A 288,358-nucleotide genomic window follows, 5' to 3' on the forward strand; every position below is an offset into this window, starting at 1 on the left:
TATCCCTAAGTTTTAATGGAGGATTACATAGACACAACTGATATTAGCCTGTCTTCTCTTCCTGGAGGTTGGCTGAAAATCCTCACCTTTCTGGTAGCCAGTCCCCATTCAAAAGCTATTTAGGGACCAACAGCCACCAGTCAACTCATTGGCATGCAAAAAAAGACACTTACTTAGAAGATTCCAAGGATTTAAACAGTTGTAGGCCAGAAAATAGGGAGGAAGGCCAAATATACATTTCATAATATCACATCTCTTCTCAGATACTTTAATTGTGAAAGAAACTGCTGTTATCACCCCATATCTCTTCCTAACAGAAGCTGGAAATTGTGGGAAGGACTAATGTACCCAGCTAAAAGACTACTTTACTCAGCCCTCCCCCTCAAGGAAAAGTGTGGCTGGTGAAATGCAAGTAGGAGGCCATGGGAGATCCTGCCACAGGTCTTCAAAGGAGGCTGACTCAGTTAGAAGGGACCTTTTTTACCCTTCCTCTCCACCTCCTTCTTTCCCAGAACCTAGATAGCATGACCAGAGCCAAAGTGACCATCCTGCAAGCAGAAAACTCCAGGGAGACAGCCACCAGCAGCCATAGGAAGAGCAGAGACGTACAGGGATACTGACCGGGATTGTGCACCTACACTGAGCTGAAAGGAACAGACAATCAAACACCATTGTTGGTAGCAGCTGAATATTATCCTTAATTGCCTCAATGACCTGGGACCATTACTGAATTGGGCCTTCGTTTTTTCATTTGTAAAGTGATGGTGTCATATTAAAAGATCTCCATTTCTAAGACTTCACAGTTCTAAGACTCTTTATTAATGCACAAGTACAAAATGCCCAATGTTTGCCTGACCTCTATTCCATCTTGGGACAAATCTGAAGTGTGTGTGTGTTCATCCGTAGGTAGAAGTCAATATGATTATAAACATAGTTACCATGTGACCCAGAAGTTATACTCCTACTTTCATACCAAAGAGAAATGAAAACATACATGTACACCAAACTTGTATATGAATGCTAATAGAAGCATTGTTGTTTTAGTTCTGAGGATTGAACCTAGGCCCTAGAGCATATTAGGGAAGTGCTCTACCACTGAGCTATATCCCTAGCTTCAGCTCCAGCATTATTCTTATTTATTTATTTAAATCGTAGATGGACAAAATAACTTTATTTATTTATTTACTATGTAGTGCTGAGGATCAAAGTGCCTCACCTGTTCTAGGTAAGCACTCTACTGAGCCACAACCCCAGCCTCAGCATTATTCTTAATAGCCCCAAAGTGGCTATTAAGAATAATGTCCATCCACAGATGAATAGATAAATAGAATGTGGTCTAGCCATATAGTGGCATGTTATTATTCAACCATAAGAATGAAATATTGATGCACGCTACCATATGAATGATTATTGGAAAACAGTGTGTAAAGTAAAAAAAAAAAAATAAAGCAGATCTTAGAGCCTACAAATGGTATGATTCCATTTGCACAAAATGTCTAGAATAGGAAAATCCAGGGTGGGAAGAAGGGAAGAGTGGTGAGTGACTGTCAATGGGATGGGGTTTCTTTTTGGAGCGATGTTTTAGTGGCAAAGGTTGCACAACTCTGCAAATATAGTAAAACCCATTGACTGATACCAGATTAAGTAGTGAATTTTTAATTTTTTTTACTTTTTGGTACTGGGATTTGAAACCAGGGCCTTGTGCATACACTAAGCTGTGTTCCAAGCCCAAGAATGTTTATGGTATGTAAATTATCTCCATTAAAAGAAAAAAATGACTATAAATCTTTTTTCAGAGGGGCTACTGGGGTTTATTGAAAGAAATCAGTATTAGAGGCGATGTCAAGCACCTGTGGTATACAGGACACATCTTAACTAAAATGAGGATGTATAAATACTGGTCTCTGGTTTTCACTAACTTCCTGTTCACTTTCACAATGACCACACAAACAGAATATTCCTCTTGCAACCATATTGCATTAGAGCACATGTATGTGAAATTTTAGAACCAGGAAATTCAACACGATCCTTTAGTTGCTATGGCACTGTTTGAGTCCGGCTCATCTAGGAACAAGAAACTTCTTCAATTTCCCCTTGAAATCAAAAAATTCATCTTTCCCATCTTCACTATCCTCGTGCGGCCTTTTGTATAATGGGGCCTGCACAAAGCTGCTGTAGAGAAAAGAGCCCAAAGAATCAAAGACCTGAATTGTACAGAAAAGGTCCTGGGAATCTTAGAAGCCTCTGACCCTCCATCCTTGCTTACAGGATGAAAAGGGTAAATGAGATGACCTCTGAAGGTTCCAATTACTATTAATTAAACTTCTAGTGATGAAAAGGGAAATCTAACATGGTTTTAGGTCATTCCTCAGGCTGATATAGGGATGTCGACCAATATGGCACATGCTGCGATTTTAGTTTCTTCTCAGATGATCTCAAGGTGACTCCAACTCCCCCTTCCTAAACCCCAACTCTGAATCTTGCATTCAGGGGAGGGATGTGTTAAAAACACCCCCCACCATCACTAGCACCACACCATCGCCATCACCATTGTAGTCGTTACCACCAGCACCACCACCAAATAATGGTAACACAGCAAAGGAAACCAATGTTCCCAAAATACTGTCTCTTAACCCAGACATCTGAGCATTTTCCTCACTGAACTATTTTCCTGAGTAGGCACTTAAAGTCTATATTAGATTCCCAGAGCATCTGTTTAAAAGGGTCAGTTTGGCACCACTGTTCCCATCAGGCCAAAATAAACTCTAGCAGCGTAGACATGGGAGTGCTGACAGACTAGCAGGATGGCTGGCTGGCACCTGCCTGTCCTTGCCTCATGAGGTGGGAAAGAGAAGCACATTTCCAATATGACAAGAGGCACTTGGCAGCAACCATCTCTTCTCTTCTCCAAGGTCTCGTGGGTTGTAGGGAATGCATGGCCAAGGACTGGTCCAAAGGTTTTGGCAGCTACCCTTCAGGGTATTTAAAACCAATGTCACCCTTCAATGAGGTTGTTGGAAGTTTTACACCAGCTCAGTAGTAATGACACCTGCCAGTTTGCCATAATATAGAAAATTGGAGCTGAAGCCACTGGCTCTTGAACCCTGTTTGACCCTACTCATTCCTTAGTCAAGTTTTTTGTGATATATAATACTTGTAAATTTACTCCATAAAACCATGTTACTAAAAAATCCATAGGATCACTGAAATCCCATAGCTTGCTTCTTCTATCTCACACTCTGGTAAGAATGCAATGAACTATGAAAAATTTTTTGGCTTGCCCATTTAAAAGTAGCCAATAATCCAGAATCTAAAATTCTATTCAAGCCCCAAAGAAGTTCACTTAAGCACAAAGTTTGTTAATACAGTATATGTATGATTGCTGGGGAGAAATTAATTGGGAATGAATCTATCGACTATTTATAAACCTGTTCCCAAGTACAGGTGATTTCATTAACTTAAAAATGTATAATATCTCACACCCACTGACTGAAAACCCACTCATGGAAATGTGCAGGATAGCTATTCACATGTACATAAGGATACATGCAAATATTACTCACTCATATAAGAAAAAAAGTATAAATAACCTGAATGTACACTGGCTAGGAACCAGCTAAGTAAACTATGGCACAACTACATAATGGATGCTATTTATCCATGTAAATTAAGAAAAGCTCTGTTTTTTCAAGATATGCCATTAGGCCGTGGGTATGTGTGTATATATATATATATATATATATATATATATATATATATAGCTCACTGGTAGAGCATGTCTAGACACTAGGCCTTGGGTCTGATCTCCAGTACTTCCAATAAGTGCACACATTTAAGAAATAAGTAAATATATACTTATTTCATACTGTTTAGAAAGAGACTACAGATTTGTGTTTGAGTGTGAAGAAAGAAATAAAGGTTTGAAAACATGGAATATTTCTTAAGAGGATATAAGAAAATAATATTGATAATAATACACTTTTTGTGCTTTCAATTAGGCACCTTCTGAACAAATAAAATCTATTCTTAAAGGAATGTTAAAACTCCGGCTGAGCTCTCCTGTAAGGCTTGACTACTGTGTCTTGAATTTTTTCCCTACCAAGAGTAAATGCATTTGAGCTTTTACTTATCCTTTTAAAAGAAATTAATATAACGTGTCCAGAAAAAGTGCATTTAAAAATGATAATAGAGGACCAAGAGGAAAAGGAAAAGAAAGAAAAGAGGACACCATTAAGACACAAACGTTTATGTGATTTTAGCCATTACAACAGTAGCTCAGAAATATCTTGACTGTTACATCGATGTCATCAATATTACAAAAGGAGAAAAAAAGTGACAGGCAACAGTGAAGAGTACCAGAGAACCAGCGCACACACCTAAGACAGACCATGCTTGTTCCTCCAACTGCCAAGGTATTTTCACAGGTAAGCCCCCCACCCCCTCGCTTTCCTTCTCAGCTTTCCCTACCCTGCTTCACGTGCTGAATTTAAGCCTCGTCCTCGCCCTCCTCCTCCTCGAACTCCCCCTGTTCGTCAGCAGTGGCGTCCTGGTACTGCTGGTACTCGGACACCAGGTCATTCATGTTGCTCTCGGCCTCGGTGAACTCCATCTCGTCCATGCCCTCGCCCGTGTACCAGTGCAGGAAGGCCTTGCGCCGGAACATGGCCGTGAACTGCTCCGAGATGCGCTTGAACAGCTCCTGGATGGCCGTGCTGTTGCCGATGAAGGTGGCGGACATCTTGAGGCCCCGCGGTGGGATGTCGCACACGGCCGTCTTCACGTTGTTGGGGATCCACTCCACGAAGTAGCTGCTGTTCTTGTTCTGCACGTTGAGCATCTGCTCGTCCACCTCCTTCATGGACATGCGGCCTCGGAAGATGGCAGCCACGGTCAGGTAGCGGCCGTGGCGCGGGTCACAGGCGGCCATCATGTTCTTGGAGTCGAACATCTGCTGGGTGAGCTCGGGCACCGTCAGGGCGCGGTACTGCTGGCTGCCCCTGCTGGTCAGGGGTGCGAAACCCGGCATGAAGAAGTGCAGGCGGGGGAAGGGCACCATGTTCACTGCCAGCTTGCGCAGGTCTGCATTCAGCTGGCCAGGGAAGCGCAGGCACGTGGTGACCCCGCTCATGGTGGCTGACACCAGGTGGTTGAGGTCTCCATATGTGGGCGTGGTCAGCTTCAGGGTGCGGAAGCAGATGTCATACAGGGCCTCGTTGTCGATGCAGTAGGTTTCATCTGTGTTCTCCACCAGCTGGTGGACAGAGAGGGTGGCGTTGTAGGGCTCCACCACCGTGTCTGACACTTTGGGCGAGGGCATGACGCTGAAGGTATTCATGATGCGGTCTGGGTACTCCTCACGGATCTTGCTGATGAGCAGGGTGCCCATGCCTGAGCCGGTGCCTCCCCCCAGAGAGTGGGTCAGCTGGAAGCCCTGGAGACAGTCACAGCTTTCTGACTCCTTCCTGACCACGTCCAGGACCGAGTCCACCAGCTCGGCTCCCTCTGTGTAGTGGCCTTTTGCCCAGTTATTTCCTGCACCGCTTTGGCCTGCCAGAGAGAAAAAGAATTCTTGAGTCACTGAAAATTGGATTAAATTCCTTCTTGCCTTAAACCCCTTAATATAGACCAATGAGTCAGTGATCAGATAAGATTATTTTGTGTTATCACCAAATGGCCAGGCATTAAAATATTTGGTTTTGGATGTAATTATAAATAAGGATGCCTAGGACACCTGGCTATTAGAAGTTGAAAGGCAAATGCTTTGTATACCTATATTAAAGCTCAGTTGGCACACAACTGGACTTTCTTCATGCATTTCCTCCAACAGTCACAATTCTCCATCCTAAACTTAAGCTGCCCAGCTTAAAATATGTCTCTCACGTCATTAGCCATGCCAGGCACTCACCAAAAACGAAGTTGTCTGGCCTGAAAATTTGGCCGAATGGTCCAGACCTGACCGAATCCATTGTGCCAGGCTCCAGGTCCACCAGGATGGCCCGTGGCACATATTTGTTACCTGCAGGGAATAAGAGCTGACTTAGACCTACCCATAGAAAAGGGCTCCATATCACCTTCCTTCTTTCAGGCAATTGCTATTGCCCCCAAACAAAGAAGGACCCACAACCAGGTTTTCAAAGGGCTTGGTAGCACAGGGGAGCCCATCCCAGTGAAAGAGTAAATATCTTAAACGGGTTAGTCCACCCTTTCTTGCAGCCACACCAGGGAAAAGGGAAGAGGGGGTACAAAACTAAAGGGCGGGGGCAGCGGCAAGGGGGTGGGGGATAAAGGCAATTACCAGTGGCTTCATTGTAGTACACATTGATTCTTTCCAGCTGCAAATCACTATCTCCATGGTAACTGCCAGTGGGGTCGATACCATGTTCATCACTGATGACCTCCCAAAACTGAGAGAAAAAGGTTGGATTTAGCCATACACGATCCCATAGAGATGCCGCGATTCACAGTTTGAAAAGCCCCCTATTCAGTTCTGACACCCAACATTTTAGGAACCTTAAAGGGCGGAATGACCCAGAACGCAGCCACAAGGATTGTATTTTGCAAGGTCAGAAAGTTGAAACTGGGCGTTTCCCAGGCGAACAGCTGCTCGCAGCGGGCGGTAGGGGTCGTGCTAGAAGAAACCAGTCTATGCCTGGGACTGCAGGTCAACTACCGCGACCAAGATCTGCAGGGTCACCCTAAGAATGGCCGCAGAAGGCTAGAGTACAAGGCGGTGATGAGGGGGAGGAGGGAGTGGCTAAGCGAGAGAATTGAGGGAGGGTGGTTTTAGATTCAAAGCACGTCCTCGGACCGTGAAACAATCGCCCTCCGCCCCTCCCCCGCAGCTCGACTCTAGTTCAAGCTAGTAAAAAAAAAAAAAAAAATCAATGCTCGTGTCCGCGCCCCTCCCGCAGACCGGTGAACATAGTCCAGCTGACACAGCCGTGTCTTGGCCAAGTAGCAAACAGGAAAGAAAGACCAAGGACGACCGGAATTCCAAACGAATTGCAACAAAAATGAATGAGACCCCTCTCCCCCAGAAAGTCGCCTTGAGTCCACGCCCCACTCAGCAACACAAAGCAGCCGGGAAGGTTTGCTCTAGGGCGAGCTCCGGGCCTGCCTAGGACAGCACCCCGCCCAGAGACTCTGTGGGGTGCTCAGCTCCCGTCCCTTTCCCAGCCGGGGCCCCTCCCCAACGGCGCGCCCACCTTGGCGCCGATCTGGTTGCCGCACTGGCCCGCCTGGATGTGCACGATCTCCCGCATGGTGCCTCTTAACTTCTCTCTGACTCTGATCTGCGTCTGTGTGTCTGTCGGTACTCCGGTTCCACACCTACGGAGAGCTCAACTGGAAAGCGCTCGGGAACCGACGGGCTGAGAGCGTCCGCCCCGCGGGCTCGGCCTTTTATGTAGGGAGGGTGGGGCCGACAGCGTAGACCGCGCCCCCAGCCCGAGCCCCCCAGTCCCCTTCACTCTGCGGCTCTCCAGGCCTGGCTGACGTAATGCTCCGAGCCCTAGGGACGGTCCGGGGGGCTGGACTACGGGCGAGTGGCCAATAAGCGCGGGCTTGAGGATCCGCAGAGGGGTGGGGTCTCCTGGGAGTAGGGTGGGGGCGTCAGCATTGTCTAGGGCTTGGGGAAGCGGGAGAAGCTGGGCACCCGGAACTGGGAGGGGGGTGAAGAAGCCGGTGGCCGGAGGGCTGCGACGCGCGGTTACCCAACGGGGTAGGCTCCGGATGGAGAGAGAGCTAGCACAGGATGGGAAGGAGGGAGTACTGGACCAGGTGGAAAGACCGTCAGGTGCTCCGGGTGCCAGCAGGTGGGAGTACTGAGGCGCTTCAGGCTGCTCTTTCATCTCGGTTGCCGATTCAGTTTGGCCTCGAGCCGTTCCCCTAGCTAGCCAATGCCCCTTTTCCCAACATTGGAGGCCAGCAGCTCTCCAGGAGCCGACGCCCTGTCCCATGGAGGCTTAGGGGAATAAGGGTGATCCCAGAATAAAGTCGAATGTAATAAAATGTTGGGGTCCAATTGACTGCAATCCCGAACACTCTGCCCAAGAGCTTGGGGGTACCCTTGCCCCGCCCCCCAGCATCGCTCTTCTCTCCTTTGTCTTTGTGGAGGGTCACCGGTTCCCTTTCACTGAGGCGGCAGCATCCTGGGGTGGAGAGACCCCTATAGTCCCTTGAGCTCTGCCTCACCCTCTCCAATAGTCCACTCTCAGGCCTTACCAAAGACCCCCTCCACCCATCTAGTTGGCTTTTGTTCCTAGAAAATGATGGAGTGGGTGTGGCTGGCCCTGCAGCGTGGACTATCCTGCGGGCAGAATAAGGGTGGGGTCCCAGAGGCGGGGCTGTCGGAGGAACAAAGAGCTCACAAAAGCTTGGGATGTGTTCCGCAATAGAGCATTTACAATCACACTCCAGGCTCTCCCCTTCTCGGGATTTGGTTCATCCATTGTCAAATAAGGGGATGGGTTCCAAGGGCAGTCATCGTCCGGTCCACCGAGAACATTCTTATTTTCCATCGCGGCGGCCAGGAGTTCCCAGACTTGCTGCTGCGGGTAGAGGGACGAGGGACACGCCTAAATATTGCAGCAAGGCAAGGTAGAGACCACCGGAGACCCAGGTGCATTCACCGGGGCGCGTGCGCAGACGCGGAGCACCGAAGGTCCCTTCAAATCCACACTCTCTAGGTATTGGAGGGAGGAAAAGACCTCTTTGTTACTTCTCAGGGGGTGGGGGAGCAGAGAGAGTGAGAGAGAGGCTGAAAGACAAGATGTTAAACCTGTGTGCGTTGGAGGGAGGGAGGGGGAAAGAGTAGCACAAACGCCCACCGAAGAACCTGTTCCTTGCAATTTTATCGTTAAAGCGCGCCGCCCCCCACCTGGGATGGGTCGCTTGCGAGGTGACGTGACCCTTTTTCATTCTCTGGCGAGAGAGGCCGAATGACCTGGGATGCTGCAACCGAGTGGAGTTAGCAGCTGTTGAGTGAGGCCCTCCCAGAACTATCAGCAAGCTGTCATCGCCTCCCTTTCCCGCTGGGAGGAAGGAGGAGGCTTTCAAGTCAATTCCAATGTACAAAGAGAAGCTGCCAGAACAAAAGCTCAGCCGCCCCCAAATATCCAGGGTGTTCAAACTAGAGCTCGAGGCCTGGAGTTCCCCAGACACAGCTGAGAGTGCCCGGCTTAGGGTGCGAAAGGGAGATAGGCATAGCAGAAGCAATTCTGCCCACCTGCCCCATTTACGGGGTTCCAAGGGTCCTGGCCCTGACCGCTAGTTTTCTAGTCCAAATCCTACAGATGCAGAAACGTCAAGGGCCAGCAGTCCCAGAGGTCACGCAATAAATTAGAGGCACGACCCAGGCTGGGATTCTGTCTTCAGGGAACCGGGGAAGGAGACTTTGTCAGGACCGAAAGGTCTGTAGCAGGTGTCAGCCTCGAAGGTGGCGGCTCCGTGGCCCCGGCTGCCTGCAAGGAACTGAGCGAGGGCGGCACCCTCGGTGGGAGGATAACTCGCGCCCAGCTGTCCAAGCCTCGCTGCCCGAGCCTAGGCGCCACGCCGGTTGCTCAGAGCCCCCGGAGCTCAGCTCCACGGAGGGTAATCTGAGTCTGTCTCTCTCACCTATCGGGTTCATTTCTAAGCGGCGGTTTCAGAGTCAGATATTCACGGGTGCCCGGTGCAAAAACTTATTCAGATTATACAGATGAAAGAACCCTTTCCTCTCGGGTTTCTTTTAGGGTAGGAGGTTTGGTATACAGTAAGCAGGAAATCATCCTTCTAAATGCCTGGATGCCCTTGGGGATTCAGGCAGCTTTTTGGCCCAAGATCTGTTTTCCTTTCTTGAATTTTGCTGCCTTGCCCCCCACCCCACCCTAGCCCCTTCCAGGCAAGCACTTCACCCCTATTTGCCATTGCAGTCATGATGCTGCACATTTTCATTGTCACAAGGATCTGATTTTAGTGGTGAAATGGTGGTGACAATTATGTCCTTTCCCGAAAGACTTTTAGTTTATCTACTAATTTTTGTTTAAGTTACCTTTATTCTACTGTAGCAGGCAGGAAGAGACTGGTACTGGGCTATCAAAGAAACAAATTGCTTTCAGTTGAACCCCCAGCAATTCTTTTTGTCTGTTTATTATACACAGTTCCTCTCAATCTAGGTCATTGTGTATCAGACATGAAGCTTTCAGGACAATATATTTCATGATCTCCTATATAGGGCTAGTTTTTAATGATCTCCTAACATTTAAAAATTTTTCCCTTTCAGAGACAATTGTAGAAATTTCACTGTGTAAAATAAAATTCCACATTGTTTTACACATAACTGTGTGGCAGGGGTAAACAAGCCCCTAAACTATTAAAATTACGTTTGGTCTTACAATTTTCAGATTATTTTCAATGGTAAATCTGCAACTGATTGTGCATTTATTCTGTTACACACAGAGCCATTGTTTTAACTAATTAAAGAAGTGTGTTCTGCAATAGAGCATTTACAATTACACTCCAGGCTCTCCCCTTCTCAGGATTTGGTTCATCCGTTGTCAAATAAGGGGATGGGTTCCAAGGGCAGTCATCGTCTGGTCCACAGAGAACATTCTTTACAAAAATGCATAGTAAATTTTGGATGCTCTATTTTCTTAATACAAAAATATTTTTAACACGCTTATTGAAATTACAAGACAGTGTAGGATTTTCCCCCACAGCTATCCTGCATTCACCTCTTAATGAACAAGCCAGCAACCCCTCCTCTTTGCAGCTGAGATGCACGCCGTTTCCATGGCAACCTACACTTTGCCAATGAATGAAAAGGAATTGAAAGAGATTGCAAAGACTGCAAATCCGTCATTATTTCCTCCCTATTTTTTTTTTCTGTCCCCACTCTTCTCAATGCTGTCCAGTTAGAAATATTGGAAAACTACCAATCCTAACGTTTATATAAAGGAGTGAAATGCCCAGGGAACTGAGGCTAAGAAAGGGGTCCTAGCCACAGATTGTAACTGCGAAGAGGGGGCGGGGAGAGGTTTCCTGGGATCTGTGCTTTCTCAGCTTTGTCGCGACCCCTGTTTATAGCCTACTGCTCTCCTCCTTTACTCCCAGGCCTTCCCTCCGGATGAGAAATGACAGCTCGGGGCACAGCTGCCCGCGTGCTCTTTAGTCAAAAGGTTTACATGGGTGGGAGCTAGCTTCAGAGCCCTCGTCCTTCCGTAGTCGTGGGGCGTTGTTGGGACCAACCACTCAGGTAACAAAAGTCTGAAATAAGACAAAATTCTGAGTCTGTGAATGCAGCGCCCTGCGGAAACATTTACCCTTTGTTTCACAGCGAGGCTGTGTTTTCCTATTGCCGACGGCCATGCATTTGGATTAAAATGGCTTCGATCCAGTCAGAGCCCAGGGCTTTCCTGGAAGAGATTTGCCTTCCTTGTCAAACAAATCCGCAGAGGGAGTAGAACCCGGCTTCCCCGGCATCATTTTCCTATTATAGGCAATCTCCCCTCCCCCACCCAGTGAATGATTTGCAAGATTCTTTGACAGGCTGGGGGAGGGCATGCCCACAGAACAAGCATTGTGAATCCTTGGTAAATGGCATTTTATGATACAGAGCTAGAATGAAGAAAACTGAAACAGAAGAAAATACCTCTACGGGGAAAGTTCTAAAATATTAAGACAAGTGTGCTCCTTTGCAAGGTGTTGTGAGTGCAACCAACTTGTAAATCAACCCCTTTATAAAAGGAATGAATCATAGATTCAGACACAGATTCAGGACAGCAGGGTCAGGAGCCATTTTAATTTAAAGCGACAGATTGCTATAATATCAGTGTGATTGTAGAATGCCGCCCACATTAGAAATCTTAGAAGCCATTGTACTAACAACTGCTGCTAGGAAATGTCTCTGCAGCCCACCATGTCTCTTCCTAATATGCCCTTTGCTTCTCATTTATATAAAATTACAGATGACTACATGCACATACACATAGCAAAAACTGTGCTCTTAGATCAGGAAGTCTGGGGTGGGCATTCACTAGGACATCCCTGCAAAATCAGTAAGTCTTTTGGCTTGATTTGTGTAGCCTACTTTAGTGCCACTAGCAAACGTTCACAAATTTTCAAGAAAATATAACAAGGACTTAGACTCTTCACTTTTGCTTGCAAATGTCTAATGGATGGCTAAGAGCAGGATTAAAGACTTGGCGTCTCTGCCTCTATTTTGCATCCTTCTCCATTGCTCCAGGTCACCATGGATTCCAGGAAGAGAATCTGATCCCATAAGTATCTAGTGATGACTCAAAGCTCCTGGCAACAGCAACTTTCTTACCCAGGGTGATTCCCCACCTGACCAGTCCTGAGATGATGATGGACATGCCACACCTGATCAAGATCATCTGCAAGGGCAGCTGGGAAAAGCCTACAGCTGTGCAAACCTCCAACACTTGCTCTCATTCCCCTTTCTGTAAAACCTCAAATCATTCATTGTTAGCCCCTTAAAGACAGGGCTAAGAACTTGGGTCCTCTTGATTCTCAGTTGTGGTTACACGGATTGAAGTTTCTTTCAAGCTTTTCATCATTGCCTTTTCTGTTTAATTTTTTGGAGCAAGCAGACAGACCTGATTTGTTGGATCCCCAGAGTGGGACCTCTAGCCTAGAACTCTGATAACAAAAATAATGCATTTAGAGAAGCTCGGCAAGAACTTTTCTGCCTTGTTCAAAATAACCTTAGAAAAGGGAACTTACTGAAATGTTTAGTCTCACTTCTATGTCCAAAAGAATTAAACATGGGATCTCTTTTTTTTTTTTGAGAGAGAGTGAGAGATAATATTTATTTTTTAGTTTTCGGCAGACACAACATCTTTGTTTGTATGTGGTGCTGAGGATCGAACCCCGGCCGCAGGCATACTGGGGATGTGGCTCAAGCGGCTACCGCTTGAGCCACATCCCCAGCCCCCTAAACATGGGATCTCAAAGAGCTATTTGTCCACCCATGTTCACAGTAGCATTATTCACAATAGCCAAAAGGTAGAAGCAATTGAACTATGGATGGGTAAATGGATAATGAAAACATGGTCTATGCACACAATGAAATATTATTCAGCCTTTAAAAAAAGAAATTCTGGGCTGGGGATGTGGCTCAAGTGGTAGTGCACTTGCCTAGCATGCATGAGGCACTGGGTTCGATTTTCAGCACCACATAAAAGTAAAATAAAGATATGTGTCCACCTAAAAATTAAAAAAGAAATATTAAAAAAAAGAAATACATACAACATAGGTGAATCTTAAGTGAAATAAGCCAATCCCCCAAAGACAGATACTATATGGTGCTCACTCATATGCAATAGCTAGAGACATCACATTCATGGAGGAAAACAGTAGAATAGTGGTTGCCAGGGATTAAGGAAGGGGAATGGGGAGTTGTTTAATTGGTACCGAGTTTCAGTTTTGCAAGATGAAAAGAATTCTGAAGTTGGATAGTGGTGATGGTTGCACAATAAAGTGAATATACACTCATCCCTCCCCTCTGTATCTGAGGGAAATTGGTTCAAAGATGCCCTTCGCCCATTGGATACCAAAATTCATGATGTTCAAGTCCCACATATAAAATGGCCTCAGAAATTTAGTGAGACCCTGTCTCTTAATAAAATATATTTTTTTAAAAAGGGCTGGGGATATGGCTCAGTGGTTAAGCATCCCTGGATTCAATCCCTGGTACCAAAACAAAAATGAAAGAAAAAAATACACACACGTGTGAGTGTGTGTGTGTGTGTGTGTGTGTGTGTGTGTGTATAAAATGATAAAGAACTAATATAAGGAGTAGAGTGTCGGTTTGCCCACTTTCTCATTTTTTATGAATTTGTGTTATCATTAATGTTATTTTCACTTTGAAATTTCTTTGCTCTAGTCTTTTAAGCTACTTGCTCAGTTGTGAAGCTTAGTAGAGCAAAAACTGGAAATATGCTTTGTCTATAATAAACCCATTTGTCTATTCCCCCTTTAAGGGCCTCCCTTTTCAGGGAAGAATTCATGACAAATCACCATAAGTCACAAGCATCCTGAGATGATACCAGGGTCAATAGGAATATTAACTCCCCAAAGCATAATTTATTTTTGTATAAAATAAGTATAAACAGAAATTCTCATAGTTTCTTTCCACACTGCAACGTGTGCTCCGTCTTCCCCCATTCAAAAACTAGATTCGATTAAAGTTAGTTCCACAGATGCCTCTGTTGTCTACTAGCTGTGAACCCCCCACCTTTTGATACACACAATTGAATGCAGGGGCTAAGCCACATCCCTATCCCTTTTTATATTTTCCTTTGAGACAGGGTCTCACTAGTTGCTGAGGCTGGCCTCAAACTTAGAATCCTACTGCCTCAGCCTCCCAAATTAGGATTATAGGTGTGAGCCTCCATGCAGGGCTTTGACTCCTTCTTGACAGGGACCTTGCTATAGTTTGGATCTGGAATGTCTCCCAAAGGCCCATTTAATAAAGGCTTGGTCACCAGTCTGTGGCACTCTTGAGAGGTGGTGGAACCTTTAACAGGTGAGGCCTATGGGAGGGCCTATTGTGTTGCTTGGCCCTTCCTTCCTCTCCTCTCCAGGAGGCCCCCATGAAATGAACAGGCCTCCTCTGCCACATGTTCCTCACCACGATTTGTTCCACAGGCCCAAAGCAATAGGGCCAAGTAACCGTGGACTGGAATCTCCAAAACTGGACCCCAAATAAACCTTTCTTCCTTATAAATTGATTAGTTCAGGTATTTTGTCATTGTGAGAGAAAGCTGACGAAGCTGCTGTGTTAGCCTTCACATCTCCCACATTGCCTGAAAGTAAGTATAGGCAAACAATAGCTGTTCTTCATGTAAATAAATACCAAAATACAAGGCAATTAGGAAAAACATAACAAAAAAATAGCTATTTTTAACCCAAAGCAGGAACAGTTTTATTCTGAAGATTAAGAACAAAGAAACCCTCCTCCTATCTATTCATCATTGCCTCCTGGCTAGGTACAGGTCTCAGTCCATGCTTCCCAGACTCTGGTGGATACTGTAAGGCCTGAATTATAATGCACACATCTATGCAGTTATCTCTCAATTCCCTTCGAATAGCTACTCAGCCCATTTCTTGAGTTTTCACCTTTGTTTATCTGCCTTGATAAATACATAACTAAGGTTCCTGGTTAAGACAGAATAGAAGGATGGAAGGAAATTATTCCTCAAGAATCAGTGTTGAATTCTTGTCGTGAAAATCAGGGGTGTTAGACATAAGTTGCCCTGGTGATAAGGTTTGGAAGTGACAGAAAAAAGTGGTTTGAGCCCTTCTTTATTTCTCTTCTTAGAAATCACTAAAAAAGGAGATGAAACATATGCAAATCATCTTTTGGGTTCCTATAGAAAAGATGACAGGGCATCAATTTCCTGAACCTCAACAATAAAGGAAATATCTTTGGGGTAACTTAGAAAAAAGATCAAGTCTCTTTTATAAAAAGGAGAGAGGAGGGCATGGTTGTTCCAGACTTTTCCAAATCAATATTCAATGCTAGATGTCTCAAAATAAATTCCTATAAATTTTTTCAAGAAAAATGTGCTGCAGTTTTTTATATCCAGTTACATTGCCTTTTAAAGGAGGGCCTGAGAAAAGAAATCAGATTCCAGGAGAAAATTCACCTCTAACTTTGGCTACTAATGTTGAAGACCATGTTAAAAACCAACCAAACAAAGTATGGGAAAACCAAAGCAAAGAAATATTATTATTGCCAAAAGCTCCATCCTTGTCCCCGACGCCAATCCAATAATGAGGACACGGTTTTGAGAAAAAGGAAAAAGATGGTTTATTACTTTGCAAGCAAAGGAGAAACACAGGGGACTCCTGTCTCAGAAGGAGGGATCAGGAAGGAGAAGATGGGGAAAAAGAAATCAAGGAGGAGAAGGTCAGGGAGAAGAAGCTTGGGAAAAAGAAAAAAAAAAAACATGTATGTTTCAAAGCCACAAGGGATATATAATCAAAGCATCAAGTGAACCCCTGTTACACTATTTGTTTTTATAGAAAATTCTGTAAAATTTTCATAGCTAAACTAACTAAAGATGAGGTCTAAAATTCCACCAGGCTTAAGAAAAAAGAACCAATGTCAGGAGCATGGAACAGTTTCTGCAGAAAGACAACCAGAATAAGAGATGCATCGAACTCAGTGAACTATGAAAATCATACGGGAAATCTTAGAAAGATATATAAGGATTATAAAAAGCCCTTGCTGGCAGAGAGCAGGAAATTGAGATTGGTTTTGTTGGTGTGTGTATGTGTGTGCGTGTGCACATGCAAGAGTGCTGGGGGTAGAATCCAGAGCTGCCCGTGATAGATAAGTGCTGTACCATAGAAATACACCCCCAGCCCCAAAGTAGAATTTTTTCAATCACTGTATCTTGCAGTTGAAAGGCTGATCAATAAAGTGAATAAAATCAAACCCAAACAAACAAACAAAAAAAGAATGAAAGAGAGAGGATGGGTGGGGTGGGGTGGAGTGGGGTGAGTTATAAGAAAAGGAAAAAATAAAGGAAGAAAGCAAAGAAAAATGTTTGCAAAAATCCTTTGTTTCAAACACAAATTGGCCGATGAGGGGTCATTTGGTCATAACATTTAGTCGAAATTCTGCTGGAGAAAAGAAAAACTGCAACAGAAAGTCAAGATCCTAATGATCTTATGGAGAGAAATACATGGTTTTGAAGAAGCTAATGCAGAACTGGTAGAAACAGGAAAATAAATGGCAGCTGCAAAGGAAGTGAAAACTTAGAAGCAGAGAGCAAAAAAAAAAAAAAAGGTTGAATGAATTATGACCAACAGAGAGACGTTACGAAATCCCAGATTACTCCTCGTGGTAATACAGTGGGCCAGTACTCACTGGAGTGGAAGGCGAAATACGCCAGCCAGCGACAGAAATTAATCCAGTCCATCAGTGACCTCCAGAGAGAGCTGTCCCCACTCAAACAGGAGAGAGATACAAGCTGCCCGCGGGGGTCATGTGCCACAGCTCTGAGCTTTTCTTCTTTTAGGGAGGAGAAGAGCCCCAAATGATCTCTGGATGGGCCCCCTGGAGTGTGTGGAATAAAATTGGCTTAGGACATGGATCCTGGGAAGTTTCATGGATAAACTCAAGAAAACGCTTCCTCTTACAATGATGAATACGAAAAATAATGCTTGTGTCAGTCAACCTGGGTTTTCAAGAAGTACCCAACGGCACCTCCTCAACTAGGAGTGTTGCTGGAAGCTTGGCCCTTGTCCCTGATACCAATCCAATAATGAGGTCATGGTTTTGAGAAAAAGAAAAAAGGTTCATTGCTTTGCTAACAAAGGAGAAACACAGGGACTGCTTCCTGTCCCAAAGGTTGTGACTCTGCCCATCGGCAGGAACAGGGAGGGTTTAAAGAGGTGATTCAGAGAAAATGAGATCAGAGAGGAGAGGTTAAGGGAAGAAGATCTGGGAAAAGAAGATCAGGGAGGAGATTAGGCTTTTGGGGGGGAGGGTGGAGGATACTGAGGATTGAACTCAGGGGCACCCAACCACTAAGCCACATCCCCAGCCCTATTTTTGTATTTTATTTAGAGACAAGGGTCTCACTGAGTTGCTTAATGCTCACTAAGTTGCTGAGGCTGGCTTTGAGCTCATGATCCTCCTGCCTCAGCTTCCTGAGCCTCTGAGATTGCAGGCGAGTGCCATTTCGCCTGGCCCAGGAGGAGGTTAGGGAAGAGAAGATCAGAGAGGAGATCAGGGAAAGGGTTAAGGAAAAGAAGATCAGGGAGAAGGAGGTTGGGAAGAAGAAGAAAAAAAAAAACATGTAAGTTTCAAAGCCACAAGGAATATAGTCAAAGCTTCAAGTGAACCCTGTTACCCTGGATGACCACAGAGTCCTCACTGTGGTTTCTGGGCCTCCATACCTTCTTCTGTCTCTCATTTGGGATAGGCTTCTCCTCTGCACTTGAAGGATCTTGCACATGGTGGAGCAAACTTTCACATGGAGTGAGGGACCTGTCTTCTAGCCCTGCAGAGAGCTAGCACTTTAGAATCAGGGGCCCTTTAGTGCTCTGCTTCTAACCTGAGATGACCACTCCACCCTCACCCCATCCCAGTGCCAAAGAACCATTATCCCCACCTTTTGCAAGATTTAAGAATGTCTTCAGGCTTCAGAATTGTACCTTTTCGTGGCTGCTCACGGGATGGCTTTCTTTCGGGCCCTCCCAGATCTTTGGTGTGACAATGGATGAACTATTGGAACATCCCCTATTATTATGGTCTGGACATGGTTTGAGTGTGTGACCCAGGATTCCTGTACTGAAGACAGCCTCAGGTATTTAGTTTTGGCAACAGGAAATGGAATATATTTGTGCATCACATCCATCTCTATTTTACCATTTTGTATGCATTTTTATTTCCTTTAGCTGACTTGAAATTATGCATTTTGAGTAATGAATAAAGAAGATTCTGAAGATGAAGTCACCTATAGTATTATCTGCCTGTTTATTTTAGTCACTATAATTAGCAAACTAGTTGAATGAGAATATTATTGATTAAAGCTACTTTATTCTTTTTTGTTTTTAATATAGGGTCTCACTAAGTTTCTTAGGACCTCACTAAATTGTGAGGCTGGCTTTGAACTTGCCATCCTCCTGCCTCAGCCTCCCAAGTTGCTGAGATTACAGACATACGCTACCATGCCCAGCAAGGTATTTTATTTTAAAACTATTTATTTATTTATTTATTTTAAAAATCAATATCTTTAAAGTTCAAAAATATTGTCACAATTTTGAAAATTTATACTCTAATAAGGTAGAAAATATCAAAGACATTGACAAATTTTTAGAGACATATGACCTACCCAAACTAAATGAGAAGGTCATACATGATTTAAATAGATCAATTTCAAGTAATGAAATAGAAAACACCATCAAAAACCTACCAACCAAGAAAAGCCCAGGACCAGATGGATTCTCAGCCTAGTTCTACAAGACTTTCAAAGAGGAATTAACACCAATACGCCTCAAAGTATTCCATGAAATGCAAAAGGAGGGGATCCTTCCAATCTCATTCTATGAGGCTAATATCACTCTGATACCAAAACCAGACAAAGACACATCAAGGAAAGAAAACTTCAGGCCAATATCCCTGAAGAACATAGATGCAAAAATTCTCAATAAAATTCTGGCAATTTGCATACAAAAACATATTACAAAGATAGTGCACCACGATCAAGTGAGATTCATCATATTAACAGACTTAAAAACAAGAAATATGATCCTCTCAATAGATGCAGAAAAAGCAATTGACAAAGTACAGCACACCTTCATGTTCAGAATACTAGAAAAACTAGGGATAGTAGGAACATACTTCAACATTGTAAAAGCTAAAAATGCCAAACCCAAGACCAGCATCATTCTAAATGGAGAAAAATTGAAAGCATTCCCTCTAAAAACGGGAACAAAACAGGGTGTCTTCTTTTACCACTTCTATTCAACATCATCCTTGAAACTCTTGCCAGAGCAATTAGACAAAAGAAAGAAATTAAAGAGATACAAATAGGTAAAGAACTCAAACTATCACTATTTGCGGATGACATGATTTATATCTAGAAGTTCCAAAAAATTCCACCAGAAAACTTCTAGGACAAATAAATGAATTCAGCAAAGTAGCAGGATATAAAACCAACACCCATAAATCAAATGCATTCATATATATCAGCAAAGAATCCACTGAAAGAGAAATTAGGAAAACTACTTTATTTACAACAGCCTCAAAACAAACAAACAAATAACCTGGGAATCAATCTAACAAAAGAGGTGAAAGACCTCTACAATGAAAACTACAGAACACTTAAGAAAGAAATTGAAGAAAACTTCAGAAGATGGAAAGATCTCCCATGCTCCTGGATAGGCAGAATTAATATTGTCAAAATGGCCATGCTACCAAAAGTGTTATACAGATTTAATGCAATTCCTATTAAAATCCCAATGACATTCTTCTTAGAATTAGAAAAAGCAATCATGAAATTTATTTGGAAAAATAAGAGACATAGAATAGCTAAAGCAATCCTTAGCATGAAAAGTGAAGCAGGAGGCATCACAATACCAGACCTTAAACTATGCTATAGAGCTATAGTAATAAAAACAGCATGGTATTGTCACCAAAAGAGACTTGTAGACCAATGGTTCAGAATAGAGGATACGGATGGAGACAAACCCACATAAATATGATTATGTCATATTAAACAAAGGTGCCAAGAACATTCACTGGAGAAAATATACTCTATTCAATAAATGGTGCTGGCAAAACTGGAAACCCATATGTAGCAAAATGAAATTAAACCTCTATCTCTCACCCTGCACAAAAATCAACTCAAAGTGGATCAAAGACTTAGGCACTAGAACAGAGACCCTGTGCCTTGTAGAAGAAAAAATAGGCCAAATCTTTACCATATTGGCCTAGGATCTGAATTCCTTAATAAGACTCCTAAAGTGCAAGAAGTAAAAACAAGAATTAATAAATGGGATGGATTCAAATTAAAAAGCTTTTTCTCACCAAAGGAAACAATAAAGTGATAAGAGAGCCTACAGACTGGGAGAAAATCTTACCACATCTACCTCTGATAAAGCATTAATTTCTAGGATATATAAAGAACTCAAAAAACTTAACAACAAGTAAAACCAAAAAAGAAAAACCAACAAAAAAACCCCAAAAAACAAATAAACAAACAAACAAAAACTCCAAATAACCCAATCAATAAATGGGCTAAGGAACTGAACAGACACTTCTCAGAAGAAGATATACATTCCATCAGTAAATATATGAAAAAGTGTTTAACATCTCTAGCAATTTGAGAAGTACAAATCAAAACTAAGATTTCATCTCACTCCTGTCAGAATGGCAATCATCAAGAATACAGGCAACAATAAATGTTGGTGAGGATGTGGTGAAAAAGGTACACTCATACATTGCTGGTGGGACTGAAAATTGGTGCAACCACTATGGAAAGCAGTATGGAGATTCCTCAAAAATTGGGAATGGAACTGCCATTTGACTCAGCTATCCCACTCCTTGGTTTACACCCAAAGGACTTAAAATCAGCAGACTGTAGTGCTGCAGCCACATCAATGTTTATAGCAGCTGAATTCACAATAGCTTGACTATGGAACCAACCTAGGTGTCCCTCAATAGATGAGTGGATTAAAAAAAGTGTTATATATACTCAGTAGAATATTACTTAGCTTTAAAGAAGAGTAAAATTATGGAGTTGGAAAATATAATGCTAAACGAAATAAGCCAATCCCACAAAACCAAAGGCTGAATGTTTTCTCTAATATGAGGATGCTAATTCACAGTAAGGTAGGAGGGGCACTAGGGAAGAATAGCGTTACCTTAGATTAGGTAAAGGGAAGTGATGGGATGGGAGGAGAGGGGATGTGGGGATAGGACAGATAGTAGAATGGAACAGACATTATTACTGTATGTGTCTATGTGACTGCATGACCAAAATGATTCTGCCACATGTACGCTCTTAAAAATGAGAAATTATATCCCATCTATGTATGATATACCAAAGTGCACAAATGCATTCTACTGTCAAAAATAACTAATTAAAACAAAAAAATTTTAGAATATTGTTACATGCTCCAAAATGAATAGAAAAAAAAACTTTGTTATAGATATGAAGTGTCTCCCAAAAGCCTTATGTGTGAGACAAAAGCAAGAAGGTTTGGAGGTGGAATGATTAGATTATGAGAGTTGTAATCCAATTAGTGAATTAATCCCCTGTAGGGATTAACTGGGTGGTAACTGCAGGTGTGGTGGGAGAGAGCAGGTCACTGGGCATACCCTTGGGGTTTATATTTTGTCCCTGGTGAGCAGAGTTCTTGTTCTGCTTCCTGGTCTCTTGGGCTGAGCTGCCTTTCTCTGCCACACCCCGTGCCTCCATGTTCCGCCCCCACCTCATGCCCAGAACAACAGCCAGCCATCTGTGGACTGAGACCTCTGAAACTGTGAGCCAAATAAACTTTTTCTCCTCTAATTGTTCTTATCAGGTCTTTTGGTCACAGTAATTAAAAAAAAAAATAAAACCTGATTATAACAACCCTCTCCCCCTTTTGTAATGTGAAGTAAGAAGATCCCCACCTCCACAGCATCATAATTTCCTCTGTCAGTAATCGAATGATCCAGAATCCTACCTCCCGAGATTAGCTCCTTTGGACGAGGTGATACCTTTATCCTAGAAACCTATTTAAAACGTGTGCATTCCTGAGAGGGGCAACACACTGCTTCTGATGCCTTTCAAGGCACGTGAACGGCTCAGACCCAGTTTTGATTGTGATCAGAAGAGCCCAGGGAGAGCAGGCTATGCCGAATCAGGAGGTGAGGGGGGGAGAAGGCAGGACTGGCTGCACGATGCTTCCAAAGCCTCTGAGACTGCAGAAACAAGCCCAGTGCTGTGGTTTGGCTGTCTACTCCAAAGCTCATGTGGAAATTTAACCCCCAAATTCATATGTCAATGGTATTTGGAGGTGAGGATTCTGGGAAGGAATCAGGCTTAGAGAGGTCATGAGGGTGGTGTCCTTTGGTGATATTAGTGGCTTTTTGAGAAGAGAGAGACCTGAGCTAGCACACTTTTCCTGTCTCACCGTGTGATACCCTTTGCTAGGTCAACTTTTTCCAGGTTGGTGCCACGTGAACCCAGGCTGTTATCACGGGGATGACAGGAACACATCAAAGGTGGACTAGCATGATGTGTGCCCTCTGAACTTGATGTCCTTAAGATCCCATGTTCTCTCAAACCTCATGACCCCTGGGGAAGGCCCTTATTAGATGCTGAGCAGATGCTGATGCTATGGTCTTGGGCTTCCTAGCCTCCAGAAACTATCTAAACAAACCTCTTTTCTTTTTCTGTTGCTATAACTGAACACCAGTCTGAGGTGTTCAGTTATAGCAACAGAAAACAGACTTTGTGCACCATTTTGGCGCTTTCCTAATTGAACAGAGGGGAAAGGCCTGGTTGACCTCCCAAGGAGAACTGGGGTAACCACAGCCCTCCTCCTCCTGATAAATGAAGGCATGCATGAGGGCTCTTGGGAGCCTTTGGAAGTGCTCTCTTCTAGCAGGGAACATTTAACTTTCATGCTTGCAAATGGTATCAGAGGTCGTGGAATTCATCTGATAAATATTTACTGTGCATCAGGCACTGTTTTAGACATCAGAGAGACAGCACTAGACAACTCCAACAAAAATCTCTGTCTTCCTGGAGCTAATGCTGCAGATGAGATGGTAAAATTAGAAAAGTATGATTCCTCAGGGCTGAGGTTTCTTGCCTTTTGGTTGGTTCTTCCTTATTTCTCGTCCCTTTCGTTAGATTTTTTTTTAAAAAAAATCATAGCTTTATTCTCTTTTGTAGCTTCATCTTTACTCTGCTAAACAGAGTGTGTGGAGAGACTAATTAAAGGATACAGATGACTTTGATGATACTGTCATGAGGCGTCAGTGACAGCCTGTTAGACAAGGTGCACTCAGGGTTACCTGAGTCACACTGACTCTTTTAACCACCACACAATTCTATCCCAACCTGGCTTCCCTTCCCCCCTTTCCTGTTCTGGAATTCTTTCCCTCTTCGAATGACTGGAGACTACCTGATGTGGGAAAAACAAGTGATTAATTCTGGACAAAAAGTCCAAAATCTCTTGGCCTAAGAACTGATATCTTTAATCATTGTATGATCATCACTAAGGCAATTTCTAGGTCAAATACCAAACTGTGGGCTGTGGATGTGGCTCGGGGGTCGAGCACCTGCATAGCATGCACAGTTGTAGGTTTCATTCCCAGCACTGGGGGTGGAGGGAAAGGGGGAGAAGACCCAAAATGTGTTGAAAAACCCCAGTGCTTACCATCTATAACCAAAAAATTACTTTGATATTATTGCCACAGGCAGAAAAGGAGTCACGCTTCAACACTGCGTGGATTTATAGATTCCATCCTCTGGATTCTTCCAAGTGTCATCGCGTCAAAGAAATATTGCACAGAAAGATCAAGGTGCACTCAGTTCCCCAGGTGTACTTATCTCTTGCTGAGATAGCCAGGGGGAGGTTTGGAAGGCAGGCCCTCTTAGCAGACTGTATTTTTACCAGGACAATTTGATTTTAGGACTCAGCAAGAGGCAGCATGATTCACTGAGAGGAGCAATCCATCCAGATTTGCTTTCTTAGCCTTTCAAGGACTTCAGCTATGAGGCCTTGGAGTAGCCACCCAATGTGTCCCTACCTTGCATTCTTTATCTCTAAATAGGAATAATAAAGCTCTGCCTTCTTTCTCACTCCACAGAGGAGTTGTGAGAAGAGATAACACCACTGCAATGTGCTTTGAACTCTTCCAAGGTCAGCACCATGTGAACCCAGGCTGTTATCATGGAGATCATGGGAGCACATCAAACGTGGACTAATGTGGTGAGTGCCCTCTGGACTTGATGTCCTTAAGATCCCATGTTCTCCCAAATCTCTGGCCTGTACAAGTGGTACAACGTATCAGACCAAAATAAATATTCATTGAGCATTATGGAACTTTGTCTTTTTTCTTTTCCTATATTGGTTAATCTTTAGTTATTGGGTAACTGATATTTCAGAAAGAGGATAAATAGTTGGTTTCATCAGACTTGCAGTTCTATCACTGATGCTCCATGCTCCCGTCAGAGGACATGCCCAGGTGGTTTTAAGTGGAAATGGAACTTGGGAGATGAGTCTTTTTTTTTTTTCTTCCTTTTTTTATATTTGAAATTGAGAAGCCTGGACTTACCATTCACTAATATTGACGATGTGTAACTGGACTCTAGTTTTCATGAAAAGCATCATCTTGGCCACTTTGTCATCTGGGTCTCTCCTGGTTAAGTCTTGATTGCCATCTCAGCCCTTCTTAGACTATGGCTGCAATAACCTATGCCTTGCGTCCCTGGGCCATATCAGTACCCAGGGCTTGCTGGTTACGTGCAAAGCAGAGCTTGTCTTTATTTTGTCTTCAACTTTTCTCATGGGGTTGAAGTGGAAGTGGCCATGTGAAGATGCATATGCCCTGCAGGAAAAGACAGGCCCGGGCTGGTGAGCTTTCCTGGAGGGCTGATGGGGCCAGGTCTTCTGCAAAGATACTGCTTTGAAGAAGTATTCCTGTCAAAGCATGTGAGGACCGTCCCTGCCCTTGCCTGTCACGTCACCTCCTGTTATCAGACAGCAAGCACTAGGTATGCTCCTCCTCTTATTCTCATTGTCACTGTGGGTTCAAGTTCCATACTATGACATTCCACCATACATATATATATATATATCTGATGTTCCCACCACCACCATCTCTCCTTTGTTTTAAATGACTTCTGTCTTTGATCTTTAGGTGTCCTCTTGGTGAGGGGGAGTGTTTTAAATTTAAGATATTTTGAAATCCTTTGTAAGTAAATTGATAATAATAAATGAGCTTGATACAGTCCTAGGTTTGCTTGTTTCTATACATAAAAAATGTAAAATGCAACCTTGTTTTTACCAGGGAGTGAGAAAAGCCATGGTTTTCTTTTTTTTTTTTTTTTAATTTTTTTTTTAAAGAGACAGTGAGAGAGGAGAGAGAGAGAGAGAGAGAGAGAGAGAGAGAGAGAGAGAGAGAGAGAGAGAGAATTTTTTAATATTTATTTTTCAGTTTTCGGCAGACACAACATCTTTGTTGGTATGTGGTGCTGAGGATCGAACCCGGGTCGCACGCATACCAGGCAAGTGCGCTACCGCTTGAGCCACATCCCCAGCCCCAAGCCATGGTTTTCGTTGTCCTATGGAGACTGTCACTGTTCTCAGAAATAAACATTAGCTGTTTGTTTGCATTTGGAGATTTTAGGGGCACAGTTAACTGTCTGAGTAAATGGTAGGCAGGGAGGTGTGGGTGAACTGGAAACTAATAGAGGTACACGTGGGCATGAGTTACTTTCAAGTGGCATTGTCTTATTCCATTGTGTGCTGCTCTCACAGAACACCACAGATGGAGTGATTTTAATGGATAGAAATTTATATTGCTTACAGTTCTGGAGGTTGGGGAGTACAAGATGGAGAAGACAGCATTTGGTGAGGGCTCTCTTGCTGCATCATATCATGGCAGACGTGAAAGGCAGAGGCAAGAGGAAGAGAGGGACGGGTACTGAGCTCCTCTTCACATAAGGAACCCACCCCAGTGAGAACAGTCTTCATGGCTTAATTACCTCTTACAGGGCCTGTCTCTCAACACTGCTGCAATGGGTATAGGCTCCCAACATGTGGACTTGGAAGGACCCATTCAAACCACAGCAGGCACCAGCCTTAAACAATCATTGGAGAATCTCTATACGAAACCCCTTAATTCACTGTCAAAGGATCTCAGACTTGGAGTGAGCACCAGGTGGCCCCTCATCCAACTCCTACCTGAAGGAATATGTTCAGGTCAAGTAGCTTCTCACTGACTCTCAAGGCAGAACCTTAACTCTGTTATTCAAAGTGAACCCAAATCTGCCTCCTGAAAGCGCCATCTGCAGGTCTTAGCTCTGCCTTTTGGAGTAGCCTAGGAAGCATGAACAGCATGAAAACAAGCCAGGGAGCCTGCGACCTGGGCCCAATGCCTGAGTGCCAATATCTGTGGGGCTGCGAGCAAGCACACAAACCTGTGCTGCAGTCTGGCTGGGCACAAATCACCGAGCCGCCACAAAGCACTTTTATGTTCAAACAGGAAACTTCATTGCCCGAACTCCACCAGCACTCCACGCACACTCCCCGGGAACTCTCTCAGCTCTTCCCCGGCTCTGCGCCTACCCCACTCGGACCCCTGGAGAACTCAACTGGGAACTCCAAAGTAGCAGGCGCCGGAGGCAGCAGGAACCACCCTATTCCGGGAGTCACCCTATTGCCGGAAAGCAGGGGTTCATATACAACTGAATACACAGCTTAACATAACCATCATCATCTCAATGATCCTTCCACTAGGATCTACCTCCTAAAAGTAACCCCCATCCCAAATAGTGCCACAGGCCAGAGACCAAGCATTTAACATGGTCTTTGTCCCAGGAACACTGAAGATCCAAACTACCGCAATGTGTATGTATGTGTGTGTATGTGTGTATGCATATGTGTGTAATAGGCAACTGCACATAGTTATCTGTGGTCCTGTCTGACCCTGGGCCTGTTTTCTGTCATGCACATGCCTCTTCAGTCTTTGTCCTTCTTGTGTATAAGATGTTGAGATATTCACATTGTCTTTACTCCACTCCCTGATTTTTTTTTTTTTTAATTTTTCCTAGGATTGAATCCAGGTCCTTGAGCTACATCCCAGCCTTTTTATTTTTTATTTAGAGACAAGGTCTCACTAAGTTGCTGAAGGTCTTGCTAAGTTGCTAAGTCTGGCCTCAAACCTGTGATCCTCTTGCTTCAGCCTTCCAAATTGCTGGGATTCAAAGTATACGTCACTGTGCGTGGGCCAGAATTTTTTAAAAATAAGCTACTGTCACCTTAAGCTTGACATAAAAAGTAAATGTTAAACCTTAAACCGTTGTTTTCATTCATATTTAAACTCAAAACTTAGTAAGTAAATGATGATTTCTACCATTTATGATTATTTCCTCCTATTTTACCTCCCCTGACTACACAGAGTAGATACCTTTTTCATTTTAACCACAACATTCAGAACTTCTTCTTTTTAAAATATTTTTCAGTTGTAGATGGACACAGTACCTTTATTTTATTTACTTATTTTCATGTGGTGCTGAGGATGGAACCCAGTGTCTCATGCGTATTAGGCAAGCACTGTACCACTGACCTGCAACTCCAGTCCCAACACTTCTTTTTTTTTTTTTTTAAATCTTTTTTAATATTTATTTTTTAGTTACTGGCGGACACAACATCTTTGTTTGTATGTGGTGCTGAGGATCGAACCCCGGGCCACACGCATGCCAGGCAAGCGAGCTACCACTTGAGCCACATCCCCAGCCCCCCAACACTTCTTTCTGATACTCTCAGGATGTGTTCTGGTCTAATCCCAAATTATTCCGCCATTATTCAAATTCTAAGAAAGGTGGAGTGCTGGGGCACAGAACCTCATCCTGAGCTCAGCTCTGGAATGAAATGGGTGCTGTTCTTTGGCATCGCTTTGTAAGAGTAAAAGAAATTGAAGTTAAAGTGTAAAAGACCGGGTATTGTAAAGTTTCTAAGCTGCAAAGCCTGAGTTAAAATGTAAAGGACCAGGTATTGTTAAGTTCCTATGCTACACCCAAAACCTGAAATTCCTGTAGCTGTTAGGACAATTCCCGGGACTGCCCAGTAGATATTCCCCCTGACCATTTAGTTGTTAAATAACCTAGGACCCTGTGCAGCTTGGCAGGTAGGTATTCAGGGCCCAAACCAATCAGTTTAAATATATCCCCTCCTTAGGATTGACCTATCACTCGCCCGACCTGTTCCCGCCAATGAATGTTGTTTGATTTTCCCTCCGTGTATAATGATTTGTTAAAGGGACCATGACGTATGTAAAGTTCCTGCCCTCCCCAAAAAGTGTACTTAAGCACTGCTCAACCCCTGCTCTCCCTTCTTGAGTGAGCGCGGAGCCCCAGCATGCTGGATCTGCAATAAACCCCTTTTGCTGTTGCATGAGCCCGTCTCTTGGTGGTCTCTTCCTCCGACATTTGCCGGACCCTTACATCTTACCAAGTTCTCACTCTGCTCTGCTCCCCTGGGACTCAGGAATGATTTATTGTTGAATGGTCCCTTGTTTGGAGCAGTGAGTTTTCAGCCCCTGGAGCCGTAACCACAGGGAGATTCCACATAGGGAGAGGTCTGCCTTTCTTTGAGGCGGTGGAAGGGTGAACATATAAGGGCCACAGGGAAAAAAGAGCTCTCAGAATACAGAATGCTCTCAGACCCAGCGTGACATCCTCTTGGAGTACATGCATAAGTTTGGGAACTGGAAGCAAATCCCTTACAGCTGCTCATGACTTTACATGCCCCCAGGCTGACTTCTGGGTATGCCAGCCTTGCTTTGAAGCTCACTTGGCCACAGCCCAGCTACCCCTTGAGACAGATAGACTCTCTTTCTGGGTCCCCACACAAATTCTGAAGAAAGGAATACTGCCTGGCTCTGATCTCTGGGCCGGAGCCTCCGAGTGTCTGGAGTCCACCGAATGGGCACTCCGAGGACACCCCATGATAAACATGGGGGTAGGCAGAGGGATCTATTCCAAAAAAGTGTGTTGGGCAAACAAGGACGTGTGCAGTGGCATGGAACGCTGGTGGGTAAGAGCTCTCTAATCACTTTGGAGGTTTTCACTTCCACTGTGAGAAGACAACTTGTCTTACCATATAAAGCAGATGATTTTGCTTATGTTTTTTAGTAGCTATCAGCTCAAAGTTTCTATGAGGACTTAAATGGACCCTGTTTTTTTCTGCCCTTGGCTCTCTCAGTCCTGCAGATTTCAAAGATAAAAGATCTGGTGAGGAAGTAGCTTCTCTTCTTGGGTTTTCTTCCAATCATTTACAAGCATTGGATTTGTTGGGGGAGGACGTCTGCTGGAGGGCAGGATTCAAGTGCAGACTTGCTCATTCTTGGGCTTCTGAGCCAGTGCCTTTTGGCATCTGGGAGGCTGAGAGCTCTTTTCAATCATCTTCTCAGCACAGGTGTTGTGATGCTGTTGTTATTGGTGTTGATAGTGTTGGACTAGAAACCCAGCCCCATAGGAAGCCAGGAAGAAAAAGTCCAGCTGAGAGGGATACAAGAGAAGCGGTAGGTGACATAGTTATGTGTGTTATCACATCCTCTCTGACTCAGAGGGAAACCTTAAATACCCACACCAAGTCAGATTGCACACAGGAAGCAGAAGAGCATTATGGCAAGAGCATTGCATTTGGAAAAATTGTAACAATTAACGGGGCATACTAAGGAATATTCAGACCTCTCCATGGCATTAGTACCTATAGCTCATCATGCAGTTCCTGATGAGTCGCAGGCACCCAATGATTGGTAGGTATTATCCTTATTGCTATGTGAGTGGATGGGAGACTATCTTAGTCTAGTCAGACTGCTATAACAAAATACTGTGGACTGGGTGGTTTATAAACAAATTTATTACTCACAGTTCTAGGGGTGGGAAGTCTATGATGAAGGTACTGGCAGATTTGGTATATGGTGAGGGCTCTCTGCTTCACAAATGGTGCCTTCCTACCATGTTCTTACTTGGTGGAAGGAGAAGGCACCTCTCTGGAGCCTCTTTTATAAGGGTACTAATTGCATTTAGGAGGGCTCCATCTTCAAGCCCTAAATCACCTCCTAAAGTCGCTCATCACTTTGGGGGCTAAGACTTCAACATATGAATTTGGTGGGGGACACAAACATTCAGACTGTAGCAGCGACCATGCAATGATGCACCAAAACAGTTAGTGGAATAAATCTAGGAGTCAGAACAGAGAACAGGAATCTTCATTTCAATGCTGTCCGTATGGAAGTACAAGGGAAGTCTGAGTACTGACTGGGTAAAGCTCAGACTTTCTGCTAGGAATCCTGGTTTCTTGTTTCAACCCAACTGCATGGATCTGGGCAAGTTTCTTACCTTTGCTGCTCAGACGGTTGTTAGCAATGTCTGCCTCAAGGGGTTGCTCTGGGGGCTAAAGATGGTGAATCTATTCCCGGAGTCCTGGGCCAGAGGCCTGTCCCTGAGGGTTCCAACTGTCCCGTCTGGCAGGACTCATCAACGTAGATGGGGAGGAATGAAGGGACAAGAGACACGAAAGGTGACAGCAAGACAAAAGTTCTGATCAAGCTGCAAACTTTTATTGTTCACACAGGGGTATTTATATGCTGGGGATGGGGAAGCTCTCTAATCAGCAATTGCTGGGTGGGTATTCATATGCTGGGGATGGGGAAGGTCTCCGCAATTGCTGGATGTGGGTGGTAAAACTGCCAGCTGCAAGATGTCTGATGATCCTGATAACCGCAGGATGTTCCAGGGAGATAGGTAGCTGCAGGATGCCTTCAGGGCAGGATGTCTCCCAAGGGGCTGTCAGGCTAATCTTGGAAGTAGAATTTCCTTCTAGTCCCCGACATCCAACAAACTAGGTCTGGCCACTCACCCCCAAAAACCAAGCCAAAAGAAAAGGTAATGGTGAAAAACAGGGATGGAGACTTTAATCAATATGGCCATTCTGGGAAGACAAAGTGAGATCCAGAATCCAGGCCCTGTCTTCTGGGCATCGACAGGAGCTTTAGGGTTTAAATAGAGAAGGAATTGCAGGCACGAGAGGTGTGCAAAACTAAGAAGGCTTGGTCAAACTGTGATCTGATCCATCATTCTCTCAGTTCTGGTTTTGAGAGGTAGCTCTGTAGAAGTCTTTATTATTTGAGGGGGTAGTTTCCACTTGCTGCTCAGAACGTTTATCAATCAGCCTTGTGATCCTGGAAGAAGGAGCTTCAGTTTCCATGAAATGATCGCTCCTACTTAGGGTGGCAGTCTTATCTTTGGGTGACATGCCTGCCTTCCTGCCGAGGTCCAGCCCCGGCAGTGGGGAGTGAGGCTCCAGGATGGTCTGGAAGGAGGAGTGGCATCGGTGAAAGAAGAGGAGTCCGGAAGACAGGTTGCAAGTTACGTGCAACCTCCAGAAGACAACTCATTGCCCCTGGAGGACCTTTATTTTTATTTTTACAAATGTTTTTTCAGGTAGTTAATGAATAGCTTCAAAGCCTGGAACTTTTTTGATTTACATAATTTTCAAGAATTACAATCTTTTCTGACATACATTGATTTCTGACATACATTGATTCAAAATATTTTTCTGTAACCTTAGACAATCGTGATTAAGCTTTTACATTTTCACATTTATCACTAGGTGCTAGGTGACTCAACTGGACTACACGACTCCTGACCTATTATTCACTTATAACTTTAAAACATACCTATAATTATTTTATTAATCTTTAACTTTAAAGCATACTTATGATTATTGGTAAGCTTTCTTACTTCTAAACTAAAATCCCCGTAAAACACATTTAAAGTAGCGAAAGTCTATTATTTAAAAGCCTACTACTCTGAAGTGCCTGTAAAATATATCTATGTTAATTTTACATTTTTCTATTTTTAATTTCCAAGGTAATTTTCTTTTTTCATATGACCTATTCAACTGCTTGCTTATAGAACTTCCTTGATCCTTGGTCAAAGCACACCAATTCTCATGTCTTTGTAATCTTTAACTAAAGGGCAGGCTTCACCCCTCAACCCATTTGTCATTTATATTAACTGTGTGTTTTCCATTTTCATCATAAGTTTCTGCGTAAAGCAAAGGAGGGTCTATTGGTTGGGGAATGTATTTTTATTAGCCTCTTGTCCTCGAGGGGATACCATAAGCTACATAAGGCGGTCCTTGTACTGTTGGCACAGCAATTGTTTTTCTGTAATTAGGCTATTGTATAGGTTGTGGCTTTAGGATGGGGTTGGGGGGGGGCTAGTGTAAATTGGTAACCATGGGATAAATATTTCTTGTTGCTAAACACCATTGTTTGTGTCCTGAGAGATATTGAATGCACCTCATGACATATCTCAATTGTATCCTTAGTCTCATTCTGGGAATTTTCCTGCAGTCTCAGGCAATACGTCCTTTTATTATTGATTAACATATGCTCTGTTATCCACATCATGAGTATCATAAACAAGACACTTAACATTCCTAATGGTTCCATTTTCCAGATGGTGTGGCCTTGCTGCAGCATCCCCCACACTGTTCTTGGGAAGTCCAGGACAAGACCAAAGACCTCTAGGCACCACTACAGGAGTGGGGAACAGAACGCAGCAAACTCTGCCTTAGTCTTGAAGGGGGATGAGATAGGTTAGGGAAATTTAGGGCTAATAAAACCTGCATTTCTAGGATTTGGATGAACCCTCCTCAAATGATTAACATACCTCCATGCAGAGGTGGGCAGATCCCAAAGTTTAACGTAATAAAAGAGACAGATACACTGTGAAGGCGGAGACGCCAGGCTTTATCCTGCTTTCATTTACCCATGGGGCATCTGCAGGCCAGTCTCGCTTTTAGCAACAGCAACTTCTCTTAAGTCCCATCATGTTGAGAATAGGCCTAAGATAGTACTCGGCAAGGAGCACACCATCACTAATTCACAGTTCTTATTCCACTGAGAAACTGGAGGCTGGGTTCTTGTAAGTAGCTTTAAGAGAGAAACGTCCAGAAAGTAGGTCCAGTGAGGCTCATGGAAATGAAACTGATTTAGAAGTTTGGAGAATTGTGAAATAGGATCTTTGTAGGGTTAAGACAATTTGTGAATTGTTCTAGGTTCTTGGAGGAGGACCTGTTATAAATTAGGGAGCAAAGTATCGAACCTTATTAGGGTGGTGAGACTTGGTTAAATGCATACCCAACATGCCTGACCTTCCAGGAAAAGATTGCCTTGAATTTTTAAGTTATGATAAAATTAAATTCATGCACATAACATAAATTTACCATCTTAACCCTTTTTAGGCAAATAGTTGACCGGCATCCAGTACGTTCACATTACTGGGCAACCATCACCACCAGCCATCTCCAGAACATTTTCATCTTCTAAAACTGAAACTATCTTTCCACAGAGTACTAATAATACCCCACTCCTCACCCTCAACACCAGTCCTTGGCAACCAACATTCTACTTGCTGTCTGTAGGATTTGATGACTCTAGATGCCTCATATGAGTGGACTCATGCAATATTTGTCCTTTCTGTGACTGGCTAACTTCCCTTAGCATGATGTCCTTAAGGTTTGTCCACATGTAGCAGGTATTGAAATTTCCTTCCTTGGTAAGATAAGGTTGCCTTTCTCAGTGGACACCACAGGCCTTTAATCAAAGCTTTTTCATGAGATCAGTCAGCTAGGAGAATTTTACTGAATTCAGTTCTGCCCTTCTCCTCTCTACCTGCTGCCCTTCCTTACCTGGTCATCGCTCCTGCTCTCTGTAACAGCTTCCTAACCTGCTCCGTACTGTGTCTCCGACTTGTTCTCAGTCCTGCCTCTCTACCTTCTGATGTTCTTGCACTTCCCCAAACTGACCTCATGCCCCTTGCTGTTGGTTTATACCAGTGCTCGTACCTCCTACCTGGTAGAGTCCTCTTTATCCTCCAGGCAGCCCTATCCTTGTCCATTCCAGGAAGGCTTTCCAACAACCCCATCTGTGCTCAGTGAGCCTCCTAAGTCACTGTTTATTTCTAGCACATCCTGTGTTGCTCTGTAGTTATTAGCTTGTCCATTTCTTTCACTAAAAACAATTTTTGTCTGTTTTATTTTGGGTGTATCCCTAGTGCCTGGCAAACAGTAGGAGCTTAATAATTGTTTGCAGGATGAGCATATTCATGAAAAAATTGAAAAAATGCTTGGCAGCTCACCTATTGAAAGGTGAGATTCTATCCAAATTCAGGTGCCATTAGTAGAATTAATGAGCTTGATTGACACATTTTTATCATTTTATGGCCTGATATTAGATCTAAAGACGACTTTTCATGAGGAGAAGTATTAAAGTTTGGAGTGACTACTGAAGGGGCCAGAGGTATTTAGATATGATGTTGTGCCCATTCATGTATAGAATAGCTGCCTTTAATGGTCTCTGTGCTGTAATTCAATGTACAGATACATGTTGTGTTAGTCAGCTTTTTGTGGCTGTGACTAAAATATCTGACTGAAATCCCTTGAGGAGAAAGGTTTATTTTGACTCCTAGTTTCAGACGTTTCAGTCCACGGTTGGCCAGCTCCATGGCTCTGGGCCTGAGGTGACGCAAAGCATCATGGTGGAAAAGTTTGGTGGAGAAAAGCTGTCAGCTCCTAGCATCTGGGAAGCAGAGAGAGAAAAAGAGAGTGGGGTAGGGAAGGAGCCCAGGGACAAGATGTAGTCCTCAAGGGCACACCCCCAGAGACCTACTTTCCCTAACCATGCCCCCCCACCTGCCTACAGTTTCCATCACCTCCTAGTAATTCATTCAGATTATTAATCCATCAAATAGACAGGTACACTGATGAGGTTTAAGCCCCCATGATCCAAAACTCAAAACCCCACCTTTGAACATCGCTAGGTTGGGGACCAAACCTTCAAACATGGGATTTTGGTGGGCGTTTTAGATACACACCATAATACACGTATAGACGTATGTAAATAGATTCTTAAACTTTTGAAGGGTGGATTTATGTGTGCGTGCGTGCACACACACAGTGAGGATGGAACCCAGGACCTCACACCTAACGAGCAAGGCTATACCACTGAGCAGCACCCCTAGCCCCGCTGGATAGATTTTAAAAAGTGCTCAGATGGTGGGTACACAGCCGATGAATGTCACAGTGGACACTCCCAGCATTCCAGAAGCCCCCTTGGTGTTCTCCCTCCCATCTCCCATTCCAAATATAATTGGTGTCTTGCTGTCTATTAGACTGTCTGCCAGATTGGAGAATTTATGGAGAGGGAATCCAGTAGTGTGTGCTGTGCTGAGTCTTGTTTCTTTTTTCTTAGCATTCTTTTTCTGAGATTCATTCATATTGTTGCACAGGGACGTACACATCCGGCGCATTCTTGGATCCTTAAGGTGTTGTGGAGCTGTGAACGGTTAACCCTGATGTGTTTATTGTGTGCCTGCCACTCCATTTCAGCAGAGGGGGACGCGGTGGTCACCATTCTCAAGGGCACCTTTGTGTCTTCCCGGCACTCAGAACAGTGCCTGGTGTGCAGATGGCTTCAGTAAATGTTTGCTGAGTGAACCCAATGAATGGGCATTTTGTCACTGGATCTTTTCATTTGTTCCTTGGCTTGGTCCCTGGCTCTCCTTGAAATACAGCTGCTTTCATCGGTCTCATCTTTATTTATTGGGTGGATGTGCTTGTTTTTCAGAGCCAGGAAGGGGAAAAAAAAAAAAAAAAAAAAAAAAGCTAGCACAGAAATAACCCCTTCAGGGCAGCCATAGTCCCTGTGAAGGAGTCCTCTTTTGTGCCCAGAATGGAATCGTCTGCAGCTCGGTGGAGGTTTAGAGTCCACTGGGATTCAAAGGGCCCTGTGTGAAGAATCAGAGGGGCAGGCCAGGCAACAGGGCTTGCAGACAGGCCGTGACTCATGTGGCGTCTGAGCACCGATGCGGGAAAAGGGCTTTGACATTCTCAGAAGCACACACAATGTGCTGAGCAACCAGCCCACCTGCCCCTCCCACCCATGCAGGGCCTTGCTGATGAATCCCTGCGTCTGTATCACGTGATCAGTTTCAGCAGGAGAGAGAGAAAATGAGACAGTCTTTTGTTCTGCCACCATCCATGGCTGCCTATCTCTAGCACAATGCTCTGAATCAGGCCAAGCATTCTAAGAAAATACCAGATTGACCCAAACGCAAGGTGAGCTTTCACTCAGTACGGACTTGAATTTAGGGCCATACATTTGCCTGTCATGGAATAGACGTGTTTTTGTGTCTCTTTGCTTATCTTCAGTAAATCTCACAGGACCTTAATGACCAGACCCGCATTCCAGAGCCTCAGGGCCACCCTCTGTCCACCACTGCATGTGCAATGAACGCATTTCCCAATCCCATAAAGGCATGCACCATGTGGGAAAGAATCCCCCCTCCCCATAAACAAGCATTAACAAACACAGACTAAAACCACATCGGCCTACATTTAATGAAATATTAAACACTGTGGTTATCCTGGGAACTTGAAGGTATCAGATAAGAAATCTAAAGCAAGAATGCAATACAACTCCTAAAGGCTTTGATAGCTAGCATGAGCCTAGGACCACCATCTACCTTCAGGGTCTGCTGGGGTGAACATCTCTCTGGGAAACTGGTTTGGGGGAGATGACAACATGCCATTGAGGGCATGTTGGCCAAACTTACCTGGAAGCCTGTGAGTTTCCTTAAATCCGGGCTCCATGGCCCTGCATGTTATCATATATTCTTTCTGTTTTCCCACTCTCCCCCTCCCCCTCCACCCTTTGATCTGCCAGTTGGGGAGCGAAGGCTGAGGGGTGCATGTAGGATCCAATTCCACCCCTCATTGACTTAAGGCATCTCATCTATTTTCCCCATGTTCCTAACGGCTACTTCCCAGGATTCTTATGGGATTCTTCGCTTACCTCTTCCGTGTTAGTCAGGTTTGCATTGCTGTGACCAAAATGTCTAACAAGAACAACTTAAAGGAGGGAAAGGTTGTATTTTGGCTTACACTTCCACAGGTTTAGTCCATGGTTGGCCCTCTCCATTGCTCTAGATCCAATGTGAGGCAAAACATCATGGCGGAAGGGTGTGGAGGAGAACTGTCACATCATGGCAGTCAGGAAGCAGAGAGAGGGAGGGGAAGGGGCTGCAGAGAAGATACATTCTTCCACAGCACTCTCCAAGGGACCTACCTCCTCCAGCCATGCCCCACCTGCCTACAGTCACCAGCCAGTCAGTCCATTGAAACTAGGATGGACTGATTAAGTTACAGCTCTCAAGGTCCAATCATTATACCTCCAACATTCCTACATCAACCCAGAAGCTTTTGGGAGACCCTCATATCTGAATCATAATATCTACCTCTTTGCCCAGCACATTCGCTCTCTTTCTCCAGCCTACCTGATCTTTACTCAGCCACTCCAGGCCTAGCTACTTGTCCAAGTGACACCAGTCCCCTCCTGCTCTCAAGGATTCAGCATCTCAGTATCTAGTGCCCCAACCTCTCACTGGGTCCTGTCCATGCCCTTCCCTCTCTGTTAACTCTTTCAGGTGCTGAGGAAGGAACCCAGGGCCTCAAGCATGTCTGAGTGGTATAGCAAGAGCTTTACCACTGAACCACACTCTTAGCTCTTAATGATCATTTTGTGCTCCCAGGTCTTGTGTTTGCAACAAGCTACCTGGGCCAAATACTGGATTGGACAGAGTTCAGCATGGGTTAAAAGTTGCTGCAGGAAGCAGAGATCAGCATGGGAGGACCCAGGGTTCCCCCTGCAGCAGTCAGGATGCTCTTGGAAACCCTTTCCTGTGCTTTGATGTACGAATCTGTAATGAGTCTTGTTACTGTCCTTCCCTAATACAAGGGTGTAGGAAGAGCAGGCTGCCCCTGGCCAGTCTGACTGGGAAGAAATCTTTGTATTCATTACTTGTGCTTCGTGTAGGGCAGAGGCCAGGGCTGGTCCCATACCATGGTGGGTTGGTGTGAAATGCGGGATCCTGCCACCTTTGCCTTCACAGCAGCAGGGTGTGAGTGAAAGGGGTTTTCTCCACCGTGACCCTAGGTGGAGACAGAATCTAAGGACAGAATCTAAGGACAGAGGTTGAGTTGTCCTCTAGGTAAGTCAGGACCTTATTGATACTTCATTGGTTAAGAAAACTGTATTGGGCTGGGGTTGTGGCTCAGTGGCAGAGCGCTTGCCTAGCATGTATGGGGCACTGGGTTCGATTCTTAGCACCATATATCAATAAATAAAATAAAGGTGCATTGACAACTAAAATATTAAAAAAAAAACTGTATTGTCGTTTTATTTGTGTATATATGTATAGGGGTCGCTTAACCATTGAGCCACAACCACAGTCCTTTTTAAATTTTTTATTTTTTCTTTGAGACAGGATCTTGCTAATTTCCTTAGGGCCTCACTAAGTTGCTGAGTCTGACTTTGAACTCAGGATCCTCCTTGCCTCGGCCTCTTGAGCAGCTGGAATTACAGGCATGCACTTCCACATCCAGCTGCATTGACAATTTAACTAAGAGGTATGGACAGTCTTTGACTTATGGTGGCTTTTTAAAAGGATCTTTTAGCTTGATGGTGCAAAACTGACTTTCATTCAATGGAAACTGCCCTTGGAGTTTTGAATTTGGATTGATACGTGATCTGACCCTTTCTCATGAGGATGGGCAGTGACAGCTTCAGGTTCTCATCAGCCCGTGATCCTGAGGGTTGACAACCAGCATTCCACAGTGTGCTGGGATGCTAAGCTGGGATGCTGGATAGGTTGGGTGCAGTCAATACATTTTTAACTTAGGATACTTTCCACTCACGATGGGCTCATTGGCCCATTTCCCCATTGTAAACTGAGGATCAACTGCGTAGAACACCAGACCTTGGGGCTTTCCTTTTATGCTAATGGGGTGGCTGCTGTGCTGGGTTTTGTGTATACTTGAGGAGAATAAGTGGGTCAATACTGACAAGGAGGTGAAGGGCCAGAAGAGGTAGATGTGTTTGGGGACAATAGCCTTTTGGGGGATATGAGAACCAATAGGGGAAATTAAAAAAAAAATCATTATTCTTACAGCACTGAGGAAAGTCTAATATTCTCCAAGTTCTCCCTAGAAACAGACTGCTTATTTTAGGAAAGTTTGGTATAAGAATCTATTCTTCCCATGTCAAAGATTAGAAAGGATGAAGAACCAGCCAAGGAGCCTGAGAGGGAGGGGCCAGGAAAGCCAAGGGCACCCAGACAGAGCAGAGACCTGCAGGTCCAGGGCTGTCCATCTGGTGAGGAAGGGACTGAGACTTTGCTGTAGGCTTTGTACATAAAGAGTTTTGGTGACCCTGGCAGGAGGAGTTTAGTGACCTGCAGGGAATGAAACCCAATCAGAGTGAGCTCAAAAGAAAGGGAACAAAGGAATTGGAGGAAGCACACAGAAACCCTTTCCCCAGGAGTTTTGCAGTAGAAGCCTGGGGATCCAGCCTGACCTGACCATAGCCTCTAGCTCATCACCATATCTTGCCCACCAGGTGACCCAGGCATGCATTCCGCATCCTATAGGATAAACTAAGTCGTCAAGATAATCAGCAAAAACGGATGCAGGGCTGTTTCTTAACTGATGTTTGACATGTTAATAGTTTTTGAGAAAGGCCAGGGAATTGGCAGTTAGTTGTGGCCACCATCATCTAACTTAGCATGTAAACCTCTCCCTTCTGTCTTGAGGTGTGAGGATCCTCCTGTCTTGCTGTCTCTCAAGACACACTTCAGTCATACGCCCCTAACAAATAGCACTTTGTGCATTTCTAGATTGGACCACTTCTTTCTTCAGCCTCTTGGCCTCTCCTGTCTTTGGAGGCTGGTTCTTACATGCCAGAACTGGGTTTTTCCAAGACAAGAAGCAAGCAGACAGATAAGAGGAGGTAATCAGAGTGAGTAGGGAGGTAAAGAACACTTTTTTTTAAAAAAAGATGGGGGGGGTGCTGGGATTGTAGCTCAGTGGTACAGTGCTTACCTAGCATGTGTGAGGCACTGGGTTCGATTCTCAGCATCACATATAAGTAAATAAAATCATTTTTAGTTGTTCATCAACAACTAAAAAATTAAAAAAAAAAAAGATGGGAAAAACAACAGTATATCCGTGCCAAACGGAATAGCTATGGAGGCAAAAATCGATGATACGGGAGAGAAAGGTAAACATTGTTTATGTGCTGTCCTTGAGATGGTGAGAGGAAGTGGAAATTCGTGGAGCTGTGGAGGAGGTACCTTCAAATCAGAACATAGGACTGTCATTTACAGTAACAGGGTCAGAAGGGCACTTATTGGTTACATTGCAGATAAGTTGCTGGGTTTGGTGGTAGGAATAGATTAAGAGCAGGATGTCAATTATCATATACTTTTTTTTTGTACTGGAGATTGAACCCAGAGGTACTTAACCACTTTTCATTTTTTATTTTGAGACAGGGTATTGCTAAGTTACTTAGGGCCTTGCTAAGTTACTGAGGCTGGCTTTGAAATCATGATCCTCTTGCCTCAGCCTCCTGAGCCACAAGGATTATAGTCATGTACCACTGCTCCTGGATCTCATGTACTTTTTTTTTTTTTTTTTTTTGGTACTAAGGATTGAACTCAGGGGCACTTGACCACTGAGTCACATCCCTAGCCTTATTTTGTGTTTTATTTAGAGACAGGATCTCACTGAGTTTCTTAATGCCCTCGCTTTTGCTGAGGTTGGCTTTGAATTCACAATCTTCCTGCCTCAGCCTCCTGAGCCGCTGGGATTACAGGCATGTGCCACCTCTCCTGGCTCTCATATACTCTTAAGATGAGAGAAAGCAAAATGGTTTGATCACTAGGAGGCTGAATGCAGTTTTAGGTGATATTTCTTCTCCAGGCCATTAGGAATTCCTCAAGAAAAATCTTGAGAAATGTTCATTGGCAACTCTTAATCAATCTTCTTATTATTTTGTGGTGGGAATTGTACATGCTAAGTAGGTGCTCTGCCATTGAGCTACCAGCCATCCCCAGCCTAAATCAGAATTTTTGTTACTGTGGCAGGCAGTGGTAACACCAAATATTCAATATGTTCCCCACATTTTGCAGCCCCCCATCCCTTGCAGCTATGCAACAACAGGTGACCATTTCTAGCTAATGGGTTATATGAATGAATGAGATGTGTCACTTCTAGGTCAGAGCATAAAAATCCCAGGCCTAACAGTCCAGTGCTTTTCTCTGTTACTGTGATCTGTGTTGTCAGGTGGTGGTGGTGGGGCTCTATCAGCCTGGGTTACTGAATATTCAGCATCCCCCCCATTACCCTCCCTTCTCTCTTTTCATTCTAAGCTAGATAAACAACATAAGCTAAAAATAGACTGTCACATCAAGTCATTAATATATTAAGATTAAAATGTTTATCATGGGATAAATCAGTCTATTATTAACCCAAACAGCACATTACCAACCATGACCTATAATTGAGTTTGGGTTTGGTTTTGGCTTAAAGGCCTAAGGATCTCATTTATGAGTAACTCCATGAAGCTATTAACATCCTGGAAGTTCTTATGACTCATTGTCAACACCTTGAGCATCCCAGGGACAGCTCCTACGGCGCACAGCCTCATTATAAGCCCCAGACTCCCTTTCTGCACCTGGAAGGAAACTGACAGGAGTCCTCTCCACAGAGCAGTTTTTTATACACCATCTGAGATCCTGTGACTGGGGCTGAAAGGGTAGCTCAGTGGCAGAAGACATGCTTAGCATTCACAGGGCCCTGGGCTCCGTCCCCAGCACTGAGAAAAAAAAATCCTGTGATTTTTGATTCCTAATAAAATTCATGCCAGACAAAGGCTCATAATTTATTCTGGTGGCAGAAATAGGGCAGAGCTGAATCAAATCTCCCAGACCAGCTTACCCTCTCCCTTCAAACCCACTGCTTTCTCCCTCTGTTGCTGCATGGTTTTGTGTTCGTGAGCTGGAGCCTAATTGGGTCACAGTACCTGCTGCAATATCTGAATGTTGTACAATCACAGAGCCTATAGGAAAGACTGTCTCAGACACAGCTCCCCAGTTAAGAATGGGAATCTAAGGACCTGCCTGCAGCTTTGGGAAAGCAAAAGTAACCGCTTCCTTCCCACCTGCCACCTGGTGGCTTTCTGCAGAATTACACTCTTCTTTGCCAGCAGTAGGGGTGTGGGCGGAATGTGGATTTCATTACCATTCTACATTCTTATCTGATCTTGGTAGTGTATTAACTCTGAAAGGTGGCCTTAGAGACCATATGAGCCAATCTTCTCAATTTACAGCTAAGGTAACAGACCTAGAATAGATGCATACAGCTAATTAATGGCAGAGCCAGAGCTTGTAGATTCCCTTCTTTTCAAATAACCATTCAATATTTGCTTTATGCTGATTATGAGTAGGGTCCCAGATTGTACACTGCATTACAGATGAAAGATCCTGTTGCAGTCCTTAGGAGCTCTCTGAGAGGGAACCGGGCATGCAAAAAAAGCCATTACACAAAATGGTTGCTCCATGGAGGTCAGAATGAAGGACAGAAGAAGGGCCAGCCTGCCTGGAGCTAGGGAAGGCTCCTCAATGGGATGATTAGGAATGAACAGTTCTCAGGCAGGAATGTGAGGGGCAGGCCCAGGCACAAAGGTGCCCACCGTGTGCAATGGTGCATAGGACAAATACGGTTTGGGGTCTAACAGCTTCAAAGAATTCAGTATCACCTGACTATAGAGTCAGCGGGTGGGTGGCAAGGGGAGGGGCCTTGAATGTCTGCAAAGGCATTGAGGTTAAACATTGCAGAAGAATTTTAGTGGAAGCAGCACAATCAGACTTATCGGTTTAATAGATCTCTCTGGCGATAGTGAGAAAGACAAATTGAAAGCCAGTGAGAGAGGGAACAGGGAATGTCGTCAGAATGTCATAGCTGCAGTCTAGGCCAGAGATGGGCAAGGTCTGGACTAGGTCAGGGGCAGTGCAGGTGAGAAGGACAGAAGAGAAGAGCGTGGGAGAGGTGAGTGGGCTGTGCTGTATGCAGTAATGAGATGGTTAAATGCATGGATTGGGAACCAGATCGAGAGGGGGACATTCAACACTGCAGGGAATATAATAAGGCTGGGGCCAGGTCAGAGAGAGGGGAGAGGGAGAGGCTGAGTTCTGGTGTGGCAGGGGCCAGGTGCTGTGTAACAGACACACAGTAACAGCCAGCAGGCAGTCGGGTACGCAATGCTCACTGCAGATTCCCACTTGAGAGACAAGTTGATGAGCAAAATCACGGCCCTGGATGAAATGGCACACGGGTGTCTGGGTGAGATGAGAAGAGGCCACAGGGGAAGCTGGACCCAAGTTGGATTCTCAGAAAACATAAGTGGAGAGAGTTTAGATCAAGTATTGATTGTGTTTACTAGGGATTACCCTTGGCAGGGAGGGAGAGAAAGCAGGATTGGACAGAAGGAGAAGAAAAGTTATAAGGCAGATCCCCAAAGCCTCTGTTGACTGCAATGGATCTTCAGAGTTGAAATAGCTGTCAGAGTTGACCATATTGGGCCCAAGTGGCAGCCCTTATTCCCTTGCCTCCATCAGAGAACTCTGTAGGAAGGAGCCTTGGGAAAGACAGATCTCAATAGCTCTAGTAAATCCATACAGCGGATGACATTTAAAGGCCCTGTGCTCATCACTGAGCTATTTCTCCCTGGAAGGGGGTCTGCCCTGCTTGGGCCACAGTTGCTATTATGTCCATTTACTATGTCATTTGGGGAAGGGAGTACACAATGGCACACAAGGAGATTATTTGGGTGCTAACTGGGGTGCCAGGCATGGATGCCAAGCATTTTCTAACTGTCTCCAGTGGGGGCCAACAGTTCTATTATCTCTTGGTGATCAGAGTGGATTTCTCCACTAAGATGGTGACTCTTTCCAAGGAGTCCAAAGTGCCCAGCTGCAGCCATAGCTTATTATGTAGTTGGACTCTTGCTGCATTCTCTGGTGGAAATGGATCCCTAATTCTGTAATCCTGTAAACACAGGTTTGGGAAGCACAATCCCCGAAATGGGCCATTGACAGTGATAGTGTGTGGGGTGCTTCTGTTTCCACCCTTGGGTCTGACCCATGGCATAGCCCCATTTAAAGCTCTGTGTATTCACATGGACACACTGATCTTTGACAAAAGGGGCACCTCTCTGTGATGGTACATACCTGTAATTCCCACACCTCAGGAGGCACAGGCAGAAGCATTGCAAATTCAAAGTTAGCAAGCCTCAGCAACCTAGCGAGGCCCTAAGCAACTTAGCAAGACCCTGTCTCAAAATTAAAAGTGAGGCACAGTTAAGAATGAGGTCCACTTAAGATAAGGGTTTGAAATGATAGATGAGAAATTGGGGAAATCAAACTTGATTACCTTTATTTTTGTTGCAGAAGCAGAACCAGGGTCACCTAATGAACTTGGGCTTGGGTAGGGTCAGGACTTAGAAAGAAGAGTCCTCAATAATTCCCAAACACAGTTTAGGGAATGTGGGTCTGAGTCTTTAGGGCTGTCGATGTTGGGGACACAACTGGCTATGACGCACTGTTGCTGAATCACATGGCTTCCTTGGGTGCAGAAGAGGGAGGAGCATGTTTTGGCCTGTGCTGGCTGGATGCTGGGGAGGATGCTGAGACAATAGGGTGCTAATTGTCTTAGTTTCCCACAGTTATTTAAGGTGTGTTAAGAGATGAACTCTCTATTTAAAAAAAAAATGTGTTTTATTTTTCCTATGGAGAGAAAGCATCAGAAGGTGGGGTGTGTGTAGGGGGTCTGTTCCTTTGGAAACCTTTGGCCAATCTCTCTGCCTTTTGCCCCACTTCTCAATCCTTCAGGCTCAGGTTCAGCTGGCTGTTTCCTCTACTCGAACCCCCAGGCCCAATTCCTCTGAGGTTTCATTAGAGGAGACTCCGTGTTCACTTTCCAATTTCCAAAGACATGCTGGAATTCCTTGACCACGGCTATCCCTCTTCCCACTCTCTTCCTAGCCACAGGATTATATGTTTGACATCATTCGCTGTCCTATTTGTAGGTTTAGACTACAGACAATCCCTGATTGCAGAGTTTGATCTATGATTTTTCAACTATATAATGGTTTGGAGGTGCTACACGTTCAGTAGAAACTGTACTCAGAATTTCCTGGGCTAGCATTACACAATCCTATCCTCTCTGGTGAGGCTAAATAGCTCCCAGTCAGCCACAAGTCATGAGCAGAAATAACTGATTCTCTATCGTGCACTGTGTTGCCAAGCTAAGGTTGTTGGAAAGGTTAGGCGTATTACAAGTATTTTTGGTTTGATGATCTTTCCAATTTATGATGTACAATTTCCAATATTTGTGCCATGTAACTCCAGGGGAAGGGAAGGAGTTTCCGTGGAGGCAGAGATGGGGGTGTAAATGCATACCATCCTGAATCAGAAGCCCTTTCAGATAAAACAAATAGTGACTAGCACACAGTGAGTCCTCAACATATCTAAGATGACACTGGGAAGCAGAGTTCATTCCTCTTAACATCTTCACAGAGCTTACAGTGCCAAGGACTGAACAGGGGTCAATGCTGACCTGAATGATTCTCAGGTTTGGCATTTGATGAAGCATCTATTCATCGGTTTCTAAATTGGATGTTAGTTTTTTCATTGTTGAGGTTTGAAAGTTCTTTATACATTTTGGATATAAAACTTTTATCAGATATATGTTTCACAATGATTTTTCTCCCAGTCTGTGGCTTGTCTTTTCAGTTTTAATTTTTAAAAAAATTTTTTTGGGAGTCTCTTTTGAAGAGTAGGAAAAAATGTAATTTCAATGTAGTCTAATTGATCAATTTGTTATTTTATGGGTCACATTTTAGGTATTGCATACATGAAATTGATGCCAAATCAAAGATCACAAAGCAGGAGTCCAGGGTAGGGGCCCTTCAGGCGTTAAGCCGTGGCCCCTGTGGGGGTGTGGAGTTTCTCCCTGTCTGCTTTCTGGGTTGGGAGGGGGTGGTTCTGGACCTGGTCCAGGTCACAGTGCCCTACGTCCCCAGCCATTCTAGGAATCTCTGCAAAGCCCACAGGCAGGTCTCTTCACCTGGGGCTGTGGAAAGCAAACAGGCAAGGAGGAGACTTGAGGGCATTGAAACCCATGCCCTGTCCTTGCAAATATCCCTAATATTCCATCTGAATGTTTTCCAGCTCATCAGATATGTCACCAGGTTAACAGATACGGATACGGAGGTTTCTATGAGGATTTGGAGAAAAGTCTCAATGATTGGTAAAATTCTGGACTAGATTAATGTTAGGAAAGGAAGTGACATTTAAACAAATAAACCAATCAAACTGCATCAGCTGTGTAAACACATTGCAGAAGAGTTTTCTAAGCGAAGTACAAAGACTGTGAGATAGAGGAATGCTGGGCAATCGCCCAACAAACTGCTCAAGAAGTTTTAGGTTACAATCAAGATACATCGGGCTGGAAAGGGGTTAAAATTTCAAAAAAGATAACTGTTTCCATCAAGGCTTATAGAAAATTTCTTGGAAATCTATATGATGTTGAATTAATAATTTCAGAATCAACATTTAAATATCTTATTTTTCTCTACCAACTTGGAAATAGGATTACATGGGTTACAGCACTGAAAGTATACTATATGGTATACAGGATTGATTCAGACACTTTTATATGTCATACCATAACACTAAGTTTTGCCATGGGCTCAATCCCAGCCCCCCAGACTTTATTGTCTTAGTAGACATCAAGGACTGTGAAGGGAACATGGACATTATCAGTTCTCAAGGTGTAGATTTCCCAGAACATCTTCCATCTTCAAATTATGTCTGTCATTATAACCATCTTTGTGGCTATGTATGTTCACCTCTAAAAGAAAACCCAGCATATTCCAGAATGGTGATTTTAGTCCAAACAGAAATGAGAGGAAAATTGTCCCCATCAATAATTGAAAAAAACCACATCTTCTAACTTAGTAAATTTCATCTTCAATGCAAAAGATGAATAAAGACACTCAGAGCTCCATTAGAATGTGGACATCATAATTGTCACTTATCATTCCAAAAGAAGAAATAAAGCCTTTCTGTTATTAAATCAGAGATTTAAGACTATTACAAACTGCTAGTAAATATGGTATAGCAGGTATTGCAGTTTACTTCTGAGTCAATATGCTTAAATACTGCTAAACTGTTGTAGACAGTACTCTTGTACAAATTACTGAAGATACTTTATAAAAACAAAAACTCATAGTTGTATAAGAAAACACTAAATATAATTTTTAGTCTCACATAATGATGTTAAATGACAAGCATTATTAATACACTTTGCTCTTTTGCTTTTGTCCCTGGAAAATGATTTGTTTACAAATTATTTTATTAGAAAACAGATACACTCTGAGATCAGCATTGAAGATTAAAATACACAAAGGTTTTCCCCTATATTTTTTCTTTATGTTTACATGTATGAAACCATTTTGAGTTTTTTTTTTTTGTGTATGTGTGTGTGTGTATGGTGCACATATAAACTGAGATTCATCAGTCATAAAGAAGATTTACGTTACATTTACATTTACATTTACATTAGCCAGGTGCAGTGACAAACACCTATAATCCCAGTGACTTGGGAGGCCGAGGCAAGAGGATTGCAAGTTGGAAGCCAGTCTGGACAATTTCCTGAAGTTCTGTCTCAAAAATAAAATAAGATAAAATAAAAACAGGCTGGGGATATGGCTCAGTGATAGAGCATCCCTGGGTTCAATCACCAGTACTAAGGGGGGGGGGCGGGGAAAGGAAATGTAAATTACAACCACAATGAGATAACACTGAATACCTCTTATGGCTTAAATGAAATGAAATGCACATACCAAGTAGTTGATGTGGTCCTTGCTGTCTGACTTTAATATGTCAAGGTTCTTAAAAAGTGCAACATATAACTGCCATATGATATAGCCATTTTACTCCTAGGCTTTATCTATGAGAAATGAAAGCATATGTCTATACAGAGAATTGTTTGTACACATATGTTCATAGCAGCTTTACTGTCATATCCAAAATCTGGAAACAGTCCAAAGGAATGTCAACATGTGAAAGGGTAAACAAACATAGCCTTACAAAGATATACTTCTCAGCAATAAAAAGTAAAGCAATTGATACATACAACATAGATGAATCTCAAAATAATTAGAATGAATGAAAGCCAAAAAAAATAGTACTGTATGATCCAATTTATGTAAAACCCTAGAAAATGCAAACTAGAATGCAAATCAATGGGACAGAGGACAGATGGACTGATTATGCAAGGGATTGAGAGGGTACTGGATGTGTTCATTATCTTGATTGTGATGATGGTTTTATGGTTATGCATGTGTCAAACCTTCAATTTGTACTTTTTAAATGTGCAGTTATTGCATGTTTTATGCTTTAATAAAGCCATTAGAATATTGACCTGAAAATGAACTATGGTATTGAATCATTAATAACTAGCAAGTAGATCAAAACTATAAAAAAATTTCCTTTGTTATTAGTCAGCTTTGTGAGACCACAGTGAAATGTCTATTAACTTTATAAAGAGATAAGTTTCAGCTTTGGTGAAGATCTCACAGCCAACGATGGAAGCACAACAAGGGACAGTGGTCACATGTTGACATGTTGAGCCTGGAGGGGAGAGAGAGAGAGAGAGAGAGAGAGAGAGAGAGAGAGAGAGAGAGAGAGAGAGAGAGAGAGAGAGAGAGAGAGAGAGAGAGAGAGAAGGTGTGGAACCAGGCTTGCTCCTTTAATAATAACCTTCTCAGGAGAACTTCCAAAGAAATACCTCACTGTCCTTGGTGACCTAAAAACTTCCACTAGGTCCTGCCTCCCAAAGGGGCCATCCTGGGGCTTTAGACTTTACTCAAAATGGACCTTTGGAGGCCACAAACCACATTCAAACCGCAGCACCCTCTTAAATTTCAATTAATTAACAGAGATTTAAAAAGTAGACCCATGATAGTGGTCCCATTTTTTTAAAATTATTTTTTTTAGTTTTGGGTGGATACAATATCTTTATTTTGCATTTATATGGTGCCTCATGCATGCTAGGAAAGCACTCTACCACCGAGCCATAATCCCAGCCCTTGTTTGCTTTTTTTCACATTCTCTCTTGACCCCTCTCTTGCCCTCATAGAAAGGACCACAATGGCCGGCATTCATGGTGTGTCTCGGGTACTCTCAGACTCTTTCCCAATCTCTGAAGGGTTCCTATTCTAATTTTCATCAGGGTCTCAGGCATGAGGGCTTGTTCACGATGGCAGCTCACGTGGGTCCCATCCCCAAAGAGTGCCTGTTCCTCGGCCTGCTAACTTAGTCCACACAATTTTCCTTTTTTAGGGCTTACTCTCCATATCATTGCCATTCTTAAGGGCTTCCCTGGAATTAAGGGGCTGCTAAGAGGAGGAGGTGTGATGGAGGTGGCTGTTGGCGGAGTGCTTAAGAGAACAGCGTCTCACTGTGGGGTGGGGTGTCATGGCCTGGGAAGACGCTTCCACTTCAGCCCATTAATGCTACACGTCAGTAAAAGTCAGGGTGGAAGGGAACAAGGTGGAGGCGAATTCTGATGGGTGTCCGTGGGCTCCCCGCCAAGGCTGCACCTTAGCTGGGGTAGAGGCCCGCTGAAGCGCGGGGTCCTGGGAGGCACCGACTTGGCCTAATAAACCCGAAGCCAGCCGCAAAGCCCCCTCCCGCCCCGGTCACCACAGGCACCTCCTCTCCCGGGGTAGCTCCGCCCCCTGCCCTAGTCGCTCAATCGAAAGCGAAAGAGCGCTCGGCCTCTCGGCGCTCGTTCGCTCGGGTCTGGCCCGAGCGGCGCCCGCGGTCGGGACCCGGTTCCGGCGCCGTGGGCGTGGGGCTGGCGGGAGGCATGGAGGAGTCGCAGGCCGCCGCGGGCGGGGACGTGTGTCTGCACAACTTCAGCGCGAGGCTGTGGGAGCAGCTCGTCCACTTCCACGTCATGCGGCTGACGGACTCGCTCTTCCTGTGGGTGGGGGCCACGCCGCATTTGCGCAATCTCGCGGTGGCCATGTGCAGCCGCTACGTGAGTGCGGGTGGCGACCCGGGGCCTGGAAGTCCGCCCGGGCCGGGGCTGGGGAGGGGGTTGGACATGGAGGGGGGACCTGGGCGGGACGGAGGAAGGGCGAGGGCACCTGGAGAGGTCCAGGGAGGGCCTGGGCGAAAGGGTGCCATCAGGTGGGGGCCGGGAGGGGACGGGGTAAGTGGGAGCAGGTGTGGTGGCTGGGGACAAGGAAGAAGGCCACAGGAGGAACTGAGATGGGACAGGTGGGGGATACCTGAGGGGCCTCCTGTGCAACCCCAGCCTGGAAGATCGCTGGATGGTGCCCCCTAGGTCTACCCTTGGGTCGGTGGGGACCCCAGGAGTTGACCCAGGCCTGCACCGACTGGCCCTCAAGCCCACCAGAACCCTGTCCCTCTGCCCCACTGCAGGTTCCTCCTCTCAGGTCCCTTTAGGTTGCAGTATAGGGGGCCTTGCCTCTGGTCACATTGGCTGGAGATAGCCATCAACTTCAGTTTTGACTGCATAGATGTTTATTTATTTACATCTCCAGTACAGACAACTCTTCCTGAAGTTGGAAGTCCTGCATCTACATTTGATTGCCTAACAGGCACCTGACAGACATACTCAAGACCAATCTTTTGATCCCTCTCACACATCTGCTCCTCCCACAGCCAGCCCTTCTCTGCCATGGCAACTCCCATCTTTCTTGTTATTCTGGTCATCCTTGATTTCTTTCTCTCACATATCGCTGCACCCTGAGTTAGTGAATCCATGTTCAATGCTGTCATTCAAAGCTTGCAGGGAATACAATTGATCACCTTTATATTGGCCAACCTGGGCCAAGCCTGTGTCCCCTCTTTTCTACTTTTTTTTGGCTTTTTCTTGTGTAGTCTACATTAGTTTCCTAGGGATGTTGTAACAGTACCACAAACAGGGTGGCTTAAAATACCTGAATCGCCTTTCTGGAGGCTAGAAGTCCAAATCAAGGTGTTGGCTGAGTTGTTTCCTTCTGGGGACTCCAGTGAAGAAACCATCTTTTGCCTTTCTCTCAACTTCAGGTGATTGCTGGTAATCCTTGGTGGTTCCTGGCTTATACATGCTTTGCTCCACTCTCTGCCTCTGACATCATTTGGTCATCTTCTCTTTCTCTCTCTGTGTTTGTGACTCCTCCCTTTTCTTTTCAGGGTGCTTGGGATTGAACCTAGGGCTTCATGCATCCTAGAAAAGTGCTTTACCATTGAGCTATGCCACTAGCCCTCACCTCTTCTAATAAGAACATCTGTCATATTGGATTAAGGGCCACTCTACTCTGGTATGACCTCGTTTTAATTATATTTTATTTACATTTGCAAGCACTCTATTTTCAAAAAAATTTACACATTCAGAGATTAGGACTTAAACATCTTTTTCAGGACACAGTTTAACCTGTAACATTGCCTATGGCTAATTCTTTACAGTGCAGAAAAGTGATAGTTTTAAGACTGATGTGAGACATTGTCATCTGTGTTAGGTTTTTGTTGCTGTGATCAAAATACCTGACAAGAACAACTTAGAGGAGGAAAGGCTTTATTTGGTCTCATGTTTTCAAAGGTCTCATTCCATAACATCATTCCTCTATTAAAAAACCTTTCAAGAGATGAACTCAGAGCATGATCCAGAGACTTTTCAGTGACCTCTTAGGGCCTATTAGTGCTCCTCTTAGTGCCGCTTAGTGCTCCTCCCTACCTACTTACTCCTGCTGTGCTGGCCTCCTCTGCAGTTTAGTGTTTTAGAGGGAGGCTTGTCTGTTTTAGGAGTGTTTATGTCAGGCTGCTCATTAAGCCCTTGAGGAATGGCTGAGTCCTCAGGGGGGACTAACTTGAAGTCACTCAGGTTAATAGGGCTGATGGGTCACCAGGGGCATTGGAAAGCCACAGGTTTATAGCTATATACCATAGCACCCAGAGAAGCTTTGGGAAAGAGACAGCATCTGAATTGGGAGTTCTGGAAATCCTTAGTCAGTAGTCCTTTCCATTCTCACAGTTCTTTTCTGGGTGTTTTGTTTTTCTCTTTTGGTGACTCTCGAAAGGTGGGTCTTTGGGCAGGTGACAATTCCAGCTCTTTCATTGCAGGAGGGGGGATACCTAGGGGGACTAGTGTGTTTGGAGCCTCCTCATGTTCTTTCTCTATTTGTTTGTCCCCACAGTAATAGGAGTGGCTAATAGATTTGGGTAAGGCAGTGGGCATATGGGGCTTAGGACTGTGCTTTGGTAAGACCAGGTGTCCCTCATGAATTATATCAGCCCCTTTTTGCAGCACTGGTTTAGGGAGATAAGTAAATAAACTCCTCTTGTGGGCAGCTTTGGTGGCCTGACCACTTGATAGTCATAGCTCCCAGCAGAGCATATTTTCTCCATTGGGAGGTCATATTCCACCAAGACCAGGGCTGAAAAGGAAAAGGGACCAGTCTCTCTTATCAGATCTGTCAGAAGCCAGTTCCTACTGAATGGCCATGTTGGTGCAGTGCCTGGATGTTCCTTCTGGGGGCAGAGGCTGAGGCAGCTAGGAAAATAAGGTAAGGGTATAGCTGAAGGCAGGAAATCCAAAGTGCCTGTGGAGCAGGACTCAACAAATTATGGCCCATGGGCCGACCCTCCTCTGCTTTTGTAATAAAGTTTTATTGGAACAGGGCCATGCTCCTCCATGTAGGCAGAGTTCTGTTCCAGCTTTTGTGCTTTGATGGCAACATTAGGCAATGGTAATAGAGGTTTTGTAATCCCTAAAGCCTAAACTATTTACTCTGTGGCTCTTCCCAGAGAAACTCTCCTGGCTTCTGTGTGGAGGATAGCATCACAGTGTCTGTGAAGTCTCTCTGCCTCTAACCCTGCACATGTATGATCACACAGTACAGCTGCTTCCCAAAATGGCCTGCCTTGGATGGAGCAGGGAATTTTGGTGCCCAGAGAGGCCGCAGATATGGATGATGCTAAGCTGGAACAATTTGAGGGTGGCTGCCTGGCATCTAGGATATCCCTGATGTGTGGAAGGTGGCACTCCCACCATAGCAAAGCCATCAGGTATCCTAATGTACTTTTAAAGTAATGAACTATTCAGAAGTGTAACAAGATAGGTTTCTTTTTTTTTTTTTCTTTTAGTGGTGGGAATTTAACCGAGGGGTACTTTACCATTGAGCTACATCCCAGCCTTTTTTTTTTTTTTTTAAATTTTGAGACAGAGTCTTGCTAAGTTGCTTTGGCTAGCCTCAAACTTATGATCTTCCCTCCTCAGCCTCTAAAGTCACTGGATTACAGGGGAGTGCCATAGTGCCCAGCCAAGATAGGGTATTAAAATTTAATTTTGGTGGAAAAAGGCTACAGGGTAAGGTTTCCTTTTTCAGGAGACTTAATTATAAATACTATTACCGTACAGCTACGTGTTGGCCTTGGAACCTATAAATGGCAGGTCCATTAATTAAGATCATTGACCTTGGAACCTGTAAGCAGCAGGTTCATTAATTAAGATCATGTTTTTTGTCTTTCTCAACCAAAAATGTATGCAGGAAATGCTTTAATCTCCTGTGTTTTTTGATCTCCTTTTTAAAAATAGACCTGAACAAATTCTGAAAGTGACTTTGAATCTCTTAGGAGACGAGCTACAGTCTCTTTGGTCTGTTCTCTGCCATGCTGCCCAGCACACAGTAGGTGTCTGCTTAGTCCACTTGTCTCCACATGCACAGTGGGGTGAGGGATATCAAGCCCAAACCCTTGCACAAGTTTCCCAGAGCTCTGCACCCAGGCTATTTCTCTTAGAAATCTGTGCTATTTTGATAAAAACAATTTTGGCCATTTTACAAGGTTAGCAAGTGAGTTTTTTCCTTTTAAGCTAGACATTTTAATGCTGAGGGAGATTATTTCCAAGTTAATTGGGAGTAAGATTTCCTTCAGATTTCAGAAGGACCATATTTGTTTATCTTAACATCATTTATAGTGCTTCTTTCATTTTATTGCTTCTTATCTGAAATGAGATTGGCCAGAGTATTCAGAAGTCTTTATGTTGGCTTTCTGGATGCTGGTGGCTGGTGTCCTTCTCAAAGTCATAGGACGCTAACTGACCTTAAAGGCCCCAGCAGAGTCTTCAGGGATGGGAGCTGTGAGTCCTCTCATAGGCTGAGCTGAGATTAGGCATCCTCCCTCTCAGAGCCAGGCACGAGCCACCCAGGTTGTGGTTTGTTTTCTTCTTGCTGTGCCCTCAGTGATCTTGTTTGCTTCCCTTTTGGTTGGAATGCTGCCCTTCCGCTTGCTTTGGAGTTTCCGACATTAAAACAAGCCCTTCATGTAAAATCAGTCCCAGAACTTATTAACAGCTCTGTGGCTGCAGCTGCAGGTGACTTCTCTGTGTTTGTCTCAGCTCTCTGACCTCCTGTGTGTCAGGGGTCAACTTGCTTGGCTGTTGACAAATGCCAGCCATTTCCCTCAGACCACGTTTCTGCCCTCTCAGAACCTGCTGCTGCCACCCTTGTGAAGAATCAGAAGCTGTAGAACTATGGCTGTTGGCATCCAGGTGGAGAAGCTTCAGTGCGTTCTTTGTTTTTCTTTTAGGACTCCATCCCTGTGTGCACTTCCCTCTTTGGAGACACTTCTGACACAACCTCCACTGGCCTTGCCCAGCGCCTAGGTACGTATGTACCCACAGCTGGTGCTGGGAGACCAGCCAGGTGGGACCTGCTGTCTAATGCCATGAGGCAGGTAACTTCAGAAGTGAAGAATCTTTATACTAAGAGATGCAGCCTCATCACTGCTGGAAGCACAACCCTGCATGTTCTGTCTTTACAGGGCACAACTGTCCCTGCTCCACCTGTCACTCCTGTCTTGACCGGCATATTCCCAAGGAACTTTCCCATGCTCCTTGGCTTCATTCTTGAGTTGATGAGCTTTTATTTTCCTCCAGGGAGCACGTCACCTCCTCATGGGAGGAGAGAGTGAATGGTACCCACAGCCTGCCATGGGTAGCTGCTCAAGATGGCTCTCTGGGCCCTTGTGGGGATTTGGTAGAGCCTATGAAGCAGGCGTCATCATTGTGCAGGAAGGACCATCCTGTAGTCTCTCAGTGTATGTTCAGATCTTGGAGAGACTGTGGTTTGGCTTCTGAGTGTGGCATAGAGTGGGTATCAAGCAAAGAATATGTGGTGAAGATTCTACCCCTTCTGCACCTTGGATACATACATACTGTAAATGTCCAGGTAGTTCAAGTAAGAATGGCATGTTCTGCCATTCTCAGCCCCTCAGGCCCACAGTCAGTGTGCACAGGATGCCCTGTCTCCTGCTCAGTCTTTGTGTTCTTTGTTGTTCCCAGTTGCTTCAGTTCTGGGGTTAGGCATAGGGCCCCTCTGGAGAAGGAGGCCAGCTGGTTTTGAGGCACTCATACTTAGTTGTGTTGGGTGCTGTGCAAAGAGGCTTCTGTTGGCCTGACAAGTGGGAATATTCATGTCTGTCACCTGTGTTCCACATGCATGAATATATAGCACACAGCCAAAGAGGATGTCCTCCAGTAGGTGAAGGCAGGCTGGATAGAATGTCACCAGCCCTTCCAGACTTGCCACACCCACAGGGTCAGCTTTAGGAACTTGCAGGGTACATTTTCTCTAGCATGGAGTTAGAGAGACCTGGCTAGTAATTTGGTAACTTTTTATTAGGAGATAATTTTAAATTTACAGGAAGTTTACAAAGAAGAAACTCCTCCCCTGTTTACACTGATTCCTAGTTGTTATCCTTCCCCCTCTGGGTTTATATCATAATTTTTTTCTGAACCATGTAAAATTTAGTTGGAGATAAGCCCCCTTTTATTTTATTTTTTTTTAGAATTATTATTTTTAGTTGTAGATGAACACATACCTTTATTTTATTTATTTATTTTTATGTGATGCTGAGGGTTGAACTGAGTACTTCACATGTGCTAGGCAAGTGTTCTACCACTGAGCTACAACTCCGGTCCTGATGCCCTTTCCTTTTAAGCGCTTCCCCATGTTTTTTTCCCATGTGCGAGTGGTAGCACACTTAGCTAACTACTGTGTGTCCATGCCTGCTTAAAGTGGTGGGAATATGTTCCTGTTTACGGAGACAGAAAGCTGGCTGGGATTGCCATGACAGACACCCATAGAGGAGGATGGCGGGAGCTCCTCTGATATGCCATGAGTTTTATACCAGAAAGGTAAAATGGGTTCAAGAATATCCATCAGGTGTCTAACCCCAGTTTGATGCAAAAAGCAAGTGGTTCTCAGTAACTTAGAACTGCTTGAGTGGTGCAATGCGGCTGTCTGCTTCTCTGAAGGGTCTGGTGCCCCACAGTGCCCAGACCAAGTGGGGGCTGCCCAGTTAAGTCATGTGCTGTGCCCATCCTCTTGAGCCTGGAAATTCATTATTAATGCATTATAATGAAAAGGGAGAGGTTTCCTGCAACTGTATCATGTACAGAAAGTGAAAGCAAGTACGGAAAGAGCCGGCCTTGGAAATTCCGTAGCTCTGGAAGTATCACAGGCTTTGGTATGGATGAGGAGACCCTCTACTCCTGTGGCTCTGGAGGACAGCTGAGTATGAGTAGATGATGTCAGCAGATACAGTGCTACTCCCTGGGAGGACCTATCTTAGCAAACAGAATGATTGGAATCTCAGTGGGTTCCTATGGGGAGAGAGGAACCTCTTCTGGGCAGGCTGAATGGGTGTGGCCTGATGGGCCTTCTCCCAAGTGGCCTTGGTATGTCCCCCTGTTCTGCTATACTCTATTTATTTATAGATCATTGTCTAAACGAGTAATTCCCAGTCTGCTTCATGCACTGAAGAAACGATGGGAACCTATGGGCCTTCCCGCTCCCCCCAGGGTTTAGTGGATCACTGTTTGGGCACAGCTGTCACTGATGTGGCCACACTGCACCCACCAAACTGGTGAGAGACTACTCTAAGCACCATAAGCTAAACACTAGCTCTTAGGATACTGAGAACTGCTTCGGTCGAGATACTTTCCTCTTAAAACAACAACAACAACAAAAACAAAAACAGCTTAATTGAGGTATAATTCACATGCCATACAATTTGCTCGGCTTTCCTCAAGGCAGAGGCTGGCTTGTCCTCTCAGCTTCTCTGGAGTTCTGCCAGTTGCCCTGTAAAGAGGGCAGTCAACTAATCCCCAAGATCTCTTTTATCCCTGAAAATCAGACTATTCTGGAAAAGGTGAATAAAAAGCCCTTTGAGGTCCTGAGGTCTACCCTTTCTTGATTTACAAAGAAAGACCTGGAGCTCAAAGAGGTTTCCTGGCTGTAATGGGATGGGAAAGGATCCAGGCCTCCTGCAGCTGGCTCTCCCCATTCTCCTGAGCCACATGGTACCTAGGAGGACCACAGGTGTGATGGTGATACCAACTGAGTGGACAGAGTAGCCCCTGGATGAAGCCTGGTGCTGTGTGTGTTCTACACCAGCCTTTAAACATGGTACAGGTGGCCACCACTACCCCACTTTTCTGCCTGTGATGAGATTGATAGTGGGATGGGAGGATAGGAGATTCTGCACCAGCCCAGGGTGTGGGTGAGGCTGAGGAAGGAGGCCCCGGCACAGTGCAGTCAGCCGGAGTTGTTTTGGGCTTACTGCTACTTCTCAGCACATTGTCTTGTCTTTCACATTTGGAGTGTGTGACTTTGCTTGATTTTTGCAGCTGGACCAGTGTACCCTAACTATCATTGGCTGTATAGAAAAGAGCTAAAACTTAGATTCAGCATCAGAAAATTATACTTGTTTGTGAACATGTACACATATGTAAATACGTAGAAATATAGGGTTGCCTCTGGGAAGGAGAACTTTAACTTTTACTTTTAAATACTTTAGTGTTATACTGTCTGTGATTTTAAGAAATAAAACCCCAAATGCCACAAAACCAAAACACCCTATGTAGAGCAGCAGCTCTCAAGCATGACTGTGGGTTATTGGAGGGCTTGTTCACAGATTTCTGGCCCGAACTCCCAAATATCTGATGCGGAAGGTCTGGATGGGGCTTGAGAATCTGCAAGTCTAACAGGTTCCAGCTGCTGCTACTGCTATGAAGCCACACTTAAGAGTCACTGTTCTAGAGACTAGGGGAGTGGCTAAATGACACTTGTCTGCATTTGTAGCATCAGTTCAAAGAGCCCTAAAATTAGGACTCTCTTCTCCCCTTGAAACCATTCTCTTCTCAAGCTTTACCAGCTGTGGGTAGGTGTGAGGAACAGGCAATTGTGGTGTTTCAGTCATGGCTGTGTCAATGTGTTCTCTCTTTTAGCCAGGAAGACCAACAAACAGGTGTTTGTCAGCTATAACCTTCAAAACACAGACAGTAACTTCGCATTACTTGTAGAAAACAGGATCAAGGAAGAAATGGAGGCTTTTCCGGAAAAGTTCTAGCTGAGTGGCAGAAGGGAGAATTTATAACTTATCTACAGTGTACATTTAAATAAATGGATTGAATTTTATCAGTTGTGTTCATACTTTGTTCTTGAAGGCTCACTCTTAGCTTTTCCTTCCCCTCACAGTGTGGGGGCTGTAAGGCCCTAGGGATGGGCCTTGAGAAGGAGGAGAGCCCAGGGGCAGTAACACCTAGCCACTTAGTGACAGAGAAAAGGGGTGAAATGGGATTCTTTTGGGAGTGAAGCATGTGATCTAACAATCTAAAGTGTAGATTAGACATGATTCATATGTACATTCACAATTAGAATTAAGATGAACAAGTCTTTACAAATATGCTTTGGGTTTGTGTGTGTGCCTGAGACCACTGTCCGCCTCATGAATTGATGTATTTATCTTCCCATCTCAGCTGAACCCTTCTCCTGGACACGTACTTCTTGCTTTGTTTTCCTTGAGCCCTTCCTTCACTTCTTGTTTTTTCTTGGGGCTACATTTGAATCCCACTCAATATTAATACATTTGTGGTCTGGGTGAAGCCTGAACTTTTTTGGATTATATTTTCTCATCTTCCAAATGGGGATAATTCCCACCTTCCTGTGTGTTACTGCTCGGATTAAGTATGTAGAACTGTGTTGTCAACTAAATGTCTTGGCAGTCAAGTGTCAATTATGGTTTTACAGGTTCGGATACCTCAGGTCCCTCTTGCTCTTCCTATTATTGCAATCTCTTCCATCTCCCTTCTCTTTTCTTCCAAGTCCCAAGTATCTGCCTTTGATTTTCACCTTAGCATTTTTCTGTCTGCTAACACTTGGATTCCAGTTGTGGCCTTTCCTCAGAGGTGCAGGTAGTCTGAGGCCCAGGCTTTCTGATGCAGAAGGTCTGGAAAGCTCCCTAGGTGCTTCTCCAGGCAAGAAATGGCAAACACCACCAACAAAGAACTTTCTAATCTTTGGGGTCCACATGGACCCTTTTGTTACTAGAGGTGGATACTTCAGGCCCTGGAACCATTTTGTGCAGTGGCGAGAGTTTTGCATGGAGCCCGTGGTAGTAATGGAGGGTGGTGACTGGCCAGGAAGAAGGGCACTCAGAGGAAGACATTTGTATGAGGTTCCAAGTGCCTCCCTCCTTTGCAGACTTTGGATGCTAACCTTGGAGGCCTCAGTCAGCTTGGAAAGCAAGTGGGCACCTCTCCAGGAATAGAATAGTAAGTGACACAAAATCAGGGCTATGGAGAGAAGAGTTTGGTATAAATACTTTATTAAAGAAATAATTGTTTTCTTGTTAAAAAATACTACATTAGAGAAGAGAGTTTTGGGTTATCAGTCTTTCCTCACAGAATCACAGTGTAAGATATTCACTTCTTGACCTCTCTAGGAACTTTCAGGCCACGGATTAGCAGAACATAAACAAGAGAAAAAAATTCCTCTTAAATGTACTGAATTCTCAGGTGGTCTGAGAATGGCAATAGATAAACAGTTTATGTTTAATCGGATCTCTGCCTCCGACTGCCTTTTAAGACTAGGACTCTTAAAGCAGAGTGAGAGGCCCCCACCATCCCGCTTAGGGCGAAAGAAGACAAGCATACAGAGGCATTGAAAGTAGTGACGCACCGAGCGAGGTCTGAATCAACATGGAGGATTTTTATTACTCGTCGTCAATGGTAGTGAAATGCCCTTCGTTAGATACCATCAGGTGAGGTAGGGAAGACATTCCAGAGGAAATCTGTTAATGGGGCAACATTTTTATTTCTGTACATTTACATACGAATTTTCCCCAAAGGTACAACAGATGCGACACCATGCAGACACGTTGCTGTGAATGACAGTTCAGAACTGGATGTAAGCTTGTGCTGTGAACAAGTACCGCCAGGGGAACCCCATCGACAAGTACAGGAACACGGTTCTTATATGAAAACCTCACACGTTTGGGGTGTAGGAAGGACAGAGGTAGGGAAGCGTTCCTCACTAGACATAACACCGTACTGCTTCTCCAAAACACACACAATACATTAAAGTGAGGTGGTGTCCTTCAAAACAAGAAGACAGGGTTGAAGCATGGGCCTCCTCCAACCCGTGCGCCACCCTGGGGCTGTGCAAATGTGACAGTCATGAGATTGATTGAGTGGCACTTCCACTTCAGGGATTTCTCCTTTGGCTCTAGGAACTGGTCATGTTGAGTGTGATACTTCCCTTAATGAGGATTTTTTACTTGCTCTCTCTTCCGTGGTCAAACCAACTTACCAGCCCTGTCCTCTAGTTGCAGGTGATTATGATCTTAGAAAATAAAAACAGTTAAAACTTGTTCCTATTTGTCTTGGGTGCTAATAAGTAGGATATTTGATAATAGTTATTATTGGCTTCTGGAAAAGAATAAAATGAAGAAACATCCAGCCCCAGCTCAGGTGTTCACATTTGTGCATATTTTTTTTTTTTTTTAAATCAAAAAGGAGTCACAGAGCTCAAAGGTGAGTAGAGAGAATAGCAGGGAGTAGGTTTGTACTCTTGATGTTTCCCTGGTGGGGAGAGGGCCGAGTAGAAGGGGCAGGAGCCTGAAAAGCGTCTCTCTACTAATCATGGGGGAACACAGGACTGAGAAGCTCAAGTGCGGGCAGCCTGGTGCTGGAAGCTGGGCAGAGGCCACCTCCTCTGTGGAGCCCCACAGGCCTTACACGTATCAGGCCTGGGTGCATCTGCTGCCTTTCTGACTTGGTTGACACATACTTCACAGGGCTCTGTCCATGGGGATGGTTTCCTTCTCCAGCTACATTTCGTAAAGGTGTTCCTCAAGAGCTTCAGGTACCCCTTAGCTGAAGTAGCAACTCAGCCTCATCCTCTGGCTGCTCCAAAATGGGGAACCCCTGCTGACCAAGGGACAACACCTGCACATCCACTAGACTTTGGTCCTTTGAGTCCAGGCCTCAAAGCCAGATTCTCCTCTGGTCTCTGATGGATTAGTCCTGATTGCTGAAGTGATCAGTGCTGAATTGGTTGGCCCAGTGTTTTCATCATTGTTATCTGAGGTGGAGATCAGAGGCTTTGGAACGGAAGTTTGGAAGTGCCCTACCTTGACACCACCTGCCTAGTCATTTCAGCAGTTCCCTGCAGTTTCCATACGTTTCTTTAAAAAGGCCTGCACGACCAGTGTGAGACCGCTCACAACTTCTGAGTATGCCTTATCCTGAACTTCACAGGGCTTGCTGCCAGGTGTCTTGGTAGCAAATACCCTAAAAAAGGTAAAAGATATTTCACAAGTTTGGCACACGAAGGCTGCACAGATCCAAAAAAATAAAAGGCCTTTGTAAGGTGAATGCGGACTAACGTGGAAACATGGAACAAAAGTGACTTCAGAAACCAGGAAGGGAGAGGATGAGCTAAACTTGGAGCAGGTGGATGGGGAAGGACTGCTCAGAAAGCCTCCCCTCGGCTGCTGGGACTTGAGTGAGGTTCTCCCAACCCCAGGCATCAGCTGATGAGACAGCTCAGGTCCAGATGCTGGGAGCACGTGGCTGCACATCTGATCTCTGCCCCGTTGATGCCTTCATCAAGGCAGTGAGTGGGCTCCTGCCAACACTCGTAGTACCAGCTGTGAAGGGCAAGAGTTGGACAGAGACTACAGGAAAGACCAGGTGGAAGTTGGAAGGGGAGAAACTCAACCCCTGTCTCTTTGAATTCTAGCAACTGTCATTTGGAAGTCATCTAATTACCCACACAGGCCAAGACCATCATGACCTTGGAAGAACACAACCCACCACAAAGGTGAGTATCGCTAAGGGGTGAGGCTGACATTCTGTGAGAAGCCAGGCTGTCCAGAAGAGCAGGTGCTAGAGTTGCAACAGAGTGGCACCCGCGTGCCAAGAAGGCTGGTTTCTTAGCTCTGGGCTTCCTACTGGATGGTGCACAATGAAGAACACGGCGAGAACCCTTGGAGGTGGAACAGAGGTGGGAGGGGAACTTTGGTGAGTTATTGCTTTCTCTCGCTTTATCTTGCTTCCAAGAGGCTGGAGGCCATTTGGACTCACCTGTGGGGAATCTGCACTCCTGCCCAAGCCCCACCTCTGGGCTGAGCCAATGGCAAGCAGGGAGCCACTGAGGAAGATGTGAGGCTTGCAGGCGCTGCTGGCTCTGGTGTGACTTGAGTGACAGCTATCCCAGCCGGTGATCTCTGTGGTGTGTGCTTGAGATGTGGGTGACAGGCTGTGTCAGGAGAGCAGGCCCTCCCTGTTGTGGTTTGCCTCAGCTGTCCTTTCAGTTATTTTCTTGTTTTTAGTTCGAGAAAGTATCCACATTTTCAAGTAGTGCCAGATGCAAAGCTGACCGTGAAAGAGGGAATTTCTCTGCTGGAGCAAAATCTGGGAAGGAGTTTAATAAAAATCAACCTATCTCAGACCTCAGCACATTTGCTGGTTGTGTACTTAACTAAGCAAAACCTGGCATCAGAAAACTGGTGACATTATCACTGATCATTTATGATTTCTGGTGAAGTGTGGAAGTTTCCCCCAAAGAGCTTCCAGCGTCAAGTACAAAAGAATGATCCTGAAGGAAAGAAAGACTGAGCTGGTTTTGATGATATCCGGGAACTGTTTTCCCCTAAAACTTGGGGTGGAAGCTCTTACCTTATAAAGGAAGAAAAAAGGAAAAAAAAGTTTAAAAAACCATACACAGACTCTAGCAAAAACCTAATTCATGTACATTTCACTGTCTAAAATGCAGTCCTGGGAATGCTCCAAGAGTGTCATGTCTGTCCACAGGTGGGCAGCCTGTGGTGGGGGGCTCCTTCGGGCCTGCCCAGGTGACCTCTGGCTCCTCAGGTGGAGGGCGAGGAGCGGCATCTGACTTCTCGGGAGGACACTGGCTGCTGTGTTGGTCACTCACAGGGTCTTCCTTGGAGTGACCATGCCTTGCTCCCAAAGGAGGTGGTTCTGCTTCGTGACCAGTGAGAGGAAAGGGAATAAAGTGCTTCTCGTAAAAATGACCAAAATAAATATAAACATTTCATGGCAGAAAAGAAAGTCTTTGAAGGGTTGTTTCCAGAGTCTGTTTCCTTGAACCCTCTCCTTGGACTTTTGGAAAGACAGAATTTCCCCATACCAGTTGAAAGTCTCACGACTGGGTGGCATCAGCAGCAGAGTTGGACTTTCCTACCCCAGGTCATGTGCCTGCTCCCTGGTCTGTAAACCTGTGCCCAAATTCCCCCCAACCCTTCAAGCCCCAGGGGACTCTCAGGATGGTGGCTTGGCCAGCTACATAGACTTCATGCCATTGGCTGTGGCACCCTCAGGCAGCCCGTCACCTGCAGTGGCGACATCGTGCAGGCCCGAGTAGTCCTTGAGCTCAGCGTTGGTGAGCAGGAGTGGCTGTTCCCCCTTCTTGTGCGGCAGTAGAGGCTGCCTTGTGTAATGTTCCCCATTGGAGATGTTCTCGGGCAGGTTCTGGTCCCTGCTTTCAGGCAGCAGGAGGATACAGATGATGCAGATGAGCGTGCAGCAGGCAAAGATGATATGGTGCAGGAAGTAGCCTTTCTGGTTGTGCAGCTCGATGATAGGTGCTGTCAGCATGCCAAAGCCTGCGCTGGCCAGAACTAGCCCCAGTCCGCCACACCTGCAGGGGGAGACAAAGCACACTGTGTAAGTGGTGTGCATGGGGTGAACAGCCAGAAACACAGTGGTCCAAAGTGTGGAAGAGCTTGAGTAGGTCACGGGAGGCAGTGGCAGACTGGTTCCTGTGGTTTGAACGAGTCCCCAAATTCCATGTACTGAAAACAAAATTTTTCAAATTCATATGTTGATGGCATTTGGAGGTGAGTCCTTTGGAAATAATTAGATATGGTCAAGATAGGTGGGGCATTGTGATGGCATTAGTGGCTTTATAAGGAAATAGAAGCCTGGGCTAGTGTGTTTCCTGTGCCTCACCTTGTTATGCCACTACCCTAGGACTCTGCAAGTCCCTACTAACAAGAGAATTCTCACCAGGTATAGCCCCTCACCTTAGACCTCCAAGACTTTAGAGTCAAGAGCTGAATAAAGGGCTGGGGATGTAGCTCAAGCGGTAGTGCGCTCGCCTGGCATGCATGCGGCCCGGGTTCGATCCTCAGCACCACATACAAACAAAGATGTTGTGTCTGCCAAGAACTAAAAAATAAATATTAAAAAAAATTCTCTCTCTCCTCTCTCTCTCTCTTAAAAAAAATTAAAAAAAGAGCTGAATAAATATTTATTCTTTGTCAATTACTCAGTCTCTGGTATATTTATATCAACATAAAACAGTAAGACACAGGAAAAGTGTCACCTCTGCAGTGGGCCCAGCTCTGCTTGGCATCACTCAGTGTATCCCATCGCGTGACTTCCCAAACTACCTTCACCTTGGTCCCATCTGTGAATTATGTTTCCTCATCAACTCAAAAATTTTCACTTTGGAAAGACAATTTTTTACTACTATTTTAAGTGGGAAAACAGTCTTATTTGCCATACATAACAAGGAAAAACAGTGTTATACTGTTTTCCCAAGCCTTGTTCTTTGTGTTTTTAAAAATACTTTTTAGTTGTTGATGTACCTTTATTTTTTATTTATATGTGGTGATGAGGATCGAGCCCAGTGCCTCACATGTGCTAGACAAGTGCTCTACCACTGAGCCACATCCCCAACCAGTCTTGTTCTGGGCAGAGTGGAGGATACCCAGGGGTTAAACAGGGCATTAAAAGGCATATTAACACTAACAGAGACTTTGTCCTAATTGTAATGATTGGAAAATATCTGTGCTTTAAAGATAATAATTTCCTCACTGTGAGTTGACATCCTGTATATTTCCTGAAAATCATTCTGCATACCATCAGTGGAAACTGTCTTATCTCTGGGGATTATGCCAGAAGGGTCCTTGAAATGAGGTACACACTAAGAGAAATTCACTGCAGCCCTGAGCTCAGAACCAAACCCAGAGCACAAGCCATTTATCTTTACTCCTCTATCAGGTGAGGTAGCTTGCCCCAAATCCCAGAGTGATTCACAGACATGTAACACTTAAAAATCCTGTAGGGCTAATTTCTCTCTACTTTGACCTAAAATCATATTTTTGGGGCTGAGGTATTCTGTGGCCACTCAGAAAGCAATGAAGTGTTGGGCTGCAGTGGGACCCTGGTGTTCAGGTGACAGGCCAAAAAGGGCTGCCTGAATCCCAGTTCTGGGGCCTCATTGAAAGTGACAGGTGATTAAAAAAGAAAAGAAAAAGAGAGAAAATGACAGGAGGAGGTGGGTTTGTCTTAAAAAATGGGGAGAATGGTTGTTTGCCCAACCCTGGAGCTGTGGGTAGAACATACAGTGATGAGCACTTCAGTTGGTCTGAGGAAGAACTTTGTCATGGAGCTTCTCAAGACTTCCTATGTGCCTCTTTGAGTGAAGGACCTTTGTTCTTGGACATCAGAGGCAGGGATGGGGGGCGGGGAGGCTGAAGGGGAAGGCCTTGCAGCAGGTAGGAGGTAGGTATGTAATTCCAGCTCTTGGCTAGTTTGTGGTTCATTTAGCTGACACTGTAGGTGGCTCCTAACTCGGAAAAAGACTGTCCTACAAGTTTACAAGTTACAAGATCAGCTTACAGAAATCAACTGTAGGTCTCCATGTTAAAAACAAACTACAAATGAAAATGCTTAGAAATAAAAGAAATATAAGTCTTGCATGCTGAAAACTGCAAAACATTGCTGAAAGAAATTTTGAAAAGATAAAAATAAATGGAAAGACATTCTGTTGTGGTTTGGATCAGAAATGTCTCCCAAAGACTCACGTGTTGAAGGTTTGGTCCTTAGCTGGTGGAGCTGTGGGGAGGTAGCGCAAACTTTAGGAGTTGGGGCCTTATTAGAAGAGGTAGGTCACTTTGAAGGATGGACTTTGTCCTTGGATATTTCCTCTGCTTCCTGGGTGCTGTGAGGTGAGCAGGTCTGTTCTGCCATGCCATCTGCCACCAGGGGCTGCCTCACCACAGACCCAACCACAATGGAGACAGCTGACCAGGGACTGAAATCTATGCAATTGTCAGCCAAAGTAAAGCTTTCCTCCTTCAAGTTGTTTTTCTTAGGTATTCTATCACAGCAGCAGAAAGCCGACTAACACATATTCCATGTTCTTGGACTAGAAAACTCCATCTTGTGAAAATGGCAATTCTTCCCAAATGGAGCTCTAGAGTCAACAGAATCCCTATCAAAATCTGAGGAGATTTTCCCCTGTTTTTTCTATTGAGAAAATAATAAGCTGATCCTGAAATTTATGTGGAAATGCAAAGGACCCAGAATAGCCCAGGACAATTTAGAAAAAGAACAAAGTTGGAAGACTTACCTTCCCAATTTAAAACTTACTATAAAGCTACATTGATTAAGGCAGTGTGGTATGGATGTATCCACAGACAGATCCATGGGATTGCACAGAGTTCAGAAACAGCCTTTACACTATGGTCAATTGATATTTAGTTTATATATATATATGTTGTCATTGGACCTTTATTTTATTTATTTATATGTGGTGCTGAGAATTCAGCCCAGTGCCTCATATATGCTAGGCAATGGAGCCACAACCCCAGCCCCTGGTCAACTGATTTTTGACAAAGGCAATTTCAGTGGGGAAAAGGGCAGTCTTTTCAACAAGTAATGCTAGCTCAATAGGGAATAAAGAATAAAGTTGAGCCTTGATTTCATATCATATACAAAAATGAATTCAAAACTGATGATAGCCCTAAAGATGAGAGCTAAAACTCTAATACTTAACAGAAGAAAACAACAAAATCTTTGTGACTTTGGGTTACAAAGAGTTCTTAGATATGACACCAGAAGCACTATCCATAAAATAAAAAAGTTGATTATCAGACTTCATTGAAATGGCAAACGACTTCAGAAAGGGAAAATATTAAGTCACATACTAGAAGAAAATGTCTGCAAAACATATGTCCAATAAAGGACATGTATCCAGAATACATAACTAATCCTTAAAACTCAAAAGACAAATAATCCAGTTTTCAAATTGGCAAAAAGATTTCAACAGAGATTTCTCCAAAGAAACTATACAAACTACAAATGTTCAAAAAGATGCAAGATGATGCCCATCATTAGTCGTGGAGAAATGCAAATTAAAACCACAGAGCAATGCTACTTCATACCTGCTTAGAGGATAGATAAAACAAGAAGAAGAAAAATGTGTTGGCGAAGTCATGTGGAACTGCAATCCTCATATATATGTTCCTCACATATTCCTACTACTGACAAGAATGTAAAACAGTGCAGCAACTTTGGAAGATAGGTTGGCAATTTTTAAAAAGGTTAACCAAACTTTTTGTATGACCAGCAATTCCACATATGAAACAGATGAGAACACGTCACAAACCTAATAAGACAAAATTTTTTTTTTTTTGAGAGAGAGAGAGAGAGAGAGAGAGAGAGAGAGAGAGAGAGAGGGAGGGAGGGAGGGAGGGAGGGAGGGAGGGAGGGAGAGAATTTTAATATTTATGTTTTAGTTTTCGGCAGACACAACATCTTTGTTTGTATGTGGTACTGAGGATCAAACCCGGGCCACACGCATGCCAGGCGAGTGCGCTACCGCTTGAGCCACATCCCCAGCCCAAAGACAAATGTTTATCAAAGCATTATTCATAACAGCTAAAATTTAGAAACAATCCAAATGCCCATTGACTGGTGAAAGGACAAACAAGATGTGGAATATCATATATAATGGAACATTAGTCACAAAAAGGAATGAAGCACTGATACGTGCTATCCCATGGATAAATTGCAAAAGCATTCCGAGTAATCGTATGACTCCATTGATATGAAATATCAAAAACGGCCAGTCTACAGATACTGAGAGCACATGAGCAGTTGCCTGGGGTTGGAGTGGGGACAGAGACTAATTGCAAAGGGGCCTGAGGGGGTTTAGTGGGGTGGTGGAAATGTTCTGTAACTTTTTATGATGGTCACATGGTGCTATAAATTTACTATCATTGAACTGTAAACTTCAAATGGATGAATCTGATGGTATGTAAATTATGCCTCAAAGCTGTTAACCACCTCTCTGAAATTGCCTTTGTGGGGTTGGGCCTCTTGCTAGTACAAATCCCTAGTATGTTATATAAAATGCTGTGGCCACATTCCATACTATGAGACTTTACCTTTTCTTCCCAGGAACCCAGAGCCTGTCCACTGCCACCTGTAGCTGCTCAGCAGGTTTCTGCTCTGCTCACCAGGGCACTGAGCAGCCTATTCCCTGTGCCTGGGGTCTTTTCAGGGTCTTTGTTAGGAGCAAGGTGGGACAGCCCCTACCCTGCTCCACAGAACCCTCAGACCAGTCCTAGGTGGATATGGAGACAAATGACTTGGTGCTCATCCCCTTCGGGGCACTGAGCTGCGGCTCCTGCAACTCCATGGGATTTCCCTGTCCACATCAGCATTGGTAGTCCAGGCAGAGCAAGCTGCAGAACTGCCTCCCACCTGTCTGTGCCTGGTGCTCCCACCCTATCCTTAAGACATTCTTATATAGCTCCAAGACACAGTACACGACCATGTATCTCATAGACTGAACAAGTTTTCAAGGGCAGGACCTGGTTTTTCTCTATCTGCTGTCCTACTGCCTGAGACCTGGCTGGCACCTGAGTATTACTCAATGTTGCAGTCATATTTCTAAGAGATCCCCAATGATTCCCACCTCCCAATATTCCCACCCTTGTGCCCTGATTGTGGGCTGGATCTTAAGGCACAAATAAGTCACTTCTTATCAATAAAGTGCTGCATGGTAATGCTCTTCCACGAGAAGCTCACAACAGACTGGCTGTCTATGATGAAGCAAGCTGCTATGTTGTGAAGTTCATGTGACAAGGAACAAATTGGCCCCTGGTCAGTTGTCTGCAATGAGCTAAGGTCCTTAGTCTCACAGCCTTGTTAGGAACTGGATCGTGCCAATGGCCAACTCTTGGGTGGTTTTAAGGCAGATCCTGCTCCAGATGACTACAGCCCATAAAAGAACCTGAACAGGGGACCTGGCTAAGCCAGACTCAGACTCTTGACCCACAGATGCTGTGAGACAACAGATATGTGCTGCCTCAGGCTACTCAATTTTAGGATTATCTGTTATGAAGCAATGGATAACTACTATACTCCGTGAGACAGAATTCCCCTGTCTTATTAGTCAAGGAAACTCTTGTCCAGGCTGTGATATATCATTGGCACTTTGTATTAGAAAGTCCTTCACCAGGGGAGAGGCTGAAAACCTTCAGGAAAAGTCATACCATTATGCTATGCACCAAGAGATGCAAATAAGGAGCAATATTTCTAGGAGTGCCTCCCAGATATGTACCCCTTGTCAGGCAGAGGGTCCCAGGTCACCTTTTAAGAATACTCTGCATCTATCTTTCTTTTCTTCCTTCCTTCCTAGCCACATCCCCAGCCCTATTGTGTATTTTATTTAGAGACAGGGTCTCACTGAGTTGCTTAGCACCTCGCTTTTGCTGAGGCTGGCTTTGAATTTGTGGTCCTCCTGCCTCAGCTTCCTGAGCCACTGGGATTACAGGCACACATACTACTTTTAGGGTGCTGGGGATCGAACACAGGGCCTTGTGCATGAGAGGCAAGCATACTACCAACTGAGCTATATGCCTAGCCCCACCTTTTGTTCTTACTTGTCCATGAACCTTTCAAGGACACAGATTGTTTTCTAAAACATCAACTGGAACACACTGTTTGTACTTAATAAATATTGGATGCTTGTGGATCGGGCCGGCTTCCTGGGTAGGAAGGCTGGCTCACCCAAATGAATGGGACAGGTTAAATATAGATGACCACTATGAAGAGCAGTGAGACAAAGTCCATCTATCAGATGAGTAACAGGAATACCTAAAATAGCCATTTAGTACTTCTGATAAACTCAGGAAGCCACAGGATGTCAAGAGGGACATTGTCAGATGCCAGGGATAATGGATGTGTTTGGGCTTTAGTAAGACATCATTGATCTGGAGCCTCCCTGTATTCTACTTGTGTTTTTCTGGCACTAAGTGTGGACAGAGCCCTTACTCACATGGGGGTCATAAACAGAAAGGTGGAGTGCAGACGCTCAGAAGAGTATGCATGGAACCACTACTAGAGGGCAAAGGCTCAGCACCAAGGAAGTCTCCTTGCGTAATGCCAGGTGAATGATATTTATATAATTTATGAATATAATGTTGATAAATCATGTTAATGAAATATAATTGATTTATGGCACATTAACCTATCTGTATTGTGTATATAATATGAAACATGTTCATATGCATAAATAACATGGAGTATGGTCATATGGTGCATAACAATATTTCAGCCCATGACAAACCACAAACACACACAACAATGGACCTATGAGATTATAATGGAGCTGAAAATTTCCTGTTCCTGGTGATATTGTAGCAGTGGTGACATAGCCATCATGACATCCAGCACAGTGCATTTCTTGTATATTTGTGATGATGCTGGTATAAACAAACTACTGCACTGCCATAAAAGTATAGTGCATAAAATTAGGTACAGTACATAATAATTGATAATGATGACCAATGGCTGCTACTACTGGTTTGTGGATTTATTATACTTATTATTTTAGAGTGTACTTCTTTATAGTGTAGAAGTATACTCTAAAATAAATGTTAACTGTAAGTAGTAATATTCTGTGTTATTTGACAGTGACCTCATACATGTTTACCATGTTTTTTGATTGTATCAAAAGGTCATGCAAATGATTAACCTAGACCATATAGGTTTGTGTTAAATGAATGCTAGGATGTTTTCAGGATAAAACTGGCTGGTGACATATTTCTCCTAACATGTCCCCATTGTTAAACAATGCATGACTATTTATATATACATACACATATTTTTTTCTATGAAGGCACTTTTCTGTTTGGTTTTATACCAGATTTCTAGAAGTTTTTTGTAATATTAGAAAGGATTTTGGCAGATGTTGGTATACCGTTTTTGACTTTGTATTTCCTCTTCTGAAATCTCTCATGTGATCCTTACTGGGCATAGTTTTAAGGTGTTAAATTCATTTCCTTCCAAAATGCAGACCTGACTTTTCTGCTGTTCTCCAGGCTTGCCACTAAGGGGCAGCATATACACATGTTTACTCATCAGAGACACCCAATTTATAGAAAGGGGACAAGTTGTCTCCTTGTGTGTTAGGAACACAAATTCTTTAATAGTAATAATATATAGATAAGAATGGAAAGATGACAGGAAGACTACTATTAAAAGTAGCAAGCTTGAATTAAGAATTCCAGGACTACATAGACTAAGTATTACAGCATGTGTCATATTTGTCCTTTATGCATCTTCTTGAAGCAATATCGAAACAGAAGACCCTGGGATCTTGTTCAGGGAGGAGTCAGCGCAGTCTGACTACAAATGATTTAGAAGGATGGGCTAGGGGTAAGGGGTGGGGAAGTGTGCAGGAGAGGCTAGACAAAGGAGTTCAGACAATGCATGGGAACTGAGCACCAACACCCAGGGCTCCTGGGACCTGTGAGTGATTATTGCAGACAATGAAGCCAACTTATCATGATCACCAGTATCTGCCTCCTCTCCCATCCTGACCCCTTTGAATGGAGAAAGGAAGCCAGTGCAGGTCCAGGGGTTCCCTCCTGCAGCTTTTAGATAAATAGTATAAAACAAGATGACCTGGCACAGAGAAGCCACCAGCTGCTAACAGACCAACCCAGGACCCCAAGGCCACTTCTGCTCAAGCCAAGTGGGGAGATGGGGCTATGGGATATAGGTCCTTTCCCAGCCCACGGCAACTTGTACCCAATTCCTGAAGCCTTGGAAGGAAATCTCAGAAGAAGCTGTCACATGACTGACAAATACCATCTGGACTGAGACTAAGCAAGGGGGAAGCGATTCTCTGTCATATAAAGTCTGGACAGAATCTCATGAAATAAGATTTTGTTCACCCTCCTTAGTCTTCATAACCCTTGGGATAACAGATTTCTGCAAGTGTTTGTGCAGAAAACTTCTTATTCTTGTATTTGTTTACAGTCAGTCCACTCCTGGAATCTTAACCTTTGCTGCTGTTCTTGCTCAGAAGGTTTGTTTTTAGTATAGCACTGTAGAAAAAAGTTAAGTTTTGCATTAAGAAAGAAGAAGACCACAGATCCCCCCAAGCTGCCTACCCTCATTTATCTTGGACTTATCCATGTGAAGTGGGGGATGGTAGGAAAGCCCATTCCCACCCCCAGGGACTTCATGGGAGTTGTTCTGTTGTGTGAGAAAAAGCCACACAAGTCCACGGGTGGGAAGGGCTCACAGTGAGAAGCGTGATTTGTCAGGAACACTAGACATTCTTCCCAGCCTGGCCTGGAGACCCCCTTTGGACTCAATTTCCTTTCATCCTCTGCAGGTACAAAAACATCCCTCAGGGTCTGATGTTTCTTGTAGTTGGTCATCGTGGTGAGCTGAGCCTCAGAACATATTGGTTGAATTTCTATCCCCAAATAATCTTTTCAGGTTTGCGTCAAAGAAGAAAAGGGTACCCCATTTCCTCCAGTCTAGCTTGCTAAGAAAAAATCTAACAATGAATAAGGAGGCTACAAACTACCAGAGTTAAGTCTGCCTTCCCTCCAGAGAAACAGACCTAATCATATAAATACTGCAGAGAGGCCAGCCCCAAACCCAGAAAGCCTAACCGGAACTGGGACCCTCTTGAAAGAATCATCTTTGTTGGATTCTTTTATAAAGGAAATTTTACTAGTTAAAGAAAGAAGTTGCTCTGCGCCTGAGGTGTTTTGCAACTACAGGCATGAAACGAGCCGACTCGTCCCTGACGGCGGCTTACTCAGAAGGCAGGGACAGGATGGATTACTTGGCACTTAATCACTTTTTTCTTAATCATAGAATATCTTGGCATTTTCTTACAGAAACCAAGTAGCCATCATTCTTGGCTTGTATTGAAGGAATCCAAGAGCATGAATCAAAACGAGCTCATGTGAAAACTCTATTGTCAGCATGACAACTGTGAACGTATAAAGGAAGAAAGTCCACAAGCCTGTCTGCCTGCTCCAAGTCCTGCCTAGCACCAGAGGGGCTAAAATAATTAGTCTCTCTGGGTCTTGCTTGGAATGGAAATGGCCTCTACTTTTTCTTCCAAAGGGTATCTCCATGCTGACTTTCAGGTTTTAACTCACAGCTGAGTAACTGCCTATAACTCATAATTTATATTTTCTAAAAGCACGTGCTTTGATGCTAATGATGTCCTTAGAAAAAGCTCAGTGTGGTATAGATCAAGGTAAGCTCTTCAGTAAGTCACAAAATATTAAGTACAGGCCGAGTATTTCTTACCCAAAATGCTTGTGGCCAGAAATGTTTCAGCTCTTGAATTTTTCCAGATTTTGGAATATTTATGTATACATAATGAGATATCTTAGGGATGGGACCCAAGTTTAAACACAGAATTCACTAATGTTTTACATACACCTTAGAAACACAGCCTGAAGGTATTCTAAAATAATATCTTAAATAATTTTGTTCATGAAACTTTGAGACACTTCTATGGTGTCATGTTGGAAAAAAAGTTTTGGATTTTGGAGTATTTTGGATTTTTACATTTTCAGATTAGGAATGCTCAACTTGTATTAGGAAAGTGACACTCTTAAATCACTTAATTTTTGTTATGCTTTAATAATAACATTAAATGGTATATCTCACCCCTATACTACTTTCCAGGATAGCACCACAAGAATGAAACCTCACTTTATGAATTAAAACATAAGTACTTAGCACACATTAATGATACCTTTCCGGAAAACATGAATTAAGGACAAACTCCATGTGGGCCAGGGTTATGTTCTTATTTACCTGACCTAGTGTTTGGCAAATAGCAGGCTCCTGATAAATCCTTCCTAACTAAATCAAAGCCACTTCCTGGGCTTCCTCTTTCTGCGGCCTTCCTTTGGATTAGTGATTTCTAATCTTTTCAGGCCAAGCCAAAAAAATAGGTCCTTTCTGCTTCCTCCCCCCACCCCCCGGCACCCCTAGACAGGGTCTTGCTGTATTGCCCAGGCTGACCTTAAACTCATGATCCTTCTGCCTTAGCCTCCAAAGTAGATGGGATTACTGGCCCATGCCACTGCATCCAGCTTCCTTTTGATTTTCAATAGCTTTGTTACTGAGGTCTCTTAGAAGAGCTAACAGCACTGACCTTAGCAGAAATACATGCATAAGTGACCTGCCTCTCTTTCCCGCTTCCAGTCATCATCATGTTTCCCACATGTGAAGAGTTTCCTGCTCCCCATTCCCTTGGTTACTTCCTGGACAGGACCAGGGATCAAACTCTCACCTGCCCGTTGGGTGCCTCAGGGTCAGAGTGAAGCTGTCCATCTGGCTGTGAGTCATGCAGCTGACACTGCCTGCACACCCAGTACCTTTGTCCAGAAGCCAGGGACGGAGAAAGCTGCTGGGGTTCGTGACACTTGAGCCTGTAGCCAAGGACTCATCTCTGAGTCCCCAGAAGAGAATGTGCTGTGGTATCCCCTGTTACCCACCTTATTACCGTGGGGGTGATCTCCGCACAGAAGAACACACTAAGACTTCCCACTGCATGGGAGGCAAACATGCCCACAATGGAAAACGCAATGGAGAACTTGTCCTTGACGCTGTCACTCATCCCTGGAGGGGATTAAGAAGAAGGAGAAGTGAGGGGAGACAGAAAAGAATGAACAGGAGGGAGCTAGGCCGGGGGTGAGGGGTGCGGAGCAGGAGCAGGGATGGGAGGATGGAAGCCTGGGACAACCCCCAAGGGTTCCCTCCTCCCCGCTGCCAGTGTGCAGTACAGTCAGGGGCATGCAGTTTCCTTTGGTCAGGTAGCACCTCCAGGCTTAGGAGCCTGGAGCCCTCTTGGCAGGGAACTCTTTTGGGCTCCTTGAGTCCCTGTCCATCAAGCATGCCAGAGCTACAGTGACCTGAATCCTGAAGCCGGGAGCCATGCCCAACAGGGAGCAGGCTAGCCGTCCTCCTGCTGTCTTAGCAGCATCCCTCCTGCCCCAGCTTCCAAAGGAGCCTCCGTGATTTCAGCCTTGGGTCTGATCAGCCCATGCCAGGAGGCAGAGTATCTTAGTGTTGATTTAAGAGAACAAGACCTCAAATAACCCCAGAAGAATTCAAGGGCTCGGAGGGAAAGTGCTTAGCTGATCCCAGCGACTCGTCAATGGCACCAGAGCCTAGTTTGCAGAAGGCAGCGTGAAGCATAGCTCATTGGCACGTGTTTGTGGGCCACACGCCTGGGTCCAGCTTAGTTCCCCCCAACTCCCCCGCCAGGATTGCATGGAGGGCAAACACTCCTCAGGACACTGAGGCATGGGCTTGGGTTGGGCCAGGCAGGTGTGATGGCAGCATGAGGCTCAGGGCAGCCGCCTGCTGTCCCATGACTGGAGAGCAGCGAGATTGCATTGAGTTGCAAGGGAACAGAGGCTTCTCCCTGGAAGCACGGACTGCCAGGCCCCAGTGCTCCAAGGGCTCTCTGATCTTGTCCAGGCGCTGTCCATGAGACAAAGCAATATCAGCAGGGGGCCAAGGGCCTGTGCTAACTTTGGATGCCAGGGGATAGGGAGGGCATGCGTGCCAAGCTTCACAAAACCAGGGAAATAGGAGTGGCTCTCTGTAGCGGCAAGAGCGGGTAAAGAATACAAATGTATGCTTATTGTGTCCAACCTACGGCCAACTTCAGCTGCAATTCTTGGAGGGCAAAGGGAGGAGAAGAGAAAGAAAAAGGAAGCCAGTCTGTGAGTCTTTATGAAAACTCCCACATGGGTGCATTAAAAGATGAGAATGTGCAGGAACAGCTTTGGGGACTCACCTGAGTCTGGATGCTGGCTGTATTTTCCGATCACTAGGCCCATGGAAACGATGGCACAGGATGACAAAAGTGGGAAGAGAGGGAGAAGGCATGTTAGACATGGGCTAGTGTACTACGCGCTCATGTGACTTGTTTCTGAGCGAACTCCCTTCTATGTCTGGGTTGGCGCCGGCTGCCTGGGCAGTGGAATTCACACTGGACTAAACAAAGAGCTTTTTGTTAAGAAGAGAGGGCTGAAGCCCCACTGGCCTCAGAGCCTGGGGAGAGAATGCAACCCTTCAGAACAGATTTACCCTTGTAAATCCAGAGGATGAATCTCCTCACATATAAAGTTATGCTCAGGGCCATAGAGGGCATCTGTGACACCCTGGGGGTAGAGGCATACTGCCACATCTTTCCCAATCGTGTGAGCTCTGCAAAGGCTCCCTGGAAGGGCAGCTAGTGCAATGCTCATCAGTGGGGGACAGGGACGGAACGAGAGAGATGCCACCTGTCCATTTCCATCATTAGTCACAGCTGCAAATAGGATCAGGCTCCCTGCAAGGTACTGAATGCATAAGAACCTGCCCAAGTTAGAAACATACCTCCTGAGTTTGAAACTAGCCGTTCTATAATCCAGTCTGCACAACAGGGCTGCTTCCATCTGGGGGGGCACAGGGTCAGTCAGTGAGTCTAACTGACAGCTGGGGTTGGCTTCCCTTGTAAAGGAAGGGGGCATGCCCTAGGGGCATTGATTTACCCACAGTGTCCCCAGCCTGTCCTCATGCCGGGGCATGAGAAGGCATCCTGCTCGTTCATTTTGTGCTCTGCGCAGCCCGGGATGAAGTGGTGCTTTTCTACACACAGAGGTGGCTACTTGTTCATGAGGAGCTATAACGAGCTCACTGGAGGGACGAGATGGATTTCCTAGCCTTTCCTTAAATTATTTTAGACATTTATCAGGAAACTTTTTTGGTCCAGAGAGAAACTGAAAAACGGAGAATGTATACAAAAAAGCAGTGCCCCCCACGTGAGGGTGTCAAAACAGATTTATTTTCCCCTTAATTTCAGACAAAAGAAACAGGCCCTTTGTTCTTTGTCATGTGATGAATCACACAGAAATAGTCTGCTCATTAGCGAAGTCACATCCACCAGGACTCTGAGGGCCGGGCATGCTGTGGAGTCACAGTGCAGCTGCGAGAACTCTGATTTAGGGCCGAGGAGCTGGGGGAAGAGGCCGGAGGGAAGGCCCAGCATCCTCAGAGGCAGGGACCAGAGATGCTCTACTAAAGGACCATCCTTCCCAAAGCAGTTTCTTCAGGCTGTTGACTTTGGAATGAACACTTAGGCCAGAGGAAGCACTCCTCGGGCCTCACCCAACCCTTCTGTTACCGTTTGGCTCTCAAATGTCCTCAAAAGGCCCATGAGAAGGCTTAGTCATCAACCTGTGGTGCCACTGGCATGTGACTAAGGAGACGCGACCTATTGGGACTGGGTTAGGTTATTGGGAGCATGTCCTCAAAGGGGCTGTTGGGACCTCAGCCCCTAACTCTTCCTCATTCTCTTTTGCTTCTCCTCTACCATGAAGTGAGCAACTTCCTGCAACATGAGCTCCACCACGATGTGCCTTGTCCCGAGGAAAAAGGCAGTGGATCAATTGACCGTGGACTGGAACCTCCAACACTGAGAGCCAAAGTAAACTTCTCTGTTCTTTAAGCTGATTATCTTGGGTACTTTGTTACAGTAACAGAAAATTAACTGATAAGCCTTCCAAATACTCTTGGTAGTTTTCCAAAGTATTTGCTTCCCTCCTCCAGCACCCCCCCCACCTCCACCCTTCCTTTTCCCCTGGCCCACTCACAGTTGAGGAGCCCAAGCTGCAGAAGGGAGGCCAAGGCGGTGAGGATCATGAAGAGCAGCAGCCCTCCCCTGCGTCCAAGGAACCTGACCACCACGCACATGGCCAGGCAGGACGCCAGCGCGATGCTGGCCATGGTATAGTAGTCAGCATAGAAGTTCTCTAGGAGTGGCACCTTCACCTCATGGCCCATCATGCTCCTGGCAAAGCAGTGGTGGATCCCGTACCCTGTCAGCCTGCAGGAGACACACACACATACACCAGGAGGGGCAGTGAGCAGCATGCATAGACCGAAGGGAAGCCCTGTCTCCTGGGGGCAACCGGGAGACAGAGGGAAGCAACTCAATGTGGGAGGGGAAAAAACGTGCTGTCATCAAATATGAACCTCTGACAGAGTGGAATACAGAAGAGGAGACTTCAGAGAAATGTCGGAGAGGCCTCTTGTTCAAATGCGACCTTTCCTTCGAACTGAGGGTGTAAAGCAGGGCTCTGTGTGTGCTCATTTGACAGCCCTGTCAGTGGCCATGCCGACCTCAATTTGGGCAAACAGGCACAGGGCAGTTCTCAGTGGGTCAGTGACAACTGCTGAGATATTCTGCCTCTTGGGGTCTCTCCTCCTCTTTGGTAGCTTGGGTTCTGGAAACCTGGGGATCCATCCAGAGAACTACTTATTTCACTCATTACCTCTGGCTTCTCAACCAAGGGAACTGGGACGAGCCGATTAGAAATCAGGCCAAAGGGAGACGTTTAGTCTTCAGGAAACTCTCTCAGTTATTCATTTATCCCAGCTTCCCCCTCACTGTCCTGGGTGTGGTCCTTTACTGTCCCACATGAGCATGAAAACGTGTACCCTAATGTGGCTGACAGATGTCCTCCAGGAAAACGGGAATGAAAATGTGGCTAAGCACTCCCGGGAGGTTGATGGTGCCTAGCACATACCTCCGGGGCTCCGAGGGATCCTGTAGGACGTGGCTGAATCTGAAACACCTGTGATGCCATGAGAGCCCGTTCATTATGTCAGCTCTGTCTGTCCCACACATAAAAATTTCTCTCCCAATCACTCTCTTCATGCTACAGGGAAATCTAAATGCTTTTCATTTGACCTTGAGGATGCATGAAGGTCAACTACAACAGATCCTGCCCCCATAGGGGACAGGCACCCTGGGCCTAGTGAAAGTATTTCCACTCTGGAGATCCTCTACAGGACCCAGCTCCCCTGGGCAACTATTTTATAATCTAGCAATTGATTGGATTTGGTTAGTCTCCTGGGATCCCGTGTCAATTTCTTTTCTTCCTGGCCTGCTGGGATCTCAAGGCAATCTGCTCCTTTTTGTTGCTGTTGTTGTTGTTCTGGTAGAAATGAAGCTTATAGCAGGTAATTTTCAGATAATAAAACCAGGGAGATAGAATCCTCCTCCCCCCACAGGAATTATAAAAATGGAAATTTGCCATCTCGTCTATGCCAAATTTTGTGATTTTTTTTTTTCAACAGAAAAATTGGAGAAGTCTTTCCATTCTTAATAGCACCATTAGCCTATCAGGCGTATGCCTGAGATTGGACAGCAGCGGGGTGATTGTGCCTCGCACTCATGTTGGGTGGCTGAGAGTGCTGGCCTTGATCACTGTGGGGTTATGGTGGGTCATCACAGAAGGTTTAAAGAGTGATTAGATATTTCCTTTTCTATCCTTTGGTGGTAAAATATTTTGTATCCTACACAAATGAAATTTAATCTGGAACCTCCAAACTGAGAACTGATTAAATGGAGCACTTTGATAGAAAAGAGTTGTGGGGAATGACAGGCTCCAATCCTGAGCCTTTCTTTACCTGAAGGCAAGCTTAGACCTTCTACAGACAAGTGCAAACTCCTCCCCCAGTTCACAAATAATATGCAAACTCCTCCCCCAATTGACCTTCACAAATAATGTGCAAACCCCTCGCACATTATTTGACTGCTAACCCCTATGGGGAGCTAACTACCCCAGATAAGATCTGACTCTAAATGAAGGTCCCTATTTTGCAGTCAGGGAAAGGCAGCTTATTAAGCTATGGGTTGAGACAGGAAGGACCTTTCTGGGTTTATGCTAAGCCCGCTGTGTGAGCAAAGGGCTCCCTACTACAAGCAGGTGAGTGTGAACACTAGTGTGAGAGGCCTCTTGGAGAGCATCTGAGCTGCTCTTGGTTCAGGCTGACCTACCATTATCTGCAGCTACCCCTGGTTGGGGCCCCTGGTTGGGGTACAGGCGTGAGACAGCAGGGCTGAGGACAGGCACGGAGCATGGTTTGTGGCCTGGGCTGTAGAGCTAGGCCAGGGCCCATCATCTCAAACCCCCTTGCTTTTTTTAAAAAGCAGAGAGAGGGAATTGTTTTGAGGGCACATCTGTTGTGACCTAGCTTAGGCCTCCATCTGGGCTTCCTGTACTTGGGGAGCTTTAGCACTGTGCAGGACACAGGGAAAGATGGCTAGGATAGGGACCACTGGCTGGGGTGCTAGCTGCCCGAGGCTTCCTGGTGGAGACTAGGTATCCTCAAGCCCACAGATAAGTAGCTTTGATGGGGTGTATCACACTTCCCATGACCCCCTTCACAGAGAGCTGGCCTGAGAGCAGGCAGGGAGGAGGATCCTGCATCCCATGCCCTGCCTGCCCCCCACCTGGCTGCATGTGTCCCCTTGTGACTTACGAGTTCACACACAGAACCACGATGTTCTTCCACAGGTTCCGGGTCCCCACCACCTTCACGATGCACACCTTCTTGGGTCTCCGGGAAAGCTCCTTCTCCAGCTCTGCAAGAGACAGACTGCATGAGACTGGGCAGAATGGAAAATTCCAGTCCAGGCACCACACAGAGGGGAGAAAGCCTTTCCTTCCTTTAAGACAGGGGATAGGGTCTAGGCTTTTGGGAAAGAAATGTACTCATAGGACTCTAACTTTGCAGTTCAAAATCCCCTACAGAGACTGAAAGGGAGCCAAAACATAGTAGTGTAAGTTTCCATTGCAAAGCTTTTTTTTTTTTTTTTTTTTTTTGAGGGGGGTTACCCAGGCAGGGTACATACAAATAAACAGTGTAGACTCATTTAACGTTTTTTCTGAGTATAACACTCGATGATGACATTCTAGGTTACCCAGGCCCTCATTATGCCCTGGGCAAACAAAACAAATGGCTCTTTTTTTTTTTTAATAGAATATGTATCCATGTTTGTCACCCACAGCTCAGAGACACTATTTTTTTATCTTAGCACTGATTTATAATCTCTTCATTTCATTATGATCTGATAGGATGCAAGATTATGCCTTCTTTTTTTTTTTTTGTATTTGCTTAGACTGGCTTTGTGGCCTAAAATATGGTCTATTTTAGAAAATGTTCCATGTGCTGCTGAGAAGAAAATATATTTAGTCACTGATGGGTGAAATATTCTCTATATATCCGTTAAGTCTAAATTATTACTTGTATTCTTTGGTTCTGATGCCATGACTATGGCTATTTCTGTTAGAAATTGCCCATAGAGTATGTGGACATTTAAGAGACAAATGAATACATATGTGTATGTGCATGTTTTAGATGACAAAAAGTCTTTGGGATCTGGGGCTGGGGTACAGCTTGGTGGTGGAACACATGCTTAGCATGCCAGCACCCCAAATGCAAAACAAAAACAAGTTAGACAATGTTTTTACTCAAAAGGATGTGACAGACCGTAAAGCTATGACACTGAGACTCTGGTGTGGCTCAGGGGAGCCGGGAAGTCTTTCTGAGTCAAACAGTTGCTCCTATGTCACTGTAACCAGGCCAGGAGTCTGCGGAAGTCCTGGTGCTGACTTGGCAGTTTAACAGAGAAGATCAAAACAAGGAAAGGCCCCAGCCTCCAGGAGCTGACTGGCCTTTGCCTGTGAGTGGCAGTGTCCCACACTTGGCTTCCTGGGTCCCCTCTCTATTCTCTAGGGTGTCCTTGTGGAGTAATCCTCCACTTAGGAACTAAAAAATAAAAGAGACTTCACAGATTGGGAGAGAGAGAGCCAGTACACTTCAAAACTGTCAGAGTCACCAAGAAACTGTCACAGGTCAGGGGAGAGGGAGATGAGGGATGGAGGTGGGGAGAAGAGATGGCTAAGTGCATAAGGGGGTCCTGGGTCAGGAGCCACTAATGGAAGAATGGTGACACCAATAAGGCTGAAGGTTGGTTAACAGTAGTGTATGCTGGTATTCAGTTTCTGCAGTTTTGACAAAGGTATCATGAAAATAAGAGATTAGTTAGTCAGGGGCACTTGGAAATCTGTTCTGTCTTGGCAACTTTCCTGTAAATACAAAATTATTCCAGAATAAGAAATGCATTGAGATAGATATCAGAGGCCCCTATCTACTGAGGAAATCTTGAGTGTCTGGGGCATATAGGTCCATCCTCTGTATCTATGGGTTGTCATCCTCAGATTCAACTAATTGTGGATCTAAAATGTCAGAAAAAAAAATTGCCTCTTTACTGAACACGTACAGACTTTTTTCTTGACAATGACATTCCCTAAACTATACAAAGTAACTATTCACATAGGATTTACATCGAATTAGGATCACGAAGTGTCTAGAGATGACCTAAGGGGTATGGGAGGCTGTGTGAAGATTCTGCCCAAACACCGCACTCTATAGAAGGAACTTGAGCATCTGCAGATTTTAGTATCCAAGAGTGATCCCCAAATCACTACCCCACAGATGTGAAGGATTCCTCTGATTGAGGGAGACCATGCCTCCTGAGTTTCCAGAACTTTCTTCTTTCCCATATTTAGGTGTGGAGATTCAGGTCTGCGCAAACCAGCACAGCTGGCATTTTGCCTGACTATCCACAGACCCCCTCAGCTCCTGAGTTCTCCCGACCTGTATTTTCCCATCAGCAAAAATTCACTAATTTGTGGACACACTTTCTCTATGGTTAAATAAATACACTCTAGTCACTTAATAATAGTGATGGGGCTACAGTCTGACAATGTGATGTTCACGTGACTTTGTTCTCATGCAAATATCACTGGGTGCTCACACAGACCCAGATGGTCTGAGAGGCCTCTGGATGCCATGGGGAGATGTGGAAAACACGAGACAGACGAGGCTGCTGCTGGCCTCACAGTAGACTGTTTTATAGTCCACCATTTGTTTTCAATAAGGAAGACACTCTATTAGTGATAAAAGTATACTATATGTAATAAACACATGAACCAGTTTACTGCCATTATCGAGTACCATGCATGGTATGTAACTGTATATGCTCTACTCTTATATGACTGGCAGCACAGTATGCTTGTCACCAGCATCGTCACAAACGCGTGAGGAATGTGTTTTGCTGTGATGTTATACAGCTAGAATGTTTAGAAATTTTTCTGCTCCGTTAAAATCTCATGGGGGTGCTGAGGTTGTAGCTCAGTGGTTGAGCTCTTGGCTCACATGAGTGAGGCACTGGGTTTGATCCGCAGCACCCCCTAAAAAATAAATAAATAAAATAAAGATTGTGTCCATGGATAACTAAAAAAAAATATAAAAAAAAAATCTCATGGGACCATAGCTATGTATGAGGTCCTCCATTGACCAAAACATCGTTATGCAGTATATGACTATTTCTCTTAAGAGCCTGGAAATATGAATATCAGATACTCTCACATTCAATGATGTAGGTATCTTCACTGCTGTAAAACTCATCAGAAATCTACCATAATTGCTGTGTTTTCTCACCAGGTAAATCTTCCACGAAAATTTAATTATTCATTAACAAGTTTACATACATTTGAAGTTGTTTCTTTTTTTAAAATGTGGCCCATATTTAACTGCTAATGCATTATTGTGTATGAAATACAATGTTAAAGAAGCTGTAGCAATTGAATTATGATCTGAGTTTTTTTTTTTTCTTTTTTAAAAAATAACATTAAGCCCTAGAGCTCAGTCTAAGAATTGACTATAGTGTACGGAGGTAACCACATTACTCTAAATGGAATTAAATTAACCTTTGCAGGGATATTGATATTTTGTCAGGCTCCGTACTCCCATCACCCTCCTATCAGCAACAACATAAAACTCCCTCAGCACGAAGTGTGTTCTTCTGGGATAAAATCCACAAGCTGAGAGTTGTAAGAAACCTTAGCTGACTTCTAAGACCCCATGAGGTCACTGAATAGAAGAGACCTTTTGTCTCTCTAGTTAAGAGATGCGAACCTAAACTCCTTGCAGATGGAAATAAAAGGAGAGGGTGGGAAGACACCTGGATAATCCATCGGACACAAGCCTCAGGGACATTGCTGCTAAAGGTGTGCCTCATGCTGTCCCCTTCCCAAACTCTTCAACTTTCTTGATCTACAGTCATTAGAAGAATTTCAAACGGAGACACAGGTAGAGCCTATTTAATTTGACCAAACAGGTGCAGCCCCTCTTGCTCTGCATTTCCCTGCCCCTGTGTGGCAGCAGCAGAGGTCTGGGTGTGGTGAGGGCCCAAGGAGCCCGGATGGAAGCTTGGCTTTGTGCTTCCTTGGGAAAATCATCCACGTGTCTTCCCTTAGCTGAGTTTTCAGTTACCTGCAGTCTATGGTGGTCTGAAAATATTAAATGGAAGTTTCTAGATATTAGCAATCCATAAGTTGTAAATAACTTTCATTACAGTGTATTGTTATAATTGCTCTACTTTGCTATGAGTTATTATGGTTAATCTCCTACTCTGCCTATTTGGAAGTCCCACTTTATCACAGGCATACCTATAGAGGGAAAAAACAAAGCCTGTGCAGGGTTTGGTACTCTCAGTGGTTTCAGTCACCCACTGGGGTCCTGGAATGTCCCTCTGCCTTGTGGCCATGGAGGACCATGTTCATGCTGTGAGCCTGGCTCTTATCTGTTAAGTGAGACAAAGTGCTGCCCTAAGGACCAGATGCAGGAAAGCATCAAGGCATCCGCACAGCACCCCCAGCCCTGTGTCTGCTGACTGCACACGCCCTGGCTTCTCACCACCAACGGTGGGAGGCAGAGGTGGTGAGAAGCCAGAGGTGGCCTTGCAGACCCCTGAAAGTTGGTCACCGCCTCTCCATGTTGGAAGCTCTGGGTGTGAGAGGCCAACTAGTCTTTCCAAGGCCAGCAGAGCGAGGAGGCAGAGGCAGCTCACCCCGCAGCAGGTGTAGGAGGTGCATGGGGGCTCTGCGTCGGTCTGCAGGGCGGTCGGTGTGTGGGGAGCCGGACTTGCTTTGGTGCTTGAGGAAAAGGCTAATGTTAGTAGGGAAACTGGAGAATGGCAGTTACAGAAATGAAAAGCAAGAAAAGGCAAAAGAGAAGTTGAGGGGGGAGAAAAATAGAAACAGGAGAAGGAGGAGGAGGAGGAAGAAGAGGAGGAAGAGGCGGAAAAGAGGAGGAGGAAGAGGAGGAGGAGGGAGAGGAGAAGGGAGAGGAGGAGGAAGAGGAGGAGGAGGAGGAGGAAGAGGAGAAGCTGAACCACTGCCATAAAAGCCATGGGAAAAAATGTACACCCAAAGCGCTAGGGCAGCGGCTCTGAGGCCCCAGCCCACGTTCTGAAGTAGACGTTTGCTGTCTCTGTGCTGTGTGGCCCTCAGCCCCCAGGGAGTGATTTAGAATGGTGGCCCTTGGCCACTAGAGCAACTTTGCCTTCCAAGACTTATCATAGTCACTCCAGAGAACTGAATTTCAAAATCTACCCACATTCTCAACAACTGACCCAGCCCTGCAGATCCCTGCCATTGTCTGATACGTAACTCCCCGACCCAACCTTTGGTGGAGAGGGGCAAGAAGTCACGCGTCAGAGGGGTCAAAAGCAAGGGTCAGGTGTCAAATCTGTTTCATCACTTGTGAGTGCTGTGACTTTGGGCAGGTTACCTAATGCAGAGGACACAGAGGTGTCCTTATCCTGGGACCCTGTAGTCACTGAAGGCTCTGAACTGAGTGGTAAGACAAAGAATGAGGCAGGTGAGGGCAAGGCCCGGCTCCTCTAGCCGGGCTGCCCAGAGAGGGCCTTGTGCAAGAGGACAAAGGACACTGGTTCCTCACGCATGGCTCTCCCCCAAGAAGGGAAAGAAGGAAGTTTGTTCTCTGGGCTTTCTTTCTCTAAGACTTCCTTTCCATAGGGCAACCTTGGGGATGGTGGGAAGAGGCCTCTTTGGGCCTGAACTGAGGTTCTCCCCCATCACAAGGCTGTGTCGTGGATTCAATGCACATCGAGGGTGTTCCCCAGGCCCCGTGGCTCTTTGCTCGCCTTGCCATTACTAAAAAGCAAGGGGCTGATCCTGTGTCTTACGCTAGGAGTTTCCTGCAGTGAGCGACAGCACCAATATGGCCTCATTTAGAACCATCAAGGCTTCTACTTCTGCTGTAAGTGTTCAAAATACTGGGAGTTATGACCTGGGAAGGAAGGAATGCTGTCATATTTGGACATGTCATGTGACAAGGAGAGAATGACACTCAGGAATACATCCAAGTGTCTGAAGTAATTCAGCTGCAACACACCACTAAGAACATCAGACATGCTCAATGATAAACTGAAGATAGCTTTAAAAGAGGAATGGAAATGGAAAATTCTGGAACAAAAGGTTTTCTTCTAGCATAAACCCAAGGTTAGGATGCACTAATAGGGGCATGAGCAGTCCCCCTCCACCCCCACACACCTAGAGCTACACCCAAGTCACTCACGTAACCAGAGGTGACAGGATGAGCAGCCCTAACCCTTCCTGGTGACAGAAGATTGGATTTGTATATTCCATAAATATTCATGGAACTCCTGGTACATGTCAGGTCTTCTTGGGGGCTAGGGGTAGAGCAGCCAGCCCTGCAGACCAGCTCTACCTGACCAAGCCTCACAGCTCTGCAGGAGTGGCAGGCACTAATGAGGAGTCCTACAAATCCTTCATTACAGCCAGCCTGAGGGGAAACCGGAAAGTGTGGCAGCAATATTCATGCACAGCTGGGGGTTGACTTGAGCGCTGAGGAGTCAGCCAAGATGGGAGAGAGGAAAGGGGACTTTCCTGGGGTGGGCCCTGTGGGGAAGCATGTGGCAGCCTGACCAAGGCCAGCTGTCTGCGGGAAGGAGGCAGAGACCAGGCAGGGTCCCTGCTTGGAGGATGCAGGGATCTATCCTAAAGGCCCAGGGGGGCTGCGAGAGAGTTTTAAAGCAGGAGTTGATGTGACCTGAGGATATCTGATCTGGCTGCAGATAGAAGGGACAGCAGGGAGGATGGAGCAGAGCAAGTAGTGCATTTAGCTGGTTGGAGTGGGCTGAGTAAGAGACCAGGAGTGGGTTAGGAGACTAGAAGTGATGGGAAGATGATTTCAAGCAGAAAAATGTATCAGTGGACGAAGATGGAAATGGCAGCTTTGGCCAGATGTAAGAGACGTGCTGCATCCCCCAAGTGCTCCCCAGTTTTGCTCGAGGCTGTCATCAAAGCCCTTGACAGTCAGGAGGCGGCAGAGAGCCAGAGGCAGATGTGAAGTTAGTGCCCCCCAGACTGAGCTCTGTGACGACAGCTCCCGGGTGGAGTGAAGCTTTCTCCTGGGTTAAGTGTCAAGTGTACCAACCACCCTGCCCTGCCTCCTGGCCGGCACTGCAGAATAGAAATGAGCACGAACAAAGCCCATAAGCAAGGAAATAATTAATACTCCTTTCCAAAAACAGGAGGGAAACAAATCAGTGTAATTAGGATTGAGGAAAGAAGCTTTTCCCGGGCAATATTTTAACCCGCAAGAAGTGAAGTATGATAATTTAATTAGGGAAAGGCAAGTACAAAAGTACCGTAAGACACGAGAGCATGAACCTGCTATTGAAAGAGGCCTGGAGAAATTTGGGGAAGCTCTGAGGATGACCCAAAGCCAGCAAATCTGGTTCTAAAGAAAAAGCTTAATATAATACTCATTCCTTCCCACACATCTCCAAGGTTTCCTTCCTCTCTGAGAGCAGCCCAGTGATGCCACTTCTTGGGTTCAACTACCTAGCAGTCATGTGACCTCCGTTTCACAGCAAGGCCACTTAGTCTCTGTGTTTCAGTGGGGACAATTATAGTTCCTCCCTCATAGGACTGTTGGGAAGAAATGGCTTCAGACATGTAAAGCATTTAGGATTAAATACATGAGTCAATACTTGCAAATCATTTAGAAATGGGACTGCCATATAAACATTATGTGTCATCTTCTCTGCTATCCTTGTGCCTGGATCAAAGGGACCACAGAAGCTCCCTTGAGGTGCTAGCACTCAATACTCTGCACGTAGAACAGACCAGGCTCCCATCTTTCATGCCAGAGAGGACAGGATTTTGGGTTGACCTGTATTCTCCTCTGGGGCCGAGGGCTGGTAGAACACACCTTGTCCAGCACGTGGTGGTGGCCCAGCTGGCTGTCCTCCAGGTGGAGGGAGAGATGGCATCCTGGCTGAGCAGCAGTACCGGTGGCACTTCTACCAACCCAGGTTATCAGATCTTCTGATTCAGGAGTCTAATGGGAAGGCAGCTAGACATTTCTCTGTTCTGGTCCCTTGTCCCTTTCTTATGGGGAATGGAGACCTGCAGGGTACGTTCTCCTACCTGGCGCAGGACCCTGCTCACTGTGCCTTGAAGCCAGGCTTGCCCAGCCATTCCCACTTCAGTCAATCACCACCACTCTCCATCCCTCTGTCCTGCTGTTCCACCCCTGCCTCTGAGTGCCTGTGGATCCACTTCCTGTCAGCAGGCAGGCTCTGCCTTCAAGACCCCTGAGGGCAAGCCTTGGCCTGTTTCCTTCCTTGCTCTATCTAGAACAGTGCCTGACACACAGTGGGCATTTTGTAGGTATCTGTTGAATGAATGAACAGTCATAACAAGGATTTCTGCTGGTGGGGGAAATGTGCACACTCCCCTGGACAAGGACCTGTCGATTATTTTCCTAGGAAATTTTACAGTAACAATGTATACCAGGTCTTCAGGATAGGGCACTTGGGTCTACAGTGTCTTTCAGAAGTCTATCTGTACAACACTTAGCCAGCTCTCTGAAGGTCATTATTAGGAAAAGAGAGGTCAGGAAGGCAATAGTAGATATGCATCCCAAGTCAGGGCTTTGGTGGCTTTTAAATCTGAAAGGGCAGGGAATTCAGGCAGGTCAGGCTGAGTGCCACAAGCTCAATATACACAGTGAAGATCAGGTGTGTATTAGGCTCATACCCCACTTCTAGATTTGGAAGGGCAATGTGAGCACTATAGTGTGTTGAACGTGATCATGAAAGAAACCAGCACCCAGAAAGGGGAGAGAATTTCAGTTTGCTCTAACTCCTAGCCTCTAGATGTTACTGCTGCCTTTCTTCAAATCACTGGTTGCAGAAGAACTGAACAGAACAGCTGCTTGGGACAGAAAAACCAGCCCAGGAATCATGGCCTGCTCCACGGAGACTCTGGACACCTTCGCCAGCCCACAGTCTACTTACCGGGCATCACGCCCTTGATGTCGCTCTCAGGGCTCATGCAGTTCTTCTGGGTGAAGTGCAGGATCAGCTTCTTTGCAGACTCAAACTGCTGGGTAGCCATCAGCCACCGGAGGGACTCAGGGAATATCCTTCAAAGACACAAAGGGAATTGCTGAATGTCTTCTAGTTCTGCAGGGGGCCGAGGAGGGGGGCTTTAGGTGTGGCTCGCTGCCCATGGAATGGATTCTCTTCAGCCTAATGGGGGAGACAAGACTACAGGCACTGAGACGTGTCCAATTTTCTTGTAGAAAGTATGAAAATCAAAACTTCAGAAATGTGGCCAATATGAAAACATTCTATCAACCGTGTCAAGGAATCAGTGTACACCTTTCAAAATTGTGTGTGTGTGTGTGTGTGTGTGTGTGTGTGTGTGTGTGTGTGTGTGTGTGTACGTGCTGGGGATTGAACCAAGGGCCTCGTGCATGCTAGGCAAGTGCTCTACCACCCAGGCCAACCGATTTCTAAAACATGTATATCAATTCACTGAAGCATTCTTTTGTTGTGTTTTGTCTCAAAATACAAATAGAATGATTTTAAGTTTAAAAACTTATTCCTAAAACAAACCAACCTGATTGCTATTTTCAGTTTTTGCATGTTTCAAGGCTTAGTCTAACAGCTTGCCTTCAGGATTATTTCAGTATTTCTACTAACTGCATGCTATTTCTCCCTGAAACGAAGCCCCCACATAGTTGTTTTCATGTTTTATCAGCAACAGATATATATATTTTTGAAAGATTATAATCTTGTGCAAAGCCCCAACAGGGGAGAAGAAAGAACTTCCCCCTGGTGCTTTGTTATCAATTGATTTTGTGGTGAAGTGTAGCCCAGCACTTAGGAAAATGGACATGGCTGTGTGCCAATAAAACTTTATTATAGGCAGCAGGCTTGGGAGTGACAAAAAGTGGAAATCAACACTAAGGACGGTAGTCCCAGCTTCTTGTTGCCAGGGTGTTCTAGTTACCAGCCTATTTTAGTTTAGTTACATAGTATCTGGAAAGTCATGACGGACACTGATGAGAAGCTACTGTAACGACCTAACCCCTCCCATGCCAGCTCAGGGGAGTCCAATTAAATGAACCCAGCAGCTAGAAAAAGCATTACTGGTTCCCAGCAGCTTGGGAGGTTGAGGCAGAAGTATCACAAGTTCAAAATCAGCCTCAGCAAAAGTGAGGCACTAAGCAGCTAGGGCCAGGGATGGGGTTCAGTGGTTGAGTGCCCCTAAGTTCAATCACCGGTACACCCCCCATCCCCACCCCCCACCCCCGCCAAACAAAAAGCATTACTGGTGCTGAGGTCTGAAAGCTGGTGATGGAAAGCCACAGTAACACACATTTTAACTTGAAGGCACTGATTCTTTGTTAATCATCAGAATTAATATCTGTCTCACTGGCCTCTAGCTATAAAAGTTGCGAATAGCATAATTTAAGCAAATAGAAACACATAGATACAGCATGACATATGATATAAATATTAAAATCTGGCATTTTTAAAATCAAATCTTTTCTTTATAATGCAATAATTTAAGCATTTATACTGCAATAATTTATGCTGGCCCCCCTGTAGTTTGAAGGTCTCATGTGTTGTATTTTTATCTTTCTACCTGCATATAATATCTTTTTCTAATTTCTTGAGATGGCTATAGATCATTAACATTCATTTTTTTCAACACATGTATAAGACTTCAAAATTTCACCTAAGTATCCTGATAGCTGCATCTGTGATTTGATTCTAAACATCTTATGATTTTCATTAGAGTTTTCTCTTACCTAAAAATATACAAATAAGTTAACCTGACAGGCCAAGTTATTTTGCAGGTGGCCTCTGAAGCACTGAAGGGTGATATACGACATGCAGAAGTTTGTGTCTTTTACAAATAAATTAACATTAATTAAATCATGGGCCCTAATTGCATGGTTGGGGAGATTTTGAGAATCCAGGTCCTAAACAAATGCTGTGCTGGGGAAGAACTAGGCCTGGGGGTGGAAGCAACCACCGGGGGCAAGGCTGCACCCCACCACCCAAGCCCTGGGGCCGGGAGCCTGGAGCACTTGAGTCTCCACCACAGACCTCCAGGGTACATTGCCCCCCCCCATCTCACAACCCATTCCTGCACTCATCCTTGAGCTTTCCCCACAGAATGGAGCTACCATGGTAAGCGCTTGCCACACAGAGTTTTGGTCCCTAGATTCAGGAGGTGAGTGAGGGCTCAGGAAAAATATGAAGAGTCCTGTATTTGAGTAGCATCACTCTGTCTTTCATAAAGCCCTCCATCATGCACACAGGCAGACATTTTTGTTCCTGGAGTTCTATCAGTGTAGGCACTGAATCCCAGGAGGACAGTGTTACACCCACATAACCCTGACCTTCAGGAGAAGATTCTTTTCTGTTTCAGAGGCACAGGCAGTGACCACAGCCCCAACCCGGAGGATTCACCTGCAGGCTAGGGATGCCCAGGTTGACAGGCCTCTGGGGCGCTGCCTAATCCCCCAAGTGGCCATGCACTCTCTAGCACACGCTGGTTCTGAAGACATCAGAAGGGATAACTAAAAACCAACGGCAGTAAATGGACATCCTTATGAGAAGTGACCATGCGCACATTCCTTTCTAGACAATCTCTGAGAACCGTGGAGCTTGTAGGACAGGTTTCCAGGAGAGCACCCATTTCAAAGGCGTGGTGGGTCCTCATAGTTGAAGTGGGAGTGGACTTAGCGCTCAAGTTTCACGGGTCACCAAATCAGTTTTTTTTAGTGTCCTGAGCATTGACCCTACATGTCTACCTCAGAGGGTACATTCTTGTCCTCACATTTTGCAGAAGGAGACCTTTGTAGACAATTAAAGTAAAACATAGAAGTGTATACATATGTGTACATACACACACACACACACACACACACACACACACACCCTTATGAGCGAATCAGACAGAAGCCTGTAGAGCCTGAGACATGTTGGGGGCAACTGGCGAAGGTGGTCCAGGGCTATCAGGAGAGGTGGCTCTGCTGGGCTGTCTGGTGTAGGTACTGCAAGATCCTGGGCATTATGGAGTGCTATTAGTCTGCAGTGAATGGAAATCAGAAATATCGATCTCCCTTGAGATGTGGGCAGACTCCTGATGGCCACACAATTGTCTCCAATGGCAGATGGCTCTGAAAACAACCTGACTGGACTCTGTCAGTCTCCCATGTGAAGCTCATTAGTAGTGGTACTATCATTAACCCATTTTATAGATGGGAAAACTCAGGCAAAGAAAGTTCAAGTACACTGCGCAGGTTCACATAGCTGTTAAATGGCAGGTGGGGATTTGAAGGCCAGTGGTCTGGACTGGAGGGTCCACACCCTTAACCTTGGAGGACACTGGCCAGCCAGCAACTGCCATTGGGACTGTCATTCAGCAATCTTCCTCAGGCCTTCTAGAATGCTACTGGCCCAAAGGACGAATGAGTGGAATACTTACATTTTATGAGGGGCTCGCTGTATTTAAATTCACTGCAAAGTCATAAAGAACTCATTGCACTGTTGGCCTCCGAGGGAGCCCAGAGGAGGTTGCTTCGGTTTGGAGAACGCGCAGTATGGCCACATGACGGGAAGTGAATGGAATTTCTCCTGACTAGTACGTAATGTAATAATGCCACAGGCCAATGGCCCAGGACCTGGGAGGAACATAGCTGAGCCTTAGAGATATTGATATTTTCAACAAAACAATAAAAAATGCACAGGAGGCAGCTGGAGGCCACATCTGCTGGGGACACTCTTACATGCGGATGGTGACCAGGAGGATGACTTCTGCAGCTGTCAGAGGTGATGAGGCAGAAGAGCCATAATGGCTTTCCTGGCAGATGGCTTTCTAATTGGCTGCCAGAAGCCGCTTTGGCTAGGATGGCTGTACTTTTTTTCTTTCAAATCTTTGTACCTATCATCACAACGTACCTATGCTGCAAGGGGAGAGGTACAAGCCAGGGGAGTACAAGGCACCAGAAAAGAAAGTTGGTTAGTTTGCTATGGCCACGGCCCCAAAAGAGTGGAACTGGAAGTTTTCAGAGCTGAAAGTATTTAATTCTTTTCTACATGGTGGTATTCATATTCCATTTTACAGATGGGAAAACTCAAAGAAAGTTCAAGGATGTTACTTAGGAACACCCAGCTATTAAAAGGCAGAGCTGGACACTATAGTGACACAGTCACATGAATGTTTATAGCAGCTCAATTTACAATAGCTAAACTGTGGAAGCAACTTAGATGCCCTTCAATAAATAAATGGATAAAGAAACTGTGGTATATATACACAAAGGAATATTATTCAGCATTAAAAGAGAATAAAATTATGGAATTTTCAGGTAAATGGATGGGGTTGGAGAATATCATGCTAAGCAAAGTAAGCCAATCCCCCCAAACCAAAGGCCAAATGTTCTCTCTGATAAGTGGATGCTGATCCATAATAGGGGGAGGGGGCATGGGTAGAATGGAGGAACTTTGGATTAGGCAAAGGGGAGGGAGGAAAGGGGAGGGGTATCAGGGTAGGAAAGATGGTGGAATGAGATGGGCATTACCCTAGGTACATGTATGACTCGACATATGGTGTGAAGCTACATCACGTACAACCAGAGAAATGAAAAGTGTGCTCCATTTGTGTGTAATGAAATGAAATGCATTCTGTTGTCATGTATAACTAATTAGAACAAATAAAAAAATTAAAAAAAAAAGCAGAGCTGGTATTTGAACCCCAAGAGTCTGACTTGAGAGATTTTTCAGGTTGGAAAGACCTCTTCTCAACTTTCACACCTGACAAGTGACCACTTTGATTGCTCCAAGCTGGGAGGTTCATTGATCCCTGGGTTTCCTGCAGGAAGGATGTGGGTCTGCTAATTCCCATGTGGGAAGTAGAGGTTAGGAGTGCGGCAGAGCAAGGACAGAGGCCTGCAGGATGCAAAGTGGAGGATATTTTTCTCTTTGCTTCTAAAAAAAATGTTCAGGATGAGGATGCTTGCTAGAGCACAATGTTCCAGCAGAAGCCACACAGGACCATGCAGAAGCAGGCAGAAGCTCTGCTGGGCTGGGTGTGCCTGAGGTCCCCCTGGCATGGAGAGAGAGGGTGCTGGCTGTGGATAGCTGCCTCTCACCAGCACATTTTGAGTTCCCAGGTGTGGTGCTGATCCAGTGGTGGAAAGGTGAGAAGACATGACCTCCAGCCTGTGCAGGATGCTCGCACAGTAGATGTAGGTGGACGGACTGTGAGCAGGCTGAGCAGACAGACAGCACAGGGAAGCACTGTGCTGCATTCACGGTACTTGCCAGTTTACTACCAAGTCCGACTGGGTGTACAGCCACAGTAGCATGCACAGGAGCTGTCCTCCCTGGAAACTAGCTCTCAAGGTCATCTTGGACTCTTAGATCCATCTTGTCCCAGCAGAAGTCCCTAGGGGAATGTGAGCAGAAGGCTAAACTATCCAAAGGACCTCCTGCCCCAAGGAATTGGATGGGGGTCCCTTTCAGAAATATGTTCGGGATGGTTAGAAGGTCTACAATCCCTTAGTCACAATTCCAGAACCCTCAAAACCTGCTGTTGAACTTGGTAACAATACTCAAACTGGGCCTGAGTCCACTGGAGACACAGCCAGACCTGGACATGTGTGGATTTAGCCTTCACTCATCTCTCCTCATGGAGCCCCACGGGCATTTCATTGTAGAGATGCCCGTATGTCAGATGCCAGACTGTGGCTGCAGACCCTGATGCACGTTCAACACTGTCAGCTCAGCGATGGCGAAGCTCAATTTGAACCACGTAATGTCACATGCTGTGTATCTATTAATGCAGGGCTGCGTGGTAGGTGCCCCACATGACATGAGTCACTTCATGACATTGTCCCAGCAACAGCCAGAGGTGGGATGATCATCAGTGAGTTAGAGCTGAGTGAACTGGGGCAAGAGTTTAGCTATGGAATTCTTAACTAAGCAAATCACAGATCAATCCATTCTCTACTAGACACTATCAGTGGATGGCTGGGTAAACCAAATGTGGTATATACATACAAGAATATTATTCACCCTTAAAAAGGAAGGGAATTCTGATACATGCAGTGCTTCGGCTTGAATGTGTCCCAAGATTTCATGTGTTAGAAACTTAATCCCCAAATGAATATGCTGAATGGAGAAGGAAACCTTGGGAGGTAAGATTAGATAAGGTCATGGGTGGGGGCTCCCATGAAGGAACCGATGCTTTCTAAGAGCTCTGTCTTGCCATGTGATGCCCTCTATCATGTTATGATACTCTAAGAAGGCCCCTGCCTTACAAAAGCACAGAGCCCTTGGACCTTCCAGTCTCTAGAAAGAAGCTAAATAAACCTCTATTTTTTATAAATGACCCAGACTCAGGTACTGTGATATAGCAACAGACAATAGACTAAGAGTAAACCTTAGGGACATTATGCTCAGTGAAATAAGCCACAGAAAGAAAAAAAAAACACTTTTGATTTCACTTATACAAGGTACCTAGCCTCAGATTCACAGAGATAGGAAGCAGAAGGTTAGCCGCCAGGGCCTGAGGATGGGGATAGGGAATGTGGAGTTGTCATTTAAAAGGTTTGGAATTTCAGTCTTATAAGATGAAAATGTTCTAGAGAAGAATTGTGGGATGGTTGCACAACAGTATGAATGTGGCCACTAAGTTGGACACTTTACAATGGCTAAATAGGCAAATTTTATGTATATTTTTGCGATAATTTTTTAAAAAATTACACAGAAGATAAAGGCCCTTCTTGATCTTTGACTCCAACTGGGTTTCCCCTGCACTGCCCCTCTCTTATGCCCTCTCGAAGCTAACCCCTTGGCACAAACAGCATCGAGGGTCATTTCTTTCCTCTGCTACATCATAGTGTCCCATGTTTCAGTTTCACTCTTTAAAATTTCCAGACTGGCACACATTTGCCCACCTGGTGATCCCAAGACCCCTGCTCTGTGTGCTGTGCCCCGTGGCCCCCTTCTAGAGGTCTTGGATAAACTCGCACTAACCTATTCTTGAGCTGCGGACACACACACAAACAGTCCATGAAACCTCAGAAGCTCATCATTTTCCTGTGTGTACTTGCCACATAAAACCCAACATAAAACCACAGCATGGTTCAGCAGGTCACTTACCCTGTGGCTTCAATTAATCTAAAAAAGCCAAGAACCAGAAATTAAGTGCAAGGGGTCTCTGATTGAACATGGTGGAGGTTACACAGTCCAGTCGCTGAAAACAGACTAACTTCACAGAAGAGCCCTAGGGACTGAGACTGAGGAGTAAATTCTAGGAGAGAGAGTCCCCAGCCACAAACACAGGGCAGAGGCCACAGAGAGAGGGGAACAACGACCATGCTTCGGGAGAGATGGCCAGACACCCCCACACAGCAGTCAGCAACAGGGGACCCAGAGATGTCCCCATGCACATGGCCCAACCCCTCACCGACAAGCTGAGTCCTGCCTGGGCCCAGAACCTGGGTCTCAGGATTCTTTCCACATCATGCAAGGTTGACAGTGTTGCTTAAAAAGGAGGAGAAATAGATTTTAGAAAGACTCCTACTCAAATAAGCTACCACAAAACTCGGGCTCTTGAAGAGTTCAATGGAAAAAATTTTAATGTAAAATCTTTTCCCAGTGGCATCACATAAATGATGTTACTGTATCAAGATAGAAAGTATTCTTTGCTTTCTGAATTAATGCCACTGTTCAGACAAGGAGAGCTGCTTTTTCTCCTCCAGTACCTGCCTCAGCACAGGCTCTATGGAGCGCAGTGACTTAGGATTCCACAGTAAGGAGCTGCCTTGAATACACATTCCTGTCTTGTCCTCTTTCCCGGAGTGGAGGTGGCGCTAAGCCTCAAGCTGTTCTGGTTTTCCCAATGCCGTCCCTCTAACCCCAGTCATTGTTCACTAGAGTCAGCAGTTGAAGCTCAATACTGTGATCTTTACATCAGATTACGAGGTGGATCATTTTTCCTTGACATTTAAAAATAACAAATTATTTCTTTATCCTATCCAGGCTGCTTTCTTGAGAATTCATTGAACATCCATTCTGATAAAACGCCAGTTTGGAAATTCTCTGAGTAGCGTGTGCGTTCTCGTTAATTTGCTGTACTTGAATATTTACTCAAAGAAAATACAGGAAGGAAATAGGACGAACCGATCATGCTTTATTAAATTAGTTGTACCCTCAAGTCATTCATTTGTTTTTCCAAGAATTTACTTTTAGGGAGACACCTGTGGAGTCAGGCACACCCTCCTGTCTGGGATTCAATGTGACATTGTTTATGGCATAAACATTCACGGAGCACTGTTCACCTACCAGGCCAGGGTGGGCGTGGAGATGAACCATGGTGTCTGGAGCACTAGTAGTTATCTTGTTGGGAAGAAAAACATGCTAAGCATGAAGTCTACAATTGAGCTGTGCCCCCAGCCCGGGGCGGGGTGGTGGTGGCAGCGCATCTGTTAAGTGGGTCTATGTGACATAAAGCCATGCACACAAAGTGGGATCAGAGGAGAGGGCAATGTCACCAAAGGCTTTCATGGAGATGAGGTTTTCCCTGGATGAGCCCGTGAAAAAGGGTGAATCTGTGCTAACTGTGCTTTCTGATTTAAAGAGGTGATTCTAGCTGTTGGCGCTTTGGGCATGACCAAACATCACGATGTTATGAAATTCTGAAGAGTCTCAGAAGCAAAATAATCCACCAATCCATGGTTAGAATCAAATTAAGTACTAATTGGGAAAATATAATTAGTTTCTGGTTCAAAGCTTTTATAAAAATATAAGCTTGCGACTAGTCGATATGGTTTCGCATGGACTTTCTTTTTAAAGTTTAGTTTTGTTTGCTATATATGAAAAATAAAGCGAGCAGGTGTGGTTCAAGGTATAGGACATGGATGAATATTTTTAATTCAAATTTTTATTAAACTTAGAAACTGGGAGATAAGGGAGGGGTAAACATAGACTGGCTAAAATCAAATGTAGATTGGCTCTGAGGATGGTTAAGCCCCAAGGTTTTCCTAAGGCAAATGGACTCCCTGTAAATTTCTGGGTAGAACAGGGAGATTTTTTCAAAATTGAAATTACTTATCCCACTAAATTTTCTGACATATAAGCTCATAACTTTGTGTCTTTGTAGTTCTTCAAAAAAAATCTAGACCCCATAATCATTCTGCTATAGAAAAATGATGAAAGCCTTTGACCTTGGACAAGTCACTTTATACCTCTGGGCCTTAGTTTCCCCACTCTGTGGGAGAAGGTGGGTGTAATGGCAGCAAGACTTGCCTGGCTCCAACATTATCTAGACCTGGGGCTAACAGTCACTCCCTCTGAAATGATGCTGAGCATGGCCATGCATTGAGCAAATATTCTTATGGTACTTCAAGCACAGAATCAGTACCCAAAACGTCTTTGGAGCTAATCTTTCCATGATTAGCCAACTCGGAATGTATAACAATTGAGATGAATTCAAGCTGTTCCTCGGTTCATATCATAAGCAGATGAAGACTTGGAATTCAATTACAATATGAATTCATCTAGAATCTATAACCAGGAATATAGCTGGGTTAACTCCACTTTCCCCCTCTTGCCCCTTTAACTGACTTATCCACACAGGTGGTTATCCGGCTACAGAAAGTATAAGATGCATAGGGCATTCAAAATATAATGCTGTAGGGGGAACTGCTTTGGCACCTCTTCGAATGATAAAGAAGTTGTGAAATTGCAAAACAATTTGAAGAGGCAAGTAGGCAGAAAGAATATGGGTTTCTGTTGCTCCTGCATCTAATGGGGATTTTATTGGCACCTCTGTATTTGCAGCCTGTCACAGGGAGTCTAATCAGCTCCCCCAGCCCCTGGGGAACCAGCCTCTTCCAATCCGCTGGCTCTCATCCTGCTCCCCAGCAGGGTGGCAGACACTGACTCATTTTCTGGGTGGCTTCCTGCCAGTCCTGCCCTGACCTCACGCCTGGCTCTGGAAGGTGACTCTAGACACTACCACACCCACCCCTCCTAACTCCCATGGAAGCCTTGTCACAACTTAGAAGTTTCAATGACTAAGTGAGGCTATCTGGTCTCCTGTCCAGGGCTGCCACTCTTTTGATCAGGCTGTGTGCTTTGCCAGTCTCTAAGGCCAACCCTGAGGTGGCTGGGTCCCCTACTTTGGCCATCTGTCAGTAGCAAACACTTAGCACTAGACACCTGTCACCAGATGTCCATATACCTGATTTCAGCCAGCTGTCAACAGCTCAGCCCCATCAACCCTCCAAAGCAGGCACACATGGTGGCTCTCTGCCAGGGAAGGTTGTAGAGTGACCCTTGGGGGATGATTTTTGGAGACATTCTCTGCATGGATTGGTAGGGACAAAGGCTGGCCCGGGGCAGAGAGCCTGAAGCCATGGTGAGTGCATGGTATTGGATGACAACACTTAACCCACCTTCTCCGGCCTCTTTCCACTTCTCCTTGGAAGCTGTTGTGTTGACCACTGGGGTTCCTAATATTTTACATAATCTCTGCGTACTCGGAATTTTAAAATGAGGCAAAATGAGGCAGCCACTTGTCTGAGAGCTCCCTAAAATTCCATGCCATCAGCAAATCCCCAAACACCAATTTAGAGAACACAGTGATCTCACTTTTAATTGCTCATTCAATTTTCGCCACTGGAATATGGAGTACATTTGTATTTCTACATTTGCCTTTTGTTAGCATTATCCAATCTTTCCCCAATCTAGATAATTTGTAGACAAAAATAGGATTTGACTAAGATTTTTTTATTTCCAATACATCTCCCTAAATTAACTAATAATCTGTTAAAAAATAATTTTTGCACATTTATTCAAACTCTTAGAATCTACGGCTTTTGATGATTCACTTCTTCCTTTTTCCTTTGAGGGAGAAATTTTCCTATCTGACTTAATTGTTAATATAACTGAAATCAGTCTCCCTCCTTGTGTGCAGGGAATTCCACAGCCCTTATTTGATCGATAATAAAGTCTCTTTGTATAATGTAGTATTTTGACCCCCTTTTGAAATAAAACTTTTTGAAGGAGGAAGGTATTGTGTCTCTTATCTGGGCAGGAAGAACCACTGATCACTGCTAGATTTCACACACATACAAGTGTGCGTACACACACACACACACACACACATACCACACAAGCACACACTCACACATTCACATAATTTTCAATGACTCTTTTAATCGTTCTAACAATAAGCAGCAAAATTAATTCATCCATTTAAATTTTTATTAAGCCTCTATAAGGTAGGTAGTGATACTCTAATGGTTTTAAGAAATGTTTTTATAACTGTTAAACAATGTAGTAGATAAAAAAAAAAAGAGGACATGAGGAATCCTTCCTGAATAAGAAGCATTGCTCTGTGCCAAGTGCATCTTGTGTTCAGTAACACAGGGGCCTCCTGGGCTCAGCAGCTCCATGGAGTGCAGGACTGAGCTGAATAGCTGGTAGCCTTTATGTCTACCTGTGGGATTCAGACCCCAGCCCTGCTTAGCGCTACAGGCCTTTCAACAAACCATCAAATCTCTGGGTCCCTCAGTTTCTTTATCTGCACCAGGTTGTCCTAGCATCTACTTCAGAGGGCCTTTGGGAGGATGAAAGGAGCAAGGAATTTGAAAGCATAGTCTGACTATGAAACAAAGTCTGGCCTGGGCCAGGGCTGGTGGATGTCTATAGTCCCAGCTACTCAGGAGTTCAAGGTCAGCCTGAGTAACACAGAGAGACCCCATGACGAAAATAAATAAATAAATAAATAAATAAAACAAAAATGACTCTCCCAAACAAACCCTCAAGAAATGTTAAAAATTATTATCATTCTGCCTAAAATGTTTTTAATATTTAAAGAATTGGGATCATACTGGAATTATTACTATTTTTTCAAACTGGACATGTATCTAACCTGAGGCCATCTGCGTGTTTCACAGTGGCATTTTTTTAATAATTAAAATCCCTTTCAGCATGTACATGGTTTCCTAAGGGTTTCTGCCCCCAGGAGCCTCAAAGCTGTCGCCCTTCCCAGCTGTGCTTCTTTATGACGGCAAGCGGAGCTTTTCTTCCATATTAACGTTTATCTTTCATTTGGGGAATTGGCACCATCACTTATGCTCCAACGGTAGGCAGCGCGGCCCCATCGTTCTCTCATTTCCTCATTATTTCCCATATGGCTGATTATCTTCCTATGGCTGTCCCCAATGCTTCTGATGACCGTGCTGATTGCCAACCACTTCTTGCTCTCATCAGAATGAGATTCCAACCGAACAGGGTGCAGTTCATGATTGTCTTCGCGAATCTGGAGCACGCCTGCTGTGCTTCCTCTAAGCGCCTCACACAAAGCCTGCGTGCCAGGTAAATGCAAGATGAGGGTCTTTCCCCACTAGGCACTTGCTGAAAAGTCCTGAAAGACAGTACAAGGTGGAGGGATCGGCTGCGAGCAGAAACCACTTTCAGAGAAGACCCCCGTGGCTGCTGGTGGCCGATCAGGTAAGCAAGGCAGGGGGAACCAGAAACCAGCCAGGATGGAAGCTTCCAACATGTGTCTGTGTCTGTCCCCATGGTGCCAAGTGGTTCCATCTAGGACCAAGCTTTTGTCACCTCATCACTCCCGGGAATACTGGCGACGTCTGCTGTCTGAGATGGTCAAGATGGCATCTGTCCTGGCAGTGAAGTTGGACCAGGGAATCAGCTCTCTCTCACAGGGTGACATCGCCTTCCTTTCACTATAGACCCTGGAAGCCTCTTTCATTTACAAAGTCATGAATTTCTACATGGATGACTCAGAGGATGTCCTTGTGTGTCTTCTTGACATCTCCATCCAAAGTGTACCAGGTCCCACCCTCCCATGCAGGAGGTCATGCCATTTCTTCTGCTGACATGTGACGGCTTCTCAAACTTCAGGGTCCAGCGGCACTCCAGGAGCTCTTCATAAGGGGACCCGACCCTCGGACACCAAATTCAGCAGCAGCAGCCTTCCCTTGGGAACTTGTTTGAAACACTGATTCTGAGATTCAGTCCTGGGGTTGCACTTTGGGAACCACTGGCCTTTGAAAACCAGTCTTTAATGACTTTCCCTACATATGAGTGTTTTGCCAAAGCTTCTTGATTCCTCAGTTTCCCCATCTGAAAACAGGAGTAATCCCACTGACCACAACTGTGACCTCATTCAAGAGCAGGATGGTTAAGACAATCTTCACACACACAAAGGCTGCAGCTGATCTTGGGGAAAGTGTGTCCTAAACATTTTAAGACCTGCTCAAGTTGATGAACATCACAATGCATGCCTCTGCCTCCGAGGAGACACGAGATATAAATTACAGGGTAGTTTCCCTTCTGTGTCAAGATGTTCCCTGAGGCAGGACTGTGATGACAGTCCTGACACCTAGAGAAACAGTGGGCAGGCACGTGTCCAGTAAGATGTCCCTGGGCTGCTCACTGAATCCAGATCCCAACTGTGCACTAGAAAAAAATGCACCCAGAGGTAAGGTGATGGCACACACCAGCATTTTGAGAAAGAGCCTTTTGGAGTGCCTACTTCCTGTGGGTCCCTCCAGAACACTTCAGACAGACACCACATGGACAGCGTGCTCCCTCCTGTCATTCCTCAGTAGGGAATTCCACCCGGGAAAACTGATGTCACCCTGTCCCACGTCTCACTTTCCCTAACTTCCACCCTGCCACCTCCAGAGATGTTCTAATGCAACTCAGACCTGGACCTCTAAATACAGCAGCAGATGGTGCTGTGCACAGGGCTTCTGGCCAGGGGAGGAGCTGGCACCCAGCCCCGCACCCTGGTTCAGGCTGCAGTCCTGGAAGGGGCACCTTTTCCCAGGTTGTATAATTTGAATGTAGTGGCACTTCCAGCCAGCATCCTCTTCCATTCTTGAGTCATGTGCCGCTTATCTTCCTGGCCTATCTAAACAGAACTCCTCTTTCCCTTTTTCTTGTATTTTAGATCTTGACTGTTTCTTCCCATTCGTTTTTTTTTTTTTTTGTCACGAGCTTGGAAGAATTCTATATTTATTCTAGAGAAAGGACCAGTCAGTATGACTTCCTTCTAGATTAGCACTGAAGCTCCTGTTGCCCTGTCCTAAGGGATGACAAATGCTCTCACAAAGTGACTAAACAAGTATTTCTATTTGGGACAAAGGCAGGGTGGATCTTAGCTTCAGGCCTCTGAGACTATTAGAGGAATTACCTACTAGTGGTGGCAGGGATTATATCACATGCAATCTCTATTTTTTTTCCTTGCTTCAGGACAAAGAGCTTAAATCTGACCCTGTGAAGCGTACTTACACACAGCTCAGCTCCAGGGGGCACATCATTTCATTCTCCCTGGCCCTTGGCTTTGGCAGCTCTTCTTCTACCTAAGCCCACAGGGAAACCCACAGTGGGTCCTGCCTGGCCCAGGCACGTAAATGTGTTATGAGCATCCCCAGGCACCTCTGGGATGCCATGGCTCTCCTGCCTTGGCTCTACTCACCAGGGCACAGACCATTCATTCATGGGTCACATCTTCCCTGTCACCAAGAGCACCTGCGCTCTCCACACCCCCTCACAAGTTCCTGTCTGGTCTCTGGGTACATCACACTGCTGCCTCCTTGGGCTGGCTGGCTTCTCCCCCTTTGTGGTCACTTCATTCCAGAACATTCTGTAACCTTGTAGCTGCTGAAGGGCTGCCTATTGATCAGACCTTTTTATTTTCTGATGTTTTTGACATTCTGGGACTTTACTGATCCTCAGGAGACTACCACTCCCAGGGTTAATGCATTCCTAGAGATAGTACAAGATTCACCTTCAAATGCATGTGTCACATGCATACCCACAATCCACGGCCCACATCCCCTCCAAATCACTTCCTACCTCTGACTCACATGCTGAGCTGCTCTCTGCCAGCCCTAATCATTGCAGGACCAGGTATCAGACAACTGGGGACAACCTTATGTCCCAGAGCCTGCTGAAGTAGTCAGTCTAGATAGTTCTAAGCCTTCTTACCCTGTTCTTTCCTGGGGCGGGGTTGGGAGAGCAAACCACAATAAAGGCTCCTGCCCACATTTTCTCCTTTCCTCTGCTGCCTGACAGATGTTGGTGATTTCCTGTGTGGCCCTGTGTGGCATGGCGTGGCCCTGTGTGGCATGGTGTGCCCCCTCCTCCTGGAAACTGTGAGCAATGAACTATCTTTTCAATGGCAATCATCTCCTGACCTGTTGACCTCACTGCACCTAGATAATAGTAAAGCTCCATGGTTCACAGAATAGACCAGCCCTGGCCACTGCTCCTCCTCTTACCCTCTTGTCCATTGGCAAGTTTCCCTGGGTTCACTGCTAAAGCATTTCTCCCATCAGAACTCAGCAGGTGACCCTGTCCATCTCCTAGTGTAGGCACTGTGGCATCTCACACCAGTGGTCTTTACAGTGGTCTTTACATTAACCCTCACCTGTGCTAGGTCTATTCTCCGCACATCAGACAGATCCTCTCTGAGCACACACCAGAGCATGCTAGTCCCCTGCTTACAACCCTCCCATTTCTGTAGCTTTCTGGAACAGGCACATGGTGCTGAAAGACCCCACCTACGTTTCCGAGTCTCCTTCTACGGGTCCCTCTTGTCTACCAGGTTCCAGTGGCTACCGACCTTCCTCTGCCCCTTGCAGAATGAGCCAATGGAAGCTTCTGTCCTGGCTGTTCCCTTTGGCTTGGGACACTTTTCTACCTAGAACTCTGCATGACTTCTCTCTGGTGACACTTTAGGTGTCAGCACAAGGCTCAGCTCCTCAGAGAGGAACTCTGAGCTGCCCAGACTCTTGCTACCCTCCATCCCACTGGGCCGTTGGATTTTCATCTCAGTGCTGATTATCTAGAAGCACAGCATTTGCTTATTTATGGATTTGTGGTCTGTGGGATCCCTCCCACCCCTGTATTGTATTCTCAAGGGAGTGGCGACTTAATCATGTGTAGTATATTTGGCATCTAGAATAGCATTGGCATGGGGAACTGGTAATTACTCAATAAATAATAGCCAAATTAACTTCTCTCTCAGATTGTTCTAATTTCTATAGTTCCTGAAATGCAAATTCCCCAGTCTATAATTTTTGGTCTTCCTAATGGTTTTCTCAGAGATCTGTGAATTTCGTCTGTGATTTCATCTTTTGCAAGAATTTTCTTTCATGAGAGTCCTCAGTTAGCTCATGGGAGGTTCTATTGTTCACCCTGGAAAGTCTATTTCTCAGCCTTAGTAGGTGGCTGGAATTTGGAACCCACAGCCATGCACGATGCAGACTTTAAGACTCCTATTTTTTTTAGGGTGATTCTTTCTGCCCACAGTCCAGGGAACCAACCAGTTTGGGCTGAGTTCCTGTGGTGGGCAAACACTTTCGAGTCCTGTTGTCACCGATGGTTCTGACTCCTGCGTTTATTTAAGAAGCTCAGTTCTAATTGCACGAAAAGCCTGTATTCTTTTTCTGTTTCCACAACAAAATGCCTGCAACTGGACAAAGTATATAAAGAAAAGAGATTTATTTAGCAGAGAGCAGAAAGCCCAAGATGAATGGGCCCCATCATTTCAACCTCTGGTGAGTGCTTTATGGCAGATGGCATCTGTGTTAGTCAAGTTTTCAATATTGTGAGAACAATTTAGAGAGGAAAACTTTATCTGGGACTCAGGGTTTCAGAGATGTCAGTCCATGGTCAGCCAACTCCATTGCTTTGAGCCTGAGGTGAGGCAGAATATCATAGAGGAAGGGTGTGGCGGAGGAAAGCTGCTTAGCTTGTGGCAGCTGTGAAGCAGAGAGAACAAGAGAGGGGCCAGGGACACTCTGAAACCCTTAAGGGCTCACCCCCAGTGGTCTACTTCCTCCAGCCACACCCTATTCCCCTGCAGTAAGCCATTCGAATCATTAATGCGTTACATGGATTAATCCACCAATGAGGTCACAGCTCTCAGAATCTAATCATTTCACCCCGGATCGCTCCTGCATTGCCTAATACATGAGCTTTTCAGGGGATACCTCATATGCAAACTGTAAGGGCATCAACAGTGCAGAAATGCTTGAGGAAGAAATCAAGTGGTGACACAGAAAGCCAGAGAGATTCAGGGGTCAGGCTCAGTCTTTTATAACAACCCATCCTCATGGAATCTAATTACTCCATGAGAAGAGCTTCAGCCCTCTCCAAGGGCACGCCCCCAATGACCTAACTACTTCCCATTAGGTCCCACCCCTTAAAGGTCCCACCACCTCCTAACACCACTATACTGAGGACCAAGTATCCATCACAGGAACCCTTGGGGGACAAATCACATCCAAACCATGGCAAGGCCTGAGAGTTCTAGACACTGTAGAGGTCTTCAAACCCAAGCTCCTTAGGCTTCTTTCCGGTTCAGACACTGAGCTATGTCTGTTGGAATCCTCTCCTGCCCTGGCTCCTGGTAACTTCTCTTTGTCACATTGGAGCTCAGCATTGTGTTTTTTCAAAGTTATACTTTATCCAGCATTTGTGTGTGTCTTTAGAGGGGCCTCTGCCTGTTCAGTCCTCTTTCTTGACTAGGAGATCCCTTCTGGCCCATCTCTACACACCTTTGTCTTCACTGCCCCCTACCCCCAAACTAATAACCCGCACCCTGGGGGTTCCGCCTCGCCCTGGTTTATAGTTCTCATTAACTCGTGTGCTTCCATGCCTGCTCCTTAGAGTTACTCTAAAGCACCATGCATGCGGCTAGGCACCCTGGGTGCTTGCAATAAATACTTGCTTGTTAAAGCAAAATGAGCGACTTTCAATATTTTGCCACCAACAGCTGGTTGTGCCGGCTGGTGCTGCCACTCAACCCCTCTCCCCAGCAGGCCACTGCCTCCTGTGGAATGACGAGCCTACTGCAGCAGAAGGGAAGAGGCTGTAATTAGGGAGATGAAAAAGGGCAGGCACTGCCACAGTCTTTCAAAGCCAATAATTCTTGTGGAGCCTTTCAAGGCTGGTAGGCAAAGGTGGAATATATTTCTCACTACTACATTTTGTTTCATTTTTCTCCCCCACTGTGCTGGGGAATCAAACCCAGGACTTCATGCATGCTGAGGTAGTGCTCTGCCACTAAGCTACACCCCCTGCCCTCATCACCGATTCTTTCCTTTTATATCTGGAGTCCTATACGTGTTAAGAGGTGATATAATAATAGTAGTAACCATATTAGTTAATATTTAGTATTTAGAGAAGCTTACAGGCCTGATGCACTAAGTAACTTCAATAATAATAATATAAATAAAATATGATAATATTAAACATATTCATCAACACATAGGGCACTAAGTGACAGGCATCACTCTAAGTGTTTCTCAAATTGACTTTTCCAAACCTGAGTGTTGATGAATCTGAAGCCCAGAGAGGTTAAGCAACTTGTCAAAGAGGCTCTGTAACCGAGTCTCCCTTCCAGACTTCTTCTGTGCAACCCCCCTGCGTGCATTATTTCAAACAACTGTGTGTAGTAGAAACTATTACGACCTACTTCTTATGGAGATGAGAAAGCAGGGACTCAAGTGTGGAGCAGGTTGTTAGAGACAGAACAGCCTGACTGCAGTATGGAGCAGTGAGCACGTGGCATGGCACCTGGGACCACTGCCCAGCCACTCCCGCAGGCACACTTTAACTTGTTAAAGTTCTCTGGAGGCCTTTTCAAAAGTGATAAAATTCTATTTTTAAATTTGTATATTTTCAAAAAAATTTATTGTAACTTGTAATGTGTTTAAATAAATGCATGCTTTTTCTTGATTGTTGTTAACCTCAATGTATTTCTAAAATTTAAATTAAAAAAAAAAAAAAAGATACACAAAACCCCCAGCCATTCCCAGTATAGGCCAGCCCTGCAGACCTGGAGCTGGTCTCCAGGCCCTTCTCTGTCATCTGCCCGCAGGTCTCTTCCCACCTGGGACAGGTACAGGGGGTGGGGGCAGGGAAACAGTCCTGTCTGTTCTTCCTGGGGTGTGAGGCTCTGAGAAGTTGTTTTCTCCCATCCCAGGCCTCCAGCCTTGGGTGGGTGGACAGCACCCAGTGCCCTCAGGAAGCAGCAGAGCTGAGTAGAGGATCTGCAGGGCAGGCATAAGGGACGAAGGCCGAGGGAAGGCAGGGCACAGTGCACAGTGCATGGCTGGAGTGTCTGTCTCCAAGTCCAGGCTCCGACAGGAGCCAGCTAGGGGACCACAAGACACCAGGAGTGAGCCACTTGCTGTTTGTAGAATGCTTGCAGTCTGTGCCTGGCACGTGGTTAAGCACAGAGCAAGCATTTGTTAGATAAATCAATGTCCTCGAATTCTTCAACAGGCAAAGCCTAGTGGCAGATGCTCCAGGGCAGGGGACAGGAAGGCCTTCCTTATAAGATAAAAGGAAGACAGTGGATGACCCCCTTCTGCTCCCAGGAAACGACCTCATTCTTGGCTTCTAGAGAGGCCCCTAGAGGTATAAGGGTGTCCTGGGCTACACCTGGCTCTGGAGCTGGGGAGGAGCCTGGTTTGGGCAGCTGTAGCTGGTGAGCACCTCCCACCCTTTTGTTCAAGTTATTGCTGGCTCCCTGTCGCCCCTGAGGATCTCCTGTCACACACAGCCAGCAGGGCCAGGCTCTTGAGGAAAATGCGCCTGTTCACTGGTTTACCCTCATTTCTGGGAGGGTGGCTTTGCTACCAGAGTGGAAGGTGGCAGGACTATGAAGTTAAGGCAGGTGCTTCTGCCTTAACTCCCCCCACCCCCATCTCAAAAGCAAGCCAGACTGACAGCCAAGCCTCTTGGCTCCAGTGAACACTTAAAGCAAGGACACATGGACTGCACGGGCCACCACTTCACCACGCAGTGCCATGGGTATCCTGTGCACTAGGGCGTATTGAATGCCTGGGTGAAGCGCAGGCACGGACAGGTGGGAAGGAAGGGAAAGATAAGGAGGGAAGGAGGGAAGGAAGCAAGCATCTATAAAAAGGGTCAGAGAATTATTTTTTTTCCTTCAATCTCTATCCATAGAGCAGTGGTTTTTCAACACTGGCTGAACAGGAATCCTCTTGAATCTTTTAAAAATTCAGTTGTCCAGAGGTCCTATCCCCTAGAGCAGTGTGTTCAATTGTTGTATATATTTTTTTTTCTCCCTCTAAAGTCAGCAAGTCAAATACTTGAAAGTTACTCTGAAGGACCAGATAGGAAGCACTTTCAGCTCTGTGGGCTTCCCAGTCTCTACCGCCTGGTCTCAGCAGGAAAGTATCCCTGGGCAAGGCAGGTGTCAACACCTGAGCAGGACTGTGCTCCAGTAACACTTTACACAGATGGTGGGCTGCACTTGGCCCACAGGCTGAGGTCTGCCCACTCCTGACCCAGGAGATAGGAAGCTTCGACATCACTTCTTTGACATCTCCATGTCTTCCTTCCAACATGAGCCCCCCTCCGACCCTGGCTTGCAAATCCTTTCATAAAAACTCATGTCCCAATAACCCTGGGGGGTGGGGGGCTGCAGCAAGGAGCTGTGAGGCTAGACTGGAGCTGGGTGACGGGCTTGGACTTGTGGGAAGTCTGGGGATCCCAGGGCCTGTGCCCTGAGTGTGCAGGGTTGTGAATGACAGGGACACGCGCGGAAGATACTCACGACCAGTAGAGCAGCATGAGCAGGAAGGGGCAGATGATGAGGGCCTGCAGCACCTGCCAGTCCCGGCACAGGGCGGCCAGCCCGGGCATGAGGAACTGGCCAGCCATGGCCACGAAGCTTGCCACCATCGTGATCATGAACCGTTTTCCAGGTGGACACAGCTCTATTCCTAGGACACAGAACAACAAGAGAGACGTGAGTGATGTGCCAGAGGCCTGGGGGAGCCCTACGTGACATGCCAACATCTCATACCTGGGTGAACTGAGGCCTGACAGGAAAGGGAGCAAGACGTGGCTCAAGGTCACAGAGCAAGGTCACTGTAATTCAGAGGTGCTTCGCTCAGAAACTAGGAAATGCTGCTGCCTGTGGGGATGGACTTTCTGCATTGCCCACTGTCCCCTTCCTTTGAGGTTACTGAGCTGTTGCTGCTGGACACCCTTTCAACCTGTAGATGGGACACCAGGAACATCCATCTATTCACTCCCCACCTGTCCATCTCTTCTCCTGGTCCTGACCTCAGTGCTCCTTGAGAACTCTGATTTCCAGGCGACCTGCTGTCCCTGGGAGATCAAGATAGAGCTGAATTGCCACCTATCTATGTAAATAAGACAAGGACAAATAAAAAATCATAGAGTCATGATGTGGCTGGGAAACTCCTTTTCATATTGGAATCCTGGTACCCAATCTAATGTGGGTAGGTTGGGCATCTTTTCCCAGGCTGCACATGAATCACGTCTAACTCAAGTGAAAAAAGAGTGTCTGTTTTCAACAAATGCCCCCTGGTGGAGGCAGATCACGGTTCCTCCTGTCTCGTAATTTTACCTTGAGTAAAAAATATGCTTATATAACTTTAACCAAGTGTCAACCCCATGCAGGCCCACTTCATGAATCCTATAATAAAGGCCCTTAAAACCAGAGGCATAGTTTTTATCTAGACTTTCTACTTACACAGCATGCAAATTTGTTCGCTACTCTCCTACTGCAATGTACAGTATTCCCTATATTTTTCTTTCTTGCTTTTTTTTTTAATTGTTTTAAGTATAGTTAAAAGGATTTGAGAAGAAAAAGCAAAAGAAGAAAGCCCCTCAGCAGAAAATACTTTCATGTCTTTGAGTCTGGAGACTGTTCAAAGGGTGGACTTTGTAGATTGTTGCAGTAGCGCCTGGGCTGGTTCTCCAGGCTTGGGTAGAGGTAGGAGGTAAAAAGGCACTGAGGAGGGCGAAGATGAGAGGGAGAATGAAAAAACTATACTTGGCTACAAGGATATTATCAGTCCTAACAAAAACGGGGCATTGTGTCAGCCAAACCTATACCAGCTCATCTTTAGAAAAAAAAAAAATGTCATTGGAATTTCTATTTCTGCTTGGCCACAAATGGTCATCATCATAGCTACATTGATGAGTGGTAGAGAAACCTGGTCTCACTGATGATAGCTAATAAAGAGCCTTTTACCATTTAATTAGGAAAACAGCATTAAATAGCCCACTCTGGGCCATTTGCTGTGATGCTGTCCCTTCAATACCCCAGGCCAAACTCACTAAAAAGATTACTGCCTCGCAGGGCCCAGAGATGGCATTTCTGCCCTCTGAAATAATAAAAGAAAAGAGTCTCTTCAGAAAAGGCTAAGAGTGGTAGGTTCTAGCTTTCACTTATTAAGCACAAGCAGATTTGCTGCTATGGAAACCAGAAATCTGCATTAGTCACAGTGCATGCAGTGTTAGGAGGCTCAGCCTCGGCAAGCATCAGATAAGAAAATTTAGCACTTGGTCACCCCATAACCTTTAAACAAAGTCAGAGAGAGAATGTCTAAGTAGTAATAATGGCTTCATGTCAGTGAGTTTGGTCATATGACAGACGGGTGTGCTCCTTGTGCTTTTTCTCTTTACTGCCTCTTTAATTTAGTGACACAATGTATATGAAAACAACGGCAACTTTGGCAGTCCTCTCTTATCTGTGGTTCTATTTTCCACGTTTTCAGTTACCTGTAGTCAACCCCAATCTGAAAATATAAAATGAAGAATTCCAGAAATTCACAACCCATAAGTTTTAAATTGCATGTCATTCTGAGCAGCATGATGAAAGTTTGTGCCATTCCACTCTGTGGGGAGTGAATAATCCCTTGTCCCATGTATCCATGCTGTATATGTTACCCACCTTGTAGCTACTTAGTAACATCCCAATTATTAAATTGACTGTCATGATAAATCACAGTGCTTGTGTTCAGGTAATTCTTATTTTACTTAACAAAACAAAAAGTAGTGATGTTGATAATTCAGAAGTGACAAAGAAAAGCCACAGAACGCTTATTTTAAATGAAAAGGTGAAAATTTTCAACTTCCTAAAGAAAGAAAAAAAAATCATATACTTAAGGTGGCTAAAGTCTATGGTAAGAAAGAAACATAGTATGTAAAGGGTTTGTTTAAATACTAAAACTGCTGAGGTTCAGGCATGCCCTGCACTGGGGGTCTTCAAATATATCACCCAAGAATAAGGGGGGACTACTATACAATTCTTTTACTGCATGCCCTCTTTGGGATCCCTAATCCCACATAGTAATTTACACTTGTGTGATATCATTCAAAAGATCACAGAATGACTTCCGAGACCATGGTCTAGGTTTGCAGATGATGGAAGAAAATGGTTCCTTAATGGGCGAGTAATGGTGTAGTTTGACATCACAGTCTCTCCCGGGCCCTAAGGATTGCAGTGACTACGACATCAATTAGTGTGATCACTGATGTGAAAACTATTAAATTGTCTTAGTTTTCCTCTTTGAGGTCTTCTCTCCTAAGTGGTCTGAGTTGTCCCTTAACTTCTCTCCACCTGTGGGGTCCGTGGACCTGAGATGTCAGCCTCATAGGGGAGCTTGTTAGAAATGCTTCAGCCCAGGCCCACTCAGACCTACGGAATCAGCACCCGTATGCTAATGAGAACCCTGGACCCCTCTTGAGGACTGGCTCCCTGTACTCCCCAGGCACTGTAAGCACGTTTGCCTCCCAGATATAGAGCTGAAGAAGAAGAGCCACCTTCTGATCTCTCCACTCCTGCTTTTGCTAGGAATCCTGGCAGAGATTTGACTTGATCTCACCAGGTAGAGCAACCCCAGGTACACAAGGCAGCTATTTGTTCTTTTGGCAATTCCTGCTGTGGTAATGGAAAAGCACAGTGACTTGAAGTAGGGACACGGGTGTGGACATTTGCAGACAACGGTCTTTTTTTTGCCTTGACTCACCAGAAATTCTTTCTAAATTGCCTGAATCCAACCATGTTCTGAAGGTTGGCTACAAAAATTAAAAAAAAAAAAAAAGCAGCAGCAATTATCAAGGAACCACAGGCACCTTAGGCTTGCCATTAATCACATGTTCCTTTTGGAAGGTGAGAAATCAGTTTTGTTTTGTTTTTTCCTGAAATAGGAGAGAGAGAATCCACCAGAATATTAAAGCCTTAAGTTACAGCATCTGTCAGAAGAGGTTAAGGACTGCAAGGAGGTGTCTGTGGCCACTCATGGCCTGCTCCACCTCTGTAAGCAGGAGTAGTTGGTGTAATGGCTCACACACCTTGAAGATGGTTCCTATCACCTGGCTGGGACCACTGACCTTGACCTTGCAAGGCGGGGAATGGTGTTCCCAATCCAAGTGTCCCTGGAAAGCCTGGCTATTTTGGAGAGTAGGTCTCCCGCAGGCAGGCACCCACAGCACCCAAGGAAGACCCTGTTTCTAAGCTGTGTCCTGGTATGTCTTAGACCCAACTTCTTTGCCAATGAAGCCAAGCCTAAATTGTCTTAGAGTGTCACTTAACAGGCAGCAAAACTTCCCCTGATTGTGTAAAATGGTAATGGTCACAACAAGCCATCATCTTAAATGATTCATGAAAGCATTAAACATAAACTATCCCAGGTGTCCAGCATGCAGGGTCAACAATGCTGTGGTGAAGAGCCTGGACTGTGGAGGCAGAGTGCTTGGGTTCAAACCCTGTTCCTGCTGCTGGTGACCTCAGTGTGGTCATCCAAGTGGTCATCTGTGCCTGAGTTTTGTGCAAAATGGGGCATTGTGAATGTTAAACAGTACACAGTGCTGAACACAGCAAGCGCTTTGTGCCAGCAGCTGTGAGTGATAATACTGTACATTATCACCACGTCTTAACACGACAGTTATCACTCATTAGTCACATTTGACCCAATGACTCTCATTTGGTTTCATTTATTGTCTGCTTTATTTAGTGACTTTTCTGAGTTGGCCTGAGGGTTATTCTAAAAGACAGGAGAAGAGAAATCATCTTCAATGACAGCCCATGCCATCGCATTTCTCCTCCATCCATTTTATTTCATGGAGAATCTCTCAGACCTGGAAGTAATCCATCAAAAAATAGAATTGAGGGTCTGGCTGGAGGTGTGATTCAGTGGTAAAGCACATGCAAAAGAAAATACAAGACCCTGGTTTGATTTCTGTTACTATGGACAAACTCACCCCAAACAAAAAACATCAACAACAAAACAGAATCCAAGAAAAACAAGAAAGAGTCGCCAGTGTTAAAACTGCTCTTCCCTGAGTTCCTCAAAGGAGAAGGCTCATGGCAACTCTCAGAAGCTGGGCAAGCTTGGCTGACAAGCGGAGAAATTGCTGATGACTCCCAGAAGTAAACAACCCATAATTAAGATGGAACTAAGGCATCTGGTCAGTAAGTAATGGGGACTGTGACCATGATGGTCAGTCCAGGGTGCGGGAGCAGCCCGAGGCTCACGGAACAGGTGGCCTTGTTAGCAGCTGCAACTCCAGGAAGAAGATCTGCTTTTCAGAGTTTGCAGATTCTAATAAATTTCCTGGAAGAAAAGAAAGTTGTGCTTCTCAGAGCAGTCACGGCCGGTGACAGGAGGAAGGCCCAAGCGAGGAAGGCACCCAGGCCTGGCTGCCATCAGCTAGCTCCACAGTCCTTCCCTGAAGGATGGGACACAGGTCAGTTTGATGTGTCAACATGGCCAGGATACTGTCCCACGTAGTCAATCAAACACTAAACTAAGGGGCTGACGTTGTGGCTTAGTGCCAAGGGAAGGGCACTTGCCTAGCATGCTGGGGGTCCTGGATTCCATCCCAGCATTGAAAAAACAAAATCTAAACCCAACAACAAACAACAAAACCAACAAAACCAAAACCAACAAACAAAAAGCAATAACTTGAGTGTTGCTATGAAGATGTGACCATGTCCATAATCAGTTGACTTTAAGTAAGAGAGAAGGTCCTAGGTGATCTGGGCAGGAGGGGTGACCTGATCTGTTGAAAGACTATAAAAACAGAGCTGAGGCTTCTTTGAGAAAGAGGGAAAAATTCCACCTGTGTAAGGTGGCCAGTAAAAAGGGCGGGATTTGGGATTTTTCCAACTAGCTCCACAAACAAGGAATCCAACACCTTGCAGAAAATCTCTAACATGTAACGCCCACTGGTTTTATTTCTCTGGAGGGAGCTTGACATGGAGATCAGGACATCTTGCAAACCACACCAGGTCACATGGGTTCTTCCATAAGGAGAGGCCTCCTACCCACTCTTCTTACAGTAACCCACAGGACGGATGTGGCCCCACTTCATCCCTTCCCTTCCCTTCCCAGCCCTTGAGCAGTGTCCCCAGGCTCCCAGGGCCCTGTCAAACTCAGGGGTGGGGGCAGACATCTAAGTCAAAAAGCTATGAAGGCAACAGATGACAACATTCTTCCCTCATTCTTAATGTGCACAGATGGATCTTAGGTGGTGTCCCCAGATTAATAATATAACAATATGGAGGATAGGCAAGGACATGCAGCCCAGGGATCCTCCAGCAGAGGGGGAACTGGACAGAAAGAAGAAAGAGTCAGGGGAACGGGATTTAAGAACTCCAGAGTTCTGGAAGGACCTAATAAATTTGGCCATAAAAAGGAAACATCATAGTGGCTTTCATGTTCATTTCAGGAATGAGAAGGCTGGGGAGAGGGTGCTGGTGCCACTGACCTCCTCCACTCCAGGAATTTGAGGCCCAGACTGAAAAGGGAACAAACAGCTCCCCAGGGCCCATCCAGCTCAGAAATTCCATCATCTTATATAATAGCCACTAAGAGGCTGTGCATGGAGACGGACCAAATTTCAAACATTGCCCCTAGAAGTTGTTGGCTTCAAAGCAGAACTAGCAGAAACCCATCACCTGGTCTGCATGAAGGGCTTTGAGGATGCAGAGGCCCAAGGCAGGGTCTGGGTGGCTCCATCGCCTGACTCCAGCTCCACTGTGACCGGGAGCTTGCGGGGCCACTCTGTGGGCTGGGGCAGGACACCTCTCAGTGGATTGTTGGCTAACTGGAAAGTGCTGAACCTCTGAAGATACCAAAGAGGCACTGAGTCACCTACAGAGACGAGCAAAGTTCTTACGGGAGACCCCTGTGGAGCGTCCACTAAAGGCCTCACCGTACACTGGAACATTCTGCTCTGGCACAGACCTAAGGCTTGTCTTCTTTGTTCACTCTTTGTCACCTATGTTTGTCCTGCTTTTTAAAAGCCTATTGTTTTGCTGATTTTTAATGCCAAATCATGATTTTAGAAATTCTTTGCTTATACAACATCATTTTTTTTTTGAGTGCTGGGGACGGAACCCAGGACCATGCACATAATAACCAAGGACTCTGCTATCAAACTACACCTCCAGCCCTAATTCATTTATTTTCCTTTTTAAGAAAAATATCCATTCAATGTTCATGGAAGACAGCCTGTTAGCTATCAGCACTCTCAACAACTACAGGCATCGCTTACTTGCAGGACAATCCCTTAGAAAATTGTTGAATTGCGGGCTAAGAACCCCGCTCTGCATATTAAAACATTTACACCTTGGCATCTCAGGGGGAGAAGCCCCAGGAAAAGCAAGAAGTTTGGTGCTGATGATGTGGGCTGGTGGAATTCAGCCCTGGCTTTAGCGTCTGAGAGATCGGCCTGCCATAAATACCACCACAGAACAAAGCGCTACCATTCTTTCTGCATCCCCCAGACCCCGCGAACACACACACTTATCATTCTCTGGATTCAGTAATTATAAAAATTTAATTAAAAGATGTTTGGAACTAGTCTTTAAAAAAATATATCCTATCCCTCCTGCAAATGTATAAAATGTAGTCCTTATTCTTTCTAAAACACTTTTTTTTTTTTTTTTTTTTGGTGCTGGGAGTTGAACCTATGGCTTCACACATGCTAGGCAAGCACTGTACCACTGAGCTACGTCCACAGTTTTAACCACATTTTATAAAATACTGTAAGTGCTGGCTGTAGGTAGTGAGAAGTAAAACTTTCTTGGGGTTTCAAAGGGTTCTTGGCGTCTCTAAAATGACTACACGGGATTTTTTGGGGGGTTGGATTTGGTTAGTCACAAAGGAACATATTAAGGTGGCTGACCATATTTAAACCAGGGAACTAGGTATTTTCAGAATCCTTGTCCTTGGAAGAGAGTGTGCCTTTCAGGGGACAGGCTGAGGCACAGACTGGAGCAGACAGGAGCCTGGTCTTCCCAGCTGTGTGAAGTTACTCAATCTCTTTGTGTTTCCGTGTCCTGGTCTCTAAGGTAGATAATAAATGTATCATGCATGGTAGTTGTGACAAAACAAAATAGAGTGACATCTGACTCATACCCACGGCCACAAAGGGATTCCAATGTGTCTCTGTCCTTGCAGACATTAAGTGCCTTGAGAGTTCTGGGGTGGGGTGATTTCATAAAGAGATTAGCTCCAGTGAACCAGGTTCTTCCATCTGGGGCCTAAACTATCTTGTATTTTTTGTTACTCTGGTCAAAATGGACTCAAATGATACTTCACACAAACCCCATGTGCTGGGATTCTTCTTATTTTTTTTTAATAGCCTCCCCATCCAGGGGAAGCTGAGCAGGCTACTTGGCAGGAAAAATGATCTTCAGGGTCAGTGTCTTCGCCTTCCAGAGACTGAAGGTAGGGGTGGGGGCGAGGCACATGAGCTGCCCCTTGTTCCTGCCACACAAATTCATTCTGAGGATCTCCTTGGCCTGTGGCGCACATCCAGATCCACCTACTCTCCCCCTGCTAATTCATGTGTGGAATTCCAAGAAATGCAGTTGGGGAGACTGGGGGATGAATGACAGGACTCCATGGAGAGAGAGGCACACACTCTTCCCGGGGAGCTGAGCAAAGTCGAGAAACACTGTTATGGTATGTTGTCCTCGGAAAGCACTTCACGGCAAAAGTCAGCACTTAAAATCCACACCGCACTGGTCACTGTGGCCAGGCCCAAGACCACCTTGCCTACAGGGAAAGTCTGCACAACTCCCTCCCTCCACTGTTCAAGCACCAAAATTAAACAGGATTCCTGGAACAGATCTGTGGAATAACAGATCCATCACAACACTGCTGCCTGGCTCCTTGTCCCCAATCAAGGGCAGGTCTGCACAAAGGCCTGGGTACCAATGGGATCTGGGGGCTTGGAGGCCAAAGTTACACAGCCCAGGACTATGAACACAGGGGATTGGCACAGGCTGCTTCTCCAAACCCGCTGCCCTTATAAACTGGCCACTCCTCTACTGACCTCCCCAGTTACCAGAGAGATTAGAAGCCTCTTCTGCAGAGGAGGGGGCACGTGGAATAGAGGGAGACTCTCAATGGAGTGTCTCAGGAGAGACCTGGCAGACCATGTGACTTGCTCAGTTGGTGATCTTCCTCATGTTGGTTCCTGCTTGGTCTCAGGGCTGATGAGCCCCCTGGGAGGCCACCAGAGGCTCCCTTGAAGACAGCCTTATCATCCCAGACACCTCCTGCCTTCTTCCACTGGCTGCCTGGCCTCCCCATGTCCCCATAATACGGGCCACTCTTCTTCACTGCACTTTTGCTCCTTCGGCCACTCACTGGGCTGGGCCTGGAAGGGAACGTCCCACTCAATAATTACTGCCACAGGCAAGTTCACAGGGCCCCTGCGGACCTGGCAAGCAGACCTTGGGATATGTGATTGTGGGATTCCTCATTATAGCAAGAGAGCCTGAAATTGCAGGTCACAGAGACCCAAATAGCATCTGAAGGCATGACTGTAAAAGGTCGCTATTATCACAACAGTGCAGAATCTCTCCTCCCTGTGGAATAATTCATTTTTCTTCTTAATTCAGGGTTTGCCAATCAGAAGGCATGGTCAAAAGCATTCAAAAAGAGTGGTTTTTCTCCCTTCGGAGAAAGAGAAACTAAAAAGCAGGAAATTTTAGGTATTTTCCCCCAAATGACATTCTAGTGGCTGCTGGACATGTAGACATGGACATTTAAATGTTCAAATGCAGAAGTACTGAATTAATTACCATTTGAGTACCTAGTATGTTTCCGGCACCAGGATAGGCAATGGCTCCTATGTATTGTAGGCCAAACATTTTGGAAGGTATTTTCATGCGTTAAACTCATTTTTTTTCTACCCAGCAACTCTGTATTATAGGTATGGTGGGTTTTTTTGGGGGGGAAAGGGTACCAGGGATTGATCTCAGAGAACTTGACCACTGAGTCAGCCCTATTTTGTATTTTATTTAGAGACAGGATCTCACCGAGTTGCTTAGCACCTCACTTTTGCTGAGGCTGCCTTTGAACTCGAGATCCTCCTGCCTCAGCCTCTGGAGCCACTGGGATTATAGGTGTGCATCACCATGCCCAGCATAGGTTTTAATGTTCATTTTATACAAGAGGATCCCAAAGCTCAGGGGGATTAAGTGACTTGTCCCAGATCCTACAGTTAAAGAAGAACAGAGGGAGGAGTTGAAACCAGGTTCCCCTCTGCTATAGCCCATCTGTGCTGTGGGCAAGACTGTCTACAATTGCAACGGAATCTCAGCACCACAGAGACAAGTGCTCCCTTGGTTTTGCTCACTGCTATTCTTCAGAGCCTTGGACCTCGCCAGGCACACGCCAGAGGCTCATGTTTGTGTCAAATGAACACACATACACCACTTTCTTCTAGTCTTCTCACTTTATCACTGTCTCCCTTTTCATGAAATCAATTACAGTCCTTGCAGAAGAAATTGATCAGTGAATCTGTAGACACCAGCCTGACCTTTTAGGTGGAACTTATCAAAGGCCACATCATGGTCTATGTATTCATATGCTAATGATAATTTAAGGAAATATCAACCATAAAATCCAATATAAACCATAAAGTTCAGTTTCCTTTCCAGATAATAAATTATTCCTACCACCTTACATCTTTTTTTTTTTTTAAACAAACATCACAATGACTCAAAGGAGGAATAGAGATTTAAATCCTTGCTAATGTTTCAGCTCAGTGATCTCTTCTGTTTAAAAACAATGACTGATGTTTGGCAGTACATGCTTAAGAATCTAAACTAATGGCACTTTTAGATTCCCAGCTTTTAATAAGAGCAGAAAACCCCAAGAAGAGAAATGACTTCGAAAATCAGAACAGCCCATCTTCAAAAGAATCCTTGCCTTCCAGGTCTGCCCTGAGTTTTCAAGCTAAGGAGCGGAAGGGGATCCTGGGGTGGTTGTAGGGTCAAGTACACAGTTTAAAAATTACCATCCAGGTTTTCCAGCCAAGAGTTCCAAAGTAACAATTCTCAATACGTCAATCATCTGGGGCTAGTCATTCTGCAGATCAAGGTCACACTTAATGATGGATCATGGATGCACACTTATGTTATGCATCTGAACAGACGCACGCCCCACAGGACTTCAGATCTGAATTCCCTGAGGAGTGCGGCCAAACAGAACACCCCTCAATTGCCTCCAGCCTTGCCCCATTTTATGAGCTTGTCATGCAATCCGGCAATTCAGGGCTGGCCTTATGTAAATAGAACGTATCTCAACATGAGTTCCATGTATCATTACTGTATAATATCTAGTAACAGCAACTGCATTTCACTCTTTGGTATCCTTTTCCTAAACAGGGAAGAATAAGTGGCAACTTTGTCTTCAGCAAGGCCTTTCTTTCTCCTTCTCTCACCTGCCCATCTTCTCTTGCATCTGCATTTGAAACACTTCTTTTGAAAATTTACACATTCACAATGGAGAGAGAACAATGTAATGAGTCCCCATATACTATCTGAAAGATTTTTCTATACTTGGCCTCTCTTGGTTGGTCTACTTTATTCCCGCCCCCCCTCCCCATATTTTAAATCAAATATGTGACATAATGTCATTTCACTTCTAAACACAGATATATGTCTCCCTCAAAAATGACATTTTCTTATATCAGTACAATGCCATCATCACATCTAACAAAAGCAACAATAATTCTTTAACGTTATTTATAACAATCCAGTCGGTCTTCAAATTAATGATCACAAAGAGATCTTTTTAGTTTTTCAAAAACCGGGATTCAGGGGGCTGGGGATGTGGCTCAAGCGGTAGCGCGCTCGCCTGGCATGCGTGCAGCCCGGGTTTAATCCTCAGCACCACATACCAACAAAGATGTTGTGTCCGCCGAGAACTAAAATAAATAAATAAATAAATATTAAAAAAAACAAACAAACCGGGATTCAAATAAACGCCACCTGTTGTATCTCCCTCAGGCCTCCTGCCTGGAACAGACTCCACCTCTCCTCTCTCTCTCTCTCTCTCTCTCTCTCTCTCTCTCTCTCTCTCTCTCTCTCTCTCTCTCTCTCTCTCTCTCTCGCACGGCACTATCTCAGTGTGGGAACAAGTGGATTCTGGATTTATGTGATCACTTTCCTATGGGATTGTTAACCTGTTCCTTCAAGCTCTGTTTAAAGGTCTTATCTTGGGCCTGTTTAAAGGTCTTATCTTGGTTCAAGGTTTATGGCAGGAATGTCCTATGGGTGGAGTCTGTATTTCATGGTCCTCACACGCAAAGTGGCTCATGAGCTCCTGTCCTGTGTTCTCCAGCTTCTCCCCTGACGGTCCCTGTGTCCTCTGCTGCTCAGTGCCTGTATCAATAGCTTCTTCAGGGAGCTCAGAGCGGTGACTGGACTTTCTAATTCATCCTTGTTATGCATTGTGTCCACCTTCAATTACTTTGTCAAGAAGAGATTTAAATACCAACGAGGATCATTTCTTTACTCTGAAATGCAGCCACTTGGCAGACGGGGACAGGTAATGTCCAAGGTTCCCCATTTCACTCAGAGCAGAAGCAAAGTCTTTCACAATGACTCTGAGACCTCATGTGCCCTCCGCCCCTCCTCTATCCCAGTGACCTCTTTGCTACACCTAGTCACTCCACTTTGGCTACCCTGGCCAAGAGAAGGAACTCTCTTCCTCAAACCCAGCCCACCCAGGTCTCTGCCCGAGTGCCACCTTACTGGGGGCGTGTTGGGCTGAACAAAACGGCACTCTCTGTTTTCCACACTTCCCCACGTTCTTATCACACAGGGAGAGAGTCTCTAGAATGGGGTTTACAAGCATAGTCGGTGCCTTTCAGCAGCATCCTCACCTGGAGACATGTCAGGAAAGCAAATTTCAGGGCTCTTCTCCTACCTACTGAAATAGAAACAGGGGTGGGGTTCAGCAGTCTGGGATAACAACCCTGCAAGGATTCTGATACATGTTCCCATTTAGGAACCACCCTGATCTACTTTACAGATAGGGTAAATTTAATCCACCTCGTAACCAGGCAAGCTAGCACTATTTTTTCATCTTGTTGGTCAAGTGATAAAACACAGCCAGTGATTCTCATTCCAGAAGTCTGGGGTAGGGACCCAGAAATCTGCATTTCCACAAAGTTCCCAGGTAACAATCCCTTGAGGAGAGCCTTTGGAAACCAATGCTATAAACACTGTAGGCAGAGTTTTATACACCTTAATACTGAGGTTCCATAATTAGTTTTCCCTTTGTATCATTAGCATATTAAAAACAAAACACAACAGAGCTTCTTTAGAGTTTATAACACCTGTTGACCTGCCAGTCCTGGAGTAATTAGATGTTTGTTTATGGGCCATCACCAGATATGTGATTTTTTTTTCCATTGAAAAAAAAAAAAACCAATTATTCCAATGTCCAAAGGGCAAGCAGGTAGAGACATAAAGTAGACCTGGAGGTGCAAAGAAATTCAAAATTTCTCAGTCTATTTCAGTTCAAAGGAACCACAGAGAATATGGAGCAGAGCAGGTGGAGTGGAATGCAGAAGATAAGGAATATGGGAACTGCCTGGTGTGAGGGGTAGAGCCCGTGGCAAGCCACCTAGTGCTTGCCTGCTTTAAAGACCTTTAAATTCAATTAGAAAATAAAACACTGTTGAGGTCACACAAAACATGACCGAGGTCAGGGGCTGACCACGCACTGCTAGTCTGCAGCCTCTGATTCTTGTCCAACCTGCTCATTTTATTCAAGGGGAAAATAAGGTCACAGAATTAGTTGGTAGTAAAAGTTAAAACATGATTTCCAAGCCTGGGGCTCTCTGGGCCTCACTACATTTGCCTTTGGAGACTGACAAATCACTTGGATTGCTTTGGGTTTATTTTTAAATGCAGATTACAATAAAAACAAAAATCAACCCTGATAGGACACATAGCAGTTAAAATTAGCTTCCTCCTCCTTCTGCTCCAAAGTGTAAAACCCTTTGTGTTATATTCAACCTAATGAACATCAGCCAACTAAATAGAGGGTCAGATCAGGCTAGCAACTAGACAGGAGTGTTCCGGAAACAAGTCCAACCAAGGTGAGGGAATATGCTGGCAGCAAGTTGGCAATAAGTGGTTTTCTTCCCATCCCATATGCAATGACGCATACTCAGCAGCAGCAGGGGCTTCTGAGATGGTCTAGGACTGGGCACCGTCTTCTTCTGGTACCATCTTGTTTTTCACACACAGTCTCTATCTTGGAATTTCCTGCTTGTGGGCATGGGGCCATGAGAAACTGGTCGCTGCTGAGCACCAGTTCTCAGCCAAGTCCTGCCCAGCGTCTCAGCCATCTCTGTGGTGAATTCTGCTGTCCACGTGTCTGGGTGTGGAACAAAGGCTCAGAGGGCAAGACTTCGGGTCCCATGTAGGGGACTCTGCAGGTCACACCACGTTCATCACACCCACGCCATGCTGTGTGCACAGCGTGGGTTCAGTAAATAGATGCTGAGTAACACATTTATGACCTTCCAGTAACAGAATACTCCCCTGCTTAAATCCCCCAGCGCCTAAGCCAAATTCTTCCACAGCTGGACTCAAGTTTATTTCATTGTGGACTCCACTTACTCACAGCTGTGTGGCCTCTTAAAACCTCAGCTGCTTTTAAGATGAGGACAGGCATTTCTTTTGGAAGCTGGGGATTTTTCTCTCCGAGGGGGCAGGGACGCCATTGGCCCCTATCCCTACAGTTTTTTCAGATATCTGGGCTTATAAATGTGCTGACTCAATTCAGGACTGTTCTGTGGTATCCTAGAAGTGACGGTTGGAAGCTACAGAAGATGCTCACACACAAATTTGTACCTCAACCAACTCAGGAGTTAATCAAGTGTTTCCGATAATCCAGGGTTGCTGGGAGTCAGGACAGACTTGTGATGGTTGACTCCAGGCGGCTGGAGGAAGGAGACAGTGCCTCCGTGACACACCCACCTCATTCTTACTGGGCTGCTACAATTCCTTCTCCTTCTCCTTCTTCAGATGGGGGTCTTGCTATATTGGCCAGATTGGCCCTGAATTCCTGGGCTCAAGTGATCTTCCTGCCTCAGCCTCCCAAGCAGCTGGGACTACAGTTGCATACCCCTGCAACCAGCTTACAATAGCTTCTGATAGAAGTTGTCACTGCCAACGACCTTTCCCTTTTAATTCATCTGATAACACTGCTGACAGGTTCCTACCTACCCCGCACGTCATAGCTCCTTTCTATTTCAACACTGCTAAAAATGCCACGTCAGTTCAAATTCTGAGCATGCTCTTCATGGTTCTTCATGATTTCACCCCAGCCCACCTTCCCTGGGCTTTTTCTCACTAGCTGCTCTCCTCCCATCATGCAATATTCCTGGCTAACCAGATGGTTCTAAGCCTCTGTACCCTGAACACCTTTTCCCATCCAGCGATGCCCATCAGCCACAATAACAGGGGAGCTGGAGGTCTCTTCACCACCAGATGCACACCTCCATCCCACCACTGCTCTCGGTGAGTATGTGCCACATCAGGTAGAGGGATGACTTAATAGAGATGCTACAAGTGAGGTTAGGGACTGAAGTTGTTGTGCATAGACAGCTTGTATGTGCCAGTCACTGGTCATTTTTATTTTTTGGAAGGAACTTTGGAAGGAATTAATTAGGATTTTTAATTAGAGGTGTTCAGTAACTCGTCAAGGCTCATATTTAGGTGTTTCAACCACATCTTGTTTAAATTTCATCTGCATGACCACCTCTGTGATAGATCTTAACAATTTTTCTGAGGGGCAGGCAGTGCTGGGGACTGAACCCAGGGCCTCACATATGCCAGGCATATGTTCTACCACTGAGCTACTCCCAGCTCTCTTTTTTAACCACCCTCTGTCTTCTGTTAGTTTAATTTGCAGGGTCCAGGTGCTTAACCTAAGAGGGTTCTGAGGAAAAGATTTTTTTTTTCCTCTTGTACAATCATATCCTTAATATCGTAACATTTTATGATAGTGTAATAACTTTCATAATAAAAAGAATAATGCTATTAGAGAATTAAAACTCTATGCAAAATGAAAATTGGAAACATTAAGATGAGCCCAATTATATAAGAAGATGTCATCTTTCAGATTTCCTGCTCTTATCTAAAAACACTGGCTCTTCAAAGCCCAGAGTCACTATTTCATTCAAAATAACTAGATGAAGAATAGGGGGCAAGATGGAGTATCAAGAACAGAGTCCAGGAAGAGAGCCCTACGGAGGAAGGGGTCTCTAGGTGGAAACTGGAGAGATGTGGAGAGGGGCCACAGGGGGGCTGGGGGTCCAGAGGGAATGCCAGGATCAAGGGGAGGGAATAGTCTGCCATTTCTCAGGTGACCAAACAGATCTGCAGGTATTTCCCCGCCCCCGCTCCTGCTAAAATTCACATCAGCCTCCCTTCCGTTCAGGCACCCTTACCACAACTCTGATAAAAATAAAAGCTGTGTTTTTCCCGGTTCTTCTCCCACCCTCAATGTGATGACTTATCACAGGTCCCCAGACCTTTGATGGGGACAGAGGGTGGTCCACCTTCAAGGTCTTACAGTCTACCTCCCAGGGGCAGCCCTGGCCCCATCCTCCCCAGGGGACTTTAGCTTCCCCACATCTGGGCATCCTTACGCAGATGAACAAGATGAAAAATGACTGTATCCAGGAGAATTTCTCTTTCCTCCTCACGGTGGAGGTGTTTCCTGGCCCACAAGGTTCTCCCACAAACACAGCACTATCCGAGAGAGATGGTCCGGAGAAGGGAGTGGGATTGGTTGGCATTTCCATTCTCTAAGCGCCAGCCATGTGTTCTTGAGTGAGGCGCTTAATACCCTCCTGACAAATTGAAAAATTGGTTTTGAGAGTTAAAGAAAATGTGATATAAGGCAAAATGCCTGCACATTCACTTGGTGTCTTGAAATAGCACATTAATATAAAAATTCAGGGACATAGCTACATAGCCTTGTAGGCTGGCCTGGGGACCTCAGCTGTGTATCTGAGACAAAATGTCCCTTTAGTTCCAAGTAACCACAATATAAGTGAACTTTTGTAGAAGTTTAAGACTCGTGCAAAAGTTGGGGACTTTTTGCATAAGAATAGCAACTTGCAAAGCGACCTCATTTCTAATCACAGTATAAGGATTTTCCTAAATGTCCCTTTGTAGAGAGGCAAAAAAGAGAATTTCAAGGTCCCATGTGAAAAAGCACAAGAAAATCGCCATAGCAAATTTATAAAGCAACACAGTGTGGTCCTTATGAAAAACAGATGGAGGCCTGAGTGAGAAAGGACAGCCCCGTGATGTGCTGGAGACACAAGAATGGAGAGGGCTTGTCCCAAGTTATTTGTGGGCTTCGATGGATTGGACTGGGAAAGACACATTTGGCTCCTGGAGAAACAGAAGTGGAGGCCAGGCAGATTTGGCGTAATTCTATTTAAAGAGTCATGTGTTCGCACAGAGCTCCTTCTTTTTTTTTTTATTGGTTGTTCACAACATTACAAAGCTCTTGACATATCATATTTCATACATTAGATTGAAGTGGGTTATGAACTCCCAATTTTACCCCAAATGCAGATTGCAGAATCACGTCGGTTACACATCCACAATTTTACTTGAAGGTTCATTTTGGATGGTCAGGAGCTCATCTTTTATATTCCATGTAAATGTTGGCATTATCTCATAGAGGGCATGCTATGGCACCCAGGGCACCTTCCAGTTATTCCATATCATGGAAAACGACCTCCTGCGATTTCTTTGCTTTAAGAAAATAAATTCAGAACATGCAGCACTTTCTAAAAAATAGTCATCCTCACCCTGAGGCCTGAGAGAGGCTGTCCCCATTCACAGACATACTCAGAGGCCATCCTGAGGTTCAGCAGAAAGAGTTTTTCAGAACTTATTCCCTTGTATCAAGTGTGAGTGAAAAAGGACTGAAGTGTTAGAAAAGTCTTGCCATTGAAACACAATATTTGTTATTGTCATCCCAAAGATTTTATTTCCAAAGCCAAACTTTTATGTGGGGTAAGAGGCTGTTTCAAGGCAAAGTTTTAAAGATACATTTGAAGTTCAGTTTCAGTGAGGGTCAGACCTCACCAGTAAAGGCCTAGGGTGCTTAGTTTTGCCATCTTCTCAGTTGGGGTACAGAGTATGAAAACTCAGGGGGAAAAAGAAATCATGGTAGTATTCTACTTAGGATGTGAGGCTGCAGTCACGGGGTAATCATTTCTAGGGTTTTAGGTGACATTCAAATGTAAATGCTGTCAGACAAAACCATCCCAGACATCTGGGGGTAAATGTTCAGACAGCACTTCTGATTCACGCTGGGCTGCCTTTGACCAAGTTGACAGAAAAGAGGCAAAAGAGCAGAAACTACGGGAACAATTCATTCATCATCTATTGTGCGTACAGATCTCTTGTCAGGAGAGGGGGGTGGGGCAGAGGGAGAGAAGGCAAAGAAAAGACTGAAAATAAATCCAGGCCATGCCCCACCTTCTTTACACTCAGTTTTTAAAATAAAACGGAGCCAAGAATTTTAGGTAAAATAATGTAAACTCTTTATAATTTGAATCTTCATGTATTTCTTTCATTTTCTAAGCAAATCTTAGGACTCAAGTGACTAAATATATTTTGATTCATGGACAGAGGGAGAAATCTGGCCAGTAGAGTTAAGAAGATAATCCAAGTTTAGTAACTCCTAAACTGGCATTTTATTCCTCTAAGTAAATAGCAGGGGCTTGAATTCTGGGTGTGTCTGTGTGAAAACTTATTTTCAAGTTACTGTTTTGCTCCAAGATGGAACTCAGAATTTCAAATCCAACTCAATATGGTTTGTATTTGAAGGATTATGTGTCTCCTTAACGTGATTCTCTTCCTTCAAAAAGACACCGTGTGTCTAACAAAATGAGTTAAAAGAAAACGGGAAGGGGCATCTCATTTCACTTAAGGCAACCGAATACTAATCTTAAAATTGAGATTCATAATGAAGTATAGCCCCAGAAACTAGGAAGGTGAAGCTGTCCGCGGAATCTTCCCCCAGCCCTCACCCCCCGCCCCATTTTTACTTCCTATATAAGAGGTCCCTGAAAGAGGTGCTTCTCAGAGTCTGGCTTCCCTGACCTTTTGCATCAGCCTCTCCTGGGGCCCCAGGCTCAGGTCTACAGAAACAGACTTTGAGGATGCAGCCAAGTTGACCAGGGTACCCCAGGAGGTTCTGGTGCCTGCTAAGACTAAGGACCTTCACCATCAAGTGTCAGCAAAGTTGCTGGGGTTTTCATACTCCTCAAATCACCATCCTATGAATAACACCTTCTCATCCGTGTCAGGAGGAAAACCTTTTCCTTCCAGCTTTTAGGAGCCTGCAAACCAAACTGACAAATGACAGACAGACTAGCATGTGAAAGACAATGGTGATTCGTCTACTGATGTTTGAGCATTACAGTATGGGTCTTGACTATCTCCCAAAGGCCCACATTCTCTAGTCTTGGGCCCCAGGGTGGTTCTATTATCAAGTGGTGGGTAGAACCCAGCAGGAGGTCACTGGGATGTGCCCTTAAAGGGGATTGTGGGACCCTGGCCCCTTCTTCTTTTGCTCCCTGGCCTAAGGTGAGTGGGTTTGCTCTGCCATATGCTCCTACGGTGATGTGCTGCCTCACCACAGGCCTAAAGTCAATCAGTCATGGACTGAAATGTCCAAAACTGTGAGCCCAAACAAACCATTTCTCTTTATAAATTTCTCATCTCAGGCGTTTTGTTATAGCTGATTATCACACTAAGGGAGCTCACAGAATGGTTCAAAGAAGAGATTAAAATTTGGGGGTTTCTACAGCCCCTTAACACAGGGAGGGAGTTAGAATTTCAAGGGACAATAAGGAATGAGAAATGACTGAGGAGTATGGGGGCCAAATCATGAAAGGCAAGGTTTACTTTAGTAAGGTGTGTCTGCAATTTCTCATCCTGGTATCAGTTCAGCTCTGACAATAGCAGTCACCCTTTCCCCCAGTAAAGGAACCTCCCTGAAAGGGGAATTAAGACAAATGAATTTGGAAGGCTGTGCTTTTAGGTAGAAGAGAGGGGGGCACACAAAGCCTCTTTCTGCATCTGTCAGTTCTCAAAAATCTTTAAGCTCGGTGGCGTCTTCTGGGCACTCGGTGAGCATACCCACTCACCTGGATCTCCGTTCATCCCTAACACACTCCTGCCATGTAAGTAATTGCTATTCCTCCTTTTCAGGGTGTCCCTGAGAGGATGGTTATCAAATAGGTCTCAGGTCATATGTTTTAACATCCAGGACTTGAATGCAGATATTCCAATTTTAAGCACTAGATTTCTCCTGTAAGAACAAAGCCAACAATCCCCTGCCAACACACACGCAGGTGTGCGTGCGCACACACACCCACACCCACACACACCACTCCCATCATTTAAACAGAATGTCTTCCTCTTAGACATTTTTTTTTCCTCAACCAGACGAGTGTAATTTATTACCATGACCATTAAGGAGACCGGCTCTTAATCAGCTAAGCTCATCAAGGCTCGCTGGCTCCAGTGTTTACTGAGACATAATTAAACACACAGCGAGCAGCCCAATGTCAGAGGATCGTAAGTTGGTCCTGAATTGTCCATCTGCTTCCAAACATAATAAACATGATGGACGAGCTTGGGGAGCCGGCTGGAGTGGAATGGAGTGAAGAGCTAATCACTGTCACACACTGGTGCCTATCAGAGAGAAGCCCTGTACACCCCAGGAGGAAGAAAAATGTCTCATTTGGAAAAGAACGAGGTAGAAGGCATGAGGTGGCAGGGGACGTTTCTTACGTCCTACATATAATTATAATACCATTGCCTTCAGTAAATTTTAGACTTGATTCATTTGTTCCTACGTTGGGAAATATTTAAAGAGGATTTTGCTAAGGGAACAGTGCATGAATTAGAATAGACAGCCTGATGTCTGATGGCACTGGGAAATGTATCTTTTTTTTTTTTTTTGTGGCTTTTGCTTCCAGAAATACAATATCCAATATTGTTGTCACCAATGACTATTCAAATATAAACTTCAATTAATTAAAAATTTAAAAAAATAAAAGTTCAATTTTTTAATTATACCACATGCATTTCAAGTGTTCTATTGGTTGAAGGGTCCAAAGACCCTGGCACTGGCGTGTGGTGAGTGCCATTTTCACTTTGTCACAACATGGAAAGGGCACATGGGATGGCCTCCCTTCATCACAATCCATTCTCTCAAGAACTAATCTCTCTCTGCTTCCTGATCACCATGTGAGCTGCTTCCCTCTGCCACACTCTTCCACCATGATGTCCTGCCTCCCCTGAACCCTGAGGAATGGAGCCAGCCACTTATGGGCTGAGACCTTGGAAATGTGAGCCCCTAAATAAACCTTTCCTCCTCTTAAAAAAATAAAAATAAAAAACTAATCTAGTCCTTCAAGAATTAACTTAATTCTTTCCAAAGGTGGTGCCCTTATGACCTAATCCTCTTCCACTTGGACCATTTCTGAAAGATCCATCACCTCGCAATAACATTACATCAGGGACTAAGACTCTAGCACACACACCTTCGGAAGAAACACTCAAGTATTATCTAAATCATAGCAATCCCCCCACTTTTTTTTTTTTTACATGAAGATAAAAATTAAAACATAGTAAGTATAGACCTGGGCTCTGGAGCCAGATAGCCTAGGTTCTAAGTTTCCTGGAAAATTAAGAGCAATTCTAGAATGTTTAGAATTCCACTGAAAGCTAAATCAAAACTAATTTGAATGCACAAAATGATGCAGAAAGAGGCAGAAATTGAGAGTATGTCTTGAAAGAATCAATTCCAGACTTTAGGCATAATGAGATAGGAAGGCACTAGGCAATCACAGAGTACTTCACTATTCTTTCAGTCCTTATAATTTAAGAAATAAGCTTCTTGCAAAACTATGCACCTGCTACCTCCTTCCAGTGGAGTAAAGGTGCTTCTGTAGCTCACAGCAAACATAGGAGAAAATGGTCTCTTGGCAGTAAGGGGAGCCTGGACTGTGGGGACCGTCCCTGGCGTCTCACAGACTCACTCCATGAATCTTAAGTCTAGAAAGCAGGCAGACCCACACTAGAAAGCAGGCTTCCTTTCATGCAAAGAAAGTGGCTATTTATTGTATGATACTTGGCTAGACAAAAGATCCATTGCTAAGACTGTAATAAATATGTCCCTACGTCCGAATGCAAAGAACAACAGGCTTTGTTCATTCTTTACACTTTTGTTTTAGTGACACTTCTCTTCTGTTCTCAAATCCAGCAGATTCCTGACATCAGCTTTCGGAGAATGAGCACACAGAGGTGTCTCAATGGGTACAGAGAATCAAATGACTAAGAAATAAATGCAAAAACACATGTTCGAGTCTTGTAAGGTCTGTATTCATTCATTCTTAGAGGGAAACCACTTATTTCTAAGATATAAAAAAAGTACCAGAGCCGGGAGTGGTGGGGCATGCCTGAAATCAGGGATTCACAAGATCCAGGTCAACCTGGGCAACGTAGTGAGACCCCCCCTGTCAAAATAAAAAACAAAAAAGACCGGGGATGTAGTTTATTGGTAAAGAACCCCTGGGTTCAATACCTAAACTGAAAAAAAAAAAAAAAAGTACTGGCAGCCTACTTTTAAAAACTTGGAGCCTTTCACAGGACAAGAGAGAATAAGAGAGAAACATGGGGCTGGTTTTCATTGTGGACTCAGGATGGAATGCTTCTCAGGTCAATGCTTGTTGACAGTAGTAATATATTTCTATTATTAGAAAACCAGTTCTGCCTCCAAATCATCATGTAGTAACAGAGTCTCACCGGAACAGACATTGTTTGTATTTTTGACTTTGATAACCTGCTTACGTCCACAGCAGGGACTTCTCTAAGTGTGCAGACTGCTGTGGGCACCTTTAGTACTGCAGTATACATCAAGTGACAGTGACGTGACACGGTACACATGCTTGCTGTCACCTGTACTATTGCTACTAAGGGTTTCTACTTTAGCACTTCAAGTGTCTTACTTACTCTGGGTGATTTGGCCTGGCATCATGGACTACCCCTACTGCTGAGATAGGCTCAGGATGTGACATGCCCGTGCCGTCTGTTCCGGCATTATAGCATCTTTGCTCACATGCTTCTGCCACCTCTAAAACTCAACACGGCACGTTGGGAACTAAACTCACCCCTGCCCTCCCTCGCAGATGTCAACCCTTGCCTTGACTTCCATGTCTGTTCATGACCTACACATTTCCTTGATTCACCAAAACTTGAATGCTGAGAGCATCCCATCTGACCTCTTTCCCTGCTGCATAGACAGACGTGGTCCTGGGGTCCAGCAAGCTTCCTGCCTGCAGATCTTCTTTGCTCCATCTGTCTTAGCCACTTCCAATGTTCTGCTCCAGCTCAGGCAGGCCCCTCCACCTCTTCTGTCACCAGCTTACCAGCTCATTCCTAAACAATCAAGGGCCACTTCAGACCTTTTGGTCGATGTCCCATTCCTATGGGATCAGGTCCAAATCCCTGGCAGAAAGTCTAGCACTTTTCTCGCTGTGCCCCTCCCCAGCTTCTGAATGATCCTGGGAACTGTGCCCACTGCCTCGCTGTCCCTTGTTTTCACCTTTCAAAATGAGTCTTTTGATCACATCTTTGCTTCCAATCCTCATATGAGAAATAGTCTTCCCTCCCAGATGCCAGGGTGAATTCTAACCATCTCTTAAGATCCAGCTGAGAGTCTGATGAAGCTATCTTGGGTCAGGATACACATATATCCCTAATAACATTTAAAAAATAACATAACATCTTTGATACACCATGGGAAATTTCCAAAAATATAGATACAGATACTAAGTGAATCACCAATAATCTACACACAGTGCTCGTAGTTTAGTACACTTTCTCTCAATTTTTTAAATATATATTTTTAAAAACTTGATTACTAGCGTGCTTTTGTTATTGTAAACATTTCCCCCACTCATTCTGAATACTCCCCCGAAAGGTGATATTCCGGAACCGTGAGGTTTGGCTGGGTGACCACACCATCCGTGAACTCAGCCTTCTCGTCATTGTTGGGCCTCTGGTCTCTTCCCATGTTGTGTAGTCACACTGTTGTCTACACACATGTCGTATACATGCTTCTTGTGGGCAGGTCTTTCTCCCACGTTTAAGCGAATCAAAGTTCTTCCATCAGCAAGAACGTGGATTGTGAATGTAACTACCATGGAAATGCTCAGTCATTCCCCTAGGGGATAGGGAGCGGGACCCAACCATAACATGAACTCCCAAGAACCTAGATCTCTTGGATCTCTGTTTGGATCTCCTAGATCTCTGCTTGGATTGCCTGCATCTAGTTGGATCTCCCAGGCTGCTCCCCCTCTTCGTCGGCAGCGTCTCCTCTCACTCACTACACATGTGGGACACATTGTGACTCTTCTCTAGCCTCCCTCCTCCTCCCAATCTGATCCCTCCAGAGCCTGGTCACCCTCTCCCACCACTTATGTCCAGCCCATCTCCTCTCCCTCTTCCCTGGTCTGAGATGCTGTCCACTCTTGCCTAGACAGCTGCAATGACCTGTCATGCTCTTCCTACATTTCATCCAAGTAATCTTTTTAGGGTAGAAATTTGATATTACTTTTTCTTCTAATACCCACCAGAGACTCTCATTTTCCCACAGGACTCCGTGTTCTCAGCCTGGAGGTCCAACCCAGTCTGTTTTGTCCTCCTCAGTCTGTAGCCAAGGGTCCTGCATTCTGCTGCTCCAAGGCTAAAGTCCTGCCTCAGAAAACCCGCAGTTCATGCCTCAGCCCCAGGTCTCCTCCTGTCCTTTACCTGGTTAGGCCTTCAGGTTCTACATGGGCGATGTGTCCTTCCACCCCTAGCCAACTCAGGCCTCCCTGGCTTCTTCCACAGCACCCTAGATGTCTCCTTCACTGCACTGGTCCCTCCTGGGGTGACACGCTTATCCGATTATGTGTGTACTATCTGTCTCTGCCCTCGACTTAGGGTTCCAAGAAGAAAGAAGGCTATTTTTATCTCCTTTAATCCCATATCTCTAATCTTCAGTGTCTGCCTATTATTTGAATCCAGGCTGATGGAAGGAAGGAAGGCAATCAGAAGAAAGGAGTGAAGGAAGGGAGGGAAAATGGAGAGAAGGAGGGAAAATAGGGGAAAAAAAAATAAAACTGGCTCCTGAGCACAGCCTGGAACCAATGCTACACCTTCCAGGGTCTTGACGGAACCCAAGGCCAAGCACCGTTTTCCCCGGAGCCTAGGCTTGTCCAGGGGTTTCCATTTCCTCTTTTTACCTTTGCGAGGGTGTGCTTTGGCTGATCTGTGGCCGTCGGCTTAGAGTGAGAACAGCCATCGGCACTGTGTTCATCTTCCCCTGGATCCTTTCTGGGGGAAGGCCACTGCATGATTCCTGGGCTCCCATATGGGCATCGAAGCAGGTGTGTACACAGCGGTCCCACCCTCTGGATGGCATGATGCAGCCTGCCACTCTGCACTTATCAGTCTGGCCCCTGTGAGAGAGTCCACCACATTCTGGACACTGAGCTGGATGTAGTTTTTTTTTTCCCCAGCTTCTGGGATTCAACCTGCCAACCCCTGAGGCTAAACAGCTCATCTCAACACCCACCCCAAGATCCAACCAGGAAGTGGCCCAGGAAAGATGAACCTCTGAAGCTTCTTCCAAAAGCAGAAAAAGTCATTGGGCCTTAACAAGGAGGGTCTTCAACCGCAAGAAGACAACCCCTTCCCAACAGCCTACAGGTCAAAGGTCGCCGTGTCCCCAGAGCCAAGGTGGGGCAGGAGATGACTAGGGTCATTTCAAGTCTTTGTTCCGGAGGGGAGTCAACTGAGAGTCTCTTCCCTTCCACCTGCTTCCTCAGCCTTTATCATCACTCTGGAAATAGAAGCTAATCTCTCATTACCCCTTCAGAAGGTAAACAGTTTCTCCCTCTGGGTAAACAAGAAAGCCACAGAGCCTCGGGAGGCCTCCAAGAAGGATGATAAGAAAGGATGACGCTATGCTGGTTTTGCCTGTGAGGACGACAGGACTTTTCACCAAATCTCTAGGACACGGGATGGTTCCCACCCATCACCATCGGGAGCATCCCACGTCCTCATTCCTCCTTACCCAGGTTCACAGAGCCCTGGAGGAAGCTGCCCAGAACTGGACAATGAGAACCCCAAACACCTCCTGATGCCCCCAACTATCTCTCTTCCTTCCCACTTCGTCCGTCTAGAACTGGTCCAAGGCAGGCAGCCCAGAGCCTCTCTCCTCCTGCCTCCCTCATGATCCCACCTCATTGGGAACTTTCCAGTCACACCATTTCCTACCAACAGAACATGAATCCAAAGCCCCGGGACAGGCCCGAGAGTTTCTGGAACCTTCTCTAGGATGTAGATCACCCACAGGGCATTTCCTGTAGGCCCTGGGTTGTGATAATGCCAAATGCACCTTCCTTTTTCTTCCTCCTCCTCCTCCTCCTCACAGCCTGGCCCACGGTTAGGTTCACTCTGACAGCTGGCATAAGCTGTTTCATCACAGTGAAAGGCAAGTCGTCCCTCTTTCCATAACTACGGTGTGTGTTTGGTGAAGAATATTGAATATCCAGCCAGTTAAGGGATTTCAGCATGGCCGGGTCTGGGGTGGCAGAGGAGCAGAGGAGAGAAGACAAATTCTTAGACCTACTTAAGAAATGAGCCAGGCAGGAAAGCAGGAAATTCATATTCAGTGGGATATACCCCAAGCAACCTAATATACTCATGACCTAATACACTCAGCGGTATTTTCCCATTGCTTCCACCTGCCTTCACTGGAGACCCTGGAGAGAGGGACTACGCTAGGGGTCCTGATTACTGGGAAGCCCAAAGGAAGATGACCACCATCACCTCTCTCCTCTCTTGCTGGCTACCGTATTAGCACTGCATGAAGTCTAAATCTTTGTGTTCATTAAACTTTGTAAGCCTGGGGGATAAAAAAAAAAAGCGCATGCACACACACACACACACACACACACACACACGTGTGTGCACACAAAACTGCCCGAAACAATACGCTTATTATGTCATGCATTACTTTTTTTTTTTTTTCCTTTTAAGTCACCTTCACTCAACCCCAAATGTACTGTGAACTCTAGTTTCAAAACCAGGCTCTAAAGAAGGGTTGGAAAATTATGACCCTCAGGCTAAGCCCTGCCAGCCTTGTTTTCGTCCGACTCACTGCCTGTTTTTGTTCAGCCCGTGTGCTAAGAGCCATTTTGACATTTAAAAATGGTTCAGAACAACCCAAAGAATTTCTCCTGTGAAGTTAATGTGAAATGAAAAATCTCAGTGTCTACCAACGACCGTCCACTGGAAGGCCACCATGCTGGCTCACCCCAGACCATCTGTGGCTGCTGCAGCATGAGGACAGGGGCCTTGGGCAGTGGACCTCGGGGGCCTGAACAGTCCCCAATCTTTACTTTCCAGCCCTTTCTAGAAAAATATGACCACACCTGCTGGGAAGCTTTGGTAGCTATGGGTTGGATTATCTGACTAATTTGTCAAATTGGTTGTCAGCGCAGGATATTTTAATCTCACTTCAGATTCTCACTGAAAAATCAGTGATATCACTTAAAAATGCAAATAGTGATTTAATTATGAGAGCTGATTTCTCCTGGGAGGCCGAGTTATCTCCACATCAGAGAGAGAATACAGAGGGAATTTCTCTGGGTAGCAAGGGAGGTGGCCTCTCTGCCTTTCCCACTCCTTTATTTTGAAGGGCAATAATCTAGAACCATCAAAGAGCATTTTAATTTTTAATGATCTTCTCTGATTGAGGCATTTAATTTGTGGTGGAAGAGAAAGATTTTTTTTTTTTTTAAATCCCTTTTGAACTTATAATGGTGAGCCTGCACTTCCTCTACCAGAAGCAATGCCCGACCGGGCAGACTTGGAAAGGAATTGCACTTAAAATTCAAGAAACTGATGTCAGAAGAAAAGTACCCACAGGTTGGCTGTCAACAATGGCCGCCTATAAGACTGATGGCATTTGTGTAGGATTACAGGAAAAGAAAGTGTGAGCAGGAGAGCCTGCAGGGAGGGACCCCCAGCTTTTGTGAGGCCCACAGGGGGGATGGAAAAGAAATCTCCATATTAGCATTCTGGTCGGATGGCTCTTTGTCCACTGTAATCAGAGTACGGTGGAAAACGCCTGGCGAGTTAGCCTCTTGGAGCAGAAAGAGAAGGGCGAAGGAAGAGGGTAAGGGGTAATCTGAGGTTATGGGCTGGTGCTGGCAGAAAGACAAATGTCAGGATTTTATGGGGCTGGGGGTGGCAGAACTGGGCAACAGGTACCCATGCTGAGGCTCTGCCCTGAGAATGCCCGGCGGCGGAGCCCTCAGCCGGCTGCAGTCAGGGCAAGTGTGCAGGCACAGGCTGAACAGACGGCCCTTTCTGTGGCTTCCGGCCCAGCCCCCCTGTCCCTGCTGCTCCAGAAACCTCTCTCCTCTTGGCCCCTCTTGACTTGGCCTAAGAACATGCTGGCGGCCACTCTGAAGAGCAGTTCTGGGTCTCCTCCCCCACCCCACCCGTGCTCTGGAGTGGTCCTTACAGATGCCACATTGCTGCTATTTGGCACCAAAGCTGTCACCAAGGAGACTTGTTGCTTCCTTGGGGACAGAATTAGGAGACCCAGGCTGAAATGAACTGGCATCAGAGATGCGTGCTCCCTGCGTGAGCAGTGCTAAAGAAAACAGCGCCAAGGCCCACGCTGTACTGGGCAGCAGAGGGAACCACCTGGAGGCAGGGGATCCCCTAGTCCCCTTGGGCTGAGGTGAGCAGGAGAGCAAGGAGGGATGGTCTGGGTGGGCCCAACTGGCAAGGCTGCCCCTTTTCTGAAATCAGAGTCAAGGCCAAAGTGCTCCTCATTGGCTGCTCCAGACAGGGCTGCTGAAGTCTGGAAGGGGGGGTGGGGGGCAGGGGAACTTGGCCTATCACCACCCCAGAGCAGGAAGGTGGGGGACGGCAGTTCTGGAAGAAGATGTGTAAGTGCCTCTTGACCTCCTGCTCTGACAGGGAAACCTACACACAAACACACACATAGACACGCTCAGAAACACACTACACATATACAAACAGGTACACATACATAGACACACATTCAAACCATTACAGACACACATGCACACAGATAAACACACACACGTAGACACAAATACAGATGTACACACGTACCTAGACAGATTCACATACAGACATATACACAAAAATGTACATATAGATACTCACGCATATGGACAGACATGTAGGCACACAGAAACACACATATATTCACACACTCACATACAGAGACCACATACCCCACACACACATATACTTATCACACAACTAGATATATACACACACTCACACCTACATATACACATAGACATCACACAAAAACAGTCACATAGTCATATATGTATATAGTCATATATGTGTATATATATATATACACACACACAAATACAAACACACAGAGAGAGATATATAAGCAGAGAGAGAGAGAGAGAGAGAGAGAGAGAGAGAGAGAGAGAGAGAGACGGAGAGACACAGAGAGAGAATGCTTGCGTGTGTGCATGCCAAGTCTCAGTGGTCTAAAAACAAAAAGGAAAGAACACCTGTTGTACAGATTTGATTTCTTCAGACTCCTATCTCCATTTTACTCTGTCTGTCCAACTGAAAATCAGAAACTTGCTATTGGGACTCACCTGCATCATGAAAAATGGACTCAATTGAGTCCTTAAATCATTTTAACCACAAATTGCCAAATTTCCTTAAGATCTGAGAATATGTGTTGTTTACTAGTATTCAAAAAAGAATTACCATTTTATCATTAATGAGTGAGGCTTTTTTTTTTTTTTTTTTTAACCAGGGATTGAACACAGGGGCACTTAAGCCACATCCCTGCCTCACCCCTTTTTGAGACAGGGTCTTGCTAGTAAGGCTGGCTTTGAACTTGTGATCCTCCTGCCTCAGCACACCGAGCCACTGGATTACAGGTGTGCAGCACCATGTCTGGATGAGTGAGGAATTATTGCCAAGAAGGAAAAGCATATAGTAAAACTTAGAAACACTTTCAGTTCTAAGTGGGGACAGGTGGAGAGCCTGGTACCCATCAGGGTGCAGGTTAGACAGCCCACAGGACTTTCCTGTCACTATTAGAACCTCTGTGATCAGTCTGATTCCAAAAGCACTCTGTTGCTGAGGAACATGGTAAGAAGTCTTACTTAAAGATGAAGGTAGGAAGTAAATATTATCACTGTGCCAATATTGACAGGTCCCACAATGCATCAGGAGATGTAAAGACTCTCTGCTTAATCTAAAGTACATATGAGAATCGCTACTTCCCTGTTCAAAAGAGTAATCTTTTATTCTTGGAGGTTTTGAAGAGAATGTAGCAAAGGGCCACAGAAGACACATAGTGGGGGTCTTTACTTGACTGACTAAACCAAAACCTATTCCCAATGCCCCCAGCATTTGAATAAAAAAGAGAGAAAGAGAGAGAGAGACAGACAGACTCTATGTTGGATCCTCTATTCCATGGCCAGAATCCCGACTAAGGTGTCCCCAGGCCTACTAGTTGTTGGCTTCATCCTGATCTATGACATTTCAGTTTAAATAGTTCCCATGTCCCCCCAACATCTCCCCTACAGCACCCCACCTCACAACCCGACTACACCCCTGCAGAACATTGAGACCTGGGCTTTGCAACCTCACATTGTTCTGACTCAGGTTTACTAGGGTTTCCAAAGTCATATAGATAGTCATATACATAAACATCAGGAAAAGGATTCAACTAAAAATCAAAAGACCAGGGCTACTGGAACTTAGTTGCCAAATTACCAAATCGGTCAAATGCTACTTTCCCAGGTGGGGTACTATGCCTTCCTCTTTCTCTTCCCAAAGCTAAAGCTCTGAATGATGTGGCTCCTCTTTGCCCAATTGTACTCATATGATTTCTGGCTGCCAAGGTCACCCCCTCGGTAGGGAGCCACTGTCTTTCTTATCAGAAGCAGATCCTCTGCTCTACAGGTGTTTCCTGGGTCCCCAGCACAGCCCTGAACATGGCAGTACTGAGGAAGTCACATGCAAAGGCTCCTTCCAAATCCCAGGCCACTGGCTCTTCCAGTCTCCCACGGGCAGGTTGCCTTGCTTTTTCGTAAGAAGACATCAGGGGAACTCTCCTTGGTCAGGGTACCTGGATTCTCTGATGTGGGCTCAGGAGTGACAGGCAGCTAAATCACCTTTCTCATAGGTGAACCTCCTTGGCAGGCTCAAATGGCTTATAGGAATTTTGGTGAAGTTCACAGAGGATCTCTTCTTAAGAGTTGGCATGGCCAGGACCAGAGCCACATGAAAGGATCAGGGGAACTTCCAAACCAGAAATACACACAGGCTCCCCCTCAGATCACATGGCACGATGCATCCCTCCCTGAGACGGGCAAGGATACTACTTTCTAGACATCTCAATGGTAAATTCAACAGGAAATGCACATTTACCGAGAAGCAAATAATTTCAGGGGATTTCCTTTCTCCTGCCTTAGGTACACTTATATGAAGTGTGCTAGATAAACAAAAGAAAATCTCAAAGGTTTATATTTCCCACCATTGACCTCACTGCATTCAGTATATGCCTCCACCACAGTCATGCCAGTACTGTGATCAGATTCACAGGAGACTCTAGGTACCTCAGGGGCAGCTCATTGTCTTTTCATCCTTGGAACCCAGCAAGGACTCAGGAATCATTTATTAGTGGATGAACTATATGGAAGAACTGAAACAGGGTCTCTGTTTTTAAGTAGATGCTACAGGAACAGTGTTTAGGAAGAAGACAAGGAGTTGGAGATCTCAGTTATACATATCATCTATTAGTCAGTTTCTGTTACTGAAACAAATACCGGAGATAACCAACTTAGAAAAGGCTTATTTTGTCTCACAGTTGTGGAGGTTCTAGTTTATGTTCACTTGGTCCAATTATTTTTAGGTCTGTGGCAGCACATTTATGCCAGAGCATGTGGTGAGGCAAAACCTCATGGCAGGGAAGTGAAAGAGAGAGAAAGTGGAAAAGGCCAGAGTTCCATGGTCTCCTTCAAGGGCACATGTCCATAGAACTAAGACTCCCACTAGGCCCTGCCTCTTACGAGTTTCCACCACCTCTCAACAGCCCCATCCTGGGGACTAAGACTCTAACACATGGGCCTTTGGGAAACACTTTAGATCCAAATTATAGCATCATTTCTAATTTCTTAACTAATCAGTCAATTAAAAAAAATCAGCAAAAATCTACAATGGGAAGGTACTACGCCAGGCCAGGACCCTGTAATCAGTTGTTGAATCTCATAATTCAATATTATCTTTTTTCCATTAATCTCTTTCCCTTCCTGTCAATTAAGCATGTAGCCTTACAAGATGCAGAGGTGCATGCCTGTAATCCCAGTGGCTCAGGAGGTTGAGGCAGGAGGATCACAAGTTCAAAGCCAGTCTCAGCAATTTAGCAAGGCCCTAAGCAACAAAGTGAGACCCTGTCTCAAAATAAAAAATAAAAAAGGGCTGGGAATGTGGCTCAGTGGTTAAGTGCTCTTGGGTTCATCCAGGAGAAAAAAAAAAAAAAAAAGGTAGCCTTGTTAGTGTACAGGCAGCAACACAGAGGAACAAAGTACTGATCTAAGGGCCAGAGCTACAGGGTTGATTCCACATGAAGCATGTAAATGCCTTTGTGCTGTAAATGAGCAACAGGAAAAACAAAGAGGCCCCTATTATTGAGTTTACAAAAACCAAAATCCACTAGTGCCTCTCCACAAGACAGTATTCAAATTCTTTGAGTCCCCATGCTTTACCCTCTCTTTGTAGTAAATATCCTCCTCAATTAACACCATAATCTCCCTCCAAACATGGACTAGCAGCTCTTCAAATACAATAGGATGGAAAGAGAGGCCTTGGTATCATCTGTTTCCTCATCTTCAAACTGACAATTAGAAATCAGAGACCCAGAGGAAAGAGACTGACAATATAATGTACAATAAGATGCCCAATAAAGGAAAAGAGAGGAAGATAAATGTCCTGCTGATCATTTCCTTCTATCCTATGGAAACAGCAACCTGTCCATAATCAAAAAGAAAGAAAGAAAAAAATATCTATAAGTGTGTACTTGTGTGTGTACACATCCGTGAAATTTCTTCCTCTTCCCATTTGTAAAAGGAAAGGAAAGATGTTTAGAGGTCGCTGGGCAGAGAGAAGTTCCTGCATGCAATAAAAGTTCATTGCAAGGTTATTGCTATGGAGAGTTTGGGTTTGGTCTGGGCCCTCCGGCCCCACTCCCTCCACCAGTCCCACTCAGAGGCTCCAGAGCTGGGCCATGCTGTTGCCTGGGCTTTCCTTTCTGTGCCTTCCACACTTCGACATGGCAGAACCACATTATTTTCCTGGGTTATCTTACTATTTTCCTTTGCATTTCTAAAGTCATGGACACAGAAGGCCTAAGCACTCATTCCATCCGGTGCAAACAAACTCCCATTGTCAAAGTGGACATCACTTTGGCCTCTTCCTTCTACCCCTGACCACAGGGAGGAGCCTCCCAGAAGAGAATGCTGAGCTCGAGAAAATTAAAAAAAGAAAAGTTCAGAAGGGCAAATACGGGAAGGTGTCATCTACAGGAAATGTTTTAAAAGGCAAAGTGGTGCAGTACGACGTTCTAGACGCTGCGTGGGGGCAAATGCAGATGTGGTCAAACTAAAGGTAAACTGTAGGGAGGAAACATGGCCAATCAGGGGTAGCGGTGGCTTTTGGACAGAGGGAGGTGGAAAGAGGGGTGGGAGGCCTGCACGGTATTAATGAGACTTTGTTTCTGAGGCCCCAGAAGTTTTTCACAGCTAATAATAAAGGAAATCAAAGCCTGCATGCTCTTTCTGGAGCACCTCCCTGCAAGCATGGCAGCCCTGGGGTGTGGATGACTGCCGGCCACCGGAACCACTCAAAAGAAAGTGGTGAGCAAATAAACAGCTGACAGAATTGGCTCATAAAACAGCGTCATCTTCAATCCAACCTCAAGGTCTGCGAGGTTAAAGGGCCACACCCCCCACCAGAGATGGCAGCCACCTGTGCCCAGGGGAAGGGGAACCTCCACCCAGGCAGCTTCTCCCTTCACTGTTTGCCTCTGAACATGAAGCTGAGCCTGAACTCAGCGTCTCCCTCTCGGCACTGTGCTGGCTTCTTCCCTGCACAGGGCAATTCTTCAGGACAGGAGACACGGGTGTTTATTTCTGAGCTGGACGCGCTAGCCAGGACACCATCCGTGTGAAACCTTTCTTCCCGAGCCTGGGAGTTTGTTATAACCATGTCAACTTCTTCCTCATAGGTTTGGGGTTAAGGTCAAGCTGGCCGGGAACTCTGGGTTTTGAAATCTGCCATAGATTTCAACAACCACCTACGATAAGGGCACCGTCACCCTTCAAAGCCTTTGTCGCTGCCTCACCCCGGAAGCCCTCAGCAAACCCTATAAATAAAACTATCGGGTATTATCCCCATTTCCAAGATGGGAAACGGCACTTTCAAAGGGCAGCTCGTGGGCACAGAGGTGCAAGCAAGGCCTCTGAAAGAGGCACAGGCTTCTAGGTCCCCGTGGGAACACACGCTCCGTAAGCATTAAGGAAACCTAGTGATAGAGACTGGAAGGGAAGCCAAGATGAATGGGAAACTGGAAACAGCAGGCGCTGTGTGAAATAGTCAGTTAACACAGTGCCCGTGTCACACTCCTAGAGCCTCCGAAATCCGTCAGCATTTCAATGCCATGGGAATATTTACCATTGTTTTTGCCAACCAAACTTTCCCCAACCTTAAACAAAGGTCAAGGGTACTGCAACACCCCTAGTGCAAACAGCCAGCTGGAGGACTCTTCACAGCCTCTGCAAAGTCAGCTAATAATTATCCAGACAGCTTTCTTAGTTTACTTTAATGCAGGTGGCTTACCCATAGTACAGGAACGATTCCCTTATCAATTAGCATGAGGAACTCACTTCAGGCCCACAGTGGGGTTCTACTCACTGGATTAACCAGAGATCTTAACTCTTGAACTCCATCTACTTGTTTCAGAAAACCAAACAGATACCTAAAAGTGTGTCATAAAGAAAAATTTGGGATTGACTTTTCTAGGTGCTAAGGCAAAAGCTCCTTGATTTAAAGACTGCATCTTTGACTTAAGGACTGCATCTTTGATTTAAGGACTGCATCTTTTTTTTCAACACCCCACACTTTTTATCCCTTTGCCCACGGAAAACACTAATGGAAAACAGATGAAAATGGAACATGGTAAAGGCATCACATTCATTTATTCAGCAGGGATTAGGTCACAGCACAAGGCCATGGGAGATGCCAAGAAAAACAAGCCACATCTCGGGCCTCAGCAGATGACAGTCTGAATGGGAGATACATGACTCTAAGACATGACATGCTCCGTGTGATCCCCGTGTTGCAGGAATGCAAAGGAGGGAGCCGGATCCAAGGTAGAACTTCAACAAGGAAGCAGCATTTAGATTTGGCCATAAAGGGAAAAGTAAATAAGACTGTCCTGCCTTGGGGTGGGGTGCACAGGGAAGGGGCAGGGAGAAGGCACCTCAGCAGAGGTGGCCAACTCCTGGACCCAGTCCTGTGCAGGAGGCCAGGAGAACAGGTCCTTTGTATAGACCAACTGCTGGTGGGAATACATATGGGAAAAATATGGAAAATAACATAGTCTTTCTGAGAAAATTAAAAATATAACTACTGTATGACCCAGCAATCCCACTTCTGAGTATAAATCTAAAAGAAATGAAATCAGGATCTTGAAGAGATGACTGTGCCTGTCTTCATATCATTGTTCACAATAGGCAAGATAGGGAACACTCTAGTGTCTGTGGCTGGATGAATGGATTACAAACATGCAATGCAGTAATACTGAGTTTGAAGAGGAAGGAGATTCTGCCATGTTAGGACACAGAAGAACCCCAAGGGCATTATGCTCAATGAAATACAGCAGACACAGAAGGACAGATGCTGCATGATTTCATTTACATGAGGGATCTGAAAATAGGCAAATTCATAGAATCAAAGAGAGGAGTGGTCATCACTAGAGGCTGGGGGTCAGGGGAAACGGGAGATGCTCATCAGCTGGCATAAAGCTTCAGTGGAGTGAGATGAATGAAGTCTAGAGATCTGCTGTGAAACAGTCCACCTAAAAGTCACCATACTGCTTGTCCATTTAAGCATTAGTGGAGAGAGTAGATCTCATGTTAAATGTTCTACCAACCATTGGAAAAAAAAGTCCTCAGGAGAGTTTGTTTTATCCACCAATGAAAACGCCAGAAGGAATCACAGCTCCAGCAGGGATTGGAGCCTGGAGGGAGGTGGAGATTGCCACTTCAAAGGGAAGTGGAAACCGGGGCAGTGTCTGCTTTCTGTCATCTTGCACAATGGAACCACCACGTGCTATGTTTCCACACCAGCATTATGTCAGGAGCGCTCTACTGACGTCCAGTCCCAGCTCAGTCATTTAGAACACAAGGAGGACAGGGAGTCCAAACTATCCAACTGCACAAAAGGAAACTACTTGGTTACTTTAGTGCCATGCAGAGATGGGTCAGGTAACATAGGCCACATGAGAATCACAGATGGTTTCAACTTAGAAAAGGGTTGGCATTGAGAAGGGGGTGCAAGCAGCAAACCAGCTGAAACTCACTTTATTGTCGACAGGGCTAGAATGAGCACCTCCCCCAAGTACTCAGGCACTCGGGCAGACAGCAGACACTGCTGAGCTAAACAAGCTCGTGCCAGCACATACATCCTTCATCACTGAGCCGTTCTTCTCAGGTCACACACATAAATACCCATCTGCACCAGTATCCGGAGCCCAAGTGTAAAACAAAATAGAAATCAACCAACACATACAGATAGCCAACAAGCACGTGGGAAGATGCTCAGGGTCACTAATCATCAAAGAAATGCAATTCAAAACTACAAAAAGATACCACTTCACACCTATTAGGATGGCTATTATGAGAGAGAGAGAGAGAGAGAGAGAGAGAGAGAGAGAGAGAGAGAGACAACTATTGTTGCAAGAATGTGGAGAAATTGGAAACCAGCACACGGTTGGTGGGAACATAAAATGGGGCAGCTGTGAACAACAGATAGCAGTTGTATGGTGGGTCCTCAAAAAATCTAAAAATTAAATTATCATATGATCCAGCAATCCCACTTTGGGATATATATCCCAAAGAAATGAAAGCTGGGACTCAAACACATATCTGCCCACCCATATCCAGAGCCGTATTATTCACAATAGCTAAAATTTGTAAGCAACCCAAAGTATCCATCAATAGATGAAAGGATAAAGAGAATGCATAGCTTGGTGCTGTACCACAGGTGGTGCACATCTGCAATCCCAGTGACTCAGGAGGCTGAGGAAGGAGGATTGCAGGGTTGAGGGCAGCTTCAGCTACTTAGAAAGACTCTGTCTCAAAAGTAAAAACTAAAAAAAAGGACTAGGGATGGAGCTCAGTTGTAAAGCACCCCTGGGTTCAATCCCTAGTACACACACACACACACACACACACACACACACACACACACACACACAAACAGTGGAATATGATTCATCCTTAAAAAGTAGGAAATTCTGCTACAACATCATGAGGACATCATGCTAAGTGAAATAAGCCAGTCACCAAAGGACATTATTGTATGATTCTATTTATATGAGGTTCCTAGAATAGTAAAATTTCTAGGGATGGAAAGCAGAATGGGGGCTGCCAGGGGTTGTGAAGAGGGAAATGGGGAACTGCTGGAAACAGAAGTGATTGACAGTTCACTGCATTGCCATTCTCAGGGCTCACATCTCCTACATGTCTTAAAATAGAGGACTGTGTTCTCACAGTCAGATTTTAGGTACTGGATCAACAGCAGAGGAAGGTTGTTTCAGGGTCTCTGCATGTACCTACTGTCACTTTGACATATATCTCCACGTCTATGTCCATTGCTCATCTTCCCCAGACGCTATCCCATTACTGAGGAAACAAAAAGCCATAAGCTGGTTCAAGGGAGCTCAGTGATGGAGACATGGTAGATGTGCAGACACCCCACCCTGCAGTGGGGGCTCAGATACAGAGACCTGTGCAGACACGGGGGGCCCAGGTTGAGCTGCCGGGGACAGCAGCAGCCAAGGGTAGGAAGGCTTCTCTAAGGCAGGGCTACTGGAAGTGGGGAGGGGATACACCAGGCTCAGAAGGGCTGGATCAGCAAGGGACTATCAGGACCCCTGCAATGCAGGGGAGCTCAGGAGGCCGGAATCTGTGTCCAGGCCACAGAAAACATTCCATAATTTACATTCCTATAGTTCATGCATTTTCTATTTCTACCCTTCTTTTATATGAAACTCAGGATAAACTGTTCAAATCACACTTTAAGATCCCAGTCAACTTTAGATTCCAATCAGGTCTTCCCTTTCAGAGGCCTCACAGTGGCATCTCACAGAACACGTTCTCTGTAGTGCTTTTCTACAAAAGACAAAAGCAAAAATAGCAAAACCCACCAAAACAAACAAACAAACAAACAAACAAAAAAAAAAACAAGAAAAAAGGTGCTTAAGGAGGTGGAGTGCTAGGATCCCAAGTCCTGCCTTTTTAAGGATCCTGGAGGTTTTGATATCACTTTGTATCTTTTAAAGGCTTGGGTGATTCAATCTGTGCTAAAGACTCTTCGCCGGCATCCTGTCTCCTGGACTGGACCTCATTCGCCTACAACGGTATTACACAGCCAGGTAAGAACCAATGTCGTAGGCAGGGAGCTGTTTCAATTTCAGCAGCTGGGAGAGGTCACAGAGGCTGGAGATCTGAGAGGTGGTGACTCCAACTGCTGTCATTTCCAAGACTGTGGGAGTTGGGGGCTCCAGAAGAATACTGCTATTTCCCATTTCATGGCAGGCAAGTTGCTGTCTTCCTGTATTAGCAATACCTCACTATTACTTGAAACCACATTCTAACACACAGCCCTGCAAACGGCACACCCACGTGATCTAAGAAAAAAAACACTTGATAGGTTGGTTTCCCAGTACCATTTCTGTTCAGTTGCAACAATGTTGGGGTCAAAAAAAAAAGTAAGGCCATCTTGATAGATTATAAAGGAATTTTTGAATAAATATTTCTATATTGTGAAGGAGTGCCATCCCTATGTTAGCAGCCAGGGGCATAAAGATAGTCCCTACTCTGGTCCAGGAATCACAATCAGATACAGAAAGTACCACAAATCCAAGTATTACTCGCAAGTATTACTCGACTCTATGCTAATTGTTAAAAAGATCACAGAAATGGAAGAAACTTACTGGAATACTCCCATGCACCTTTCTTGGACTTGTTTACTTTTATCTGCAAATTAAAAAAATCACTGAGGTCCTTTTGTGGGGAAAAAAAAATGTTATCTGGGTTAGAGACATAGTTCATCACTACAGCGCTTGGCTTGCAAAAATGAGGCTCTGGATCAATCCTCAGCACCAATAAAATAAAAGAAAGTTATCATCTTAAAGTGTGCTTTAAGAAATAAACATGCATGTATATTAGTCAGGCATTGTAATGCCTACGGATGGAACACTTCCCTGACTCAACAGTTGTTAAAAAGGTGTGGGGCCATGATCTTCCTGAATTTTCCCGTGGACCTAGGCTCCATGGGATCAGGATTAATGATCAGGGCAAAGCCCCACCCCATCTTATGAAAAAGACAATACTGGAATGAAACCTGGGCCTAGTGGAGACCTCTAATTGTCATCCACAAATCTTGTCTTTCTTCCTAGAGTGAATGAGGAATGCAGCAGAGAAGCCCAGCCTCTCCATACATAGAGGAAGGCTTCAAGGCCCAGAAGCATGCAGACCCCCGAGGCTCTCAGAGGGGAAACAGAGTGAGTGCAGCCTGTAGGGACCATCCAACAAAGACTTTGAGGGCAGGAGGGATGGGAGGGCAGGGACAGTCCTGGACCGGGTTCTGCCGCGGGCTGACCTCTTCATTTCCATGTGCATGTATAAATGAAATATTAAACAGGCTGAGCCAATTAGCAGCCTTTCAATTGCACTTGCTCAGAGGCCAAGGAAGCAAGTTTTGATCAATAATCCCACTTGAATCGCTCACCCCTTGGCGGGGAACAGATTCCTTTCTTGTGTTGAGAATTTTGCTCATCCATCTTCCCATGACAATGTCAGCCCCTGCCAGGCCCACGGTGGCCAGCTCTGGAAGCCCACAGCCTATGCTACAGCAGGTGATGTCCCCGTGCTGAAAATGTCTACCCCAGGCCTTTCTTTGTATCCCTGCAACGGTCCTGTAGCCACTACCTGTAACTCCAGATGAGTGTCAGAAATGCGCTCTCCGCCTGGTGAGGACGTGAACCATGGTGTGCTCAGGGAGTGGCACATGTTCTGTGACTGATGTTCTTGCTCTTTCAAAACCAAACCTTCCACCAAAGCCAGTTCTTTCTTCCTGCAGCTCTGGCTTCGGTGTTCTCACCTAGCACAGCCATGGGAACCTTGAGGACTCTGTCCCAGGGGCCAGGCCACCAGCCAAAACAGGATGTAAGACAGGCCCAGCTGGGGTGCTGCAGGTGAGGCAGCCTTCCTCCTTGGGAGCCAGAGATTCCTCCTGGATACAAGCTAAGGCTGGGGGGGGGGGCGGGGGAGGACACGTGAGTAGACAGAAGGAGGGATAGGCAGGGATGCAGCTCATGCAGGCACAATCCTCATGCATGGCCCAGCAATCTCTCCTCAGATCCAGTGTGGCCCAGGGCGGGTACCCAGGGGCTTGTCTGGGACTCTCCAGAAGAACTGTCACTTTAAAAAAGAAACAGCCTCACGTGCCAGCCTGGTCCTTCCTCGCTTCCATACCTGCCTGCCCTGGGAAAAGGAAGGGGTGCTTTTCTGGGGCCTGCCACTTGCTCCAGTGGGCCTGACTGGAAATGCACAGCAGTATAGGGGTGCAGGAGATGAACTGGGTCCACCCACCACCTGGGATGTGTCGGCTAAGACTAAGAATCTGGCCTGAAGACAGTCAGAGCCCCTGAGAGGACATGAAGCAGAAGAGTGACAGGATGGATTTGGGTTTCAAAAGGTCATTCTGGCTGGGGAGTGGAGAGGGAGGAGCAGGAGGGTGAAAAGGTGAGAGGTCCCAGGAACAATCCAAGATCTGGGAGCCCAAGGGAAATGAGGATCAGGCGCAGGGTCTGCGGTGAGTGCCAAGTTAACAAACTGCTCCCGTTGCTGATGGCCGTGCCCCCATCCCTTGTTCTGATTGGGAAAATGCAGCAGGAGTCCACAGAAAGCCGTCTTGGCGTGCTGCTTAGACAACAGAGTAGGATTTCCTAAAATTCTGGCTGCAGATCTGATCCAATCAGTCACCAAGTGTTTTCTGAGCTCCATGGTGTGCCTGGTGCCTTCTGGGCGAGCGAGCAGAGCTGATGGGGACACGTGCCCTGGTGCAGCACACAGCCTCGACCTAATAGGTTTCTTTAGATTTATACACTGAAGAGCATGGATTAGTCCTATAACCATGGAGAATATCTGTCCTGAGTGTTCTAGGATAATCCCATTAAAAATATTCTTTTCTGTTGTTACCATAGGACAAGGGTTGGAACATGTGTTCTATTGTGTGTGTGTGTGTGTGTGTGTGTGTGTTTTCGCTCAAAAATTCTAAAGCATTAAGACAAAAAAACAGCAATCTGTATACGGGGTAAAAATGAGAGTTCATAATCCACTTGAATCAAACGTATGAAATATGATGTCAAAAGATTTGTAATGTTTTGAACAACTAATAATAATAAAATAAATAAATAAATAAAGGGGAAAAAAAACCAACAATAGTCATCCTGTCCATCCTTACCCTTAAATCTACTGGGACCATTAGAGGCAAAGGGAAAGAGAAGCCAGAAAACTTATCTTTTCAACAATGTATTAATTTGTCAATCAAAGACATGTTGGTTTCTTATTCTTTGATTCACTTTATTTTTCTCTAGCTCCTTTAACTGGTCACAGTAGATATGCATGAATTAGACTGTTGATGGCATCATTGAAGAGCAGAAGGAACATTGGGAGGATCGTGGACATCAGAGTTGGAAAGACGAGTTCTGAGCCACGATCCCACCATGCCAGGGCTGAGTGGTCTAGGTCCACTTTTTAAACCTCAGCATTCCCATCTACTAAATGGTGTTGAATATTTGACTCACAGTGCAGTGGGAGCATCTGGGTTAATAGGGGCTCGGTGCCTAGAACAGGTTCTGATTCAATCAACAATGTATCACTTTGTTACAGCTAGTATCACCAGTAGCATACACAAACTAAATTTTCCTGAGTTATTTGCTTCTCAAAATATCTCAGGTGAAAAATCTCAGGAGGTTGGTTCCAGGACCCCTCAGAGTTATCTAAAACCTATGGATGTTCAAGTCCCTTATACAAAATAGTATAGTATTAGCATAGAGTATAGGACATCTCCTCCTGTCTACTTCAAATCATCTCTAGCTGATGTACAATAGGAATGCTATGGAAGTAGTTGTTATATTGTTCAGGGAATAATAACAAGAAGAAAAATTCTTGCACATGTTGAGTACAGATGCATTTTAAAAAAATATTTTCAATCTGAGTTTGGCTGAATTCATGGCTACAGAGGGCCAACTGTACTTCTACATGATTTATATAATTGCTGAAGTCTAGAAAGCTGGCTGAGAACTCTTCCACAAGCAAAACATCAGCTCAAAATATCACTCTCAGCAACTAAAGCACATGGCTAAACAATTCACCTTGTAAACATCCCCAGCAGAAGCCACCATCCCTTAGGGGCCAGAGATCTCAGCAATGATGGGTAAAACCCAGCTCAAGCAAATGGTCTCTGCCCCCGACTCCACCCTCTTCTCAAAATCCAAACTTTGTTGAGATGGTCAGCATTGCTCCACTCACCTAGCAAAAATCCCTCCAGATACTTCCTCTAGAAGGAAAGGAGAGGGGGCTGTCACGGAGTCTCCGGCATTGAGCAGATGAACAGGATCCAACTTATCTGAAACATGGTGACCCATCATTCCAGGGGCCCCACGGAACTCCTGCCGAAGTACCTTCTGCCTCCACCAAGCATCTCTGTGAATGCTTCCCTGAGGTCACATCAGTTTGGGTGGCAAAAGCATTGGTCCATGGCCTTTAGATGGGTCAAAGCTCATTTCTAAAACAGTGCAGCAATCAAAGTATGCAGGGAAATGAAGGGTCAGGCTGATGCCTCTACTGCATGGCTTTACAGTGTGGGCTTACAACTGCCCCAGGAGGAAAGAACTAACGCTGCCCCTCAGATGAGGAAGCTCAGCTCACGGAGGGGAGTTACCTTTCCATTTCCTGAAGCCACATGGCTAGCAGTGGCAGAAGAAGGACTTGGAATGATCCTAGGTGCAGTTTTCTTTTTGATTTAAAAAAAAAAATAATAAATGACAGCGGAATGCATTACAATTCTTATTACACATATACAGCACGATTTTTCATATCTCTGGTTGTATATACAGTATGTTGACACCAATTCATGTCTTCATACATGTACTTTGGATAATGATGTCTATCACATTCCACCATCATGGCTAACCCCCTGCCCTCTCCCTTCCCCTTTCACCCCTCTGCCCTATCTAGAGTTCATCTATTCCTCCCATGCTCCCCCTCCCTACCCCACTATGAACCAGCCTCCTTATATCAGAGAAAACATTTGGCATTTGTTTTTTGGGATAGGCTAACTTTACTTAGCATTATCTTCTCCAACGCCATCCATTCACCTGCAAATGCCATGATTTTATTCTCTTCTATTGCTGAGTAATATTCCTTTGTGTATATATGCCACATTTTTTTTAATCCATTCATCCACTGAAGGGCATCTAGGTTGGCTCTACAGTTTAGCTATTATGAATTGTGCTGCTATAAACATTGATGTGGCTGTGTCCCTGTAGTATGCTGTTTTTAAGTCCTTTGGGCATAGACTGAAGAGAGGGACACCTGGGTCAAATGATGGTTCCATTTCCGGATTTCCAAGGAATCTCCATACTGCTTTCCATATTGGCTGCACCAATTTGCAGTCCCACCAACAATATATGAGTGTACCTTTTTCCTCACATCCTCGCCAACACTTATTGTTGTTTGACTTCTTAATAGCTGCCATTCTGACTGGAGTGAGATGATATCTTAGAGTAGACAAGGACCTGAACAGATACTTCTCAGAAGAGGATATACAATCAATCAACAAATTTATGAAAACATGTTCATCATATCTAGCAATTAGAGAAATGCAAATCAAAACTAGGTGCAGTTTTCTAATGGCTTCTGTGTTGTAGGAGTCATGACTATGCATTAGTATTTAAGGATTCGCCACATAAAATGAAAAGGGGACGTACTCCCTCCCCCTCTCACCAAAGCCCCCAGCGATGCTGACTGGGACTCACCCTTTTCTTCTCTCTAGAAAAGGGAAAAACCCAGGCACTAGTCTCTGTTGTTCTCACTGGGTTGAGCCATGTTTTCCTGACTGCTAAGTTCTGTTTGGCTTTCTCAGCCTCCTCCAGAAACCTCTAGCTTACTGCCTCATCACCAGCTGACCAAGAGGTTCATTGTTTTCATTTAGTGTGAGGTCAAAGTGACTAAGGGTGGAGAGCAAAGGGGAGAGGCCTTGTGGATTGGGAAGTCACAACTACGAATTCACTTCCTGCCTTCTTGGACAAATTGTGTTTTCTGGGAAACAGGCTTATTTGAATCCTTGTCTCTATGTGACAAAGAACTTGATGACACCCACATCTTAGAAATGTGTTCCACTCTGGCTCTTCACATTGTGTCTTCCACATGGTCCCAGTGTCAGTGACAACATAAGTAAGGCTCCCACAAGGTCCTCATCCCTTGTACTCAAGCACAGCTCCCCTTGGATACTGTCTTAGTCTGTTTTCCATTGCTATAACAAAATACTTAAGACCAGGTAATGTAGAAGGTATAGAATTTTATCTGGCTCAAGATTCTGGGAAGTCCAAGAGCAGAGTGCAGCATCTGCTCAGCATCTGGTGAGGGCCTTCTGGCTGCTTCACAGCATGGCAGAGGGCATCACACGGGGCAAGACAGAGAGCATGCCAGCTCAGGTTTCTCTCCTGTTCTTATAAAGCCACTAGTGTCATCCTGGGGGCCCCAACCTTATGACCCCATCTAACTCTGTTTACTTTCCAAAGCCTCCCTCTCTAAGCATCATTAATATATTAATTGGGGATTAAGTTTCCAACACATGAACTTTTAGGGACACACTCAAACCATATCAGCCACATAACTTTCAACCTCAGATCCATAGATGTGCTTTAGGGATACCCACAAAGTCACTGTAATTTTACATAGAACTATGCGTGTGTGCACGTGGGCAGACATGCAAATGCATACATGTGTGAGACATGCAATTTTCCAACGGAAAGACCCTTAGCTTTTATTGAATTCTGGAAGGGGTCTCTGACCCAAAAAGAGTCACAAGTATTGCTTTGAAAAGTGCTTTCATTTCTGTCAAATCAGTCAAATTTCAACAAAAAGTGGGTCAGTAATTAAAAGCTGAAAAAAGTCAAGGATGGGCAATTTAATCTGTAGGATTTTAGGGAAATGAGAAAAAAAATCCTCCAACGTGATAAGTTATGCAAAAGAATTACAATAGAATGGGACCCACTCCCCATTCTGTGGAAGGGGTGGGACAAGAATTACACAAATCGGGGAAGAGAACAGGATTGGGAGTAATTCCAGGAGAGGAAGGCCCGCACAGGCCTAGGAAGCAGGGTTTGGTTCTGTTTCCAAGATGTATGTTGTTCAAAAGGTGGGTTCTAGGTGCAGCTTGTGTAGGCTGTACACCAGCTCCTAGTTTTACTTAATCCTGCAGAAATAAATGTGTCCGTGGCCCAGAAGTCCTGGTATCCCCTCTGAGCCAAACCTGCTGATACGCCAGAATTACTCAAAGTGATGAGCTAATTAAAATTCCATGGTCTTTCCCAGAAATGCCTCTATTTTTAACCTAATTCTGACTGTCACTGGAGTGTGAGGTTTATATATTTTTTAAGAAAATACTTTTTTTCCCTTCTTAATACTCTCATGAATAATTCAGTTTCGCTGATAATTTCTTCAGAATCCTTCAAGCATGTCTTCTAAAGAGAGATGGGGACATTCCCAGGCAGAAGGGCAGAGGTACAAGCCATGTGAATCCTTGTACTTTACCTTCCAGAGTCCCTAATTACATATAAAGAATACAAAAAGAATTTTTTTAAAAAGGGGGATACACAAAGGACTATAGTCCTAGAATTCTAAAACTCAACTCCTTATAATTTTCCTCTAACTCTATGTTCAGGACCTTATGCATCTTGCAAATGTTTTCCTAAAATTCATGTGCGATTGTTTATTAGAAATAAAGTATAGCTGGGGATGTAGCTCAGAGGTTTGGTCCCCAGCACTACCAAAATAAATAGATAGGAATAATGATGTAAATGTACATTTAGGTTTTTAAAAGCCATGTAAGTATTTTAGACCACTTGCCATTGAAATGCTTTATATTTAAGATTGTGTGTGTGTGTAAATGATGTTGCTTCCATATTAGAGATGGTTTTCAATAAATTTCAAGCATAACTACTAGTTTTCTTGTGAAAATTCCTCTTACATTTAGACACGTCTCCATTTTCAAAAGAAAAAAACTTAGTACACAGTAAGCCCAAATAATTTTTGTTGAGCATCATACTTTCCTTTTAAGAGAAAGAGGCAAATTAAAAGGAGATAAATGGGATCTTTATCAGGATGACTGCTGGAGCGCAGCTGTGCAGGACTCGGCTGAACTTTATGGAATATACACTTGCATTTAAAAAAAAAATGCTTTGGCTGGGAATTTGTTTTCCCCTACACTTATTTTCTATTCTAAACAAGTTAAAAAGTTTTCTAAGAATTATGCTTTCTGGGAGATGACATAAAGGGAAATTACTTAACAATGCAATGAAATGCCTAAGGCAGGAGGATCGCAAGTTCAAAGGCAGCCTCAGCAACTTATCGAGGCCTTAAGAAACTTAGCAAGACCTTGTCTCAAAATAAAATATAAAAGAAGGTATGAGTATGTGGCTCAGTGGTTAAGCATCCCTGGGTTCAATCCCCAGTACCAAAAAATAAAATAAGATAAAAAAATCAAGGTTTAGAGAACTTGGATCTTGGTCCTGGAGGAAACTTGAGTCTCACTGGGCAGAGGGGATGTAGGGGGTCTTCCAAGCACAAGTGACTCTGCTCTTGATTCTAAATTTGTCTGAACCTTTTTCCACATAGGCGTGAAGAGCAGGGCTCTCTTCTGTCATAGCCGTAAGCTCTGGATAAAATCCCAGGTGTGTTGGGAGGTCAGCCCATGGCCATGGCCAGTTGGGCTGGCCGGTCTAAAGCTTCCTGTGCTCACACACTGGACCTCTAGGTGTTACCCCGCCATGGGCAGCTCCTTTGAATGCTCAGCGTTTGGAGCTCATCTCTCTTGCCTCTTGCTTGTTTGTGGCCCTTGTACCCACACCTGGTACAAACTCCACGTGGTGCAAACCTTTACCACGACCTTGAGCTTGCCTACACTTGCTGACCTTGTAAACAATTAATGCAGAGAAAATGTCGATTGTGGTTTAATTTCCATAAATTGATTGATCTCTTGAAACCAATGGGGCTTTCAGAGCCCATTAGGGGGCTCACTTCTCTGTAGACCTGCTGAACGGACTCCTGACAGCTGGACCCTACAGCCACCTGTGTGTGGTCCTATTGCAGCCCAGCAGCCTTCCAAGGGCTGATACTCAGGGAACCATTAAGTGTTCACATTTCTGAAATATCTCCCACCTGAGATTTTATTTGCCTATTCAGCTGCTCTGGGCAACGTGCCCTTGTTCTTCAGAGTCATGTGATTTTATTTATTTGCTCTTCAAAAAACCCTGCAATACAAATATGAACTTATTTGCAAAAGCATCTTGGAGAGTCACCATAACTGGCTTCTTCTCCTTGAGCTGATGAACATTTCATTTTGATGTTTATCTGGTGTCATGGTAACTGGCAAGACTTGAGATTTACTTTTCAGAGTTAGAAATGATCATAGAAATTCAATTTAGCGAATGCTCACTGAGTACCTACCATGTGTGGAAGAAAGAAAGATCAATCTCTTCCCTCAAAAGGGCATGGATCACAGTGCCAAGGACTAGACCCGAAATCGGCAAACTTTTCACAACAAAGCCAGATGGCAACTATTTTAGGTGTGTCAGGCCACATGGTTTTTTGCTGTGACTATCTGACTCTATCACTCTAGAGCAAAACCCACTTTAGACTATAAGGAAACACATGAGCAAGGCCATGTTCTGATAAAAACTTTGTGGACACTGAGATTCAAATTCAATTAATTTTTTTACCAGTCACAAATATTAATCTTTTGATTTTTTTTCCCAGCTATTTTAAAATATAAAAATCATTTGTGTCTCTCAGGTTATGCAGAAAACGCAGCTGGCTGACTTTGGCAAGTGGGCTGGAGCTTAGACTTCTAGATAGCCTTTCTGAAGGCTCTGTGAGTGGAGGTAAGTTGCCTGAACCTCTTGAGTCTTAGTTTCCTCATCTGTAAAGTGGGATGAGAATCTTTGTCTCATGGGATGCAAGGATTAAAAATTGAAACACAGAAAGCACTAAATGAACGCTAGCTGACCTCCTTCCTGGATCATGATAATAACAGTGAGGATGGCAACTACCCTTTCTCAACATTTTTTAGGTGCTATGTATATTGTACAGTGTTTTGTTTAGTCTAAGATGCCATTGATTTTAAGATGTCCTGATTCACAAATGCTAAATTGTGTGTGTGTAAGGGGAAAGCAGGTGCATTTTAGGATCCCAGCCACACAGCCCCTTTCATCCCAAACCAGGAGGTAGGTGCTACTATCATCCCTATCATACAGATGAGGAACCAGAGGGGCACTCTCCAGTCTGTGCTCAAGAGCTAGGAAGTATCACTGGTGAGAAGTGGAAGCTGGCAAGCTGGTGCAGAGGCTGAGCTCCACTTCAAGGGCACAGACACCAGGGACAAGGCTGGAACAACTTGGAACTCTAAATACAGCACAGATGAGCCATCTCCTTAGTCAAAGGGGCCCTGCACCAGGCCAGTCAGATAGTCCCTCCGGTGGTTCAAGGTAGGGTGTGAATGCAGTAAATATCAAGACACACTAACACCTAAGCCTGCAGGTTTGTCTTAACAGCCATCAGGAAAGGAGAGGAGTAGATAGGAAGAGCAGGCGTCATGGACAGAGGAGAGAAGGCTCCGAGACGTTTCTTGTCCTCGAGCTTTACTTTCTCCCAAGAGAGGAAGGCATGCAGTTGTGGAGTCTGGGAACCAGAGACCAGCCTGCAGCTGCACGTACAGGTAGCATGACTGGAGGAAACCATGGTTCTCCTTGACTCTCCTCTCCTCAGGCACAGGGGGCTCAGGCACGCTCCAACCTCCAGGCTCAGGTGACACCATGCACAGCACAGGAAGCCAGAAACACAATGTGGCTGTCAGGCCTGAGCCTTGGCGTGCACAGGGTGTAGGAAGATCCAGACCCCAATTCTCCCAAATTCTGCCTTGTTTTGCTCTCAAATCTTTTTCTCCCCATTATCATCTCACCCCCAAACACTTATGACCTTTTCAAAATACACTGAGAGAGAATGAGTGTTTTTCTTCTTTCTACAAAACTCCAGTTACTTAAAAGAGCGCAGTGTGTAGCCTCAGCTTGTGTTATTGTGCTGAAAGAAATTAACCTAGAAGTCCCGAGCCTGCTGTCTTTAGGAAGGCCTGGGTGCAGGCCACTGGCTGGCATCTGGGAACTTGGATTCTGGAAGGGTGCCTATCATTCCCTGATAATGATGACAGGTTGGCGTGCTTAAATGTTCATACAAACAACGTAGAACATGCTTAGTATCTGATTTTCCCTCTGGGAGTCTGGAATTTTGGTATGCACAAAGCAAAGGTGCTGACATGGCCAGCCCCCAGTCCAATGTTGAGTGTTGGGTCTCTAGCACGTTTCCCCGCTCGGCAGCGTTACCCATGGTCTCCTCCATTCCATGCCGGAGGAGTGAAGTGCACCCTGTGTGGCCCACTGGGAGAGGAATTGGGAGCTGGCCCCTGACCTCCTCTGGACCTGCTCCATCTGTTCTCTCCCTTTGCTGATTTTGCTCTGGATCCTTTCACTGTAACAAATCATCAGCATGAGGATGACTATCTGCTGCTGAGCACTGAGTTCTCCTAGTGGATCATCCAATCTGAGGGGTGGTCTTGGGGACCCTGGACACAGCCATCTTTTCTCAACTCATGTTAGAATTCTGTCCTTCTGATATAGGCTGTGTGAGGCATAGTAAGGTCCTGGGGGAGAGGAGGCCTGTCTTATTCTACTGCTATATTTTGATTATTAAATGTCTCCCAAAGGTTCATGTGTTAAAGGCTTAGTCTCCAGGATGGCACTGTTGGGAGATTCTGTGGTCCTTTATCATGTGAGGCCTCCTGGGAGGAACCTAAGTCATTGGGGGTATGTCCTTGAAGGGGATTGTGGGATCCTGGCCCCTTTTTCTTTGCTCCCTAGCAAGGCAGTTTTGATCTACCATGCACTACAACCATGCTCCAGCCATGATGTGCTACCTCAGTACAGGCCCAAAGATAGGGGGCATATTGATTATGAACTGAAACCTCCAAATCTTTAAGCCAAAAAAAAACCCCCTTTTCTCTTTATAAGTTAATCACACCAGCTATTTTGTTATAGTGACAGAAAGCTGACTACCCATACACCGATTCTGAATGAAAAGGGCAGCAGACGCCAGGACTAGGTTATTGATCCTTCCATTCAAATGTTGACTGAAGGCTCATTAAATGTTCAGGGAGAGATGAACATCATTATCTCTCGAAGGTGAATTCAGAGTGTCAGATAGGAAAACAGATATTCCATGTGCCAGAAACAACAGAAGCAAAGTGCTGGAATTGACTTCCCAAATCTGAATGGTTTTTTCTTATTTGTTCATCTGGCATTTGAGTTTCAATGGCTATGCTAGACTCTAAGCTGTGAGGTCAGGTTCAAACCTGGTGCATCTTTAGGTCTTTATGTGGCACCATGCTTGGCACTTGGTAAGTAGACAGATGACATATGGGTAGATGAGAATAACCATTCAGGACTGGGAGGTCGACACAATCTAGCACTATGATGGCAGGTTTTAGGGAACACCGCAACACTAACAGGGACCCCAAAGATAAGTTCCAGATATTCAGAAGAGAAAACTGGCATTCCAAGAGGCAATAACAACACACGCAAAATGTTGGAGCCAGCAATGACCATGATAAATTGAGGGATCAAGAGAAAGTTACATGGAACCCAAGGGAGGGCTGCAGTGGAGTTGGGTGGAATCAAACAATGACGATGCTTAAGTGAAAAGCAAGTGAGTATGAATGCAATGAGGAAGAAAGTAACTTTGCTAAAGGTGACAATTTGGGAAGATGGATTTGGGCACAGCCTAGAGGAAAGGCTTTAGATGGACTAAAGCCCTGGAACAGTGGACGTAGCTGAGAAGTTCCTGCTAGGGTCTGAATATAACGTCAACCAACATGACAACCACATACACAATCAAGGTGTGTGTGCCAAAGTCAATACTGGAGTCTGCCCTAGTACTAGATCTGCTGCTAAGACATACGAGGTCTTGGAAGACATTCTTTCCCCCTTTATCTTTTTAGGATTCTAATAGATTCAGGTTCAAATTAGGGGTGTTAGCTGTGTCTTTAAAGAACATTTTTGAAGAGAAAGTGGATGGGCTTTGATACCTAATTAACATTGGTGGGTTCTTAAAAATATATATATAAGCGTAGAAAACTGAACAAACACTGTTAATAATGATGGCAGTCAGGAAGCCTGGAGAGAAAACTGAAAGACGTTCTTTAATCACACAGAAATTATGCAAAAAGGAGAACAATCATCTCATAGCTAGAAGCATCGAGCCTTTCAATGACAATAAGCTAAGAGAAAAAAAAAGAAAAACCAGGGGAAGATTTTTTGTTTAAATAAAACAAGAGGAAAATGAATCAGTTGATAGTTGGTTTACCCATCCCATTCATCATTTAATACTTTCAGTACTCCCAAGTTCAAAATAAACTACCCCCTGTCAAAATATTACTTATAAAACTGCCATGGAGTCTGACAAATTCTCATGATTATATCTGAGCTCATTCTGTGTTTTGAAATGGAATATGAGCTACTGACCCTCAGGAAGCTAATTGCTTTTTAATATATTCAACCCAGCGAGGCATCCAACTAAGCCATTTGCTTACTACGCAGGCGGTGCACTATAGTGAGCTTTATTGCCAGAATCAATATAGGCCAGTGGGCTAGGGCTGAGGCTATCACTGAGGGTGGAGATAGGAGTTCTGGGGAGAAATGGCTCAACCTATTTTCAGCAGAGGCAATTTATTGCTTTGTGTACAGTATCTCTCTCTCTCCAGGGAGGGAATGTAAAACCTATAATGTGTAGACCTGTATTGAATATACGAGGCTGGTATTAAATATGACAGGATAGGCAATTCTGCAATTGGCCCCCTTCCAATTAATTATCTTGCCTTGGTTACCATTGGCAAAGACCAATTCCTGGCTTAATGGGGCAGAGAGAAGGGATATAGACATAAATGCCTATCAACCAACTCTATTCTTATTAAGATATTCCCCATAGAGGAAATCACATGCCTATTTTGTTGACTTAAATTTGTCTTTCAAGTAGTTGGCAAATTAGGAATTTTAATCGCAAAAAATAAATTCATTTGGCGCTATGTGTATTTCAATTTCATTTCTAGCAGGCATTGGGAAGCCACTTATATATTTCATCTTTGAATATTTTATCACCATATACATTGCCTTGGAAAAAAACATGTTGCCTTTGGGACAATGAAGATCCTGCAGGTTTTATTAGACCATCCTGCCAGGAAGAGCACATCAGTTCATACTGGTGCTGGCTTTAGCACGCACACGGCCATTGTGCAATCATTTCCAAGCGACATCCCCCAATGGGAAATGGGAGCAGAGACTGGCAACCCAGCTCCTCTACCTCCCTCTTCATTCTGATCTGAGCAATTCGTCCCACCACTGCAGTGCCTCAGCCAAACGAGGCCAGCACTCAACCATGGCGCGAAGTGGATCTTCCCAGAGTCCTCCTCTTCGGCCTATTTTTCAGAGCCACTACCACTCATCACCTAGTGCTTCCCCTTCCCCTCCCATCACTCCCACCACATGGCTGCCACTTCAGTCACTCTGCATCTCTTACCGTACCACACGCCTTCTTGTCCCTCAGCCCAACCATCGACCTCCATCTTGAGCCCTCCTTCCATACGGTTCTCCCTTTAGAAGCTCATGTCATTCTTCCCCTTCTCCTCAATTCCCAAGGGCTCTCAGCTATCTGGCATGCATCCCTAATTTATTCTCTTTCCTGAAAAATATTTTGGTGCCTACTAAATAAATACAGTTCATTGAAGTTGCGCTCACTGTGTTAGGTCATTTGGACAAAAAAAAAAAAAAAAAATCAATGAGATCCCCATTTACCTTGTAGATTAGCCAGAGGGAGAAGGCAAGAGTGAGGTCATACGAGGCGTTAGGCTGGACCCCTCGTTTGCAGGTGGGAGAGATGGGAAGAAGGTCTATGAAGGCAAAGGGCCCTCTGAGTGGGCAGGTGGAAAACGGGTAAAATCTGGACATGTGCTGGTGGGTGGAGGAAGAAGGGCACCACGGATGGCGGGAGGGTGCAAAGGAAAGCATGGGGGACGGGGCTGGGTGGAAAGGGTGAACGGGAGGAAATGCAGGATGGGGGACAGTGGGGAATCCTGCAGAGTGCAGGAGGGGCTCACGAGAAGCCCTCCAACCTCCCCAGCCGCTTCAGCAATCTCCAGTCACTGGGCTGGGTGGCTGGCCTGCTGTGCCTTAGTGCAGGGATCAAGTGCCTAAGTGCCTTCTCACATGGGTAAGCAGCAGCAAGGTGGGGACAGGCACTGCCTACCATGGCTTTAATGCTAGTCACCTCTGGTGCAGCTGCATAGTACCTGGTGAGCAAAACTGCGCTTTTCAAAGTCTTTCAGTGAAGGGGGTGAGGCTACGGAATCAGCATCAGAGATCCTTGAGCTGTGTTACATGCAGACAAGGGCAGTATTGGTAAAGGAGAGGTGGGGGTCAGGGAAGCTAGAGAAGAGACCGTTGATGGCATTCAAGCAAGATCCAGTGAAACCAGGGCAGCCCTGGGGAGAAAGTATTGACACCTCACATGGAGCACCTCACAGGCTCATGAGCAGACCAAGACCAGCAGGACATGGGTGGTCTCTCCTGAGGGAGGATACTGGCAGTGTGTGGATCTTGTGAGCAAGTCCTTATGGAACAGGATGCATACACCTTGAGTCCCAGGGCGTCTGACAGGCTGAGTAACGTCGTTATGGAATCTGTTCCCTTGGAAACCCGCAATGACAGCACATACCTAAGACACTTGTGACTAATCCCTCCGTGCCCTTGACTCCTCCTTTAACATTTAACGAGAGGGACAGCCCCAGAGACTTTGTACTTCATGCTCAGCTGACCTACCATCCTCTCTCCCCTGGCTGGGCATGTTTGTCAGGTGACACACTGTGAGGCCTGAAATCAACAGAGCCAAAAGTTCATCAGGCAGGGGCGGCATGGATCTGGGCGGTTCTCCTAGAAATAAAGGGTCGCAAGGACAGGAAAACCATGGTCCCATATCAACACGTATTCTGGCAACACTCAAGATGCATTTAAAACCACCTTTACTTAGACGACTATTGCAGTTATTGGTATGACTACAAAGGCAACAGGTGCCAATTTCCCTTCCTGTTTTCTATGTCCCTACCTGAAGGGCATGAGATTGCTATTCAGAATGTTTGAATTCTGACCCTAGTTCAGACACTGTCTGTCAGGCCTTAGGGATGTCTCTTAACCTCTTCAAATGTCAGATTTCAATACCAAGCATGAACTGGACTGTGGTCTGGACTCTCAGTTGCAGTTAAGGGCCCATCTTGGTAGGACAGCTTGGTCTAGGCCTCCCTGCCAGCCTGCCCCTTTGTGCCCTGTTTTCTGCACGGTGAAAGTCTGCTGCCCTTAATGAGCTCCCTGGAGATCCACGCTTATACCTGGCCTGCCTCTGAGACAAGTTCTATTCTCTGATGTTGAGTCTAATCCAAAGCGGCAGATCTGAAATACACTTTCTTACCATAGGACCTTAGGTTCCCAGCAAGTCTGACCAAATATGACCGGGCAAAAGTAGTTTTAAATAACCTGACAGGTTGGAAGTTCTTTGAGGGAAAGAGCCACCTTTCTAATGATAATCTATAAGCTCTAAAAAATCACCAACTGCTCCTTAAGAAAGCTCAGGTGTGTGCACCTCCTCGCCAAGGATGAAGTTATATCTCATGTTATAGAGCACTGTCTATGACACCATGCAGCAAATTCAAGAGTATTGCATTTGTGGGGCCCTGGGGTTGAGGAATTGGGAGGTGGAAGACAGTGAGGAGAGGGGAGGATTTTCCACTTGGTTTTGGAAACTTAAAAGCTCAGGTGAAACAGAAAGTTGCATTTTGGGGGTTGGAATGCTGCCATTTTTCCTTCTCCCCCAATTTTAAAATGTTCCCACTAATTCTACCCCTAGCTTCACATCAGCAACTTGAACACAAGTTGAAAACCTAAACCTCCCGAGTGCGTGCCTGAGTGGAAACTTATGCAATTCAAACTAGAGCCTCGCAGCTGGGGTGGGCTCAGATGACTGATGCATGCTCCCCCAGCCTCCCTGTTCCCAGCGGGTACTTCAAAGGGTTCCTGTGGTTTTATTTATTAGGATGATGAATAACGTGCAGATATTTCTCCAGGATCGGGGCTTTTAGAACTGGACTCATTTAAATCTGTGCAGAGACAGCCTGTGTGAAGTGTGCATGCCAGAGAGAATGAGGGGAGAAAGAGACTATGAAAACCTGGTGAGGGCTGGCGGGCCAAGAGGGCTTGGGTACAGAAATGCTAATCGATATCTGTGCGGGACATGAGTAACGGAACACTGGGTTCCAATCCAATGCAGTGTTTGACATCTGAACGAGACAGCCTCTACAGGGGTGAAGGGTTTGTCCAAACTCATCATTTGAGCTCCTTCTGCAAATGTTTGGATGAAGGCTTTAAGCTGAAAGGAATCTGTGTGGGCAAATAGGAGACACGTCAGAGCCCCACTAACCCACCCTGTAATATCTGACGTAGCTGGTTAAGATATTAACACAAGGTCTTCCTATAAAGAACTATTTCAAACCACAATAATAAGGACTTGATAGGAATATACCAGGGGCTGGAAGTACAGCTGGCTGGGGGTGGGGGGGAGCACAGGCTGAGCGTGTGGGAGGCCTTGGGTCCCACCTCCAGCACTGAAAAGGACAAGGAGGAGGGAGAAAGGGAAGAAGAGAAGACATTTTCTAGCAAATAACTAATTTGGATAGTTCCACTAATAGTATTTATATACATTTGAGTCCCTAACAATTGTCTGACCAACGAATCAAAGAAATCTTGACACCATCATGAAATAAGTCACTTGGGTGGATGTTATGGTTTGGATTTTAAATGTCCCCCCAAAGCCCATGTGTTGAAGGCTTGGTCCCCAGCCTGGGGCACCACTGGAAGGCGGGGCCTAGTGAAGGAAGCTAGGGATACTGGGACCCCAGCCCCCTCTTTCTCTTCTTCACCACCAGGAGGTGAACAGTTTCCTTTGCCACATGTTCCCATTCTTTTGTGCTGTCACAGACCCAAAGGTAACAGGGCCAAGCAACCATGGTCTGAAATCTTTGCAACCATGAGCCAAAATAAATCTTCCCTCTTTATAAGTTGATTTTTTCAGGAATTTTGTGATAGCAATGGAAATACAGTAGACTTACACCAACACATACAAAGTCCTTATGAAAGTGGGCTATGTTTGAACCTATTTATTCTGTACAAAACTCTATACATTCCCAAAGTCAATACTAACATTCTTCTTCTTCTTCTTTTTTTTTTTTTTTAAACCTGGATGCTGAATTTCAGGGCCTCACACACACAAGGTGCACACTCTACCACTGAGCGACACCTCCAATCAACACTAGCATTCTTACATGCTAGTCCAAACTCATGTCAAGTCATTTTAAAAATGGTTCAGACAAGCTGTCTGCAATGACAGGAGAAAACTGCAGGGGGGTTATAATAAATCAGTCACAGGCTAGGTCAATAACCAAAACTGTTATCAATCTCGGAGGCTTACAAAATCAAAAGCTATTTCTTGCTCATGCTATGTGCCCACTAGGATTGGTAGGGGGTCCTGCTTATCGCCACTTGAGGATGCAGGTTTCAGGAGGAGCCATCATCTTGCACACTGTAGGCTGAAATGCTAGAAGCCCAGAAGGTCTCTCATAGGTGATCAAATGCTCCCCATCAGAAGGGACAGATCCCTTCCACCCCCAGTTCATACACCAGAACTAGTCACATGGTCCAACCTCAAGGGAAATATTGGCAAAGGCATCAATGACTTCCACACTTTTTCACTTGGAAATTCTCTGAACACACTGGGAGTGGTGGTGCACACCTGTAATCCCAGCAGCTCAGGAGGCTGAGGAAGGAGGATCTCATGTTCAAAGCCAGCCTTAGCAACTTAAGAAGGCCCTAAGCAACTTAGCAAGACCCTGTCTCAAAATAAAAAGTTTTAAAAAGCTCAGGGGTTGAACAGCCCTGGGTTCAATCATTGGTACAAAACAAAAACAAAAACAAACAAACAAAAAAACCTCTGAACCCTGAACAACACATCACCTGTGGCTACAGGATGTCACTTCCTGGAAGACTTATGTCCTGGGGAAAATGGCTCAGATCTCCAGTCCACTTTCTATCCTTCACCAGAGCCCTGGAACCACCCCTGGGCCTCGCCATAGCTGGGGACCCTACCAGGCTCTGAGATACAGCACCCACCCAGCCTACCAGGGCCTCCCTGCAGGAGGCAAGAGAGTGTCAGAGCACAGACAGAGCATGGTCCACCTGCCTCAGGTCCACCTGCCACAAGACCTGAATCCTAGTGGAGCCTCAGCTAGCTTCAATATTATGCTCTGATTTTTTTTTCTTTTTCCCAGGGATTTCTCACTGGGACAGTTTTTATCAGTTCAGCTGTAGGTCAGGCATGAGTAACTCCAAGACGGCAGAATGGGGCTGTCGCCTCAGGGTGGGATTCCAGGACTGATGCTCAGTAAAAATATAACAATACCCCAACTCGTGCCAGTGCTGGCACTGTGACAAACTGTGTTGCTGCCGAGACACTGTTGTCAACCGGCCACACACAGTGCGTGATAAACCCTGGTTCTACCATGGCCTATCTAGGCCAGCCTGGCCCAGCGCCTGTCTCTGTGCCTCCTTGTCCTCTGTGGGACAGGAATGGTGGAGGTGCGGATGGGAGGAGGAGGAAGAGCTAGGACAATGCCTGGCCGTACTCAGTCAGCACTGGTGTTCCTTGTTCGTGTCCTTTGTCTTCTTGACGTCCTACATCCACACTTTATTCACACTCATTTGCTATCACAGAGAGAAAAATCACACCCCTTGTAATAATTTGGTGAGACAGACCAATATATCACCACTTAATAATGAGATGACTAAGACTGACCCCAAGTTCAATCCTGTCTGCCCCAAGCCTCCATTCCTTCCCTGGAATGTTCGACCTCACTCACCCCATATCCTGAACATGTGGGGGATTTAACACAAGGAAACGATGCAGCAGAGGTCGTTCCTCTACCTGAACTTCGAACTCTTCAAAGATGCAGCTCCAGTCAATTCAACACCTACATCAGTATTTTTCTCCAAGAGAATCTGTCCTGTATGCTGGACAGAGTTGAGTGTCACACTCTCAATTCTTGGTAGGCATAGCTCACTGGGTTTAAGTCTCAGATGCTGGAGATAAATCAAGGCAGAAAGGGTTGGGATGGGACTTCCTAACTCCACGCCAGGCTGAAACTCAAACCCTACGGGTCACTCTTTATTCATGGCTTTGCAACATGGTCCACATGAACCTTTAATATGCACTTTGGTCCTCGCCTGGAAATTGCTACCTTCCTACCTTAACTTTCATGCTGTCTTAGGTCCTTGTGAGGGGACTCTGTCTGCTCCTGTCTGTTCTAGGCTGGAGAGTCCCCCTGGATTCTGTGATGGAGGTTCCCTCTCACATGGTACCAACATTGTCTTCCCTTCCAATAAGGGGAGTCGTCTAGAGCAAAAGTTGGCAAAATGCAGCTTGTGGGACAATTCTGGCCTGTGGCTTATTTTTCCTTTTGTAAATAAGATTTTACCGGAACACCCATTTGTTTACACATCATCTGTGGCTGATTTCAAGCTACAATGGTAGAGTTTAGTAGTTGGGACAAAAGTCACATGGCCCACAATATCGAAAATATTTACCATCTGGCCTTTTACAGAAAGAGTTTGCTGAGCCCTGGTCTAGAGTTCTGTGGCAAGAAAAGGTCTGTAGAGAGGAAGGAAGGGCGACATGGTGTCACTGCCAACAAAATGCAGGAATGGCAGGCCCGCCCGCTGGTCCCAGCAGACCCCCAGACCAGAGGGCACACATTTTACTTAAGTGACAAATGTTTTCTTACAGGCCAGATTCAGGGACAGGACCATGAGCAAGATAAATTCAATACCTACCATTTTAGAGTTTAAAATTATGTGTTGGGGTCAAAGTGTGGACATAGGGAAAGAGAAGGAATGAAAATGAGGATAGAGATATGTAAAAAAAAAAAAAAAAAAAATCTACTGCAGCCCAAAGAACAGTGATCTATTCAGAGAGCAGTGAAATGAACGAATTAGAGCTATAAAGATCAACGGAGAGCATCTCAGGAATAATGCCACACGGAAGAAAATGTACATAGTAGAACACACACCGCTTGCTTCAACTTATTAAAAGTTTAAAAACATGCAAAACTAAATGACATGGTGTTCATGAATCTGCTATAATTTGGGTCTGGAGTATCCCCCGGAGGTCCATGCATGTAAGCCTTGGTTCCAGACTGTCACGTTACTGGCAGGTGGAACTTTTGGGAGGTGGGGCTAGGTGGCAGGAAGGAAGTTGGGTCATTGGGGATGTACCCCCTTGAAGGGTATCCTGGGACCCCAGTCCCTGCCTCTCTCTCTCTGCTTTCCAGCTGCCATGAGGTGACAGGGTGCAACTTCCCTGATTCTCCCACCCTGACCATGGACTGAAACCTCTGAAATCATCAGCCAAAATAAAACTTTTCTTTTTCTAAGTTGTTTATCTGTGGTACTTTGCACCTACGTAGGGCTGACTAGCAGAGTATTAGTACATGAGGTCCAAGGGTAAAGAAATGCAAGGGAACACACAAGGCCAAATCTAGCCAGGCTCACTGCTCCTGTGAGGATGGGCCCACAGGAAACTTCAAAGGTCTCAAAGCTGGGGAGTGTGACTACCCACATGTGCATGGTGTCACAATCCTTTACCTGACATACATCTTATTGGTATTTTATACCTGGTCAATATTTAGTAAAACCAAACAACTGGAATGTAGAACCCACATGCTGAATGCTATGATTCTGCTCACCAGGACGGTAGCCAGTGTTGTGAACACCCAGAGGAGGGGCTGCAAACCCAGAAGGGAGCGATCAGAAGAAAGTTCTGGAAAAAAAGTGGCACATATGTCACATGAGGACTTCCCCAGCAAATTTCACATGAGAGGTCACCCCAGGACAATGTTACAGCAAAAGAGCAGTGATGGAATAGATAACAAGGTTTTCAAGGAACTGAAACCAGCTCAGCAAAACGAGTAGAGCAAGTGGGGTGGAGAGGGCCTGCTGAAGCCAAAAGCGATAGAGCCCTCTGAAAGGCTTCAGCCATGGAGCAAAGTGACAAGGTTCTTCTGGTGGTGGCCACATCAACTCATAATGCTATCCTGAAATGCCCACAGGCTTCTCCAGGGTTGAAAACAACCCAGATCCCCGGTGTAGGTAGCAATGATGTGCACCAGTACCATTTGAAAAACACAAACCAGGTGCCAGGCTGAAATTACAAAAAGCACGTCATAATCACAGCAGATGCTTACAGCCCCTAGACTCTGCTACAAGCAGAACCAAAGATTGTGTGAATCAATATTTTTCATACACTGAATTAAACCTTCATGCGCCAGCAGAGCTGGCAATGGTAAAGATATTCCATGGAGAATCTTTGCAAAGCTGTCACTCATTCTCTAAAATAAAGAATTCCCCGCTGCATGTCAACTTTATCATACTAGATTTTGATCTATTGGATTCGTTTGCAGTAAACACTTTTGGGTCTAAAATTGTTTTATAAGCCATGAGTAGTGACATGTGTGTGTACTACCCAGCTACTCAGGAGGCTGAGGCACGAGGATTGCTTTAGCTCAGGAGATTGAGGCCAGCCTGGGCGATTTAGTAAGACTGTCTCAAAAAAAAAAAAAAAAATCAAATGAATAAATATAAAAAAGAATAATTCTCAATTCTTTAAAAGTATGGATGTGTGAAAACTCTGAATGCTACTAACACTTTATAAATACTTCGAATTCCTATCAAAAGCAAGATCACGGAAATACACATTTTCCTGGTGGCAGCAACAGACCTGGAGCTTTAGAATGCTACAAAGAAAACAGGACATAACAGGGTGCTGTCTCCTGGTTTTGTCATCATAGCAGACAGCTCAAACTTGGACTTTGATTACCAAAGAATGACCACATTTTTTTTTTCCTCCCCTTGCTTCTATTTTTCAAATCCCAATAAAAACGGATTCATTAATGCTTATGGTAAGTCAAATCAGAACCTCAAAGATAGTCTCCCAAGAATATAGTGACTTCAAAGTTCCCACAAACCACCGGAGCCAGCATTTCCAGCTGCGTGTACCCTCACCCTCCAGCAGCCTTGTTCACAATTAGCTAAAACGTGGAAGCCACTCAAGCGTGAAAGGGTAAACAAAATGTGAAATTTTCATTCAACGAAATATGACTCAGCCCTCAAAAGGAAGGAAATTCTGACACATGACAAAAAAAGTGAATGAACCTGAAGACATTATGCCAAGTCACAAGAGCAGTTACAAAAGGACAAATATTGTAGGAGTCCACTTACGAGACACAGAGCAGTGAAATTCATGGAATTGAAAAGCAGAACGGGGGTTGGGAATAGGCATAAAGTGTTTCAAGGGTACAGAATTCTGCAATATGGAGAGTCCTGGAGATGGGTGGTGGATGGCCACCCAGCCATGGGAATGTCCTTACTGTCACCGAAATGGATACTTGAATGTGGTTGAGATGCTCTATTTGATGGTACGTGCATTTTCCACAATGAAAACCAAAACTTTCAGAACACAGATGTCTTGATTGAACCTCACAACTGACAAGATTATTAGAGACTAGCCTTCTCCCCTGCTGTGGTACCTAATTGTGTTAGTCCCCTTAAAAATCTGTGGGTTTCTTGGAGAAGTCCTCTGAGGACACAGCTGTGCTCCGTGACAGCCCTGGTTGAACCGGGAGCCAGGGCATCTCTGCCCACCTTGTTACAGGGCCAACATATGGGTCTGCAGCTGGCCCATATGCAAAACAAAAGCTCCCTGTCCTGGACACAAATGGCTTTCCTCGGGAGCTTCTGTTGCCAGGACAGAGGCATGTATTGGAGCTGGAATGCCAGGGGGGGGAATTCGGTCATCTCACTTTTTTTGGTTTTTTTTGCAGCTCATCTTCTCACAAAGAACATCCACAGAGTAATTGGCGAGGCTGCCAAGATGGTGCAACAAGCACCCCAGCTCTGAATCCAAGCAAGATGCAGCCCAGTGACACATAGCTTGCTCTGAATGATGCAGCGTTCAAATTCTCCTTTAAACCCTCGTCCCTGCTGATCCCTGAAGAAGAGGTTTTTAATGGGACCTTCATAACTAACACCTTTCCACGCTCTTTCCAGGTTTTAATGACCTGGCAAGACAGATTTATTAAATGACCCAGCTCGACATTAGCTGGGTCATTTAATAAATGTGGCAGCCCCTTCAGCTCTGTTAGCAATCCATCAGGAATTTAGAAACCCGAAGGAGGAGAGGGGAGAGAGAGAGAGAGAGAGAGAGAGAGAGAGAGAGAGAGAGAGAGAGAGAGAGAGAGAGAGAGAGAGAGAGAAAGAAAGGTACAGGTGGTTCAAGCAGGCATTGCAGAAAGGCAGACAAACCTCAGCACTGAAAGAGACAGGAAAAAGAAAACCTCACTATTTCACTTACCCCATGCACAAAGCTAACATCCAAGGAATTCCACATCAGAAACTTGCTTCTCCTTTGTCATTTCAATACGTTCCCTTGTTTGGAGATGGTGGGGAGGGGTTCCAAATAAAGCAGCCCTAGGAGGCTCCTGGTTCTTCTAAGGCAAGCCTGTCCGTTCTACAGAGGAGGCTGGCACCGCCTGGTCACAGCCATCTGCAGGCTGGGGGCTTTGAGGACACTTGTTCCTCGGTAGCAATGCCAGGCATTGTTGGGGAGAACCTGTGAGCGCAGAGTGGCCTTTGAGGATCAACCCTCTTGTTTTACAGATGAAGAAAGGGAGTCCAAGACTGTTGGTGACCTGCCCAAGGGTAACCCAGCCTGCTGGTGGGGGAGGCAGCAATGGGACCAGGTTACCTGCCACCCAGGCCACCTTCTCCCCTCTAGGACATTGTCAGAAGACAGTGGAGGTCCGCGTGCTCTGCCTGCTTGACCCAGGCCCTTAATGCTCTTGTTCATCGTATACAGACCTGGAAGCCACACAAAGAAAAAGAAAATGCTGGATACTCCAAGGACAGGGAGCGGGGTCCAGACCTTTCTCTGAGTCATCATTTAACCACCCTTAGGCTTTAAAAACAATGGCCCATGCACGACTCTTCTCACCTTACCCAGTGTTTTACCTTAGTATCTTAAAAAGTCATCTTTTGGACAATGTTAAGAGAGACACAGCTAGGCCAAGGGTAAACAGCAGTGGACCTGACAACTCTGATTCTCTGCCCTTCATTTCTGGGAGTCCATTTGATGGGGAAAAAATAAAAGAAGTGACTTACTCCTAACCTGCAGATGCTGTGTCCACTGATGAAGGTGAACTCTACCCAGGAGAGTATCATGTGATATCAGGGTCCCCTCTACGACACGATGAACATGTGGTATTCCTCCCCCAAACTTTGACACGACCCACACCGAGGGACATTTTTCAAAATATGGACCCTTCACAGTCCTGCCCTGGTTACAAGCGTCAGAATCACAAAAGTCAAGGAAAGACTGAGGAACTGTCACAGATCGGAGAAGACGTGACAACTAAGTACAAGAAGAGAAAAAGGGGCTGGGGATGTGGCTCAAGCGGTAGCGCACTCGCCTGGCATGCGTGTGGCCCGGGTTCGATCCTCAGCACCAATACAAACAAACACGTTGTGTCCGCCGAAAAATAAAAAAATAAATATTAAAAATTCTCTCTCTCTAAAAGAAGAGAAAAAGGCCATGAGAGGAAAAGCGAGTGAAATCCTAATAAAGCTTGTAGCTGTGTTCGTAGGACCGCAGCAGTGTGACTTCACTTGGATAAATGTACTTGACGACTAAGTAAGATGGTCCCCGTAGAGGACGTGGGTAAATGAAGGGCACACAGAAATCCTCTGCATTACTTTTGCCATGGTCTAGCAGTCCTACTCCTGACTGTGTATTCAGAAGCACTGAAGGCAGGCTTGAAAAGATATTTGTACACTCACATTGTTATTATTAACCACAATAGCTAAACCGTGGGCACGACCCAAGTGTCCACCATGGAATTAATGGGAAAAAAAAAATGTGACATGTACAAACAATGGAATAGTATTTGGCTTTAAAATGAAGGAAATCCTGTCACAGACTACAATGTGGATGAACTTTGAAGACACTTTGCTCACTGAAATAAACTGGTCCCCAAACGACAAAACCCTATAGAACGTCACTGAGTTGAGATACCTAGAGTAGTAAAATTCATAGAGACAGAAAGGCAAATGGTGGTTGCTGGGGGCTGGGGTCAGACTTGTTTAATAGGTACAGAGTTTCAGTTCTGCAGGAGGGAATGTTTCCAGGGATGGATGGTGAGGACGGTCACCCAGCAATGGAAATGTACTTATCACTGTTGAATGGTACACTTAAAAGATGATTAAGATGGTAAATTTTATGCTATGTGTTTTCTACCACAATTAAAACTTAAGCGTATGCAGAGAACTAGAGTAGGAAGCTGTGATTAAAAATCCAAAAAGCGCAAGCTGGTGAATGCTGAGTGAGCAGTCAGGGAAGGCCTCTCTGAGCAGGGAGTGGGGAAGAGGAGGGCTCCGTTCCCCCCCTCAGGGTCTCCCATTCCTGCTGCTCTCTAACTTCCCCATGTCACCACCTGCTCAGGCTGTTTTCCTGCAAATACCTCTTCTTCTAGCCCCATGAAGGCCTATGCTCGCCAGGTGATGGGTTTAATGTATGTATCTGGCTGAGGGCCTGTGCAGGAAACCGTACAGGGATGAGGAGGTCCCCGTTCCCGACTTTCCAGAGGATCAGAATCTCCAAAGCAAAGCAGGTGTAGGAATAAAGGGTGCTGGTATTTGCATTTCAAATTACAGCCAGCACTTGAAATCTGTCAGCTAACACCATACCTGCTGGTGGAGAATAACTTCACTAGAACCAGTCTCAAAGATCTGTTTCTCCTTGGCCTTTTTTTGCTAACATTGCAAAATGATATACCCATCCTCAAAATAAATAAATTAATTAAATTAAATAACACTCTGTCAGTGAAGGGATAGTCTAGAATATAAAAGTGTCATAATTAGTTTGTTTTTCAAAAAAGGCTCTGGTTGGACTGGGGTTGTGACTCAGCGGTAGAGCACTTGCCAATGTGTGAGGTCCCGGGTTTGATCCTCAGCACCACATAAAAATAAATAAACAGAATAAAGGTATTGAAAAATAAATAAAGATATTGTGTCCAACTACAATAAAAAAAATAATTTTTTTTTTAAAGGCTCTGGTTTTGGATGAAATGAGCAGAGTTTTCCTGGTGGGGCATTGCTGGGCCAGATGCCACCATCTGTCCATTGGCTCCTTGGGAATAGCAACCAGCTGAGAGCTATAGTCAAGGCGAGGAATGGATCTCTCTCTACCACCTCTGGGCCTCCTCATATCCATGACACCAAGGAGGAAAAGACACCAAAAGAAAAATGGCAGGACTGCCTGGAGATAAACTCAGCCATCTCAACTAAGTAGGCTCAGGTCACAGAAGATATTAAATCAGATTTTAAACAATGCCCCCTCCATAAGAAAGCGGAGGTATGTATTGCATCCCTCCTCCTGATTCATGTCCCTCGTCTCTCCCTCTCCAAAGTCTAGTGAAGTCCTAGTGCAAACCAAATGTATGTGGGTCAAGAATTCTGTTCCCATCTCCTGTGGTCTTAACCCATAGGAAAGTCCCCAAAGCTGGAGTAAACTTTGGGGCCCAGAGTTCTAGGGTGTACTCAGCACTCTCTTGCAGGTTTAAATGTTATCTAAGTAACAGCCTAAGGCAGGAATGAGCCATACTGGCTCCATTTCTCTCAGTGTCTTTTATTTACCAAAAGTTAGATGACCCTCAGCATTCCTGAGCCTGGTGTATATAAGCAGACCAGGAGAGAGGATAGCAAATGTATTTTATTCCACTTTCTTCATTTTCTAAATATTAGTTTCAGGTTCTGCCGGCTTAAATAACATGCTGCCCATCTGCCAAACCACTGGCTTGCAGAAAAGCCAAGGATTGCTGCGGAGGCTGAGCCCCACCTGCAAGCCCCCACTCTGTGGCAGGCGTGAGCTGGGACACGAACCTTGATGCTGGCCCCACTCTTTCAGGGAATCTGGTGAACTGCATGGAAGAAATGTAGAGAAACCATACCCTGACTCTTTGCAATGATGACAAGTTTCTCAGACTTACCAAAACAACTCTGATGAGACTTCTCCCCCAGCTTTTAGTACTGGATTACTCATGTATCAAAAATTCCTGGGCTGGGGATGTAGCTCATGGGTAGATGCTTGCCTTGCATGCACAAGGCCCTGGCTTCCATCTCTAGCACCATGGAGGGAAAATGCTGAATTAATAGAAAAATTCTTGTTGAACATTTACTATGAGCAGGAATGTGCTCTGTACAAAGGATCCAAGCTCAGCTGTATCTTCTCAGGGAGCTACAATGAAACTGAGAGCAATGACTCATGGGAGACCCACCGGTGGTGGTAAGGAAAAGGAAGACAGAGACCTCAGGTTACACTCATCATTGACCCTTGCCCCCTGCTGTGCTCATTAAAACACAATTTGCACGCGAATGTTCTTACCAAGTCACTGAAACCTATTCTGACTGACATCAACTCATAATCAATAGTTGCAGGATATGACTGTGCAGTCAGTTTGGAATCCAACCAACTGTTTTGGAATCCAACCCAAATCTATCTGGGTCATGAGGTTTTTATGAGACATCTCAACATGTTCCTCTATGATTCAAAACTGTCTTTGTGACAATAGCAGCAGTCCGGTTTCCGCATTGCTGATGTGATGTGATAATAGGATAATAATATGGAAGTCTAGCTCCTTTTCAGCTTTAACACTTTCTAATCACATTGGTACATCTATTCTGTATTATTGGGTCATTGATTGCCACCATGTTCCATGAAGTCATTTATTTACCTATCTAGCATTTAGGTACCTGTCCCGTGCCAGGCACAATCTAGGCTAGAGATATAGTGGAGAACAAGAACCATTAGTTTCCTGCTTTCACGGAGTATTCTCTCGAGTGGGTGAGTAGCACGTACAGAGACACGAATATACACACCAATGAAAGTAAGGTAGAAAGAAATTAGACTAGATAGTCTGAGATAGCTTCCCGAGTATCATTTAAGCAGAGATTGCAGTGATCAGATGTGGCTGGGTCTACCAAAAGATCTGGGGTGGAGAATTTAAGTACAAGAAAAGAAGTGTGCAAGAAATCCAGGGAATAAGAGCCAAAAGGCCCAGTGGGCTAGAACATGCAATGAGTCTCAGGGCCTGATCCTGTAAGGTTATTGCAGGCCACCGCAAGGCATTTAGAATGAGCAGTGAAAACCACTAGAGAATGTGGCAAAGACCACCTGTCACTCCCCAGGACATATTCTCCCCTTCTTGCTATAGGCTTGCAACTATACAAAATAAGCCCATCTCTCCAGTACCCCTAGTCTTGGGGGGTACACACACAGGCTACTGTTTTCTGGCCAAAGGGATGTAAGAAGTGTTTCCTGAGACTTCTGAACAGGGGGTAGGAGTGTTCCCTCCCCCTCCTCCACTCCTCTCTCCTGGCTGCAATACAGAACCACAGAAGAGGCCTGAGCCTCAGTGTCAGGAGTCAGTCTTAGCAGCCTGGGCTGACAGTGCTGAGGGGTGCGATAAATTCCCCTTTGTTTAAATTCCTATTGTTCTGGTTTCCAGTGCTTTGCAAGTAAAGCGATTGCTGAACAAGACAAGGCAGTCTGAAGTAGGAGAGTAGAAGGACTGATTTGTGTCATATGACTGTCACTGCAGTTGTCAGTGGAGAAGGAGCTGCTGAGGTGTGAGGGGGAAGCAGGAAGATTAGTCAGGAAGGTTTCACTGTTAGTTATCCAGGCACCAAAGAGAAAGCTTTGCCTCAGGGAGTTAAGGCAGAGGTGGAGCAAAACCCAGAGGCTTGAATATAACTTGCAAGAATTGCCAGGGGACTTGCTGATGGAGGGAGAGTCAGGAGAGGGTGACTTACACATTCCCCGGTTGAGCCACCACGTTGACATGGGGAAGAACAGCTCTGAGGATATGGGAGGAGGGCTTTTCTTTGGCCACACTGAATTTGACATGCAGAGTGGATGTCCCAGTGGGATATCCGTTCGGCGTTTGGATATGTGAGTTTGGAACTGAGCAGGGAGGGCCAAGTTGGTGATATAAATTTGGGACGCTGGCATCTAGAGATATTTAATGCCATGTGTTTAGTGGAGCTGACAGGAAGAAAGTGTGGATGCATAAATGGGAGCCACAGATGCAGCCTTCTTACAAAAAAGGGACGAATAAAACCAAGTGGGTGTGGTGTCATGAAAGCAAAGAAAGGGAACTAGTCAAACTAGGTCAGAAGCTGCTGAGAAGTCAGTTAAGATAAGAATAAACTGCTGGAGCCTTTGGCAGCTTGGAGGGTGTGGGTACTCTTTATCAAGATCACTTCCACGGAGCAGTGGGAGAAGACGCCTGAGTGGACTGGGGGAAGGATGGAGTGAGGCACTGGAGGTGATGCAGGGAGCTCAGGTTTGGGGGCAGTTTTGCTGTTAAAGGGGAGAAACGAAGCTACTGTCTGCAATCCCATTTGCTGCCTATAGTGGTCCTATCCAGCATGGGAGTCATTAGATGCATGTGATTGCTTCCATTTAAATGAACAAAAATGAGTTTAAATAACAAATGCAGTCCCTCCATCAGACTGCCTTGTCTTGTTCAGCAATCGCTTTACTTGCAAAGCACTGGAAACCAGCCACATCTCAGGTGCTCCACAGCCACCTGTGCCCATGGTTAGAGGACTAGACACCACAGGGAGAGTGAATTTCCCTACTACAGCAAGTGTTCTTGGACAGCTCTGGCCTCAAAGCTCCCCTAAGAAATCATGTATTAGCCAGTTGCAATCTCAGAGGCTCGGAGGCTGAAGCAGGAGAATCATGAGTTCAAACCCATCCTCAGCAACTTAGAGAGGCTCTAAGCAACTTAGTGAGACCCTGTTTCTTAAAAAAAAAAAAAAAATAGTGGGGATGTGGCTCAGTGGTTAAGTGCCCCTGGGTTCAATCCCTGGTACCAAAAAAAAAAAAATCATGTATTATTTTGGTTTGCTTTGCCTCCTTAGACTATGTAAGAGAGAGAATGGGAGGAAAAAGTAAAAGGCTGTGTTTACCTGTTTGGTTCATGCTATGGTTTGGATAGGGTTTGTGACCACCAACACTCATGTTGAGGTTTGATTCCCAATGTAGCAGTATTGGGAGGTGAGGCCTTTGGGGGTGAGTAGGTCACGGGCTTAATACTCATGAATGGACGGATGCAGTCTTGCAGAAGCTGTCCCTCTCACAGGACTAAAGTAGTTACCAGGAAAACAGGCAGTTGTAAAGCAAGCCTGCCACCCCTCCCCATCACTCTGTGGCACGTGACTCTCTCTATTCAGCTTCTCTGTCATAAGGCCCCTACCAGAGACTGAGCAGATGCTGACACCAGTCTCCTGGAATTCTAGAATCATGAGCCTGGACAAACCTCATTTCTTTATAAATCATCCATTCTCCAAGTTTTCTATTTGCTTCAGTAACTTCGAGGTGTAACTACCGTTGGTCTCATAGCTTTGTCCAAAGTCTTCAGGCTCGTGTTTATGAACTAGGATGATAACTTCCAACACTTGAAGAGATCAGAAATCTGCACCTTTTGAGAAGGTAACCAGGGGAAAGTATTTATTTATTTGGGGTCCTAGGAATTGAACCCAGGACCCCATGCCTGCTAGGAAAGTGCTCTACCCCCAAGCTACATCCCCAGCCCCACGATTTGCAGGTTTGTGATTGTTCTTACCTTCATTCAACCTTTTATAAAAGGGGATAGAAATAAGCCTCTCAGCCACCGGGAGGTAGCTCTCCCTCTCCCTCTACGCTCTTCTCTCCTGGGGCTGCGACGGAATGGAAAAGCCAACTGTGCAAACATTCACTTCCCCAGTCACAAGGTGGAAAGGAAAAATGCCAAAGAAGAGAGCTTGGGAAAACAGCCCAAGAGCAATGGCTCCCTGAAGAGAACATGAAATAAGACCCTACAGCGACGGCATGAAGGAAATGGGAAATCAGATCCAACCATGCTTGGGTCAGAGAAGACCACTGGGCTGGGGGGTAACGACTACAAAGGAAAAGAGGGCTGTGAAGGCTGCAGCATGCATGGCCTGGGAGGGGCACTCTGTCCTTCAGTAAACCCTTTGAAGAACAGGACTCGGGCATCCGAACTCCACGTTCACATGAAAGTTCTCACTATCATTCCCACCTGTGGTTGGTGGGTGCCATCTGGGTAGGAATCAAGAAGCCTAGAGGAGACGTGGGGAAAACTGAACAAGGATTCCCAAGAAGAGCTTCTTTTCAGAAACAAAACTGCCAAGAGGATAATGTTGGTGGTAAATGTCACGCTGGGAAACACAGACTGGATGAAGAGTTCTCTTATGGAGCTTTTTCTAGAAATGCCTTGTGCATCAGGGGGACTATCAGACTAAACTCCTTAGGTGCGCGAATGGGTTCCCTTTCATGGCAGCTCACGGGACAAAAGGGGATGAACTCAGAATTATCTCCCAAACACAGGACAGAACACAGTCTTAGCACATTATCTTCTCCCTCATGAAGCTGGTGATGGTTCTCTACGATCTGTAAAGACCAAACACGTTACGGCATCCATGTCCCTCTAGGCCTGGGTTCCTTCTGTGTCCCATCTGTGCACATCCCCCCATGGTCACTCCTGTGTTCCCTGTGGGTGATGACGGTGGACAGCCACAGGGGAAGCCACACCATGAAGGGGCCAAGGGAGCAGTCAAAAAGAGTGGGTCACTGGGGTAGGTCTGGGCTCGGGGACACTGGTCCCTGAAGAGGGATGGGAGGTCTGTGGCCACTCACAGGTGTGTTTTTGACAGTCTGTGGTTCTTAAATTTCATGCTGTCATGTGAGTGAAAATCTTGGTCTATGTTAACATAGCCATGATGGAGACTCTGGATGAGCTGTGGACATAATGACCATGAATGTGGAAGTAAGATTTCAGAGACCACTCACATTTATATCTGTATTTTCGCTCACCATAGGCCAATGTCAGCATGACTGACAGCAAAAAAATGCAGGTTTAACAGGGGGGTGGATAAAGTCACAGGAGAACGGAGCCCTCCAGTGCGCACGACGGCACAGGCACCATCAACACCACCGAGCCCAGATGTCAGGCTGAGGACCCGAGACCATCTGTCTCTGTAAAGGCCACTTCATTAGCAGGGAGAGAAACAGGAAACAGGCCGTAACGAATGTTTCCAGTCTCTGTTACAGCCATAAGTGGACTAAATGCCTATTTAATTAATACTTTAATAATGTCACAAATCTAACTTTATCTCAAGAGATGGAGACAGGTTAGCAGAGCCATTAAATGACATCCCATTACAGTAAATAACTGAGGCTCACTCAGGAGTGGGGAAATACATGACATTTGAGAATTCTGTGCTGCCAAAACCTTAAAATCATTAATGTCATTTTAGATTTTAAAAAAAAATTATGTGAAAAGGCATCAGGTAAACTCCCATTATTCAAATCAAAATGCCAAAATAGATTAAATAAAAAATTGACTCTAAAGCTAGGCTCTTCTGCTACTAAACCCAACAAGGGTGAATAGGTAATTCTGTTTCAGGAAAAGACCATCATCCATCATATGAAAGCCCTATATTTGAACTGTATTGGTTTTTTTTTTTATTGGTTGTTCAAAACATTACAAAGCTCTTGACATATCATATTTCATACATTAGATTCAAGTGGGTTATGTATTGGTTTTGAAATTGTGTGTTGTTAATATTTTGGTTTTATAGCTATTTGGAAGTTGCAAGAACTAATATAAATTTCTTAGGAGATGTTTGCACACATTTCAATAATATTGTAACAACGTATTTTAACTAAAAGAGAGAGCTGTTAGAAGTGACACAGCAGTGACACACACAGGCCCTGGAGCCATGGAGACTTGGGTTTGAACCTTGGCTCCTCTACCTCTTTGTGTGTGGCCATGGGTAAACTTCGTTTTCCATTTGCAAACTGGGGATAATAACTGTGCTCATATCATAGGCTTGTTGAGTGGGTTAAGTACCTATAGCACTCAGTGGTGCCAAGGTACAGGGGACTGATTCAGTAAACGTTAGCTTTTGCTTAATGGCTTCACTAGCAAATTAAACAAGGTCCAGGGATTAGAGGTATACGTTTCCTTATCTGTAAAACAAGGCAATTAATAGGATGCATTTTACTTGGTTAAGAAGAAATTTAAGTGTATCTATATGTGTCAGTATATACGTGCATATAACTTAGCATAGCACCTAAACTTAGAAAATGCTTAATAAGTAGCTGTTGTTATCAAATCCCAATCATCATGATAGTCTCAGTTCCTCCTTAATAGCAAAACAGTGTTCATCTGTTCAGCACCCTGCCATGGCCTGCTATCCACAGGTTGGAGGGCACAGAAAGGGAGGTCTCAACCCAGATTCTTCTCAGCTCCTATAGACCTAACCCCAGCATGTCAGGACTTGTAGATGATTCTTTCTAAAAAGAGGTAGAGGAGTGATGTGATCCTGCTTCATGCACGGAGACCATGTGAGAAAAGGACCAAGGATGGAGGGCCATGGCTCTCTGGCAAGCACTTCCGGTTCAATAAGGATAGTTACACGTCCCCACTCGAATACAAAGAAGCCAATACCATTTACCTAAGAGAACAAGGTAACATTTATCCCACATTTTACTCCATTTCAGGAGGCCTTGTTTGCCCTGGAAGCCCCCCAGAGCTCGAGGGTCAGGGCCTCTCAAATAAAGATAGCAATGCCAGTTTTACAAATCAAATTGATGTCAGGGAAAAACCAGAAATCCCAAGTCACACTGGAACTGTAGCAAAAAATTCTCTCAATATTATGTAAAACAGATATGAATGGGGAACTGAGCTAGAGCGAGACAGCACTTAATTCCTCCCCTCCCCCCATGCTGACAACCTAACTTTGGTTTGGAGGAAGATCTGAGTCCTTTCCCGGAATTGACACAGGGCAAATATCAAGCAAGGCATGCTTTCAAAAGGCAGAGGTTAGAAGGGACACAAGCATCAACTTGGCTTTTGAACGGGAGCAGGTTGGACACAAAGCACCCTATTCTACAAGAACTATCGAAGACCCTGCAGTAGCAACACCTCTCAAGGAGAGAATCATATTTTCAGTTCTCTGTATTCCATGCTGGAAGTTCAAAGGGCCCGTGAGCTACCTTTCTCAACTGGGCCAATGATCCGTCTTGCACCCCTGACCTTCTGCTCTGTCATGTGAGGATGTGACCCAGGGAGCATCAGCCTTAGCTGCAACCCTTTCTTCCCCTCTCAGACTCCTGAGGCTTGGTTTCTATGGAGGTAGAGGTCACGGCTTTAAAACTGCCTGGAGACCCCAACTCTGACTTCTCCATTAAATCACAGAAAGGCCTGGATGCTGGGCCCGGGGCTCATTTGGCCCCCAATATTTGCTAGGTCTGATATGTTCTTAGACCAGCAAGTGGAGGGTGGTTTCCAAATAGCTTTTCCCCAGAAGAGTCACTTGAAAACATGAAAAAAATTGAAACTTTTCCCATTCAGAGAAAGGCCCCTCATCTAGCAGCTCTTCAACACCTTTTTGGGAGCAGACAATCTGAAATCAACGACATTGCAAATAGGGCCCACCATCGTCCTCTCAAGAAGGCAGTCAAAGGGCACTTAATGCCAGAGTACAGCAAACATATGGGACCAGGCCAACAACTGCCTTCCAGATAAGGAGCAAGTTCCATGAGTTCAGGACTGGGGATGAAGCTCAGTGGTTTGCCTCCCATGTGTAAGGCCCTAGGTTTAATCTCCAGCACTGCAAAAAGACTAAAATAAAAACACAGAGAAAATGTACATAAGCATTTTTTCTAATACCCAGGGAAAGAGAATGGAGAACTTTATGAATATATCTAAGTCTTGAAAATGGCTACCAGTATTCTATTTCCTTAATACTTGTCTTAGCAATTAACAGAGCATTTGTGAGAGACGGACACTTAGGTGATCTGATAGAAGAGTCAGGGTCCCCTGGAATGATTCGTCCAGGAGAATCTTTTTTCTAGAGTTTATTATTATCCTTTCCAATCTCTGAAGTGGTTAGGACTTTTAAAGTGCAGTATGTGGAGCTCTGAATGGATGCTCTAAGGGAGGTCATTTATTAAAGCAGGCCACTGGAGAACAATTATGAGGTAGAGCCTCACTCCCCTGCCCCGCCACCTAGCCAGCACCGATATTTTCCCCTGACTCTGAGCTAGCAACTCAGTCCAAAGTTTCCTTTTCACTGTCATTCCCAAGCTTTCTGTGAGCCCCCAAATCCCTCCAAGGCCCGAGCAAAGAAAAAGGCTGATTATCTCAGTGCAGGATTCTCGCTCTCTGCAGAGTGGCATCCATTCAACCCATCACATCCCTATGGGTGCACCAACACGGAAACATTCACCAATGTTTCTCTGGAACTTCATAGCTTATGGATGTCAACTGACTCATCCTCTCAACCCTCAGCAAAGTCTTTCAGAGATTAAAATAAAAAAAAAAATACTAACTAAAAGCAGTGAAGAGAAACTCGTTCAAGATCACAACTGGTGAGTGTTGTGGCTTGGATCACAATCCAGTGTAGACTCTACCCCAGCTCTTCCTCAACCACTAACATGATCATGCACACCCGTGTGCACTTGGATATGCGATGAAGAGAAAGAAGGCATCACGGGGAGGGGACAGCCATCTCTGAGTTCACTTAGTGAAATGTCTGAATTCCTCCCCATTAAGGCCTGGGGATATGATGCTTCAGACAACTCATTATTGAGTTGCTTTTCAATCCATGTTTTCAACCCAGTACAAATGAACATCTGCCCATCTCAAATCATTTTCTTGCACCACGATGTAGATGCATCACTGAATTGTGTACACTTAAAAATGGAAGAAATGGCAAATTTTATCTTCTATATATTTTGTAACAGAAAAGTAACTTCTTTTTTAAAATATTTGATACAAGGACAAGACAATACTCCTCTGGGACATATGTGAATTAAAACCTATGCTGGAAATAATTTATATTGTATATATCATGGCACTGAATCAATGTGACCTTTGCCACAGTTGCCTCTGACCTATTAGATAATCATTGCTACATCCAAAGGACATTTTTCAGAGTCTTGCATCATTTGACAACACATTGACCCCTTCCTTGGCCCCCAGTTACCAACCTATTCTGACATGCCACTGACCACTCAAGCCATTCCTTCCTGTCTTGCTCAACTGGTTTTTCTACCTCCACCTTTTTTTAATCTCATGCTATAAGGCCCTGGGGTGATCTTAGTTATTCTGGTAGCCTTAAGTGGCTACCTTTACTCTGAAGATCCACAGACTTTGCTCTTGAACTTCTGAATCACCTGCTAAAGCAATACCCACAGATCCCCTGAAGATACCACCAACTTGCCATGCCTGAAACAGAAGTCATCATTCTCTCCCATCTGCAACCCCCACAGAGGAATGGGAGCGGCCAGTAGCTTCAACCAGTAGATGCTGGAATCAGAATACCTGGGCTGAATCTCGTGCTTCACATCCATTCAGGGACCTAAGTGGGCCACCTGGGCAGCTCTTCAGTCCCCCAGGCAGTGGACTCTATCTCCTTAGAGTCTCTCCTTGCCCACGGTCCTGCCCTTCCTTCAGGCTCTTCCCCTTCCTCACCTCGATACAGCAATAGCTGCCCAGCTCCTGGCCTGGCTTCTTCCTCGGCCTACTGACCACTGTGGCCTGAGTGAACCCACTAAAGCATGCCTCCAAACGTTTTCCTTTCTTGCTTGGGATCCTTCAGTGGCCTGACACTGTTGTCACGAAGCACACTGTTGTGTGTTTTTCCATTGTCCAGGCTTTGCTATGCTTGACTCAGGCTCCACACAAGCCCTAATCACCCACAGTACCCAGAATGCACTAGGCTCAGCCAAATTCTAGTGACCCTCAGTTCCCAGAATTCACTGGGCTTCAGCTAAAATCTAGTGATCCACAGTACCCAGAACACCAAACTCTAGCCAAACTCTAATGACCTGCAGCGCCCAGAATACACTAGGCTCCTCCAGCCTCTAAGAACCTACTGGGAATAACAAACACAAAACTCATGGCTCAGGGGTCTCTTCTGATGCCCTCAGTCCAATCAGAGCCTGTCCGTGGATCTCTACTCGCTGAACTCAGTCCCAGAAGGCAGGAAGACATGTCTGCCTCTGCCTCTTTAGCATGTGACAGTGCCCAGCATTTATTATGCAATCAAGTGACAAGCTGTGGTTCTCTTGGTACCTGGTAGGATCTCAAATGTTTGCCAAGCAAGCCAGGGGAGGTAGCACTCATCTGCAATCCCAGCAACTTGGGAGACTGAGGGAGGAAGGTTGAGAGTTTAAGGCCAGCCTCAACAACTTAGTGAGACCCTGTCTCAAACAACAAAACCAAACAGGGCTGGGGATGTAGCTCAGTAGCAGAGTACCCCTGGGTTCAATACCCAGTGCTGGAAGAAAAAAAAAATGTTTGCCAAGTGTTGTGGTTTGGATATGAAGTGTCCCCCAAAAGCTCCTGTGTTAAGGCAGGAATATTCAGAGGTGAGATGATTGAACTGTGAGAAGCATAAACTCATCAGCCCGCCCTAGTTTGAATGGACTGACTGCATGGTAAATGTAGGCACATGGGGTATGGCTGGAGGGGCTAGGTCACGGGGGGCATGCCCTGGGGGGTACATCTTCTCTATGGCCCCTTCTCCTTTCCCTCTGTTTCCAGAATGCCATGGAGGAGCAGCTTCCCTCCACTATGCCCTTCTGCCGTGATGTTCTGCCTCACCTTGGATCCAGAGCAAAAGATTCTGCCGCCCATGGACTCAAGCTCTGAAGCCATGAGCCAAAATAAACTTTCCCTCCTCCAAGTTGTTTTGGTCAGATATTTTGGTCACAGCCATGTTCAGCTGACTAACACATCGAGTAAATGAGGGCAAGAGAAAATACTCCTCTGTTTCCATGTAGGTCACCAAAAAAAAAAAAAAAAAAAAGTATACAATTTGAAGCAGAGCTCATCGGGCATGATACACTCATTGCTTGCTGCTCAACACCAGGTAAGTCACACTTCTCTGCATGCTCTCAGGCAAGATCATGTCTCTTCACAAACAGTGGGTCTTGGCAAACCCAGTGTAACGACTTTACTTTCCACCCAGGACCTTTGGCTATTTTAAAGGAGTCTCGTGCTCTTCACTTGCTTGCAAGGTGATGGATTCATTTCATCTTTCTCATTCTTCTTTCAAGGATGAGAAAACAAAACAACATCAGTCCAATATTGAATGAATACCTGAAATTCCTGGATTCCCTCTTCTAGTCATCCCAGCTTTTAGTTTTGCATCCCATCCTGTCTTTCCAGATGGGAAAAAAGAAAATCCCAGGGGGTATAATAGGATCCCTGGAATATATCTGCAAACTCAACAAGCAAATATTTGGTAAGAGAGAAGAAAGGAGTTGGGGTCAGTGAGGGCAAGGCTAATGACTTGAGGGCAGGGTCTAGAACCTGGGGAAAGGGAAGTTGTTAACCATTAATCCTACCCTATCTCTGCATCTCTACCCAGGTGGCCTTTGTATCTACCTGATGCAGTGTTACACAGAGAGCAAGAAAAAAAGTCCACCAAAGCTAGATTTTAGTGTGGAATTGAGGAAGGCACAAGTGTGGGACCATGCACCCCTAGTTTCATCTCTACGTGAAATTTCAACATGGAAGGGGGCTGATGGTTGAACTTAGGATGCTAAAGCCATGAGATTCTAAACTGGGATACAGTGGGGTCCAATAATGTTCCATTTGCTTCTGTTTCCCACCTTTCTTCTCCATGAGTTATTCTAGGAAGGGTCCCCATGTTTCCCATGGAATGTGGTTGGTTTGAAAACCCATCCGCCGATTCCAGAGAGGGAGAGGAGAGCTCAGAGAGATCAAGCCATCTGTCATGGTCACAGCCAGTCAATGGTGGGAAATCAGATCTCCTGATTTCCAAATCTTTCCACTTCCCGGTTTAGTATAGTGGACAGTTTTGTTTCAAACCAAAGCACATGCACCATTAAGATTTCAGTCTGGGAAAAAACCTAGACCATAAGGTATGTGCAATTTAAAAACATCCTCCTCTATGTGGAGACGGCATCCAAATCTTCTTAATTTAAAAATATCCAGCTACCTGTATCTGCTGTTTATTCCCCTCCCCCTCTGATTTTGAGACAGACCTATCTTTACCCAATTCAAAACACCCAAAGAAACAAGCACTTTGATGTCTTTCTATCCATTTAGGCAACATATGCATGTTTTCTTGCCCTAACTTCTGGGAATAAGACTAGGTAGGCATGTGGGTCTCAGTGATGCCGTTGGCCACTCTTCTTTCTCAGCCCTCATCTTTCCATTTTGAACATGCAGGTGAGACAATAGATCCTTACATTCCCTATAGACATACAGATACTTGCATTCTTTTTCAGAGAAAATCTATAAAAAGTCAGATTTTAGATAACATGTAAGTAGGGACAGAAAGACAGGTCTGAATAACTTTAATTTGCAGGATTAGTAAACTTTGAGAAAATTGAGTCCTCTGTGGCATGTGTGGCCCCTGCTCCACTGCCACTCGATAGCCATCACAGCATCCCAACTCCCAAGGGACCGGAACTCCATCACCAGGTGCTTCTACTCTCACTCACCAGCCCCTGCAGACGCCAGCAGCTCTGTGTGCTCAGAGATGGAATTAGAAGGGAAGACAGGGTGGTAGAGGGAAAGCGAGCCATTCCTTTTTTTTTTTTTTTTTTGCTTATAAATTGGCTCATTTGCTTTTCTCAACTTGCCTGCGGGGTTTGTAATGGGTTTCCAGTGACAGAAACAAGAAATGGAGAGAGACTGATCTGTTCTGATTTCCCAGTCACGCGCCCTTTGAACCTGGGTCAAACCAAAATTCTTTTGAAGAAAGAAAGAAAGAAAGAGAGAGAGAGGGAGGGAGGAAGGGAGAGAGGGAGGGAGGAAATGGCTTCTCAGAGAGAGAGACAGACCCACCAAGGAGCTTCCTGAATGTCATGCAAACATTTGCTCCCAGGAAGGAAGGAGTGAGCCACATGGTGGCCAGAGCCATGCCTGCCCAACTGCACAGTCTCCATTCTTTTCGTCCCCCACAGGGACAGCTCGCTCTATGGAGCCCTTTGGCTCAGTCCACTAAAAAAATACATCTTACAGCACAGTGGTGATGCTTAACCATCCTGTTGATGAAAATAGGTCCCCAAATTTTAGGCAGTTTACACAAAGCCATATAATGAAACAACACAAATTTCGGGACTTCAGAAAAACAGAAGTATAAAAATATATAGGTGAGTAAGCAGAAAAAAGCCACCTCACATCAGCACATCAGAAATTATTCAACCACTTCAAATGAGAGTCTAAAACCCATCATGTCATGTGAGAAGGAGAACACTACCTGACCCAGAGCAAACTCAAGATTTTTTCTGAGTCTATTTACCAGCCAAGTCAAGACTTGGCTTCTAATTTGCAAAGTAATCAGTAACTTAGCCATCTGAGAAATTTCGAGTCACTTCCTGATTATGGGTAAAATTTACCCAATTATTTAGGCTGTGTAAGTGGCAAGGAGAGTTATTATAATGAGAACACCTCTGAGAGGAATTTTCAGGAAAATTTTTCATTGCTTTTAGACCAAAAAAGAAAAAAAAAAAAAGTTTCATTTGTTTGCCCACACTAAGTAAGTTCTCTCTGCTAGCAAAAGGCATTGTTCATTATTTCAAATTGGGATAATAATATGGGCTGGGGGTATAGCTCAGTGGTAAAGTGATTGCCTAGAATTCATGAGGCCTGGGTTCCATCCCTGCCATCAAATAAATAAATGAAATGATATATTTCTCTCTTACAAATCATCATATCTTTGACTTCTTTTGTTGTTGTTGGTGGTGGGTTTTTTTTTTTTTTGGGGGGGGGTGGGGGACAGGATCTTCCTATGTTGCCCAAACTGACCTCAAACTCCTGGGCTCAACGCATCTTCTTGCCTCAGTCTCCTCAGTAGCTGGAGCTACAAGTTCACACTTCCATGACCAGACGCTTCTTTTGAAGAAAGATACATCTTGGATAATGCTGTGTCCCTTTGCCTGTGATATTATAGAATCCTGGATGGGAAAGGGATTCATAGCCCGGTCCACCATGACTGCTTAAATTCAGAAGTGACCATCTCTTTAGTTTTTGATAAGACTTTATTTTCATAAACAAGTGGAAATGTGATCTACTTATTTCTTTTTCTTGGTCTGTGTTCTTTATTGGCTAAATCATGTGTGTGTGTGTGTGTGTGTGTGTGTGTATGTCCAGAGGTAAAGATAATATTATAAAATTAAATCATTAAGCCACTGATGTAGCCCCAGTGTATTTAATTATTTAGCATCTCACAATGGTCTCAGAGATATGCAGGCAAGAACCTCTCCTGTGGCCCTGCATAAACTCACTTGGCATGGCCCAGTCTCTGTTGCTACTGCCAATGTACACTTTGCTTCTGTGTAAAGACTTCCGGAGAAGATGCCAACAGTCTCTATTTTATGTCCCAATTACACAACTACTTCTCACTTTGGCAACTTGAAGAAAACAAAAGTTTAAAGGGTAGAATATTTAACCACAATGTACCTTAACAAATAAATCCAAAGCCGAGGTGGTGGGGGGAACAAAGAAAAAAACTCTTGGGCAGACTTGCAAATAAAGCAGAAAACATTCACAAGTCAGCAGCATTTCTCAAAATGACACGTCCACCTTCCTCGTAAGCTGCACGAGAAATCACAACAGCAAGAATAGTTACTTCCCTATTTACATGGCCAAGCATGTGCAAGATTGAAAAAAGGAGGATGTGCAGATCTGTGATGAGAAAGGTCAGGCAAAGGCACTGAGATAAAAACCTGATTAAAAGGGGAGAAAACTTAGAACCATTAAAAATGTAAGTTCCAAATAATCAACGCCCCAAAGTTTTAAACTTTTCTTTAGAGTTAGGAACTCCTTTACTCCTGTGACCCAACTTATTAATAAATTTCCCTAAAGCAAAACAAATACTCAAGTTTCACCTAAGCATGCCTAAAAACACCAACAAGCATATGAATTGGAAATTTGTAGTCAGCCTGCCCTGTTGACTAGGAGCATCTTTCTGAATTTCCCGTCTCTAGCCTGTGGGTTCTCCAAACTGCCATGATTCAAAAAGATGGGCTACCCCAGCCCAGCCACCACCCCCGTTTCCTACCCTTGCCAAATATGGGTCTTCTGCCATCTCCCAAACAAATCCCCCTCATTTTCATTGTTTACTATCCTCTCCTTGAGCTCCAAGTCACAGTCTTTTGCTTTATTTCAATTGTGCTATTCCAGATGCTTTCTTAACTCTGACAGTGGGCCACCGGTTGATACCTGGACATTTTTATGACAATGGCATTTATCATCATGTTTGAATGTTAGACCCACATCTAAGAAAACACAACCATTATTTTCTATACCACATTTTACTGGCAAACAATTGTAAAAGTGCTTACACAAATACATGTAATAAAATAACACAAATGATGGAGATAGGAAAATGGGACAATGGAAACATTAAAGTAGGAAGTCCAATCGAAACTAGGAAGGGAGGTCAGAACTTCGAGCTGGTATCATCAGGCCCACACATGAATTCATTACGTCAGTGGTTGAAAAGTTCTGGCCCACTGGACAAATCTGGCTGACCATCTGCTTCAAAAACAAAGTTTTATTGGAACACAGCCACCCCTATTCATTTACATATTCTTTATAGCTGCTTTTATGCTACAGTGGCAGAATTGAGTAGCTGCAACTGAGACCAAATGGCCCATGAAACCTGAAATATTTATTTGCTGGCCCTTTACAGGAAAAAAATGTGCCAATGTCCAGGTTATATGATTCTTTGCCTAGGAGATAAAAGCTAAGCGATTCCCTAGGATGAGCACACTCTTTGTATAGTTCTGAAGTAGAAGAGAACTTTCTACTATAGAGCTCGCTATTTAATCTAATAAAAAGTCTTTAGCATCATTTTTTTTTTTACAGCAAGATAAATATAGCAACAGGTTTCACAGGGCCCACGGCACAATGATGTCATTCATAGTCAGTAAAGAGGTTCTACGTAAATCTGAAACACATGAGGTTCAGGTTCAAATCATGCCTGGTCTGGTGTTAATTCAGGGATAGTCTCTTGAGATGGCAAAGGCCAGTCACATGTGCAGCCCTTCCCTGGCCCTGGCTGTCTTGGCTAATGGATCCAGGGGTTCTCTTCTGCTGAGCCCTTCCTCAGAAGTCTCCCCGTTCTCCGGCAGCCTTAAGCCATCCTTCGCACTTGGCATGCAAGACAAAACCAATATGCCATCTTTGCTGTAAGGCAATTTTTCCTAAACACTGTTGGCTTGGGGGTGGTGAGGCTGGGGTTATACTGTCTGCAAAGCACAGATATTCTGTTCTCTCAAAGTACAGAACTATATCCTTCAATGAGAGTCCACAGAGGAGGGCTGGACTGCCATCCTCCCTCCACAATCAGTCTGACAAGGATGGCTGCCCAGAGACAAGATCCCATCAGACAGAGAGCAGGGCCAGGAGACTGCCCAGGAATAGAGCTGTGAGCTGTTGTGCTGCACAGACCCACAGGGACCAGGGCCACAGAGAACATCATGGGCACTTTGTCTGGAGGCCTTCAAGCCCAACAACCACAGAACGGCCAGACACCTAGATCCGCTGACCTTGTCACACACACATTTTGAAAGAGTTCTCCGAGCCACGAGGGCTCCAAAATAAACATAAACAAACTGGAAAAGATGATCCCCAAGAAACTACGATTCAGTGAAATGTTGGAAGAGGATGCCACAAACACCAATCATGGATTCAGAAAAATATACCTGTAGCTTTTTTTCTCCACCCCTTCTTTCCTTGTAGCTAAAAAGCTAGGTCATGAATTGATTATATTTCTGGTGGAACAAAAATTTCGTTACATAAAGAAGTCTTTTATTAGGAATGTTTAAGAGAATTCAAATATTCTTATTGTATCGTGATGGAAACTGCTACCAAATCTATACCTGACTTCTACCCATACTGTCAAGGGGAGAGAGGAAGACAAAACATGTCATAAACTATCCTACAGTGTTCCCCAAAGATTCTTCCACTCAGTGACTAAAAAGCATGAAATATCCACCATGCTTGAAATGTTCCTTCTCTTTAATGGCATGTGGTTGCCTTCTAGAAAGTCGACAACGAATAAGTGAAACATAATCAACGTTTGACAGCAAAGGTAATGCAGCCAACAAACATGACGGAATAATGAAGTAAAACTTTCTTAATCCCCTTTTTAAAAAAGCAAATGCTACCAAATCTTGCCATTTATTCTTCTAACACTTAGAGATCAATTCCAGACTACTTAAGGTCACCTCTGGGCATGTGAGAATATAGAAAATTTGCACTCCATATGGCCTTAGAGGGGAAAAAGAAGAGGAAAAACAAAAACTTGAAGAGTCAATGCAAATGCTAAATCCAAACCCTATAGTAAAAGAAATCGAGTACAGGGATACCCAAGTATGCACTGGATTTGGAAATGCACAGAAAATATCAATGCAGAAAATTCCAAAGGAAAGCAGAAGCCACTCCATAACAGCTACGGGCTGATCCCTGCTTCTCCAGGCCCCTGTGCAACCTTCTGTGTCCTATGATGGGCACTGAGCCCAAGCTGGAGGTAAGGATCAAGTAAATGCTGGACAGTATCATCTAAAAAAAAAAAAAAAACCAACCTCTTTCACAATCATCAAGGCCTCTAAAGTTTGTACTTCTAAAGGGTTGCCAACCCAAACAACCTGCATGCACGATATCTTTCCCAGAGACGCGTAGGCAATGATACTTCTGTTAATTCTTGTAACAGTCGCCGTGAAGGTTTCTACTTACGTAGTGCATACAAGGTGAGAATTATTCCAGCCAGGCAAAATCCTTCGAAGAACCTGAGTGTGCTGAACATTGTCACATTCACTGACAGTGCCACAGTCAGTCCAAAGATCAGAATGAAGATGATGGAGAACAGCAGCACAGGCCGCCGGCCGACCCTGTGTGGGGAGAGGGGGGAAAGGAGTCACTGTTAAACGGGATGGGGACCCTCCTGAAACCCAAGGCCCAGCAGGTGCTCAGTGTATGTTGAATGAGTACTGGACTAAAAGTCTTCATGCTGTCTAGACCCACTTTCCTAGATCGTGGACTCCTAGGGACAGAAAGGCCTTCTGGGGACATTTAGCCCAACCCCCTGATCCTGGGCGAAGGGAGCACAGATCAAATAGCTACTGGGAAAGAGGATTGAGACATGAACCCAATTCCTGTTGCCGAGTCTATTTCTGAGTGTAAACAGGGATGATTCAAAGCAGGAGGAACAAAATCAATACTAACTCCCCAAACATAAACCTGGACACACCCAGCATGAAACGTCTTGAGAAATCTCTGACCTTTGGAACTGGCCAGAAAGTCAACATGGGTACGGAGTAAAGGCTTTAGTTATCTTCTCCAGGTTGTTAACTAAGCCAGGTGCCCGATCCTACACACCGCCTGCAGAGCCCGGGCCAGGGCAACTGCCAATCTGTCTCAGCTACATGACAAGAGTCAATGCAAATGCTAAGTCCAAGAGATCACACACTAAGTCCAGACGGCTTGAACTTAAATAACCACTGTGGTCCTGACAGTGAGCTCCCCCATCAGCCCCCAGGAAGGGCAGCAGTTACAGTAAACTTGTGGATCACGGGGGCCGGCCAGTGCAGGATTGGTGACGTGGGGGCGATGTGCTTTGGGGTGGGGATGAGAGGGAGGATGGAGGTGCCCCTTGGGATGCGGAACTCACTAGTTCTCCATGTCCCCAAGATAACCTTCCACCTTCATTAATTCAATCAGAAATAAACCGCAGCACTAAGTTCATCAAATGAGTTAATATGTAACACGACCGGCTTGGATCAGAAGGAGAGCTCACCGATGAAGAAGGGGGCAAACAAATTCAGGTCCAGTACCCTAAACACCACGCAGCTTAGCTGAACAACTATCCTGGGCATATTTATGTCAAGGCATCTATGTACCAATAAAATGCCTGAAAAAGGTAAATACAGAGGAACAGAGGTGGAGAGGTGGCTGCCCAGCGGTGGGGACGAGAATGGAAAGTGGATGTTTGTGAGCACGTGTCCACCATCCTTGGAAGGGAAGTGGAACTGCGTTAAACTCAGCACAACTCTGCAAATATGCAAAAACTCATTTACTTGTACTCTTTCCATGGGTATTTAAATTATCTCTCAATAAAGCTCTTGAAAAAAATAAAAAGAAGACACTCAGTAAGGAATGCCCTAAGAAGGAGATAGATATAATCTTAAGAAAATAGGGGGGCAGAAACAACAGGGAAGCATGTCCTTCAGAACTTTCTAAGGTTCTAACCATCTCCATCCATCACTTGGGGTTTTGTTAAATGAGGCCAAGGCTATCAGCTCAATGTTGTTGGACATCAGTGGTCTTGTCTAGAGATATTAGACCTTACTTCCCTTGACCAGTGGGGTCGTCATGACTGGGAAAGACCTTACCAGATGATTTTATTCATTTTCCATTCAAGAACAAAAATAAATTTAAAATATGGCTTGTTTTCCTAAAATGAAGAAAAACAAACAAAAATCTAAAACCTGGTTTTATTTCTCTTTACCTATCTCATCTGTAAAATGAGGCTAAGCATCCTTTTGCAGTTATTGAGATGGTCGGTGAAGGGAGATGATGGACATGACCAGAATGCCTGAACTACCAAGAAGCTAGTTCAATGTTTCTGCTCTCATTCTTCCTGCAGGCTACGTCCCTGACACTCGCCAAACATGGCTTGACTGGTTCTGACATGTTTTAGAAAAGATGATTGATTTTATTTTTTTAATCTTCAGAAACCATTCTAAGTACCTCCTAAAGGATTGCTAAAATCAGTAAGTAAAACTTATCATTAGGGACCGTGGAGCATATAACATCTTTGAAATTAGAGCGCCCTGGTTGTGAATCAAGGCTCACACCACTTTTGAAACTATCTGACCTTAGAAAAGGCCAACCGTGCCTGCTGAGCTTCTGTTCCCTTTTGCAAGAAGCAGTAAAATACCTACCTAACAGGGTTGCTGAGGGGTGTGGAAACACTCAAGAGACGTAGCAAGTGTTCAATACATGCCAGTTACAAGCCTTGGAGTTCTAATATGAGCTGGCTGCCTAGGGCAGAATCCCTTGGAGATGACTGGTAAAATCATATTCCTCAGTCTGCAACGCAGAGGACTTTTTCACTTAGGATCTGTGGTTGGCAGGAAAAATGGCCTTGAACAATGTCTATGTCCTGCTGGGCACAGTGTATAATCCCAGAGGCTTGGGAGGCCGAGACAGGAGGATCGTGAGTTCAAAGCCAGCCTCAGCAAAAGCGAGTTGCTAAGCAACTCAGTGAGACCCTATCAAGTGGCCCTGAGTTCAATCCCTGGTACCTGCCCCCCTCACCACCCCCCAAAAAGATGTCCGCATCCTAATCCTCAGAACTACTATTCAGGGCAAAAGGGATTCTGCAGGTGATTAAGGTTAAGGAGGACCTTGAGGTGTGGTGGGTTTGACCTATTACAAGACCACCTTCCCCGGCTACAGGGAACCTGAGAGAAGGCAGCATGAGGTCTTGACTTGCCATCTCTGGCTCTGAAAAAATGGACAGAATCTACAGAACGTGTCTGGTTCCTAGAGAGCCAGAAACAGCGGGAACATGCCTGTCTCTGAGCTTCTAGGGAAGAGCACTGCTTTGCACACCCTTGTTGGACTTGTGACCTACAGAACTGTAAGATGATTGCTTTGTGCTGTCGAAGCCACCAAGAATGTAGTAATTTGTAACAGTAGTCATAGGAAACCATATGGGGTCTCCATAGGAAATAGACATGGAAGTAATGGGAGGAGATTGTAAAGGGATTATTTATAAAAGAGCGAGGAAACTGGGAGAAAAACTAGGAGGGAAAGTGCTCAACCTTGTAGCTCTTAGCAGGAGGGAGCTTGCGGACAGACAGCCATGGGTGGCAGAGAGGCGCTGTTCGGAGGGCCCCTGACAAGAGGCAGCAGTCCTTCCAGCCCTTCAGAGACCAATGCCTGACCTCAGGCTCCTCTCCACTGAGGCTCTGCAGCCTGTATTCCCCACTGGCCAACAGGAGTCCAAGGGCAAAGGGTGCAGCCCATGAACTATAATTACACATTCAGGACAGCCTGTAACAGAGCAATCAAGGGCAGGGAGGTGGCCCAACCCCTGGCCTGCATCTCTCCTGCATCTGCACTAACACACCACCTAACCATTCCTATCATACACCCCAGACAAAACCCAGGTCTAAAGCATGACTTTTTAAAGAAAGCAGTGTACATTTAAATTTCCTGTATGTTGACTGCATCTTAGAAAGCTTGCCTCTGACTTGATCCACTTCCCCCTGCAGCCATGAAACTGGCGCCCCAGCTGTGAGGTCTGGAGTTCCCTTAACAGGGTTTATTTCCTTTTAAGCAAGGCTCAAGCAGGAGTAAAATGCCAAAAAAAAAAAAAAAAAAAAAAAAAAAAGTGTGCGTGGGTGTTGTTGGAAAACACCAAACTTCCAAAGTGAAAGAGAGGCTCATTCAGAATGTTCAAAACACCTCCCAAAGCAGTTGCCTCTGAATCCCCAGAGCATGCCTGCTTGTCTACCCAACCTCGACCTGGGAAAATGACTGTAGAGAAGTGACTACAACATCAGACTTCTAGCTACTCACAGAGGAAGACCCAAGCACCTTGGTCTTTTGTCCCTACATCTGGTGTGTGACCAGGGAGGCCATTTGGCAAGATGTGCAAGAATACGATGTCACAAAAACAGCCTTGAAGCATCTTAGACCTTTGGAGACTAATTCATTTAATAAAAGCCCATATTTACTTTCCTATTAAATCTTTCATTGAATAAGGACACTAAAACCTGCATCAAGTCTGCATTTTTTTTCAGAAAGAAGGTGACATGGATTCTACTGATATATATTTCCAATTTATTTCGATGCAGATTTTTGAAAAACAGGATATTTTAGACTAGTATAGTTCATACTAAAAACCTATGCATTTGGTTAAAAACAAACAAACAAAAAGCCCTATTGCCTATCCTCAAAAGCAAAACAAAACAAACAACAAAAACCCCAAAGGGGCCCCCAGCAGACATCCCCTGAGGTCGCTGATGACTTTTCTATTACCGTCCACAGGGTAGGTGTCCATATGAAGCATTTACAAGTGATGATTTAGCAGATTCTGGGCACACAGGAAATCACATTATATGTTCACACAAGGAACTCACAAATAGACACTAGCTTCAGGAAGGAAATTTCCACAGCTTTAAAGTGGCCTCTGAATCCTCTGCTGCTGTCTGCTCTGGGCTCCTTGCTTTTGCCTGAGCCAGCTTTCTCAGTTAACCAGGGTAGAAAGGGCATCACAAAGACATACACAGTTTGTTCCATATTATTCTTGGCCCTTATTATGTCATCAGGCCCAAGATGTGCTGACTCATGAAAAACAACAAAACAAAACCAAAACCAAAATTCCTTTAAAAAGAGTGGAAAGGGAGAGACCCGCTCTGCAGCGCCTGTCCTTGAGCCTTACATTGCACAACTGTCTCTCTGTACCACAGAATACCCTTAATAAAAGTGCTGTGGCACACCGGTGGAGAGACACGGGCTCTGGGGTCAGGTGGCCTGGTGTCGAGTCCTGGCTCTCCAGATTAAAGTGGGGTGAACTTGGGGATTTACCTAAACTTCTATGCTTCGACTTTTCAATGATGAAAACAGGTAGTAATAGCTCTTACCCAACAGGGGTGTCGGAGGATGGGATTGTTACATGTCTGGGAATGTCTGGCGCTGTGCCCGGTACACAGTAATCAGTGTGAGATGCTAATGACATCATAGTCATTATCATCATTAATAACTCAGCTACCATCTTCCCCTCCTGATCTCTACCGGACAACTTCATCACCTCATCCTGAAACACACACTCTGCTCAAGGCAACCTCACTTCCTCACCCACCCAGATAAAGTGCTTTCACCCTGGCCTCTCTTCACGATTCCTCCCCCGTCTGCAGCGCCCACCCATCATCCAAATGCTACCATCTTCTAAGGCCTTCCTTCCGCATGAAGCCCACGGGGCATTTTGTAAAGGACTGTTCTAAAGTATGTATGATGTTTTGAGGTGCTAACCAGAGCTGCCTTACCCGCTCAGTCCATGTGGACGAAGGTCTCTAGTCCTTCCCCTATTTGTTTATTCGTTTTTTTTTTTAAGACAGGGTTTCACCATGTTTACTCAGGGAATCCTGGAAATTCCTGGGCTCAAGTGATCCTCTGTCTAGCTTCCTAAGTAGCTGGGACTATAGATGCACACCACTGAGCCTGGATCCCCTCTAGTTTTTAAAGCATTGTGTGCATCTACCCCTCATTGCAGCCCATAGAGTCCTACACCTGAGGCCTCAAGTTCCTCCTTACTAAACATCGAATGTCAGTAGTAGATGAGGCTGCAGGCTGGTTTTGCTATTTTCTAGCAGTTAGAGAAATTGCATGAATTTAAATTCTCACTTCCAAATGGTTCATCATGTGCACTGACCAATCCTTTTAGTTTAGCATTCCCCAAGGTGGCAGCTTTGGCTCTGGCTCTGGTATCAACACCAGGATAGAAAAAAGACACAGTAACAATATGCTAACAATGACCATTTCTCTTTAGCCAGCAAAGGCGTGCTGTGGCTCCCAAAGGTTCGTGCGGAAGGCATGTTGGTACTCACCAGTCAGCAATGCATCCAGTTATTAGGTAGCCAAAGATTAATCCAACCAGTAAGGAGAACTTAGCGATATGGACCTTCCAGGCATTATCACACACAAGATCCCACTAGAGAGGGGCAAATAAAAAATAATCAGAGAGACACATATACAGACCTAGTTGTACTCAATCATAAGGGCAATACAATAACCCTGCGAGGACCATGGCACTGGTGTCAGAGCCATGTCGCGTCAGTCATTAAAAGTCTCATTAATGTTTTTGAAAATTCAATGAAAAGTGCAATTTAACCATAAAACAAAATGTAGTGTTTTTATCTGGAATGGGTTATCAAACTCTGAAAGGAGTGATTCATGAAATTTTGAGAATATATATTCTTTCTGTTCCAATGGCCACAGGGAACGAAGAAAGAGGGACCAGCTAAGGAGATGGGGTGTCACTGATGACCAGTGCCCATGATGAGCAGCACCCCACCCCAGCAGAGCTACTACAGCCACCCAGGAGATGGGAAGACTTACCAACCCAGGGTGCTATAATGACACAAGGAAATAAAGAGTGACTTTTGCATTTTTACCCCACAACCCTCCCCACACTGTAGCTTTAGAAATAAAGGCAGGAGTTAATGGTGAATGTTAAAATATGAACTTTAACTAAACATTCTTGTTTCTTCCTTCTAAATGTACCTGGTGTTTTTCTTTATTGCTCTATAAAGGTAGCTGCGCTACTTGGAGAGAAAGCCAGTCAAAAAGTAAATATGATAGTTTATTTTGTACAATTTTTTATTATTTAATTTGATAAATAAAAATGGTCCTCCAATTCCTCTCCTTTCCCGTTTGTAGAATTAAGAGACAAACCAGTGTTTTTTCCTGCCACGTGACATGTGTTCAAGACTACTTCTGGGTCAGAGGGCAGACAGACAGGAACCCCCACCCCCTCACCCCGGCTAGCACTCTGGAAACTGCAATGCCCATCCCTGCTATTCTGTGCTGATGCCCACCTTCAGTGGTATGTAGATGTCCTGCTGCTGGGGCAAAAAAGTAGTTAAGCTTCCATTTGGGGGGTCTCCACTCCAGGTAGGTGGAGGCCAAGCAGTGGGGGTGGTAAACTCAGCTGGGAACATGCAACACAGGGGTGGAATTTGTGAATGCCAGCGAGAGGTGTTCTGGAAACAGAGACATGAAGGGCGAGGAAAAGGGCTGTTCGAGGCCTTGGGTGGGGGCTGGAACTTAGCTCAGTCTTCTTAAGTGTCTCCCTCCCCCACCACCTTGAGACCCTGAGTGTAATGCAGAGGATCCTTGCAAATTCAGGTCCTGCCCCTGTTTCCCAACTTCTGGAAAGTCTGGTGAGGGCCCTGGAGGATACTGCTGTGGGTCTCAGCTTCAGAGGGATTTGGGGAAAGCTCAGGTCAGCACCAGCAGCTGCAGAGGAAGGCACCTGGCCTAGAGAGCAGGAAGGCACACTGCCTATCACATGGGTCCCACTTCTGCCTGGACTGACCCTGAGAACCTCCAGGGGTTCTGTTCTGCCTTTTCCCTGCTATGATAAGGCAACCCATGAACTTTGCCATCCCAGGCTTGGTTCTAAACAATCAACTCCCAAGAGCAGGGAGTGTCTTACACTGCGTAAAAAACACACACACGGTAGTTGGCTTTTCCTCTAGACTGCCAGAGCAGAAGTATAAAGCTCCAAGATGTCTAAAGTGGGCTTTTGGAGGCAAGCCTGGAAAAGCAACATTCACGGATATGCTGTTTCTAGGAGAAAATGCATTTTTAATAATAAAGACTTTTTTTTTTTTTGGCATGCAACCTACTTCTAACTTCAGGAAGGAAGGATTTGCCTTAAAATGGGAGTTACAGCATTACCATGAACAGCGTGTGTACATTCTATTCCCTAGCTTAGTTTACATGGTCTATGAGGAGAGACGCTTACACACCTGTAACGGTTCATCTCTCAGTTCATCTCTCAGTCGCATCATGCCTTGTGTGAATCTCAGCCTGGCACATTCTTGGCAGGAGAGGAGCAAGCCCTGACCCCAAGCTGCTGCCGGTGAGGAATGCACCAGCTGCCGCCTCTATCATTCCCTCTGCTTTTAAACACTTCCCTGTCTCCACCAACACTTCCCATTGATGAGTTTATTTGAGGTTAAACGATGCAAAGGAGTACATTCTGCTTATACTAAATGGTTGGGAAGTGAGAGGTTTCAATAAAAGCATTCAGGGGAATGGAGAAAATGGCCAATGCTGTTGCCCGTTCAGCCACCTGAACAATTACTACTCGGGGCCTTGGGCAGCCATAACCCAATTTAGTTGCTACCTAATAAGTTGTTCGGTGATCACCTCAACACGACCCCTATCAATTAACAATGCTGCAGTCCAAAAGTAAGACGCCACCGGAAGACTGGCTCATCAGGCCTGTAAGGAAAGCAAGACGGGGTAGAAGTACTGAGTGACATCACCAATCTCAGCCTATGGGTACCCACCCCCCTTGGAGGGGGCCTGGGATTCTAGTACAAGGCAGTCACCAGCCACCTGGGTGGTGCCTTAAACCCTCCTCAATTAGATGCAGGAATGGGGAGCATTATCTGAATCAACAAGCAGAGGGACTGGGAGGTCCCAGCAGGTTTACCAAGATAAGGGTTACTCAAGCCTGGGGACCCGCCTAAAAACAACACCCTGGTAATCCTGGAGGCCCACCCTAGAGGCACATTCCATTGGGCTGGGTAGGGCCAGGCCGAAGGACTCTGCTGAGCTGCCTCCCTTGTTTAACTTCTACTTCTGGTAATGACAAACATGTACCAGGAAAGTAAAATATGTTCCAACAGAGTGCTATCTCTTAAAGAATTCTAAAGAATTTCAGAAGTATGAGGAAACTTTGAGATCACCTGGCTCTCAAATTTGTTCACATCGACACAGATAAGATGTGACAATTGGTCACATTCAGGAAGCCAAGGCTACGTGAATTTTTAACATTAAAAAAAAAAATCTGATGAGAATAATGCTTATTTTTTTTTTTAAATCTCCAACATTACTCTGCTAACCTCTCTTTCTTTCTCCCCATTAAATCAACCAGCAATTTTAGCAGATTCTACCTTCCAAACACACCCCGAACATATCAACAACAGGCATTCACGCCTCACCTGAGAGTCCACCCTCCTTCAGGTGTGTGTTCCTGCGGGTCTGAAAATAACACTACCAGACCTCCTTACAGTGAAGGTTTCAGGTAAGATTTAGGGTCTGCTGGTCGGGTGCACACCCCAGAACAACTCTCAGTGTTTAGCCTACTTCTGATTCCTGGACTGCCTTGAATTAGGAAGAATGTCAAGAGGGGTAAGTGGTACAGACCCAGCAGGTTTTGGGGGGTCTTGGAGCCAACAGTTCTAGCAGTGGCCAAGGAAGTGTGATTCTGGAGCCAGTGGTTGGGGGCGTGGCTCCCAGATTTCCAGGTTCCTAACTGAGACTCCCCGGCAGGCTAGTTCTAGGGCACTGTGCTGGGAATCTTTCCAGAGCCCCAGCTTGCAGCTGCTCTAGCAATGCAGTGAGCACTGTTTTCCTGTATTCGGTCCCCAAGTTCCATCCCGAGCATCAAAAATAAAATAAAGTAAAAACATAAATAAATAAATACATAGCTCCTGAAATACTCAAGAATGGTTTCTGTTATTTGCAAACTGAACCCCGTTCCCCGATTAAATTTCTTTGGGATGGTGTTGGCGGGGCAAGATGTGAGCCAGGTTTCCAGCCTCACCCTCCTGAACAATGCAAGAGTCTCGTCAAATCCATTTCCTTGAGAACAATGAAAGCAACCCTTTAATGAAGCATGTTAACACTTCATCTGCAGATTTAACAAGATCATAAAAGCAGTCACATCATAGCCCCATTTCATCATCTCAGCTTCAACTTCTGAGCCACTGTTCTCCCATGGGACACTCCATGGTGATGCCCAAGGGAGCTTTGGGCCAGGACTGAATGGGGAGACAATGACTCTAAAATGTGTGTCTGTGTTTCACACCCTGCACGTTGGTTGCTACATACTTTGTTTAAAAAAAAAAAAAAAGAGGTAAAAAAATTCTAGTAGACTATTTTGTACCTATGTATTTTAAGGATAGAACACAAGAAATAAAACCTTAAAATAATTGGAGGAAAATAGATTACTTATCTGACTTTGGAGATGAAAATTCTATGGATAAAAACTAAGGGGGAAAAAATAACCTAAAAAAAGTGACTGGTAGATTTTATGATACTTTAACCGATACTACTTTATTATTAATTTTAACTTTTATTTAAAACTTCTAGCCATCAAAAATGCCATAAACCAAGTTATAAATACTTAAATTTGTAAACTATATCCATAGAACATTAACACCCTAAACATTTAATGAGTATTAATATTTTTTTTAGGTTTTCTCTCTCAAATATATTTTTTTCTCAATATGGACTAGTACTCGAACTAGAAACGGGTTAAACACCCAGACAATGGACAAAATATAAGAAGCAGAAATGCTTCTAAAAACACCAGGAAATGTTAGATTCTGCTAATGAAAATCAAAGCATAATATTTTGGCTATCAAATTTTTTTTTTTTCAAAAAATATCCTCAAGATGCAGGAGACATAATGAGGTGCCAACCGTAGAAGGAGGGTGAACAGGCACTGCTTCTCTGGAAGGCAATTTGGCAACAGGCAGCACATGTCTTTAAAAACAGGTATCCCAGCAATTCCTTTTCTTGGAAATTTTCCCCAAAGAACAGATCAGAGAGGCCCATGGAGGTCCTTGTGCAATAATGTTCACCGATTTTAACTCACAGGAGCAAAACCTCAGACCTGAGTGAATGCCTGGTGACATTACACAGCCATTCAAAATCTGGCTCGTGAAAACCAGTGACTGAGAAAAACCCTGTGATACAGAACTATGAAAATGCCTCGGAATGAAAAGTGATGAATATGAGAGACGTTTGCAGGGGAAAGTTAGAGGGCATCCCAAATATCAAAACTGAGAATGGTACTAAGGCTGAGTTTTATTTTCCATTTGATACGTTTCTAAATATTCTACAAGTAACCTGTGAGCCCTAAAATAAGAGGAATTCTCCCCAAAGTGGTGGTGAGGGTAAGATGAATTATCATTAAGAACATAACCAACAAAGGCAAAATCTTTTCAAGAATATGTACCTTTACACACTCTAAAGCAGCAGGCCAAGAGGAAGCTTGTTTTGAAATGGCTTGGGTGTCAAAACTTTTTATTTTTTTTATTTTTATTTTTGCACTGGGGATTGAATTCAGAGGCACTTGACGACTGAGCCACATCCCCAGCCTTATTTGTATTTTATTTAGAGACAGGGTCTCGCTGAGTTGCTTAGCACCTCACTTTTGCTGAGGCTGGCTTTGAACTCGTGATCCTCCTGCCTCAGCCTCCTAAGCCACTGGGTCAAAACATTTTCAAAATAGGACTACGTATACATCTCAGTGGTAAAGCACTTGCCTAGTATGTGCAAGGAAGGACGTAAGTTCCATCCTGAGCATCAAAAATAAAATAAAAATATAAATAAATAAATAAATAGGGTCAGGCCAGTGGTGTGCACCTATAGGCCCAGCTACTCAGGAAGCTGAGGCAGGATTGAGTTTGAGACCAGCCTGGGCAACACAGCCCGATACTGTCCCAAAATAAAGAAATTTCAAATTTTTTATTTAAAAAATTTTTTTCTTTTAGTTGTCAATGGACCTTCATATATTTATATGTGGTGCTGAGGATGGAACCCAGTGCCTCACACATGCTAGGCAAGCACTTTACCACTGAGCCACAGCCCCAGCACCTCAAATTGTTTAAAAAGAAAAAAAAAAAAAGAAAGTGATTTGGAATAAATCACATCTGAAGTTTATGCTAATGCTCATTAACTAAAGCAAAAAGTGTTTTTTTCTTAGGGAACTGAATGAAAATTTTCCCCAAAGTTCCATCTTTTGAAGTGGAGATCCCCGCTTGAGCCTGTTCCATTAGCAAACCACCAGGGTTTTCCCAATCACTGAGCAAGCGCTCTGTTCTCACTCTGAGCACAGTCGGTGGAGATAAAAGGAAATATTTCAGTTCAATACTACAAAGAGGATAATACTGTTTAAAATTTCAAAGGCTGAAACGAAACAAAACTCTTGACTGGGTCACTAGAATTTGGAGAAATGTGAAGTTAGTGCTTTTCTTTTTCCTCCTAAAATAGCATTTCGGCAGCCTCTCGTGAACCAGTGTTTCATACACCATGGGTTTGCTGTGCTCTGCAGTCCTTTCAACTAGAGACAAAAGAAATGGCAAGAACATGCACACATGCGCGCACAAACACACATGCACACACACACACAGTCCGCCCTGGAGGATTAGTCACAGACAGACAAAGAAACAGCCTCCATCCAGAAGCTGAACTGATGAAGTCCGTTTGCTACTATTTAGGCAGCCTAAGCGAGCCTGTGTTTTTTTAGTATTTTGCATCTAGCCGTATACAGATTATTTTTTCTTAAAAGACTCCATCAAAATTCAAGATACACTGCATGATTTGAAAACCTCAAATTACTCTCTGCTTTTTGCCTCTCAGCTCATCCTCCAATTTTAGGAGGCTTGCTGTCAACGGTAGCCAACACAAGTGCCAATTAGGGTTGGCATACTTGCAAGCTTCCTTAAATGACATAATAAACATCTTTGCCAGGTACTCGGGGGGAATTTTTAAGTTTGGTTTCTCTGTTTCCCGTTAACTGTCACTCAAACTGCTCCTCAACTTTCATTCTTAGTGCCAAAATCATAACCAGGGCCTGTGGGAGGAAACTGTAGCAAAACTCAATGGCCAGCTTGTCCAGGTTAGATGGGGCATATGCCTCGCCTATTAAACTGCCACAGCAGGGGAGCTGGGCAGAATTCTTAAACTTCATGTAGTGCCTTTTTGGGGGACTTACATGGTAATTCTAAACCCAACGCCCCGGTCTATCTTTTCACATCTTTGTCTCCTATTGCCTGCCTCCTTTTTCAAAATGCGGCTTCCTGGTGTTGGAGGAGTGGGAACCTCGATGCTTCATGTACTGACACAGGCTTTCCCCATTCTCACTGAATCTGAACCCTTTTTAAAAAGGCTAGAGATGTAGAACTGCTTTCCAGGAGACTTTAAAAGGGAAACAAAAATAACCACCTGAACACACCCTCGGTTGAGTTGAGGTGGGACTCTCTCTGGGAAAGCAATACAGGGAATCACTTTTCCTTCGCCTTAAAGGAAACAAGGGTGTCCATGGTGGTAAGCTTTACTGGATGTTCTTGTTCATTTGGTCTCAAGCCCTCTGTGGCATTTGAGGAAGCTGAACAGATCCCCATAAGGCTGCAGAGGTTGTTAATAAGCGATGGCTGTTTATCGATCAAAACCTTGAAGAATCCTGGTTCCAGAATCTGCAATGGATGTTTTACTAATGGCCCTCGCCAACTACCTGTGAGAAAGGAAATGAAGAGGAAGCTCTGTAGGGAGGCCTAGGAGGGTGGGGGGTGGGGGGAGAAAGAGAGAACCCCAGGAGAAACCCATCCCACAGCCCGAGGCATCAAGACAGAGCAACTATTGAGGCCCTCCGTGAAATCAGCACACGGGCTTCTAGCACGCTGGGACATAGGAAGTAACTTGAACACTGTTCTCCTGAGCAATTCAAACCCTATTTTCCTACGTTACCAGGGGATATCTAGTGTACCCCAGGGCTGGACAGAACCGGACTATCACATGAATACTGAAGACATACCAACCCACTCTGGAAAGGAGACAAGTGTGGGGACCTTCTGATCGTCCCATCAGGGGATTCTTGGAATGGGAAGAATTTAATGACCCAGATGATGGATCACGGAGAGAACTTGGAGGTCAAAGGAAAATCATCTTTGGCTCCCTGGCTTCCTCCTGCCACAGGCGATGGTTCTGACATAACATGGCCCTGTCAAGCCCCTGCCCGCCCCACGACCTGCGTCATCTCACCTCCTACTTGCACGCTGTGCCACACAAACCTCTTTCATCTTCTCTCACTGCCATCTCTCCCACCAACCTTTGTCATGACCCAGTCATGCCAAAGCCCTCACCAGCTCCCAAAGGGCCTCTGGACCCCTTCTCCCAAATTGATCTTCCACCCCCCACCCCCACAATACCCACAATCCTTCCCACCCTGACTTTTCTGGCTCAACACTTACTTCAAAAGATGAGTCTCACTTCAACCAAAGTTGCTGAGCACTGTTCATCACCTGTCGGTCTAAGCATGGGAACCTTGCTGAACTGCTTGCATTTCTTTTTTCCTCTCAGTGAGTTTTTGTTATCTTTATAAGCACATGATGAAATGAAAAGAGTAAGGGGGTGCAATTACAAATATACAAATGACTATAGTTCCATATTCCTATCAAGTTCAATTAACTTAATTGAGTGCTCTCCCTGGGCTATTTAATTATTTAATTGTAATTCTTCAAATACAATTTAAATAATTAATATGTAATTATTACACACTATTTAATGGTAAACACCTAGACAAAATATAATTTAATTGCCTGTTGACAGGTCCTTCTTCCACAAGTTCAGGGTTGGCAAACTGTACCCCACAGGTCAAATATGGCCATGAGCCTGTTTTTGTAAATAAAGTTTTATTGACATACAGTTATTCTTCATTGACATATTCTCTACGGCAGCTTTGGTGCTACAATGGTAGACTTGAGCAGTTGCAGAAAAGACCCCATGGCCCACAAAGCCAAAAGTTAGTTACTATTTGGCCTTTTATAGGAAGTTTCCAATCTCTTGCACTATCTGTGAGTTTCTTGAAGAAAGAAAGCCTCCCTGTGTTGTTCCTCTGTATCTTGGACCCAAGCTAACACCTGGCACATGGGAGGTAGGAACAAGGATGTATGCTCATGCAGTAACTACTGTTCCTGGAAGTTGGAATACTCTTTATGTTTGCTTGTGTTCACTGTGCCATGCTATTTATCTTCTTAATCCCCTTCCTGATTATTTCTTCAAATACAATTTAAATAATTAATATATAATTATTACACAAAATTTATACCGGCAATATGGCTTTTAAATGTTTCCGCCCAACTTTTCACTTTGGATAATTTTCCCCTAGGGAAAGATATTTCTGGTTTTATCATTAAAGCCAATAGAAAATTGGGTATATGAGAAATTTATTTAAAACAATGAGAAATTCTCTTTTAATAGAACAGATCTATTATGTAGATTAAGCATTGTTCTATGAGAAGAAAGGAAACTGAGATTAGTTAGGAATTGATCAGGTGCTAGGCACACTGCAAGCCTCTAAGCTTCCAGTCATCTTGACAGGCTTCACGCAGGGGCATTATCACCACTGTGTCCATTTTGTAGGGGAAGAAACTGAGGTGGAGAGAGGTGCAACAACTACTCCAAGATCAAATGGCTCTTAAAAAGATTATAAATCCAGATCTGATTAAAACATACATACTTTAGTAGGGCGTGGTGGTGCACACCTGTAATCCCAAGGACTCAGGAGGCGAAGTCAGGAGTATCAAAAATTCAAAATCAGCCTCAGCAACTTGTTGAGGCCATAAGCAACTTAGTGAGATCCTGTCTCAAAAAATAAAAAGGGCTGGGGATGAGCTCAGTGCAAAGTACCCTGGGTTAAATCCCCGGTTCCAAAAAAAAAAAAAAAGTACTTTGCCACTCAATAAATTCAAAGAAATGCAAACAAAAAAGAATATTTCTTTGATCTGTATTAAGTGGCTATAGGCTTCAGTATTTTTCTCGCCAAGTACACTTCATATACAAGGAAGTAAAGTACTGTGGTGAAAACAGGACAGGCTCTGGCATCATTTCATTGTTATGGTGACTAAACAAAAATAATTTGTGAAGTGTCTGTGAATAGCAGGCATTCAGTAAATGGCAGCTATTAAAAATAATAATATTGGACTGGGGACGTAGCTCAATAGGAGAGAGCTTGTCTAGCTTGTGCAAAGCCCTGTGTTCCATGCCCAGGGCCACAATATAACAACAACAACAACGATATCACAGTACAGGTTTGAGCATCCTGACTCCAATTATACAAAATGCCCCTAAATCCAAAACTTTGAGCAATGAAGCCACAGGTGGAAAATTCCACACCTGTCTTCATATGATGGAGCAGTCAAAATGCAGACCCACCAAAAACACTGTAAAATAACCTCCAGGCCATGCATATAAGGTATAGATGAGACATAAATGAATTTTGTGTATAGAAACTGGTTCCCATGCTAAGGTATCTCATTTTGTATATGCAACTATTCAAAAATCCAAAACCCCAAATCTGAAATATGCTGTTCCCAAGCATTTCAGGGAAAGATTATCCAAGCTGTATCTTATTTTTCATAGAATTTTTAGTGTCTGAGGGCTAGGAAAAAGTCACGGTTAACCTGCTACTTTTAAAAAAGAGAAAACAGAAGTCTAGAGGGGTGAAATGACTTGCTTGAGATATAAAAACCTGTGGTCAAGCCAGGCACAAGTGGAGACCAGGTCTTGTCAGCTGCAGTTGCTCTACATCAGGCTGCCCTGAAAACACAGAGGGTCTGAAATACAGGACTCTCTCAGGAAACTTCACAAGTTAACTGCTGCCGAGCCCAGGTAATGCCTGATCCAAGAGTCAGTTGATCAGTACCACCTCCCTGAGTTCAAAACCCTACAACATGAAGGCCTAAAACAATAATAACTCAACATTTTAATTGAGAACAACTCTTAGGCTTCCTGCCAAGAAGTCACTTTTTTTTTTTTTTTTTTATAATGTATGAGTCAGAGTACTTGAGAAGCTAAACCAGTTTTTCTCCTGTTTCAAACTGGTCTGACCATCTGAAAAGGACATGAATGATACTAAGTCAAAGGGTCTATTCAAATAGGGTTGATTTTTTTTTTCCTTGTCTAGCTCAGAAAACTGTGACTGTAGAAGATAGTCCACAGGAAACTTCAGAAACGAGGTGCACAACACACAGACACCACCCCCGGCCGCCCCGCCACATCCCAAAGTTACTCAATCCAATGAATGCTCTAGGTATAGTAGAGCATGGATTCTCCTTCTTTTTAGCTGATTTTTTTTGTTGTTGTTAGTGCACTATAATTATACATAACAGCAAGAGTCACCTTGTCACATGTATACAGCATAGAACATAATTTGGTTTTTCAAATGTGTACCCATTCAGCCTCTGTCTTCATTGTATTGGGCTGCATAGCTCATCATGGTCTGAGAAAGAGCATTGCATGGTCAACAAAAAACAGGAGACATAGAAATCAGAGACTAAAATGGGGTCTCAGCTCATGGCTTGACCATGACCGTCAACAGCAGTGGGGAAGCACAGTGACAATGCAGATTCGGGGCCTGATGACCTGAGTCTCCATTCCGTTTCTGCCTCGTTGAGAGTCATGTGACCCCGGGCAAGTTCTCTCACTGGTGGGGGCTCTGTTTCAACATGTATGATATAAGAAGCACAAAACCTATGATATATAGTTGTTATGAAAGTCAAGAATGATACCTAGAATCCAGGTACGGTGACACACGCCTGTAATTCTCAGCAGCTTGGGAGGCTGAGGCAGGAGGGTCATGAGTTCAAAGCCAGCCTCAGCAAAAAAAAAAGTGAGGCACTAAGCCACTCAGTAAGACCTTGTCTTCAGGCCATGCATACAAGGTATAGATGAAGCATAAATGAATTTTGTGTACAAAATAGGGCTGGGGATGGGGCTCGGTGGCCCAGTGCCCCTGAGTTTAATCCCTGGTACCCTCCCTGCCACCACCAAAAAAAAAGAATAATATCCAGAATATGTCCAGGGCAGTAACTGGCACAAGTTGATTATGACTCATTAATTTTGTCAGTAAGTGAAGGAGGTCCTTGGGGGGTTACGTCTGTTGGTAAGTAACATTTGAATCTGAGAGTAAAAAAAAAAAAAAGACTTCAAAAAGGCCTTTGATTTGGAGGCTTGGTTATTCATCTGAGCCTCACCCCTAACCGATCCAAATTAAGGGGTGTTTTACGATCCTACATCCCGTCTGCACAGCCGGGCACCAGAGTAGACAGTGGGAGAGGCGAGTACAGAAAAATGCCCTCCAGGGAACAGCTGTACGCACAGCTGGGGAGGAGCTGGAAGGAGAATCCACTCGGTGCCACATGGGGCTCTCTGACATCTCTCAAAGATCTCAGGAAGTGCTGTCCTTCACTGTGACCCCCTCGGCTGCATCCTGGGAAGAGCAACACAACCTCATTCCCAATGCTTGCCACGGTCGTTCATTGAGCGCACCGTTTCTCTGACCAAAATGAAATAAAAATTAAAAAAAAAAATCAGGATGGCTCTCAAAAGGTAACAACACTATTATTCCCCCAAAGGGTGTTAACACTTTCTCTCCTTGAACTATTAATCTCCCGAAAACACCGTGCTGAGTTGGCAGTGTGACAGCAGAAGGTGACTGTGCCATCCGGCTCCCGGCTGGCCTGGTGCTCAGCTGGAGCACAAATCTGCAGATACAGCCCTTAGGTGAGGAGAGGAACAGGGGTAGCTGTACCCCAGGTGGGAGTCAAGGAGAAAGGACCCCTCGCCCCCCACGTGGTGCCTTTGGCAACCTGGGGTCAAGTTAACCAGCAGGCAGCTGTCTGAGATTATTCCTCAAAAAAAACTGCAAAGCATCCTTAAGCCAAGGCTCGGATCATCTCCCCAAGGAGTGCTGCTGGCCACTGGGAATCAGCCCTCCAGGAAGCCCACTGGGGCCAGGCTGACTACTCCTAGGACAGGGAAAGGAACTGAGTCTACAGGAGACAAGGTGAACCTCAGCAAGAGGAGAGCAGGGGGAACAGCGACCCTCTCTGGCCAAAGTAGCTGCAGAGTTGCCCAAGCACAGCCCTCACCATGATCTCCCACCATGCCTTGCAACTTTGCTTCTTGGAAGTCCTCAGCCCCTCCTACCCAGCGAAGGGCAGAGGGGTACAGGTTTTAAAGTTTATAACAGGCCTAGATGGAGAGTTCTGGAGAAGACATCCTGACGCTGTTTCTGGATTTGGGATTACGGGGCTTGGAGGATGTGAACGTGTGGGATGAGACTCCATGATAAGGTCTACCTACTGTAATACATACAGTATTATGTAATACATAACCCCCTTTGGGGGTACAGGAGGTTGGCTCGACTTAGCAAACTAGCCTGAATTCCATCCCTTCCAGAATAATATTTTCCATTAACTATGGATTCAACAGAGCAGCCTTAACACTGCGCGGCACCACACAATCATGTTGACCACACCACCTTCCCCACTTCTCTCTCTCTCTCTCTGTCTCTCAAAGGCAAACAGGAAGCCAAAGCCAAGAGGAAAAGATAAAATTAATGATCCATAAAGGAAACCCTTCACAACCACACTCCCCTCCCCTGTTTCAGACATATTTGCTTCTAAGTCAGCAGTTGAAGCAGTGTCCAGCAAGGCACCGGCAGGCAGGTGTTCGTCTAAAATGAGGATTAAGGGGCTGGTTGGAGCTCAGGCCCTGAATTTGATTCCAAGCACCGGGGGAAAACAGACGGTGGGGTGGAGTGGGGAGGAAATCAATGGCTAAGTGATTTGCAGGAATATTATTAAAGTTAGGCTTGTATCTCCTTTGCAGGACTTTTCAGAGCCTTTATTGTGTGACTATGAATCATGAATATGAAAAAGGGGGCTCTGCATTTTCCAAGCTTAATGTGGCCTTGGAAACTCTCTCCCTACACACACTTTCAAGGGCATGTCTTTGGACTACAGAATATCAGAGGTATTACCACGTATATTTGGCTTGCCCTTCATGCTCTAACACCGTGTATGAACACAATGCAAACGACAACACATGGAAATTCTGGGATTTCAAGGTTGGGGTAAAACAGCCCTATCCACCCTGCCAATCCAGATAAGGGACAGAAGGGGTATTCATGAGTATTGAATAATATACTGTTCAAAACAACCAGAGGAATGTTTTTCCATCTTCCATCAGAGAAGATAAAAATGATAACTATTTTCCTCTTTCTTCTTGAGAGATTATAACAGCTAATTGGTAAGAGATAGACAAACATTAAATACTCTTAGGAAATGATCTGCAAAAGGTCAACCACAACAAAAAGCAATCAACCGTGCAAAATTCCACTTCCTTGAAAAGAAACCTAACTACACTGCAACATCCCCATCTCTGTTTCAGAAGGATGATGGCTCCGTGAGCCCAAGTCCAGGGGTGATGATGATGTGCTGTGCAGGTAATCATCACCCTACCCTACCTTACCCTTTAAAAGTGGTCCTTATTTCCAAAAGAAGAAAAAGCAGGGTATGAGAAGATATGCAGAGCTGCATCTTTCACAACAGTCTAAATATGGAAGCAGCCCACGTGTCCATCAACAAGTGAATGGATAAACAAAATGTGATCCATATGCATAATTGAATATTATTCAGCCTGAGGAAGGAAGGAAATTCTGACATAGGCTACAACATGAATGAACCCTGAGGATCTCATGATAAGCGAGACAGGCCAGTTGCAAAAGGACAAGGTCCTGTAAGATTGCACGTATCGCAGCCAATTTGGAAAGCGGTATGGAGATTTCTTGGAAAGCTGGGAATGGAACCACCATTTGACCCAGCTATTCCCCTTCTCGGTCTATTCCCTAAAGACCTAAAAAGAGCATGCTACAGGGACACTGCTACATCGATGTTCATAGCAGCACAATTCACAATAGCAAGACTGTGGAACCAACCTAGATGCCCTTCAATAGACGAATGGATAAAAAAAAATGTGGCATTTATACACAATGGAGTATTACTCTGCATTAAAAAATGACAAAATCATAGAATTTGGAGGGAAATGGATGGCATTAGAGCAGATTATGCTAAATGAAGCCAGCCAATCCCTAAAAAACAAATGCCAAATGTCTTCTTTGATATAAGGAGAGTAACTAAGAACAGAGTAGAGATGAAGAGCATGAGAAGAAGATTAACATTAAACAGGGATGAGAGGTGGGAGGGAAAGGGAGAGAGAAGGGAAATTGCATGGAAAGGGAAGGAGATCCTCAGGGTTATACAAAACTACTTACAAGAGGAAGTGAGGGGAAAGGGGAAAATAATACAAGGGGGAGAAATGAATTACAGTAGAGGGGGTAGAGAGAGAAGAGCGGAGGGGAGGGGAGGGGAGGGGGGATAGTAGAGGATAGGAAAGGCAGCAGAATACAACAGACACTAGTATGGCAATATGTAAATCAATGGAAGTGTAACTGATGTGATTCTGCAATCTGTATATGGGGTAAAAATGGGAGTTCATAACTCACTTGAATCAAAGTGTGAAATATGATATATCAAGAACTGTGTAATGTTTTGAACAACCAACAATAAAAAAAAAGATTGCACGTATATAAATAAAAACACAGAGTAATCAAATTCATAGACAGAGAAAGGGGCCGGAGGTTGCCAGGGGATGGAGGATGGGGAGTGGGGAGTCAGTGTTTAATGGGTGCAGAGTGTCAGTGTGGAAAGAGGGAAAAGTCCTAGCTGTGGATGGTGGTGCTGGGTGCACAGGAATGGGATGGACTTAATGCCACCGAACCGGACACTTAAAAGTACCTACAATTGTAAATTTCACATGTATTTTATCGCACACACAAAAATGTGTTTAAAAAGTGAATCTGCAGGAAATGGGTTAGTCAGTGAGCTGATTCACTTCAACCAGATGCACAGAACTTGGAGGAGAACCCCAACTTGAGACCTGAACAGAGAGTGCTGGAGTGCCCTCCTCCTCTCACTCTTCTCACCCTTTGCATCACTCCTGAGAGAATCTTTGAGACCCCAACCTCTCTGCACCGCATCTTCCCTGCACGGCAGGCCACCGTGGCTCTCACAGAGTCGATTCCTGGCTGCCACAAGTCCCTGGTCCTCTAGCTCGCCTGTGTGTGGAAGGCTGGGGGTGCTGCTCACAACAGTAAGCGTGGCCAGACTGTGGGGCCTCGCACGACACTCAAGGCAGGCCAGCCTTAGCTCAGTTCTGTCCTCAGGCCAACAGCTTTTCTTGCTTTGGGTCATGGCTCAGCACCCAGCACCGTGGACCAGGCTCCATGAGAGCTGTCCCCAGGCTGCAGACCAACAGCACAACTGCAGTGTTTGGTGGTTACTTATTGATCACCTACTGAGCACAGGCCCCAAGGCCATCACAGGGCAGAAAGTGCTGTCCTTGCTCTCTCATAGTCTAAGGATGGAAAAATGGGGCAAAAGTTAAAAACCACAACACTGAGAAATAAAAAGATAAAAAGCTGTGATTGTGTGTGTGTGAGTGTGTGTGTGTGTATGTGTGTGTGTGTGTGTATAAAACCAAAATAGGATGTGAGCATATACCAGAGGGGCCCTATCTAGACTTTGGAAGATCTAAAGGGAAACGTATGGTGGGGGGCGGAGAAGAGGAGTTATCTGTGTTGGAAAAGCAGAGTATACAAGAGGGTTTAGAAGTGGCAGGGCTGGCTGAGGACAAGGCTTTCGGGAAGATGACCTTTACGAGGGAGACACTAAGGAGGATGCGGGTGAGGGCAACCAGGGGCAGATCCTGAGGTGGGTGGAGACAACTTTATTAGGGTAGCCTTAAAAATCCCATCTCGGCCTGCGGTGGGTCTCAGTGCTAGAACATGTGCTCAGCAGGTGCCCTGGGGTCAATCCCCAGCCCATGAAAATAAAATTAAATAGAAAAATTTATAATATGGGCTGGGATTGTGGCCCAGTGGTAGAGCACTTGCCTGGCATATGTGAGGAACTGGGTTCAATACTCAGCACCACATAAAAATAAATAAGTAAATATCCATCCACAACTAATAAATTTTTTTTTTAAAAAAGGACCAACTTATAATACAACCTTATTTTGGGCTTTTGGTGGCTCTTAGAAATATCTTGATCAGGGATCCCAGCCTTTCAGAAGACTGAATTCCCAACCCCTGCTCTATCCCTGGACAGAATACGAGAGAAGGGAAGACAGTGACTGGGAACAGGGCAGGCTGGTAAAGGTCCATCCTTGTACAACTTAGGTGTGGGCAAGGCTATTGATCAGTCATTGATTAACAGGTTCAAGATATGGATGAGTCCAGAAAGGGATGGGGGGGGGGTCAAACCTATCTGCTATTTATACCACAGGGCTTTAATCTTTTAGCTAAGATAAGTTGGCTGGATGTTTTGGTTTTGGAAAGTAGACATTGAGAGGAAATTCTGCTAAAAAGGGCATTTGAGAAGACTAAACTCAGGACATGTGGAATAGTCTGGGGGCAACATGGAACCAAAGAGGGTTCTGGACGTGAGGAAGCAGAGTGTCCACAGTGTCCAAGTGTCCACAGCTCAGAAGGCAGTCATGGTCGCCAAGACCATCACTTGCTAAAACCAATCTCAGTAATGCCCAGTGATCTCCAATTCTTCTTGTTTCAGAGGTCTAAAGTTAAAGTTGGAAAATCATGGGTAATTATATAATGCAGGTTCATTATCCCTTATCTAAAAATGCTATTTTGAATTTTGGAGTTTGAATTATTTGCATATACATATATATATATATATGTATATGTATATATATATATATATATATATATATTGAACTATCTTGGTGATGTTCATTCATTCGTGTTTCATATCTATATATGTTAACGTTAAATACTATTTTTAATAATTTTGTGCATGAAACCAAGTTTTACTTTATAGAATTTTCCACTCCTAGAATCATGTCAGTACTCAAAAAAGTTTCAGATTTTGCAGCATTCTGGATTTGAACTTTCAGATTTTGAATTTGGGGGTTAGGAATGCTCAACCGGAAGCAGCTGATCACATGACTATCCTAAGAGATCCAACAGGAAGTTCTTGCAGCCAGGAGTCAGATTAAATGCATGGATTAAGCACACACTGGGAGGTCTCTTCATTATTTTCTGGAATAAAACCACAGGTAACAGTGTCTTCTTTACCTTGGAAGTTAGGTTCCTAGAAGTGGAGTTTCTGGCTGAGGTGGCTCAGTGGTAAGGTGGTGGCCCAGGGACCCACAGCAGGTTTTTCTCTGTCCTAGCCCAGCACTTCTCACCTTCTCTGCTCCCTGGATGTCAGTCAGCAAGACCCAAAGTAGGGAAGCTTCCTTCTCTCTGCGGCACTGAGGTTTTGAGGTCAGGCTGGCCATAAGACTGAGAAAAAAGGCTAAATTCTGAATAATTTTTTCATTTTCCTTCTTTCCAAATCACACACCCTCTTTAGCAAAATGAGAGGAAGCTGCCCTCCTTGCTGCAGTGTCCAAGGGCTCTTGGGCTCACTGGAGACCTAAATGGAGGCAGAACCTCCAGTAATGCATCTCTCCTCTGTTTTTCTTCTTTGGAATGTTGCGACACCCACCAGGAGGGATGCGTCATTTCTGTTGAATGTTTGGGGGCCTCCAATCTAAACTGGATCTCACTGAACGCGCATTATCGGTTGCTTAATCTGCTTTGAAGGGACCGCGGTTCACCTGGGATGAGACAGTCACAAGCACAAACACGCTCCCTGAGGACGCGCATAAGAGTTCCACTGTGGAGCAGCAACACGCAAACACCCTCAAAACCCACCCAGCTTCTGGTAATCCCCGTCACGTGGCGAACAACTGCCTATATTTCTTTGCTTGCTTTTCTTTCTCTCTCTCTCTCTCTCTTTCTCTCTCTCTCTTTCACAAGAGCTCACTAAGTTGTTGAGGCTGGCCTTTAACTCACTATGCCTCCTGCCTCAGCCTCCTCAAGGGCTGGGATCACAGGTGTGCGCCGCTGGCTCACCTGCCTAAGTACATCATTGCTCCCTTTCAGGTCTTCAGGCAGACAGTGAGGAATCAGGAGGGTTGGCGCCACTCCTCCCACGAACTCATCCCTAGGAACCCAGTGAAGGGAGCTATAGGATCCTTCAGGGTGGGATCCACCAGAAAAGAATTCCCCTTGCGCAGGTCTCTGCCCAAGGGGCTTCCGGACCACGAGGACTCGCAGCTCATGCACTGTGCGCTGGGCCACTACATGACAGCAGACCTGGCACCTGCTCCCTTTCCTGTTCTTGGGTCCTCCAGCTGTCCACCCTCCAAGGCTTGCCTGGCCCTTTTCACAGGAAGGGAGGATGAGGAGGCTACAGAGAGCAGGAAGTCCCAGCTGCCCGAGGCCTCTGTCATGGGCCAGAGGAGAGGATGGAACTCCATCAGAGCAGCTGCCAAGTCATCCCTGGGTCACACACGGCAGCTGACTGGCAGCGTCACCTCCAGGTGTGGCTGCTCCCTGCCCACACAACAGCACCATCAACCCTGGGAAGGAGTCCTGGGAACTCTGGGGCTGCGACTTTCCACAGCCAGACACCCCTGCCCCTTAGATGGCAGCACCTTGCCCACTACCCCCATCCCTCCTGCTTCCCACCCCAACAAGAAGAGGCAGAGGAAAAAACCTGCTGAGCTCCCAAACAAGTCAAGGCATCTCATGGCGGCCCTGATTCTGTCAATCAACTTTTAACCATTAGCGCTGAGAGGCCGGAGGGAGTGGAAAGAAGGAAGACACCACTTCAAACATTTTTGCAGGCTACGCATCCCAGCGGCAACCCCAGGCAACCCAAGCGTCACCAACAGGTGGTCAGATAAACACAACGAGGGAGGCACGTGCCAGGAGTATCTGAGGGGTCCACGTACTAGGGTCAAAAATATTAAAACAAGGGGCTGGGATGTGGCTCAAGCGGTAGCGCGCTCGCCTAGCATGCGTGCGGCCCGGGTTCGATCCTCAGCAGCACCACATACCAACAAAGATGTGTCCGCCGAGAACTAAGAAAAAATAAATAAATGTTAAAATTCTTTCTCTCTCTCTGTCCCCCTCTCTCACTTTCTCTTTTAAAAAAAAAAATATTAAAACAAAAAAAATTTGTACCTGTATAGAATTTTGGGGGTCGTTATTCCCTAAACAACACAGTGTAACAGCTGTTTACCTAGCGTTTACATGGTACTCGCTATCACAAGTCACCTAGAGACGATTTAAAGTGTAAGAAGCATGTATGCACGATAAATGCAAATACTACACCATGTATAGAAGGGACCTGAGCATCCTCCAGATTTTGGTACCTGTGGACGTCCTGGAACCCGTTTCCTCAGATCCCAAAGGACAACGATGCTTCTTGTCAATAACAGGAACAATGACTTACTCACACAGTGACTCGTACACTAAGGAAAGATGATGCTGATGAACAAGGCTGCTGAGCTCATGGACATGACCTTCGGGAACAGGCAGACTAAGCGCTGGGGAGAGACAGGAAAGCAGTAGTTGCCTAAGGGAAGGGTTGACTGGTGATGGGCAGGAGGGAATTACCAGGGGTGAGAAATACCTCGGTTTAGGTAGTGGTTAATGGGCCTGTGTGTGAGCCTAAGCCCTAAATCATCCATTTAAAATCTGCCCATTTTCTCTATGCAAATTATACCTCCAGCTTAGAAAATCTGGTGAAAGGTTTTCAACAGGCCCAGAGACCGGGCAGGCCTATCTGACTGCCTGGGGTTTCACAGGGCCTCCCTCCCTCCACCTGCACTGGGGGGACAGGCAGCGCAGTGGGGAGACACGGGGCTGAGGCCAGCACAGACCAAATAGCTCAGTCTCTGATCTACGCTGGGAGTGGAGGCCTTGTCTGCAGCGCCCCTTCTGCCTAAGGAGCAGACCCGCAGGTCAGGCGCTCAGAAGAGGGCGGGGAACTGTTCATACCACTTCTACTCCAAGGCCTGAGGTTCCGGACAAATGTGGTTATGGGGTGTCGTTAATACAGAGCCTCACCGCCCTATCACAAGCACTGAGACTGCCCGACCTCCATATACGTCCTCCACAGGAGCCCGGTGGAGAGCCCGGGACAACTCTGGCTGCAGAGGGGCTCCAGAGCACAGCCTCTCTGCAGTGACCACTCATAGGTGGTGGGTAAGGACGGGAAGGCAGGCCGCTGGTCGGGACTCAGCCCTCAGCTCTGCCACTGCACTTGGCTGTGTCCTTTCAGAACTGACTGTTACCTCTCTGCACCCAGGCTCCTCATGAAAAATTCAAGGACAAGTTCATTTCTCAGGGGGGCTGCTGTCAGGATCCACAATGGTACCCCTAAATACCCAGCCCAGCAAACCTGCCTGCTTTCTTCCTCCTCTTTCACTCAGGGGACGGTGTGCATGGGTCCAAGCCATTCACAGCCATTTTTCCTCTGTGTCGCCTTTCAAGCCCTGTAAGATTTGGCTGCTATGTTTTGTAAACAAATTCGAACAGATCACAAAGAGAAGATTGCTATGCAACATCCCCTCCTAGGACTCAAGTAGAAAATTCATTTGGGGAACTTAAATCCTCTTTTCAATATGATAAACTGTGAGTCTTTAAATTCCCCGATGCCCTCTGCTGTAGTCTAGGTAGTGTTTTTCAGAGGCCCACGGGTTAAAGGTTTGGTCCCCAGCCTCTGTGCCATTGGGAGGTGGTGGAACCTTTAAGAGGCGGGGCCCAGGGGGAGGAAGTTAGGTCATTGGGGGTGTGCCCGTAAAGGGGATACTGGGACCCCAGCCACTTCCTGTCTCTCCCTTTGCTTCCTGGCTACCATGTGGTGGGCAGCCTCCTCTGCCATGCACTCTGTTGTGGTTTGGAAATAAAATGTCCCCCAAAGGCTCGAGTGTGGAAGGCTTGTTCTCCAATATGGTGGTGTTCAGAGGTAGAGAGTCTGAAGTGATGAGATCCTGATGCTCCGACCCCATCAGTGGATTGACCACTGAGGAATACAAACCTGAGTGGATTACGGAGGGGGGGACTGTAGGAGGTGGAACCTAGTTGAAGGGAGTGGGCATTTGGGGTACACTTTGGGAACTGTAGCTTGTCTCTTTCCTTTCCTCTTCCTCCCTCTCTCCCCTTTCCTGCTTCCTGGCTGCCTTGAGAACAGGGCTCTTCTAGCACACCCTTCTGCCATAATTTTTCTACCTCGTCAAAGGCCCAAAGCAATGGAGTCAGACACCACAGACCGAAACCTCTGAAACCATCAGCCAAAATAAATCTTTAATTCATGTTTATCAGGTATTTGTCACAGTGACAAAAATCTAACACATGGCTCCCACCATAATGTGATAACTTGTCATAGACCCAAAAGCAATGGGTTAACCACCCATGAACGGAAACCTCCAAAAACTGTGAGCCAAAATAAACCTTTCTTCTTCTTATGTTGATTATCTCAGGTGTTTTGTTACAGTAATGGGAAGCTGACTATCACAATTTCTGCCTGGTAAGGTGATTCATTTCAGTTTCCCAAAAAGACTGGAGTCTTGCTTCCCTTCACTACTCCTCTCTGCCTCAGTCACTTATCTAAGACTCTACCTAAAAAGAACTAGAGTTAAAAGTGGGGAACGACATGATTGCCAATGAGAAATAAATTAAATAGAGAAGTTACTACTTATACTTAAATCACAATCCAATTCAATTCAAATGCATTATCAACAGACACATAAGACCAAGTTTTTTTTTCAACTTGCTCATAGCTTTGACTATTCATTTTTGACAAGTTTGCTTCTCATTGGATGTCCCAGAAAATGATTAAAAATAAATCTATTAAAATGAAATAATTTCTAAAAACCTACCCTGGAACATGGACTTGATGACTCACTAGGCCACACAGCTCCAGAACTACCAAGCCATAGACAGGACTCTGTAAAGAACACATCACCCTTTTGCCTTAGTTTCCTCAAGTTGGAAGGTCTCTGAGCCACCTCCATTGACTGCTTGCAAGTAGCTCCTGAGAGCCAGCCAGCCATTCTACCCCATGCCTGCACACAGCCGTCTCACCTTCTGCAGACATCAACAGCTCTTCACTAAAGATACCAAGACGATCAAGCACACTGCAAAAGGAATACAATGCTACCAAGTCCAGGGACAAGAGTGGAACCAACAGTGCTGTATTTAAGGAGGGACAGATCCCATAGGGGACAGCATCCCAGGGCTATTTGGAGCAAGGGGAGGGTCAGCTCTGGTTAACAGGTCTGTGTCCCTGGGCAACAGTCTCAGCTAACACCTGGCACTCTTACTTACTTTTAGTTTTCTGAGGCCTTTTTTTTTTTTTAATTGAACCCATGGGCACTTAACCACTGAGCCATAACCCTAGTCCTTTTTATTCTTTCTTTTGAAACAGGGTCTCATTTGGTTGCTTACAGTTTCACCAGGTAGCTGAGGCTGGTTTTGAACCTGTGATCCTCCTGCCTTAGCCTCCCAAGCAGCTGGGATTACAGGCATGTGCCACTGTGCCCAGCTTAGACTTCTGAGTCTTCAAATTCCATGGCAACATATGGTGCCGTTTTGGGAAATGTTCTCCAAAGGCCCACATGTTAAAGGCTTGGTCGCCATCCTGAGGTGCTACTGGGAAGTTGTGGAACCTTTAAGAGGCGGGGCCTAGTGGGAGGAAGTTAGGTCACTGGGGGCATGCACTTGAAGGGGTTTAGGAGGCGGGGCCTAGTGGGAGGAAGTTAGGTCATTGGGGGTGTTCACTTGAAGGGGATTGGGGGGTCCCCAGCCTCTTTCTGACTCTCTGAAGTCCATGGGTACTTTCCCTCAGCACTGGGAGGAGATGTTACAGGACCAATGCTCACTGCCTAGTGCCCCAGGAGAGAGCTGGCTCTGATCTGTTACTCAACAAACATCGCCAGGGCTTACATGGGGTTCTGGCCTCTAGCACTTGGTGTCTTTGTCCCATGGGAGAGCTCAGGAGAGCTCTAGTTTCCTGCTGCTGTAAAATCAGAAAACCACCTCACTGGGAATTAATTATGGAAAAGGCATGTCTGAATTAGAGACATTGTGAAAACAAATCCTTTTTACTTCCAAATAAATGCTTCCTTTCCCAGTCATTGTTACTTTAAGCAGAGGTTCAAAGGATATACTTTCAGGAGGGACTTTGTGGGGCTGAGGACGTGGCTCAGTGGGTCGAGCGTGTGCTTAGCATTCACTAGGCTCTGAGTTTCCTCCTCAGCACCACACACACCAAGAGGGACGTACTTGATCAGCAGCAGCAGCAGCATTCACTCACACAGAAATAGGCAAAGGCCACTTTTCCAAATGTGCCGCTGCAGGCAGGCTGGTCACACTGTCACACTGTGTTTACAGCATCAAGAAGCTCAGCAAACCCTTCACAGAGGGCAAGGATTGCTGGCTGTTCCTCCAGGCAGGATGCCACGCCCTTCCACAGCCCATCACCTGGACACTAGGGCCACCCGCTGTGGGTTGAATAGGAGCCCAGGTCTCCAGGGCTGATTCACCACCCAGCAGCCCTGGCCATCTGTGGGGTGTGGTCAGGAAACACAAGCAGCTGCACATCCACCTAGACCAGGCCTTCTCATGCTTGGGGCAATTGGGGCTGGATTGTTCTCTCGTGTGCACTGTCCTGCAGATTCTCAAGATGTTCAGCAGCGCTCCTGGCCTCTGCTCACTAGACATCAACACCAGCCACAACCCACCTAGTGTGTCAACCCAAATAACACCTCCAGACACTCTCAAATGTCCCCGTGGAAACAAAAATCCATGGAAATCATCCAGGGAACTATATGATGCCAGGACGCCACAGATATTTCCAAAAGTTCCCCAGCGACTAAATGCTCTGGACCCAGCCAGGCATGGTGGTGCATGCCTGTAATCCCAGCAACTCAGGAGGCTGAGATAGGAGGATTTCAAGTTTCAAGGCCAGCCTCAGTAATTTAGCAAGGCCCTGAGCAATTTAGCAAGACACTGTCTCAAAATAATAAGTAAAAAGGACGGGGATGTAGCTCAGTGGTTAAGCACCCCTGGGTTCAATTCCCAGTACCAAAAATAAGTAAATAAACAAATAAAAAGTAAATGCTCTGGATCCCACAATGACCAACCCTAGACTCAGACAGACCAATTCATTCTAGAGAAAGTCACCATGACATCAAGTGGTTTACAGTCAAGTCATTATCCTCTCTACAACCCAGCTTGAACTCGAGTTTGATTAGTGTTCGTTGCAGATAAACAATATCCTTTGTCTTCAACAGCTCAGTCAATTTTGACTTTAGGTCTGAGTTGACCTATGCATCTATCTTCCTTCCATTCTGATCATCCTAGAATAAAATGATGTGACTTCAGTCAGATGCAAGCCATGGCCCCTTAACAACCTCCTTACTGGCACCTTTAAAGACATGTTTACTGAGCACCTACTAGGTTCAGTTGCTGAGGACCCACATTTGAGCAGCAGGATTGAGGTATGAGAGTGGGGAAATAGGGAGCCCAGAAGGGCTGAAAGAGGTGGCAAGGGGGAGGGGAGGGCTCTGGGTTGACGGATGGTATATGCAAAGATGACATAGCACTGTGTGGGAAACGGATTAGCAGCTGGAATATAGGATTTCGGTGGGGACAGAGACAGGAGAAAGCCCACTAACCAGGTCCAACCTCATCTTAAAAACTGTGGAGCATTGAAACCAAAGAGTCACAATGAACTTCTCAACCACAATAGAGAACACACACACTGGGCTTGGGGCAGGGGGTGTGGACAGGATCGGAGCCCAGTCCAGCAGGAAACAGGAGGCTGCCAATGCCCCTCAGGACTGCCCCACACAGGGAGTGCTGGATCTGGGGTTAGGGCTGAACTGTGGCTCTAAAACTCAGACGTTGAAGTCCTACCCCCTGTAGCTCAAAATCTGACTGTGTTTGGAGACAGGCCTTTAATAAGGTAATAAAAGTAAAATGAGGTCACATGGGTGGGCCCTGGTCCCATACGGCTGGTGACCTTATAAGAAGAGGAGGGTCTAGGCATGTAGCTCAGTGGTAAAGAATGCGTTTAGCATGTGTGAGACCCTGGGTCGAATCCCCAGTCCCCACCCCCCAAAAAAGTAGGGAGAGGAGGACAGACGGACACACACACACACACACACACACACACACACACACACACACACACGATGCTGTGAGGACCCAGGAAGAAGCGGGCATCTATGAGCCAAGAAGCAAGGCCTTGGGAGGAACCGGCCCTGCCAACACCTTGATCTTGATGGATTTCAGGCCCAGGTCTGGAGGAACGCACATCTGCCGGGTAAGCCCACCGAGTCTTCGGTGTTTGTCACGGCAGCCCAGAGCTAATACGGAGAGGCCAGCTGAAATCCCTTGCGGTCCCCTGGGGTCTGGCATCAGGCCAGCCCGACAGCCACCTGCAATAGCAGGGAGACTGTGTGGTGGCCAGTGGGGACTCTGGGAAGAGCTGCCACTTCTCAGGGCTGTAGACACCAAGGGGGAGGCAGTGGTCTAGGGGCGGGGTCACGGTCTAATGTGGGCTTGCTGGGGGGTGTTAAGAGGCCCAGAGGGCTCAGGGTGGAGCTCAGTGGTTGAGCACTCACCTAGCGCGCAAAGCCCTGGGTTCCATCCCAACACCAGAACAACAAACAAACAAAAGTCATGTGAATGTGTGTGTGTGGGGGGGACAACACTGGGGGGCTGTGGACAGGCTACCCAGGTGGACAGAAGTCTGGAGCCAGGACGAGGGCAGCTTCTCTCCTGGGTCTCTCCCCCTCGGGGGCTAAAAGCTTGCTCTTCTATCATCTCCCTGTTGACACACTTCAGGAGACTCAGGGGAAAACAACTCGTGCCCAAGGGTGGGGTCCCATGCTGCCTCTAGGACCAACCCCTCGGCACCCTGCACACAGCCCTTCCCAGCCTCCACCAGCTCCACAGAGAAGGCTTCCTTCCCAATGGTCACCACCCAAGCCCTCCTTCAGCGAGGCTCAAATAGCATGTCCCCACCACTGAGCTTCCCTGCCCGACAGATGGCTGAACCTCCTCTGGGTTCCTGTGGCTCAGGTGACTCCCTAGCCGGGCTGCTCACCTGCCTCCCAGGGCGTGCTTACCTCTATATTCACTCCTTGAGATCATTTGCAGTGGCATGAGCCTGTCGCCAAGGGGCAAATACCACATGTGCCACTTATTTGAGGTACCCAGAGCCATCAAAATACAGAAAGCAGGATGCTGGTTATGAGGGACTGGAGGGGGAGGGAAAGGAGAGCTCTTGTTTAGACAGGGTCAGAGTTTCAGTTTGAGAAGATGAAGACAGTTCTGGAGGCGGACAGCAACAATGTCTGCACAACAGTGTGAAGGTGCTTCACGCCACTGAACTGGGCCCTGAGGAAAGGTTAAAATGGTCGATTTTATGAAGGTGTAGTGCAATGGGTTGTTTTTTTTTTCTTTTTTTCCCCAGATTTTAAATAACATAAGACAAAAACTTTGTGCTTACTCTTAAGTGCTCACATACATGCGCTTGACACCAGTGAAACGCCTCAATATGCAGCAATCAAAGCTGCCCAATTTGTAAAGCATCTTTTAAACACGGAGAGAAAGGGACCCGTAATCGAATCTGGGAGGAAACACTCTGTAGTGCAAACGATGAGGCTGGCTGCCTAACCATCCATAATCCAATATGACCCCTGGGAAGCTCGCTGTTGGTAGATGCCACTGGCATCCTCTCCTTTGCGCTTATTTTTTTTTAAATGGCACTAAGAAATAAAGTGGCACTATTCACAGTAGAATTAAATTGTATAAAATACCAACTTTCCATCTTCTACTTAAAAAAAAAAAAAAAAAAAAAAGCCTGGGCTGGGGTGTAGCTCCGGGGTAGAGCAGTTGCCTAGCATGTGTGAGGCACTGGGTTTGATCCCCAGCACAGAGAGGGGGGAAAACAAGAGTCTGATAAACACTGAACTCGCATTCCTGTGACTTAACATTCTCTACCACACATCCCTGTGACTCAGCTGTTTGGTTTTCTGTCCAGATAAGTCTGTCTTGCTTCTACAATAGTGTTTTCCAGTGTGAGCCACCTCCCTGGCTCTTTAATTTGGTCACAAAATTAACCAATTTGGGGCTTTGTGACAGTACTTCCTGGCAAAAGCAGGCCCTCAAAGAGTGTTCTCTTTTCACCAGAAGAAACCTAGAAAAAGATGTGGAACACAACAAAGGAGGAGAGAGAGGCAGAGACAATAGTGTAGACTTGTAAAATAAGGAAGACAGACACTTTAGCTTTGAAGCAGTGACAGCTGGCCTTGTGACAGATATCGGGCACAAAGGGCCCTGCTTTCTTTCAGAAGGGCCACACTGGGCTAAATGCTTACTGTCACTATCTTGCTTTTTTTTTTTTTTTTTTTGTATTGAGGTTTGAACCCAAGGGTGTTCTACCACTGAGCTATATACCTAGTCCTTTTTATTTTGAGACAAGGTCTTGCTAAGTTGCTGAGGCTGGCCTCAAACTTTTGATCCTAGTAGTTAGGATTATAGGTGTGGGTCACCCGGTTGGCCCAGCTCTTCTTAACACTTTGCATTTTCATTTTCATTTTTTTTTTTTTTTTTTTTTTTGCACTGAGCCCTGCAAATTATGTAGCTGGGTCTTGACCTTGGGGGTAGAGGTAGTAACAATTGGCAAAACTCTTTTAGTGCCTGCACATGGACTCTTTTTAAGTTCTCAGGGGTGAACTGGAGCTAACACCTAAGACCTTCTTTAATTATTCCAACAAGCCTTGGGAGGTGTGTTCCTGCCAATTCTGTGCTAAGCTTAAATAGCATCCTGAGACTCTGGGAAGGAAAAGGGTTTTGGGTTTGGAGCATTTAATGGCTGCATCACTGGTACTCAATGATTCTCAATTACCCAAAGTGTATCTGTGCCTAACCCCTTCTAGCCCATTTAAGGAAAAGCAAATCCCAGACCCTGTCACATGATTTGAAGGAGTCCCCCCCAATCCAGGTAACTGAACCCCTGCTCTGGAAGCTGTCTTTCCCCACCCTGGCCCCAGCTGGGCAGCAGACTTCCACCCAGAACTCCAGACTTATACAAAAAGAGGCCAAAGAACAGCCGGGTAAGGAAAAGCCCAGACCAAGCCAGTCTGGAGAAGGCACAGAGCTGGCTTACAGGAAAGGCCAGGGCAGATGTGGCTTACAAGAGGGCGATGACAAGGACAGAGATAATGGTGGCAGGGTTCCTGGAAGACCCCCACTTTGTGATATCAGAAGCACCCACCCACAAGCACACACCCTACGTTTTTGCAATAGATATCTATTTTATTAATGAAACCTGGAGTTTGGTTCTTGTTATTTGTAAGGGAAAGGATGACGAGAGAGGTCCGACAGAGTGTAACGCTAGACAAATGGAATAGTCGGAGGGTTCTGTCACAGTAGTGGTTCCACTTCACACAATCAATCACCTCTGCCTCCTGTCCTAGAAGCACAGGCCCTTGTCAACCGCCAGGTCACCTGTCTGGAGGGAAATCTGTCCACTGGTAATAAACAGCACTGAGTCAAGGTGGAACAAAGAAAAAACAAACAAACAAAAAACCAAACCAAGATGACTAACCTCCAGCAGATCAAAGAATATTGGGGTCAAAGTCAAAGGCTTCTGGGAAATATCCCTCCAGGTGGGAAGGGGCAGCTCTCCAAAGACTCCCAGTCTTTCTCCAGTTCTCACCTCTCCCTAAAATTTGCTCTCTGCTGTTACCATCAACTCCTCTTTAAAATTCCAGTCTCCTTGATGTGGGCTGTCGCCTAGCACAGCTAACCCAGACTCTGAAGCCTTTTACTTCTTTCTCTACCGTCCATCACGAACTCAGGTTCCTCATCCAAGGACTCCCTGAAGTTAGTGAAGCGCTGGGCCGATTCCTACCCCCACGTCCCTTCTTCTCCGATCCTGGCTGCTCTGTAGCCATCGACCTGTTTTGATTTTTAGTCTGGAGTTCCACGAACCAACCTTCCCCGGGGGGCTTTTTTGTCTGGGGCTCCTCCAATCCCCTCAACATGGCTTCCCCACGTGAAGGCACACTGGTGGCCCAGGGCCAGACATCTTGGCTTTCCCAAGGAGTAAACCGCCTTTTCGGGTGTGGCCTGTTTGCTCCTCCATCCAAGCACTTCTCCAATGACTCATCGGGGGCAGCCCTTACCCCAGCAGTGGAGGAGGGGAAGGCACCTGAGCTTTCCCAGGTGCCTCCTGTCTGCCCGGTGCCTGGGAGGGTGGCACAGATGCCTCAGGTGTTCTCCTCCTGTCCTCACCACCCCGCCCGCCCTGCCTATAAGGAAACAGGTGAAGCAATGTCCCCAAAGCCAAGCCTGTAATAAGAAGCACTGGCATTGCAATCTACCCGCTGCCAAATGAGAACGGGCTTGTGTCTTTCATGACACCAAGTTCAGGTGAGCTCGGACACATAAGGTGTTCTCCAGACATCCTTCCAACCAGGACACAGCCAGTGTTAAGGTGAGGGAACAGGTGGGTGCTCCCTCAGGTGACGGCTGGTTTGAAGGATGAATTGTAACCAGTGGGTTGAAAGTTGGAGGGAAGGGTGTTCCAGACAGGTGGAACAGCATGAGCAAAGCATCAAGGCTAGGCTGGGAGACTTTTCCTACAACAAAGCAGGTGACAGGGAAGAGGGGGAAAGGCATGTAGGGTCCAGGTCTGATGGTGACAGTTCATGTGGCCATGAAAGGGAGCCACAGGAGGCCCCAAGGAGGGAAGCAAAGAGGATAGGGCTCCATCTTACTTAGAGTCTCTGGGTCCTGAGGTTTTAAGGGAGGCAAGATGAGTCAGGGAGTCAGATGAGGGGACTAAGGAGGCTGAGAAGGCAGAGAAATCTGCCCAGAGAGGTGGTCTGCAGAAGCCCACCCACACAAAGCCACAGGATCACCGTTTCTCAACTATACTGAACCTCCCTCCCCCCCCACACACACACACTTAGGGCCATTGTCAGGCTGCAAAAGAATCATCTGATAGGCCAGTGAAAGAGAGAGCCAAAGAAAGGCAGAGCCCCTGTCTGCACTTCCTGGTCTTTCTCTGACTGAGGGTCACTCTGGAGCAGAGGGTGATGATAAATGGATTCAAACCCTAATAGCCTGGTGACTTTGGGCAACTCAGTGACCTCCTGTTCAGTCTTCTCATCTGTAAACTGAACCCTTGGGACAAGGAGACCTGCACCATCGCTCTACACAGGACAATCTGGTACCTACCCTAGGCACGTAAGCACAGGGACAGCTGGTTGAGGGGAAGTCAGTTCTAGCCCTCCTGTTGCCCACAGCTGGATCGCTCAGCCTTGTGCAAGTTTAATTAGCACCCTTTCTCTTGGAGCATGAGGATGTGAGAAAATGCTGGACTATCCTCAAGGGCCAGTGTTTCCTAACAATGCCCAGGTAACAGCTTTTAGTCCCCCTTATCTGGCCTCAGGTTGCACAAAGCCTGGTCGGTCCCGAAGCTCCCAGCAGCCGGGCTCCACTGGCAGCACACACAGGCCTGGTTTCCGCACACCACTGGTCAGGAGGCCTCTTGCACCAAATGCTGTCCTCTCTCCCCTTTGCCTGTGGTGGCTGCAGAGCCCCAAGACTTCAGGAGCACTGTCTGTCCTCAGTCTCTCTTCTCACTCCACTCCCAGCCTCCATTCCCAAGTCATCGCCTCCCAGATGGCTCTCCAGAGCAGCAGCCTCCTGACCAGCCCTGGTGTATGGAAGTCAGCAGCTTCTGTGGGCCTCCCGGCCTGCCCTTGTCTGCTCAGCACATCCCACCCCAGGAAGTCTTCACACTGCAGCCAGACAGGTCTCTTCAAAAAGAGTTCTCACCAAGTCATATCCCCCCACTCTGCTTCATACTCTTTGATGGTTTTCCTTTGCTCCAGAAATAAAGGAAAAGACTTTCACATGGTTTATAAGGAATCCCCATCCCCCACTCCCATACTGACTGCTATCAACTCCAGGCTCTGCATGCCACAGGACCCTTGAAAATGCTGTTTGCTCTTTGTGGAAAACACACAGCACTCCACCCACCCCCCCAACCCTCAGATCCCATCTCGGATTTCAGTTTCTCACAGCAGTCAGTCAAGGTCAGTTGTTTTTTTTTTTTTTTCCTTTTTCTTGTCTTTCATTTCCTTCTCTTTCTACATACTTAACTTTATTTGTAATTAAAAGATTATTTGATCAGTTGAGGCATGCCCTCTTTATTAGTCTGCAGAGTCTGTGGAAGCTGAGCTGTCTATTTTCACCCATCATTATATCCCCAACACAATGCTTCGCTCAGAATAGGCACCTGTGAGAGGGAGGAAGGAGGGAGGAAGGAGGGAGGGAGGAGGGAGGGAGGAGGGAGGGAGGAAAATATTGGGGAATAAAAGACAAAGAGAGAAAGCCCAGGGTCACAGATAAGTGTGATAGATGCTGAACAACTGGCTCTCTTAAGAGAAATGCAAACCCTGGACTGTAGTTTGCCAATTTTCATGGTGTAAATACTCCCACTGTGGCCCATTCTAAGCTGCCAACTTGACAGAACTGGATGTGAAGTTGGACAGTGATGGGCAAGGTGGCTCAGAGTCAATGGCAGCCAAACTGGCTCCAGGACACCATTGGTCTGTGACAAGGCCAGAACTAACATTCAGAAAGTCCAACATGTTTTGAGATGACACCAACTTTTGAGTCTGTCCTATCTTTCATTAAAAAAAATAAAATAAATTGCAACGTACAAAAAATGCTAATGACACACACCACACCCCACACACACACACACACACACACACACACACACACACACACACACACGAGACTTACAGAGAATTCTAACAATAACAAAACAACATAACAGTTCAGAACAAGAAGAGGAAGGAGGGAGACCCACCACCCAGGAAGAGCGCTGTCCCCCACGAGGAGGAGGAAGGGACAGGTTTTCAGCTTCCAGTCTTTGCATTGATAAGAGTCACTGTTTAATTAAGTGAATGTCTGCATGAAATGCTGGTTATCCTCTGACCTAGTATTTCCCTTTCAAGCCTAATCCTATTCTAATAGCTCTATAAAAGCAAAACAGATACTTGTAACACTAAAATAAACAGGAAATGAGATCATAAAAACACTAAAAGAAAACATGTTTTTTTTCCCCTCCCTAATATTTCAGGCATATCAAAGCACTAAATCTAACACAAAACCCAGAAACCATAAAAGAAAAACCTGTAGTTTGCCCCTATCCAAACCAAATATTTATGTAAAGCTAGAGAAAAAGTGTTTTAAAGAAATCATAACAGATTCATTTACTCTAAGCATAAAGGGCTCCTATACGTCAATAGGAAAATAATCGTCCCCGCAACACACATACATTCAAAGGCAAAGACATGAAGAGACAATTCAAAGAATACACAAAGAGCTCAAAAGCTTGCAAAAAGATGGGTTAGCTCTCATACTAAAGTGCAAATTACAACAATAACCAGATTTAATTTCCACATATCAGACTAGGGATGAGCTAATGGTAGTTAGTGCAGTATTAGCAAAAGAGTTCAAGAAATTTTAGTAAGCTGACAACAATATCAAGCATTTAAAATCCTTTCAACATGGTACAGATTAATAGCAAACTACATTAAATGAACACATTGACTGAAAATGTAAAAAAAAAAAAACAAAAAAAAAAGATGTGTGTGTGTGAGTGTGTATAAAGCATTTAAAAAGTAAAAACCAGTTATTAGGCTAGGTTAATAGAATTGTGAGCTATTTTTTAAAATATTACAATTGCAATGATATTGTAAATTATTTTTAGTCTTAATTAAATTTTACTGATGTCACTTTAAATAACTTCTAAAAGAAGATACAAATTACTTCCCAGGATATTTAACAACTTTCAGGATAAAGGTCAGAAATCTTTTACAAAAAAAAAAAAAAAAAAAAAATCAGAAAATTGGAGATGAACAACCAAACTAAACTTCAAAATTAGCAAAAAAAAAAAAAAAAAAAGGGACTTGGGAAGGTTAGTTATCATTGATTATCAGCAAAATTCTAAATATTATTCAAGAAAGTAGTGAGCATTAGAGGCCAATCAGAATTCACTCAGAACTATATTTTTATTTAAAAATAATATTTTTAAATCTATGGAGTTTTTCTTTACTAAAATCTCAGAAGTATGAGAGTTTGAGTTGCATGTTGGGGTGGAAGAAGGAAGCCAAGTGAGACGAGCCAGACTCTCCTGTGCCCAGATCCCCACCACCTGCTTTCTGTGTAACTCTGAAGGATTTCATTCACTCCTTTTTTTTCTTTTTTTCCAGGACAGCGATTTTCCCAGGGAGGGTACCTGGGATTGAACTCAGGAACACTGGACCATTGAGCCACATCCCCAGCCCTATTTTGTATTTTACTTAGAGACAGAGTCTCACTGAGTTGCTTAACATCTCCCTTGCTGAGGCTGGCTTTGAACTTGCGATCCTCCTGCCTCAGCTTCTTGAGTCGCTGGGATTATAGGCATGTGCCACCACACGTGGCCTGATAATACCTTTCAATGGAACTGGGAGATGAAATATGGAGAACTATGAAAGTCATAAGGAAGTTGAGTACATGGTTCCTGTGCAGAATACCTGGCCCATTCACACTTGAGTCCACTGAGGTATGAATCAGCAATACCCGTTGCATGTTAAGACTGGCCTTGGGTTATTTTTATTTTTACTGTTACTTTGTTTTGGTACCAGAGATTGAATCCAGGGGCACTTAACCACTGAGTCACATCCTCAGCCCTTTTTTAAATTGTATTTTATTTACAGACAGTCTTGATGAGTTGTTATGACCATGCTAAGTTGCTGAGGCTGGCTTTGAACTCAAAATCCTCCTGCCTGAGTTTCCCAACCTGCTGGGATTACAGGTGTGAGCCACCCTGGGTTATTGTTATTCTTAATCAGAGGAAATAATGCATGTTAAAAATGTTTTAAATGTATAAAGGGCTGCACCAAAGAAAAGTGATGGCATTGTTGTTGTTGTTGTTATTATTATTTTGAAGGCATTGCAAGTTCTATAATGGAAATTCTGGTATAGATAACAAATGCCAAGAACCAAGTCAAAAAATAAAAACAAAAAAATATCCTAACAGGGAAGAATCATTTACCCAAAACTATTAAGATGAAAACTAAGTCCTACACTCTGCTACAGCAAAGAAAGCCCTCATCTAATGCAACTCCTGAAGAGGACGAGGTGGCTTGATGACTGTGTTCTTGAGATAATCAGAGTATGTTATGTCACTAAAAGCTTTCAAAGCTTTCATGCATCAACCGTAGGTTCTGTTTGTAGAAGCCCAGCATCCATTTGTCACCTCTTTTGTGTAGGACACACAGGGCCTGCTGCGTCACATTCTGGTGCCATGCTTAAGAGACCCATGCCATGAGGAGCAGTCAGCACAGATGAATCTGTCGTGTATAGAACAGCTAAAATAGGTGGACATTTTCAGCCAGAAAGAGTCTATTGAAAATGCATTCTATTCAGAGGTTGGAGGGGGGGGGGGAGACAATCATTCCAAAGAGAATTGTTATACAAAAAGAGAGAACCTAAGTCTTATTCACTCTCACACACACACACAAACTGTTTCACAGGGAAGAGCGTCTACACATGGGCTTGCCTAAGAACAGAGCACTCCCTACCCATGAGTGGAAGTGTTCAAATCAAGGATGAACAAGTGCCTGTCAGAAGCAACTCAGAAGGGTAGAGAAGCTTATCAGGCCCAAGATCCTTTTTACCTGTAACAACCTGGGACTCTATCTGGCTTGGTGGTTGAGTGTATGGGCACCATGAAAGCTAATGAGAATGAAGGTGGGAACTGTACCTAGCACCTAGGGGCAGAATAGGGGAAACTGTAGAAAAGTACCTGCTGAAGGATCCATACTGAGCGACAGAGGCATTGTCTACAGCTTATTTGCAAGCGGAAGATCATGATATGGGGCAGGAAAAGAGGACAAATGGCAACTTTTGACCCTAAACTTTCATCCACTGACAGAAGACGAAACCTTCTACTTCTGCTTCTACTTGGGCATGCAGGCACAAGACAACAGGCACCTGACCTCTAGAGTTCCCCCACTCCTCACAGTATCCATTCCACATTTGCACATCTGATACAGTATCTAAGTGTATACAGCCAGCAGAGAAAAAAGTCTATCTTAGTGCCAAAATGCACTTGAAAAGCTCTTTAAAGCGTTTGTTATAGAACACTGTAGAAGGACAGTCCTTTATTTAGATCGTATTGGCCTGTGAAAATCAATATGTCCTTTCTGGTCTTTACTGTATGAGAAAACGTGCCTCTAATTATTGTTCCCAGGCCTTAGCGTTGCTCTGGTGGTGCCATGGAATTGCAACATGTCTTCAAGCACTCCCCCAGAAGCATGCCACATACATTAGTGCTACCTGTGACCCTCTTGAGTGCTAACTAAAACAAAACAAAACAAAACCCCACAGCTTTGAATACCTTCCAAAGTCTATTTTTCAAGAAAGATTTGTTCTCTTTTCCCATCATGCCTGATAGAGTTTTGAATAGCTATCTCCTGGAGTTCCATAGCTAGGGGAAAGATACTCTTTCCCACCTTCTAACTTTGAAGTTCAACCTCTTTTTTGACCCCAACACAAAGCACTCTTCACACACACCCCTTTCATCCATTCTTCTTTCTCTGCTCTGGAAAAGCCTTCAAACATTTGAAAACATTTCCAAATCCTCATTCTGTCAGGCATACATGATGACTTAAATAGTCATTGTTCTGAAATTTTCTGTGCTGTTAAGCAAAAAAGAAAAGAAATATTGCTTCCATGAAAGAGAATAAGTCACAAAAACACCTTTGGAGAGACTTGGTAAGGGGGGCGGGGAGTGAGGGGGACGGGAATGAGGGGATAGAGGTGAACCAACCTGGAAGGATCTTCCTAATTACCTTGCAGAGCAGTTGGGACAACTGAACCAGACAGTTCCCACAGGACAGAGCATTTCTGGCTAGGTAAGTACAAGATTAAAACAATAGTTATGATGATGTAAGAGTTTCATCTTACACATCCATGAAGCTACAACTGCTTACTAACACAGATTTACCAGGAGGCAAGTTGCACATTTCACTATCATAAACTGTCAAATTCCATTCTTACACTTAGACTAAGCATCTAAAACTGCTCAGAACTGCCCAGAGGGCGGGAGCAGAAGGAATCTACATTTACTACTGCATTTATGGGGTAAAAAACACAAACTATTTCACAAATTGCTTGACAGAATGGCATATGATGTCTCTTATACATTAAGAAAATCAAAAAATTATAGATGTCTAGGGTAACGATTGTCTAACACTGCCCACTCTTCATTTTGAGGCCCACACACCTCTCTCACAAAACACTCTTGCTGCATGCAATACCTCTGCAAGGGGAACCACTCAGACTCAGAGGACAAAGTGAGCTCACCAGGTCTCAATGCCTCAAAACAATGTAACTGCCGTGCAAGAATAATGGTGGCCCCAGAATATTCCCAGCATCCTTCCTATACTGATGTTTACTAAAGTCCTGAGAACATTTGAGGAAACATTTGAGAGAACACTGGTGTGGCAAAGTCTAAAATCCAACATCTTTGGAGAGGGCTGGACCATGGTGGGGATAATGGAGTGGGAGGGGGAGTAATTTTCAAAATCTCTTTGCTTCTTTGGCTATAACTTCAGCTCTTCAGTTGCCTTTAGACTCTGTCCAAACCAAGCGTGGGATGGCTGAGGACTTAGAGAAAGAGAAATCTCTGAGAATAGGACACTATTTTCATGGATAGATGTTTCTTTGTGGGAGACACAAGGACAACTACCCTGTGAAAAGAACAGAGCCCTGATCCTGGCTCCAACCAGCGACCTTGAAGGAGGCAAGTCCTCCAGGGCCGCCTGGTGACAGGTCAGCAGCCTCACCCTGGGGGTGGGCCATCTTTGCCTGAGTGAGGGTGACATCTAGCAAAGGGTAGCCGGGTAATGGAGGGGTTTTAGAGCGAGGGGATCTTTTTCCATAAGAGCATTGGACAGGGGTTGGGGTGCAGATTAATAAAGGCTGAGGTGCCTTTTTGAAGGCGGGACGCAGCGCAACCGCAAAAGGGGTAAAAAGCCCTAGCTTTGCACCTAATAAATGTCGTCTTTGGTGGATCTCAAAGAATTAAATCAGTAAGAATCCAGGTACACAGAGACCAGCACCACTTGGAGAACTTCTAGTCTCCCTCTGGCTTTGGTTTGAACCTTGGTCTGCAGGGAGAGGGACAGATGGGTAGGCTGGAGGCTACCCAGGAGGGAAAGAGCTCCTGAGAAGGACATGGGGACAGGGTGGTCGCGGCCCTTACCTTGCTGACCACATTCCGAACGAGGCCCGTGCGGATCCCATAGTCCCATTCGTGGCAATCGCAGTTGGAGGCGTTATCCCCCTTGTCCGGAGGGGACGGGAGCGGTGGCGTGTCGCCCCCATATGTGCCGTTGTTGTTGCTTCGGTTGCCCGCGGCTCCCCAGGAGTCCGTGGAGAAGGGGGTGGTCGGGAGACTGGTCCAATTGCCCATATCGCCCCACCGGCCGCTGACTGTGCTCCCCGCCAGCTCGGCGCCTTTGCCGGCCCCGCGGCACCAGAAGTTGGGCTGGTCCAGGAGGAAGGAGTCCGAGAACTGGCTGAAGCCGATGAATAGTGCTGGAATCCAGGTGAGCAGCACGAGGGTCTTCTGGTAGCCTCCACCCAGACCCCCGAGGAAGGGCAGCACCGACCCATCGTAGTCCAGCAACAGGAGGCTCGGGGCACCAGTCGCCGAGCAGCAGCTCGAGTGCGGGCCGCTGCCGCCGGGATGCAGCGGAGGCAGCGGCTGGATCTCCGCGCCGCCGCCCGGGCCCGCGCGTCCCCCGAGGGGCGCCGAGGCCGCCGCGTCCCCGGGCGGCAGGGAGCCGTTCTCCTCCGCCGGAGGCGGCTGCCGCCCGGACCCGCCACCCGCCGCCTCACGCCGCCGGTCTATAGCCATGGCCCGGGCCCGCGGCGCCCGCAGAGGCGCATAGAGCGCGGCGGAGCTCCGCGGGCGCCCCGGGCAGAGCGCGCCGGGCCGGGCGCCCGCAGCCGCCGCCGCCAAGCAGGGCCCGCGGCTCTCGAGAGGGCGCTCCGCGGCCCCGAGTGCGTCAGGTCGCCCCCATGTCACCCGCCGGACCCCGCGCCCCGGGCGCTGCGGCCCCGCTTGGGCGCCTGGCAGAGGCGGGCAGAGGCCGTCCGGGCCCTCAGCCGCCGCCGCTCATCGGTTCAGTGCCGCGGCCGAGCCCGCCGCTCTCTGCTGCTACACGCCGGCCGCGGGAGGAGGAGGAGCCGGCGCCGCGCCCGACCCGCGCCCTTGTCGGCGGCTCCGGGCCTTGCGGGAGGCGGTGCGGGAGGCAGCCGCTGTTCCCGGGCACCGCGATGTATTTATCAGACTTCGGGCGCCCCCGGAAGCCGCGAGCTCAGGACCCAGCCTGCGGAGCCGGCCGCGCTCTCCGGCTCCCGAAGCCGGCCTCCCTCCTCCTCCTCCTCCTCCTCCTCCTCCTCCCGGCGCCGCGGCCCGCCCCCTCTCCCCCCGCCGAGGTGGAGGTAACCGCGGCACCTGCTGCGCCCGGCTCCTGCGCTCGAGCGCCCCCTCCAGTCGGGACGCGCAGCAGTAGCCGCTCGGGATCCACGGGAGGGGGGGTGGGGGAAACCGGACACCCCGGGCCAGTCGGATCCCCTGTCAGTCTCCCTTCCGCGCGGGGTGGGGGAGGGGGAGGGGGAGGGGAGGGGGGTGCAGATCAGGGGACGCAGGCCGGCCAGGGGTCGCCGCCGAATCGGTGTGCGCCGACAGCGTCAAGACAGAGGGCTCTTAGAGGCTTGGCTCCCGCAGCCGCGCGGGTCCCCCACCCACCCCCCACGCGTGGGACCTCGGTGACCTCTGTTTGCTCCAGAGGTGCCCGACTGCCCAGCCGCCGGTACCCCATTCCGGGCCTGAGGGTCACCGGCCTTCAAAACCACCCTATGTGTGTTTTCCAGGCTCAAATAAGGGCAAGGAGGAGCATTTGCCAATTCCAGGTTGCCAGCACTCCGCAACGTCCGGTCACCCGCTAGGGACCGCAGCACCTAGTCCCAAATCTCCATTTCTCCCCCTACCCCAAAATGAATGCTATATAAGCACAAGGCTGTAGAAGGACATATCGCTAACACAAGTTATATATATATATACACACACATTTTAAACGTGAATGGCAAAGGCATTCCCCGCCCCCTCCCCAGGATCTTGAATTCACATTTGGAATGCCCTGTGCACAGGCGCACACATCTATACTCTCACACAAGACTAACCTCTCCCTCCTCTTCCCCGCTCCAGCGCCAACCTTGCCCAGCCAGCGCTATATAAATAACACCAGCCCTGCGGCAAACGTCTGTATTAGCATATTTCCTCCTGTACCCAGGGCCCCTGACACCAATGAGAATTACAGGGCACCTTTCACACTAGTTTCCCCACATGTTGGAGACATTTCATATTCTGAGGAGTTCATTAATGAAAATCTTAAATTGAGCAATCCATTTCTAGTCTTATTTGGGACAAATAAATAAAAGTAAAAGAAATGTTTTTGCTTTCCAAACGGACACCCTGTAAGCTACATATATTGTTTACTTTTGTATTTCCACTACTCGCTCAACTACGTGCTGTATAATTTAGGTACATGCTGTATAATTTTTAACCCTCAGTTCAATGTTACAGACAACATGTGTTTACTGCATGAAATTCTTGCACATGGAAGAACTGCTTCTGAAGACAGCCAGGAGGCCAGGCTTGGGGAGACCAGACCAGGCTTTTGTGAATTTTCCTGAGTGGCTGGAAAGGAGAGATTAGACAACAACAGGCGGAAGGGACTTAATGGGTTGCAGAAGACTCCAAATCTTGTAGAAATGGGTCTGGAAACCTGCACATATTTGAAGAACTTTAGTGAGTGATAGTGCACAATGTATATGTGGTGATGATTTTTTTTTTCCAACTCTCATTATTTATTACCTTACCCCTTCATTTAAAGAGCTAATTCATGCAAAGTGCTGATCCCCATGCCTGCAACAGAGTAAGTGCTCAATGAATGTCAGTAATTTATCATGACTATCTGCAACTGTTACATACAATCTGCATTTCTGTTTCTGAATTTGTATATAACATGATTTGTATTTTCATTTATTTGTGCTTCAGTGCTGTCTTTTCCAAAAGAGGTCTGCTCTGTTTGACTCCATCTCTTTTCCCCTTGGTCATTAGGACTCATTTATTTTCTTATAGTTCATCAAAAAATAAGCCTTTGAGGGTCTTTAAAAATTCGTTTTGTTGCCTATGAATTATACAGAGTGGTGAGTTTTATTGTGGCATATTCTTCATAAATACATAAACATACTTGATCGGTTTAATAGCCACTGACTTAAAAATGGTCATTCTAATTAGAATAATAACAATCATAGGCAACTTTTCAATATTGGCTTTTGAATTCTCACATTCCAGGGTCTTCAAGAGGAATTGGTGAGGGTTAGATGCCTGACTCTGAGATCATATACAGCTGGCTCACCACAGAACCAAACAACTGGTTCCTCCCTCCCTCCCTCCCTCCCTCCCTCCCTCCCTTCCTTCCTTCCTTCCTTCCTTCCTTCCTTCCTTCCTTCCTTCCTTCCTTTCTCTCTAGGATTGAACCAAGGGGTGCTCAACCACTGAGCTGCATCTCCAGCCCTTTTTGATTTTGAGACAGGGTCTTGCTAAGTTGCTTAGGGGCTTGTTATATTGCTGAGGCTGGCTTTGAAGTTGCTATCCTCCTGCCTCAGTGACCACAGTTGCTGGGATTACAGGTATGTGCCACCGTGCCCCCAGCAAACAACTGGTTTTGAATTCAGATCTTCTGATTTAACATTCAAGGGTCTCTCTATTTTAGGATGCAGAGGCAGATTACAAAACCACAGGAGAGTGTTGTAAAGGGGGGATGGGGAGGAAGGGCAATAGTTTCTCTGTACATATGTATATTTTGAGACAGGGTCTTTCTAAGTTGTACACTTTAAGAATACACAATAAAAATAAATTCAACAACTTTACAAAAGACAAAAAATAAAATATGTTTAAGCTTGCCCTTGAAATAAAAATAATAATAAAAAAGGAAAAGATATTTGTTAATGGCATTTTTAGGTGGGAGAAGCCCTGACCCCAAAGAAGGAACTTCATTTTGAAGTTTTAGTCCTTGTTCCTGAAAGCTGATAAAAATCCTCAAATGGTACATTCCCAGAATTTGGAAACATACTTGAAAATGGTAACATCTAAAATTGAAGTTGAAAAGAATCAACATACAAGGTTTGGAATCCTCCTGCAGCCCTGACCCAGGCATTGTAATTAAGTTGCTTATTAGATTAGAGGTTTTCCAAAGTTCCTCTTGGATTCACATCTTCCCCAAATCTAGTCAATTAGATTAAAATATAACTCTTTTAAAATAAACTGTCCTTCTATTTATTAAAACACAAGTGACCTCATAATGAAACCTAGAACAAAAGGAGTAAACAGGAAGAATTTGACACTCCAGCTGCCTCCAGTTCCACTGGCTAGTTTAGGAAAGACTATCAGATACAATTCTATCAAATTACTTTTGTAATTTTCTGCCTGTTGGTTGCTGTTTTTCTTGTTTACTATTTGACTTACTACCTCCCACCTCTGGAATGTAAGCACCTTTCAGGATAGGTACCTTGTTCACAGCTATATTCCTGATTGCTAAAACAGTACTTGGCACCTGCAACACCCTCAACACATATTTGTTAAATAAGTAAGTATGCCCAGTTATTACATCTTGATGATACCATCTATTAAGATCATACAACTCTGTTTACTGTGATTCTTAAGTCACTAAGCAAGCTTTTCATATTTGTTCAAATTCTCAAGCATAATATTCAAATCGGCCTACACGAGAATTTGAATGAACTTGAAAATCCCATTTCTTATTGTAACCTGTTGTCATTAGTGATTAATGGATTAACTCCCAATATGAAGGTCTGGGGGACAGTTATTGGCTTTCGGATGGTGGTTTATAGGCCAAATGCAGCTCACAGATCATACGCAATGTTTCCAGAATAACAATTGCCTACCGTTCAAGATTGAGAAATTGAACACTTTTTTAAAATGTGTTTGGAATTTCTTTTGTTACCAGGGGATTTGAGGCAGTCTCTCCATATGCAGAGGTTACTACTCCAACTCAGAACTTCACAGCTCTTGACCACATGGGGAAAAAAAAAATAAGAAGAGAGAAGAAAGAAGAAGAAGAAGATGATGAATTGAAGAAAAGTCAGGTTTTAGTAAAGAGAGGAGCTTTCTTAGAAAGCAAAAGGTAAAGATACACACTTCCCAGAGCAGAATGAGAGTGATCTTGAGGGCTTAATTTGGGTTTTTATTCAGGCTCACAATTAGGTGGAATATGTATGATCCAAACAGTCAGGACTTCCCTAGGGTTTGGAAAATAGGGAACGAGGTCATGTTTTCCAATTAGGTGGTCTGGTGTATTTCCAGGTTTCAGCTTACTTCACCATCTCTGTCAGTCAGGAAAACAGACCAGAAAGTTGGTCCAATCAAAGATTAGTCCATAGCTTCGTGTGATTAAATGACCTCCTTCTATTGAGGTCTTCTTTTGCTTTGTTACATACCAGAAAACTTATAGGGGACTGGAATTTATAGGTTGTTTAGTAAGCTCATACATTTTGATCTCTTTCTGTCCCTTATGTTCCTTTGTATATCTTATATACTCTTTTCTCTTTTTCCCTTGGAAGCCCTGGTCCTTCTAATGCCCTGTGTTTGTAGGCCATGCATCTGTGGAAAGCAGTAACACACATCCACAGGCATGCCATTTAGCTCCCCAGAGCATCTGAGTGTGTGACTCTGAATTTAAGTTAGCATTCTGAATGTCCTGATCTCTCTAAGAGGCCGTCATTCTCTCTTCCTTTGAAAGCTTGTTAAGTGATCTACCAATTTATAATTTCCTAAAAATTGAGAAAATAATGAAAAGAGCTGAAAGATACAAGCTAATCTCAAAAATGCTGGAATAAGTTTATTCCCTTAAAGATTACAGGAGAATAAAAAGAATTTTTGGCTTACCTCCGAAATTGATGGAAATTTAATTTTAATCCCTCCCCAATTCTAAAAAAGTCAATTCTAAGGTTTTGGTGTTAGAATTAATTAATGTACAGTAGCAGTCATACTAAATAAATATCATATTGGTTTACTTGTATATTCATATTATTTACATTTGAATTATAGATGGATAGATCACATAATGAATATCATGTGTCTTTCTTCTTATAGCAACTTGCTTCCTTCCTTTCAAGTAGTTATTTGAAAAGTGGGTGACCTTGGGCTGGGGATGTGGCTCAAGCGGTAGTGCGGTAGTGCGCTCGCCTGGCATGCGTGCGGCCCGGGTTGGGTCCTCAGCACCTCATACAAACAAAGATGTTGTGTCCGCCGATAACTAAAAAATAAAATATTAAAATTCTCTCTCTCTCTCTCCCTCTCTCACTCTCTCTTTAAAAAAGAAAAAAGTGGGTGACCTTGATTTTTGGAGGGTGGGAGAAAGCAATATGAAATGATTCCCAACTGTACTTGTGTATATCGTATTTGAACATTATTTATATTACCCTTTGACTTTTGGAATGTCAACTCTGACTCTGTAACAAGGAGTTTGACATTTGCAAAACCTATCATAAATGAAAATGAAAAGGCTACTTTTGATCAGTGGCAGAAGTAAAAAAAATGTCACATAAAGTATCCTACAGAAAGCTACAGGTAATATTTCAAGAAAAAAACTACCTACTCATCTAGTACCAGCCAGATCCATTCTTCCCGATGAGAAGGCCATGTGAAAATAAATAAGACCTTCCTGTGAAAAGCTACTCCATTGCTAAGTAATTGATAGAGCTCAGTTACTTTCAAAAGCTTGGTCAACATTTAATATTGAACTCTTTTATTGAGATAAAAGATAGTTGGTCTAACAAAGTGACCTAGAATTTGATGCTGGCTTTTCTTTGCTAGAAATCAGACATAGCCATTTCAGTGACCAAGAGACCTGCCAAAAACAATTAAAGGAGGAAAAGTTTAATTTGGCTTATGGTTTCAGAGGGTTCAGTCCACGGTTGGGTGACACCATAGCTCTGGGCTTGAGGTGAGGTAGAACATCATGGCAGAAGACTTGGCAGAGGAAACCAGCTCAGGAATCATACCAGGAAGCAGAGAGAGAATCTCAAGTCCCCATTGACCTACTTTCTCCATCCACACCCCATCTGCCTACAGTTACACCCAGTTAATCTGTATCAGTGGATCAATCCACTGACTATGTATCTTCTGAAAATTCTTGCATTCTTTCACATATGGGCTTTTGGAGGATACCTCCCAGTTAAACCATAACAGTAGCCTTTGCTTTTCTTCACTTAAGAAAGTGACACATACAATATCCAAATACCAGGACTTATAGATGAACATCATATATTTCCTCCTGCCACTGACACAGTGCCAACCTTTTGATACTTATTAAAGGCCTTATGTTTTAAAAGTTGACTATATATGCATATTATTTTCAGTCTACTGTGTGGGTCATCTCAGAGGGCTTTGCATTAATCAAGCCTTTAGCAAAAAGACTATATAAATATATGGATTAAAGTCATTAAGACATTTCTTCCTAGTTCACAGAATTTCATTTAAACTTTTAAATTTTATTTTTATTTATTTATTTAATTTTTAAAATTATTTCTTACATGCATGAAAAGTTCACAGAATTTTTAAAAAGTGAAACTAAACTTTTGATTTTTGAACTTTGAGGAAAACACTTTTTCTCTTTACAAGGTGACTTAACACAGTAGTGGTAATAAGCACCCCAGCATCCGAATCTTGGTGTTTAATACCTGTCTCCAATTCAAAAGAGACCCGTGGAGGAATGGCTGATTCTAGGACTGGAGTAGGAAATACCTGTGATGATGATGGGGCATCCTGTAGAGCCAGAAAGTAAGGAGGTGCTGAATGCCTGCCCTCACCACCAGTAAGGTGAAGGGACACAGGGGCCAGCTGAAAGAGGGCCTGAAGTCCAAAGCTGGGACAACTTGAGAAATGAAGTGCTTTGGATAATAACCCCAAATATAAAATAACTATCCATATTCACTAAAATTAAATGACTGAAAAATAAAATAAGTGATTGAGTAAATAGTTGATGAGTCAAATCTTCCATGCATCAACATTCCAAATAACTTCGGCAGATACTCTGCTCCCAAGGAGGTGGAGCATAACTCCCTACTGCTTTACAGCAGGCAGCACATAGTGAATTCCTTCTGAAGAGTACCATATGGGAAGGAAGGGGAAGGGGGAGGGGAAGGGGAAGGGGGGGAGGAGAAGGGGAAGGGAGAGGGGGAGGGGAGGGGGAGGGAGAGGAGAAGGGGAAGGGAGAGGGGGAGGGAAGGGGGGAGAAGAAGAAGAAGAGGAGGAGGAGAAGGGGTTAGGGGAGGAGAATGGGAAGGGAGAGGGCTAGGGGAGGGGGAGGGAAGGGGAGGGGAGGGGGAGAAGAAGAGGAGGAGGAGGAGAAGGAGGAGAGGAGAAAGAGGAGAGGGAGAAGGAGGAGGAGAGGGAGCTGGGATGGGAGGGGGATGGGAAAGAGGAGGAGGAGAGGGAGAGGGAGATGGAATGGGAGGGTGGGAGAGGGAGGAGAAGGAGGAGAAAAAGAAAGAAGAAGAAGGAGAGGTAGGATGAAGATAAGGAAGAGGAGGAGGAGGAGGAGGAAGAGGATGGGGAGGAAAAGAAATAAACCATGCCTAACCAACACAACCTTGGGCAGGTGATCAAGGTCAACATCAATGTTGATAAGTTGACGTGACAGGATGAACATAGCACTCTGTGATCATTCTCCCCGCAAACCCATATCCCCAGTCGGACCATGAGGAAAACACCTGGCAAATCTAAACTGAAGGACATTCTATGAAATTCCTCAGTGTTCCTCCAAAGGATCCAGGCCATTAAGACTGAGATGCTGTCCCAGCCATGAGGAGCCTAATGAGAGCAGATGGCTAAATGTAATACAGGATCTGGAGCAGAAAGAGGGCATTAGGTAAAAACTAAGGAAATCTCAGTAAAGGAGGAACCTCAATTTAAAATGTATCGAAATTGGTTCATTAATTGTAACAAATGTGCCAGACCAATGTGTGAGGCTAATAATAAGAAAACTGGGTGTGAGGTATGTGGGAACTCGGCAATATTTTCTGTAAGTCCAAAATTAAACTGATTTAACACTCTTGCAAGCACTAATATTTCATTTTAAACTCTAAGCCAGTAATTTCACTTTGTATACATTCCATCTCATTTTTCGGGGCTGGGGTGGGGACTGGGGATTGAACTCAGGGGCACTTGACCACTGAGCCACATCCCCAGCCCTATTTTGTATTTTATTTAGAAATAGGGTCTCACTGCGTTGCTTAGCATTTTGCTTTTGCTGAGGCTGCCTTGGAACTCAGGATCCTCCTGTCTCAGCCTTCTGAGCCACTGGATTACAGGCATTCGCCACTGTACCTGGCAGTGACATTTTTAATCAAGTAAAAGTTTAATGGTTGAGAAAACAAAGTTTTTGATGGGGAAGCCCATAATTATGAATAATTGAAAAATAAATTTTATTAAAAACAATATAGTAACTGATGAAAAAAAAAAGATGCTTCAAAATATGAAATGTACCAACAACAGCAAAACTGTTAGCTAAGGCCCAGGCTCTTGTCTAAGAGGCCATCAGGAGAGGGAGCTTCAATCCCCATCCAACAGACATGATAATTGTGACTTTCCATCCTCTCCTTTTTGGGTTTACATTTTCATTTTTTATCCTAGTTTCGTCATCAATTTAGAAATGCATTTAAATCATTTGTTTTCCTTTAGCTTTTCAGAGCTTTTTCTCCTCTCTTGTTAGCCTCCTCAGTGACTCCATTTCTTTAAGTTAATGTAGCGTCTTTGGGGAGGTTTTAAAATACACATGTATGGAATAACCTGCTGCTTTTACATAGCGAAACAGAGCAGGCTGTAGCCTGCAGGTCAATGGTCTTCAACAGAGTCTTTTATCGGTCAGAAAAATGCTGGAAACATAAATCTAAGGACATTCAAGTGAAACTCCATTTTCTAGTATATGTCCCTTAAGAACAGACCACCTGATTTATATATCTCTGTAGCTCCACTGCCTATCCTAGGGCCTGACACTCAATGAATATTTGCTAAATGAATAAAAGAAGAAAGAACAGAATGATAGATGGGAATTTTCGAGGTGGAAAAAAGGGAAATATAAACCACCTCAGAGGAACAGCAGGGATGAAGCTGCAAAGGTGGTATTGAGAGGCTTGTGTTTGGGAAAGTGCAGGGATCCTTGGGCTAGCTGATATATGGCATTTCCACAGTATGATTTACTTACAGTATTGTTATAATTTAGATCTGAAATGTCTTTCAAAGGCCTTTGTTAAAGGCTTCGTTCCCATCCTTGTAGCACCATTGGGAGTTGGTGGAACCTTTAAGATGTGGAGCCTCGTGGGAGGAAGTTAGGTCTCTGGGGGCATGTCCTTGAAGAGGATCCTGGGTTCCCAGCTCCTTCCTCTGTTTCTCTTTGCTTCCTGGCCACCATGAGGTGAGCAGCCTTGTTCCCTGCATGTTCTCTGCCGTGATGTGCTGCTGCATCATCACAGGTCTGTAGATAACAGGGTCAAAAGACTATGATCTAAAACCTCTGAAACTATGAGCCAAAATAAATCTTTTCTCTTTTTAAGTTGATCATCCCTATGAGCATCATGAATTTTAAAAAGACATTCAGAAAATTCTAGAGAAACACCACACTTAGAAAAAACAAAAGAGCAGCCAACTTTATTGTGATATAATACATACACACATTTAAATATACAGCTTGATGATGACCTTTGAAACCATCACCCCAGTCGAGAACAAAACATTTCACTAACACTGTAAATGCTCTGTCGTGCTCTTTGCGGACAACCTTCTAATACTCCCATGCTAACCCAGACCACTACTGGTCTGCTTCCTTCCCTACAGATTGGTTTTTCTTGCTCTAAAACTTGGAATAAGCAGAACTAGGTAGCACATGCTCTCCGGTGTCTGGCTTCTTTTACTCAGCATAGAGCTTGTAAAATTCACCCACATTGTGGCCTGTATCAGTGTTTTGTCCCTTTGTGTTGCTAAATAGCATTCCAGTGTATGAACATGCCACAAGTTGTTACTCATTCTGTTATTAATGGACATTTTGATTATTTCCAGTTGGGGGCCAATGTGAACAAAGCTACTATGAACCTTTCATATAAAAGTTTTTTTTTTTTTTGGAGAGAAATATACTTTCATTCCTCTTGGGTAAATTATTGAGGAGGAGTTTGGGGATTCAGATTGAATGACTGCGCCATCTTAATGGCCCTTGAGTAACCTTGGTTGGTTTTCCCCATACAGTTTCCCAGAATACAGTAAATAAACAAAACTAAGGGCTGAGGGTTTAGCTCAGTGGTAGAGCACTTTCCTAGTATTTTCAAGGTTCTGGATTTGATCCCCATCGCCACAAACAACACAAAACAAAACATTAGAGTGGTATGAAAACCTTTACCACCAGATTCTGACACCATTAGCACCAGGAATGTGTTTCACATCGGTGACATCAGCTTGAGATAAACTGGCTCAGATAAAAATCTCTTTTACCCTGACTCCTGACCCAAATCACAGGGATCCACTAATCTTGTTGCCCCTCAGGACCATGCTTCTGTCAGTAGGTTCCCAATAAATTGCACACTGTACAACAATGGCTCTTTGTACCTTTTTCTTTGATCTAATAGCAATTTGGAGCCAGTTCTCATACTCTGGGACTGGATTTTTGCAGAACAAGTAGGTTTGGTGGATGGCGCAGTAAGTATATCTTACTTTTTGAAAATGACACCTTGTGAATCGCCAGCCTAAAAAATTGTCCTTGGGCTGCTGATAGAAAAAGAAGCTGGGGTTACATAAAGCCTCCTCTGAGCTGCACAGAGAAGCTTACATTCTTATAAAGTTAGAAGAATGCTCACATTCTATGAGGGCACAAATGACAAGGGCAAGATGGCACATATGCTGGTTACTCAGTCTGAAGCAAAAGTGAATACTTCATGTATCACATCTAAAGATGAACTTACTTTACATAGCTTATTAGGTTCTCATACTTGCCTAACTAGCAAGAAATCTATAGGAAATTATCCACACTGTGAGTGCATCCGTATTATTTTTTCACATACACACAATAGGAAACCCAAATTAAACTGAATTATGTGTAAAAGAGACTCAGTAACGAAAAAGATCAAGATTTTCATGTTTCAGACATAGCTGAATCCTGACCTTCACTGCCAGGCTCTATGTGGTTTTTCCTTGCTCACTGCTAGCAGCTCCTGCAGAAAGAGAATGCTCCTTCTCAAAAAGCTCCAGCCAGTGCTCACTTGCAGTGACTGGTGGGTCAGTGCTAGTTTTAAACCCATCATCACTAAGGCTCGCAGGCTCTGATGCTCTGATTGGCCAGGCCTGGGTCACATGGTGCAAAGGCGGCCTTGGCTTAATCTGAATCATGATGATTGAAAGTGGAGTAGCAGAATTTCCCTTAGAGAAACCACAGTGCAGCTACCAGGAGAAAGAATGATGTTCATTTTAGTTGTTCTTATTAGAAACGAGGTGTGAATTCTAGATTGTTAAATAGGTGTCATTTGGGGCTGAGGTTGTGGCTCAGCGGTAGGGTGTTCGCCTAGCATGCGCAAGGCCCTGGGTTCGATCCTCAGCACCACATAAAGAAAATAAATTAATAAAATAAAGGTATTGTGTTCAACTACAACTAAAAAATAAATATTAATAAATAAATAAATAAATAGATGTCGTTCGTCTGGGGCTTCCAATCTAAAACAGAAAACAGATGAGACATTAGCTAGAAACCGTCAGAAACCAATCCTCTATTTTTCAGTTTAACTCAGCAAATAAATTAGACGGAATTACTATGACCAATGATTCCAAGTTGCTTCGACTCCATCTCTCACTTAACCCAAGCGTGAGAGAGCTATTAATGCAGCTCAACATTATGTAATTGGGACGCAGAATCTTTAAAACCCTCCTGGCTAAAGTAGGGGATGGAATCGGGGCTTTGCCCAGATTCCCTTGAGGAACTTGTAAATATTTTTGTTTGGTGGTTTGGGGAAGGAGGCCAGCTTCAAGGGGCTTTTTCTTCTCTCAGCTCCCAATTTAAGACTTCTGTTCAAAGCATTGCTCTTGGATTATTGGAGGCAATTTTCCAAGAGTTGGAAGTGCCTGAGAGTTTACTTCTCCTTTACCTTAGGACAGATGAGTGTGGGATAACCATCGACTCCATTGCCTGATTTCTTGTACACAAAATCCCATTTTAGGGTCTGCTTCTAAGGATCAAAGTTTAAGTCCACAGGGATGAAAGTGGCAAGTCCAAAGGAACTCTGAGCAGATATAAGGGAGAAGGACAGCATCTACAGTCAGACGCTCTGGATTTTTGCCCAGACTATAAAACCTTCTGACTTTGCGACCTTGAACAAGGCACATTACTTCTGCAAACCTTACTTTCCTCATCTTTAAAATGGAAAAAAATCATTACCCTCTCCTTACCACCCATCACATGGGTTTGGGTGAGGGACAAATGAGATAATGCAAACAAGGATGACTTGTAACTATAATAAGTTACCGGTTACTGTTCCTTATTCAGACTGCTTGGGACTGGAAGCATTTGGTATTTTTTTTTAATCTGGAATATTTGAATCTATGTAATGAGATATTTGGGGGTGGTGTTACCCAAAACAAAACTTGACATTCATTTGTGTGTCATATACACCTTTATACACATAGTCTAAAGGCAATTTTATGCAATTTTTTTTAATTTAGTGCAAAAAGCAGAGTTTTTTTTTAAGAGAGAGAGAGAGAATTTTAAAATATTTATTTATTTATTTATTTTTACTTTTCAGCGGACACAACGTCTTTATTTTTATGTGGTGCTGAGGATGGAACCCAGTGCTCAGCAAATGCCAGGTAAGAGCGCTACCACTTGAGCCACATCCCCAGCCCAAAAAAGCAGAGTTTAATGGTATAGATTTTTCTACTTGTGATGTCATGTTGGTGCTTAAAATATTTTGGATGTTGACACATTTTGGATTTTCAGATTAGAGATGCTCAACCCATATACAAATAGTTAGTGTCATTGCGACACTATCAGAAGTGGTCATTTTGACCCCAACAATTCCTACTATCTATGTGTGCTTATCTGATTCTTCATCACCACAAACTTGGGGGCAGATTCTAATATCAATCAAACAGAGAGAATCCCCAAAGGACCTTTCATTCCATTAGCTCTGCTAAATAATTCTACAGTACAGTCAGAGAGACACAGAGCTTGAGTTTGCTGCCTGTGGTCAGACTTCCTGGTAGCCAATGTTTGCCAGCTCTGAGCTCTCAATCCCTTGGAGCCACAGATCTGGCCTTCCATGTTGTCCACGAGGCTAAATGGCGTCGAGTGTGGAGGATTGCCACACCCTGGTCAGTTGCCCCGGATTTTGTCCACTAGGAAGACAGATGTGAGTAGCCCTACCCCATCCTACTTGTTCCACTGTATTGCGAACCCATCAAGTCACTCTGCGTCCATGATGCAACCAGAAACATGACCCATTCCCAATGATCTTTATTTAAACTTGTGCCCTCCTCCCATATTTTAAGTTAATTAAATTCATTTTAACAGATACATAAAAACATAAAAATTTTACATATTCATGAGGTGCCATGTGATATTTCAATATATGTATATATTGTGTAATGTTTAAATCAGGTTAAACATCAGTACCTCCTCAAATATATTTCAGTTCTTTGTGCTGAAAACTTTTAAAATCCTTTCTTCTGGCTTTTTGAAATATCAGAAATGTCTAGTACATGCTCCTATCAAACTGTAACTTAGGAACCATTAACCAAACTTTCTCAATCAAAATTATTATTATTATTATTTTTTGAATTGATCCCAAGGATGCTTTACCCCTGAGCTACATTCCAGCCCTTTTTCATTTTCAGACATAGTCTCACTAACTTGCAGAGGCTGAGCTCGAACTTGTGATCCTCCTGTGTCAGCCTTCCAAGTAGCTGGGATTGTAGGTGTGTGTGCCACTACTGTGCCTGGCAGTAATAATCTTAATAATCCACTCAGTTACTATCTCTTGAATCCTTGATCCCCTTTCCAGGGAGACTGCCTCACTTAAAGTTCCATTACTCCATTTGGGGGATGAGGAAGATAAGCTTTGAAGATGTCAAGGAACTTGCCCCAAGATCACACAGCCTCAACATCAAAACAGAAACTCAGATCTGCCTCATGCCCACACTTAGAATTCTCAACCACCACAGTTAGCTGACTCCCTTGGCAGCCAAGAGCTGGGCCAAGCAGGGAATTCCCATGTCTTTCTGATTCAGCTGGGCCAATGTCCAGGTTGGACAGGGTTCATTTCCAGTGGACTGATTGGCTCCTGCCCCTCCTTCTCCCTGTCATCTCCGTGGACAGTTGGGCCCAGCAGGATTCTTGACTCATGTCTCTGCTTTTGGAACTGGCCTCCTTCTTTCTGCCCCAACACCAGTAACTTGGGAAATCCCGAATGGCTTCCTCTGGGAACACTTTCCCTTCCAGCCCTCAGGCCAGTCACTGGCATGCCCTCCCTGGAGGCATCACCGAGCCCTTGGACTCTCCAGAAATCTCAGCAATGAGAAACTTAGACTGTGAGAACCTCTTATGACCTTTCCCGTCTCCCTTTTTGGTCAGGTTCAGACCCATCCTCTTGATGCAGAGGCTCTGGAGTCTGAAATTCCGTGACTTCCTCTCCGCCTCCATTGTGAGAATGTTCTGGATAAGAACATTCTTATAAGTGCTAGATAAGACCATTGTTAAGTACAGAATTTACTGGACGCTTAGGTGAACCACTTCCATCCCTCACCTTTCATGCATCCCTTGCCTTATTAAGGCGACTTCATCATCTGGGACTGGGAGAGCCCCGAACGTTCTAGGGGGCTGGCCCAGAACCTTCCATTCCACAGAAAGAATCCCCAAAAGCAGGATCCAGAATGCTGTGCATGTAAATCTATGTTATGGTTTTTTTGTCTTGTTCCTGACCCGATTCATTTTAAGGTGATCTTTGTGCCTTTGACATACAGCAATGGATATTTTTGAACAAGTAGGCCTGGATTTGCACAGATTTTTTTTTTTCTCTCCTCTTCAACAGAGGACAACAGACTTTAAAAAAAAAAAAAGTTGCCATTGATGTGAGACATTCCTGGCCCCTTTTTTTTTCCTGGAGCCTCATTTGGAAGGCAGCAGCAAGTCCTCTGACATATTCTCAATTTTGAAAATGTTTTGATAGTCTTGGTTTTAAGGAAAAAGTGACTGAAATTCAAGGGAAACCCAGTTTTAGTGATTAAACTGAGAAATGCCATGTGGGGTTTGCGATGACCTGTGATTATAAGATAAGACGAAAGAGTTTCTTTTGTTGTTCTTAAAGTGGCTCTGATGGGAATTATTTTCTTCTTCCAGGTGCCTCAGAGTGTCTCCAGAGGGGGAACCTCATGCTGGTGACTAGGATTAGGCCTGTGACCAAGAAGCTTGCTTTTGACACCTTTGAAAAAACTGCTTCCTTTCTGCTCTTGGCTGAACACTGTCCCTCACATTTTTCATTTAATGAGAGTGACAGCTTGTCCAAATCCCAAGAGGAACCACCGGAGAATTTAAATCATTCCTTGTCCCGGGTCTTCTCTGAAAAGGTCCATTTTCTGTTTGCTTTTACTCTGATAGTAATTTTCCTCTGATAGTAATTGGAAAGGATTAGAATACAAAGTCAAAACAGCCTCCTGTTCCTCTAGGTTCTGTCTTTACATTTTATTCTGCCTCCCACTTCAAAGAGGCAAGGGTTGTTTGTACCCCGTTTAGGTTCTAATGAGTTGTCAGGGGGTGAAGCCCTGCTGGTCCTGATTTGGCACGTTTCTCCACAAATACACCTTCCTTCTTGCTTTGACTTCTTTGCAGTGCTGGGGATGGAACCCAGAGCCTCACATCTGCCAGGCAAGTGCTCCACCACTAAGCTACCGCCCAGCCCAATCCTTGGAAAGAGAGCTCTTCAGTGCCTCAGATGAACTTGTGGATCAATCACGTAGTCAGTCCCCTTAAGGAAAATCATTCAGGCAGCCCCTCTCCTTGCTCTAGTTACCCTGCTTGGTCCCATAGTTTCCAACCGCCATCCCCAAAGTCTCCCTTTTCCCTTCAGCATTGATTGCTCCCTTACTTCCGGGGCTGTGGACACTGGAGTTCAGCCTCACTGTTTGAAGTTCTTGGTTGTTAAGAGAGGCGGTTCCTATGAAACCCAAGTGTGAATTCCCTCTAATTACGGCCTTTGTGTAGCTTTGCAAATAAGCCACTTGTTCTTGTGCCTGGAGCAAGGAAGAATGTTCTTTTTCTTGGTTTCAATAGCTACCTTAAGGTCCAGTTGTGGTTAATCAAAACATAAGAAAGCAGAATCTTCAGGGTTGTGCTGGCTGGTGTATCAGTGCTAGATAAGACCACAAGAAGTTAACAGGGCTTCCTATCTCAGGCAGGAAAGTGGGACTACTGAGTGATAGCCAATAACGAAGCTAAATGGGGCCTCTAGCTTTCTACTGTAAGCACTCATTTTTTGGGAGAGGAAACAGGCCAAGGGGATAGACTCCTTTGACCTGTCCAAGTGCCCAGGACCTTCCTCCAGGTTGCCCCTAGAAACCAGATGCGTGCAGAGCATGTTGTGATCAATAAGGAAACTATGGATACACGCACGATCAGCGGGGGTATTTCCTTCTCCCTCTTTCATCCATGGCATTTTTATACAATCACTCTCCAACTTCCCTTCTCCAGAAACAAATAGCTTAGATGTGTTAAAATGGGTTTTCTCTGAGTTCCTCCATGAGGTGGTAAGCTCTCTCTGGGCAAGTATGTCCTTGATACTTAGCTCTTAGTAAAGCTCTGCTAGATGGTGAATAAAGGAAACCAGGAAATGACGCAAATCCACCTGTCTCATCAAGGGCAAAATGGACTCTCCTCCAGCTAACCTGGAAATTTGGTTAACCAGTCATAGATGAAAGCAAGTTCCACTACTGGAAGCTCATTTTTCACTTCTATTGTTTTAATGAGATTGGTTAATTTAACTTTTTTTGAGATTAGTTTATCCACCCCCCCACCCCACCCCTCCCGGGCACTAGACCACTGAGCCACGTCCCCCGCCCTATTTTGCATTTCATTTAGAGACATGGTCTCACTGAATTGCTTAGCACCTTGCTTTTGCTGAATCTGGCTTTGAATTCACATTCTCTTGCCTCAGCCTCCCAAGAAGCTGGGATTACAGGCATGCACCACGGCACCCAGTGAGGTTAATTTTAAAAGCACCACTACTATATATATAGAATGGTATAGAATATATATATATAATCCAGGGCCTCACCAATGCTAGGCAAGCATTCTATCACTAAGCTACATCCCCAGCCCAAAGTACTATTATTTAAATTAAAATCCCCAGTAAAAATGTAAGTCCTCCAAAGTTTCTCTTTATCTCCAGATTCTTAAGGACAGGAGTTGCAAAAAGAAAGAGGATTCTTCCAGAAAAGCTTGGTGGTCTCTCCTATAACTCTGCCCTGTTTGGAATTTCTAAGCCTTTTAAAAAAATTCTGTCTTTTTTTCAATCAACCTCTGACCACAATACTGAGCGTCTCGAAAGACCTTACTTATGTCTCCAGGGGCCATTTCACCAATAAGGCAATAATCAGCCCAGCTGCTGTGACTCTGTACGATTTCACACTCAGACAAGTTGGTGGTTTCTGTGGGTACTTGCCAGGGACTGTGTTGAGTGGACCCAAGGTGCTAAGTGGAGGAAGACATTTCAGTTGGCTCTCTTTCTTTCTGGCAATGTAACTAAAAGACTAGACTAATATAAAGTGGAAGAGCTTTGCCAACAATGGTACAACTTCTCGTCACCAGGATCATCATCAGCATTATACAAGGGACTTAGGGACACAGTGTCTGAATACTGAGGGGAGGGGAAGATGGCCGCTGCAGGGAGGCTGTTCTTCTGAGGGCACTGGGTCACTCACTGAGTGGATTTTATTTTGGACTTTATTTTCTTTTAAAGGCAAATTAATTACTTGGATTTTATTTTCTTTTAAAGGCAAATGAATTTGGGGAAGTGTAACTTTAAGACCAGTTCCTTACATCAGCAAGCCTAATTCTCATCTCTCGGTGCCTGTGGCTCTTACTTGTTTTAAATAAAAATTAGAAGAGGTTATTGTTTTTGACCAAACTCCTGCAATGGGACCCAAGAGACCAAGCTAAAGATCAAAATGAAGTCTCTTATGCTAAAGTCCACAACACCAAGGTGAAATTAAGCTATGTAAATTTCTGAGAAATCAGGATTAGACAGATAATAGCCAAACTTCCCAAACAGGTCAGTTTCAATTGGCATAAGGAGTTTTCCTCTTTACACAGAAAAAAAGGGTAATCTGAAAAAAATAATCAGTTATTTTTCTATTGTTCTATTTCTCTGCCCCTGCCTTACAAGAAAAGCAGCTTTTAAATGACCAGTCTACTTTCTGGTTTTGTTGTTTTGTTTTTATTTTCTTCATTCTTATCTGCCTATAAAATCAATCTCTTCTGCTTGGCTCACTGGAACACTTATTCTGTACAATGAAATAAAATGTGGCCAAATCCTAAAATTGCAAATAAAGCTGATTAAGATCTTCAAATTGTTGTTATTTTGTCCTGTGACACTTGTTGGTGGACAATTGTTTATCATACTTAAAACTGTGAAGTAGTTGAACGGTCTTGTAAATAGAATATTTCCATAGCTTTTCTAACTGCTACCAAGGTGCTTTTTATGTAGTTAAAGAAAGAGAAAAAAAAAATCTGCTAGGTAAACTACCGTTTGGTTTAGGTAAGCTAGGATGGGGCTGGTGCCTCACTCAGACCCTTACAGGCTCCAACATGGCCTCTGACCCGTTTTTGTGGACTCTAGAGCAACTTCCTGTCTTTTAAACCTTTGTGCAGAAACCATGGCACTGATTCCAAATGGAAGGCTCTAGAACATCACTTTGTGAGCCAAGAACAATAAGTATATTTAAGGTGGTCATGATTATTGGAATTGCTTTCATAGCAAGAGGGGTGAAGTTGCCACTGGAGATGTCACATGGTGTGGGGGAGGGGCATTTGCTGACACATGCTTGTCAATAGGACAGTGGAAAACTCTAGAACTATGCAAGGTCAGGGTATCATACATGACCTGTTAACCTGAGGGCAGAAGCTCTTTGCTTGTAGGATTCTCTGAACAAGTTGCCTCTATATTAAAGACCCTGCAGACTTCTTGCTCTTGGCTGACGGACATTGTGATTGTGGAGAGATAGTGTTCTGGTTTAAAGGTGAGGTGTCCCCTAAAAGCTCCTATGTGAGAAATACAAGAAGGTTTAGAAGTAGAATGATTGGGTTATGAGAGCCTTTACCCAATCACTGAATTAATTCCCCCAATGGGGATTAACTGAGTGGTAACCGAAGGCAAGTAGGGTATGGCTGGAGAAGGAAGGTTTCTGGGGACATGCCTTTGGTGTATATATTTTTGTCCCTGGTGAGCGGAATCTTTCTCTCTCTCTCTCTCTCTCTCTCTCTCTCTCTCATACTATGAGCCCCAAAATGAATATTTCCTCTTTAAGATTTTTCTTGTCTTGTCCTTTGGTCACAGACACAGAAAAGCTGATTAAAACAGATGGGATGCTGCAGATTGAGAGCCAAAATTATCTTGGGCTGTCTTGGGTCCTTTAATAGCCAATGTCCTTGACTTTGTATCTGACATTATATTCTCATTAGGAATAGATACATTTTTCAGAATGAATCAGGAAACTTAGTAGACACTCCCAGCCTCCACCAGCCCTAAAGCTAAGGATGATAGAAGATAAAATCTAAAACCCATAGACTTCCCAGCCTCACTGCAGCCACCTAGCTGATGTTCCTTCCCACCTGTGTAATTGGAAATGTGTTGATTTACGACTTTCCTTTATTCTGTGACTATAAAATTTCCTGTGACCTCTTGAACAGTAGAATATGTCATTCAGGGTCACTTGAATCCATTTTCCTAGGCTAAGGTTACTCATATTTGGCTCTGAATAAACTGTTTTCTCATTCCCTTTGAAGCAGAGTTGTTATTTTACATAAATTTTGAAATCATATACCAATTATGCTCGTTTGTCTTGGGAGAAGATTCACAACTTCCATTAGACTTTCAAGTGGGGCCAAGATGACTCAAAAGATTAGTAGGAGTTCCTGAAATGGAGATTATTTTATATCAATTTGCTAAAATGTGACAGAAAAACATAGATTGCCCTCTGCCACAAAATTTGAAGCCTGCTCATTTAAAAAAAAAAAATGCCCATAATGTTAACATTGATTTATTTTAGATTTAGAACTTCAAAAGATGGTAAGATATTAATTCCATGAATGAAAGTACTCCAGAACCAGAAACTTCATTCCCTGGATGAACATTTGTGTGTGTGTGTGTGTGTGTGTGTGTGTGTGTGTGTGTGTATGTGTGTGTGTATAATGGTCTTACCACTGTCTTAAAAATATGAATTTGCATTCTTTCTTAAAACATTCATTGAACTTATGCCATGTGTAATAGACTGTGACAGGTACTAATAAGGAATTTAAAGTCCAGTTAGTAGCTGATGATAATGCTGCACACTTTGATAAAAGTTGGTGTATGGCATAAACAGACAGCTCCTGACCTGGACAGCGATTCAAAGCACTCTTAGAACAGGTAATACTGGAACTACACCTGGGGTCGAGATTTACTAATGATCTAGGTAACAGGGCAGTGACAGGAGAGAAAGAGGCCTCAGAAACAGTTTTATATAGTTCAGATTTTCATGCACACAGGGGCTCGTTAAAATGAAGTTTGTGATTCTGCAGGTCAAGCAGGTCTTTAGAATCTACATTTACAAGCAGTTGCCAGGTGATGAGGTTGCCAGCAGGCACTACTTTGAGTACCAAGGAGAGGAGAGGTATAATAGGACATTTAGGGACCTACTCAGAAAGGGGCTCAAGGTCACTTTGTGTATTAGTCGGTTTTTCTTTACTATAACAAATACATGAGGTAGTCAACTTAAAAAGAGAAAAGGTTTATTTTGACTCATAGTTTGGAACGTTTTAGTCCATGGTTGATTGGCCCCATTGCTTTGGGATGTGGGTGAGGCAGCACATCATGGCAGGGAGTATGTGAAGTAAAATTTCTCACCTTATGAGCAGGAAGTGAGAGAAAGAGGAAGGGACTGGAGTCTCACAGTCCCCTTCAGGGGCAGGCTAGCAATGACCTAAAGACCTTCCACTAGGCCCCACCTCTTAAAGGTTCCACCACTTGAAATAGCACAAAGCTGGGAACAAGCCTTTAAAACATGAGCCTTGGGGAGACGCTTTAGCACCTCGTTCCACATGTCTGCAAGAATTTCTCCCTCTGGGCTAGGAATGTGGCTCAGGTGGTAGCGCGCTCACCTGGCATGCATGTAGCCCAGGTTTGATCCTCAGCATCAAATACAAACAAAGATGTTGTGTCTGCCGAGAACTAAAAAATAAATATTAAAAAAAAAATTCTAAAAAAAAAAAAAAGAATTTCTCCCTCTCTCTCTCTCTCCACCCCCCAACTCTGAAAAATTTCAAACATGCCATCCAAATTTTACATATATTGTTTTCCAGCTACATCTGCTTTGCTTGTCTAATAGTACAGAAGGACTGAACTGCACTCCCTCTTCCTATCCCCTACCCTCTTTGCAGAGGAACCAGTATCATGTATCTTTTCACCTTGTTTTTATATTTTCACACACGGATGTGAATGTAATCAATATTTCGTGGGCTTCTGTATTCTATATAAATAACACTCTATACAGTTATCCACAATTTAACTCAGTTCTATGTTTTCAACATTTGCCCTGGTGAATATTTAGAGATCTAGTATCTTTATTTTGAACCACAATTTTCATATTATTCCTTTTAATTTATTACAATATATGCAACCACTTGTCTACTGGTGAACATTTAGATTGTTTCCAATTGTTCATTCTCCAAAGCAATCATTTGGGCTGGGGTAGAGCTCAGAGGTAGAGAACTTGTCTAGCATGTTTAAGTCCCTGGCTTCAAATCTAGCATCCCCCAAACAAAACAAAACAAACGGAAACATTTAAAAAAACAATGATTTGCAGGGATTCTTGTGTACCTAGTGTAAGAGGGGTCCGGCGGAGCGTCAGAGGGAGAGACCACACAAGAGACTTACTCCATGCAATTGGCAAAAGGGGATTTATTAGGGATCCATTCCAGCGCGCTGGGGCTCCGTGCTCACTCAAGAAGGGAGAGCAGCCCAGAGCCCCGAGCTGAGGTCAAGCAGAGCTTAAGTACACTTTCTGGAGAGGGCGGTGGGCTTTGCATACATCAGAACAAATCATCATGAGGCGTGAGAAAATTGAACAACAACTCTGAGACATGATTAGCACATTCATTGGCGGGAACAGGTCGGGCGGGGGTGATTGGTCATTCCTAAGCGGGTTACACATTCAAACTGATTGGTTCGGGCCCTGTGACAAACTGCACAGGGCCCTAGGCTACATGGCCAGTAGGGCGTTGTTTTAACTCTCTCAGGAATTTCAGATTCTGGGTGTAACAGGGGAACTTAATAATACCTAATCTTTTACATTCAAGCTTTCCAGCTTAGAAACTTTACCCTTTCACCTAGTATACTCATCCTCTATCGGTTATATGCATTTCAAATGCATTCTCCAAGTCTGTAGCTGGTTTTGTTGTTGTTGATTTTGGTTTGTTTCCAATGTCTTTTGTTATGTAGAGATACTAAATTTTAATGTAGTTCAGTTTCTCCTCTTTCTGTTGTGGTTTATGCTTTTTTATTTAAAAAAAAATTAGCTGTCTATGGACCTTTTATTTATTTATATGTGGTGCTGATAATCGAACCCAGTGCTTCATGCATGTTAGGCAAGTGCTCCACCACTGAGCCATAACTCTAGACTTTTTCTTTTTTTTCCTTTTTAATATTTTGCTTAAGAAATCATAAAGAGGTGCTCTGTAACTCAGGATTTTGCAAATTATAGGGACCAGTTGAGAAGAATGAGGTGTATCAACTGGACTGCAGTTTTCTGAACCCTTAGTACAACCATATCTCTTCACATAGATGTGGTTTTGTTTCATCTCTATTCCTCAAAGAAGTAGAAAATTCCAGTTAGAAATTGATGCTATTATTTTCTCTCTTTCTTTCTGGGAGTATGTGTGCACTGAGGATCGAACCCTGGACCTCAAGCCTGCTAAGCGCCTACTCTACCACTAGGCCACATCCCCAGGCCTGTCTATTTAGTCTTCTTCTGGTTCTTCAGTGCATTCTCTGCTTCCAGGGTCTTTATCATTGACTGGTAGGTTGGAAGGCTCCTGGATAACTCCTTTGAAAGAGACTCAGGGATACAAAATGACAGTAAGCAGAGTCACTCCCTGGAGTACAAACACTTCCTAGTCACATCCTAGTTCCTGGGCAGTCTTCTCCGGGGTCTCTGTTATTACTCGGTGTCAAGTTTCTTTTACACACCCCTTACCCCAAGTCATGCACTTTCCATCTATAATGTGCAGAGCAGATTCTAAAAAAAATCATCCCCCAAATATTTACCTGGAGCCCTTTGTAAATCCCCACATTCAAAAATACCAATATTTCCTTGCTCATCCTCTCACTAGTTTCCATCGCTGTCTAGTACCCGCCTTTCCTTGCACAGCTCCCCTTGTTTTAATAAAGAAAAGACATGTATTTAGTTTGGCTTTGGAGACTGGAAGTCCACACAGCATTGTGGGTGCTCTAGTGAGGGTCCCCTTGGCTGCATCACATCACAGTGAGAGTGCCCATGTGTATCTCTCGCTCACCTTTTCACAGATAAACTTTAGAAAAACGTTTTGAGCTTTTGATGCGACACAGTTGTATACGGAACTGAATATTTGGGTGGTAGAGTCAATAGAGCATAAGTTCTTTTAAGTCACCTGTTTGTTATCCGAGGTAGGTCTTTCACCTCCTTTTTCTCTCATGTGTCTCACTCTTGGGGTCCTGGAGCTTGGGGTCTTCACCAGTGAAACTCATTGCAGGCTGCTCACCTGAGTCAGTCTCCTGACTCCTGTGGGGCTCATGTGTTCACGACTATGGGGGCCAACATTTTGAGAATTCCTACTGCATGCCTGCCTCACCACGCCTCACGTGCCTCTTACCATTTTTTGTGACCAAATGTGGAAGCTCCTTTTATCATCTAGCATCTCTTATCTTCTTACTCTGAGGGTTAGCAAGATTAAAATGTGGGACATGAATGTGTGGTTGACAATACTCAAACATGGTAGGTTATCAGTTTAATTGGTAAACTGTTCATGATTTGTGTTTGCAAGATATGCATTTGTAACCTCGTGTCTTTCTGTTGGTTTAACCACATTCCCACACTGTTGACTGGCACAAAAATATTTTCACTTTGGGAGAGCCGGAGGCTTCCTCCCCAACCCAGCTTTCCAGTCCTTCTTCTATTGTAATTTTCAAAAGATCAATACAGGTACCCCGAACTGGCAGTTTCCACTGAGACTTTCCTATGCTACCAGCATAATAGAAGCGTGCCTCTCTTAAGGATATCAGTTATGGTTCAGATATGAGGTGTAAGACAAAACTCATGTGTAAGACAATGCAAGAATTTTCAGAGGTGACATGATTAGATTATCAGAACTTGAACCTAATCAGTGGATTAGTTCACTGATATGGATTAACTGGATGGTGACTGTGGGCAGATAGAATGTTACTGGAGGAAGTAGGTCACTGGGGTGTGTGCCTTTGGGGTTTATATTTTGTGCCTGGTGAGGAAAATACTCTCACTTCCTGGTTGCTGTGTTCTGAGTTGCTTTCTTCTACCATGATTTTCGGCTTCACCTTGGGTCCAGAGTCATGAAGTCAGCTGACCAGGGACGGAAACTCTGACACCATGAGCTAAAATAAACCTTTCCTCCTCTATGTCGTTCTTGTTAGGTCTTTTGGGCACAGCAATGCAAGCTGATAAAAACAATACCCAGTCATCCTTTTCTAGCAGTCCTCACCATTGGTTGCTGCTTACTTGCTGCCATAAGAAAATAACAGAGAATAGGTGGTTTAAAAAATGGAAATTCATTTTCTCCCAGTTCTGGAGGCTGGATTTCCAACATCAGTTTGCCAACATGGTTGGGTTCAGGTGAGGGCTCTATTTCTGACTTGCAGATGGCCATCTTCTCACCATATCCTCACATGACAGGGAGAGAGGAAGAAGAAACTGGCAAAGGAATGGGAGGTGGGCGGGGGAGAGATCTTCCTCTTCTTATAAGGGTCAGTCCTGTCCTATTAGGATTGCACACTTATGGTCTCATTTAATTGTAATCACCTCCAAAACATCCTATCTCCACACAAAATTATACGATGAATTGGAGTTTTGGCATATGAATGGGGGGGGTACCCTACTCATTCCATAGCACTGCTCTAACCTCACTGTTACCCCAAAGGCATCAACTCTGAGACTCATCAGCTCTGAATGCAACCTTGTCCCTTCCAGATCAGCTACTCAAGTCCTTCCCACCAAGCCCTTCCTGGGGTTTCCTGCTCCTCTCTGCATACCCCTTCCCTTACCTACCCCTACTGCCATGCCTCGGCCCCGTTTCTGCTGGCTTCGGGTCCCCCCTGTCTGACCTGGACGCTGTGGTCCACCACTTTCATCAAGTCTGGCTAGCATCGCCACCGCCGTGGTCCTGTGGTCCTAATGCAACCTGCCCCCTCTTCCAGACCTCCAGGTCGGTTTTCTCACCTCATTGTTCTCCTAAATTTAGGCTGCCATGCTCCGCTGGAGAAAAGTATATTACATACGTAGTCCAGATGGATGCTGCTTCAAGTCCACGATCAGCTGAGCCATCCCTGTGACCTGGGAGCCATGGGTATTTCCAAAGTCAAGGCCAATTTCCATTCTGCGCAGCCTCTAGAGCAAGTCACTTTTCTACTCTCCACCATTCCCCTCTCCTTTTCAGCAGTCTGAGCAAAGCTCCAGCTCCTGCTGGGTTGGCCCTTCCCCACAGCCCAGCTCTCCTGGTTGTCGGATCCCTTCCTTTGGTCCTTCCAGCCCTGGGGGTGGTGACAGCTTTCCACTGTGGGCAGATTTGGGGAACCTTAGTACCCCTATGTCCCTCCAAACTATTCTCTGCTTCTGTGAAACCAGATGGGTGTCTCCAGACACTCCCCTAAGTTCTCACAGACTCCACAGGTTAAGGGACTCGGACCCATAAGACTTCCGCTATGTCACATGCCAGCCACAAGGCCCAGGTGCCAAGGTGACCCAAACTGCTCTCCAACGTGGCTACAAATCCAGGGGTTTCCATGACTCCTGTTCAGGTTCATAGTTCAATAGAATGAGCCAAAGTACGTAAGAAACTTTGGGTCTTCAATTTCAGCTGCATCACTCCGGCTTCCATCAGAAACCAGCCACACGAAGAGCCGCAGGAGGCAAGATCTAGAGAAGGCCAAGGCCAGTGCCTCCGTCCCCATAGAGCTGGTGGGCGCCCCCTGCTAGGTACGTTGATGTGTTGGCCAATCAGGAAGCTCCCCGAGTCTCAGTTCTCAGAGGGAGTTCTGTTTCTGTTGTTTTGTTTTCAGTCCAGCAAGCAAATTCAGTACTGGTTTCAGGTTGAAACCAGAGCCTCTCACAAGCTAGGCAGGAGCCCTACCACTGGACTGTAAGTTGCCCTTTTAAGTTGCCCCGGCTGGCCTCCCACTTGAGATCCTCCTGCCTCAGCCCTCTGGGGCTGGGATGGCAGGTGTGCACTGGCTCTCCGGGTTTTACTTCTTGTGGAGGTTTATTGCTTAGATGGGATTATTGGACCCAATGGCTGTGGGGGGTTGAAGGCCATCTCCAGCCCCTCTCTCATCCCCAGTCCTCAGGGAGGGGCTGAAAACTCTAGCCCCAGTTGTGTGGTAGGTGGCTCTAGTTGCCATCCCTCATCCTGATAGTTGCCTAGGGACTCGCGTACAGGCACCTCATTACAGTGAACTCAGGTGTTGTCCAAAGCGGGCTGCAATGGGTGATGGGACTCTCCTGTCACTGAGGAGATCCAAAGGGTTTGGGGAGCTCTGTGTCAAAACATGGGACTCCCTATTTCATTTCTTTCTCTTTTTTTTGTACTAAGAATGGAACCTGGGGCACTCAACCACTCACTCGCTAAGTTGCTGAGGCTGGCTTTGAACTCACGATCCTCCTGCCTCAGCCTCCTGAGCCACTGCGATTACAGGCGTGCACCACTGCCCGGCTCCCCAACCTCATTCTCAGAAGAATCCTCTGTGTGGCTTTGTTTCTGCAGGGGTGCTGGCAGACACGGTGGCCACTCTCCCTCCATGCCATTCTTGGGCCATCGTCTTAGCACTGACATGGCCACATCACAGCTTGTGTTCTCCACAGCGTCAGAGACTATTTGAGACAGAAACACGTCTGGTTCAGTCCCTTCTTTCCTCAAGTTCCACCCTAGTATCTGGGCATAGTAATTTCTTGTTTGTTTCTTTTTGGCACTGGGAATCAAACCCAGGGCCCACAGCAGGCCAGGGCCTAGAGCCGTCTGCTAAGCTACTTTCCAAACCTAATTGTCAATAAATTTTCAAATGGATGCTATGGTTTGTCCCCATCAGAACTGATTTGATGTTTAATTCCTCAATGTGACAGTGTTGGGAAGTGGGGCTTCTAGGAGGTGTTTGGGTACTGGGTATTGAATCCAGAGGTGCTCTACCACTGAGTCACATCCCCAGTCTTTTTAATTTTTGTGACAGATCTCACTAAATCTCACTAAGTTGCTCAAGCTGGCCTCATACTTGTGATCCTCCTGCCTCGGCCTCCTGAGTCAATAGGATTATGGGCATGCACCACATATAGCTATTCGAAAAATACTTTCCTTGCATTTGACTGTTTTTGAAATATCTTCTCTATAGATATGTACACTAATCTGAAACTCACACACATTCTCTCTCTTCCCCTGTCTCTCTCTCTCTTTCTCTCCCTTACCTCTATACCTCGTTCCTCCTCACCACACGTGGGTGACAATAAGCATGTCTAGGAGTCTTGTCTAGCTACTCTTCCTTGCTCATCTGAGTTGGGCTGGATGCGCATTTGAATTAATGGGCAACGCCTGAGTCAGGGTAGAACGCACCCCATCGAGGACGCTGTCCTATTTATGTGAACTTGTATTGCCATCAGTGATGGCAATGAAAAACAAATACCAAAGCAGAGCCTGGATTTAAGTGCTTTGAATACATTACAGCCCATTAATTCCATGGAGGCTTTCAGACCAGACGGATCAGGCATTTGAAAATCATTTATCTTAAATGGGTCTCTGTCCCATACAAGAGCATTAAAGATGACAGTCAATTATGTCAGCTTCATGTTTTACATTAAAAAATAGGAAGCCTCACAATTCCAGTTGGGCGCGAGGGCATATTTCTAATCCCATAATTAGCTCTCGAAGCATCCAGAGGAAACATCTCATCCCGGTCCTTCAAATAGCCACCTCTTTTTAAAATCCAGATAATGTATGCATTCACAGACACAAAGACCAAAATAGATCAAGTGATGCCTGCTCCTTAGGTGATGGAGTATGGGAGAAAGGAAGGAAAACAAGAAAGACATCATGGTTGGTATTTCCGGCTCTGGAAACTTGACTGCGTCCCTCCTCTTTGATATGTAGAGTCATCCCAGGTACAGCCCTAACTAGGCAGGAGGGTCAGTGCTGGATTCGGCAACACAAAAGAGTTATAAAAGGTTCTCCCCGTTCTCGAGGAGTTCATTGTCGAGGGAGAGAGCAAGTTCAGCCATATGGCTGTAATATAGCATGGAGGCCCAGGAGCAAGACACATGGAAACACAAGCGTGACACTTGTAACTGTTCCGTGGTTGGTTAACTACCTTCAGTATTTGACCTACCTGGGAGGAGGTGCAGAGGTTTCTTCCATTTTCTTTAGAAGAAAGACTCTAGGTACGATGCTGGAGGCGTGATGGCTGGTGACAGTTCCTTAGCGACGATTCCTGAGTGAGTCTGCAGGCGTTCATTCATCAAACATTCATTATTGTAAGGCACTGTGCTAGTTTCCACATTCTGCGGGAGAATGACAGGATGGTACATTTTGGTTGAATTACTAAACAATTCTTATGGCTTCTAACTTATGATTCTAAATTCCTGGACAACACACCTCCATCTTGGGAAGCTGGTAGAGTGACTGAAAGTCTAGAAAATTGAAAAAAATAAGAGCATAATGAGTGACTGCCAGACACTCAGATGAGCTGGGCTAAGGATCACACATTCCTGTGATCCTACCCAAGTCCTTGGCAGATGCTGGACTCAACTGAGTGTTTGTCTAGGTGAGACTGAACATGGCTGAGAATTCTTTGCAACCCAATTATTTGCTATTCCTGATTTCTAAAATAATGCCTAAAGACTGGAGGTGTAGCTCAATGGTAGAGCACTTGCTAACATGCATGAGTCCCAATTACCTAACTAACTAAATAAATAAATGCAATGACCCAAAGGAGAATCCTATCTACTCCTACCCTTGAATTAATTGTAGGCAAGAGATCAGTATGAGGTGTGTACAATGGGGACAAGAAAGGTTGATTTTTTGATTGATTGATCTTTGATTATTTGATCACTAGAGCACTTAGGGACCTTGGACACTGTGACTAAAGATCTTTAAGTATGTGGGGCATGGAATACCTCCACATTCACGATTGGATTTAGCTCTTTGTATAATTCTGAGAGCAGGTAATGTTTTTCCCCAAGATAAGGCTGAGACGCCATTATGCTAAAAGGCTTCCCAAAGAGACAGCGTCAGAATGGCAGCAGAAACTGACACATCTGAGGTCCAGTACCCATTTTACAATGTCACAGCTGTCCAAATAGAGGAAGATAGGATGCATGCTCTGTACCTGTCACATTAGAGTCTGTGAGGAATGCCACACACACTTTTCTTGGACTTTGTTAACACAAATTGAACTTGGGGGAATACTGGGGCCAATCTAAACTAACCCCAGCTAGCTGGCATGGGGAGCCTGGATACACTGAGTGGAGTCTCCTTTGAACGCTCTGCCAGGGATTGAATCTCAACAGACCCTAACCAAAGTATGTTCAGAGGGGAACCAGTGTTAGAGTCAACTGGGGAACTTGTTAACACTGGACCTACTGAACCAAAATCCACAGGGTCTGGAAATTTGCATGTTACATTTACTCTCCATGGTGAGAAAGTAGAAAAAATTGGAACCCGTGTGCATTGCCGATGGAAACATAAAATGGTGCAGCCAATATAGTGATTCCTCAAAAAATCAAACATGGAATTGCCACGTGATCCAACCGTTGCACTTCTAGGTACATACACAAAATGACTGAAAGCAGGGACTCAAATGGATATCTGTACACCTGTGTTCATAGCAACTTTATTCACAATAGCCCAACGGCAGAAACAGCCTAGTGTCCGCTGGGTTGGATGGATAAGAAAAACATGGTCTACACACAAGATGGAACCTCATTCTTAGTCTTAGAAAGGGAGGAAATTCTGACCCATGCTCCAACAGGGAAGGCATCATGCCAGTCACAGAAGGTCAAGTACCGTATCATTCTATTTACAGGAGGTTCAGAGAATCATCAGATTTATAGGGTCAGAGAGTAGAAGTGCAGTTGCCGAGGAGGGGGTGGGCGTCTATGTTCAGTGGGTGCAGTTGCTGCTTTACCAGCCGAGGAGTCCCAGCTGTGGATGTTGGTGACAGTGGCATGACCCTGTGAATTCCCTTAATGCTCCTGGACAGTTTGCTTTTTTGGGGGGCAGGAGGGAGTACTGGGATTGAACTCAGGGGCACTTGACCACTGAGCCACATCCACAGCCCTATTGTGTGTTTTATTTGGAGTCAGGGTCTCACTGAGTTGCTTAGTGCCTCGACTTTCGCTGAGGCTGACTTTGGACTCAGGATCCTCCTGTCCCAGCCTCCTGAGCCGCTGGGATTACAGGTGCGGTACCACCACGCCTGGCTGATGGCTTGTAAATGGTTAAACAGTGAAGTTTAAATCATGTATGTTTTACCTGAAGTTTTTAGAAAGTAATGATTTTTTTAAAGGAAGAATGAAAGGAAAGGCTCTCCAGTTAATTCTTATGCCACTGAAGTGTGCTTTAAACTTTTAACTCTCTTTCCTCCTGGATCCATAAAGCCTCTTTTTCTTTACCCTTTGCATCCTGTCTGTTACCAATTCCTGTCATTCTTCCCTAGGAAGGGACCTTTCTTCCCAACTCCTGCTACAGCATTCCAGGCCAGCACAGCCTCACACCCACCAGGCTCCTCTCTGTTTGCTGTCCCTCAAGCCTCTGACCATTTTCTTATTTTACTTGCTAAGCAAGTAGATCTCTCTACAGTACCAACCCAGTGCTCAATATGTCAAGGCTCACTATATACCCTATAACCTGGCCTCACTGGTAAGTTAGTTAACCCAGTTGACTAGTAGTCCCAACGCAACCATTTGCCCATGTGGCCCACTAAGACATCATGCTCCTCTTCATCTCTGTGCCCTTGAGGCCACAATCACCTTCACAATGATGCTTCCCCTTTCTGTACTCTGTCTGCTCAAGTCCCAACCCCACCTTCTCCATTTACTCCTGTCCATGGTCGTATTCCATCCCTCGATGGCTGTTACCTTGCATCCGGGTTATCATACAATGCAGCATCTACCCGCTGTCCTCAGTATTACCTTAGGTTTCACTCTGGAAAAACATTTGTTTCTTTACTATTTCCTGCCGGATGATCTCGCAGAGTTCTAGACACCCTGCAAATGATTCCACAACAACTAGTTGGTTACTACGAATACATTTCAACTTAGGCAGCTGGGCTGAGCAAACATCAGATTGCTAATCAGTTTCCAAAATATCATCTGTGCTCTTTCAAGTCTATATGGGGTGTACATTCCTAGCCCAAGGGTGCCTGCCAGTGGGAAAAACCTGCTGGGTCTCCTCATTTGCAAAACACACACAAAAAAAAGCAGCTTTCAGGGTCACTTGAGGGCACACGGGGAGCATGGGGGCAGCTGCGTGGGAAGCAGTTGAAATGTGCGAGACAAGAGGAGGTGTCAACAACAGAGACACTTTAGTCGTCTTATGAAAAAATCAGTGCTCTGGGGAGAGGCAGCTTGGAATTCTGATGCCAAGCTCAGTGGTGGGCAAGGAGGTAGGTGGCCGGGCTGCTGGAGCCCAGGCTGTCTCCAGGGAAGAGTGTGAAGGTCAGGGTCAAAGATGCCTCGCCCCTGCCCCTCCCAGCCACCACCTCTGGCCCTTTCCTCCCACCCTCCTGTAAAGCTGCACCAACTTCTGCAATTGGAACAATCTGAAAAATCCAAGGGCCCACTCTAAACAGTGAGATCTTAACATCTGAGTCCTTGATGAAACTTGAAGCTCATTCATCAAATACTCACTCGGCTCCTGAGAGGGAATACCAGGCCCTGAGCCAGGCACAGAGCAGTGAGCAAGTCCTACCAGCACCCTTGGCCTCCTGGTAATTGTCTCAAGTCCACATGCCGAGGATGCTCTGATGCGCAGGCATTGTGCCAAGCCCTGGAGATTCTTGGATGAAGGCAACACAGGCTTATTAAGAAGAGACTTATGACCCCCGGGAAGGAGCCCTGTATATATATTTATAATGCAGTGTATGGCACATGCAAAATAGTTTAATATTGTGAACATGAAGCTCAGGTTATCTTGGTCAATTTCATGTTGCTATTACAGAATACCTGAGATGGCGCAGTTTTCAAATAGTAACAATTTTTCATTTCACGGTTCTGGAGGCTGGAAGTCCTGGTATCTGGCGATGGTCGTCTTCCAACTTTGTCCCATGGTAGTCCATCCCAGTCTCTCCATACTGAGAGACTGTCAGAGCAAGAGGGGCCACTTTTACAACAAGCTTCTCTTGAGAGAGCTCACTCACTCCTGCAATGGTGACATCAGTTCCTCCCTCATGACTCAAGTCACCTCTTCTAGGCCCCTCTTCCTAAAGTTGCACTGAAGATTTTGCTTTAGCATATGGACTTTGCAAGACCCCCTCCCAACTTTAGCAAATGGCATATACTTGGACAAAGAAAAGTCAAACTCTTTTTCTTTCTTTCTTTTATTTATTTATTTTATTTTTTTAGTAGTAGAGATTAAACCCAGGGGCGCTTAATCACTGAACCACATTTCCAGCCTTTTACATTTTTTATTTTGAGACAGGATCTTGCTACACTTAGGGCCTCACTAAGTTGCTGAGACTGGCCTCAATCTCGAAATCCTCCTGCCTCAGCTTCCTGAGTTGTTGGGATTACAGGTATGTGCCAGTGCACCCCACAAAAGTCAAACTCTTTAATAGAAGAACATTTTGGTTTTGCTCTTTTAAGTTTTATGTGGTTTTCTAAAAGCCCTCTTTTTACAGTATCATTGAGTGATCTTCTACTACCTGATCTCAGCTTCAACAGGCTTATGCTTTCATGGAGATACTTGATGGTTTCCAAGGACCAGTCTTGGGAATGGCTTACTGGGTCACAGTTCTTAGAGGACTGGTGGCAGGCAGAAGGCCTATTTGCATCCAGATGTCCTCATTCTGCTAAAGCACAGTCAACGACTGAGAAAGTATTTCCTGCACCTTGAGGATCCCAGGTGCTGCACAGATGGGACACTGGTTCTCATCCTGAGCACTGTTCAGTGCATTCTTTAACACTGAGACCATTTCTCTGGTCTCAGGAGAAGTGGGGCTGTAGCCTATGTCTTAACTCCCCATGCTTTCTGGCAAGGGTGATCTTATGAAGTACTAAAATGACCTCATCCTGATGTTATTTGAAGAACCAAAGGGTTATCTGTCCACAGATATTTCCTACCATTAAAATTCCCACGGTTAGGGCTCACTTGTTAACAGTGGTGCCTGTTGACATATAAATAAATCGATGACTTCTGAGGTTTTAAAGCATGGATGGATTCAACTAGGAAGCTTTTATAAAAACCCTGCATGCTACCCTTGGCTGGCTAAATCCAGATACTTGGGAGGTGAGACCCTGGTGAGTTTTTTTTTTTTTTAAGAACCTAGGTGGTTCTAATGTGCAGCGAAGGTCTTAAGTCATGGGCCCTGCAAAAACACTGAGTCCTTTAGGTGGGCAGGTCCTCCTCCAGGGGTGGGGAGGGCCCTGAGAGAGGTCCTTCTCCTGCAGCTCAAAGCGGGCTCACAGGCTTGCAGCAACAGCATCCTCTGGCCATTTGTTTTATAAACACACTCTAAACCCCACCTCAGGCCAACTGAGTCAGGGGCTACAGTTGATAAGATCTCACTGATATGTCCCCATCCCCCCACCCAAATTCCTATGTTGAAGACCTACCCTGGTACTTGATAGTGTGACTGTATTTGGAAATAGGGTCTCTTCAGAGGGGGGTCAAGTTAAAGTGAGGTCATTAGGATAGGCCCTGATCCAATATGACTGGTGCCCTTGTGTGTGTGTGTGTGTGTGTGTGTGTTGCAGGGTTTGGACCCAAGGCCTTGCTCATGCTAGACCCAGAAGTCTACACAGAGCTACATCCCCAGCTCAGGTGCCCTTGTAAAAAGGGGAAACGTGGATATAGATGTAGGCACATGGGAAAACATCACGGCATCACGAAGACAGCCATCTACAAGCCAAGGAGGCAGGGCTGGAACAGGTCTATCCCTCAGAACCCTCAGAAAGAACCAACTGTGTCCATACTACTCAGTTTTCTCCTTCTGAGTCCAAACAGGAGTTTAATCCCAAAGTCACACCTTAATGGTATAAGAAAAAACTTTATCTGATTATGGTGTTCACAGTGGAGGCTTTTGAGAAGTGATTAGATTGGATTAGGTCATTAGGGTGAGTTCTTTTTTTTTTTTTAATACCTTTATTCTATTTAGTTATTTTTATGCAGTGCTGAGGATCGAACCCAGGACCTCACATGTGCTAGGCGAGCAGCTCTACCACTGAGCCACAACCCCAGCCCCTAGGGTGAGTTCCTCATGATTGACTCCTGGTGCTTTATAAAGGAAAGAAAGATAAACCAATCAGAGCTATAGCACACGCTCCAACCCTGATGTGATACAAGCCAAGGGGGACCCTGGCCAAGCCGCACCATGCTGTATGAAACTTTGAGATGAATAAACCTGTTTTTTATAAAAAATAGCCTACATCAGGTATGTCATTATAGCACAAGACAAGTTGACTAATATACTGATATCTTCATCTCAGAATTCTATCCTCTAGAACTGTGAGACAATACAATTTTTGGAGTTTAAGCAACCCAGTTTGTTGTAGTTTGTTACAGAAAGACACATAGGAAACTAACAGGCTCCTGCTGTCTTCTATTTCACTGTCAACCTTCCCAAGAAAGAACCAGAATAGATCCATTAGTCACTGTCACCCCTGATCTGTAGAGATGCTGGCCGCAGAGCCTAGAGATGGGCTATCCTGGGATCAGAAACACAGAGCCAATTGTGCCTGCTCTGCAGGGGAGGGATCAGCTTTCTTTGGGAGGCAATGGCTTCTCAGATGGGTTCACAGTCCCTCAACCACTCTTGAGCACCTACCACAGCCAATACACAATATAGGGCACTGTGGGATCTAAAGTGTTCATATCAGGATTAAATTGTCCACCTTGTAGATGTTTGCAGACTGGTTGGTAGAGAGGAAATCTTTTTTTTATTGATTTAAAAAAAATGACAGCAGAATGCATTACAATTCTTATTACACGGATACAGCACAATTTTTCGTATCTCTGGTTGTATATAAAGTATATTCACACCAATTCATGTCTTCATACACGTACTTTGGATGATGATGTCCATCACATTCCACCATCCTTGCTAATACCCTGCCCCCTCCCTTCCCCTCCCACCCCTCTGCCCTATCTAGAGTTCATCTATTCCTCCCATGCTCCCCCTCCCTACCCCACTACGAGTCAGCCTCCTTATATCAGAGAAAACACTTGGTATTTGTTCTTTTGGGATTGGCTAACTTCACTTAGCATTATCTTCTCCAACGCCATCCATTTACCTGCAAATGTCATGATTTTATTCTCTTTTATTGATGAGTAACATTCCATATATCTGGGTATAAATGCCACATTTTTTTTATCCATTCATCCACTGAAGGGCATCTAGGTTGGCTCCATAGTTTAGCTATTGTGAATTGTGCTGCTATAAAGGTGCCAAAAACATGCATTGGAGAAAAGATAGCATCTTCAGCAAATGGTGCTGGGAAAACTCATATGCAACAAAATGAAATTGAACTCCTCTCACCATGCACAAAACTCAAATTGGATCAAGGGACCTAGGAATTAAATCAGAGACTCTGCGTTTCATAAAGAAAAAGTAGGCCCTAATCTTCATCATGTGGGATTAGGCCCCAATTTCCTTAATAAAATTCCTATAGCGCAAGAATTAAAATCAAGAATCAATAAATGGGATGAAATCAAACTAAAAAGTTTCTTCTCAGCAAAAGAAATAATCTGTGAGGTGAACAGAGAGCCTACATCCTGGGAGCAAAATTTTACTCCTCACACATCAGATAGAGCACTAATCTCTAGGGTATATAAAGAACTCAAAAAGCTAAACACCAAAACAACAACAACAACAACAACAACAAAAAACCAAAAACCAAATAACCCAATCAACAAATGGGTTAAGGACCTGAACAGACACTTCTCAGAAGAGAATATTCAATCAATCACAAATATATGAAAAAATGCTGGGGCTTGGGATGTGGCTCAAGCGGTAGCGCGCTCGTCTGGCATGCGTGCGGCCCGGATTTGATCCTCAGCACCACATACAAACAAAGATGCTGTGTCTGCCGAGAACCTAAATAAATAAATAAATAAATATTAAAATTCTCTCTCTCTCTCTCTCTTTAAAAAAAGTGCTTATCATCTCTAGCAATCAGAGAACTGCAAATCAAATGACTCTAAGATATCATTTCACTCCAGTCAGAATGGCAGCTATTCTGAAGACAACAATAAGTGTTGACGAGGATGTGGGGAAAAAGGCACACTCATCCATTGCTGGTGGGACTGCAAATTGGTGCAGCCAATATGGAAAGCAGTTTGGAGATTCCTTGGAAATCTGGGAATGGAACCACCATTTGACCCAGCGATCCCTTTCCTTGGTTTATACCCCAAAGACTTAAAAACAGCATACTAGAGGGAGAGGAAATCTTGATAGCTCAATACAAGAAGGCTTTGGGGCCGTCCATTTTTCTTGGGGTATGTGCTTATAGTCTAGTTTTTGCAACTAATTACTGTATGATCCAACCCCTCTCTGCCCCAAGCCCAAATCCAGTTTAAGGATATTAATGAATATTAGTCTTTGATGAAGGTTTTGTTGGAAGATAAAGAGTTGTATTGCTCTCTTACCATTGTACAGAGATAGCTTACAAACTAATAATATACCCTACAAACTTTTCTCTCTCTTGGAAATTGCCTAATCCTTTTCAATCTGCAATACCTCCACTTGATCCTCCTCCTCTTCTTTTTTTTTTTTTAAATACTTTTTAGATGTTGATGGGCCTTTATTTTATTCATTTATCTGTATGTGGTGCTGAGAAACGAACCCAGTGCCTCACACATGCTAGGCAAGGGCTCTACCACTGAGCCACAACCCCAGTCCCTTGATCCTCTTTTTGACACTTCTTCTTCAAAAGGCAATGATTATGTCCCACTCCCATGTTTCCTATGTTTAAATGAAATCATAAGGTGCTTTTCCTTGCCTCATTTCACTGTGGTTTCGAAGTCACATGTCAGGTGGGTATTCTTGCTGTGGCATACACCCAGCCGGGGGTGCCAGGCTGGCCTCTGGAGGTCAAGGGGTGCTCTTGTTCGTTTTCTCTGCACAGCACTAAAGAAAAACCTATGAGTATTTTAGCCAATCCAATTTATTTGTTGCTTTGCAAGCACAGCTCTGGGCAGTGGGAAGGGAGCCTAAGTTGATTCCAAATATCAGGTAAATGTGTGAGATCGAGGCTTTATTAATAAACTCTCAGGTCTGGTAGCCCATCCATTGATTTAATCAACACCCACTAACAAAGGCCTCCAGGTCAGGACTGCCAGAGGGCATTCCAAGGTCAACAATACCCAGCCTCTAGGATGCCAAGGTGCGAGTCACATGTATTGTGTGTGTGTGTGTGTGTGTGTGTGTGTGTGTGTGTGTGTTACTTTGCTTGGGCTGCCATGACAAAATTGCACAGATCAGGAGGCTTAAACATCAGAAATCGACTTTCTCGCAGCTCTGGAGATTGCAGTCCTGGCTCAAGGCATGGCAGAGTTGGTTTCTCCTGAGGCCTCTCTCTCTGGCTTGTAGATGGCTGTCTTCTCTCTGTGGCCTTCGTGGTCTACCGCTCACACCCTGTATATGTCTATGTCCTGGGCTCCTCTTCTTATAAGGACAACAGTCATACTGGATGAAGACCCGTCTTAACGACCTCATGGAATCTTTTGTTTTCATGCATTTATATTTTGCGGTGCTGGGATGGAACCAGGAGCCCTTGCGCATGCTAGGCAAGTGCTCTACCCCTGAACAGCACTCCCAGTCTGATCTCATTTAATCTTAATGGCCTCTTGAGGTTAGGACTTTGGTTTTGTCAGCTTTTTTTGCTGCTGTGACTAAAAGATCTAACCAGAACAACTTTAGAGGGCTCATGGTTTCAGAGGTCTCCGTCCATTGGCAGCCAGATCCATTCCTCAGGACTCCAGGTGAGGCAGAACAACATGGCGGAAGAATGTGGCAGAGGGAAGCAGCTCACGTGATGATCAGAAAGCAGAGAGAGAGAGATTCCACTCAGCAGATACAAATATGTACCCCAAAGCCACGTCCCCAATGCTGCATCTCCTCCATCCACACTCCACCTGCCTTTGGTTACCACTCAGTTAACCCCTTCAGGTGATTAATTCATTGATTGGGTTAATCTCTTGTAACCCAATCATTTCTTCTCTGAACCTTCTTGCATTGTCTCACATGCAAGCTTTTGGGGGATATCTGACATCCAAACCATAGCAGGCTTCAACACATCAATTCAGCTCATGAAAAGGGGTGGTGCAGAGGATGTGCTTAAAGAGTGCTTTAAACGTGTGGGGTGCTCAGGAGGGTACAAGTAGGGAGGATGGTCATGGTCATTGCTGGGTCTAGGTGCAGGTCTCAGAAACCCCTCAGAGGTTTCCTAATATCCTCCAATGGTGATGGGCCACACCCTCACAGATGAGCAACTATGGGCACGGTTGGTCGGGGGTGGAGGGGAGTGGAGAAGCTTCTTGCAAGAAGGGGAAATGGCTGCATGGAGAGAAGTCCAAGGAAGGGCAGCTGGTGCCTCTTGCTCCCCGGCAGTTTGGGGACAGAAATGAGGGGTGGCCATCAGAGACCCTCCTCATTTAAAAAGGATGTGAATTAGGAGCCCCCCCACCACTTCATCCTCTGTGCAGATGAACCCAAGAGCTGAGGTTCGTAGACCTCAGCGCTCTCCATTCCCGGGTACTGCTTCCTCTGCAGAAAGTGCCTGTCATGCCAGGCTTTCTAGGAAGAACATGCTCTCCCAAGACCATGGGGGAAAAAATAACTCATTGATTGGTTGATCCTGGGAGGATTGTGCCAAACAAGCATTGAGAACTGGTTTGGCAGCCACCCTGGAGTGTGCCTGTTCTGTTTTGTTGGATCCTTTGGGAGTATCCTGGTTTTGCTTGTTGTGCCTCTCTGTGTGCCCCCCACCCCCACCCCTCACCTCTCACAGGGCTCATATTTCAGCTTTATCACAGGCTGGCTGGTTAACTTTGGGCAGGCGACTTAGGCTTCTCAAACTCGGTTTCCTCCTGTGGAAAATGGGGCCATTGTGTAAGGAAGACGTGAGGTGCTTGGACAGATCCCAGCTCTGCTCCCTTCCCTTTCCTTGCCCCACGATCATGGCGGAGGTGGAAACTACCCCTGAAAGGCATTAGGGCCCCTGAGGATAAAGTTCAAGTACAATCAGCTCTGCCCCATTCTTAAAGTTGTGCAGGACTCAGAAGCGCATGACCTCTGACAGTCAAAACAGGAGTGACTAGGCAGGGTGTATAGTCCAGGAACATTCAGAGGCATTCCGGCAGGCTGTAGAAATCACTTTGTGTGTACTATAAAAGAGAACCTTGAAAGTCAACTAGTCAACCCTTCCATTTTATGAGTGTGGAAACTGAGGCCCAGGCAGGAGTTGATTTGTCTCCGTCACTCAGCAAATAATCATGAGAATGCAGGTCAACATAAAAGGACATTCAGCAGAACAGGTTTGTTTAGCCCAAGACAGAAAGGAGTCACAGAAAGAATAACAAAACATGAAAAACTCTGTAAATGTTACCTAATACTCTTTATTGTATGCCAGGCATTATTTGAGTGCTTTATCTATTTTTGCCTTCATGTTAGTAGGAAGTAGATAGAACTATAAAGTAACGGATATGAAGAAACTGAGGCACTGATAAGTGATGTGTCCAGGGTCACAGTTAGTGACCATTTGGATGGAGGTGCTGTGACTTTCAGAATCTGTGTTCTGAATAAGTATACTTTGAATGTTGGGGTCACCTCCAAAATTCATATTGAAACTTCATCCTTAATGGAACAGTAGTAAGAGGTATGGCCTTTTGAAAATGCTTGAACACTGAGGGCTGCCACCTCATGAATGAGATTAACACCTTTGCAAAAGGTCTTGAATAAAACAAACTCTCTCTCTTGCCCTTCCACCTTCTGCTATGTGAAAACAGTCTTCCTCCCTCCAGAGGACCCAGCTACAAGGCGCCATCTTGGAAGCAGAAAACAAAATAAAATAAAATTTTATTGTTTATAGGTTACCCAGTCTGTGGTATTTTGTTAGAGTGGCACAGATGGGCTAAGATTCCTGGGAACTTGTTAGAAATGCCAGTTACTGGTCTGACCCAGAAGTACAGGAGTGGGACCAGTGAGCTGTGTTAACAGGCCCTTTTAGTGATTCTGATGTTTGCTGAAGGGTGAGAACCACTGCCTTCAGTGTAGGCCTGTCTTTTCCTTCTTCCCTCAGAGCACCTTTATTGCAAGTAGAAAAGGAGACTAGAAAGATCCATTAGTGAGACTCTGAGAAGTTCCATCCAGGACACATTTGGATCGCTGCTTCTGAATTTTAATGAGTGCAAGAAATGATCCGGGCTGGGAGGCTGCCATATTGGTATTTGGTCCATCGCTTTCTGTAGAAGTAAATTTGGGACTTATTTATATTTTTTCCTTTCCCCCCTTAATCTAAGTACCTAGCACAGAATGGACCATTGATAATCAATAAGCTTTTATGGTGCTCCTAAATGACTTGTTTTCCACAGAAAGCGAGCCCGAAAGCAATAGATCACCGATGGAGACAGGCTTCCTGGATGGAGGCTGTGCCCGCGGGAGAGAGTCTCTGGCGTGACAACTAGAGAAGCCCAGGCCTGCTGAATGCTGGCTTTCTTTCCCCTCTCCTTTCCCCTCCTCCTTTCTCCATTCTTTTCTCTCTTCCTCTCTCTTAGGTGATAACTCCCTATGTGACCTCTAGCCAGTCCCTTCAGTTCCCTTCACTTTGATTTTTCTTAATGGAAAAAAATAGGAGTTATATTAACAGGTGTTTGCTTACTCCCGTGAAATACCAGAAAAAAAAATTGCACATGAGTATAATTTGAGTGAGGAGGGAAAGACTATAAGGTAATGCATGTTGAAAGGCCACTCTTGATATTTTCTCCTTTAATGGCCCCAGACCAGAAAAATGCAATGAAAACCAAAACCAAGCAAACAACACACACACACACACACACACACACACGAAGAGCCAGAAAAAGAAGATGGCATTTTCTGCTCTTCCATCTTTTGTCAGCTCTACTTCCTGCATTTGACCTCCTGCCTGATGGAAGGGAATGTGCTTCTGCTCCAAGTTGGGTCAGGTGTGAGTGGTGCTAGAAGTGAGTTCCTGGCACTGGCAGAACACAAACGCCATTGCCCGAGAAAGTGGGAGGAAGAGAGCATGAAGTCTGCCATTCTATCAGTGACCAGGGCCAGGCTGTAGAGTGGGTGATAGGGCCAGGCATGAACTACTCTGATGTGACCAGAGACAGGGTATCTACTGCTGGGAGACACAGTCCTAGTGGGATCTGCCACCGCCCCTAGCAATGGGGCAATGGGAGATTCCCAGGAGGAGAGGTCCCCAAAGGATCCACATGGCCCCCAATGGAGAAGGTAGCTGGAGGTCACCAAGAGATGTTATAAGCTTTCTGTACCTTGTGACTCCTTTATCCCCACCTCTTTACTCGAAGATCAAAGGCGGAATGAAGAGTAGACAAAGTGGGTGATCAAGGCAGGGGAGTGGCCAAGAATCCATCGGCATCTCCTGTTTCCCACATGGTTCTGAGCCCACCATGGGCAAATTTGGAAAGCAGCAAAAACAGCAAAGCAAAAATTAAATGACAGTAAAGACTCAGTTTAGGGCTGGGAATATAGCTCAGTTGGTAGAGTGCTTGCCTCGCATGCACAAGGCCCTGGGTTCAATCCCCAACACCGCCAAAAAAAAAAAAAAAAAGACTCAATTTAGAGTCATCTGGACAAGGACAACAGAAAAGATAGTTTCAATGAACCTACAGTTCCAGGAGGAGGGGTATCCCATGGGGAGTACATAAGGAAGTACCAGGGTCAGAAGGCAGAGGAGAGGGGTGTGGTGGTCAGCCTGGATTGTCAACTTGGTTGGATTGAGAGATGCCTAGGAGTAATTGATTCTGGGTGTGTCTATGAGTGTGTTTCCAGAAATGACTGGCAAGTAGGACAGCAAATGAATGGGGAGACCCTCCCTGAATATGGACGGCACTGTCCAATAGGTTGGGGCCCCAGATGGGGGAAAAGGCAGAAGGAAGCAGGAAACAATGCAGAATGCAACTTGATTTTTCTTGAGCAGATGTGTCTATTGCTACCGCCATTGCCTGTGGACACTGGATTCTTTTAGTCTTCCCATGTGGACTCTCACCAGTGATTCTCCATGGAATTTCCATGTCTTTAGCCTTGGGCTGAGGCTGCATCAGTGGTGTCTCTTGTTCTGAGGCTTCAGCTTCTTTGAGCAGTTACTAGTTCCTCTGTTTCTTTAGTGTGCAAATGGCCATTGTGGGACTATCCAGCTTCTGATCATGTAAACCAATCCTTTTGTATAGTCATATGTATCTATGACTGGATATATGTATCTATCTATCTATATACATACATACACATATTTGCATATATGTCAATTATAAATTTTATATATATATATATATAAATTTTATTACATATACAAATTTTATTTTATATATCGCTCTCCAGTTGATTCTGTTTTTCTAGAGAATCCTAATAGAGTGGGGAACTCTGAATAAGAGCATTTGCTGTAGTTTCAGTGGGAAGGAACAGGGGAGTTGGGTAAACAGGTTGAGGAAGGGCCACTCTGAATTGTTTCAGCCTCTTCTGGGGCCCAGGGGCTGTTGCTAGGTGTCTGGTACCTGGCTCTGGGGTGACTAGGGTAAGTGGATAAGTGACTTGGGTGGGAGAGCCCAATAAGGGTGATGGTTGCGGGTGTGGACCCTGGATTGGTGGGTTTGTATTTGAAAAGCTGCCCCTGGGAAGGAGCTGCCCCCTCAGAATGGGAGTGGGGCGACTAGGAAAGCAAGAGACCAGATGTCCAAGCATGTAACTGGGTTGTCCAGAATGAGGCATGTCTGGCAGGATGGATGTTAAAGCATCAAATTGAAGAAGTTAGAAACATGGTTTATATAAAACCAAATCACCTTGCAACCCTTGTGCTTAAGGAGGCTGGGCTTTCCAGCCTCTACAGGCTTATAAACCAAACCAGGAGGAAACTGGAGCCTATGCTGAGCAAACCAATCTACTATCAAACACACAAATCTTGCTCACACACACACACACACACACACACACACGCACGCACACACACACACTCACTCACACACACACACACACACACACACACACACACAGTCCTCAAATACATGCCCACATAAGAATCCAAGGCAGAGAGTAAATATTTTAGGCATTCTAATATTTTCTTCCTGCACGGCAGTGGGTTCTTCTGCAGGCCTCTCCGTGGAGACCAGTCTGTAAGAGCAGTAACGAAAAGCCACACATTAACACTCTGTGCGATGACAGCCTCATGTGCTGCGAAGGGCTTTGGCAGATATAAAATCAGTGGGACTTGAACACAATTTCATGAGGGGGGCCTGTCAGGTGTCATACCCCAATATGAGGGAACTAAGGCCCAGGCTATCACATGGTAAGTTAGTAACAAACCTGCAACTTGAACTCTATTGACTTCTTGGCCACAGAAATATTCTAGAAGAATATCTGGAAGAAAATGATGGTCTGGTATCTGAGTTCTACTAATGGTATAGTCATGTGTGAGTTACAGGTGGGAATATACTCTGAGAGGGATGCTATTAGGCAGTTTTGCCTTGTGAACATCATAGAGTGTATTCACACAAACCTAGATGATGTAGCCAACAGCACAACTGGACTCCATGATAGCATCTGTTTTTCAATTTTATTTACTTTTTTAACTTTCTTTTTGTTAAAAAATAAGATACAAACACATGCATGAATCTAGGCTCACACAGAGTCAGGATCACTGATGTCACTCTCCCACCTCCACATCCTGGCCCACTGGGAGGTCTTCGGGGGCAGTAGCACACATGAACACCTTCTGCAATCCTTCCTGAAGGACCTGCCTGAGGCTGCATTATAGTTACCTACCCCCCCACCCCCCGCAATAAGTAGAAGGACTACACTCTGAAACATTGATAAAAAATATAGTGTAGTAAATACATAAACCAGTAGCCTAGCTTTTTATTATTACTATCAAGTACTGTGTACTCTATGTAACTGTAGGTCTAATAGGTTTATAAAATCGGTAGCACTATTGGTTTGAAAGTTTCCATGGGCTTTAACAGAAATCATGAATTATTGTGTCACCCTAGGACATCACTAGCAATAGAATTTTTCAGGTCTATTATAATCTTAAAAGATCACATGTAATGTACCATTGACCAAAATGTTATGTGGCTCATGGTTCTACATATCTTTGAGTCTCTCTCTCTCTCTCTTTTTTTTTTTTTTTTTTAGAGAGAGACACAGAGAGCGAGAATTTTAATATTTTTTATTTTTTAGTTCTCGGCGGACACAACATCTTTGTTTGTATGTGGTGCTGAGGATCGAACCTGGGCCACACGCATGCCAGGCGAGCACGCTACGCCTGAGCCACATCCCCAGCCCTCTTTGAGTCTCTTTCATCTTAAGACCAAGTACTAAATAAATGTTTAGAAGGAAAACTTCTTTTTTTTTTTTTTTTACACCTGAACAGTTGTTAAAGAATTTCATCAAGTTTTCTAACCTTTGATAAAATAAACATAATATCAACAACCACAACAGAGATACATTAAGAACCATAGCAGACACTTTATTGTTTAATATGAATCTTTCAAAGCAGGATATAAGTAGTGTAAGAAAGCACCTTTCTTTTAAAAATTAATTTTACAGTCTCATTTTCTAAAAAGTTTAGGTCTAAACATTAGGTCTAAGTTTAGTTCTAATCATGGATGTTTCTGAAAAAAAAATTATTTACCTGAAATTTTTCTGATGTCCAAGGGTGGAAACACAATAGGAAATGGTAACAGAGGACGTAAGGCAGTAGGTGTGAAAATAAGTATATTTAAGAAGAAATCAAATCAGCAGAGTTTGGTAATTGGTTGAGAAGAAATGGAAAAATGTAAAGGTAGAGTTAAAAAAATAACACCTCGGAAGGCTGTTGCAGCATAAACCAGGACATGACTCCCAAAATGCAAGGAATAAAACCAGGAAATCAATAAGTGGGACAGCATCAAACTAAAAAGCTTCTGCCCAGCAAAGTAAATGAGACAGAGCAAAGATCTTTATCATCTGCTCCTCAGATAGGGCGTTAATAGCCATCAATATACAGAACACCAAACATTTAACACCAATAAGACAAATAACCAGTTAATAAAGGAGCAAAAGAACTAAACAGACACTTCACAAAAGAAGAAACACAAATGGCCTACAAATAAATGAAAACAATGTTCAACGTCTCTTGCAATTAGGGAAATGCGAATCAAAACTACACTGAGATTTTATCTTACTCCAATAAGAAAGCTTCTTTTGAACTTAAGGTCAAATCTGATCTCATGCTGTAGGGCCAGAGAACTGAACAGATGGGAAGGGTATGTGAAAGCAGTCTTCCTCTTGCCATTCCAGTATTGCCAGGCACATCCGGGGAAGGTGTTCATTTCTCATATCTGTCATTCAGCAGGCACAGGAATAATTTTGACTGCTCTCAACCATTTCAGAGCTGTGAAAACACACAAAGTATAGAGTTGTTAAAGTGTCTTCAGTCATGTGAACAAATTCTGAAATAGAAAACATAGGTTGAGTTCTCTTTGGGGGAGCCTGTTTCTAAATAAATCACGTTTTGCAGGAAAAAAAAATGCTCCATAGAAATTAAAAGAGAACAAACCCAAAGATATCCCGAGGGAACTCAGTGACTCAGACTGCAGACAAATAAATTACACCTTTGGTTTAGACTAATTTTGTGTATGTGACTCTAAAAAAAAAAAAATGCAAACACATGGGAAGAGTTACTTAGAGTTTAATTGGTTTAATGTACTAATCACCATGTTGCAAAACCAGGAGACTAAGCTAGCAAATCTAATTGTGGAAAGAGAATCCAACTGAAGATTTCATGTATCAGGGAAATATTTATCTCAGTTTTCTCCAGATTTCTATTCTTGCAATGAATAGTCCTGCTTTGCTGAGACCTTTGCAAAATCAAAATGCTTATTTATTTTTGTACCATCAAATCAGGGGTGGGGGGAATAGAATTAATTGGAAATCATCTGGAAGGACTACAACTAGCTTACTGGGGAAAACTGGCCGGGTCCCAGCTGGCTGTCTTTTCTAATTCATGTTTATCTGAAGGAGTCCCAAGTCACCCACTGAAGAAATCTGTTTTGTAAAAGAAAAGGGAGCCAATGGGGGATATTCTTCACCTTCTTCAGAGGTTACAGAGATGCATTCAGTGCGGATACAACACAAATCTTAGAATCACAGGGGGCAGGAGATGGCCATCCTTCTTTGTTAACTAAAAAGGTTTCCTAGTCGATCACTAATCTTTGCAGAATTCCATAGAGGAAACACAGAATCTTTAAGGTACTTTTCTCTGGCTTCAGGGAGCTTAGATTTTTTTTTTTTTTTTTTTGAGTCTACCTGGAAGATTCACTCTTTTTTCCTAAGGGAATAGAAAGATGGAAAATGAACAGCAAAAAAACATCTTTCTTCTTTCCTTCCTGTTCCCTTTTGGCACTTCCCAGGAAGCCCTTAGGAGGTGTGATTAAGAGCCTTGGCCTTGGAGCTGGGGGTGGATGGAAAGGTGGAGTTCGGGCCTAGCATATCTAGGGCTCTTGGTTCAATCCCCAGCATCACAAATATATAAAATAAAAATTTAAAAGTTTATAAGCTGAAATAAACACTTGTTATTCCACATCCTCTGGCTCACCTCATTCCTGATAAGAACTCCCATGACTTTTGCCTTTCTTTCTCTGTTTGGGTCTGTCTCTTCTTCCTCTGGGTCTTTTAATTCTATTTTGAATTTTTAAAGTGACCCATAAAAGTTGAATGTATGTGTGGGATAGAAGATGATGTTTCAATAACAAGGATGCATTGTGTAACATCCAAGTCCAGGTATGCTTAGCTATCGCTTCAGACATCTATCATTTATTCTGATTCTTAAAGATATTCTTGTCAGTGGTTTTCAGAAATTTGATGATGAGGTGCTGTGTTCGTCAAAACACAAATAGGAAAAAGGGACCAACCTATCTCCTGAACTACAAACAGGCTTTCCTCTTTCCTGTTCTTAATTTTTTTAAATTGAGATATAATGTGAATAAAGTACACAGTCTTTTTGTTATTTCCTCATTTTTATTGGTACAATATAGTTGTACATGTTGATAGGATTTGTTGTTACATATTTATCTATGCACACAATATAATATGGTCAATAACATGAAGGCAAATTGCTGAGATATTAAAACAGAGTAGCAATAAATGATTCTAAAGGCTTCTGGGGAGTGGGAGTGAGGGAGGCCACATATAAAGGCAGGAGAATCCAAATTTTATAGAGACTTCTCAAGGACCAGAATGGAAGCCAGAGACCCATGAGGAAATGATTCTCAGCCTATGAAATAATTAATCCAGGGGGAGGGTAGAACAAAGACATTTTTTTTCTACATGCATAGTTTTTTAAAAATGCTATCATTTACCTCTCACGCATCCTTTCTTGGGAGTTATGGGAATGTGCTGCCACACTACAGGAATGCACCAAGAATAAGGAAGTTGGGAATTCTACAGAACAGAACATGCAAAATCAGACAAGCAAGGTGCATCCCAGGCCTAGCTGTGTGGGAGACTAGCATGCTCCTGGTAGGAGAACAGAGGGATTGGGAGAGATACATCCTAGGAAAAAATGGAATCGATAAGTTAGCTACCTCATGTGTTTGGTCAGTTAGGAAAACAATAATATTTGAAGGTTTTCTTTTTTTATGATACCGTTGAAGACTTTAGGAAGAGTTAACAAACGAACCAACCAAGCAAGAGCAATTAACTCCCCAAATAATAACTATTATTATATCCACAGAAAAAAATTTAAAAGATGGGTAAGAAATTAATTGAATCATCATTCCTGGACATAATAATGTAGGTGAACACAAGTGATCTATCTATTCAATATTAGGACCATTAGGGAGGAAGAACTGGGGACTGA

The 288,358-nt window shown here is 44.9% G+C and overlaps 3 protein-coding genes, 1 long non-coding RNA gene and 1 pseudogene across 9 annotated transcripts; 3 read left to right on the forward strand and 2 right to left on the reverse strand.

Moving 5' to 3' along the window:
• Positions 1-4,230: 4,230 nt before the first annotated feature.
• On the reverse strand, positions 4,231-7,461 carry LOC101962295 (tubulin beta-2B chain). The gene is made up of 4 exons (XM_005327505.5): positions 7,206-7,461; positions 6,296-6,404; positions 5,906-6,016; positions 4,231-5,547 (listed from the first exon to the last, which is right to left on the reverse strand). Exons 1-4 carry the CDS (start codon positions 7,260-7,262, stop codon positions 4,487-4,489), a joined length of 1,338 nt encoding a protein of 445 aa, XP_005327562.1. The 5' UTR covers positions 7,263-7,461; the 3' UTR covers positions 4,231-4,486.
• Positions 7,462-43,415: 35,954 nt separating this feature from the next.
• LOC101971809 (stAR-related lipid transfer protein 6 pseudogene) lies at positions 43,416-47,532 on the forward strand (annotated as a pseudogene).
• A 2,429-nt stretch (positions 47,533-49,961) lies between these two features.
• On the forward strand, positions 49,962-78,180 carry Psmg4 (proteasome assembly chaperone 4). Of its 2 annotated transcripts, none has more exons than XM_078020489.1 (3): positions 49,962-50,265; positions 54,822-54,897; positions 78,048-78,180. In XM_078020489.1, exons 1-3 carry the CDS (start codon positions 50,092-50,094, stop codon positions 78,173-78,175), a joined length of 378 nt encoding a protein of 125 aa, XP_077876615.1. In that variant the 5' UTR covers positions 49,962-50,091; the 3' UTR covers positions 78,176-78,180. The 2 variants fall into 2 exon arrangements, with proteins under 2 accessions (XP_077876615.1, XP_005327559.1); XM_005327502.3 differs by lacking the exon at positions 78,048-78,180 and adding an exon at positions 58,525-58,714 and having other exon boundaries at positions 49,971-50,265.
• Slc22a23 (solute carrier family 22 member 23) lies at positions 59,887-239,861 on the reverse strand. 5 transcript variants are annotated; one of them, XM_013359640.4, is made up of 11 exons: positions 238,676-239,855; positions 200,642-200,745; positions 194,760-194,914; positions 110,367-110,535; positions 89,720-89,847; positions 80,998-81,100; positions 78,321-78,553; positions 76,481-76,513; positions 76,336-76,359; positions 75,171-75,294; positions 59,887-64,243 (listed from the first exon to the last, which is right to left on the reverse strand). In XM_013359640.4, the coding sequence occupies exons 1-11, from the start codon at positions 239,330-239,332 to the stop codon at positions 63,886-63,888; spliced, it is 2,088 nt and encodes a 695-aa protein (XP_013215094.2). In that variant the 5' UTR covers positions 239,333-239,855; the 3' UTR covers positions 59,887-63,885. The 5 variants fall into 5 exon arrangements, with proteins under 5 accessions (XP_013215094.2, XP_077876611.1, XP_077876613.1 ...); XM_078020485.1 differs by lacking the exon at positions 76,336-76,359; XM_078020486.1 differs by lacking the exon at positions 59,887-64,243 and having other exon boundaries at positions 75,205-75,294; positions 76,340-76,359; positions 238,676-239,856.
• LOC144366327 (uncharacterized) lies at positions 180,318-187,725 on the forward strand. The gene is made up of 2 exons (XR_013425344.1): positions 180,318-180,457; positions 187,584-187,725. It is a non-coding gene; the product is annotated as an uncharacterized LOC144366327 (long non-coding RNA).
• Positions 239,862-288,358: the final 48,497 nt, after the last annotated feature.

The sequence above is a fragment of the Ictidomys tridecemlineatus genome, chromosome 8 (assembly GCF_052094955.1).
Source record: "Ictidomys tridecemlineatus isolate mIctTri1 chromosome 8, mIctTri1.hap1, whole genome shotgun sequence".
NCBI lineage: Eukaryota > Metazoa > Chordata > Mammalia > Rodentia > Sciuridae > Ictidomys > Ictidomys tridecemlineatus.

Excerpts from the sequence above, each read along its gene's own strand:
- LOC101962295 (XM_005327505.5), bottom strand. The coding sequence starts at position 7,262 with ATGCGGGAGATCGTGCACATCCAGGCGGGCCAGTGCGGCAACCAGATC. Across the intron at positions 6,405-7,205 it reads GCAACCAGATCGGCGCCAAG|TTTTGGGAGGTCATCAGTGA; the intron begins GTGGGCGCGCCG and ends TTTTTCTCTCAG. Across the intron at positions 5,548-5,905 it reads GCCAGACAACTTCGTTTTTG|GCCAAAGCGGTGCAGGAAAT; the intron begins GTGAGTGCCTGG and ends TCTCTCTGGCAG.
- Psmg4 (XM_078020489.1), top strand. The coding sequence starts at position 50,092 with ATGGAGGAGTCGCAGGCCGCCGCGGGCGGGGACGTGTGTCTGCACAAC. Across the intron at positions 50,266-54,821 it reads TGGCCATGTGCAGCCGCTAC|GACTCCATCCCTGTGTGCAC; the intron begins GTGAGTGCGGGT and ends TTTTTCTTTTAG. Across the intron at positions 54,898-78,047 it reads TGGCCTTGCCCAGCGCCTAG|TGAGCAACTTCCTGCAACAT; the intron begins GTACGTATGTAC and ends TCTACCATGAAG.
- Slc22a23 (XM_013359640.4), bottom strand. The coding sequence starts at position 239,332 with ATGGCTATAGACCGGCGGCGTGAGGCGGCGGGTGGCGGGTCCGGGCGG. Across the intron at positions 110,536-194,759 it reads TCTCACCTTGTATGCACTAC|GAATAGAGCTGTGTCCACCT; the intron begins GTAAGTAGAAAC and ends TCTGTGTCCTAG. Across the intron at positions 78,554-80,997 it reads GTGGTTCTGTGTGTGAACTC|GCTGACAGGGTACGGGATCC; the intron begins GTAAGTCACAAG and ends TGTCTCCTGCAG.